This window comes from Pagrus major, chromosome 13 (genome assembly GCF_040436345.1).
Source record: "Pagrus major chromosome 13, Pma_NU_1.0".
In the NCBI taxonomy this organism is placed as follows: Eukaryota; Metazoa; Chordata; class Actinopteri; order Spariformes; family Sparidae; genus Pagrus; species Pagrus major.
The window spans coordinates 6385001-6648467 of record NC_133227.1 but is presented as its reverse complement, the minus strand read 5'-3'; the positions used below and the strand labels follow the sequence as shown (position 1 = coordinate 6648467).

The 263467-nt window shown below is 39.7% G+C and overlaps 21 protein-coding genes across 29 annotated transcripts in view; 9 read left to right on the top strand and 12 right to left on the bottom strand.

Annotated features, from left to right (window-relative positions):
* Positions 1 to 9322: 9322 nt before the first annotated feature.
* phldb2a (pleckstrin homology-like domain, family B, member 2a) lies at positions 9323 to 23239 on the top strand. The gene is made up of 16 exons (XM_073479524.1): positions 9323 to 9436; positions 10652 to 11604; positions 11727 to 12059; positions 15279 to 15413; positions 15832 to 15969; positions 16934 to 17080; positions 18057 to 18167; positions 18245 to 18334; positions 18479 to 18622; positions 18991 to 19090; positions 19762 to 19960; positions 20739 to 20829; positions 21133 to 21279; positions 21402 to 21621; positions 21799 to 21884; positions 22099 to 23239. Exons 1-16 carry the CDS (start codon positions 9382 to 9384, stop codon positions 22237 to 22239), a joined length of 3090 nt encoding a protein of 1029 aa, XP_073335625.1. The 5' UTR covers positions 9323 to 9381; the 3' UTR covers positions 22240 to 23239.
* Positions 23240 to 34602: 11363 nt separating this feature from the next.
* On the bottom strand, positions 34603 to 37968 carry LOC141007636 (organic solute transporter subunit alpha-like). Its single transcript, XM_073480010.1, has 8 exons — positions 37890 to 37968; positions 37267 to 37418; positions 36956 to 37029; positions 35690 to 35848; positions 35413 to 35524; positions 35171 to 35317; positions 34866 to 34971; positions 34603 to 34763 (listed from the first exon to the last, which is right to left on the bottom strand). Exons 1-8 carry the CDS (start codon positions 37963 to 37965, stop codon positions 34603 to 34605), a joined length of 987 nt encoding a protein of 328 aa, XP_073336111.1. The 5' UTR covers positions 37966 to 37968.
* Positions 37969 to 40919: 2951 nt separating this feature from the next.
* On the bottom strand, positions 40920 to 49905 carry LOC141007729 (palmitoyltransferase ZDHHC20-A-like). 2 transcript variants are annotated; one of them, XM_073480124.1, is made up of 13 exons: positions 49769 to 49905; positions 48418 to 48444; positions 48227 to 48321; positions 47950 to 48070; positions 46329 to 46398; positions 45892 to 45924; positions 45600 to 45720; positions 44892 to 45024; positions 44679 to 44805; positions 44446 to 44532; positions 44266 to 44345; positions 44137 to 44192; positions 40920 to 43638 (listed from the first exon to the last, which is right to left on the bottom strand). In XM_073480124.1, the coding sequence occupies exons 1-12, from the start codon at positions 49884 to 49886 to the stop codon at positions 44140 to 44142; spliced, it is 1065 nt and encodes a 354-aa protein (XP_073336225.1). In that variant the 5' UTR covers positions 49887 to 49905; the 3' UTR covers positions 40920 to 43638; positions 44137 to 44139. The 2 variants fall into 2 exon arrangements, with proteins under 2 accessions (XP_073336225.1, XP_073336226.1); XM_073480125.1 differs by having other exon boundaries at positions 43556 to 43638; positions 44137 to 44183; positions 49769 to 49886.
* Positions 49906 to 51167: 1262 nt separating this feature from the next.
* On the bottom strand, positions 51168 to 54874 carry LOC141007508 (choline-phosphate cytidylyltransferase B-like). The gene is made up of 8 exons (XM_073479867.1): positions 54672 to 54874; positions 53493 to 53592; positions 53019 to 53135; positions 52691 to 52842; positions 52515 to 52593; positions 52288 to 52430; positions 52000 to 52188; positions 51168 to 51627 (listed from the first exon to the last, which is right to left on the bottom strand). Exons 1-8 carry the CDS (start codon positions 54750 to 54752, stop codon positions 51367 to 51369), a joined length of 1122 nt encoding a protein of 373 aa, XP_073335968.1. The 5' UTR covers positions 54753 to 54874; the 3' UTR covers positions 51168 to 51366.
* A 2483-nt stretch (positions 54875 to 57357) lies between these two features.
* On the top strand, positions 57358 to 64146 carry lipia (lipase, member Ia). 2 transcript variants are annotated; one of them, XM_073479683.1, is made up of 11 exons: positions 57358 to 57449; positions 57897 to 57980; positions 59521 to 59891; positions 59983 to 60091; positions 60883 to 60984; positions 61122 to 61211; positions 61339 to 61506; positions 61775 to 61864; positions 62927 to 63035; positions 63127 to 63300; positions 63412 to 64146. In XM_073479683.1, exons 2-11 carry the CDS (start codon positions 57923 to 57925, stop codon positions 63494 to 63496), a joined length of 1356 nt encoding a protein of 451 aa, XP_073335784.1. In that variant the 5' UTR covers positions 57358 to 57449; positions 57897 to 57922; the 3' UTR covers positions 63497 to 64146. The 2 variants fall into 2 exon arrangements, with proteins under 2 accessions (XP_073335784.1, XP_073335785.1); XM_073479684.1 differs by lacking the exon at positions 57358 to 57449 and adding an exon at positions 57710 to 57727 and having other exon boundaries at positions 63412 to 63589.
* Positions 64147 to 64872: 726 nt separating this feature from the next.
* Positions 64873 to 65980, bottom strand: LOC141007285 (SH3 domain-containing kinase-binding protein 1). The gene is made up of 4 exons (XM_073479631.1): positions 65894 to 65980; positions 65603 to 65817; positions 65429 to 65497; positions 64873 to 64891 (listed from the first exon to the last, which is right to left on the bottom strand). Exons 1-4 carry the CDS (start codon positions 65978 to 65980, stop codon positions 64873 to 64875), a joined length of 390 nt encoding a protein of 129 aa, XP_073335732.1.
* Positions 65981 to 68515: 2535 nt separating this feature from the next.
* On the bottom strand, positions 68516 to 77005 carry LOC141006875 (uncharacterized). Of its 2 annotated transcripts, none has more exons than XM_073479164.1 (10): positions 76950 to 77005; positions 75053 to 75114; positions 74194 to 74877; positions 73199 to 73852; positions 70324 to 70427; positions 70057 to 70168; positions 69863 to 69953; positions 69526 to 69597; positions 69270 to 69419; positions 68516 to 69056 (listed from the first exon to the last, which is right to left on the bottom strand). In XM_073479164.1, the coding sequence occupies exons 2-9, from the start codon at positions 75091 to 75093 to the stop codon at positions 69279 to 69281; spliced, it is 1899 nt and encodes a 632-aa protein (XP_073335265.1). In that variant the 5' UTR covers positions 75094 to 75114; positions 76950 to 77005; the 3' UTR covers positions 68516 to 69056; positions 69270 to 69278. The 2 variants fall into 2 exon arrangements, with proteins under 2 accessions (XP_073335265.1, XP_073335266.1); XM_073479165.1 differs by lacking the exon at positions 76950 to 77005 and adding an exon at positions 76889 to 76912.
* Positions 77006 to 80278: 3273 nt separating this feature from the next.
* On the bottom strand, positions 80279 to 94731 carry map7d2a (MAP7 domain containing 2a). Its single transcript, XM_073479630.1, is given in 18 exon segments — positions 80279 to 80537; positions 80648 to 81362; positions 83569 to 83608; positions 83843 to 83893; positions 84351 to 84455; positions 84577 to 84760; positions 84867 to 85014; positions 85094 to 85488; positions 85596 to 85711; positions 85802 to 85902; positions 89143 to 89232; positions 90233 to 90329; positions 90523 to 90686; positions 91146 to 91223; positions 91333 to 91442; positions 91444 to 91516; positions 91927 to 92019; positions 94695 to 94731. Coding segments are annotated over 18 exon segments (2856 nt in total).
* Positions 94732 to 97338: 2607 nt separating this feature from the next.
* pdha1a (pyruvate dehydrogenase E1 subunit alpha 1a) lies at positions 97339 to 104745 on the top strand. The gene is made up of 11 exons (XM_073479297.1): positions 97339 to 97445; positions 98328 to 98396; positions 98492 to 98665; positions 98966 to 99092; positions 99229 to 99320; positions 100284 to 100376; positions 100829 to 100984; positions 101215 to 101286; positions 101373 to 101440; positions 101992 to 102100; positions 102771 to 104745. The coding sequence occupies exons 1-11, from the start codon at positions 97398 to 97400 to the stop codon at positions 102933 to 102935; spliced, it is 1173 nt and encodes a 390-aa protein (XP_073335398.1). The 5' UTR covers positions 97339 to 97397; the 3' UTR covers positions 102936 to 104745.
* Positions 104746 to 105955: 1210 nt separating this feature from the next.
* Positions 105956 to 110571, top strand: prdx4 (peroxiredoxin 4). Its single transcript, XM_073479369.1, has 7 exons — positions 105956 to 106227; positions 108013 to 108130; positions 108240 to 108356; positions 108526 to 108648; positions 108930 to 109060; positions 110093 to 110127; positions 110447 to 110571. Exons 1-7 carry the CDS (start codon positions 106008 to 106010, stop codon positions 110495 to 110497), a joined length of 795 nt encoding a protein of 264 aa, XP_073335470.1. The 5' UTR covers positions 105956 to 106007; the 3' UTR covers positions 110498 to 110571.
* Positions 110572 to 113082: 2511 nt separating this feature from the next.
* Positions 113083 to 114617, top strand: LOC141007312 (diamine acetyltransferase 1-like). Its single transcript, XM_073479656.1, has 6 exons — positions 113083 to 113329; positions 113410 to 113461; positions 113549 to 113629; positions 113730 to 113831; positions 113968 to 114008; positions 114104 to 114617. Exons 1-6 carry the CDS (start codon positions 113264 to 113266, stop codon positions 114269 to 114271), a joined length of 510 nt encoding a protein of 169 aa, XP_073335757.1. The 5' UTR covers positions 113083 to 113263; the 3' UTR covers positions 114272 to 114617.
* A 1080-nt stretch (positions 114618 to 115697) lies between these two features.
* On the top strand, positions 115698 to 125690 carry LOC141007109 (zinc finger Y-chromosomal protein 1). 2 transcript variants are annotated; one of them, XM_073479444.1, is made up of 8 exons: positions 115698 to 115975; positions 118734 to 118830; positions 119134 to 119448; positions 120743 to 120892; positions 121810 to 121938; positions 122031 to 122165; positions 122310 to 122453; positions 122775 to 125690. In XM_073479444.1, exons 2-8 carry the CDS (start codon positions 118764 to 118766, stop codon positions 124073 to 124075), a joined length of 2241 nt encoding a protein of 746 aa, XP_073335545.1. In that variant the 5' UTR covers positions 115698 to 115975; positions 118734 to 118763; the 3' UTR covers positions 124076 to 125690. The 2 variants fall into 2 exon arrangements, with proteins under 2 accessions (XP_073335545.1, XP_073335546.1); XM_073479445.1 differs by lacking the exon at positions 122031 to 122165 and having other exon boundaries at positions 115699 to 115975.
* Positions 125691 to 126959: 1269 nt separating this feature from the next.
* Positions 126960 to 141389, bottom strand: LOC141007400 (palmitoyltransferase ZDHHC23-A-like). Of its 2 annotated transcripts, XM_073479760.1 has the most exons (9): positions 141271 to 141389; positions 138893 to 139531; positions 137446 to 137613; positions 136701 to 136938; positions 128648 to 128787; positions 127715 to 127794; positions 127483 to 127596; positions 127286 to 127387; positions 126960 to 127181 (listed from the first exon to the last, which is right to left on the bottom strand). In XM_073479760.1, exons 1-9 carry the CDS (start codon positions 141387 to 141389, stop codon positions 127162 to 127164), a joined length of 1620 nt encoding a protein of 539 aa, XP_073335861.1. In that variant the 3' UTR covers positions 126960 to 127161. The 2 variants fall into 2 exon arrangements, with proteins under 2 accessions (XP_073335861.1, XP_073335862.1); XM_073479761.1 differs by lacking the exons at positions 136701 to 136938; positions 137446 to 137613; positions 138893 to 139531; positions 141271 to 141389 and adding an exon at positions 129319 to 129419.
* Positions 141390 to 147177: 5788 nt separating this feature from the next.
* LOC141007461 (V-type proton ATPase catalytic subunit A-like) lies at positions 147178 to 153978 on the bottom strand. Of its 2 annotated transcripts, XM_073479827.1 has the most exons (15): positions 153891 to 153978; positions 153224 to 153332; positions 152637 to 152765; positions 152229 to 152443; positions 152007 to 152144; positions 151769 to 151920; positions 151290 to 151452; positions 151010 to 151118; positions 150705 to 150827; positions 150488 to 150602; positions 149959 to 150022; positions 149632 to 149835; positions 148950 to 149044; positions 148027 to 148198; positions 147178 to 147932 (listed from the first exon to the last, which is right to left on the bottom strand). In XM_073479827.1, the coding sequence occupies exons 2-15, from the start codon at positions 153303 to 153305 to the stop codon at positions 147840 to 147842; spliced, it is 1854 nt and encodes a 617-aa protein (XP_073335928.1). In that variant the 5' UTR covers positions 153306 to 153332; positions 153891 to 153978; the 3' UTR covers positions 147178 to 147839. The 2 variants fall into 2 exon arrangements, with proteins under 2 accessions (XP_073335928.1, XP_073335927.1); XM_073479826.1 differs by having other exon boundaries at positions 147749 to 147932; positions 150488 to 150827.
* Positions 153979 to 155398: 1420 nt separating this feature from the next.
* On the bottom strand, positions 155399 to 164060 carry wasf3a (WASP family member 3a). Of its 2 annotated transcripts, none has more exons than XM_073479778.1 (9): positions 163878 to 164060; positions 161088 to 161252; positions 159235 to 159369; positions 158974 to 159127; positions 158768 to 158885; positions 158494 to 158678; positions 157660 to 157881; positions 157271 to 157569; positions 155399 to 157108 (listed from the first exon to the last, which is right to left on the bottom strand). In XM_073479778.1, exons 2-9 carry the CDS (start codon positions 161218 to 161220, stop codon positions 156951 to 156953), a joined length of 1404 nt encoding a protein of 467 aa, XP_073335879.1. In that variant the 5' UTR covers positions 161221 to 161252; positions 163878 to 164060; the 3' UTR covers positions 155399 to 156950. The 2 variants fall into 2 exon arrangements, with proteins under 2 accessions (XP_073335879.1, XP_073335880.1); XM_073479779.1 differs by having other exon boundaries at positions 161088 to 161249.
* A 41405-nt stretch (positions 164061 to 205465) lies between these two features.
* On the top strand, positions 205466 to 206298 carry gsx1 (GS homeobox 1). The gene is made up of 2 exons (XM_073480116.1): positions 205466 to 205838; positions 205946 to 206298. The coding sequence occupies exons 1-2, from the start codon at positions 205466 to 205468 to the stop codon at positions 206296 to 206298; spliced, it is 726 nt and encodes a 241-aa protein (XP_073336217.1).
* Positions 206299 to 211741: 5443 nt separating this feature from the next.
* arhgap31 (Rho GTPase activating protein 31) lies at positions 211742 to 226911 on the bottom strand. The gene is made up of 12 exons (XM_073479066.1): positions 226582 to 226911; positions 222689 to 222791; positions 221994 to 222138; positions 219663 to 219745; positions 219467 to 219574; positions 219187 to 219329; positions 218882 to 219089; positions 218619 to 218740; positions 217631 to 217687; positions 216838 to 217473; positions 216582 to 216730; positions 211742 to 216307 (listed from the first exon to the last, which is right to left on the bottom strand). The coding sequence occupies exons 1-12, from the start codon at positions 226679 to 226681 to the stop codon at positions 214280 to 214282; spliced, it is 3882 nt and encodes a 1293-aa protein (XP_073335167.1). The 5' UTR covers positions 226682 to 226911; the 3' UTR covers positions 211742 to 214279.
* Positions 226912 to 231436: 4525 nt separating this feature from the next.
* Positions 231437 to 240271, bottom strand: b4galt4 (UDP-Gal:betaGlcNAc beta 1,4- galactosyltransferase, polypeptide 4). Of its 2 annotated transcripts, none has more exons than XM_073479069.1 (7): positions 240234 to 240271; positions 238367 to 238903; positions 237755 to 237987; positions 235919 to 236106; positions 235607 to 235729; positions 235391 to 235495; positions 231437 to 235259 (listed from the first exon to the last, which is right to left on the bottom strand). In XM_073479069.1, the coding sequence occupies exons 2-7, from the start codon at positions 238626 to 238628 to the stop codon at positions 235127 to 235129; spliced, it is 1044 nt and encodes a 347-aa protein (XP_073335170.1). In that variant the 5' UTR covers positions 238629 to 238903; positions 240234 to 240271; the 3' UTR covers positions 231437 to 235126. The 2 variants fall into 2 exon arrangements, with proteins under 2 accessions (XP_073335170.1, XP_073335169.1); XM_073479068.1 differs by lacking the exon at positions 240234 to 240271 and adding an exon at positions 239903 to 239988.
* A 3343-nt stretch (positions 240272 to 243614) lies between these two features.
* On the bottom strand, positions 243615 to 248712 carry casr (calcium-sensing receptor). The gene is made up of 6 exons (XM_073479067.1): positions 248528 to 248712; positions 248133 to 248439; positions 246824 to 247663; positions 246440 to 246670; positions 244840 to 244963; positions 243615 to 244750 (listed from the first exon to the last, which is right to left on the bottom strand). Exons 1-6 carry the CDS (start codon positions 248710 to 248712, stop codon positions 243615 to 243617), a joined length of 2823 nt encoding a protein of 940 aa, XP_073335168.1.
* A 4510-nt stretch (positions 248713 to 253222) lies between these two features.
* LOC141007287 (cationic amino acid transporter 2) lies at positions 253223 to 257711 on the top strand. The gene is made up of 11 exons (XM_073479634.1): positions 253223 to 253592; positions 253760 to 253915; positions 254075 to 254231; positions 254358 to 254491; positions 254592 to 254814; positions 254983 to 255119; positions 255548 to 255650; positions 256774 to 256907; positions 257001 to 257167; positions 257352 to 257460; positions 257569 to 257711. The coding sequence occupies exons 1-11, from the start codon at positions 253223 to 253225 to the stop codon at positions 257709 to 257711; spliced, it is 1833 nt and encodes a 610-aa protein (XP_073335735.1).
* Positions 257712 to 259996: 2285 nt separating this feature from the next.
* Positions 259997 to 263467, top strand: part of kif20a (kinesin family member 20A) — a 10310-nt gene continuing 6839 nt past the window's right edge. Inside the window, exons 1-6 of the mRNA XM_073479520.1 lie at positions 259997 to 260190; positions 261875 to 262048; positions 262266 to 262391; positions 262513 to 262632; positions 262741 to 262879; positions 262987 to 263162. Coding sequence (XP_073335621.1) covers positions 261881 to 262048; positions 262266 to 262391; positions 262513 to 262632; positions 262741 to 262879; positions 262987 to 263162 — 729 coding nt within the window. The 5' untranslated portion in view covers positions 259997 to 260190; positions 261875 to 261880. The remainder of the gene's footprint in view (positions 260191 to 261874; positions 262049 to 262265; positions 262392 to 262512; positions 262633 to 262740; positions 262880 to 262986; positions 263163 to 263467) is intronic.

The window sequence follows — 263467 nt, the reverse complement described above, 5'->3', positions numbered from 1 at the left end:
AATATAATACATGATTTTACAATTGAATACATTTGATTATGCAATTCAAAGTGAGTCTGACCACCAAGTCACATGATATTCACTACAGTTATACAATAAGATGGGAGTTACTAAATCCTTCTGGGCTAGGAAGTCTTAGCAGGAGTCTAATGTTAGATGTTTCTATTTTTCTCATCTTTCATGAATTGAATTAGTAACTGCCTTATTTAATTATGTGGAATGCTAAAAAAATGAATAATCAAAATTTATATTTTTAATTCAACAACTCAACTCTCGCTTGATATCGCTCTCTTACTTTTGCAGTCTAGTCAGCCGCCATTCAAGCTAACAATGTCTGCAGTAACTGGCTACTCAGCTAAGATGCAGATAGACCCTCTGCGTTTGTTTTTGCTTTTTCTGTTTAGCTGCGAATCTAAAAAGCTGTTTTCACAGAAATTACACATCTCTGTTATTGTTTCATAAAGTGCTAAACCAGAAGTCAGAAAGTCTGATAAAGGTTTGAACTCAATTTTGACCAAATATAGTTGCCTTTTGCTTTGGACAAGGGCAAAAGCACCATCTGCAGGAGATTTGTTTGAAAGAGCAGCTCTGCCTATTACTGTGTGAGTGGGAGAAGTCACCCTGCTCACTTCAAAACACACGAGAATATGAGTGTCAGCCTGGCACAGTTTATTTCTGGTTGCCAGTGCCACAAATGTAATCGTGTCCCCCTTAAACGGTCACACTCTTGTTTTCTATGCTTTTCTTGTAGCTGTCATCCAGTCGGTGATCATGGAGATGACTGATGAGATGGTCACCTGCTCCTCTCACAACATCTACCCCGTCCCTCAGGTGATCTGGGCCACAGACCCTCCCTCTGCCCAGGAAGCTCTGGAAAATTCAACCATCAAAACCACAGACCACAAGGGTCTGTTCACTGTGGTGAGCACGCTGAGGATTCTGGGTAACCTCTCCAACTATACCTACTTCTGCTCTTTCATATCGGCTGACAAGACCCAGGTGTGGACTGCCTCTCGGAAAATCCAAGGTGAGCTTTCTGATTACATGATGACATAGTGAGGATGATTTCTGACAAATAAAAGTATGTATGATATCTTTCAGATGATGTAACACAGGAAGAGGGTCATGCACTGGCCATCCCATGCGTCGCCCCGCACAGTCTCCAGAATTTCTCCCTCACCTGGACCTTCACCACGTCCAGTGAACCCACACTGATCTTCAGATACGACACGAAAACCAGACAGACGTTCAACCTATGGGAGGCTCAGGCTGAACTGGACCAGGAGCTGCTCCTCTTGGGAGATGGATCCCTTCTGCTTCACAAACCAGACATCGAGGAACACTCAGGGATGTATACTTGCACCTTCTCGGGCCTGCAGAGCAAACACATCGTTCAGACCAAAGTAAACATCACTCATTCATCGATAAGTGAGTATTAGATTGTTCTGTTTCTGGCAAGAAATCCAGGAAGGAAAGAAAAATAACTCACTAAAAGAAATGTGGCATGTTTGATCTGCAGGTGAGGACGAGCAGAGTGTGCAGAGGTCATGGTGGAGCACTGCAGCGTCTGCAGCTTTTTTCTTATTCACTGTCACTGTAGTTCTGCCACAGTGTGTGAGGCAGAGAGGTATGTAAATTACTCTTAGTTTGTAAGCTATTCAAGCCTTTATGATAAAAAGTGAATAACATTTGCATTTATAACTGTAGATGTGAGAAGTTATTCCATTGCTTGAATCCAGCAGTGCAGTCTGCTGTTATTTTATGTTAATAATAAGAACCAAAAAGTATTCAGAAAGCAAATGTGTATTATTTTACACAGTCATGCAGATCTATGGGGGATACATTTGCAAATTTGAATTGAACCTTTTGCTGAAGCAGTATTTATTGGAAAAATAATAATGAATTTTCAATTAAAAAAATGCAAAATGGTGGAAAATGTATTTTGTTTTTAAAAGGGTGGCAATATATTGATAGTGAAGTATGGAAGCCATGAACGGTCATGGATCAAACATATTTTTTCCCCTGTTTTCCTGTGTTAACAAATTACATTTTATTTGTTTTCTCAAGTTATTTATGTCATTAATACAGAATAACAAATCTTGTCCTCCTGAGATGAAATAATTTTCTCCAGATCTCAGGAAAGCAAACTTTGTTTATGTCATTATCACAAACTAACAATTGTTTTCCAAAGATAAAAAGATCATTTATCATGAGAAAACAACTTCATTAGATTCATAAGAGTGGTTCACTTGTCAGGAAGCCATGTCTACGGAAGCCCGAAAGGGCCATGCATTCATACATTTTATTTCCTCCGTTTTCCCGTGATAACGAGTTAATTTCATTTGTTTTCTCGAGATTTCGAGTTATTATCTCGAAATAACAACTGCTGTTTTCCCGAGATAGCGGGATAATTATCTCGAGATCTCGAGATAACGAAACTTTGTTTTCCCGAGATAATTAATTCGAGATCTTGAGAAAACAAAACTATAGTGTAGTATATTAAATCATTGCAGGAAACATCATTCAGTGTAGAAATGTCAGAGGAGCAGGAGCATATCGACCACCGCGTCACATATCTTTTCAATCAAGGCCTGACACAGGCTGAAATAGCATTATGCCTTGCTATTACAGATAATATACACATTATAATAATATACACTACAAGGTCCAGGGCGTCTCCATAATCTCAGGCCTATCATATCACAGTCATTATCTCGAGATCTCGAATTAATTATATCGTTATCTCGGGAAAACAAAGTTTCGTTATCTCGAGATCTTGAGAAAATTATCCTGTTATCTCAGGAAAACAGCAGTTGTTATTTCGAGATAATAACTCAAGATCTCGAGAAAACAAATGAAATTAACTCGTTATCAGGGGAAAACGGAGGAAATAAAATGTATTAATGCATGGCCCTTTAGGGTTTCCGTACATGTCTGCATCAAGACACAGACATTTAGCTATAAGTAATAAGAGGGAACGACCTTTAGGTCTTCTCTTGTGATAATGGATCGATTTATCTCGTTATCTCGAGAAAACAAATACAGTTTAACTCATTATCAGTGGAAAACAAAGGAAATAATATCTTTGACCTATGACCATTTAAAGTTTCCGTAGGTAAGTGTTGGACCAAGGATCTATACTTTTATACCCCACAGTGCAGTTATGAGTGAAAATATAAAGTGCTATATTAATGGCCACATGGTGACACTGTTTACACCAAAAACTCATCTGTTTTCTAAAATGACTGTCTAACCTTTTACTCTATTTCACTAAAAACTAAAGCAGTATTAGAATATCCTGCTAATTAACAATAACCAACAACTGGGACCTTAAACAACCTAACTGGTGGAAACAAAAACATTGAGTGATAAAATCACTCAATGTCACATGCAATATGTCATAGTCTTTCTTCTGTTGAATAACTAATTTGATTTCCTCCTGCTGGTACAGCCATGGACACCAGATCTACCTCACACAGATACAATGGAGCAGGTTTTGTTGAGGATGGGCTTCACAAAGATCTCAACACCTCAGCTTTATACATAATCAGACAACACGGAGTTGAATGCAACAGACTACAACTACAGTCTGAAGCCGAGGATGAAGTGGCCGGCAGTACGCCAAACACAGCTGACGACTGTACTGTGGCTGTACCACCCGGTACTAAAATAGAAGAAGAAGAAAAACCAGTAGGACCACCTGTGGAGGGAAAAGATGGGCTGCAGTCCAGCAGTCTGGAGAAGGATGGATTTGGAAACATGGAGCCTGGGATCCATATACAATAAAAGCATCCGGCCATAAATGAGCAACACACAGTGTAGGATAAGGCACAGAAACTTATAAACTACCTGCAACAAAGAGTTGTGATTCTGTCAAATTCATGAAGAATTTAGCCACGTCATACCTGTGTTTTAACTGTGAATAGCTATTATTAACATTGAGTGTAAGCTTGTCTTCTCGCCTTTAAAATAAAATAAACTTATTGCAACATTTTCTGTCGTGTTTTCGGAAATGCTCCAGATTTTTTGTCTGTTTGTTTGTACAGAGAGCAACTTTCTATCAGTCATCTTAATTGATTATTCAAGGTTGATAATAGGATAATGTAACGGTTAACAGTACTTATAGAGTAGTAACAGAAGTAACCAAACACACTGCTTTATTTCAGAAGGATTGTCTCCCAGGAGTTACCTCTCACTTACGTCATCTTTTCATGAAGGATGAGGGAGGAGGAGTTCAGCTCTCTGTCGGCATTTATTATATCACCATGTGCATCAGCATACAGAGTCATGGTAAGAATAGCACAGGTGAAAATGCTACCATTAATGAGCGCTACATTTCCTTTAGCTGTGCCAAGGTGTCAGCACATACAATAGCAGGGCCCTGATGTTGGAGCGCCTCATTTATGCGATGTGAGATAAAGTATTTTTTCAGTTTACCTTATTTAATTTTTATAAGAACTGAAGGATTTATATAGGTCGGCTGGTATAAGACCAGCATCTATCTTGGAAGGTTTATAGTTATTTACTGGAGCAACAAAGGCAACGTCAGCTGTGATTTCTTTTTTATATCATTTACATGTTTACTAGGGGTAAATAACCCACAAGAAAACCACTAAAGGCCTGTAGGGACATGATTACATTGTCTATACAAATGTGACACTGCCCAAAGATGTCCGGACAGATGTCGACACAACACCACAGCCATTAAATTACAGGCTCAGAGGCAAGACAAAGATTTATACATCTTGTTTGTGGTTTGTGTTGTTCCTAAGGCCATTTTTCAAACTAATAGGCCTAGTATTTGATTGTCTAGATAAACCCTGACAACAGCTGTGATGTGGGTTGTATTCATATTAAGGCCTACATCCTGCTAATTAGGTTTTATTTATGGAGATCAACTGTGGGGGGACTCCACAAAATGGCTATGGGACTAGCTTATTCTTAGTTTCAGGTGATTTTACACTAATGGCAACCAAATTATGAATGTTATATTCCATTTCTGACAACAGATCCTAAAAAAAAGTAAAGTTAAACTAGACAGATCACAGTGAGAGATCAGTCGACAAGAGCAAGGAAAACAAGCACAACTAATTCACATTTAACACTTTCAAATTGAAAACCAAAATAATTTTGGCCCCTCATGATTGGGTGAGACACTCGAGACTCCTCACGCTGTGACTCAGACCTCCCGACAATTACCACAGTCGATCATACACCCACTCCCACAATCTGACACCAAGTTTTTCTTCCACCTCTTCCCTACTTTTTCCACATCCTTCACCCGCAACACATGATTTCAGCCTGTAGTTTTAAAAAGTGCATACATGTGCAACAGTTTGCAGCAAACTTTCCGTGTGTGCTTACTTTAAAATCTCTAAAACCTTCCCTGGAGAGGAAGCGGAGTAACATTCCAGCGCTCTATGACAATTAACTTTTTGTGTTGGCAATGAATTTAAGGTGTCCCAGTTTTCAAATGGGACCTTCCTGAGATTTATGTGTCATTTGACTTTGCAAAGAATTAAAGAGAGCAATAGACGGACTTGTGTGTGTGCGGTGTGTGTGTTTTTATGACAAAGACCCCAGCTCTGTGTCTGGAAGTAATCATCTCATCCAGGCTGCACTCCACACCCCCCTCCCTATGATGTAATTGGAGTTTTTTTGCATGATGGTCCAACATTTTCAGAGGGATTCAGGGGTTTTTCCAAAGTAACGTTTCATTCATTCTACTCTCTGAAACCCTCCACATTTGATTCACTTGTTTTATGCCCACATACTGATCAGTTTACATTAAAAAAAACCTTACATCAAACGATGATCAGGATATTAGATATGCTCAATGCTGCAGTATGCGTAATGTCTTTGACCGAAAAGGGTTTTTTTACGCTTTGCCTGCACGGTTAAAAGGGGGAGTGAGGCTGGCTCTGTTTCAAACGCAGCGATGGGGCCTCCTCCCACCTCCATATACTGCTGTAACAACAATCTAAGAGTCAACATTTTTTCTTTTACAACTTTTAGCACTGATGTCTGCTCTTTCTCCCATAGAAAACACACGCTGTGGGAAGACTTTTCTGTGTGAAGACTGGGAAGAGCTTTGTTTTGTTTTTCTGTGAACAAAATTGGCCAGACATCAGGAAACTGTTGCTCTGGCAGACCGTACAGTCTATGAACGTTTAAGGAGGGATTAGATTAGACTTTTCATATGAAAGCCACAGATTTGCAGTCATTCACTCAAACCCTCTGTCTACGTGCATGCTGGAATATGACATAATGGAAACCTGATACTGGAGATTATTGATCACTGCGAGGTCAGAGGTCAGAATCAGCTACAGACAGAAAAAAAAAATCTCTGGAGTTAGACGGGGTTAAACATACTCATCCATTACAAGACACTGCAATTAAGGCTAGTAGGGTGATAACGCTTCCTTCATTCCTTCCTTCTCCTTTGATTTTCCTCGTAAGGGCAATTCTTTATCTAACCAGAGAGGGGCAGCAGTCCAGCCAGATGCTGCAAAGTAAACACACTCCTCTCTCACCCCCCTCTCTCTCATGAGGAGGAGGAGAGTCTGAGCAGAGAGTTGAGGTGGGAGGGGAGACATGGGAGAGAAGGGGAGAGGGTCTCCTGTCTGAGCCTTTGTCATGGGAAGACTTTACTCTGCTGTTTCATACAGAGAGAGAGAGAAGGAGGGAGGGAGGACTTCAGCTTCAGGAGCAGCAGACACACCAAAAAACTGAGGAGCAACTATGTGAATGGGACAGAGAAAACAGAGGTTAGTTTTTCTTTTATACATTCAGTCCTAGTCGATACAAACAGTGATGCTCCAGGAAAACTCTCATGGCTGCATTTTGTCTAATTTACAATGCTATGTCAGCATCAACAAGTACATTGTTGAGGCAGAGCTGTCAACATGTGGATGCAATTACAAAAAAATGCCAGAAGAATAATTTGACTATTTGAGGCAAATAACTGTTGCACTGTTGCTCAAGAAATGTGCAAAAAGTCAAGTGAGTGGATTTGGAGCTGTCACAGTTATCTGTTGGCTGTGTTAAGAGGCTAAAAGGTGGCGGATCTCACTTTAAAATCACATCCACTCACTTAACATTGCTGGAAAATGACACAACCATTCAAAAAGGTGGATGACAGCCAAGAGTGGTTACCAGTCAGTGTTCAAACTGTTGACTACATCCCTGTCTGTGCGTGTTTGGACAGTGTGTGTGAATGCAGTGCCACAAAAGCCAACATTTCTCGCTGCTTTTCTCTGTTTTTATATGATTTCCCACTATTTTCTGACAATTAATAGACCTGATGATTAATGAAGAAAATAATCATTAGTTGCTGGCCAGATTGATTTTAAATCTAAACACTGTGTTTGTCTGAACAATGAGTGCGACGAGTAGGGCAACAGCCGTTTGAACATTACGCAACATCTAAGCATTTGTCTTCAGTGTTACCACACATTAGATGAAAACATGTTATCAGTGGCCATTCCTCAAACTGTTTACATCTCTCTGTGTTTGTGATCTGCACTACCCTCCGGGCCTGTAGTCTGGCTGATGCAGTAAAAACTGTTGCCTCTGACGTGAGGCTGCTGGGGTTTTTCTCCCCCCTCTTTTCAGGCTGGAGAATGAACTCACGCTGATTGATTGTGTGACTGTGTAAAAGGATACCCTACTTCCTGTAGGCCCTCTCTCTCTCCAGACAGCAGGACCAGAAAGTCTTGGATCAGCCATCTCTGTCTTTCTCTGCGGTGTGTGTATGTGTGTGTGTGTGTGTGTGTGCTGTCTGTGGATTCAGGAAACAGTCTGACTTTTAAAAAATCCCTCCGTTGTATCGCTAGATCCTATTATATCCTCACTCAGTCTGATCTTTCTGAGTTATGACATGGCGTTTTGGGACCTGACGATGTATTTAATAATTTTATTTGATGTTTTTATTTCTTTTAGCTGTTTTTTTCTCTTTGAGGAGAGTAAGACTTTCTTTTTGCGCTGTTTGTGGCTCAACATCTGCACTGAAATACGTTGAGTGCTATTTTCATGATCACCTCAATAAAATTCCCCCAGAGCCCCAAAGGTGCAATGTGTAAGAATATTAGTTGAAAACATTCAAAAATTTACAAAATGTAAGAAATACTGTCATCTATGTCCTGGTCCAAAGCTCCTGTGCAAGTGGTGCAAACTCTCTCAATGCTCCGAGCTCCCATTCTAGTCCGCTACATGTATGGCTAACTGAGCTAACTAGCTAATGGCAGCTACAGTTAGCAGCAGTTGCTGTAGCAGAAACTCGAGTGACATGATGCCCACTTTATTTTGATTATGAATTTAACAGTAACCAATTCTTACATATTGCACCTAAATAAAAATGAAATAGTGACATGAAGCTAGGCCTATAACTTGCAAAAATGTCATATTTCATCTATGGCTGCAGCTCACAACTATATTTGTCATCAATTAACCGGCTGATTATGACTCATTGTTTTCTCTGCAATGTTAAAAAATTGTGAAAAAGGCTGATCACAATGTCCAAAAGCCCAAAATGACATCTTCAGATTGTTTCTTTTGTCCAACCAGCGCTCCAAACCCCCCAAACTCTTCATTTACTATCATAAATAACAAAGAAAAGAATCAAATCCTCACATTAAAGAACCGAGAAGCAGCATATTTTTTGCTTGAAAAATTAATGAAACACTTAATCAATTATCAAAATAGTTGGTGTTGTATTTTCTTTTGGTGGCCTAATCGACTAATCACTGTAGCTCTAATTTTCTCTCATTAAATGTAAGATTGTTAAATAGTGTTTACATAGGAACCAATTTTCTGTTAATGGTTTCACCATGAGCTGCAGGAAACTTCCTCAGGCAATCCAAGGCCACATTTACCCAGCCTCAACCTCTACCTTTGGCTGCTGTATTAGTGAGTCTGGGGCTCTGAGGGAATACTTGAACGGACCGGTCATAAGTTTGGGGCTAAAAGATCAATTAAGGCGCAGAGCGCTGCTTTTCGGACTTGGTTTTTATTGGTGACTCTGAGCCAGGCATAAAAAGTTTCCTCTGGATCTGCTTTCCTACTTAGTCTTTAGGAAAGTTTTTTTCTTTCCGTTTAAATATGCACATGTGAAATATCTGCTTGAATTGAGGTATTGTTGCAGAGTTTTTATAGGATGAGTTGATGGGTTCACCTTCCCGTGATGTGCTGCAAATCATTTGTTTCTCTACTGAAATATGCTGCTGTATTGTGTTATAATGCTACGAAAAATGGTGATATATTTTTACAGTCTTATCATTTTTGTGAGTTTCATACTGATTTCTTCTTCTTAGGGAACAAAGCACACAGGGCTCAGCTAATTCCTGCATCCTCAGACTGAATCAGAGAAAGGAGGTCAGTGTGATGAACAGCATGCTTCCTCAAAGGAGCGCCGTCGCCACTCTGGGCTACGGCTCAGGTAGGACAACATTCAAGATGCATTTTTGTTTCCTAGTTATATTTTGATGACATTAATCACTTTAATTGGCTCATTTAGCAGTGTAGCACAGTAATCTATAGTTATAGATTTCACATCTAATATTTGAGAATCAGCTGAGTGACAATAAACAAGAGCATTTTAGCTGGATAATGTTTCTTGACCTGGAACAGCTCTTTTTGCATCAGTCATTGAACAGACGTCTGGCCTATATTTTCAATAATGATCAGCTGAAAAAACACAAAAATCCCACAGCACAGCCACGCTACAGCTATTTTTACCATCATGGGAAGACACCAGCTTTCATGATGTCTGATAAGAAGTTTGAATTCTTGTCACTAATATAAATTATTTTTCCTGCCAGATGTTTGTAGGGAAATAATTATAATATGAGGCACTGTTTTTTTTTTCAAGATAAATGTTCTTTAAGAGGACCAAGTTCATTATTTTTTCATAATCTGAGCACTGCTGGCAGAGTGACACATATCTACCAATAAGCGCTTTGGGAATCTGGTGATATGGAGGTCTATTCTTAAGTCATAAACACAGGAGAGAAAACAATTTAGGTCAGACTTGGATCACCAGCATTATTTTGTCTTTCAGAGTTTTTGTCTCTCAGGGTTTTGTACAGTCCATTTTGCATCTTCACAATACAATGCTTTTGGCCGTGGTCCACCATTAAGTTTAAATTTTAGCCCTCCAAGGGAAAAAGTTTGAACAGCTCTGGTCTAGATCTTAAGTTAGTAATCAGAGTTTTATTTAGCCACAGCAGACTCTGTCATTCTGAAAGCCATCCAGTAATTTATAAAACAGGAGGTGGACATTCTTTAATGTCACATGAACTCGTCCAGCCACCCGTGACTCAGGACACAGTCGTCACACTGCTTGCTTAGATAGTGGAGGGTGGTCTCAGGATCCCTCTTGCAGTCGAGACTATGATGCATTCTTGCTTGTCTTGGTCCACCAGCATTCTTCCATTTTTAGAAGAAGCTTAACCACTGATTGCGCCAATGTTTGTATTGGGCTCAGAACTGTACGAGCGTACATTCTTCGCTGGTTTTCCCCTTCTCACTCAGCACAAGTGTGATACCACTTCTCCAAGCTGAGCTGGTGCTTCATAAAGTAGTCACATTAAACCATTACATAGTCCAGAAAGAGGCAGGATTTCATGCTCTGACAACTTTCTCTCTGTTACAGACTGTGTGAAGATTGAGCACAGCAGCAGTGGCTCGGTTGGTGGGACGGTGCTGAGGGGCTCCCGCTCTAAGGCAGAGCTACAGGAGCTGATGGAGACGTTGCAGCGCAGGAAGAGTGCTCTGGAGGCCAGCTTGAGGGCAGCTGAGTGCAGCCGTAAGTACCTCAGCGTACCTGGATCCCAGTCATCCAGGCCACTGTCAGTCCTCAGCGACCGGCCTCCGTCCGCCTCCAGAACTTTCTCCTACATGACCAGCAGCAGCGTGCCTCCATCACCTCGCCAAGGTGAACGCCAGCTGAGCCCTAATGGCTTTCTCCGCCATTCCCACTCTCGCCACCAGTCACAAGACAGTCTGCTCCTCTCCAGTGTAACAGATGGAAGCTCTCTGCTCTCCTCCTATGGGCAGCCCCTACCTCGTTCTCCCAGGGTCAAAAGTGGAGCAGCCAGTGTGCCGTCCAGCCCTCGCATGGGTCGCAGGCTCTATTCTCAGGGCAAAGCTGGAGGAGACTCCCGGCAGAGGAAATACTCCACCGGCTCCCTCAACAGCCTGGGGATGCACAGTCGCTCTCTGCCACGGCTTCACAACGCTGCCGACCCCCCTGCTCTGTCGCTACCATCTCGGCACTCAGTGGGCTCCCACAGAGGAGTGGGCTCAGCAGGGCCGCGGCGTAGTCTCTCCTCTCTGGAGCAGCCTCCAGATGTGACAGTACCAGCCAGCATGCCCAGCACTCCCAGGAGGGCCAGCCTGGCCTCTCTGAGCTCTCTAGGTGTAGACATGGATGGCACAGGTTTAGATTTGAGCTTTGGAGAGAGAAGGTTGTCCTTTGGGAAGGGTGGGTTGGGTGCGGGACAGAGGGTGGGCAGCATCAGCTCTTTGAATGGCAAAGAGGAGCTGAGAGACTATCACCAGCACCAGAGGGACGAACGACTCAGGGAGCAGAAAGTGCAAAGACTGGTGAGTTTCTTTTTGAATCGGTTTCATCCACTTTTACACTACCTTAACAACTTCTTAACACACCTGACAGGGAAATAAATCAAACATTGTAGAATAATTAAGTATGGATGACCTGTCTGCAGGAGTGCCAGCGTCTAGAGACCATCTTAAACCTGTGCACTGAGTTGGGCCACGTGGAGCGAGAGCCTGCGGGCTCAGCTGTATCTGACCTGCAGAAGATCAATAAGGAGCTGGAGAAGCTGCAGGTGTCAGACGATGAGTCAGTGTTCTCCGACTCCCCGAGCAGCACCGCTCCAGAGAGCTGCTTCGGGGGCAAAGCCAGAGACTTCCAGCTTGCTGAAGAGCAGCAGGTCAGCCAGCGTCAGCAGAGCATCTACAGAGATGCCAGATCCCACTCGCCTGCTATCAGCCTGAACAGCAGCGCCCCCTCACCCTCCACCCACCACAGAGCCAAAGTGAGTTCCACCAAATTCATGATCCATATAAACGTCAGGTCAGGAGGATAGAACTGAATACTGACAAATTATAAGTAAGACTGGAGAATTAATTTAAATCACTGTCAAATATATATAAAAAGGTTTTTGTTATAATTTGGTAATTGTAATCATTAGGAGAACAAGTTGAGTCAATTCATTCTTATCTATAGAGCCCAGACAAGTTATAATATGAAAGCCCATTTCCAACAGTTAAATAATTTATTTTTTAAATGAAAACGTACCCTTTAAAAAAAGAAAATGTTCCCATGGTAAGTCATAATTATGAGATAAAAAGCCAAAAGTATTAGATAAATGTTAATTGTGACTTTTTATATCATAATTATAACTTTTATCACATAACTGGGACTTTTTATCTCATAATTATCACCTACCATAGGAATATTTTTTTCATCAAGCTTAGTTTTTATCTTTCTTTTCTCTAACTTGCGCAAATGGGCTGTCTTTAAATAACACCACCATCAGATATCTAAAAATACTTTAAAATATTGCTCATTGTATCCATTGTTCTTAACAGATCCTTTATATTTTGATTGATTTGTCATTAATACAACTGTAATATTACTACTAGACAAGGTAAAAAGAAAATCACCAAGTATGACTTTAGGGACTCCATACAGAGGAGATGTTATTTTGGGTGATGTCATTGGTAAGTAATGGATACTAATGGAACATGGATGATAAGCTAACAAACACACAGTGCTAACCTATTAGCTAATGTGTTAGCATACAGTTAGCTACTTAGTGTTCAGATAAGGAGCAATGTTTGGAGTGTTTTCTGTGGCGACTTGACGAACGTAAGTCCAATATTCACTCTACTTTTAATCCTTTTTGTGTCTCCATTAAATTTAGATGGAAATATCTTCACAGTTAGCGGCTAAATGCTCCACTATGTTCCCCTAGCTGGTAGCTAACTCTGCTTGCTTTGCTAACTCTGGTGCTGGGCAGGTAGCGTACAGTGGGTTTAATTTAAGAGTGAACTTAAGTAATGATTTTTTTTGCACGCTTATTACATTGTAAATTAGCACAGATGTAAAAAATACAATTAATTAAATCTGAATTCAATGTAGCTGCTTCAGTGTCATGGTGCTGCTGTTGTGCTTGCTTGCATGACTCACTGGGACACAGAGACATGTGATTGTTGTGGGTAACACCTGTGTTTCTCACCATGACAAGTCAAGATGTCTGCTGTGAGAAAGGCTTGTTAAACTTTGAGTCTGGCTTTGGGATGTGAAGTTCCTGATTAGGCTGCATCATCTGGAATGAATGTGTCTTTTCCACATCGTGTCCGCCTCATATCTTCCTTCTTTCCATCCTTTCATCATCTTCTCTCACTTACTCCCTGAGACACACTGAGTTTTAAAGTGAAAAAGAGAGGACCAAGCTGTGGTAAAGGCAAATGAGACACACCCCTCCTCTGGAATGCAGTTTATCACACTGCTGATAGCCTGTTGATCTTTGTTTGTTTACCTTTTCAAATGTCATCAGGGTAAATGCTTTCCATTTCCTCTTCACATTTCCAGAGAACTTTTAAAATCTAGTTCAGATTACATTACATTTTGTACAATATACTGTATATATTGTAGCCATTTCCCCCTCTAAAGTTTAAGAAACAACCACCAGGGTTTGATGATACATCCAATGACAAATTAGGCTGATCTAATTCAAACTGGACTTGTCTTGATGAAAAGTGCAAACATCTGTCTTGTGCAGACTCTGACTCACATGCTGACGGCACATCCATCGCATGATGGTTTGTCTTCCACTGTATTCTTTGTCGTCTAAACTTCTTTAGGTGGATGCAGATTCCTGTAAACCTTTGGGCTTTTAGTCAGAGGTATTGTTATGTAATTGCGTGCAGTTAGCAGTTTGTACATTTCCTGTTTATGTGGGTTGTTCAGACACATAAACAGACAAATCACAGTTGCAAAAGATCTCCTCACAGCTTTGGTGTTACTAAGATTTGGCAAAGTGGGAAGCCTCGCCTCACATACTGTACTGAGAATTGAATGAACATGTTTAAATATATCAAATATTGTGATTTTAGCTCCCAGAGAGGCAACCTCCTCCGCTTTCTCCGTGCTCACGCTGCGGAGTAACTCACTGTCTGTAAGAGTTCATCTTTTTTCCACTCCAGTGCAGTAACGACCTAGCGGTGTGTCTGGTTTTAATGAAGAAGCCCTAGTTTTGTTTCAGCACTCAGCCATTCAAACTCTTCAAGGAGGAGGAGGGGGGCAGGAAATGACTTTATCCCACGGAGAATTAGTGTGTGCGTGTGTGAGTGCGTGCACGCACATCTGTGGGTGTGTGTGAGTGGAAGAATGCTAGTGTATATGCATGGAGAGGGGTTGCGTTTCTCCAGATGTTTTGGACTATGTACTGAGGCTAAATGGATGGAGGACGCTGTGAAAATGAAAAGGTAGTTAACACATCAGCACAGGTAATCAGCTAGTCTTTTTAATGTTAGAAACAGAATTTTCAAACACACCTGGAGTTGATAAAAGTTAGATTTCCGAGCTGACACCATCATGCCTGTAAAGTGTCCATGTGACAGGGTTTTAAAGACCCTAAATACCCTCTCCTCCGTCTCCTGCATTCCTCAGAGCAGTCTGTGAAGGAAGAACGAGCGCTCACAACCCGCCTGGGAAATTATAAATCCTTGAGCTGCTTGCCACATGAGGTGCTGGCCTCAAAAACAATCCTCCTGAATCCTGTATGGAAGAATAACTGATACAGGATCTCCTAAACGCACCCACATAGGAGAATGAATGAATGTTTGTAAGACTGACGCTGATAGATGTGGAAGTACTTTGGCATGACTGGCAGTAGAGTGCACAGATAGAGATTTCCATTACAGCAAGTGGAAAAGAATCCTGTTGTCAGTGATCCAGCTGTGGATGAGTTAAAACAGCAGCTGCCGTCGTGTAATTCAGAAAAAAATGATTCTACTGGCTGGCAAATGAGTTTAACGACATACTGGATGCATTGAAAAAGCAGTTTCTCATGTTAAAAAAACTCTCCAAAAGTCTGAATACACAATCACCAAGAGAAGCTACTGCCAATAAACTTTATGATGGGGATTTTTTCTGTGCATGTCTGTGGATTTTTGTAATGTACAGTATGTGTTTGTGTACACGATTTAGAGCCAAGCATTTAAATGCATTCCTGATGTCACTACAGGTTTTGGAGAGCGTGCAGCTGAAACAGGAAGTAACGCAGATAGAGGAAGAGAGGATTCAAGTGCTGAACAACATAGAGGAGCTGGAGCAGAAGATCAAAGACCTGGACAACCAGATGGAGGAGTCTGTCCGAGAGGTAGAGTCCAGCATGTAAACACAGCGGACTCCAGAGCAGCTTGATGGTGTTTGTTCTTATCTGGTGTCAGATAAACTGATGACCTCTTGATAAACAAAGCAATGTGCAGGAGTTATCACTCAAGCTCGCCACAGTAAAGCTGACGGAGTGAGCCGTTTAATGCTCAGTTGTGTCTTGGGTCAAAGTTGGAGGTTTAGTGTTGCTCTTCTGTTTGTCTTATTTTGTTTGATTACCTGTTTAATTAAGTGTTTTATTCATTTGATAATAATAATGATAAGCTTTATTTATATAACGCTTTTCTTAACAACATTACAAAGTGCTTCACAAAACGATAAAACACCATAAGATAATAATAATCGAACATAAGACAACAGATTTCTGCAGAGGGTTTTTAACTCTGTGCTGCTGTTTCCTGCAGATGGAGGTGGAGTGTGCTTTGCTGGAGGGAGAGCAGGAGTCGGAGATGACCCAGCTGCAGAGAGAGAAGGAGCTTCTGGACCAACTTAAGGCGAAGATTCATAGCAGTGAGAAGAAGAGTCACACTGAGAAGTCACAGGTGATAAGAATATATATAACCTCTCACCTTTGCTGGTTTGTCCTTCATTCAGTAGACAGAGTTAAATGAGGGAATGTTTGCATCAAGACTAAGTGTGTGGACACAAAGACACTACAGCCACAGCTCAGGCAGACTCTCAGGGATCAGTTCAGTTTAACCACACCTTCCTCCAAAATGGGTTCAGTTACATTTCCTGTAAAACCAAACAAACAAATTATGTTTCCAAGAGGAAATGCTTACAAAACCAGACCAAGGTTCATCGCAAATGGGATCTGCAAAGCAGCTTAAAAGGTCCTCTAAAAGACCTGACCAAATAAGCTGAAAGGCATCTCCAAACAATGTAATAAAAACATGTTGTGTTTCTAAATCTGGACCTGTTAGCTGACTTTCTCTGCAGGAGTGTTCCTCCGATAAACTAGTTAAAAGAAAACCTAAACCAACTCGACAATACTGTTTATTCTCTGTTCTCCAGAATTAGCTCATGTTAGCAGTGAGCGCCAAAACTCACAGAAAAACCAAACACCTCGGTTCTCATTTTTCACCTGTATGGTCTGTTTTTTCTTTTCCTCCCAATTTGTTCCCTTCTTTATTATTCCTCTTGACCTCGTTTTCTGTAATCCTGGATCCCTTCACAACTTCTGTTTCGACCCTGGTACCCCTTAAATTCACATTTGGGAAGGGGCCCAAATAGTTACCATGTGTAAAACAAATTGTTTGACCATCTGACTTCAATTTGGTGGAAAACTAAAATCACCTGAAACCTGATATCATTTAGAAGGACATGAAATTTAACACTTTGTGCACAATAGCATCTGTTATACAGTATATCGCTCAGAAGCAGATGGCCGATTAAATTCTCGCCTCTTAATTGTTAATTACAAAAGTGCTCAATTCTTAAAGAGTATAATCTAATCTATCCATGTATTTTTACCTTCTAATTGGAGTATTGTTATATGTTTCTCAGGAGACTGAGGAGCAGACACAAAGTTTGGAGGATTTGGAGTTTCAGAAGCTGGAGAAAGAAATTAATCAGGGAGAGGAAAAAGAGAATCAGAACCAGGAGCTGCTGCGAGAGATCGCAGAGTATCAGCGCCTTACTGTCACACGCAAGGTACAACCAGTGAGGTTTTCTAAGCGTGCATGTAGCATGTCGTGCATGTTTAACACCGCAGTTAGCGCTGGCACTGCATCACTTTTAATTTTCAGTATACAGTATACAGTATATACAGTATACAGACAGTATAAGTTCCAGTGTGGGTATTTTTGTAGCATGCTAACAGACTGCAACTTTTGAGAGGATCTGAAATGTGTGCTGTATTATGGTTTAGCTAAATTAGATCTTTAGGATTAATATAGACTTTTCAGTGCATGTTCATACCAGCACATTTTATCTTAATGGTCCCAGACTGTCAGCCTCTTTTTCTTGCTCTTAGGTTTCAGTTTGTTGGCCCACAGAGATATTCCTGTTTTCATTTAAGAAATAGACTTCGTGTCTGTAGACTTTATAAAACAGCAAAGTGTAGAGTTTGATCCTACTTGAAGTTTCTAGTATTATCAGGATAAAGGGGATTTATTATATAACACTGCCATAGAATCACATAAAATCTTTTTTAAAAGGTTTTTCAGGTGATCATTTTAGATTTTCTTTTTTTTCCAGTCACTACATTGTGGTTTGTTGTCATTAATTTGTATTACAGGTTGTGCATGATATAAAGCTGCAAATTTGTGAGATATGCAGCACAAAGCATGAACTAATTACAAGAAACAACAATACCAGCAATGGTAAGCATGACTCTTTGTATAGAATTAAAGACAGAACTAATTAATTGATTATTCGTCAAGGGTAAAGCCAAAGAGAGGCGGCAGGTGCAGGGTGAGGATGTTGAGGATGGATGTGTGAAGAAGATCGAGTTGTAGAAAACGAAAAAATCTCACACAAATAGATTTTTCCCGTTCTAACATGAGAATTTGCTCTTGTTCACTCTGCTGCTGCTTCATAATAAAACACCTCCACTAACTTGACAGCATGACTTTGCTTCATATAAAGTTGATATTGTGTGGTGATACTGTGCTATTTATTGTCACAGGAAAGAATCATGACGCTGAAGAAACAGTCCTCACAGATTACTTTACAGGCTCAGCAAGAGAGAGAGAACTTCCAGAGAGAGAAAAACAATTTGCTCATCATGCTTCAGAAGGTAAGAGCATTCTTTGCATGCTGATATTGCAAATATTTACATTTATTTACTTGAACATACTATCCTGATGTCTGCAGGAGAGAGAGAAACTGGCATCTCTGGAAGGAAAATATGCAGAGTTGTCTGAGGGGCAGACGTTCTCTAACAACCCTGGAGCCATCACAGAGGTGGGTATCAGTTACTACAACAATTTATATTTCCACCAGCAGAGTGCTCCTCACACATTTAATGACAACAGTCTCAATGTCTCTGAGGAGAAGTCGTGCTGTATTTATCCCTTGTGATTCCTCTGATTTCTGTGATCACGGCAGCACTTGCAATCTCTGAAGGAAAGGAGACGAAGCAGCAGCGGCAAAGAAAACTCCTCCCACCCGACTGACAGTCTACCTCATAAGAGGAGTCAGCAGCTCCTCACGTCTTATGGCAGATCCCTGGGACGCACACTCCCTCCCAAGGTCTTTACGTTTTTTTTGTGTGTTTTTTTATCTTTGACATTAAAGGTTGGATGCAGTACAGTCAAACTGAATGTTTTAAATCAGACAAAAGGGAATTTGTACTTTGTTCCAAAGGCCCATTGATCTATTATTATTTCTCTCATTTAAAGCAAGAAAAATCCAGACTTTCAAAAACAGCTTCAAAATAATGATGTTCATGCTGATTTCTGGACCGCAGATGAGGAGATTTCATTGCCCTCATTATTTGTATCTAGAACATTTTGTCCCCAGAGAATGATCCACCCAAACAGGAATACTTTAGTTTTGCAACACCCATCCAGCTCATGAAGTGCTCTGAGAATGACAGAAGTTGAATGTTTCCTCTTCAGGCCCACCTTCCGCTGTCCCAAAGCTCCAGCTGTGGCAGCGTCATCCCACAAGGCTTCAGCTTCTCCCCCCGGGACCTGAGCACCCGCCGCATGCCCAAGAGTGAGTCAGAGTACCAGGCTGTCGCATCTTGTCTGCATCAAGTCTATACAGTGTGTGACCAGCTTTAAAACTCAGGCGATATGGATGAATCAGGACAGGAAATTCTGTAGTGATACGCAAAGGAAGCTGCATTTAGTCCAAATCTGATATCAAAGACTAAATGTTTGTCTGCACAGAATTACTTTGCATTATAGTAGATAGGAATTTGTGATTTTGAAGCAAATTACTTGTTTGTGCAGCTCGCTCAAACCAATCACCACATTCAAAGCATCTTCATTGGTAATGGCAGCACACGGGATCCTCTGACATGTGACCTTGTGTCATTCATTAGACATGTCTAATGAGGTTTTGAGAAACCAATTTGAAAGGAAGAAAAGTATGATGTTAAATACTGCAGCATTTCAATGGATCAATGTAAATAATCAGCAGACAGTTTTTTTAATGTATTCATAAATCGTGTTCCTGAAGATTAAACGACTAGACAGCACTTCAAGAAACTACCTAGTTTAATACAGTAGATGGTGACTCTGGTTTCCTCTGTCCTGATGGACGAGGCAAGCAGATTATATAACATTATGGTCATAGGATACTATTCCACTTTGCCAACTAGTTAATAAATTTAGCTCATGCATGCTGAGTGTATTTCCGCTTTTTTTCATCTCTGCTGTCAGCAAGCAACAGCCACGCACACATGAATGAGGACAGACAGAGAAGAAGTGACTTCTGCAGCAGGATGGTCTCCGAGCCCAGCGTGTTCTTGGAGTCCTTCTCGTACCCGGACAACAGCCAGGCCTCAGATACCGTCAGCGTGGACAGCTCTGACAGCCTGGAGACCAGCTTCTCCGCCTGCTCCCCAGACAACATCTCTAGGTTAGAGACGAACAGATGAAAGGTTCCTTTGAAAAGTGTAGACAGAGAAAGTATGATTTGGAAGGTGAGGAGTTATATTTTGAGAAGAGGATTTGCAGAGGTTGTTCAGAAAAGATATTCTGAAGAGCAAGCAGAAAGAGGAAGTGCTTTTGAAGAGGCTGTGATCAGCTGTGTTTGTGTCACATCAGAGACAAACGTATCCGCATGATATTGAGATTTTCTCACAAACAGTTGCAAACAGTACACATCACAGATCCAGTTACAAGTCTCGTTAAAACCAAGCAAAATTAGCACTTCGTCATGTGTGCAATTTTGCAATCAGGGAGGTCCCACCTCGTGGTGTTATTAGTCAACTTTTTTCCTGTAATTAAAAACCCTTTATTCCATTTTTATTTTTTGTTGCTGTGTTTTTTATCACCTAGATTTGTTTTTCTTAAATGTATGTTTATTTATATATAATCTATATTATATTTGACATATTATTATTTATGATAATGTTTAGATTGACACAGTTAGTGAGCTGTTAATTTAATTACATGTTTATTATTGATGTTTTAGTTTGCAGCAGCGTTGAACTGGGGTGCATTATATTAAGGTGTTCCTAAGATTTTGTCCACCCTTCTTACATAAATGAGAGGGGCAGAATATTAGGAACACTTTTCAATATAATGCACTCACATTACAACTATACCACCCACTACAACCTCAATAATAAACATAAAGTAGAATTATTATGTTGCGTTGCGTTTGACAACTTGTGTTTTCCGTTTTCCATCAGCGCAAGTACATCCAATATGGCGAAGATCGAGGAGATGGAGCGTTTACTAAGAGAGGCCCAGGTTGAGAAGCAGAGGCTCCTTGAGTATCGGGTAACGAGCCAAACCTAACTAACACTTAAGGACTTTGCACACCAATTTGGTGATTTTCATATGTGTTTTTTTAATCCATCCCTTAAAAACATTACGCACAGAAACCTTGCACTTGCAATGATGGGAAGGATGCAAAAAAAAGCAAATAATCATACTAGTTCCAAAAAAATGTATGACGTTGGGAAGTTCAGTGCAATTTCAGACGATAAAAAAAGGACCTGGTGTGCTCATGCCTTTACGGTGTATATGGATGTGTTTGTTTGCTGATGTAATTTACTCTCACACGCACCCACACCTGTGCAGGAGCGTGAGATGGAGATGCGCAGGCAGGCTCTGGAGGAGGAGCGCAGAAGAAGGGAGGATCTGGAGAAACGACTGCAGGAGGAGACGAGCAGGAGACAGAGACTTGTAGAGAGAGAAGTGAAGCTCAGGGAGAAACAAAGATCGCAGGTACTCACAATAAATCCGGTTTAAATCTGTTTTTTTCACCATTGATGTCTTGTAAATACTTCTTAAACAAAGTAGCCCACAATGTTTACATCTGGTATGCAACTCCACTGCCGTTTCCATAGTCCCGGCTGTTGACGCGCTACCTCCCTGTAAGGAAAGACGACTTTGATCTTCACGGCCATATTGAGGCAGCTGGACACAACCCAGATGCCTGCTTTCATCTGGCCATCACTGATAAAACCTGTCGAGGATTCCTGGTCAAAATGGGTGGCAAGATCAAGACCTGGAAGAAACGCTGGTTTGTTTTCGACCAGAATCGCAGGACGCTCACCTACTATGCAGGCGAGTAACGCTTCCTCTCAGCTCTGTGTTGAAAATCTGCAGATTAAAATGTGAGACAAAAGTTACTCCAACAGTGTAGTCGCTTTTAAACTATGCCTCAATGCTTTGGATGCTGAGAATGAGCTTTGATCGGTGCTGTTGGTCCTTGAACAGTCCTGTTTACATTCTCCACTGCAGACAAACATGAGACCAAGATGAAAGGAGTCATTTACTTCCAAGCCATAGAGGAGGTGTACTATGACCATTTAAAGAACGCACACAAAGTAAGTCAGTTTATATCAATGTGTGCGTGTATGTGTTCTCTAGCATGTGGCATCCTCTACAAATGCCTCATTTTTGCTGAACATTGTTGACATCTGTTTCTCCTCTGCTTTTCTCCCTCCATTTGTCTTTCTCCTTCCCACACGTGTACAACCTCACCCATCTCTCTTATTTCACCTTTTCTTCCTCAAAATTACACTCACCTCTGCGTCCAAGAGCCCCAACCCCTCGCTGACCTTCAGTGTGAAGACCCCCGATCGGGTGTACTACATGGTGGCTCCGTCGCCTGAGGCCATGCGTATCTGGATGGATGTTATGGTTACGGGTGCTGAAGGACACATGCATTTCATGGTGTAACTGATCCCAGCAGATCAGGATCCACACCACACGATTTCTCTGGTAAACTTGTGTCACACGAGAGGGTTTACAGCACTCTGCTCGAATCAGCGTAACAGAGAACACACGTCGTGTGGAGCTGAGATGGATTTTCATCAGGTCAACATAAATCAACTGTTTACACTTGTAGTATTTGTAGCCTACAACTCATGCTCAGAAGGACACTTTATAACGTAATCATGTTTAACAGAACAAAAGACCTGATATACAAGTTTCATAATTAAGCTATTTAGTTTTTTGTTTATTATGTTGTATGTACCATGAGTGGCTGAGGTGTCACTTGCAAAAAATTAGCTTTTACATTTTTTAAGTCTCTGCTTGCTTTATTCTCTGTTCGGCTTTTGTTCAGTCAAAACTCCAGGGATCAGGGAAGCTTTTAAATGAGCGGAGACCCAACATCTGCTACACTTCTAAACCACGGTACACACAGATGCTGCTTCTCTATGACAGATACACATGTGTCTAACGACTTTCTACAAACTGAAGCTGAGTTTAAGTTGTAGGTGCAGCTCTGTTTCTTTGTCTTCTTCTTCTTGTCTCCTCTCTGGAGCCCATCTTCTCAGTTTTTCTCTATCTTAGTGGGACTGAATTTAACTTTTTTTTTTTTACGTTGTACATCAGGCTGAATCAGTGGGTCACAACTTCTTGCTGATTTTTCCATGATTAGATCATCCCTCTGTATCCGTGGTGGCAAGAATGCACATTTATATATCTATATTGTTACTGATTTAAATTTTTGTTTAACACACATGCAGAGTTACAAATGAATATACACATAAGCAACAAAAAATGTGAGGGATAGGTGCAGAAAACTCTCTGGGGCTTCATCTAGACACTTTCCAGTTCAAAGGCTACCTTAGTCCGTTAGAAAATAGGAAGATAATGAGACAACAAATATTAAAAGGATGAAGAAGAGAGAGAAGAAGAAGAATAAAGACAAAATATAAGGTTGCACACGCTAACAGACATACATACATACATTTTAGTAATAAAATCTCCTGTTAGCGAGATATCATAGATATCATAGATTTTTGAGTCTCATTCTCAACTTGTCAAACACTAATGCTTTCAGATGTTGGCTGACCCAACCTACAATCCCAAAGCATCAGTTCTACTATCTTACCAACGTAATTAGTTATTAGTGGACAGTTTACAAAGACATTCAGATGGAACTAGTAATACTAGTACGAGTATTTGATCACTGCTGCCAGACTACCAGTATAAGCTGGTGTTGTCTGTTTATTTAAAGCAGGGCTGAATGTCCACCATCAGTTTTCTTCTAATCTATGAAGGAGATGATTACAGGCACTTTTTACATTTCAGTGTTAGAAATAATTTTTAAGTTTTGGTAAATACTCTACAAATAAAAGTAGAACATTTTCCCAAATCACAATGGTATTGTGTTTAATGCCTACCACTGTGCAGCTAGCTACCATTATCTACAGTCGAGGCTGCAGGCCTGATATGATGAGGCCATGTTGTGCAGCAGTGATGCTGTTATGGACTGCGTCACCACATGTTCCTCAGCGTTTCATTATGTTTTTTTACCAGCAGAGGTCCTCAGTGTAGAGTTATTGCACTGAAGTGACGTAATGCTCTGGCTGGTCGGCCCATGCTCACTCACTCAGATAAATGAGGAGTTACTGAAAGAGTGGAGCATCATTAATCCTCATTTTCTAATGCTCATATATCAGTTATGTGCATTTATAAGCACATGTATTATTATCAAGCTTAAGATTTGCTTTTTGAAGCAAAAACTAAATAATTTTTATGATCTTGAACACAATGATTTTTACAATTTTGTTTTAAAAGTGTTATAAAATCCATTATTTGATCTGTATATTCTTTGACTAATGAAAGATAACTGTAACAAGTGACCAACTATTTGTTCACAGACTGCAGAGCTGACAGTGTTACAGATGAGTTGTTGCCTTTGCTGGATGCTTCTCAGCGGACAGAGGTATCTGTCATGTTAATATCTCATCCACAAACTGTTGTCCGCTTTATGAGACACAAGCCTCGAAACCAAACAAATGGCCGCATTTAAATATATTTTAAATAAATTTAGTATTTTATATTTTTGTGTATGAGCATATGAACAATTTTAGTCAAAACTATGCTACAGGTTTTTATAACATGACATATGACATTTTTCAATATGAATAAGAATAAATCATTTTGATTGTGAATCGTATTTGGTGATGTTATGGTTAATTTGTCTGTTGAACATGAACATTATGTTACGCAGGTTGTAAAAACCCGATCATGCACTGCAAAGAAGCTTTATGAATCAGACATGACAAGAGGATGTGTTTTCTCCATGTTATTGAGTCCCATAGCATTATTTCTGCACTGTTATGTAATCATCATCACGGGAATTGATGACCTTTTTATATAGGGCTGCACAATGCCCCTGTGGTGCAGTGTAACTAGATATTTATATCAAACCTCTCAAGGGAATCTGTCTTTTATTTATCTTACAATAGCTTTGATAAAACCACCTGGTCTGTGGCATGTTGTGCCTATTAATCAGCTCCCAGTTTAGCTGAAAAGCATCTGAAATGTCTCAGAAACTCAAAAACATGACTGACCAAGAGCATGCATCAACCGACAGAAAACTCATCATTGGTCATTTTTCCTTTACTTGACTGGTTCGTCTCAGGTTAATGCAAACACTGAGTCGGGGAGCAATTTGTTAATGTCTAAAATATGTCACAAAATTACATTCAAGCATTGTTACAACCCATTAAACACTAAATTGGTATTTAAAGTAATAGTTGGCCTAATTAGCATGTATACTGTGAGTGTGCTCATTAAGGCACTCATGGTTTTAAGCTCCTCCTCCATCCTCTCATTGGTTGACCTAGTGGGGTTGGCATGGAAACACAGAATGAAGCATGCTAAATTAGGTCCTAAAGAGGCACACCGTCTATCCAGAGGCTGAAACAGACACAAACACATACAGACCATAGAAAGCTGAGGGTGACCTCAGTGCATTATGGGTGCTGTAATTTGTGTAACATATTTGGGGCAAAGGGTTGGCCTTACAGACACTCAAACAGCCGATAGACGCAAATCAAGAGAGGTTCTCTGAGGCAGCTTATGCAATATAGCTCATAAGTTCATCCTAATAAGTTTCAGTAGTTGAACTTCACTCAAGGCTGTTGTCGCTATCATTTACAGTATAAGCATGAAAGCCACATAGCTGGGAAAATCATGTGAATGGATGTTGACAAAAGGCAGCATTCAGTGAATGTGCGTGTTTCAGTTTCCTCTTTAAAGCTACAAGAATCATATTCACACCAGCAGCCTCCTCTAAGGCAGAGATAATTAATCACACTGTGACCTCTCATATACAGCATGAGCTCTCATATACAGCATGACCTCTGCTCTAACAGGCGTGATTATAAATCTACATGCTGTTTAAGTACATTTTTCAACGTTTGAATCCCAAATCTCAGGTGTTAGCATGGAACAAGCATGTGTTGTATCAGAGCCACGGGGGGAAACTGTTCTTTTCCCAGGGAGATGGTTTTACCCTCTGTAGTCTGTACCAGCACCTGATCTGCTGAAATCCACGTGTTTGTCCCAGGAAAATTATGGTCGACCCTTCTCAGCTTGCCGCCCCTGGCTTCGTAAAGTTAACAGAGGTCTTTTTGTGTCACCTCCACAAGGCTATTTTTTTGTGGAATAAAAAAAATCACCCTTTGTCCTTTACTCCGTATTCACAACACCGGACTCCTCTTAACATCACCCCATGACTCCGATCAGCTTCCCAAGCTTCCTAAACCTGAGGTTTGACTCTCACCACTCGCAGCTGTTTGAGTTGCCTCTCATCCTTTTTTCCCTGCTTTTTTAACCCTTGTGCAGCATTGTAGAGTTCACTCCAGCCGTTTCATTTTAACATTTTGTTCTTGTCTAAATCAAAAGATCCACTCAGACAGAGAGACATTATAGAGCTGATGCATCGGATCCATTTAACTCTAAGAATAGCAATGACACACATTCCCAAACCCTTCTCCTGATAATAAGGTATGCATGTTAAGCGTTTTCCCTCGCGGCTGATTGGCCGGGTTGTGCTGACATTCATGTGCTCACTATTCAGGTCAGTGAGCTTTGAGTGTGTTTGAATCATGTTCGTATGAGGACACTGAATCCAGGCTGTAGTAAGATGCTGGGGATTTGTCAGTGAAAATATAAAATGCTTGACATTTCTCTTTACTCTGATCTTTAGCTTTGACGGAGTTATGTAATTTCCTTCCACATAAGATTAACTCAAGAGATGATGTAAATCCTTTCAAATGTGCTCACGTTTCTTAACGTGTTAATAAACACAGGATATAGATCACAACTTAAACAGTTCTCATCTTGCTAAGTACTCATATTGTTTTATTGATTAAATAGGAAACAGAACAACATAAATGAGACTATACACAGACATATTGTTCTCATCTGAGTATAAGTGGGGAAAGGATAAGGATGTGCCAGTGTAAGAGCTGCAGATCTCATCTCAGCATCCTCTCTGTCTCGCCCAAACGTCCACAGTGCCATTTGTTAATGGCTGCAGTCCACTGTCCATTTCCTTTCCTCCCTCAAAACCAGTCTCTGCCATAGTTCACAGTGAGATCATATCATGTTACATATGAGCAGGCGGACACACAGGCGCTGTACAGTTCAACATCTTGTACAAAAATTAATGGCACGTTTTCTGCTACATACATCCAGAGATAGGTGTGGAATGTAAATTTGGTTGTTTTGCATTAATTCATTGAGCTCCTGCTGCAATTCTTCTCCTGACATAAATAAAAACGTAAAGGGACTGGTTATTATCAAAGAGACTTGCTGGAAAGAAAGACAAAAAAGAGTTGACGGTTCCTACAAAAAGTGGAAGTAACAAAAGTTAAAAGTACTGTAGAAAATACTGAACAAATTCTGAGAGTCTGTAGGAAAAGCACCCTTAAAAAAGGCACTCGCCCATGTTGAGTGTGTGTGTGTGTGACTGTGTTCCCAGAAGACCTTTAATCTTGCTTATCCTTTGTTACCGTTGCTGCTGTGTGTTCAGGTGTGACCCCGAACCTTTCCTGAGTGCATGTCCAGTTGGCTCAGCGCCAAAGAGCCAGGCTCGTTGCTTTGGCTCCCTGTGGAGATGTTTTGTGCTTGAGTGCGATCAGTCAACCTCCTTGACTCTGGTACTGTTGCTTATGGTGTAGTGAAGCCAAGAGATGACAGAGACAAGCCAAGAATTACAGTATAGAAACATGAATTAAAAAAGAGTGGCCATGTAGTTATATTGATAGAAAGTTGCATTCAAAGCCATAATCTGTGTTGTGGATTGATTCAGTCCGTCGTTTTACTTTCTTATCTGGGTGCTGCCACCCGCAGCTGCAGGTTTACCACCAACCCTGCGGACAGGAACCTTGGACACGGGGATCTTGGTGCGTGGGGGCTCTCTAGCTTGAGGGATTTGCGAGGCAGTGTGAGACTGCGCACCGTGCTTCACAGGGATCTTTGAGTCACGCGGTAAACTGGTGGGGACCTTGGGCTGCTGACTCTCCTCCTGGGTGTGTTTTGAGGTGGGCACAAAAGCCCCAACATCACTGATTTTATCTTTGCTTGATGTGTCATGTGAGTTGAAATGGGGCCTCTCTTCTTCGAGGACAGGAGTAGGTGGGTCCCTGCTTGCTTCATCGTCAGCATGTTGACTTTCCCGGACAGGTATTTTGCCTGCTCTGCCCCCTCCAACTACAGGTATTTTGCTAAGTCCAGATGCCTTTACTTGTGGTGGCCTCCTTTCCCTGGAGGATTCCTGGAGGCTTGTTCGTGACTCATTGTGCAGTTCATCTGTTTTGGACAGCACTGTCTGAGCCCCCCTGGGCACCTGTGGACTATCCAGTTGACCATCCACTGATGCTTGTCCACTTCCTCTCATCTTAGCAGAGGCTGGTGCTGCGCTCGACCAAGGTGCAGGGGTAGAAGGAGGAGAAGTGACAGGGCAGGGGGGAGAGGTAGGTGCAACAGGGGCTTTAGATTGAGAAATTTGGATCTGAGCGGAAGCAGGAGGGTCAGGAGATACAGGAACTGGGATACGACCAGGGGCAGGAGTGTCCTTAGTTACAGAAACTGAGATCTGAGCAGGGACAGGGGGAGCTTTTGATTGAGAGACTTGGATTTGAGCAGGAGGGGGGGGATCTTTTGACACAGAAATTGGGATTTGAGCAGGGGCAGGAGGGGCTTTAGACTGAGAAACATGAATTTGGGCTGGAGCAGGGGGATCTTTAGATACAGAAATTGGGATTTGAGCAGGGGCAGGAGGGGCTTTAGACTGAGAAACATGAATTTGGGCTGGAGCAGGCTGCTCTTTAGATACAGACATTGGGATCTGAGCAGGAGCAGGCTGCTCTTTAGATACAGACATTGGGATCTGAGAATGAGCAGGCTGCTCTTTAGATACAGACATTGGGATCTGAGAATGAGCAGGCTGCTCTTTAGATACAGATATTGGGATCTGAGCATGAGCAGGCTGCTCTTTAGATACAGATACTGGGATTTGAGCAGGAGGAGGCTGCTCTTTAGATACAGATATTGGGATCTGAGCAGGAGCAGGCTGCTCTTTAGATACAGAAATTGGGATTTGGGCTTGGGCAGGCGGAACTTTAGGTAAAGAAACTTGGATCTGAACAGGAGCAGGTGGCTCCTTAGATAAAGGGATTTGAGCAGGGGCAGGAGGCGCTTTAAATTGAGAGACTGGGATCTGACCTGGAGCAGGAGGTGCTTTAAATTGAGAGACTGGGATCTGACCTGGAGCAGGAGGTGCTTTAAATTGAGTGACTGGGATCTGACCTGGAGCAGGAGGTGTTGGGGATGCTGTTGAAACAACAGCATGAGTGGTAGGGGCTGGAGTCGTTGAGGGAGCCAGGGGCATCTTATCTAAAGAGGCCGGTGCAGGTTTAGTCGTAGGAGGAATCTTATCTACAGACAGAGTTGGGACAGATGCAAGGCTGGGTTGGGTTTTAGTTGTCATAGTAGAGGAAGGACAAGGATGTGGGACAGTTGCAAGGGAGGGAGGGGTCTGATTTAAGCCCATTGGGCTAGAGGTGAGTATAGGCTTGGAAAGGGCCGCAGATACCGAGCCTGAGGTTGTAGTTGATGTGGGAAATGTTGTCAACTTGGTGGAGACAACCGGTGCAGGAGAGGAGGGTTTGGTTGTAACAGTAAAGGCCGGAGATACTGTAACTGGGGCTTTAAATTCTCCTGCAGCTGAACTTAGAGAAGGTTTGAAGGAAGTGAACGTTTGCAGGTTCACATTGCTAGCTGAATCCAATTTAACAGGTGGAGGTTGGGTTAAAGCAACAGGGGTGGGGGGGCTAGGGGTTACATGTGGAGGTTTAGCTGGCGCAGGAGGTGGTGTAGCTACAGGGCTAGGTTTAATGACTGAAGCAACAATTTGAGGGGGTGCTGCAATCTCCTGCAAAGCCAGTTTGCTAGCTGTAGAGGTAAGAGTCGGACTAATTGAGGGAGCCTTGACCACAGTGGCCGGGGTGTTCGGAGGAGCTGTGGTTGCAGTAGAGGTGGTGCTCAGTGTGGATTTAGTTGTCGTAGAAAAGGAAGACATTATTGGAGCAAAGCTTGTCATTACAGGAGTAGTTGAGGGTTTTGCTCCGACTGGCGTGGGAGTTGATCTAATTTGAATGCTGATGGAAGCCTCAGGAGCTGGAATACAGTCTGAGCTCAGTTTGACTGAGTGAGTAGTCAGAGTGGAAGTTTTGGTCAGCGTTGTGATGATGGTGCTCGGCTTGGCAACAGGAGATGAGGATGGAGTTGTCTTAGTCAGAGGAGTAAAGGATTTGGTCGAGGCTGTTGTGGGGATGGCTACAGGAGAGGGTTTTGCTGTAACAGCAGTTCCGACAGATGTAGAAGTCAGTGAAGAGGAGAAAGTGGGTTTGGAGAAAAGAGATGTGGACGATGGCGAGACTTCAGCACTGATGGCACTGCTGGCTTTTCCCCACTCAGCCTCCACATCAGCCATGATGTCTCCCCCCCCTGAGATCGAGTCAAAGGTCAGGAGAGAGGAGATGTCTGCCAGCAATGAGCTTAGGCTTTTATCGCCGGGTACCATGGGTGGTTCAGAGGTGGGTAAAGGCGGCACATGCTCATTAGTTTTACTCACATTGTCTGCTGTCACCTGGGGAGATACAGTCTCTGATGGGGTCGTGGCTGCGCTGTCCTCTCCCGTGACAGGCTCACAACTCTCAGTCTTTGGGCTTTCCAGAGAGCGTGGAGATTTGGGGGTGAGGGTGAGGTCCTCTTTGATGATTTCCACACTGTTGGCACGGGACGACATGAGAAGTGGGCTCGGAGGGGCTTCCTCCTTGTCCTCTTTATCCTTTGATCGGAACTTTACATTGCCAAAGAGACCTTTCAGCCCGCGACGTTGCCGACCCGTTGGCTGGGACACAGTTTGGACTCGACGGTCCCCCGTTCCTCTCCGGCCACCCCTCAGCAACGACAGGAAGCTGAGGGACTTGGCTGAGCTTGCTGAAGAAATGGAGGTGCGAGCATGGGCGGCAGCCAGAACGCCATCTTCACCGAGCGTTTCCTCCTCAGCCTGCTCCATCTCTCCTTGACTCACCTCCTGTGCCTTTTCCTTGTCTGGCTCCTGCTCCGAATCTGGTGCTGCAGTCTCCGATAGTCCATCCAGTGTTTTGCTCCTGTGAACAGGTGACTTGTTGTTCCCGTCCCCTTTGCTGCGAATAGAGAAGATGTTACCTGGCTTACGTTTGCCAAACAGCTTGAATCCTTTTCTGATTTTTCCACTCGACTGGGATTCACCAGGCGGGGGGTCCATGTTCTCCGTTTGTACATCCATCTTCTCTCTGTTTCCCCCTTTCTCTGTATCCTCCCGTCACTTTCTGTAGTTGTTATTCCCCAGCTGGTGGTGTGAGCATTAATATCCAGAGACCTTATCTTTATCTCCGTCTGCAGCCTCGCGTTACCTCTCTTGCTCTCTGTGTGTTTCTTTATCGGATGTCTGTATCCCTCCCTCTCTCTATCTTTCCCATCCAGCCCTTTCTCCTCTATTTCTCCCTTGAAAGCCCCTCCCCTTTGCCTCGTTTTTGTCTGGCTGCTCTCCCTGGTTGCCATAGCAACTGAGGAGCTAAGCAGCTTTCGTCAGCAATGCAGAGCCAGGGGCTGTCATCAACCCACCCTCTCTCTCTCTCTCTCTCTCTCTCTCTTCCTCTCTGTGTCTGATGACTCTGTTTACATAAACAGCAAAGACAAATACTCCATTAATAGGGCCGAATTTTGAATTTTGACGAATGATCTGGCTTTATATAAATGTCTCATCCAGATTAAAGCAGTGTACCTCTGTGTGTAGCCCAATAATCGTTTAATGGAACAGATTTGCTTTTATTCCTCATAAACTGGTCTCATTCAGAGCCAGTGTGTCGTAGAAACCCACAGTAACTCACCCAAGTCTATTTTTTAAAAATCACAGTTCTATAAATAGCTTTTGCATTAAAATGCTACAATACTTTACACATTAGCTTGGGAGATAATTAGCATATTGACCTACATGCCCGTTCACACAGTATTTTCCTCTTTGAATCTATCCACTATGCTGCTATTACTTCAAAAAGCAATATCTTAACGCCTATTAGAGAGCATATGTAAAAAGCTTTCAGTAAAGTGTAAATGTTACTATCATAAAATCAAATATAAAAACAAGTGATCAATAGTATGAACTTTTGAACGTCTTAACAGAGTCAGCAGCAGTCCTGAAGACAATCGAGCCATTCAGAATGATTACATAATCATAAGTGAATGAACATAATTGAATTTTAAAGGGACATAAGAAAAAGGGAAAGTTAAAAAAGGGGAAAAAATGTCATTAAACTATCTCGGGTATGGTAGTGGTACTATGATCTCTGTTTTTTGACATTATGTACAAATCTTGGTGAGCTGTAAAATGTGACTTCAAATGCAATCCTCTAAGTCCCGTGGGAGTCCATGAGATGGTTTCAGGGGCTCCCCAGCCAAAATGGGAATAATTTCTTAAATGCAATTCCATCCATAAGTAAAACAATGACAGAATGTATGACTATCTCAGTCATGGGTTTCATACACTTTCTGTCATGAAATGTCTAAAAGTAAAATTCTTATCGGATGGCCAGACCCTGGAACTAAATATTATCAAATGGAGGCCCATGATGTGAAAGAGTTTGAGAACCACTGCTCTAATTGATACAGTGCTCGAATCAGAGTCCTGGTTGGTCATGTACCTTGTTTGTAGATTTTCACAACCTCAATAAGTGCTATCAGTTAAACAGATATTCTGCGTGTTTGGCACAAGCGTTTCAGGTTTAACTAAATCAGTTATATTAGGTGACTAGATGTTCTTCATTAACAGAATAATTAAAATAGGGTTTGTGGTGGAATGAGCACGACCTCTTGTGGTTGCTGAAGAAACAACATGTGGCACAGTTTGGCTGCAGACGGCTGTGAAATGAACACAGAGTCTGAAAATAAAGCCGCTGTCTCATCCACATGAATTCCTTGGCCCAAATAAGTCTGAGTAAGTGGGTCAGCAATCTTTGAACAAATCTGGCTGTTTTTCCAGGCTGCATTAAGACACAGTCGGAGGTTTAAGGGTACAGTCACACTGGTACGCAGATGTTGGGAACCAAGAAATCAGTATTGGTCTGCTCTTAGCGTGAAAGATTGCAGCAGAGATGGACTGACATGAGACTGACAATAAAATTCAGTTGAAACGTAATTAAAATTAACAGTGTTCATGTGCATGTTGAACTTCACAGAGAGAATACATCTCTTTTATTAAATGTATTCATGTTTTGCTGCTTAGATCCTCAGTAAAGGTTAATACACACAACCTTGGCACTTAAATGAGTACAGACGAATACTGCGTCAGTATTTACTGCCCACTTTCCTACAAAAAAATACATCACATGTCATTGTGACCTCATTTCAACATCTCCACACCTAGGCCAAAGAAATTATTGTGGTGACCACGCACACAAACACACACACACACATACATTAACACAATAAATAGTTGTTATAATGTTAATAATGTTGTTCTTCAACAATATCTATAAACCTACATAATCCCAGTTCAAAGGACCACTTTTCAAAAATGCCAATTTTCAAACTTCATTATCTCAGTATGACACTGTGTGCTGTTACACTGCTCTGTATTTCTGAGGAAGGCTCTGCTCTTCTCCTCCAGGTCTTAGTTACAAGCTAAAAAAAGCATCTTCCCAATGTGTCCAATAATTTGCTCTCTTAATCTGAAACTAGTCAAATTTAAAGTAATAGTACGTCGTTATTGAGAAGAGAAATATTTGATTTCTTGCAGAATCTTGGAAGAGATGACTGATACCACTCATAGATACATCGATCAGCCACAACATTAAAACCACTGACAGGTGACAACTAACATGTTTGTCTTGTTTCAATGCCATGCTCTGAGGTATGAGACACATTAACAAGACCGCAGGAAGTCATTATAGCAGGTTAAGAAAATGTCTGGCAAATAAGCTGCCTTAAAAACATATGTCATGTGTCATAAAACACTTGATTTTTGTAAAGGTTAGGGTAAACAAGTAAACAAGGCTAGGCTAGTGGTTTCCCCCTGTTTCAAGTGTTTATGCTAAGCTAATTTAACCAGCCGTAGCCTCATATTTAACGGACAGACACAAGAGTGGTATCAATCTTCTTATCTAACTCTCCGCAAGAAATGGAAAGAGCACACTTCACAAAAGGGTCAGTTAAAGGGTCAGTTCGACCAAATCACAAAAGGGGAAAACATCCTCTATTCTCTTCTACTATTGGTTAATATGGCCAAATTTCAAGATATCCATCTTTGACATGACTGACTCCACTCCAGTACAACGGTAAACAAAGGGTATTTTGTGTCACTCAAAACATTTTGAGCCAACCAACATCTCTTTCTAGAATCAATGTCTTATTTACTCTGGATAACCCACACAACTCAGAGGGACTATTTCTTGGGCAGAAAGTACTGTAGTAATTTGGATGAGCCAACCCTTTAAGTTTTGTTACCTATAGGATAAAGATATTGACAAAATGTCAGTGAGTGCTGTGTGAAAAGAATAAAGCAAAAGGGTTGAAAGTCACCCCAGCACAGTAGTAATGTTTGAAAGAATGAGGTAAAATGTTCTATCAAATGAAAACAGTTTAAGATTTGACATTTTTCCACAGTTTAAGTGGAAGTTTGACTATTTGATGATCTAATACATCATCTGAGAGCAGTGTTGACTTCCACTCTTTCACCGTCTCTTTTTTTTAGACATCATGCTCCTCGAGAACTTTCTGCATGTCGACTTTGGCGTTCTGGTCGTTGTCCTGTTCCTCAGAGGAGAGTGCTTCATATGTACGACGGTACAAGAAACGATTGACCAGACATATGATGAACATCTCCATGATCATCATCCGCTGACTTAGCACTGGGGGACAGAGAAATCAGGGTGTCAGATGGATTTATTCACTTCACACGTCATGCAGTCACATCAGCAGTCATGCAAAACATGTTCAGAGATGTTTCTTACTGGATCCACGAGCTTGAGAGGAGAAGGGAGGGGAACAGGCGATGGTTCCATCCAAGGCCAGGATGTTAATGATTGACGTCTGCAGCTGACTCAATACGAGTACTAGCTGAGGAGAAAAGCAATACTTAATCAGTTACATGCCAAAGTAGACCAGGGATTACTATTTTTACACCAAAGAAATACAAAATGCAACACAAAGCAGCTCATGTTGCTAAATGTGAATGTAGACAAAGAGATTTCCCTCATGCCCAGAAAGGATAGATACAAACTATTCAGTACATATGGTAATGGTTGTGTTGACTCACTTGATACATGGCATACTTGGGTATCATATTGAGGCTGCGTAGAAATCTGTTAGTGTTAATGAAGATGATGGCAACAGGCCAAAGGGAGATGATAGTGAGAACACCAATGAATGGGTTGATCCAAATGGCTGTACCAGTGATCTCTAACTGAAAGAGAAGCAAAGAAGTATTTTAAATTTCAGGGAATATTCATGATATTTTCTGCACAATCAGATACGAAGGGAAGCTTTTCAAATACTTACGTCTGAGAGATCAAAGTTGCCGTTCGTCCACAAAATTACGGACACGATAGAGAGCACCGTCTTTAGGATTGCATACTGAAGAGCTCCCACCTTCAGCCAGAATAACATTCGCCTGATTGATCCCATTCAAAGACAGAGGCCATTAGTAATGTATACAATGAACAATGAACAGTCAGTATACAGCATAATTTGTAAAAATGTTCTGAAGAATTTAAAGAATAAAAAAAATAAAAACAGTAGGAACATCTCCAGTATTTGTAGAAACAGGTATGAATACCGTGACATGGGAACTTGGGGTAAACAGCGGCAGCAACAACAGCAGGGTCCTGTGCTGATGGAGAAGTTTTTACCAGAAAACCGCTTCAGGAAACCGTTGCTGCCCCCCAACTCCTCGATCATCAGAACCAAGATCTTATACACCACCACTGCAAAATAACTGCACGGAGAAGGAGAAGAAAGTCAGGCCTGTTTATACGTCATGCATCTCAAAAATCACTCCAGAGCACTGAACAAATTTAGGTTTAAGTTTAATATTTCATTTACTTATTTATTATAACATAAAACACACTCGCCCTTGACACGTGACGGCACCACAAAAGCTGTTAAACACACTGTGCTATATGTACTGTACATAAAAAAACACATAAACTTTATCACTGCAGGTGATCCTATAAAGATTTCCCTGCCTTTTATTGGAGTTGAGCGAAATCCTTGCGTGTGTAATGATTCATCAAATGGTTAAACTATTCTTCAAAAAAATGTTTCAACTAGTTCATGCAGAGCTTTGAAGTGGTCACTGTGTTTACTGTGTAGTATTAACGTAGCTGATGTTCAATCCTGTTCGTCTTACATGAGTACATTTAATACTTTAATACTTTAATTTGGGAGGGATTTTTTCTAACCCAAACTAAACTCTTCTTACAGGGGATTTATTCAGCCAGGTGCATTTAGTTCAGACATATTTACAAAAAAAGCATGGGTTTTTCTGTTGAGCTAAAAATAAGTAAATAAAGCTATAATAAAGGAAGGCAGATAACCTGGAAGCTGACATGACAAACCTGATAACAGTAACAATAAGTGTGAAGTGGCTACTGGTCACAGCTACGTATCAGATAACAGACATCAAACACTGATCAGTGTGGTTCTGTTGTTAAAACCAGTGGTTCTCAGACTTTTTTTCAGGGCACCCCCTTTTTTGTAGATAGCAATATTTTTTTGCTTTAAATTTACATCAAAAGTCCTGTCACAAACTTGTCCATGCTTAGTTAGTGGTGCAGAACCAGGCCTCCTCCATTTAGCCTTGCCACACGCCCCCTTGTTGTTACTCCTCTGGCCAAGACTAGACAATTTTCTGATTTTTACTGCACTAAAAATGACACAGTGATAGAATTCATCTCATTATCAATTAATCTAGAATATGCACAAAAACCATAATGTCGTATTTCAGCTCAATAGAAATATCAACGCAAGAAGCCCGCTGCTGTATGACAAAATACTGCGTTATACCGTGTCCTAATTTAGGTGTAGTTGAGAGAAAACGCACCAGTTAGACGTCATGTCTGTGATCATGACTGCCCTCGGGATCCACATCCCAAAACATGACATGGTGGCAATGACCTGAAACAGAGAAATACACTTATTACCCCAATAAAATGACAGTATCAGCAATCTAGCATTGTTCGCTTTTAGTTTTCTCAGTCACTGTCATTTCATGTTGTATTTCTAAAGGCCTTGTACCAGATGTATGGAAATTATTCCACAAATAACATGGTTGATAATGATAATGATAATGATAATATTTCGGTTTTACAATCAGCAGCATTTTATAACAACAAAACAGGCTTGAATGCTTACTGGTGCTGCACCACTTGTCCAAATGATGGTGGTCTTCTTGGGGGTGGGCAGCTTTTTATAAATAAAGACGCACTGCTCCAGGTACAGCAGCAGGGAGATGCAGGACATAAGGGTGAGCATGGAGTAGAGGCAAAAATCAAACACATCCATCTCTAAAGCAGTAAGAGAGGCAGAGAGAGGGGTTCAGATTATTACATCGTACAGGACATAAATATATTAGAGACTTAATGTGAACAAAGATCACATATAAACGACCAAACTGGTTTTGCTTGGGTTCAAAACATTCACTTGAATTGGGTAGAAATGTGGCCTTTTTAGCCTAATAAGAGGGCAATTCAGGACAGTGCAGTGAAAGTATTATGTTACCCCGACTGTAGCACAGGTACATTAAACTCTCACTGTCCTTCCATGACAGTATACTATGAAGAAATAGCAGATTATTTATTTTAGTTTGTGGGACTTTGTTGTGTTTTTAAACAGGAGTAAATAACTGAAGCAGGAACCAATATCTGGTGCGTTCAGGACACACAGAGACAAGCCAGACACTGCTGAGTGAATTAGCTCAGACTGGTCGATAAGGAAACATTACCAGCGAACAGGATGTGGCAGTGTGGGTCACTTACGTTTGATCACGTCGATAGCCAGCGGGGGTTCTTGTAAACAAGCTGGATCAATGGTGCCGTTGAGCGTTTCCTCCATGGTGTGCAGATATTCCTCTCAAGAGTATTTTTTAAAAATGGTCTAGACAAGTCTAAATTGAACTCTCCTAGCAGAAATGACTCCAGTTAATGCCCTGGTCAGTAGGTCGTGATTGACAAACTAATCCGTTTTCTCTTCACAGTGACAGCCGCTGGATTCCAGTAGCTGATCAACAGCAAGTGTACTTTACCCTTCAGGTGACTTGTAAGTAGTGAAGGCGGCACGAGAAGTAACTGTTGCTCATTCATTCACAGACTTAAGTCCTGGTAATTGAAATAACACCGAGGTCAGAGTTTTAGTTAAAAGGGTGAGACCCAATGAGTGTGTGAGGAGAGATGAACTTTGACAGGGCGTGTTGTTTTCCTTCCCACCACATATGAAAGGGTAAAGAGAAAGATAAAGGTATTTCCTTCAAGCAGTGAGGAGTATGTATACTTTATTATTCCGTTTTAGTGCCATTAGAGCACATAAGTATATTATATTGCTTTATTGCATTGTCATTAGTTGAGATGATTATGATTAATAGTGTGTTGTCAGCATTAGTCTTATATAGGCTGAGGTTGATGAGGCCAGAGAACATGCGTGGGTGGTGGGACATAAGAGTATACATTTCAGATTTCAAGGTGCAAGAATTTTAGTTTTAAAACATTCAAAAATGAACCTATCACCAGAATGTGAAGAAAAAACTGTGCTGATGTTATGTCAAAGACGTTTTTGTACAAATTGTGTTCCCAGCCTCCAGTCAAGGCAGAGCCAGCTAAGCCGACCGCTAGCTGCTGGGTTAGCTGAACTTACTAGCTTCCGGCAGCTATAGTTGGCGGCAGTTAGCAGTTCGGCTGATTCTTACATACTGCAGCTTTAACTGAAATGAAATTTGTTAATTTCAATCAAATCAATTCCACTTTTTTTTTCACTTAATGGTTTTGAAAGATGAACCTTGTACACACAAATAAACTAAATGTCAGAGAAGCAACAGTGGTAGTAACTAAATACATTTACTCGAGTATTGTATTACAAATTGGAGGAGGTACTTCTTGAGAGAATGAAAAGTGAATGCCGTTAACATTTTGCACAGTCCAAGTAATCAATCAAGAACGTCCGTATTACATTAAAGTGAGACACTTATGATAATTCAACATTTTTAAAGTTTGAGATTGATAACACAGATAACACAGGGAGGCTATAAAGAGTTCAAAGGGTTGACTTTGTGTGTGTAATGCTGAGTGTTAGGGCGATTTTTATCTGTTGCATTTTTTACTGAGAGGTGAACGGCACTGAGGACATTCACCTCTCCACAGCCAGCCTGCCAATCTTGTTTCACGCCCACATTGTTTCTGTGCCAGACGAAAGGTCGACAAGTGTCAAACACTCGCCTGAGTCAACAGTGTTCAGTGTTAATGATCTGAGGAAGTGAAGAGTGCAGTCTTGTGTGATACTCATCATTGTAAACTATCTGTATTTAACCCGCACTCACACAGTACTTAAACTATCTTATGACTGCTGACTTTTGCAATTCATCCTGAGGGGAACATGAATGTCTGTACCACATTTCATCAACTATCAAGTAGTTGTTGAGAAATTTCACTAAAAGCCAACAAGTGAAGAGCATATTGTACCATAGATTGTGCAAGTCTGGTGACTTTTATGTTCAGAATACAAATTAGATACACATACAATTGTGCCATTTGTATCAGAGATATGACTGTCCCAGGAAACACAATGCAACAAACAGATATGGGTGTAAAACCCAGAGACAACAGGGGGGACATTTTAATCAGAAGAGAAAAATCTAAATAAATAAACAAACTCTTTTCCTTTTCATGACTGAATAAACTGAATAAACAAACTGATGTTAAAGGACAATACAATTTCAAATGGTTTTACTTTGTTTATATTTGGCGGACCCTGCCACCTTCCTAGCTTCAAACAGGGTTCTGTTCCTCTGAGAACAGCTTGTTTATTCAGTTATGGAACAAAATGATATTCCTGAGTTTGTATTATTACCTCATTAATATTGTAAATATTAAAATTCTGAGCTTGAATTTCCTCTCCAAAACGACATAGTGCCGCTTTAACCCCAATTTGATGCCAATTTGATTTAGACTGTTGGGCTTACCAAGCCCCGAACCAGGACAACTGACCTGGTTTCTCCCCCCTGTCTGCAGCCCTGATCTGCACTGCTCATGCAGAATCCTCAACATGCATCAAACCTCACATAGCTCTGTATGTGTATGCGGGTCAACCCAAAGTCCATTCATTCCTATGGGAACCTCCGTGCTCGTTGATGTGTTTGTGAAACTCCATGTTCTGTCTATTTTTTGGTCCTGAATTTGCTGCAAGTAAGTTAAAAATGTTTTTGTACTTTTGCATTGTATTTCAGATATGCACTGTGTGCCACAGGAAGTTAGCATAAACGAATTAGCTAACTGATAACATTAAAGCAGCTGTATCTATAAGAACTTTTTCTAAGTTCAACTGCATATTAACATTGGAAGCTAGCTAGAGTTGTTTATGGCCTATTAACAAATCTTTCACAAAACTGACTAAACACCTGGCAGGCTGACCTCCTCACTTATTTGTCATACATTGTTGGCCCTGTTTTTGTCTTGATAACGCTCCATGCACATATAAAAACTGAAACTTGGCTCTTCTCTCAGTGGTGCAGTTTCTGTAAAGAAATGCATTACCTGGCATCAAACACAAATCAAAACCATGTTGAAAAGGGGTGTTATATGTCCATGTAACAAACACCATTTCAATGAAATCTGGACAAATCTTTAGCTGTCTCTCTGTCTCTCCAGATGTCTACTGTTATGGAGAGGTATGGCTGTAATCCACAAGGTTAGTCCTCTGCAGAGTTGTTTCACAGTCAAGAATTTTAACATCCTCCAATTTGTTAGAAATCACAGCGCACCAGTGTTTAAGACGAAGAATCACACCTTATAGTTTCTTACATCACATTTATTGTTACAGAACAATGAAGAGCAATTTGCATGAATCATTTTACAGCAGGTCTTAAACAGACCTACAGGAATTGGCAGCTCTAGCTGCTTGGTTCAGTCATTGAAGTTAGTCGGGTTTTTTAAGTTTGTTTTAAGCTACTGTGAGGTTCTGTGAGTGCATTCACGTGTGCTACCACTCTGTCAGTAATATCTACACATTTTTATCTACTGACCACTCCTGTAAACCACAAACTGTGCTGTGCATCATTTCCACTAAAAGGAATGCAATATGAAACTCTGCCAGGAGCACAGAGATGAGCGTTTATGATGACACTAGCCTACCCTTTCATCACTGGTATATAGTGCCCATCTTATCTATCCTGGTACACATTCAAGGACACAGTGGTGCGTCCCTGACCTTTCTGGCAATATCTTTTAACAGTTTTATTGTGGTTTCCTTTTGTGCTCATCTTTCCAACTTTCAAATAAATCTTATCATCAAACTGGAAAAGAAAATGTAAAGAACACAGACTTAATCCTTGGCATTAACACTCAAGGTTGATTCATTTTAAAAAACAAATGCATACTGTAGCAAATTGATCATAAAAATGAAAACATTCTGTGGACTTAAGGACAAATGACCATTTATACCATTCAGAAAAAAACTAACTAAATAAAACACAAGCCATTACAATAGAGTGCTGCAGGAATGAGTCCTAAAACCTGCAAATTAGCATTGTTGCACTTCTGGTTCCCTTGTCTCAAAGTCAATGGGCTTTTGGTTGGATGCATGTGGTTAACACAAGCTTGATAGATTTACACATTTTGTTCTACGATATGAAATAAGTCAGTAAATACTCCACAATTATAATCATCCCTGCAGCACTCGATAAAAATCAGACACTGAAACAACACAATTAATTTACAAAAGCTTAAATAAATTATGAATATTCATAGTGCAGTGAAAAATGGTAATCTCAATAAAAAACGCATTATAAATGAGATCTATTGGTTATGGGTCTTAAATATTTAAAATGTGATGCCGCCATTTTAACTAGTTAAACTGGATTTGGTCCTCCCATTTTAAGCTTATATCACCTGTTATTTTACCATAGTATAAAATTTGACATGTAAAAAATAAATATATTAAAAGTGTAAACAAAAAGACCTTTAAATATTTTCAGTCATGTAAACTGTCAACTAAATTAGACTGATGATAACCGACTACTGAGGCCTGTACTACGAAGCAGGATTTGGTGGGTTTTCAGGGGATGGTGGTTTACTTCTTACCAAGGTACATCGCCATGGTTACTTATGTTGCACACCTAACCTGCTCCGAGAAAGGATCAAGATGGTGAGTGGGCAGCAACACCCACAGCTCTGGTTGAAGTTTTTGCTTAGTGTTTAGATTGTGAACTTTTGATAACATAGTAACAAAGTACATTGATAAAATATACTAAAATATCCAAAGACTTTTGGTACAATTGAAACGCTGTGCTTGGTAGCTTGACTGACTATGACCTGCGCAAGGCTTGTGATAATAACCCTTTATAGCTGTGGCTGACCACTATGTTGTTCCTCTTTAGTGGATTTTTCATTTCACCTTTTACTGAAAGTTGAAACTCCCTAAAGTTGTTTGTCATTGATACAAATATGTTGGATGAAGTCATTTTTAAATTGTTGTATTTGAAAGTATAGAAAGAATCCTTAGCAAAGTTATTTGTTTTTATATAATCTTGATTTAATATTGCCATGTTGATATTCTAAATAATCTTTGTCATACACACCATAACAATACATCAAACACATTTAATGGAATAACCACAAGTAATTATAGCCCGATCTACTTGTGCCCTTAGGAAGAAAAAGTGATATTGTAAGCCTATTAACACAGTGACGTTTTGATAGCTGTCCTTCTCGCATTCAACAGCTCCAACTGTTTTGCTTTGCGCCTGGATTATGTGTTTAACATCTTCATATTTGTATAACATAGTTCGCTCTTGTGCTCTGCTGCCAGTAGACTTGTACATGTTTGCGATCAGTCACGCACTGTAAACACGCCCCTTTTCTGAGAATGTGCCGATGGCTAGATGTGGAAAACCTGGGCTGACTTCCCGAGTTGATAACCACCTGCGTGTGATCGCATACTGCGATTGTGGTAACCGAACGGTATCCTGGGTATGTAGAACTTGCTTCGCAGTACAGGCCTCTGGTCTTAATAATTGCACTGTGCTTTGAGTTTAAAACTGATAAGACATATTATGTAAATGTACAAGTGTTGAAATGTTTCACCATTTTGTATGAATTACACACATTTTTAATTTAGTGGCTCGCACACATGTACCAGGTTTAGTTATTGGTACGTGACTAATACTGATAAACCATGATTCTCTAGTTGAAATGTATAATGAAATTAACCCATGTAGGTAAACAATGTAGACATACATTGGCTTGAGGGTGAAAAAGCAGTCCCAGAGTTTTTCATATGCAATAATAATAAAACATCTGAAAGTCTTTGGCTCAAATCAAAGACAAAACCTGTGGATCACCTCTGCTTCAGCCTGGTGCAGTCTATGAGGTTGCTGTACAGTCACTGTAGACATGATAACAGGATTATTGTGGTGCTTGTTTAAAGCACGCTGGATGAAGGATGAGGGTGGAGGACGGCTCCTGTGGAGGTGCAGATGCTCCTGGTTTAAGGCATCATAGTTCATACTGATGTGACTCTGACCTGCAGCAATGGCCAACAAAGTACAAATTAATAGGAGGATTACAAACCAGCAAAAAAAAAACTAAATAAAAAAACTATTGAGGACTGAAACTGTCAGATTTAAATAAAATGTAGGCATTAGTTAATGTACCTTTCTATTAATTCCCCTATTAACTTACTTTTCCATTTTATTCGTTAATTTATTCATTATTATTATTATTATTATTATTATTATTATTATTATTATATTATTTCTGTATTTCTTTAGTTATTTCTGCTTAATTATGCAAATAAGGGGGGTTGTCATTCAAAGTCAAGGTGGAACAGTCTTGGGAGAAAATAACACCATCTGAGGGGAAAAATGTTAAGGGAAAAGAAATACAGAAATAAATCAAATCAAATGTAAAACTACTGGAAGGTAAATAACAAGGGGAATTTTAAGTTGCATATTAATTTATTTATTTTTGTTGAGCTTGACCGTTTCAGTTCCTCATAGCAGTCAAGTCGATGTCCACATACCTTCTATGGCTCACTCTCCATAGTCACCGACACTATCTGCCCTCCGTCTGAAAGGACTGTTATTACAAAAACACTTTACAAGCCATAATGCAAAAAATGAAAATGTGAGAAAAGACATCAACAACATACCATTTTTCTCTTTGCTGTCATCTGCTGTGTGTTGTGTATTATTACTGAGCACAGGAGGGCTGGTCTCCCCATCAGCAGGGCTGTGATTAAAGTCACATTAGTGATTAAAACCTAGCAGACCAAACTGAAAGGATACGGATTAAATATTTAAAAAACAAAACAAAAAAACACAATGCTCACCTTTTGCCATTTTGCTGGAGGACACGGTTTGCCTGTTCAGGATCTATGTGCACCAATCTGGTAACAAAAGAATGTCCATCTCCCAGACTGATAAAACAGATAAAGACAGCATTAGCAAACAAGTTAGCATTGAATACAGTATTAACAGCACACTGGGCTTTCTATTCCTTTGCATCCTTGTGATTGCTAAGGTGATTGATACATACAGCTATATCAGGTCAGAGCAGACTCACCCTGAGAAAACAGGAAACAGCCAGTACTTCCCTTGGTCTCCAAGAACCTCAGCTACATTTCGGCTAAAGCCCAGAGAAAACCCATTTTTGTCCGGACCATTCGTGAAAACAGGAGCCCTAAATGCCTCTGAAAGTGGATAAAAAAATATAGTTATTCATGGTGACTTTTAAAGGATACAACCAGAAGGAGTAATGACATTTATTTATATCTACCTATAGTGGTCCTGTTCTTTCCCACAAGCCACAGATGATAGCTGAGAAGTGACAGGATGCTGATAAAGAACAGGGCCGCCACAAAAAACAGAAACAAGATGTGGAATTTGGCATGCGTGTCAGGCAGCTGTTTCTTCAGAAAGGAGACAGTGAACAGAAGTGTTAGTCTTGTCAGTCATGAAAAAGATTATTTCTTGTCCTCATGTCTAGTCAGCTTTACCTACTTGACTTGAGTGGACAATTCACCTTTGCATCATCCATTATTTTCTTAGTATTTTTTTACTAGAGCACAATATACTCCTTCACAGCTGGACTGAGTGACAGGAGCCATTGTCCCATGCAAAGCAGCATGCTGAAGAGGAACCCCTGATAAGCGGTCACATGACACTGCAGTGACACATTTGTTAACCAACGGGTCGATATCTTACGATGCAGATTAGTGGCTGATCACATGCTTAACCACAGCCTGACTGCGTTTCCTCTTTTTTTTTTTAATTCAAGTAGATGCAAGTTATTTCATTTTTTATTCAAAATGGCAAGTTTAATAGATAGCACGTTAATGGTTTTTAAAAACCAAGGGTGCTGAAAGCTCATGAGTAAAGTTGACCTCAAAAGATCGCACAACAACCTTCAACAAACTGACCACAAAACATAAACATGCAAGAACATGCAGGAAAAACAAAAAACCCAGGACGTTTCTGTACTTACGGTCCAAAATTTGATGAAATACTGGATGACTGTAGCACAAATTACTGCACAGTAGAATGAGGCATAGGTCAAGAACAGCACAAAGAACTTGTAGTTTGAGAATCCGACACAGTTATTGACCCTGAAAGAAAAAAAGACAGAAAACACCAGAAAGAAAGTGAAATGTGTCACTCTTTACATCGTCTTAACAAAAGAGAACTGATAATTTGCTGATGGACAGCACAGCAAGCAAACTTGGATCATGAGGAAATAAAAAAACAGCTTTACTGCATAGTTAAATAAGAAATCCTACCAGGGGCAGTGGTGGTCCATTTTCAGCACACACCTTGAGGAATAAAGGAAAACATACATCCCATTAGTACCATCCAGATGTTAACATGTTGCTGATCCAGTTGCCCAGAGGCACTTGCAATGTCAGCATGGAAAAATACATAATTCTCAATATTTAGTGTGTATTCATGTTGTATGTCAAAAATACCATTTGTATTTTTTGCAGCCAAAACAAAAAACTCATTAACCAACAGCAATACATTTTCATTTTGTCTTCAGTTCCTGTTACAAGCAGTTGCACTTAATGTTTTTCTTACAGCCAGAAATGGAAACTTTTGGATGTTTGGGATCATAAATTCAAAGTGAAAATCAATATCTGCTTCTTTGGAGAAACATAAAGAATAAAATAAAAATGAGGAGCCTTGAATTATACAGCGTGTACACCCAGAAAACACTCACATCTCACAGGTTGAGCAGTGATGGCAGCGGTCAGGTTTGATGATCTGGCAGTGGTCGCAGTATCGGATGGCTATTTAGACAAAATTAAAGCAGAATTATTAAAGTACCTCTATATATAACCATCACAGTGTATGATCGATATTTCAACAAAACAAGAATTTGAGGTGTAGTCTGCTTTCTCAACCCCTTGAAGACTAATTTTACATTTCCCATGTTTCCTGCTCCTCTTTGAAATGTTTAAACACAAATTGACCTTCTACATCTCTAATTACGTGTCTTTACAAATGTTCCTGTGAAACCAAATGTGTGAGATCATAACTGCTGATGCACGAAAGGGCCAGGTGTGGCCTGTAGAGATAATGAGGTGCACCTGCGTCCAATGAACCCTCCTGACACATGCAGCTCATTAAACACACGACCAATTAGCAGGGAAATAATCGCTTATAGTCTGTAACCAGAGACAGGCACAAATACATAAAAAATACAACAAATATTTGCACATTAAATTTATCAAAATAATATACAAAATACTGGTGTGAGAAAAGGTTTTTTTAATTAAAATACAAGTAGTTTCATGAGTCTGATGTTGGAGGGGCGAATTCAGGAGAACATGCTGAGTGGTTTCTGTCAATCGATGTGACCATTGACTGACTGAACGTAATGGGGGAACTGTTAGTCGACCGTGATGCACTCTTTCAAATGACAGTTAGAGTGGGAATTTAGCCAATGCCAATGCCAATCTTTTTTAAGAATGATAAATATAACTTCTTCTTTTTTTTTTTTTTAACATTTCTTTTTTTTTATGTCAGCTTTCCTATCTAACCAACACAATACAGAAGCTCACCGATTGCACTAACGTTATGAGCTGGTAAGTATATTTACCAGCTGTAGAGAACACGTGTTTGTTAATGTCTCTTTTCTTCTGTTGTATTTGAGTGTCATTCCGTAAGATTGCCTTAGCATGCAAATTCTGATCATATTTTGATGTTATTGTTTTATCTTGGGGGAAATCTGCCCCAAAAATGAAAGAACTTTCTTTTTCAAGCTAGGAACACTATTGAAATGGGGTAGTTGACAAACAGCGCATTGCTGGACAGACAGAACATGTCACATGATTCACTTGCATTTGCAGCGGACTATGATTAGGCTGTTGAACTGTTTTTCAACTATGTAACCCTTGGGATCAAAATAAATTTTCATTCAAAAATGGATTAAAATGTATTTTTAGTAGTTAAAATATACAAATTACAAAATAGTAATAGTAATTAAACATGTATTTTATATACATTTAATTGGAATACTGCCCATCTCTGTCACGATCATAGAAAAAGATATAAACAGTGTTGCACTTTTAGTGTTGTGTTAGATAAGAAGGCAAAAGGGGAAGAGGCGATGTAGCAACACATTTCACAATATCATTTGTATTGTTTATTTGATGCCATGACAACCTTGATCTAAACAATGATGAAAGTGTCTCTGTGACATTTTCATCATTGTTTAGATCAAGTTCTGTTGTCCTATTCAAAGAGGCGACAACAATAAAAACTAACTTAGGCCTACTTGGCAGAGTTTTTTTCCTGGTGGTCTACCAGGCATTTTGCAACTGTGATGAAAGCCTCACCTCCTCCTGCCGTGCGTGTATACACGGGTAAAGTCTTTGCCACTTTCTTCAAAATCTCTTGTTGTGTCTCGGCACGCTCCTCTCTCTCATACAGCTCCTTCTCTGCTCTGGGCAGACAGAACTGACAGGTGGAGGAGACAGAAAGTCCATTAAATATTATATGACAAAATGTTAGATTATATTTACCTAATCTAACAATCCAAAGCATGAAAATAGGTCATATTTCTTTTTTTTTTATTTTGAGTGAGGACATGACAGACATAAACTCTTGACTTACTGCTTTTGAGGGGCTGGCTGGTTTGGACCCGATGGTTTTCCAGTAGGACCATATAAACATGATGAAGAAAATGTGAAAGATGACCAAATAGCTGACTGTTGACAGAAAGAAAGAGTTTGACTTGCAGTTATATTGACATCTTTGACATAAACTTTGCTATGAATAATTAAGATGAGGGGATCCTCACTAACCTCGTTCTGCATTATTTGGGATTGTATCTACATAAGGCAAAGAAACAAAATTATATTAGTGAGCAGTAATGAAAGTCCTAAGAATGCATGACTACACATCCCCCACCACACACGCACACACACCGCCCCTTTCTCGCACCATGTGGCAGCAGCCTGGCACGGCCAGTAGTGACCCTCCCATGACAGAGAGCTTTGTCTAAGCAGCAGGGATGTCCCTGTGCTGACCACAGCCGCTGACTTACAGACATAACTACAGTCCGTTTACAGGATGATAATGGTATCATCAGTTCCAGGCTGAAACAAACCAGTGCATGTCACGGCACACACAACTGATCAATAAAAACACATCAATACTCATGTGAGCTGAACCACTTTCAGACCTTATTGTGTCAGCTTGATCGTGTTTGATTGAGAGATAAAAGTAGGTGATCACATCCTCTGCTGGATGATGAGTCTGTCTTCATGTGAATCAATAGTTTATCTGCATGTTCATGAAATGTTATTGTTATATTTAAAAATCTCACTATTTGATCCTAATAACTTAAGAGCACCTTTATTTATCACCAGTGTTTGGGTGGTTGCTTGCACATTCAGAGTTTTAAACGCTGTCGTTCTTCTCCAGGCCTCATTACATCTCCCCATCGACAATAAATATGTGATGCTTCAGATGGTTGAATTATAGCCATCTATCACTGTGATTTAGCAGCTGGCAGTTTAGGAAAATAATAATCATTGACAGTTGTAACATATCAGCTTGTTGTCACTTTGATTGAAAAAACATGTATAATCAAAATTAATGTGTCAGAATTAAGGCTACATAAAGGAAAGTCTTCCTGTGAGCCTACTAAACTACTGTTATAGACTACTAAATGTTTAAAACCGAGAAACAAGGGATTTCAAATTATAGAGCTAACTTTTCCATTCATTTACAAAACTAAAACAACAACAAAAAAACATTGAGAAACTGTCATTATCCCTTGTTTCATTCCACTTAACTGACAATGTAATATCCAGTGTTAGCCGATGCGATACACCCATCATTAGTAAGTTATTAATTATTAATTAATCATTGTTCAAGCTACCCAGAGACTGCCTTTCCTCTCCTTATAGGACTGAAAAAGTTGCCGGATTATATAAACGTCATATATGCTGTCATGAAAGATTACATACATGGTTAAAATCAGAAACAAAACGATCTGGCGTGATGTTATCCTCGGGTTTAAACGCAGCCTTGGGATGATTTTAAATCTCACTTCAACTAGCTTATCAAAGTTGACAACCCAGGAACTGTCAACACAAGCTAGTATCCGCCCCGCGGTGGCTAAATACTGATAAAAGTGAAGGTACTTACAGACACAGAGCTCCACAACATAAGCGTAATAAGACCAGCCGACTACCAGGTTAATAAACAGGACAGGTACCCAGTTCAGAGCCCGTTTACAGCACCTCAGCGCATGAGAGGGCGCCATCTTTAATCCGTGTAGGACATTAGCTGCTGGTGACGTCATATCCATGCTTTTAAATCAGCCGGCCAAAGATGCTAAAAGACCAAGATAGTTGACGGGCACCGGAAACCGGAGACACTCGGGAGCCTGCGCATGTATGTTTTTAGCTCTCAAGCGTCCCGCAAGTAATCTGAATGAAAGTTTAACGCTCATTTGATGCATACATCAGTCTCTTTTTACATGTGTTGTCATATAGTAAAATATAATGCCACAAGTGATGCCCTGTTATGAAAACTTTTAAAAATACCAACAGATTAATACACACAAGGTGAACATCTTGCATCTCACTATCTTTGTTTGCTTATGTGAAACTCTTTAATTATGGGTTATTTATTCATATATCTTCAAATACTTTGTGTATTATAAATATTATTATAATACAGTGTAAAAACAGCTCATTTTATAGTAAAAAGAACATGTGAGCGCAGTTTAAAACTGCGCTAATTGCTCATTTTGTCCAGGAGAGGGCAGAGGAACTCCACAACAAGCTGAAAAGTCATTATCTCAACACCTGACTGACGCCTTACATTTATGCACGACATGTTGGCAAACCCAAACCCTACCCATACACAAGAGAAGCTGTACAGTGGGTTTTAGGGCTTGAAAGACTAATTACAGCATTTCAACTGTATCATATCATATCACAAGTTGTTTAGTTGTTTGCCTGTGGAACTTTAGGATCTATATCTTCTAAACTGCTACCTCTCCTCTAGACCTACAAGCATTTCACTTATATTGTGCCAAGCCAATCTCACCCTTGTGTGTTTCCATTGGACATTAAATGATAGGGACATTTGGGTTGATAAGTCTGAAATGTACCACTGTGTCATGGAATAAATACTTATTATACATTAATTATATGAGATTTTAAACATTAGTAAAGCAAGCAGCAAACAACCATTAACTATGTAAAGTCATAGTGGAGTGACTGTGTCCAAAAGAATGATGTGACACTCCCTCTGTGTGTGTTGTGATTTTGGTAGTCGTGCTGGCCACTCATGCAGGTGAGTAGTGCATGTTAGCGCACTGTTTTGAAGCAAAAGACAAAATGGTGGCCACCTGGTGACAAACTTTGGTACATTATGATAAACAGTAAGCTAAAATATGTTTCTGAAAACATTTGAGGTGAGAAAAATGCTATGCAGTAATAAAATCTTGATTCGTATTCATATTTATTTACTATATGTGTTATGTATTTAGCTTTTTTGATATAGAAGAGTAATAAATGACAGACGAAGAACAAAATCCACATAAGAGTTTAATGTTTTTTTAATTTTCTTTTCAGCAAAGACACATTATGTACATTATGATATATTGCACTTGAATAAACCAATATTAAAGTATTCCCTCTTAGTTTGTTACTTAAATTAATCGCCTCCTTAGACCAGATAAATCACCAGCAGCCTCTAAGAAGACCAATAAAGACATCCAAAGCATGATGGGCTCACTGTGCATGTCTGCTGTATCTGGCAGAAGCTTTGAGAGAGGATCGTTTCCCCTTCCTAGGTGAGGAGGGGGAGGAAGGAGGGGAGAGAGAGGAGGGGGACAGGGAGGGTGAGGCGGAGGCAGAGGCAGAGGCAGAGGCAGGTGAGGAGTCAGGAGAAACTGAGCGTCTTCTGGTGGGACTGCTGCTGGGGGAGCCACGGGGTGAGGAGTAAGGTGACAGGGCCTGCAGCATACGGCCACTCCGCTCCTGGATCGCGTTCTAAAAAAAAGGACAGAGACAGAAGTTTACTGTGTTGTAACGATGTGCTTTGGTACAATGGTTTAGGTAATTATTTTGTGATGTAATGGTGTGTTTATGTTCTGTATTTCAGTTATTTCCCACATTACCCAAAGTGCCCATTTCATAATTTCATTTCATAATCATTTCAACACTTGATGTTCTGGTGCCCTAGGCTCTTGCTTTTTGCACCAAAACTATGGATGTAGACACAACAACTACATTTGGTCAATACATGACCAAACCACAGACTCAACCTTTAAATGAAAGGTTATATATACAGCTGCTACGGTCTAAGAGAGATTGTTCCCTCCAGTTAGTGTGTTTTATGGATTAATGTAAAATTAAACGTGCCCAGGCTCCGTCAGGTCCAAACAGCTCCAGGAAGTTGCTGATGAATTCTCGTGACTTCTCCTCCCACTTGTGGATGAGGTCTTGGCTCTTCTCTTCCACTCTGTAAACAAAGTGTTTGGACTTCTCCTCCACCGTACGCACCGTCTCTTTCATTTTGTCCACCTGGTTCTGGAGCCGGTATTTCTTCTCCTGTGAGTAAAATACAAATATAGATTCTATTTCTCTATCATCTGCTTCAAAATCATCAACAATCTGTTTTTGAAATCAATTAAATATAATTTCACTGACATTAATGAATCCAACATTCAGTTCTCGGGCGGTGTAGCCTCTCTGCAGGTTGCGTCGAACATAGATGTCATAGTCTCGGACGATACGGGTGATCAGATCAGACGTGGAGATGCCCTCTGTCCTCTCAGTGGCCACAAACATGCCTGACATTAAAACGTAGATGATTCATTAAAGTGATATGAGAAATGACAGAAGTCATTATGCTGGGTGTGAAATTAAATGTCCACCTGCTTCCTTGATGTGCTTATAAACGTCCTCTGATCCAGCAGAGGTGTACGGGATATCATCGTGGGCCACAAAGTCAATCTGTGAGTGCAACATTACAGTGTTTAGACTTATTGAACACCAGATATCTTTGCTGTTGCTACTGTATGACATTGCGAGAAGCTGCGTGACCTTTGACCTTATGTTTCTTCAGGAACTCTGTGTTCAGGGTCCAGGGAGCATCACGCACCACCTCGTCCACATAGCGGCAGTGCCTCAGAGCGTCGTAGCGTTCATCCTCTGTCATCACCGTGTAGCCTTTCAACTTGTGGGTGAGTTCGTCACTGCAGACTAAGGACACAGAGACAGAGAGGACCTGTTATATGGACGGGGAGTAAGAGTTCATCTGGAATTACTAAATTGGAAGATTTGGTGCTCTAAGAGCCTAAAGCGTTTGGTGATTCTAAGATTAGGATTCATGTCCAGCTAATAAAGGTCTAGTGTGTTTTGATTGCAAGTTTTCATACCTCCCACCATCAGGTATGTGTTGGGGAACACATTTTTGGCCTGCATCAGAGCTCGAGCGTGCCCCGAATGGAAAAGATCAAAGATCCCATCAGCATAGACTCGCACCGGACGATTAGCTGCAAGATAATAAATATGAAAACATGTCTTTAAAAAACAACATTACATTACAAGGCATGTAAAAAACTAAAGTCAATCACTGATTGGACAATGAAGACCATAATCCTTTTATACTGTTGCTTATTCTTTAATTGAATGGCATGACAGCCTAATAACTAGCAATAAAATAATATTGCACTTATTGCAATATTGCATACTTGAATCACTTTTTACAGCTGATATCAGCTGATACAAACATACCTAAGTTATTAATCCTCCCACTTGTCTTGCCTTATTCTTTGCTGCTACAAGCTGGGACTGACTAGACATGAAGACGCTAATTTGAAAGACAATTAACAGTGGAAACAAATTGAGACCTGGCGTGCCCCTCCGTGCCTGGGCTAGAGTCAGCTTTTCATGAGGGACCTCCGATTCAAATCCTGTAGCCTTGGCAAAAGCAGCTGGCTCCCGCAGGGCCTAAAGACAGAGAGAGCAGAGGTTTCACATGTTTTCCAATTCAGTCATCCATCTCTTAAACCACCTGTCCTGGTCAAGGCCACAGAATGCTGCAGGTGACAGGAAATTACAAACTAAACAAGCTGCTGTTGTATACAGACTAAGATTTTCATACTTATATTCACACCAAATGTAAAGTTTCTAGTTAACCTGCACGTGTTTGGACTGTGGGAGGAAAGCAAAGTGCAGACAGACAATATACAGCAACAGTGTTACTACAGATGTGAGAATTCAAGCACTTCACTATCAACGCTGCTGTTATAGGTTTCACTTTGAATAAATATAAAGTATTGTAAACGCTCAGGTTGGGACTCCTCCCATGACCTGACATGGTAAAAACTGATATTATCAACGCTTATCTGACTTATCATGACAGATGTGAATAATCTCAGCACTCTGAAGTAATGAGCCTCTCATTATGTCATGGACTTTGTGTTGCGTGAAGATACATATATGCAGCTTTATCTGATGTGATGTAATGTATACTTTGAACCCTGATTGTGTTCAAATGTACTGTGTTAAACTATAAGATTGTCGGTTGATTTAATCCTTATAGTTAGCAAAGATTTACCGCTTTAAACCTCTGAATTAGAAGTCAAAATACACCCAGACCTTAATATGTTTCCACAATCGGAAACAAATGTGAGATATAATAACCTGCACCTTATGCACTTGAATCCTCATTTTTTTTAATCACAAGTCTTTGATACATTTACAGCGACGGAAACTGATTACAATAAAGGTGCTTTAAGTAAAATAACTTAATCTATCATACCAGTTCACATGTTCTTAATTTCACTTAAGAATAATCATGTAATACTGTATTATGTAATTCACGCCCACATTGTCCAACCCAGCTAATCAGTTCAGTCAGATAAGCACAGAGGAAAAGTTGACTTCTATTCAAAGCAGTGTTCTTTACTAAGTACTGCCAAAAACACACATTTAAGACAAACCGAATCTCCTTTATGAGTTCTGCTGTGATTAACTGAAGTGTAAGAATAAACATGGTGGCTACGCATTGACAGAGCAGGACTCACCCTGCGAGGGCCTCCTCTTTGGCTCTGTGGGGCCTGTCGTTGCTGGCTGTCTCTGCCTCGGCCTCGTCTCTTTCCAGCCATCCTGGATGTTCTGCTTCCTCGACTACTAACGACACCACTGCAGCCGCCTGTCTGCTGCTCCTCTCAGCCGGCCTGACTAATGCACAGGGTGGAATCCTACGCGTGTGTGTGTTTTTAAGTCTACATCCCATCGGCCTGCCTGACCCTGATGACGGAAGATTGTAGTGAGCAAAGTTCAAGCCAGCCTGCTAAACCTATTCAGAAATTGCGCTTGTCATCAACACTGAGCTTGTGAGGGCTTTCTCTTTCTTCATGTACACGGAAGCTTGCGGCAATAGGATGTCGTATGCAATGTAACACTATTAGAAAACTCTTTAAACAACTGCAGCAGTTCGGATAGAAGTGAATGTGAAAAATGCTGCTAACAGGGTAGCATTTTATTCTATAAAGGGAGTATGAGTCCAGAGCCTTTACATCTGCAGCCTTTGGAACCAAACACAGAACAACCTGTTCCAACATTTCACAAAGTTACACTATGTTGGATATTATGTAATTTCTGGTGTGGGTACATCTTGAAATTGATGCAGCCGTTTCTACTTGTATAGTACTTTTAGTTTTTGACACCAGCCGCTACTTTACCATACAGGTTGTTTACATGATCATACTAGCTGCAGTTTCACCTGGTTGTAAAAGGCAGCATGATTCACGCACATGTCTAAAACAACCACAAAATCACTTTATGCTCAATCCTAGATACATAAAACACATTTATTTATGTAGAAACATAAATGAAGAATTGTTGGCCACAGTACCAGCTAAAATACTATGGTTGGTCTGTTTACCACTGAAATATTTCAAAACTGAAATTTATACAAACTAAGCCTGCATGATATTCTGCGATATATAGCGAATAACAAGATGATTTTGTAGAGGAGTACATTTTATCAAAAACCAAAGTAGGACCTGCGTTGTGTGAAAGATTGATAGAGTATGATTGCGATTGGTTGTTCACTGTAACCGCACAAATCCCATGCACCAAGAAGTCTTAAATTGGACTTAATTGTTTGATATCAGACAGTCTTCTCCTGTAGATAAGTCATGGAAATAAGAACTGTGCCAGTTTTGCTTTTGTATCAAGCAGGAAAAAAAGCTGTAGCATCACGCGTTTGAGTTAATTTGCCATACTTGACTTTGCATGTCCTGCGTTGTGACTATTGCACACGCACACATTGTGACGTCTATGTGAAATGATATAATGTGCAGTCTAAAACAAATATTTATGGTCCCTAGAGGATGAAGCTGACTGATGTTTCCTCTAGCGCCAGTTGCATTAAATTATTGCATGAGTCATTAAATTGGATAGAAACATAAATGTCCAGGATGTTCAGGATGAATTCGTGAACCCTTAACATTTCATCTAGCTCCAAAACAAAATTTAAATCTGCTATGAGGAAGAGTTAATAAAAAGTAATACAAAAACCTCCTCCTGCTCTCCCATAAAAGTCGGACTACTCTCTCCTACTCTTGACTACTTAAAAGTACACAACCCCCCCACCTCCTCCCCCTTACGTGCCCCAGAGTATTGATACTAATACAGTCCTGTATGCTGACATTAGCATTGACCTCCAAGCACTGCTGTGCCTATTCATGGAAAAACTAGCATGGTTGTAGACTCTTACTATAACTGTAGATGTATTTCGTGTTCATATTAGATTTTATCAATACATTTTTTATGAAATACTTATTGTTGAAATACTTTTTTAATTACTTAAATATGCTTTAGAAAACTAATCCTCATTACACGTTGTGGAAACTTTCATTTTGATTAATTCATTTTCACAGATGTAGGATTTATGAACAAGGACATTTCCAGGATAAATAAACATTTAAGATTGAAGTTGACTGAAGTCTTTTTTATCTTTATTTTATCTTTATCTTTTTCTTATCTTTACTTTACACGTTAAACAAGTCTGTTCAAGTCTGACAGAAAAACAAATGATGATGATGATTCACCCTAGAATGAAGACTTTTAGATTTTTTTTATTTTACATTAAAAAAATACAATTATTATAAAACATATGTATACAAAGACACTTACATCCACATAGACACTCTTTTACCTACATATACTCAGATATACACATATTTAAAGTAAACAAAAGCTGGTGAAGGAGAGTTAGGTCAATACAATCTCAAACAAAGATCTCTTCTAAGACCTCAAGACAAGATAAACACACAACAGAAGAAATGAGGGCTGGAAAGGCTGAGTGTCCCAAAGCTTTGAATAAACAGTGTGATGTGAGGAGTTTGAAAATTTTGTTGCATAATTTGTCACAAATGTCAGTGAAGTTCTCTCTGACTCCAGATGAGTGGGCCCTTACTCCTTCCTGTAAAAGTGAGTATTTGGAAATGCCCTTAACATGCTTCACTTTCACTCTGATTTCTTGCACATGAATAAGAATGGGGCTCATTATCCAAAAACTAGTTTGTTTTTGTAGAATCAAGTTCAATAGAAATTCAAGTAACTGTCACATAACCGGTTCAGGAGTGACTTCACAGGAATGTTTCACCTGTGAGCACAATGACCTGGAGCAAGGGGTGTGGTTATCCCTGTGAGAGCATGCAGGGCGGGAGGATCGCTCTGCTGTTTCTCCTCTCACTTCCTGAATACTGTCTGAATATGTGGAGCTACAAACACAGGACAACCTGTAACACCTTTGACACTACTGGACCAGGAAGTAATATCTGACAGCAAAGGTAAGACTCTGATTCAAATGAAGACTTGTATACTTTGTCACTGTTATCAACTTTGTTGAAGTTAAACCTGAGGAACACACTGAACCCTGAGTGAACATGTAGCAGAAGAACTTAGTGGCAGGTTTCTGCAGATTTCAGTTTCAGTTATAATCACAGTGTCATTGGTTGAAATTAATATCAGTGGGTGGAGCCAGAAGCTGATTTATAGCCAGCTAATGTCATCGAGATTTAAATAATTTTGTTCTACTCATCAATTACCAGTTTCAACAAACTAGAGGGTAAGTAGATAAGTAACTGACCTCTTTTCTTCTTTCCGGACCAGTGAGATTTTAATGGTCTGAAGTGTTAAGACAGAGTTCTCCTCCTGTTGCCCTTCATTATATTACAGGTCAGGTCTGACTGATATGTTTTTATGTAATGGTGTGACTGTGATCACTCTGTCCACAGATTATTTGCACTTGTGGCTGTAAAGCATGATCCTGTGGCATTATGTGGCACTGCTCCTGCTGATAACTGTTCAAATATTCAAAGGTAAAACATAACACTCTGAATTGTGAATGTACACAAACACACGCATAAAGACAGTCGCTTCTACCAGTACGTATACAGTGAGTGTACTCCTGCACTGTAAAACCTGAAAAGTGACTTTACTTAAATAAAGACAAGGAAACCAAATACCTCAAAATGACCACGTAAAGTAGACTAATAATTTTAAGTTGTTCAAACCTTTTAGCTCATACAACTTAGATTTAATAGTCTTCTTTACTTAGTGAATAACAGTCTTACAGTAAAGTCCACTTTTAAGATTTACAGTGTGGGAAAAAATTACAGTCACGCAACATTTGAGGAACTGAAATTTCTAAGGAAAACCAATGCCAATGGCCGTCGATGTGGTCCAATGACACCTGATAGAAATACACAGGGGCTATCAGCTGATAGACTTGCTTTGGTAATTATGTAAAAGGCAATTGAAATCTATTGTGTAGCTGTTACCGAGAGCAGCTGATGTCATTTCTTAAAAGGCAGACTGTGAATATATGCACAGAAGGCTCTGTAGAAGTTCATACTTGTTGAGCATTTGCGGGGGTTTTTTTTAACAGGAAGTGAAAATTCTGTCTGTGATAAAATGTGAACTCAATCTCAGGTCGATAGCAAGAGAGAAAAAAACAGTCTATGCAGTTTGTGGGGTGGCATCGATGAAATCTAACAGTTTTGACAGTTTCTGGCTGAATGATCAGAACTGGAAAAAGATAATCACATCATAGTCTTGCTGGCGTATAACTCTTTTTTAGGCTGTATTAAGCAGAGGTGGCAAAAGTCCACACATCTTTACTCAAAGACTATTAAACTTAAAGGTAGAATCAGTAGGATTTGTCCGAGCTGTTCATAAACACACCAGAAAGATAGTTGATTGTTGAGTCTGATTCCCAGCGTGTCAAATACCCATTTTTGGTTGGTAGAGCGTCATAAATATTGAATAATTCCCTTTGAATGCATTAAAACTAAAGTAGCAAGCGTGTTTTAAAAATGTAAGGAGTAGGAGTAAGTACAAATATTTGTGTTCAAATGTAGGGAGTACATGTCAAAAGAAAAATAAATACTCAAGTGAAGTACGGATACCTGAAAAAAGTATAATGAAGTATTTGTACTTTCTGAATTACTTACTTCTGGTTACTGTACTTCCTGCCTCTGACATTATGTGACATTTGTGTTACTTGTGTTTTGTCACAAACCACATCTTCTGCTATTCTAAGGCTTTGTCAGCGATCACAACATTTGGTTACAAGTGTCAGTTTCACATTGCGTTGTTGCTAAATTGTCTGATTTCCCAGTCAAACTTGTCTTTCTGAGAACAGTTTCAGCCTTGTGTTGCGTATGAATACTCCCACACTGAGTCATTTTATAGTTATGGGGATGACGTCACTGATGATGGCAGAAACTGTGGATCATAAATACATAAAGGTTAAGCAATCTTTCTTGAGCAATGCTTAAGATCCAAATGCTCACGTCTTGTTTGTAAATTCTTCTTTTCTCTTTCACTGACTGCTCCTACTTCTGTTTTCACTCCCAGCTCAGAGCTGTGATGAATTCACAGATCTAGATCTCAGCCATGCAATCATTGGAACCACCCTCAAGACTCGGTTGCTGCTGTACACCAGGGATAATGTCACCTGTGGTACACTCATGTCCCACACCAACCTGTCCGCCCACCCCCAGTTTAACCTCTCCAGACCGACAACCTTCGTTATTCACGGGTACCGGCCCACAGGATCTCCACCGGCATGGCTGCAGAACATCGTAATGATGCTGCTGGCCAGGGACGACATGAACGTCATCGTAGTGGACTGGAACCACGGAGCTGCCAATGTGAACTACTTTAAGGCGGTGGCGAACACACACAAGACAGCCGACAACCTCACAGCTTTTATTCAAAAGATGCAGGTATGAGATGCATCCGACGCTCACTGAGACCATTTCTGCTGTGTGTAGATCGACTGTTGTGTGTAACAAAACATATGACTGATCTTTTTAGGAACAGGGAGCCTCTCTGGGCTCCATCCACATGATCGGAGTCAGTCTCGGGGCTCATATATCAGGCTTTGTAGGCGCCAACCTGAATGGGTTGATTGGAAGAATTACAGGTAAGAGTGTGCACATGCTGGATGAGGTTATTATAGTTCACTAAAACTAAAAAATAAAACTAGGTGTGAAAAACATATTAGTTAATAAAATGAAATAAAAACTAAAACATAGACTTTAGACAAAAAACAAAAACTAACTGAAACGATATTGTGTACTAAAAATACTAACTAAAATGAAATAAAATTAATATAAACAGGAAGTGTTTTTAGTTTTAGTCTTTGTCATTTTGTCAGATCACTTCCACCATCTTCACCATATAAGAAGTATGATATCTGAATTAGGGCCCCAGTTTTTAAATAATTCGTAATATTTCTGTTTCGATCTCTGGACTGTAAAATGCCTCTCTCACACCTAAAATTCTAATTTCAATCCTAAAACTAACTTCTCAGCTTTAGGAGAGCGGTCTTGTGCGTTGTCAGTTACAGCAGTGTTGACAAAGGGTTTGGCCCATGGTGATGTGAAGTGCTGATATAGAGGATTGTGGTCACAGTTTTACTGCAGCAACATAAAAATATGCAAAACAGAAGTGTATCAGGTATAAAAATGCCAAAAAAGAAAAGAAAAATTATGAAATATGTTTGGAAAACAGCAATACTGGTTTGTCAGATGGGTCAAATATTACAATGACTTGATAATTATATCTACTGATGTAAAAGTGAGAAAGTGATAATAAGGAAAAGACTAAATCCTGACAGTAAGGTGAACATTTCAGTCTGCTCAGCCTGCTATTTTCCCAGTTAATGTTGGGTTTGGGGATGAACTTACAGCTTTCCTAATGTGATTTCTGCAGCTCTGGATCCTGCTGGGCCTCAGTTCACTGGCACACCTCCAGAGGACCATTTGGACTTCAAAGACGCCCAGTTTGTGGACGTCCTGCACACAGACATAGATGGTCAGTTAAACTGAAATATTGTGATATATATTCATGTAGTCATTTATAATTGTTTGAACTTTTTTTGTAAGAGTATAAATGTGATTTAAATAAGTAAAATTGTGATTGTTATTATCATGTGTTGTCTGTGTTGACAGCCCTGGGCTTCAGAGAACCTCTGGGTCACATTGACTTCTATGCTAATGGAGGAACAGACCAGCCTGGCTGCCCAAAGACCATCTTTTCTGGTAAGGTCTTTAAAAATGCAAAGACCACCATCATTTTGTTAAAAGAAAAAAGGCTTTTATAATCACGCGTGGTGATTAATATTATTGGTAATGTAACGTTGCTGTATGGTAACAATCCCCTTTACAGGAGGATCCTACTTTAAATGCGACCACCAGAGATCAGTGTTTCTCTACCTTAATTCTTTGAATCGGACGTGTACCAGCAAGGTCTTCCCCTGCTCCTCCTACAAAGACTTTCTGGATGGTAAATGCTTGGACTGTGACCGCTTTGGGGCTGCTGGATGTCCTGTCTTTGGTTGGTACTTTGATTATCTCGTCACAATAAAGAAAACACATAATATCTGTTTTCACTCCTCAAAATGATGTTCCCCGCTGATGAACAGTTATGAAACATGTATTTTCATGTGCAAAGTATCTACTTTGCACATGAAAATACATATTTCATAACTGTTCATAATGTGTTAATTGAAGACCCCTGCAGTTCTGTGGTGGTGTTATTTTTGTCTTCAGAGATAACGGTGTATTGTTGTTGGTCCTGACTCAGCGGTTTCACTCTAATCCAGGTTATGACGTCACACGGTGGAGAGATGTCCTGCTGAGACTCAACCAGACAAAAACTTACTTCACCACAAATAAAGTCTCTCCATTCTGCAGTAAGTAACAGAACACTAATAATCACATAATCATAATCTTAGTAAACAGACTGAAACACAGCAGGAACCCTTGATCTCAATGTGGCAACGCAACACAATAAACACAATAAAATGCATATTATAGTTTTGTGAAATGATGCTTAACATATGAAAGTGAGTTTCTTCCCTTACTTATGGCTTAAGTGTCAAATGTTTCCAAAAAGGTTCGGGGATTTATAGAGAAAAAACAGAAGGCAAACTAAGATAAATCAGTTCATGTAGATACATTAAACACTTTACTGCGTCTTCCAAAGTTCCAGACTTTTTCATGGTAAATTCGCTATTTGTGTTTCCGAGACTGTGTCCATGCTGAGGTGTAGTGGAGGAATAGTAGCGTAAAGAGAAAATTTCCTACTAAAAGACTGAAACTTTGGAATATACCAACTAGATTTACAGCATCTATTTCAGACTGCTGAATCATGCTGCAGCTTTTTCCCTAACAAGGACTGTGGATTTTGTCCCCCATCACTTACATTGGCATTGATATTGGCATTATGCAGCAATATGTTGCCGTTTACATACATTTATGTATTAGTCACTTTTTCATTGGCCATATCTGAGCGGATTGTAACATGATAAATGAGAACTTCCCTGTCCCTCTCTCTGTTGCCTATACAAGCCTGAGGATGATTTGTTTAAGTTGTTTAATGCTGCTGGACTGTGGGTTTCTTTGTGCACATTTTCTCAGTGCCTCTCTCCACTAACAGAGAGCAACAGTAGCGTTGGTTAGTCCCACAGTGCCCCTTCAAGATGAGTTACATTTAAAGTTTGGATGCAGATTATTCCCACATTTTCTGGCATTACACCGTATCTTCTTCTTCTTGAGCAATATGAAGAAAAGGATGGAAAACTGTGAAATTGCCAACCACTTGAGTAAATGAGAAGAAATTCAAAATTAATTCATACTTCATCTGACATTATTTTATTCATGAGGATGATGTTTTAGAGGACAGGTCATTTAATTTCCATTATGTTATATTATGTATATATTATTTGAATAAAAATGTCAATCTTCTCTCTCAGTGACAAACTACAGGGTGGAGGTGGTGATATGGAACCAGGATGTGCACCGGGGATACATTACTGTTAAACTTCACGGTAATGGTGAAGAAGCAGTGGCAACCATTGACCAGTAAGTCTTCATGTTATTTATCAGTTCGGCCGGAAATATACCAACATGACTGCATTTTCTGTATCAATGTTTTTTTTTTTTTTCACATCAGTAAAGCTGCACAGTTCAAGAGGTACACAGAGACCAAGCTGTTTGCCCAGTTTGACAAAGACATCCAGTCGGTGAGAAAGGTGTCTCTCAAATTCTCCACTGGGAAAGTATTGATGCCTAAATATAAGCTCCGCCTTCTCCGAATCCGTCTCACACATCTGGAACGAGCGGAGAGGTATGCAACATATACGGATTTGTAATATCTTTTAGAAATGTGCTCTATTAGACACATGGTTCTAGCTGTGGGCTCTAAAATTTACAGAAACATTGTCTTTGTCCTTCACAGGCCTCTCTGTCGATATGACATCCTTCTTGAGGAGAATAAAGAGGTCACCTTCAGGCCCATTCCCTGTGAAGAATCCAACTTCTGAGTCAAAACGTCAAAAGATTTCACAGCTCGAGCTGGAAGACATTAAGCTGACCCTTCAGTCCTGCCAGGATTGTGCAGGACTGAAACAGCAGCATATCAGAAGATCAAACATGGCAGCGGTGTGATCATAAGTGGTCTGAAAAATCAAATGTGATATATTATGTACGTATATGTTTGTTTAAGAGAATATGTATGTCTTTTTTAAGGAAAAAGAACAGGCAGAATTAGACTTCTCATTCATGCATTTGCAAATGAATTAATCTCAAATGACTTCCGATGATAAGTTATTACCAGGATGAGACCAAAGCTGTTTTTTTTAAGAAGTGGACTTTTTTTTCTCCATCCTCCCAGCCTCAAGCTTGTCTCTGAAAATCCCACCATTAATGTCAATTTAGGTCACAATTTAGTAAGACTGGGAGACAAAACTGATGATATCCAGATCAAAACTAAAATTTTGTGGAATTACAAATGTTTTATCAAGACTGAAAGTATTAACAGCTTTTGTTTGGTCCTTCATGACTTCCTTTCATTAAAGCACTGGATGTCATTTGTCTAGCACGTACGTCCAAACATGATTTTTTGTAACATGTAACTATATTTATTTGTGTATATAAATTTATCCTTATTAATAAAAAAATTTCAAGTCAATAATGTCCAACATCTTTAATGAGCTCACAACGCTACACATCAACAACAGATGAATTAACAGTCGATTTCCTGTACAATCAAAAAGGAAACTATTCAATTTCTGAAAACTACATGAACCTAAAATGTTATAGAAGCTTCCTCCACATAACATCTGAAACAAATGATAGCTCACATGCCCACATGGCTGCGGATTAACTGCATTTCATGTCCTCCTCTCTGTCTGTTTCACTGTCAAATGTTTTCTACTCGCTAGGTGAAGAGAAAATGATTGAAAATCAATTCAACAGCAATGATCTCCTCAACATCATTACAAATCTTGGCTCCCAGTGTAAACAGAAACTAACCCCACCACAGGAAGCTGAAGATGCCAGAGTCCATCAACAAAATAAATAAAACAAATTGAATGTATAACACCGCCATGCACCGGTCAGCAGATACTCCTCTCACCGTGACATCAGATGGGAACAGTTTCTTTGCTCCGGCTGTCCCTTACCTTTACACTTTCAGCAATGAGTCAGTAAAAACACTTCTCGGCCAGCCTTTTCCACAGTCAAACAAAAATCCGAAAACATTTCCTCAAAAAGAGGCACGGATGAGATTTTAAACGTATGATGTATCAGAGTGTAGTGTGTGTGTACAACAGTGTGTACAACAGGACCTTTAAAACGTGTCAAATCAGGATCTTAAATGATGCATCTCTCTGCTCAGCTCATTTAGACATGTGCTTCTTCATACGTTGAATCTCCATCTGAAACAAAACATAAAAATCAAACCATGAGCCGAAGATATTAAGTCTGATGTTTTCACCTTAAACGGACAGTTCACCCCACAAATCAAAATTACTTTTTTTTTCCTGTAGTGCTGTTGATTATTTATTTGGTGTGAGTTGGTGAGTTGTCAGTAGAGATATCTGATTTCTCTTCAATATAATGAAACTGGGTGGCACTCGGCTTGTGTTGTGCCAAAAGAAATCCATTTGAAAAACTCAACAGCGATGTCTGTTTCCAGAAATCATGACTGGTCACTCAAACTAATCCACAGACCGTGTTGTGAACAGTTTCATGTAGGAACTATTTTCTTTCTTACCGGACTACAAACATTGATCGTATCACCGCACAGAAGGAAGTGTTCATCCATATTTATCACAGACATCTCCAAAACTCAGCAACTCACACCACAGCAATTTAGATCAGTCACTCTGCCCAATTTTAAATATTGTTATATATTATTAAGACAAAATAACATTCTAGCAGCTACACTGCATGGATTCCTTTGTTTCTCACACCGCACCTGTAAAGTCAGGCGAATCCTTTTCTCCTCATCGAGCTCATTCATCAGCAGTTTGATTTCTTTGCTGGAACACGAGATAATTTTCAAATTAGAGCAGTAAACAAAACTGATTGAAACTATAACATAGGCAGTGGTGCCGGGATGGGAGATGATATTAACAGAGCCATACTTGTGCTGACTCTTCATCTGATCAAACTGGTCCCTCAGGTCTCTCAGCTCTGTCTGTAGTTGTTCCAGGTTGGGTGGACTGTGTTTGATTGGACCTCTGCTGGGCTGGGGGTCAGAGTTGAGGCCCGGGGCAGACGTCGTGTGTAGCACGGCAGAGAGAGCCTTTGGTAACAGAGTGGAGAGGGACTGCGTGGGCACACTTTTAGCTACTGCTGCCTGTGGAGATAACACATTACAATCCTGAGAACACATCATCGGAGATATTGATTACATTTTTAGGTTTAATACTCACAGGCAGGGCAGAGCCATTTTGACTTGTTTCCTGAGAGTTTTCTCCTGAGTGCTCTTCACTCTGGTTTTCTTTTCTTTCCTCCTCCATCATGAGTGTTACCTGTAAGTCAAGTCTAGTTTGAGACGTCTGATAAGTCAATCATAGGATATTTCATCCCATTGTAATTATGAAGAAAGAAAGAAACTTTTCAACGTGGCCTTCAGGTCAGTAAAAGTCAGAGCATTTTGCTCATATTTATTTCAGGGCAAGTCCCTTTTAACCTTTCCAAGTAAGTGAGAAGGTGGATATCTTTTGCTTCTGTACGTGGCCGTGTGAGTATGAGGCAGCTTAGAAAAGTTAAATTTATCCCAAGGACAGATGGGACACAAACACACCAGACCACACACTCTAAGTCATAGTAGTAGTAGGCTATATTTAAAGGTGCAGTATGTAGTATAATATGTAGTAGTGCAGTATTGTAGTTTACAACATTCAGAAATTAACTAAAATATCAACAGAGTGTGAAGAAATAACAGTCCTGACGTTATATCAGAGACAGCTATGTATTATGTTGGAGCGATATCTACTGAAGTTAGCATGCTAACCAGCTAGCCTTGTTCTAACAGCCAAGTAACCCCAATAGTCTGAAAAGTATCCAACAACACCTGGCCAAAGTCGCTCTGATTGGTTAGTGTTCATTGCTTGGTAAGGGTTCGGGTTAGATGATTGGTTAGATTGTGAGGGTTAGGAAAGAAATGTCAATCAGAGGCAGAGGAGGGGAGGGACTTTGCGGAAAATACTTGTGGGAAAATAAATCACCCAGGGAATAGGAATAATGGGCCGTTAGGAGAATGGCATGGCCCCACGCGAGAGGGAGGTCAGGCTCCAGTCAGCGTCCACCTCCAGAAGCTGAGCAGGTGTTACAGCGGGATGACACCCGGGGTGACACAAGCCAAACCCGGCAAGAAAAACAACTTGGTATGGCATGACAGGACGGTCCAGGGCTAGCTGGTTAGCATGCTAACTCTATTAGATAACTCCAACGCATCACACAGGCACTTTTGACATCACGTCAAAACCGTTATTTCTTCACATTGTTTTTGAATGTTTTAAAACTATTTTTTTTACATATTGCACCTTTAATTGAAGAGAACAATTATCAAAAGTGTATACTTCCCAGAGTCTGAAGCTCTGACTGTAACCTCTCATCTGCAGCATGAGCTACCTGCTCATTCAGCCTCTCCGCGATTGACACAATTGAATCAAACTCTTCAGTCTCTTTGAGAGAAACAGAGAATTAAATGTTAAAACCCAGAACTAATTCAAACCCATGACTACAAAGAATTTCAACCTTTTTTTAAAGCAATAAGCCTACATGTTTGTGATTCAATTCCCATTCAGCCCTTTTTTTTTACATGCAGCATTCAAGCATGGTAGTATTTTAAATTATGTTGCAACAGACTTGACAACAACAGTTGCGAGGCTTACCAGGAATGAGGGCTGAGCTATAGCTGCCCATCACGACAGAGAGGAATACAAGTGGAGAGAGTGAAAGACAGAAAAACCTGCAGAGTCTTTAAGTCTACATCTACAAATGACAGATTGGAGCAAGTCAGCAGAACAATCATAATATACCAGCAACTTCAGTTTGTACTTTATACTGAGATGATAAATGAGGGGAACTACATTTGGGTGGGACAGTGGAGACAGCTGTGTGTGTCATGCCACAGCAGTGAGCAAATATGCAACACATGCTGGGACCGATGCACAGAAAGGATCCCAGTGACAGATCATACAGCCATTAGTAAACAGAGTAATCAATTACCAGATTATTGTCAGCTAAAGGTCTGGTGCACACACTCACCTTGTCTGGCCGGCGTCACTGGTGAGATACAGCAGCATCTGCAGTAACACGACACCGTCCATTGTAACCCAGTGTGGTCTGCAGAGTATGTTGTGATGAGGAGTGGTACAGTCAGGGCTAAGTTTAGCTCAGGACAGAGAGGAGCTCCACTCTGCTCACAAATATCACCGGGGCAGAGGGAAGGGCGTCACAGGGTGAAGGGCGAGAGTCATGTTTAAAGGGACAAACTGGGGTGGAGTTACACAAAACTGGTGTTTAAACTGGGCAGAAGAAAGAACGCAGAAATTGCATTTATTGTGAAAACTCAGTCATTGTTTCGGTTACTTAGAAGGGACAGTTCACCCCAGAATCAAGCATGGTATCCCTTCACACTGATCAATACACCCATGTTGAAGTTTTAATGAAAAGGTACAAAGGCCTAAGGCAATTGAATTGCATTATGGGATATGTAGGACCTAGTGTTTTTGGAGCTTGACCCATACTAGGAACTAAAAGTGAGGGTATCTCAGCCCCGCTGCTTCACACTGACCATTCTTTTACAAAACATGAGTTAACTTAATGGACATACTAAAATTGTACAGCAATCTTTTCTTTTTCACAGAAACAAGAAAGACTCATTTGAACTTTGTAAAGACACATTCTCTTTAAGTTAGAACAACTTTGATACATATTTTGGGGACATAAAACTGATTTGCTAGCAAGATAAGGGAAATGCTTTAATGATTAAGTGTTTCTGTCCTTTGTCCAAATCTACAAGCAAAACAAAAACATCTCAGATGGAGCTTGTTAAATCGCATTTTATTTCAAGTCTCAAACAACAAACTGAACATGTGATTATACAAGCTTTACAAGTAGTATCTAAGTGTCTTTCGACAAGCAGCAGTTTCTAAACAAAAACACCCATGATTAATCCAAAATCTCATGAGAAGTCTTTACAAACAATAGAGTGAGATTAAACAGTTCATGGACTGAACAAAACCGATTGCTGCTGGTCAACAAACAAAATGCTAAAACTTTTTCTGTAAAATGAAGATCGCCAAGATCACAAATCTCGCAAATGTCTAATAATTATACACTTGAAAAAAGCAGGACAGGATAATGTAATGGCATATGTTACAAAGACTCTAAAACAAAAGTACCACAGTACTTCAAAGATGCAACTGAAACACTTTTATCAGAGAACAAATGTAAGCAAGAACACTTCCACAATATACAGGCAAGGTGGGAATTTAATGAGAAGGGTTTGTGCAGTCCACCCAGCAGAGAAGATCTTGATGAGATGTGTCCAGTTTCCAGTATCATGTCTGCAGAGTGTGGGACCTGTGCCGAGAGATCAAGAGACTCCTCTGAATACAACATGTCTGGAAGAGCTTCATAAGTAAATTATAGATTGCTATGTCATGATGAATCAAGATTTCTTTACAGTGAATGAATGAAAAGTGCAAAACAGCCAAACTCATACTAATGCCTACTGAGGGCCTCAAGAATGATATTCAACTCCCCTCTGACTGCCACACCATCATAATAACCTACCGGAGGTTGTCACCAGCGCTGTTGGTTGGGTCCTCTGTTGTACGGCGGACGCTGACGCATCACTCTCATGCTGCGGTATTTAGACATGATACTTTGACTTTTTCTGAACACTGGCCTCTGGTTTGGGAAGGGACGTGGCACTATACTCTCCTTTTAAAAACACAAGAAAATCAAATATTGGTTATTAAGAAAGATAAGTCAATGAGCAACTTAATATCTCAGGGCGACCACAGATCTCACTGGAGGGTATGCATACCATGAGCGGTCTTCTAATATTTCCAGACAGATCAGGGAACGGTTTCCGTGGACCACCAGGGAACTTGGGTCTCTGCAAAACACAACGGTGAAGGCTGAGTATGTACAATACGCTGCCAAATTAAGTCAGCTTACATACTTTGTTACTCAGTCAAGAGTTCAACTGTCATCATATGACTCTGATTTATGAGGCCAATACACAACCAGGAGGCTGAAAAAGCTGTTCTCAATAATGCCTCCTTAGGCTGAACTTAAAAATACTATTTCATGATTTAGCGTCTCGAATTACCAGGACAAACTCTGCATAGTCTTTCTAATGCAGTACATGTTTCACTCACCTGCATGGTGCCGGGTCCAGGTCCTGATCTTGGTCCTGGTCTCCTGAAGGGCCTCACAGGTCTCTGGTTGTCCTGCATCATATTAAATGGCCTGCAAAGAAAAAAAACAGAACATCAGAAACAGGAAAGACTGCACTACGGAATTAAAACCTTGTTTCAAAAATTGAGGAAAAAGGACATTTTATGGCATGTACCTAAACATCCTTTTATCCAAATAGTTGCGTCTTCGCTCGTCAGGCGATGACCTGAAGTCATTCGTCTTTGAGAGTCGGCTGTTTGGTGAGGTATCTGAATCTGAAGAGCGTTCTACAAAAGAAGAGGAGGGGAGATGATAAACGTAGTTGAAGGTTTAAAAATGTGTACATAAAACGTGAGACACTGAAACAAATCAATTGTACAACAGATACTGTCCTATGGATAGCCCTCTCAATACAGGTGATGACAAAAAAACCTCAACTTACCGTTTTTTGGTTTTGGGCTGCGAGATTTCCGAGGTGAGCCGTCCTTAGAAGAGGAGTCCCAGTGGGACAAAACAACAAGGTCACGTTTCTCTATGGGAGACGATCTGGGGAGAGATCAGTGGTGGCAGAGTTAATCAGCATTTCTATCAGAGCATCATCTGTGGCTTCTGTCAGTGTATGAACATTTTAAATGTTGCCTGGATACAATAACAATACATCATTTGCGTTATCACAGTGTTTAAAGGAATCAGATTGCAAGTAAATAAAATCACCCTGTCAACTCTTAGAAGTAAAGCAATTTTAAACCAGTAATGAACAGCACTGATTTGCAGGCAGACAAATGATCATACGCATCACATACTGTATGGGTACTTACAAAAATCATGGAATGTCCATGCTTCTTTACTCCTATTTTTGTACCCTGAATCAATCTGAGCTCTCTTCATTTACTCAGCGACTGTTAGAGCAGGCAAATATGGGCGAGAACTTTTAGATATGGGTCTAGATCACATCACCAAATCTTCTATCATCCCTCAGTGACGCACAGGAGGACTTCAGAAGGTTGTCTCATCAGGTCGTTCCAAGTTGTTCTTTTTGTTTCATGATTCAAGAAGTTTCACAAGATGCTCAGAGAGTAAACGGAGCTTTGGATCTTGGAGACATCTATAGTTGAAGTAAACGGCCAAACACGTCCAGGTTGATGATTGCATCATCATAACAGCTTCTCTCCAGAGCTGTGATTTTAAAAGATGATCCAGTGTCTTTCCCACAAACAAGTCCAGGTTTCAAGGCTCCTTTTAAAAGCTTTGCAGTTCCTGCAAGTGAGACTTCTTTTCCTTTATATTTCCTACTCTTCTTCAAATTTGGGTCGTTCGGAATGATCTCTTCTTAAAAAAAGGTGATAATCTGATGTTTCTGCAGTAAACAGTGAAGGAGGTGGCACAGTGCTCCCCTTTCTTCATGTAATAGTTTTAAGTTACAGTGGAAAAATGTGCAGAGGACATCTTTTTTCCAATCACACTTTCAATGTCTTCACGGGTTGGCATGTGCAGGTTGGGCTAGAGACTTCGGGTGAGATGGACGATGTTCGCATCAGCCTTGTAACGCGGCTACAGAATATTCTGATTTCCTTCGGGGTACATTCAGGTCACATGTCTCATTAGACACAGGAACTGACCACAGCACGTGCTCACCTGTGGGACCAGCCTTGATGCATTCACGCTGAATTTTAAATGGTGGTATTGTGAGACTGCAAAGACCAGACTGATCTTGCTTCTGTCCCCCACACAGTATCAAGTTTCAATTTTGGCCACTTGCAAATCTTTCACCTTGTCCTCATATATTTTAAATCCATTCTCTTCAGTCAGTCCTGATTCACCACTTGTGTCTTGTCCTTTGATGTAGAGTCTTCTTTTGTATTCTCAGCCACTTCATACATTATCTTTTTGCTGACAAGTAAAAGGGCCAGGCATTGTTGGTATGAATAAAATACAAATGGCCATTTATTGGCGCTACAGTTGCGGGGTTGACTCCTACTTCATCAAAATACTTCAAGAGAATTTTCCAGCTTTGATGTGGCAAATGCTTGACGAATTGAAGGTCTTATGACTGCAGAGAAGCAGAAATCTCCAGTGCTTAGATGCACTATATGTAGTGTTGGTAGTAGTTTGGCTCCTCCTCATTCTGCCAAATGGGAATGATGCAGCTTGTTCCACAAAGTTTCATTCTTCAGGTGATGCAGATTGCGATGAGCCAGTCCTTCTGGCATTAATTAATTCACAGCAAGAATCTGATTTCAACTTCAATAGTCCACTCCAGGTCTACAATGCATGTGTGCATTTCAGTATGCATCTGATGAAAGCGTATGATGACTGGTGTGTCATATTAGTCAAAAAGATCAATTGTTTGGTGAATTTGTTGTCTTGGATTTAACTTGTTTTTAACATTGTTTAAAGTCTGAAGTTTTATAACTCTGAAACTTCCTTATTCATTATTGGCATAGTGATGTGCAGAAACAATCTATTCAGAAATATCAACAATTTATCAGTGAAAATGATTGTTGGGGCACTTTGTCATCTAACTGATGGTGGCTGGTAATTGCCTTCAACAGAAATTCATCTTCATTCTTGTTTGGTTTTTGTTGTCTCTGTTGTCAATAATCACCGTCATCCATCTTGTCATTGTAATGGTTTTGAAAGTAAAACAAGTTGTCACAGCGCAGACTTTCTTCAAATATGTCACTTGACTTGTAACTTTGCGGCCTTACATTTCATTTAGTGCCATGAACAGTCACCATTCAATCCATCTCTTTCCCCAAGATCCACGTATGGCTGATTTGTTGCAATTATTTAAAAAAAAGGGGCAGCATGGCAATTTCAGATTACATGTTAAGTGCAGTCCTCTTCATGTCCTCATTTTCCTTACAGATTTGTGGTTTTACACTACATGTTGTAACTTCAATTTGCTTTTGTCCTCTATCGAGGATGAAGGGGTCTTCACAACATGCTGAAGAGCATAAAATGCAAACTGAGGAATCCTTCAACAGCACAGATCAATTATTTTTTCCACACTCCTCAGTGGCAAAAAACACATTTGTCAGGTTTTAACACAGGCTGGTGTTAGTGATATGGTGCGTAACTGAGCATTTTCTCTTCAGCCGACTTGATAGAGGATATTTTGAAATATTGGCAGCAAGCAGACAGGGTGGCATTTGAAAATTTTGCAGCGTTTCATCAACTGAATCAGTGCTGCACATTTAGCTCATCATGACATCTCCATTTTCCGCAGCTGGCACCCCCTTCACATAGACATTCTTTCTTGACCTCCTAATCATCATCAAGCCCCTGCGAACAGTGCTAGAAGGAAAATACCGTACCTGTGTGTGCTCAAGGACCGGCGAGACTCCACCTGTTCTTTGCTTGTGTCAGAGTCTCTTGAAGACTTGCTGGTACTGCTGTCTTCTTTTGAAGGTGAATGTTGTGGTTTTGGCCTCCTTGGTTCCAGGTTTCTCAGGGGAGCTGCATTTGACTGGAAACGTTTCTTCCTGATAGCAAGAACAGAGCTGACATTTCCCCGCGAGGCAGGGTCGCCCAGGCGAGGCCTGGGTTTTACAGATGGAGGTATTCTGAGTCTCATGAGAGACTCTGCTTGAACTTGTCTGCCCTTAACTAGGTAGCTTTTATCTCTTAGAGACAAAGGTTTACCACCAAATGGCCTACCACCAAATGGTCTGGGAATATTGAGCAGCTGGGGTCTCTCTCTCCTGGGGTATTTAGGATTGCCATGCTGCAGTGCAGGGTCTGAAGAGGGCATGCTGATGTCTGAGATCCTCCTCTTGCGGGGTCCTGCCACTTGCCTCTCCTGAGGACTCCTGTGGTAGGAGGATGACGGTGATGGTCCTCCTTTCCATGAGGGGGATCTGAAAGGGGGCAGATGAGGGACATCCTGTGCCCTCTCTCTACTGTGGGATCTGCTGCCCTGCCTCTCCATTGGGCCTCGCTGCCGCCTGGAGTCTTGTTCAGATGACCACCTGCATATCCATCAAACAATAGAGAAATCATTACAATGACAGATCCATTGCCATGTTAAGTGGAAGGCGGAACTTTTAACTTTTATCTTAATGCAGCCCCTTCATAATGCCATGACAGAATGAAACAGGTAGGAGAAGTAAAGCAATTACAGATGTAACACTCCTCTCACTGGCAGGTGAAACCACATTTACATCAGACCCCATTAATCCCCTCTAATAACTATGAGCTGGGGAAGAGTAGAGGTAATCATTACGACCCCTGTGACAGGGAGGACTGGGCCAGCTTTAAGACTCCTCTTTAATAATTTTACCCAGCTGGGATTGTGGCTTCACTCCTGTACCTCTCTGGCATTGAGCCTCTCCCATGCATCTCTCTGGGGCTCCTCTGTGAGGGCCCGTGTTCTCCATTGTGTGGATGAGAGAACGCTCCACCCTCGTTCCAGCGCTTCATGCCATGACCTGAGTGCTCATGGGGCCTTTCTCTGGGATTGTAATTCCCACGTGGGTCTCGACTCCGCTGCTCCTGATGCAGAAAACCTGGCTGCCTTTTATGGCCTCTAAAGGAGCCCTGGGAGGCTGGTGCAGAACCAGGCCTCCTGTCAGCTGAGTGGTTGCGAAAATGTCTTGGGGAGGGTGACCTGTGACCTGAGGGATGGCCGTGGAAAGGCGGACCCCTTTGACCAGGGGATCCTTGTGCAGGACTGCGAGAGGATGACTGATGCTGGACATGGGGGGACCGGTTTGACCTCGATGGAGAAGGCCTCCTCTGGCTATGGTGTGGTTCCATTTTGGGGGGGTACGATTGATAGGAATCCTGATTTGGGGACCTCCAGTGATTGAAACGTGGCTCCCTTTGCTCTCCCATCAGGGGGGCTCTTCTGACAATTGGGGGGCGTCCTCTACCTCTGGAGTCTCTCGAGTTAAAAGGAGCTTTTCCTGGGTAGCCCTGGGCATCTCTTCGATTTTTGGAGTTGGGGTTGTAGCTCCCTTCATTCGGACCATTGCCATGACCATCTCCATAAGGTCTGATAGGACACAAGAAAAAACAGAAATTTGTTGGATTACGACATATAATGAAACTTAAAAAATACCATTAATGCAAAAACAAGGACCAGCATCTTGCTTAAATCACTATTAGTACCCATGACCATAACACCAAAGTATCTGGGGGCAACGTCGCATAATAAAAAAAGACTTTACCTGGGCTTTAGGCGTGGTGGTCCAAAATGTGGTCGGACCATCTTTGAAAGCAATTGAAAAATCTACGGAAAAAAGAAAACAGAGTTAAGACAGTTTTTTTTTCCTTTTACAACTAACAGCAATCTTTGACCTTCCCTGACTCCTTAGTTGAAACGAGCACTACAGTTTGAAGCTGCGCCAGTTAACCAAGCATATGTGTGGGCTGAGTTCAGACCAAATCAGTCATTTTGGCAAAAGTCCATTGTGCATTAATAAGTAATCCCATAGAAAATAAGTACCAGGTAAAGCTAAGTTTCGGTTTCTTCTAAATCACCCATTACCCATAAGTTGTGTTCCTCTGTAACTGTAAATAAAAAAATAAAAAAAAACATAAAAAACCTCCACACCAACAACAATATATTTGGCTCTCTAACTTGCACCTTGTGGCTTTTCCCAGGCACAGCAGTTTGACGTCAAGAGGGTAACAATAGCATACTGCATTTGTTCTTCTCTTCCTTCTTTTACTTCTGGGTTTATTGACAGATCACAAATCAACTTTTAAAAAAGGTGCATACATCACATATCAGTGTGTCTAGATGCAGTGCTCCTTAAGTCATTATAAGCAGCTAGACTTTCATTATAGCTGATAATATAGATTTTCCATCATCGAGCCGGTTATATATCATGCTACCCTACTGCTTAATTAAAAACAACATAGTGTGTACATTTTACATTAATAGTATATAATCAAAACTTGGGCGTACATCAAACGAGCAAACTCCAAAATATTACAAGCAATGGTACAAAGTGCATATTTCTTAAAAGTTAAACATTGCTAAAGCCCACCAACAGCAATGTGTGAACAATTCATCAGAGTTGACCTTTCAGTCAGTCTTAACCTAATCAGCGCTGTCTTAGATAAAAGATTACAGAAGAGACAAACTTCACTGTATTCCAGCTGCCTGCCCCATTAGTAAAAGGGCAATGTTTTAAACCAGATGTTTGAATAAAAGTATTTATTTTTTAATGCACATATTGAAAAGTCCCAAATTTAATTTTCCTGTTACTGTTATACAACATGCACCCGAACCAGGAGTTTGTTGTTGTCCTCAACACGGTGCAATTCTCTCAACAAAGCTGCCACAGTGCCACCAATAGCAGATACTAATCATCACTACAGAGCATGTTGTTTGTCTTTTCCTGACAATATGGAAAAGCATTAAAGTAATTCGATTGCCTACAATCCACCGTAGAAATAATTAAATAAAATATGGGCCTTAAAATAAACACAAACGCGGATAAATATCTCAAATACTGCAATTTATTTAACTTAAATCTCCTGTTATGAGACGCAAAATCGGAAAATAAAACGTATGGCCTTCTTTACAAGCGCTTGTTTTAAATATCGCACAACGTTGTTTCGTTAAACAACATGGATGTAAACCTCTTAGTTAGGCTAGATATGTTCGTAGAGCCGCCGTCGGGTCAGTTTCAGTCCTGAGCCTCACATCTTGGTAAAGGATCTGGGCAGATCCTGCTTCCATTTTTGGTAGCAGCGACTGGCTTACAAAATAACACGGCTCGGTCATCGTGATCTTTCTGTGGGCGAATCTAATCCTACACTAGTGTGGTGAGCAGCGACACTAGTGAAGTACCCAAATCTTTCGGTCTGATTTAGATTTAGCAACGCAAACGTGGAAACGCAGGTCGCGCTAGCGCAAACAACCTCATCTTGTTGCTAAGGCCAGTTAGCCGTTAGCTAGCCTGGGTGTTTCGCTAGTTTGCAACGCTGCTAGACGCCGCTCTCAGAGAATGACATTCATTAAACAAAACACAGAACTCAATAAATTTACCCACGGAACGAAAACTTGAACCACGAATAAGCTGAATTAAATTATTTGGCTGACTTGCGACTTACCAGATACACAAGCGTCGATGAAATGAAAGCCAACCTACGTTCGACACAGTTGAGCTTCTCCTACTTACTCGTCGCACCGTCCTCGCCCTTCAAGCGTTTGACAGCCAAACCGAAGCGCCACCTACTGTCTCGGAGTGGGAACTACATGTCGTCGCAAGCTGCTGGGAGGCTGAGACGTGTTTTCTTTGTAATTTGTAAATTTGGTCTCCCTGTTACTCCACAGTTGTTTCCTTCTGAAATGACAATCCTGTTCTAAAATGTTGTTAATCTGAATTTTATTGATTCTCCCAGCTGATGACACCAATAGGAAAAATTTAATCAATACACTCTTCTAAATGGATGTGGCTCTTCCCTATTCTACCTTTTATTGGAATAATTGTATTTCTAACAGGCTACTTAGTGGAAAATAGTATGAACCTTACATCACAAATAGTAAAATACAATACGTTTGAATAACAGATTGTTGTTTTGTTTTGCACAGTTTATTAGGTACGGCTTAAACTTATGCTGTTTAATACAACAGCCCTGCAATAAACCCAACCTTCATGGAGCTTATGTCCACTATCTGTTTACACTGTTTTGGTTTTTATTTAATTTTAAGGTCACTTTGGAGGATGTAGAGATTATTTTTCTTTTTTACTATATCCTCGCCATTTATCTCACTGAGGGTGGAATGATTTTTAAAAACACTTTAAAGTATAACCCAATAGGATTCAGCAGCACCAAACACTACAGCCTCTGAGATGACAATAAAGTTGAGAAAGCAGAGAAACAGTATAAACAATATAAGCTCCTTGACAGCGCTGTGAGATTTATTGCACAGGTATCAGACTGCACTCGTTTTAGCTACTTGGGCATCTCTTTCACTCTGAAGTCTTTTGCCTCTTTCCTAATCTCACTTCATTCAATCAACTGCTAAATAACAAATACACATTAACACACAAACAAAAACAAAGAACTTCCAGTTGTACATTTTATTGTTTCAGGTAACATTGTTATGACCATGCTAACCGTGCACAATGTCTACAGCAATTACATAACTTAAAGAGTTAAGCTGACTGTGACTGGTTTGGAGTTTGGAGATGAGCAGACTTAAATACCTTTCAAAGTGGTTTTATATGTCGTTTCTTTATACTTATCTACTTTTCTTTAAATCCGTCCCCTTTGCAAAATAGCATTTTAGTCTACATGAAGCAGCATTGCAAAATATACAGCAAATCCTCTTTGAATACTATAACATATATGGCTACTTCATTTAAGATAATTTACCAGCCTCTGTCAGGCTATCTATTGTCCGAGGAACACAAATGTCACTTTATAAATGACATAACAATGTGTAAAAGCTGTTTGTATAATTGTTTGCAGCATGGAGGAGATGATGGGCTTCAAACCGAGGTTCAAGTATTACAGGTCACACACAACAATCCCAGTGGCCGAACAGGAAGGAGAAACAGACTGATACTAACATCCAGTAACTGATCCATCCATCATAAGGCATCTCTACCGAAATTACATTACAACGTGACACAGGAAGTGAAAAATTGCAATTGAAGTTGAAGGAGCCTACTGGAGAATTCCTACACAGTACGGCATAATGAAAACAGCAAACAGTGTCTTTAGAGCTACAGGGCACACTTACAAGTTGATTGTTAGGCACACACTCTGCCCCAGTGCATGTCAGTCTTACAAACCAATAGCCCAAAATCTATTGATTTGAATATATATATATATGTTACTGGATGTCTGATAGATTGATGCATCCATTAGTGCTGTACCTTGGAATAGCTTTACATAGCAAGGCACACCTACAGAAAACCTTTTAAATGACATGAAGTTGCTCAGCTGTCAGTATTTTTATCTCAAATATGCACCTTGCTGGTGAAATAAGCTTTTATGAATGCAGTTACTGTTCATCTGCAATTGAGTCCAAGTCAGCAACTCACTCTAGTCTGCAACAGACATGTAGTAATCATTCATGCTGATGCCATGATGTTTTTAAACATTCAAGTTGACAGCTTTGGATTCATCCTCATCACACACGTGCAGTTAGAAAGTCCCAGTTAGAGATTTTTAAAAAAAGAATAAAGGGAATCATCTCAAAGTGAACAATCCTGTGATCGGAGCTTGCTGGGTTAGGAAGGGTGAAGGACCTGAGAGTCCTGCTGGATTTTAGTTTGCCAGATAAACCTCTTAAAGGAGACATATTATCTTTTTTGCTTTTTTCTTTCCCTTCAGTGTCTTATATATGTTCTTGTGCATGTAAAAGATCTTGAAAGTTAGAAAGCCCAACGTCAGGGCCAACGGGAGCTCCCCTTTCCCACTGAAGACACTGCTCCTGAAGTGTCTGAATGCCTTGTCAGTAGCCCCGCCTTTAATTGTGTGACTTCTTGACATCGCAGTATGTCACCATGTCACACATTTGCATAATTTATGCTTATATTCACAGTAGGTGTCAAGCTAACTGGAAGCTGAAAACAGGACAGAACTGACCGGAGACACGGTGAGCAGAGCTGGGCTCAGGTGTGTGTGAGCTGACCAATCAGAAGAGATTGGGTATTCGGGGGGCTTAAAGAGTCAGGAGCTAAAACAGAGCATTTCAGACAGTATGAGAAAGCAGATTTTTTTTAACATTAAAGCCTGTAAACCTATTCTAGTAGTAACCCAAAGTAAAATTATGAACCTGAAAATGAGCATAATATGTCTCCTTTAAATTCCAGCCGAATCACTTATCACTACATGCAGGAATAACATCACCTAGAAAGGACAAGTATTACAAATTAGGCTTCAGTGAAAACATAAATCATGCCTTTCCCAGCGTCACACTGAATTAGATTTAAAGGCTTAAGAGGGCACGTGGAAAGGCAGAGGTACAGTCATCAACGCTCTGAGCAGGCTTGTTACTCCAGTACTGGGGCTGAACTGGGACCCAGTGAGGAATCTGTGCAGAGAAGATGAGAGATTCTTAGCGTACGTTAGCAATACTGTGTTTCTATGTTTCTATAATATTCAAAACCCTGATATTTGTCTTTTGTCATTACCTCACATATCCAGATACACCTTCTCTCCCTGAAACTCTTTCACATGTGCTCTCTCACTCATACTTATCTCACAACAGGTAGATGGAACAAAATCTTTGATACATCATTTCAATGGTCAGTTGATATGTGATTAGAATATAGGAAATGTTGGGTTTATATTGCAAGTCATGGTTTACAGTTTTTCCATTTTTAAGTCAAACTCTATGGCTCTATTCCCATAAATGTAGTGACTCAAAATATGACAGAGGGAAGAGAGAGAAGGCAAGGTAGAAGACGAGCTAGATTAATGGACTACTTAATGCTGAGTTTATTCGAGGACGGAGGCGACACCCCGATGAGCTTTGAGTCCGACATGGGACTAACAACACCCTCGATGAGGTTCTTGTTGCAGTCCCCAATGGTGCCTTCAGAGGACAGTTTGGGGAAGGTGGCGCTGCCTGTCAGGTCCATCAGATCTTCGAGAGCTCGGGTGTTACTCATACTGCTGTTCTGGATTTCGTTGACCGGTGAGAACTCCGGGATCGAAATCAGTTCCTCTTTGGAAGCCGGGCTGGAATATAATTTTTAAAAAAGCAATTATTTTTAGTATTTGTGTCGAAAATCAGTGGTCCTCGAAGATCAAGGGTGTAAGGTGGGAGTAGGTGTTACCTGATGACTCACCTAACCTCCATGGACTGCACCTCGTCACACGACCCCGTACCCTTCACATCCAGCGGCTGCAGCTTGATGATTGGCGGTGACAGGTGTCCCATCGGCAGGGGTGTCACAGAGGGTCTAATAACCTCCACCTGGGACCCTCCTTTAGCTTTCCCCTCAGCTGTTGTCACACGCTGGCTTTGTTGTTTGCTTACCTCAGCAGTTAGATGGCTGCTCACCAAGGCACTTCCTTCACCCTTCACTCCTCCATTCATCATACCACCACCTCCACCTCCACCACCACCACCTCCCTTACTTTGGTTGACTTTGGCATCTGTTGCCGTCCTTGTTGGCTCTTTATTTATTTGGTCAGCGGCTTTAACGTTTGCCCCTTGCTGATGGTTTACGTTCTTATCTACCTCTCTTCCCTGTTGTTTGACGACACCATCTTTGCTCTCTCTTTTAGGTTGGCTGCAGTGCTCATCACTGCTCTGTTTGGTTTCAGGTCTCTTGTCAGGAACACTGTGACTTGGCGTCACTTGTTGAGTGTTTTTTACTGGTAAACTCTTCTGATTGTCCATCTGTGCTGCTGCTGCTGCTGCTGCTGCTGCTTCTTTCTTCACTAGGGCACATTCCTTCGTGTTGACCTGGACTGTGACCTGCTCTTTAAGTTGAAACTCAACCTTTTTGATCACTTGCTCGTTCACCTCAGCATTAGTTTGAACAGTCTTTTCTTCACCTGTGGAGGATTATAAAAACACCACAGTGGGCTTCACTTTATTTGGACAGTCCAGTTAATGTCAACTGAATGTCATTTAACTTGACTTCAGTGTGTTTCTGCTAACAGTAAAAGTGGATGTCACATACGTTTCTAATTATTGACATTTGCTCAGTTTTAAAACCCAAATTAGTTGAATAAACCAGTGGTGGAAGAAGTATTTAGGCCCTTTTCTTAAAAATGATCTTTTACAACTAAAAGTCCTGCATTCAAAATCTTACTTTAGTAAAAGTATAGTATATAAGAGTATTAGAATCGAAATATACTATACTATACTATACTAAACTAAAGGTACTCATTATGCAGAAAGGTCCACTTACAAATCATATTCATGATACTACTGTATTATAATTAGTGTTGCATGAAGAGCTAATTTCAGTTACGTTATATCTGCTGGGTAGCTTAACCTATAATCATATATTGAGGGGTGAGAACCAGAGGACTAAGTGACATTTTGGGCAAAAATAAGTCACATAATATATAAAACAGATGCTAGGGTTGATTGATAATTATTAAATTCACAGTGGAGTTTATCGATTCAACGCACTGATGTAATTTTGGATAGTAAAGTTTATTTTTAAACTGTAAAATATCCTGCTTCCATTATCTTTGACACAGGTGTGATAACCACATTTGAGGGTAGATTACAAAAAATGTGTGTTTATGTTTAGATTCTGTGTATACACAGTAATATCAGTCAAAATGTTTTAGGCTCTATTAAAAACCAAGAGACCTAACACTGAACACTCTGAACTGTTCGGAGCCAGAAACATGTTTTTTGTCATAAACATGTTTATGAAGTTTTAGTATTAAACATTGTCATGTTTTGTTTTGGCTCCTCTACAAAGTTATTCAAATATCACATCTCATCACTCAGTATAATTCATTAGGCGATTTATACTTTATATTAATAATATAAGTCTGCACAGTAACTTGCAACTAAAGCTATCAGACAAATGTAGTGGAGTAAAAAGTACAACAGTGGCCTCCAAAATGTAGAAAGTAACATACTAAAGTAAACTACAGGTACCTCAAAATTGTGCAAAATTGAAGTATATGAGAATCTACTTAGTTACACTCCACCACTGGATTTTTTTGTTTTTTATTTTTTGTTAAATTTGACTGAAACCTTTATCTAAGCCTCAAAAACCATTAAGGTTTCCCTCATTTGCAATGATGTCCATATGCACAAAAATACGCAGTTAAAGCTGCTGTAAGTGTTGTCGTTATTTTAGCTAAATTCCTGTCCGTTTTGCAGTTAGCGATCCCCTCCCTCCGCTCTATGTCACCACATGAACGTGCAGTGGTAATCACCAGACATGGCAGCAAACAGGAGGATCCTGCTCTCTGCATGTTCACAAGCAGACAGGACCACCTCTTTATGGAGTTCTCTGTCCTGATTGGATAAAGTGAGCAGGGAACATTTATTTTCTCTTTTACTGCATGAGCAGGAGGAGGAGAGACTTGGGTGATTACTGTTGGAATATAGTATATGGTATATATAGCTATAATATAGTTTTTTAACACTTAATACAAATATATCACTTACAGCAGCTTTAAAACATTTTAAAATAACAACACTCGGTGAGAACAGTCAACACTGGACAGTCCAAATACTGTTCGCTCACGCAGTGCAGAGCGCTCACTGAATGCATCTTCCAAGGACATTTTCAAGAGCAGCTAATTTTACAGTGGGCTCCCTTGGCGCTGCTCTACAGTAAAAGGTGCCCCCTCAGCACCAAGAGGAAGGTCTCTGGCTGCTGCTCCATATTCCAGAAAGTATTGTATAACCCACACCAAATGGTTTTCAATGTATGGCCCAAAGCTCAAGCAACATAACAATGAACAATTTTGCTTGGTTGACATAAGCTGGTGTAGCTGTTCATTCTTCTGAGTAGCCAAAGCATCGGAATCATAACGTAACAAGACTATAACAAAAACGCTGGAAAAATATGATGTGTCTGTCTCCAAATAAGATGTCACACAAGCCAAAACTCATAGAAAAGTAAATTGTTGTGGCGCATGCTCAAAATCAGCTAATAAATGAATCAGAAACCACACATGCCCTGTTTGCATTTTTACAGCTGCAAGGCATACAGAGAGGAGGGGAGTAAGCAGGGACGGCAAGCAAACTCAAGTATCTGCAGGGCGTGAATAACACACTAACCTGGAGGTGAGACGGCCCTCGTCTCCACCTGCTCCTCCTTCTGGTTCAATGCAGAACAGAGACGATCAAATCAACGTTTGAGGGCAATCAGGACTCAGAACCAAAGTATCACCAACAATAGAATTTAATAAGAATAATAAGAACAGAAAATCAGAGTTTTCAATAAATTAAAATTGTAAAAAAAAAAAAAAAAAAAGGTTTCCATCACACAATCAGCAGGTGCTTAAAGGCAGCAGGACTACTGTACGAGAACAGAGGGCGTCTCTTACAGTACCTTCATGTCAGCTTCACCCTTCCTGGTTCTCTTCATGATCTCCTCGATTCTCTGCAGAAAATACATCAACATTTAATCAATATGTGAACTTTCCAGAATTCAAACATTACAGCCAGTAAGGTACAAGCTACCAGGTACATTTTTTAAAATCATTTTTACAACAATGAGGTTTAAAAAACAACAATCAATACCTGCTGTCTCAGACCCGACTTCAAACTTGGAAGATGTAAGTTTTGAAATGTTTTATGTTTTACTGCTAATTTTGTAGTTCAGCCTGTTGAAGTCTGAGGCAATGTTCAACTAATGTTGTAATATTGAGAGACAGTCAAGAGAAACTGGGTGAAAGTTAAGCACATGACTTGATACATGTTTCCTTCTGCACAGTTGGTAGGTGTAGATTGGTACATAGAAAGTGCCATCTAGTTCCATCTTTGGGGTGACCTGCCCCTTTAGGATATTTCTAACACAACATGCAATCATCATAAACTGAGTGGTGTTTAACAATAACCTTTTTTCTCAGTTGCCTCTCCTCCTCTTCCTGTTGCGCCTGCAGTTCTCTGTCTTGTCGCTGTCTCTCTGCGTCCTCTTGAGCCTGGACTTTAGCTTTATCTCTCTGTTGAAATCAAGAGGAAATCTATTTGTGGCCAAAAACTGGTAAGAAAACATATTTTTAAGATATCACCAAAAAAGCAAAAATTACTGCCTTATACGACCTTTTTTAAAGTATCTCTTACCTCTTTTTCCATCTGGGCCTGTAGCTCCTTCTCCTGCTCCTCCTTCTTTTGTTTGTCTTCTTCTTGTTTCAGCCTGTGACGATCTTCTTCAGTTTTTGCCTTCTCTTTCACTTGTTGAGCCTTTGCCTCTTGCTGTCGCTGCTCCTGCTGTGCCAGTTGCTTCCTCAGCTGCTCTTCCTTTACTCTGATTGGCAGGCGGATACACTTATTAAACCCCATTTGTAGACTTGAACCCCTCCCCAAGATCATTCAGCGCTATCTTAAATTCATGATTTATTCAGATAACTCACCTTTCTTCTTCTTCTTGTTCCCGTTTTTTGTCTTCCAGTTCTTTCTGAGCACGAGCCTGGCGCCTACGCTCAGCCAGCAACCTGGTCGCCTCCTCTGCGTTCGTTGTGCCAGCTGCCATCTTCACTGTGGACGTGCAGGGTTCTGATTCTGTCAAACCGCACAGAAAGACTGGTGTTAGATCATCCTAAAACTTCATTTAGTGTAAGGTTGTTCGTATAAAGTTCACCTTTTTTCTTGTCTCCATCCTGAGCATTGTTCTGCGTCTTCTTCTCTGAGGACTCCACTTTGGGAGACATGTTGTCCCTCCTGTCAGGGGACAAATTTCTTTCAGAGGAGTCACCTCTGAGATGCTTATTAATAGTTTCAACTTTCGAGGACCTGGATTTAGTGACTTCAATGTTGACCACATTCTTCTCCTCTTGCAAATTTGCAAGATTTGTGATGTTGTTGTCAGTATTCTTCTTCACTGCGGTCTCCTCTTTGGATTGTTCGCTGTGTTTTTCCACCTTCTTGTCTTCTGCTTTCCTATCATCGGTTAACAGGTTTGAACGGTGTCTTGTAGGAGAGTAATGGTATTGATGTGTATTGCTCGGAGACTGGGCGCGCATCCTGCCAGCCAGCCTGCAGACAGATACAGGAACAGACAGGAAAGACATTTAAAAGCAGTGCTGTCGGACAGGTAATGTTCTCTTCTGACCTTCAGTTCAACACCAAACAAATAATCTTACTTGGAGGTAGTCGGGGAAGCCAAGTGCCTGGTGACACTAGCAGGGGATTCGGATCTTCTCACAGGGGATCCACAACCGGGGGATGCAGTTCTTCTTTCTCTGCGCAGACGCTCTTTCTGTCAGTCAGAATAATTTAAGATATTAGATCTTGCAGCTTGTATCCATTAATGTTTGATTCTTACAGTAATGTGTTTGCGAGGTCGGACCTTGGGGGTATTGGGAGTGGACTGCGAGCCTCCCTGAAGTCCAGCTCTGTCTGTAGGGTTTAGTGATGTGCAGAAAGGTGACCTGTGTGGGCTGCAGGGTGCTGCATGATGACAAACAACATGCTTATCAAATCAGATGATGGCAAACAACAAGTGGCAGAGGGATATTAATACAGTAGCCAGGGGCGGGGGGGGATTGACTGGACAGTGTGTGCTGCACCCAACTGAAGCTCACAGACTCACTTTTGCAGCCAAAGTCAGTTGGATGATACTACAAAACACATTTAATGTGAGGATTTGTTGCAATTTGAGCCACAATCTTAAATTTCAGGCATCCATGTTTCATTGAGTAAGAAGATTTTAGTTGGGCAGAAAACCTGAAATCTACAACCTAAGTGGCTGAACACATGCTGGCAACTTATATTTCTGCAAACCACAGATGTTCAAGCTTTATGTTCTTCATGTTGCAACTTCAAGTTATGTTGTCGCAACTCTGTGCTTATGATCTGGTTAGGTTTAGGCACAAAAAATATTTGGTTAGGGTTAGGAAAAGATCGTTTTTTTGGCTTAAATTACCTGATTTTGTTGCCTGAAGCATGGCTGGAAAATGTCCCGAAGTCTAGTTAAAAATATCCAATGGCTTCCAAGAGTCTCTGGCTTCGCAGACCATAACCTACTCCTCATGACATGAAAGTTTGCTTATATATTTACATGGTCTGAGACTGTGATATGACACATCGTAGAAATGTCAGTGTGGTAATATGACATGTACAAATTTTAAAGGTGCACTATGTATTTTTTGGGAAGAAATTTTAATCAATGGAGAAACTGACCTTAAAGGACAACACAATTTCATACTGTTTTACTTTGTTTATATTTGGCGGACCCTGCCACCTTTCTAGCTTCAAACAGTGTTCTGGGGACCTTATTTTCCTCTGAGAACAGCTTGTTTATTCAGTTAGGGATCAAATAAATATATCTGAGATTGTATTATCACCTTATTAATATTATACGTTTTAATTTCAGAGTTGGAATTTCTTTTACAAAACAACATAGTGCCCCTTTTCCATATCAGTGGCTTGCAGAACTGTAACTGCAAACATTTTATCTGGCGACCGGGCTGGTTTTAACAGCTCAAATCTAGAAAATATGTCTCAGTATCACATTATTCATTGTTGATATTTTTGTATTTACTTTTTGCATCAAAATATTAAAGTGCATGATAAACTTTGTCCAGATCAACTCCCAGTCAGCACTTCTGTCCGATTGCACTTTTTGAAATTGGCAAGCAAACACAGAGGGACACATTTGTGCCAGAAATAGGCCATTGATTTCCCAGTATTAGATTAGGCCGGACTGACTGACGGATATTGAACACATCTTTGTCTTTCAACTGCCAGCATGACTGGTTCAGCCAACATTCAGACTTAACGGGGTGTGCTGGTGCCACTCTTAGTCATTATTAGTAATGAATCTGTGTGCTACTACTCAGTGTGATGCAAGCACACACATACCAGTGTGGTGGCTGTTAACAATAATCTTCAAACCGAGCTCCCAGCGTTTGTGTCCTTGCCACACCCAAAACAATGACAGCAAATGAAAACACAGACAGACCTTGAGCAAACTCACAACCACAAAAGCAAGGACCCTAAACATGGATCAACAATTAGAACACTAGAAGCAGTCTTCTTCTCGTCCGTCTGTCACCGTCACTAAAGAGTAATCTCTACAGAGTTCAGCCCTCCCAGTGGGATGCCTGTATCTGTGTCTATTTTAGTGCACATATTTCTATTCTAGGTCATGTGCGATTAATCTCTCCGAAACTGTCTGCTCCAGGGAGTCAGCACCACTTAGCTGCTTTCATTTTGAAACCCCCGTTCCAGGTTATCAAAACTGAAATGAAACGTCGACAAACTGATAATAATACCACCAGTGTTTGAGATCACTGAGAAGTCGATCTGATCCAGTGTCCTTCAGCCTGTTTGTAATCACTGAGGGGTTACTAATCTGGGAAACTAATCCAGTGGTTGACTTCGAGGGAAATTTGAATCAGAGTGTATGTATGTGTTTGCTAAAGCACACACCACATAGTAATACGGGGCTGAAGGTGATGAATTAAAGGATAACTCCACCAATTTTATGCACTAAAGAGTGTTTACAGGTCTTTAGGAGTACTACTGCATATGTGGAAAAAGTAGTACAAAGACTTTTGTGGCTTGTAATCTAATAAATTGCCTCCAGTTATGTCATTCAGTGGCTAAGTTGCATTGTGGGTAATGTAGGCGCCAGGTTTTGAAAAGGAAGAAGGATGCATGAAATATAAAAGCCGTTATCTCTTTGCTTTTTAACTGTCCATAATGAGTCTGACGGTGTCATTTGAGTTCAATGCTAGAAAAGTAGACTGCTTTTCAAAACCTGGCGTCTACATTACCCACAATGCAACATAGCCACTGAGTGACATCACTGGATGCGATTTATCATATTACATACAGCTTCCTCTGGAGCCACAAAAGCTTTTATACTACTTTTTTCACATATGCAGTTGTACTCCCCAAGACCTGTAAACACACTTTAAAGGTCCCATATTATGCCCATTTTCAGGTTCATATTTGTATTTTAGGTGTCTGCTAGAGTAGTTTAACATGCGTAAATGTTTAATTAAGACGTTATTTTTTTCATACTGTCCACTGCTGCAGCTTGTCTATTCACCCTCTGTCTGAACGCTCCTGTCTCTTTAAGGCCCCCTTTAAGGCTACTATATGGGACCTATATTGGGAAAATTGGGAACGTTACCCTCTAATGGAAGAAAACACAAGATTCATTCTATTAAATAGCCAATGCTAGTGTGCAACTCTTCCTGTCCTATATTCCCTGCATGGTGGAGAATTAAAGAGATTAAAGTCCCTCCAGGACGATAGGAAGATGGAAACGTTTCAGCTTAATTCTGCCTGAAAATTAGGTTAGATCATGATAAGACCAGTATTTTTGGATAAATCTTTGGATATATGTCAGCATAAGCTCCTGCACTGATGATATCTGCCTGTGAATTCACATCACTGGAGCCTCGGCAGTGTTGTCTTTAGCGATGATAACTCAAAGAATAAAGCCACTGCAGCAGAGCACAAACACTGCAAACATAAGTACAAACAAAAGTACAATTTATCATTCAAAGTTCAGCAACAGAGCAGCTTAACATGCATGCGTCACAGGAAGAAGACGACATTTGCCTTTGATTTAAATTTCAGCCCGCACAAAGGCAAACAAACACAGGCATGGTAACATGTGGATGAACATGAGGGGAGATACATTTGGGAGGGCAAGGGGGGGGGGCTTAACTTTACCAGATTCGCTGACAGCAGGAAGGGGGGAGGCAATGCCATGGGAAAAGGCGGAGGCAGCAGAGAAAGGGAGTGGGGCATTCTCACTGTCACCTATAGGCAGCGGGCGGAGCAGAGTAGAGTAGAGCAGAGGTGAGCAGTCAGAGCGTTATGAACAGTTTATCTGAGCAATTCCTCGTCCACCTGTAGAGACCTGGATGGGAGTTAACAAACCAGCAGGGATGTCGTGAAACTTTCCTGTATTTTGCCTGGTTCAAAGCTATGTGCGTAGATTTTGAAGATTTCAGGGCCGTGGTGACAGAAATGCACACAGATCATATCTGTGTTATATTCGAATTATCATTATTTCAATCAACTACAGAGGTTTGAAAGGTGTTGTTTAGAGCTACAGAGACACCAGTGCAGATGTGTAACTCCATCCTGTCTCTGTGGGAAACCAGGAACACATTTCCGCTCATGCGTACTTCAGCAGCCAGGCTGTCGGCAATGATCGGGCCAAGAGAAGGCTCTCTTTAACACACACACGCACACACCTACAGCATACATACAAACTTGGGCTGGGCTGTATATCATAATTATATTGTTATCGTGATATGAGACTTTATATCATCTTAGATTTTGGATATTGTTATAGCATGATATGACATAAGTATTGTCTTTTCCTGGTCTCCTCGTTTATGTATGTTAGCGGACTCTATGTTAACATTAGCTATTGTTGCTATATGGACAATAAAAAGAGATTAATACATGTAAATTGCGAGAAATTGTTGCATGGAGCTCCTTTAAAAGTGACATTTGATTTTGTCGCCCAGTCCAACCAATTAATGTGGTGCTTTTGAGGAGAATTGAAAATAACTAGATATTTAGTGTGTTTTGTGATATAGCCTAAAAATATTGCGATATTATTTTAAGCCCATATCGCTCAGCCCTAATTCACACACACACACACTGTGTCATGGTGTCTCACAGAAATACAGCAAAATGCATTCCCTCTAAAAACAAAACTTCCATATCAGATCCTTCACATTTGATCATCCATGCCCTCTGTATCAATATCATTGACTCTATTTGTGACTGTACACTCAGTCCTTACCTGCTCCTGAGTGGCAGCCTCTGCTCCAGCGTTTGGTCCTCTGCTCCAGCTGAAGGCTTCGCTCCAGAGAGCGTTTCATCAGGGCCTCCAGACGTTCCTGAACACAACACAGCAGAGATGATCATTGATTCTTTGATCACTGTCACCTCTCTATTGTTTTTACTTCTTTGTCATTTTTATACACTACCAGCCATAAGTCACGTGGGAGTTTTTAAGTTTCTTGCAAATGCACAACCATAAATTGAAGTTTAGTGCATCCTTGATTGTGATGTTTTGTTAACTCAGCTGACCCTCTCCTCCTCGAGCTGCTGCCTCCTCTTCTCCTCCACCGCGGCTCTGCGGAGCTCCTCTTTCTGCCTCTGCTCCTCCAGCCGCCTCCAGCGCTCCTCCACTGTGCGTTCATACTGCAGCCGAGCTCTGCGCTCCTTCTCCCTGATCAGCTGCTCCCTGGCCGCTGGAGGAGACAGGATCAATGTATTTTTGCCTTTGGGATTGGGTAAAATCTGTTTGTTTTTCATTAAACACAACACTCTTATGAAATCTGCCATTATAATGTTAACTTCTTTGTGTTGGCTGTGAATTTGATTGTCATGAAGATAGAAATCCTTGTCATCATGAGGCAACTGCAAGAGCCGCATGATTAACTGTGAGACCTACTTTTGCGGATTATTCTGTGTTACTGTCACATTCTCTGAAGTGACTGAGCTCATCACATCAAACAACCCAGTGAACTCAGGACAAATCTTCCACCGGCTAGCAAAGCGCTTCCATAACCAATTAAACTGTGGAGAGGAAAATGCCAGGACAAAAAAACTTTGCAGGGGAAGTATTGAAAAATGACAACGTCATTCCAGATCCTGTCAGTTCCTAAAATCAGTCTCTTTATTTGCCAAAATAACAGAACATCACCTACCTAGGCTTCTCTCCCTCTCCTCACGCCTCTCTTTGGCTAATCGCATCCTGTCGTCCGTCTTCATATAACCCTCAACAACTGAAAGATGAATGGGGTCATCAGAGAACAAAACAAGGGCAGTGGCAATGCAGCCAAATTAAAAGAGAGAGGAAAAAGCCATTCAACAGAAGCAAACATCTGGACTTACTTTGTTTACCTGCATGGCTGTTACTGATGTGAGCGGCTAAGTGCGACGGGGAAGCGTGTCCGTTAATGTGTGGCTTCTTCTCTGTGTTGGATGGAGCTGGGATCATCATGACAGAAGGAGAGAGAGCACACGCAGCTTAGTGTAAAGAGGAATGACATCAGCGGCACAGTGCTGACCTGCAGTGCTGCTTTGTCACCAGCAGAGGGAAACACTTCTTCTGCTCAGTGTGGGGCGGCTCTGTGTTAAATGCATTGTGTTGCAAAACACCAAGTAGCCCCATGCCAAGGGCGAACTGCAGCAATATGCTGCATGAGAGGGGAGGAAACTGTCCTTGATGTGATAGTCACTCCACACATGCTGAATGCCTCTTTTGGTTATTGTTGCTGAGCTGGTGTTGCTGCTGTAATCAGCTCCTGATGACAGAGCAGCCCTCAAACACATTTCTGGACATGCACAGGCCTACAGAGTCATATCATGAGTTCTATAATGTTTCTCTAGTGATTGTGCATTAATCCACATCATTGTGTTAGTCATTTTCATCCAGACAAAACCACTTGGAAGCAAAGTGTTAATTAGCCGGAGAGGATTACTCACTCGTTCTTCCAGTCCGAGCCGGAGAGCTGTGACCGTTTGTCGGAGATCTCTTCTCAGGAAGTAGAGTGATGGATGGTGGTGCCATCTTTTCACCTAATCAAAGAAAACAATACACAGAGCATTACTTTAAACAGGAAGCTCATATTTCCACATCACAAATCACAATGGTAGTAAATGGGGTTGCTTTTCAGTAAATAGAAAAATTCGAATGGCACTGAGTAGAGTGCATACCTCTGCTAAGGCCCGACAGTCCTCTTTAATTCAATCAAGCCTAATCCAATATCGAATAAAACACATTTAAATCTGTATCAGATTGTACTTACTCACAGATACCAGACACCGAAATAGACCTGATTTTTTTTTAAATCAAGATCATGCATCATTCCCTGAAAGATTTACAAAGTAAAAAAATTCCTGGGTTCGTCCCTTTATCCTGAACCGCATCAAAAGTTAACAGGGTCTATTCTGGGCCTGGACCCATCCTCATGTAAATCCATTCAGTAGTTTTTGTTTGATCCTGGTAACAAACCAACCCACCAACTAACTAACAGACACAGGGGAAAATATAACCTCCTTGGCAGAGATAAAAATCATATTGCCTTAATTTTGACCAAGATTATGATTGTTTATTGGTTCGCAATTAGGGGAGATGATCATTTTTGCATCACAATTTTCATTTTCACTGAAAATAAAAAAAACTATTAAAATCACAATGATGTGACATTTTTTTATGTCTAGACCAAACAAACCCTTGTTCCCTAGGTTTTCACATAGAGAACAAGATTTGTAGTTTATTATTAAGGCTGCTTTGTCACATATTTGACCTTTATCAAAAAACTTGTAGCTTCTGCTCAGAAACAAACGTCACCTAAATTGGAGTAAATACCATTTTTCAATTTATATACTAATATGAAGCAGGTATAGTTGAAAATGTCTTTTATCAGTATTATAGTTGAAATAAACAAATTAAATAAATAATGATCAGACAAATCTACTTTGTAATAATGAAGAGATGATAACAGTGACTACATCTAAATCTCGACACAGTGGGTGAATGTTTATCTTAGAACGTTCCTCTATAAAAAGAGTTTAATTCCACAAATTCATTCAATCAATACTTGCACTGTACAGTAAGCGGAACTGCCGACACAGTCAGTCGCTTCACTTGATCAAGTGAATTACTCTCTTTTCAGTCAGGGCTTTTATTGTTTCACTGAAACCTGGCAGACAACACTGAGTCTGATCATAAATGTGGTCAGACAGGAGAGCTGAGCCTTGCTCACTGACCTGAATTTTTACTCTCAACGGACTTAACAAAACATTTCACTGTACACATTCATCATTTAGCATCATAACATTGTATTGATTTCTTCAGTGGTCAGACGGTTAGTCCACCTCGTATGACCTGGGATGTATTTTCCATAGCTTTTATGGTTCTGAGGAGACTAACGCTCATACTCTGTGTTATTTCTATATCCTACAGAGCTGGTAATGTTCTTGAACATAAAGCCTGTAATTGTAAAAATACAAGCTGAAGAAGCTACATTTTGTGTGTCAGATTGTTCCATATAGCTGAAAGCAAAATTAAGGCTTATTTTTGGGTCTAGTATCGGGCTGCAACTAATTATTATTTTCATTTTCGATGACTCTGCAGATTATTTTCAAGATAAATCAATTAATTGGTCTATAAAATGTGACAAAAGTGAAAAATGATCATCCTAATTTCCTCAGTGACATCTTCAAGTTAATCATTTTGTCCAACCAACAGTCCAAAATCCAGAGACTCTTCATTTATGATCATAAATGGCAAAGAAAAGCAGCAAATCTTAAGATTTAAGAAGCTGAAACCTGGGAAACGTGAAAAAGAGTACTTCAAAAACCAGAGGCAATGCAGGCACTCATCAAACATATCAAAATGATGGAGATACTAAAAAGCCTTTGTCAATAGTTGTCAATAATTTAATGATTTCATAATTTAGCCACTATAATAAAGGCTCTTTAATATTTTCTTCCTTGTTTTGATAGTTTGGAGAGCCTGGATTTATATCCAGCAAATGTTTGACTTTTTGCCTGACAACAATTAACCAAATGATCAGAATGGTTGGCAACTATTTCTCTTACACTCCACTAGTTGATTAATCAGCACATTTGTCAGCACTTTTTTTTTTTTTTTTTTTTTAAAGAAAAAAATAGGTCTTAAAGTTTCAATCTACCTAATATCTCCAGTCACCTTGCATCATTTCCAGTAGTCTACGTTCTCTATGGAGCAGTGACAAGTCTTTCCTCCTTCCTGGACTCACAGCTGTATTAAATGTGATTATTGATCTGCAGGGAGGCTTCCCTACAATAAGGTCAAAGTCATCACACAATGATTGGATTCTCATAGAAATGATCCAGCCTCCCTCTCTCCACCCATTTGAACCCTTTTACCCGATTGAGTGGCGTCATCTCCAAAGGAAAAGGCTTCTCGCAGCCTGATTTTGACCCCCATCACTTCTGTAATGCTGATTTCCCCTCATGAGAAAATTACAAAAAAACACACAGAGGGGCACTCAAAGTAAAATATCCCTCTGTGCTGTTCACAATGCGCCTGATAGACCTGCGGCAAGTGAGAACAAGCAGCACTTGGCGGATAAACAAAGCAGTGACGCCGGATGATCAGAGCTCACAGCAGCAGCAGCCTGCACATAAAGCGCTGCAAATGTCAGTTGCGTCATTCATGAGTCTGCCTCAAATGACGACAAACACAACAATCGCCCCGAGCTTACCTGTTATCGCACCCGATGATGTGGCCGTTTTCGCCATGGCAGCTGTTCAAGAGTGGAAAAACACCCAAACGCAGCTGTGGACGCGCGGTCACCCCAAACAGTCCGCAGTGGTGCCGATGCAGCGCAGGTTCCCCTCCACAGCAGCAGCGAGGAGGAGAAGAAGAAGAAGAAGAAGAAACGCAGACAACAAACACAACTGGACACCATTCAACCAGAGAGCCTGAAGGTCATTGTGAGGGCTGGAGATGATGGGCAGGACAGGAGAGAGTTGTGTGGATGGAGGAGAGAGATGCTGGGACTGGAGCTGGGATGATGATGATGCGCACACAGTCGGGTTCCTACTATCGATCGACCACACCGTGCGTCGCTGCGTAAAGCCCGCCCCGATTCTCAGGCTGTGAGCGCATCACCGGCAGATGGAGGAGATTTGCTCCGCGCACACTGCGAGACCAGGTCCAAACCACGTTTAGCTGACTTTAATGTTGGTTTGGATGCAGTGACAATGACAGGAGGACAACATAGGCTGGACACAATGTTCACAGCAACTGAGGTAGATGGAGAACACAAAATGGCTCCATACAGCTCTGGTTTCATCAAAGTCTGCAGAAGCCCCGATATCCCAATTGATTTGAAAAGACTGACACCCTGAAGTTGTAGTTTTGTAGAAGAAATTCAAATTCAATATTAATGAGGTAATATTACAAGCTCAGAAATATTTATTTATAACAAGCTGTTATAAGAAAATAAGGTCCCCACAACACTGTTTAAAGCTAGAAAGGTGGCAGGGTCCGCCACATATAAACAAAGTAAAACAGTATGAAATTGTGTTGTCCTTTAAGGTCAGTTTGTCTATTCAGTTTGTAAAGACAGTTTGTTTATTTAGTTTGTTTAGGCATATGAAGATATTTCTCTTTAAAGCTCTTTAAACCTTTAAAGCTGAAGTCCTTTACTGTAGCTGTTGAGCTAACAGCTTTAGCTCGCACCTTGTCTGCAGCGGGTGAATGAGCTCGACAGTGCGTCAAGGGTGTAAATAACATCTTTTCAAATCAATTTGGGATCTCAGTGCTTTTGGAGACTTGGGTTACGCCGGACAAGCTGTATGGAGCCATTTTAGGATAAATGATATATTTGTAGTTGTTTTTTTATGTTTTAAAACAAGTCCCCATTTACTTCAGTTGTGATTGCTGCGACGCTGTTTTGCTGTGAAGCTCAAGAAATGTTTTGTCAAACTACAAAACTTCACCTGACTTTCCATCAGCACAAGTAGATAATGTCTGAAATTTCATTCTAGAGTGAACCTATCCCTTTAATGTGACAAATAACAGTTTCCTAACATGTACTGTATACAATACAATTCTATACACAAGGTCAATCATAGATAACATCAATTTCAGAGGCAACATCGTTAGTCTTTCATCAGTTTGCTCAACATTACATTAAAAATACAGTTGCTATTTGGCATTTTGTGTGTTGTTGTAATAGCTATCAGTATTTGTTACCCTCTATCTGTAACATTTTTGTAGGGTCACATATTTTCAGTATTTTGGATTGTATCTGGTCATGGTAAAAGCCTTTGCTGTGGTAATGGCTGGATTAGGGCCTGAGATAAAAATGAGCTGTGGGGCTGATATTCATTCTTCCAACTCTGTGCACTGAGTGAATCTAACATCGTCTCCAAGTGCACATCTAGCAAAGTGCATACTGCAGACTGCAGCAGCTTTATTCTGCCTGCAGTCCCAAAGACCTACTTGTACTCGCGTGTTGAAATGCTTCCAACCTGTGGTTTCTTGTGGGTCAGATATTAAATGTATTCCTTACATAGCACGTATATAAACTGAGATCAATCCTTGAAACTAATTTTAACAAACAGCCCTAAAGAAGATGGGGGCTCAGTGTTAAAGCAGGCGATAAAGCAGATAAGATCTCAAGGCCCGTATCATTTCTGGTCACAGAATCTAATGGGTCACAGAATATGGTGTTACCTGTTACAACTTGGTGTATAGTTTTGGCAGGAGTTTCACAGTAGGTTAACACAAATGTTCACGTTGGGGTCCCAGAGACTCAGGGCCATCTTTAACTGCTCAATAAAACATAATCAGACTATTTTATCACGTCAGTGTTTCATGACTTTTCCTAATATTGTGACCCCAGCTGTAAAGCATGGCTCCATCCGTGATTGGTGTTGACAGTATATAGCTTCATAACAGTCTCTCTCTAGCCTAGGTTTAATAGGGAGTTAGACCTGTGTGGGAGCTGAACCCAAAAGTCACCATGTAGGATAACATAGGCTACTGTGTCAGCAAACAAAAATAATATTTGTTCATGCATCGCCCATTTAACATGTCAGGCAGCTCAATTTTTGGTGTCATATAAATGCTATATGGTAGTGTTTTGTCACACTCAGTTTGTGGCAAAGGGAAGGATTACCATTTCAATACTGCCCTACAATTAGGTAATAAAAATGCGAAACTATATTATTATTATTATTATTATTATTATTATTATGGTGGTGCGATTTAAATGCGTTATTCTCTCATTCATGTGTTGTCACTTACAGACCAGAGAAGAAGTGGTGGCAGCAGCGTGTTTGCTGCCGTAATTGAAGCCAGAGAAGAAGAAGAGCGAGCGGAGCCGGAAGGACAGAGGCTGACAGAAGGACGGATCCGTGCGGTGCAGGGACTGTAGTGAGCTAGCTCAGGAAAGATGCTGTCCAACATTTCTAATGTGCTGAGAGCTGGCGCTCAGAGAAATGTAAGTACTGTATACAAGATCATTTTTATACTACGGGTGATGTTAGCCAAACACTGCATTACAATCTCCCTCTAAAAACTCAAATGTTTACCCAAAACAAGACTGTCATCGCTGTTCTGACCTTGTAAGGCCGAATGATAGCTTGTTTGGCTAACACAGCTAAAGTCTGCACAAATATCTAAACTCTTTATGACAGTGTCAGTGTTTTTGTCAGTAATTGTACAGTCCTGTAAAATGATGTAAAATCTGACTTAGTTTCAGATTAGTCCCAAGTTTTAATTCAGGGGCTGCGTTTTCACAGCTGTTTTATTAAAGTTGACAGCTAGCCTTAGTGACTTCAAAAACAGTTAGCTTTTAAATTGGCTATTTTATTGTAATTTATACCACAGATGCCTCTTCTTTTGAAGATTCTTCCAAAATTTGTGATACCTGTAGTTTATTTTGATAGCTATTTCCTACATGAATCAATAAGTTATGCTAATTTAAGGCACTTTTTTATCACAATTATTGATGGAGAGCAGTTGAATATATAAATGTATAATATTTTATTATTTATTATATTGAAGAAGTTTGCTTTTTTCCCCCAGTATCTGTCCATCTACTGTGTCGGATGCAGTGTTAATTCCGCTCTGCAAATTACCAAACAATATGTCTCACCTAACAGTAACAGATTTTATAATTACTCTTTTGGTATGAACCAAATTAAGTATCCAAAACTGTTCAGAAAAGGGGTTTTGTAGAAAAACCCACATGTATAGAAAGAGCATATTGTTTTGGTATTGATATGGGAACTAAGGTTGTAATATTAAATTTCAAACCTTAGCAGATTTGAAAGCCTCTCTATCCGTCTTTTTTATTAACTTTCCTTCTCTTCCGCTGCAGGGAGCTGCACTGGTCATGTCAGCACGCTCATATGCTGACTTCACATCTCAGGCTACCTTTGAAATAAAGGTGAGCTTCAAACTCTTTTTTGTTGTATTTTCTGCTAAACTGATCAATTCACATGGAAGTTTGTTAAGTATTATGTGTATTTTTTTTCCCTCTAGAAATGTGACATCCACAAGCTGGATGACGCACCGGCCACCGAGGTGATTATGACTCGTGATGAGGGTCTGCAGTACTACCGCACCATGCAGACCATGAGGCGTATGGAGCTGAAGGCAGATCAGCTGTACAAGCAGAAGATCATCAGAGGATTCTGCCACTTATATGATGGCCAGGTTGAGTGCGCTATAATTTTTCCTTAACTATACAGTAAAAACACTTGAGACTGTCACTTCAGAAAAAAACAACCCAAACCACTTTGAAAAACAACCGCATATCATTTATTACTTTGAAATTGATGATAATAATTTAAAAAAGATCCACTGACAAGAAAGGAAGTTTTCAAAATATCAGTACGATTTTCTTTTCCAAGCTATCCCCCTTTTTGCTGTGTGGATAATTTACAGTCTTTTAGAACACATGTCTACACACATCCACATAGACATCGGCTCAAGCTGTTTGTTTTCTCCTTGTAGGAGGCCTGTGCCGTTGGTATTGAAGCAGCAATTAATTTGACAGACCACTTGATTACTGCGTACCGTGCCCACGGCTACACCTTTACCAGAGGAGGGACTGTGAAGGAGATCATGGCTGAGCTCACCGGTGAGTCTGCGGTGCTGAGACATTTTCAGTCACTAGATAGTTTTACAGCTCAAATCATGATCATTTTCAAGATGCTCACTGTTTTTATTTGACCTCAGCTTTCTCATTGTCACATGTTTTCCTTTTTAATTTACAGGCAGAAGAGGAGGTATCGCTAAGGGCAAAGGAGGCTCTATGCACATGTACTGTAAAAACTTCTATGGAGGAAATGGGATTGTTGGAGCTCAGGTATGTCACTGAAGTCTAAAAGGCTGTTTAAAGCCAAATTATCATCTGTCCTGTGTTTCTTTTTGACACATTCTCTCTGCATTTGTCTTTAGCTGTTTTTAAAAATGGGTGATAATGTGATTTGACTGTACCGATTCACATGTTATGGATGTAGCGTAAATCTACATGTCGTACCTGTATGCTGTCAGTTTTAGGTGATTGTAGTAAGTCTTATAAGGGCTAAATGCAGGTATAACTAGTGAGTCTGGTTTGATAGTGTTTACTGATATAGTGGAACTTCAGGGAGGAGACATTGGTCATAAACATGCTTATCTGTGCCTTCATATTACATAAGGGCCTGACTCCAGTTATGCTAGAAATACTGTGGTAAGAAACACTGAATAACAAAACCCAGCTTCCAGAAATTCTTAATATTACCGTTGTTATCCCCCCGACTAATGACATTGTGTTAGTGCCAAACAAATTTGAAAAGAAGGTGCAGTGAACTGAAGCAGGAGAGGACAGAGAAACAATTATTTGCTACAGCAATTTAGAAAATTCGGCTGGACTAACCTTGCAGGGAGTAACATATTTACATAAAGAAAAATGGGGAGGCTTCCTTTTCTTGCTTGGCACCAACCTATAATATGAAATCACAATTCAGTGGTAGTATTTAGTGTCAGGTTTCACGAATACAGGCAAGTCACATAAAAGATCATTTTGCCTTTGTTTAAAAAAAGTGATTAATTTGCACAAAAAGTCCAGCTAGGTTATTATATATGATGCTTTTTTTTTTTGACGATTTTCATGTATAAGTTCTTGAGAAGGATTACAACCCAATTCACCCACTGAACAATGTGTATAGTCTGTATCAACATCAGATCTGTGTTTCATGAAATGGCTTCTTGTGATGTTGTTTAAATGAGCATCTCATACATTAAGATTGATATAATGTGACCCCAGACATCTCTGAATTCTCCTCAGGTTCCCCTGGGTGCTGGTGTGGCTTTGGCCTGCAAGTATTTCGGCAACAATGAGCTGTGTGTCAGTCTGTACGGTGACGGTGCTGCCAACCAGGTATGGCACAGAAATAACTGCAGTTTTAATCTAGCTTTTTTTAATTACTAGGTGGGATCAATAGCAGCTTTGTTTAAAAGGAGGAGATGGCCTTTTTTCAATGATGAAAGTTTAAAACTACTAATGTACTTCATTAACATCCAGTCATCATGGTTGCAGGGCCTGGAGCCCTTCAAAGCACATATTAACTGCAGATCTGGCCACCATGCTGCTCATACATACATTAAAAGTATAAAAAACATATGGTGGAAGCATTGTGTGCCCTCATGTGTAAACATGAAGACAATGGACTAGAACTTTACTGATAACTACATTACATTGAACTTAAGCTGGAGCAGCCACATATTGTTGGGCACGTTTAATAGTATGTTTCTTCTACCATGAATCAGAGCTGCGACTGATCCTATAGACAACCAGATAACTGATCTTTGTGTCCTTTGTGTGTTTCACAGGGTCAGATCTTTGAAACCTACAATATGGCAGCTCTGTGGAAGCTGCCCGCCATCTTCATCTGTGAGAACAACAGGTATGGTATGGGCACATCAGTGGAGCGAGCTGCAGCCAGCACAGACTACTACAAGAGAGGAGACTTCATTCCTGGTCTCAGGGTACTGTTCTTGATCACATCTTTAAACTTAAATTCCCCTAATGATAAAACTGAATACAATAGAATTCATATATGTTATTTGTACAGTTTGTATAGCTATGTATCACGTTGTCAATTTTAACAACATGACACAATACTTTATAAAGAGTCTTTGTTCATGAGGGTTGTCCTTTTCTCAGAAGGTGACACATAGTAATTCAGTGATATTTGGGATATTGTTTCTGTGTCTAGGTGGATGGGATGGATGTTCTGTGTGTTCGGGAAGCAACCAGGTTTGCCGCTGAGCACTGCCGATCTGGGAAGGTGAGTCAAAAACATTAAAATATATAAAACGTGCAGTGTGGCTGTCATTTTCTCAGCTAAACTATGTTTGTCCTACATTTCACCAGGGTCCCATTCTCATGGAGCTTCAGACCTACCGCTATCACGGACACAGCATGAGTGATCCTGGTGTCAGGTAAATGATCAGTTCAGAACCGTTTGTAAATTTTAATTGGTTACAATTTAAGTGCTGTAACTGTATCTTTTGAAGCATTATTAGTAATAATTTGATTGTTTTATTAACGATATCTCATATATACCCTCACTGTGCTGCTGCTCCTTGCTTCTACCACCGCCCCACAGTAGTCTTTATGTACTCTCCTACCTGCCGTAGTGGCCTTGCATTGCCCTGACCACAGCCTAGGGATGGACTGAACACAGACACTAATATGGCTATTGGCTGTAGCAGATAAATGCTTTGCTTTAATAATACAGGAGGAATCTCTCAAAGGTCTGATGAGAAATGTAAACAGACTACAAATCCTAGCAAAATTACAATTTTGTTCTGTTGATTGGTTTTGTACAAATCAATTCAATCTTCATTTTAATCGCGACTTAAGTAATGTAGTGCTGTTGATCAATATTTTTAATACGTAAGTTGTAGCTCTTGGATTTGATTTGAGCTCTAAAAGATGATTGTATTAGTGCATCCCTACAACATCCCTGCACCAATCTGTCCCCTTTCAGCTACCGCACACGTGAGGAGATCCAGGAGGTCCGGGGTAAGAGTGACCCCATCTCCTTGCTGAAGGACCGCATGCTCAGCAACAACATGGCCAGCGTGGAGGAGCTCAAGGTATTTTCAGTTTGTAAAATGGAAAAAATACCAAAACATTACATAACTAAATTGCTAGTAAACATTATGTGCCGGTCATGAATGCTGTTGACCACATTAACAACATAAAAGTGCAAAACATCGACATGTAATGCATCTAGAAACAAAGGTAATGCATAGAAAAAAATTCAGGATTATGAGGTGAGGGGAAAGAGATGCAAATTTAAGTTTGTGTGTTAGACGGCGCACAAATAATTTGTTAACTGGTTGCTGAAAGAAGAACCAATTAAATGCAGTATTAAAAAATGACAACATGTCTTTCTACAACTGAATAACTTGCTGGAAAGACATTTATTTTCTTTGTTCAGGTAACTGGTGGTCATTTAAAATTACTATTGAGACTCATCACCAAGTGCGTAATACAATGCCCTCAGCTGCAATAGTTGTGTGATTTTTAATTTTAAAAAAATAACATGGGGCTGAAAAAAAACACGATTTTCACTGCAGTCCTTTTTGAGGTTTAGGATATTGTTTAAGAGTTTAAAAGCAAAGAAATTATAAAAGGTTTATTCATTTTCTCTTATTGAACAGTACACCCGTATAACCTAATTTCCTTGGTTGTGCAGATGTACATTTCCAGTCAGACAGCAGATTACTATAATTTTCTGTCTCTGCTGTGTTGTGCCTGTAGGAGATTGATGTGTCGGTGAGGAAGGAGATTGAAGATGCTGCTCAGTTTGCCACGACAGACCCTGAACCCCCACTGGAGGATCTGTGCAACCACATCTTTTACAACAACCCACCCCTGGAGGTGCGCGGCACGAACCCGTGGACCAAGCTCAAGTCTGTTAGCTAAAGTTTGTTCATCACCCGGCCTGCCTTGTTATATATAAACCCCCACCTGCCGCTCACATATACACACACACATCATATAATGTACTACAAACTGTGCCTCAGACCCTGAACCATCAACAAGTAAATTAATTTCAGTGCTGTACATTTGAACAGCAGGGACCATATTCACAAAGATGTTCTGAGAATAAAACTAACAAAGATTGACAAGAACGCTAACAGATTAAAATTGTTCCTCTATTGTCCCTCTTTACATTACTCAGGGTATCAGGGTTTTTCATACATTTTTGTACCGAAGCTTTAGCTTCCATGGGCTTGAAAGTTATCAGTGCTATACATAAATGCAACACAGCAGTAAGGATGATAATTAAATGGATTTGGTGCTCGAAACAACCTCAAGTGCATATCCGTCACACTGAAACTCCTGATATTCTTTCCCATATTTATTTATTTATATTTCCCTGTCGAGATATTAAACATTTGGTCAACTCTCCACATTGTAGAACTTTATTTTTAGTGATTTAAAATCAACATTTTTGACTTTGGTGTTATTTCAAGTCTTTCTCTCATGTATTATAAGTGCATGCACAAAAAGACAAAAATGAAACCTTTTTTCTTCTTTTTTTAAAGGGCTGTATTTAAAGCACTTTGCATTTTTGTCTCGAAGGTTTTGTAAATCTGGTCCCAAGTGAATATATTTAAGATTCTGAATTTGCTTGTTTGATGATCATCTCTGGTCACTTTTGAGGTGCGATTTAATTAAATGTCCATTTGTAACTGTTCATCTCATAAAGAGACTGTCTGACCTTTAAAAAAAAAAATACAAAACAAAAAGACTTTGTACTCTTTATACTGAAGTGTACATGATAAATCATTCTGTTTGAGTTAACTAGTTCTTGTCTTTTTTATTTTTATTTTCTTTAACCTCTTGTTACAAAGTCCCCATAAAAGGCAGCAGGGTTAAAACTGTCAACATTCTTAATATGTCTCCATGATGATATGTAAGAGAGAGTAAAGAATACCAAGGGAAAGGTTAGAAGTATTTTAATTTATTTTGCCAAACCACACACACATGTACCTGGCAGATCTTGTGTTTTGTGGATGAATGTGTCCTTCCATGCTGGTGTCGCACTCCAAGCTGATCAGGTGATTCTTTGCATCTAGAGTCAGATGTTTGAAGGAGTGTGTTTATATTCATATGGTTATTTTGCAGATACTCAGGTGCTCTGGTGCCTTTTGAGTTTCATAAACATAAACTGTTCATTTTCATACATGTGAAGAAGCTCTTGTTCATTTTTCTGATGTGTGAAGATTTACAATCAAAATGACTAAACTGAACCATCCATGGTGAACGTAAACATAATGACTTTTAGTCTGAGAGCATTCATCAGCTCAGCTTCAATATTCACATGATGTCAGGTTAGGTATTGTTGGTTCAGCTGGGAGAGCATCAGTGGCTTTATGTGCCACTTGTACTGTTTGTTTCGCTCACAAGGTTACGTTTTAACACGCCAGCAGTGGTACATCATTTGCTCAAATGTACGGAGGCGCGTAGACATTTTGGATTTGTAACAAAGCATGAATGGGTATCAGAAGGGAATGGTCTTTCTCTGTAATGTGGTAATTATTTCGTCAAGTAAGAAGACAGACTCAAATTTCAAATATCAGCACCTGTCTTAATACAACTGAGAATGCATACAGAGGACTTGTTGTAGTAAACTGTTACATTAAGGGTGGCAGATGACGCAAGGAAACGCTCCATGGAAACAATGGTTTAATGTGTGCGTGCATTGTAATAAAAATACTGTAAAGTAGTGTGTCTGTGTACTCCTCTTTCTCACAACACAAGAGCCACAGATATGTTCAGACTTTACATTTCTTTACACTCAAATTCCAGTTTTATGCTAGTCTTGTTAGGTTAAGGCAGAAAACCCACTTGGTAAGGTTTGGAAAAGATTAAAATACCTGGGTTTGTTGCCACAAACACGGCTGGAGTTGTCTTGACTTCTCTTTAAAAATATCCAATGGTTTCATACTTACAAATGTTGAAACGCAGTCTCTAACCATGGTCACTGGCTTTACAGCTTTCTCACCTGTAAAGTCAGCTCCTACACATGTTAAGTGAACGCGATATGATTCATATTGTTCAAATGTCAATATGGTACCTATGACATGTACAAATTTGAACATATGGGCCTCCCAGTTCATATAATGGACTTTCTTGAAAAAGAAAATCATATTGAAACTTATATTAAATTCATGAGACCTTGCAAAATCTGATAGCTGAGTTTTTATATTTTGGCCCTCTGAGCTAAATTTCAGTATTTTTGTGATTCCTTGTCTATTTTCTTCACCAATCACTCATTTTTCACTGGATTGGGTTGAAATGTGTCCTGAACATCCAAGAAACCCTGAGGAAACTTGGCAACATTCATTCATTTAAATATTTGTTGCTGGATGGGTACAGTAATCAAATTAATGACAGGAAGTCATTTTCTTTCTTTCTTCTTTTTTTTCCCTTTTTTTTTTTTTAACCAGAATAAAGAATCTGTAATTTTTAAAAAAAAATCATATCTCCACTAGTTTTCACTTTCTGGCAACCAAATGTTGGTTCAGTGTAGTATATATATGTAGTTCTGTCACATCTAGAAGTTATTTCCCCATCTACTTCAGTCATTTAGCAGAATGCTTCAACACTGTTTAGTAGTTTGGACTAAGAAACTAACCCGCCTTTCCATTAGCATGGGGGTGAGTAGATAATGAGTTTTCATTTTTGGGTGAACTTATCCTTTAAATAAAAAAGGTATGTTGAATTATGATAATGTATTGGTATTCTTATGTATTTATTTATTTGTTTGTTTGAGTAAGCTTGGTTAAAGAGAAAAGCAGAAAGTGGCCATCCTGGGCTAATTAGCTCCAGAAGATGGCAGTAATGCAACAGTAAAGACAGCAGCTGCAGCAAAACCTGGCTGAAGAAGAAGAGGAGGAGGAAGGAGGTCTCTTGCTTCAAATCCTGCCTAAAGGCTTGAAACGCATTGCCAGTCGTTGGGCTACGTGCTCTCTAAGGGAAGACACAATGGAGTTTCTCGTCCACACCACTCAGAAGAAGAGGGAGCTTCTCTGCACCCTGCGTGCCGCTCTCCTCCTCCTCTTCCTCACCACAGTCACTTCTGCAGAAGAAGGCGCCCAAGTGAAAAACTCCCAGTGTCACAACTACGCGGGAGGACACGTCTATCCCGGAGAGGCTTTCCGGGTGCCTGTGTCCGACCATTCCCTGCACCTCAGCAAAGCCAAGAGTGAGTCTGTCGCCTGCTGTTGAGCCGCAGGTGACGTGTGAGTGTTTGCTTCTGTTCCCCTGTGAGACAAACAGCTGCTGCAGGAGCTTCTGCGCGCTGCTGCTGCTGTCAGGACAATAGAAACAGTCTGACAGCGTGTGTGTGTGTGTGTGTGCGCGCAGCCTGTGTGCATGTTTCATCGTCTTATTTCCTTCTCATTTGACGGTTTGAGAGGTTATTAAACTTTTCATCGGGTGGTTTTTGTAGGACACGTCATTCCATAAATGCACTGGAATGAGTTCAACCCTCCGCCCCTCAGACACATGACGGTGGTGGCCCAGCACCAACACTGCTCATAATAACACTAGAGGGCTGGACAAAAAAACAGGAACACTTTGAAACTACCTGAAGCAACCGTTTGGCATGTGTGAGGCCTTTTTAACATCCTGTGAGCAAATCATGTGCTGGAGTTGGGCACTTTTCGTCTGCACGACCAGTTTCCTCTGTTCGTCATGTGTCGTCATGAGTTTTGAGAGTTGACCCCATGTCACAGGACTGCTGCATGTGTTGAATATTTGTTTTATCACCACCACAGTCACACACTGTGCAGTGAAACACTTCTTTACCAGCTCCATAGACACAGCATAATGGCACGTGTAATCACAAAGAGAAAAATGTGTAAACGTAGAGATGAAGAAGTTTCAAAATTGACATCAAGCGACTTTTCAAAGAGCAAATAAAGGCCTAAGAAGATAATGAAAACAAACAGCGAAAGTATGTCTGATACAGCTGCAGCTTCTGATTACTTTCATTATCAATTAACCTGCCAGTTCTTTTCATGATTAACTGATGCATAGGTATTACTATAAAATGTCAAAACATTGTGAAAAGTGCTTGTGATGATTTAGAAGAGCCCAAAGTGATGTCCTCTAACCAACGGTCCAAAACCAACCCTTACAAAAACACCCAGTTTTGGCACCACAAAAGCATCTGGAGATGGTCAACCCTCCCATGAAACAACAGCTGGAAATCTCCCCACAGAGTCGAACTGTGGTAGCCTGCTTGACAGCCTTGTAATAACACTACCACCATCCTCCCCCTCCCAATAGGAAGGTCAGCTAATAAACATAAAATATGAACGTGATGTGCTACCTTGGACATATCCGTTTTGCAGAAATGTTGACTGCTAGCATTATATCCGGGCGACTGGGCAGCAAAAACCCAAAGACTCTCCAATTACTCTGATAAATGACGTGGAAAAGCAGCAAATTCTTACATTTAAGAAGCTGGAACAAGCAAATGTCTGACATTTTTGCTTGAAAATCGACTGCAACGGTGAATCGATTATCAGCATAGTTGATAATAGTTTTCTTTTGACTCGTCAAGTAATCCACTAACCGTTGCAGCTCTAGTGTAAAAAGTAGTAAATGGTTGAATACAAGTTAGTCATGAAAATGTATTGTTAAGAATACAAATAAAAGACGTGGAGGTAAAGTGAAAAATTAAAGAGATTTTAAAGTTCCTCTGAGAAGTATAAGAAATATTTAAGTTTACACATACACACTAATCAACCTTCAAGTATTTTGGGAGTTAAATCACCTCTGAAAGTGTAAAAATCCTGAAAATGATGAGAGTCTCATATGTGCCATTTAACAGCTAAACCACGACTGCGATTTTTCCTTCTTTCCTTGCACATTTTTGCTGAAATACATATGTGACATTTAGTCATTTGCAGAAACAAAACAAATGTAATAGATGTGAAAATTTCCCTGTTTTATTAATCCATATATTCTACATCTATTTCAGTTTCGAAGCCCGCACCACACTTTGAGGGAACAGCCGTCATTAACGGTGAATTCAAGGAGCTGAAGCTGTCGGACTACAAAGGCAAATATATTGTCTTTTTCTTCTATCCCCTGGACTTGTGAGTAACATCTGAAAACACACGTTACATACTCACTTTGTTTGTGTTGTGGGCTCGCTGCACCGCAGAGCATATTCTCATGTAAATGTGTTCGTCTTGTCTCCTGCAGCACATTCGTCTGCCCCACTGAGATCATTGCATTCAGTGATCGTATGCATGAGTTTCAGGCCATCAATACAGAGGTGGTCGCCTGCTCTGTTGACTCCCAGTTCACCCACTTGGCTTGGTAAGAATGCTGTCCCCATTACACCTACAAGATGCTATCAGACAGAATAATAAGGTGGTGGTGTTACATTTATTTTCTGAAGGGGAGTTGGTGCTTTTTTAAAATGTTCTACCACCATTGATTGTTTATTTTTCTGCTATAATATTCTTTGTTTTCATCTGTTTACCAGGATCAATACACCCAGGAAGCAAGGTGGACTTGGACCAATGAAAATCCCTCTGTTGTCCGACCTCACTCACCAGATTTCAAAAGACTATGGAGTCTACCTGGAGGACCAGGGACACACACTCAGGTGCAGTGTCACATGTACATTTATGGCTGTCAAAGGTTTATAGGCCATTGACTTGAAGAAACGTGTTGTCTTATAGCACTGTTACATTACTCTGTGCTTTAGGAGTAAACAAAAGGCGACAAGTTAGAGGAGCATGAATGAAAGGAACTGTAGTTTGTGTTTCCCTGTAACACTTTAAAATCTACACTGTACCAGTCACGTTTAATACTTGTTAATATTGTGGGTAAATGTGCTTCACAATTACGCAGAAGTTAACAGTAAACAACTTGAATCTCTCTCAGAGGACTCTTCATCATCGATGACAAAGGCATCCTGAGGCAAATCACCATGAACGATCTTCCAGTGGGACGATCCGTGGACGAGACTCTGCGGCTGGTGCAGGCCTTCCAGTACACTGACAAACACGGAGAAGGTACGAGAGGCTGAATCAAAACAAACAGATGTGTGCTATTAATTTAAAGTGAATTCACACTCACCTCAATGCGATGCAATCGAATAAAGCAGCTCTGCAATAATAAAGCTTATAATGTTTCAGTTATGGTTGACACTGTCAGAAAGGTAATAAATCTACACAATGTTTATTATGGAGGTCACAGTAGGTGGTGTTTTTGTACTGGAGGCCATTATATTGAAAGGTGTTTCTAATCTTCTGCCCCTCTCAAAAAATATAAGAAACGACTCTCATTTTCATGCAATCCAGTTCAAAGCCACTGCAAACTACAACCAACAAATCTAGATAAAAAAGATAAATTAATACATATCTGACCATGTCAATCAAAACTGAACATTATTATTAAGGATGCAACAGTATTGGCTGATATGCTTCTTGATGATAGCCAATGTTAAGCTGTTGTGTCACATCAAATTTGCGCTGCCATATTCTTACTGGTTTGTGACATCCGTGCCATTAGTGTGTAAAGCTATGTATGTACTGAAACAGCTCAAAGGCTTGAACCAGTTACTTATTATCATTATCATTATTATTATTATTATTACTATTTTTATTTTTATTTTAAATATTTATTTTATTTATTTTTATTTTTTACAAATTTGTGCTGTTTAACAATTAAATTACTTTAAAACCGTTCAGTTATTTTTTATAATGAAGATTTCTTTGTTTCCTTGACACAAAGGCATAAATAAATTACAACAGCAACAAAACAAAAGGCCTTGGCAATCAGCTAAATTGTTATTTTAAAGAATGTATTGGCCCAGAATTTCACAATTGGTGCATCCCTAACTTTTGTCTTTGTAAAGGCAGAATTTATGGCACAGCTATTGGATTGGATTACATTGAAATGTACAGGTGTACCTAATGAAGTGACCAGTGAGCACAGCTGGAATGAATTATTTTTTCTCATGGTTATAATGGAGTAATGCGGGAGTTCCCTGAAAACAGTAGTTGTTTTTCTTGTGCTTACTGCAATTGTGTTATTTTTTACAGTGTGTCCAGCAGGATGGAAGCCAGGCAGTGACACAGTGAGTATCACCTGATCTGTGGCTGATGAATAACGTTCCTAAGCAGGTTTCATAACATCATGCAGGTCCCATTACTAGTGGATACTTCTGATGTATAGTATTTCAGGGAAAATAATTACACTTTTTGGTCAGATTCTTCATTGCGAAGTGTGAAGCTAAGCATTTGGTGGGATACTAGCAGACTAGTTTGTTGTCAGGGATCTGTATGAGTCACATCCTAGTTTAGAGCATATTTGATTATATTTCTATTGTCCTGAGTATTTCTTTATATCATAAGATCTATTTTTTGTGCTCTAATTTATTATTTTCTTTCCCGCAGATCATTCCTGACCCTTCAGGCAAGCTGAAGTATTTTGATAAACTGAACTGATCTTTGTTTGTGTCGTCCCAGTCTGTGAAATTCACCACGTACTGAAAGTACAAATAAAATGTGTTTTCCTAAAATACTGTCTGATTTATCTGCCTCGCTTGACAACACGAAATGGCACTTTTAGCTGAGGTCAGACTTTCGTTTCATTTGGAGCAGAAGGTTTGAAAGCCTGCGTCACACTGGGAAGGAACAGCTGTCATTCATGTGAAATCAGGCAGTGGCTGCCAGATGCTCATCATTGTCATCAGACATGTTATGATGTTATGGTGTTGTGCACATTCAGTTAATACAATTTATTCAGAAGATGAAATATGTTTCCATTGGGATTGTCTGAAAACAAACAAAAAATTGAAGTTCCAAGTTCTTTATTGTCATCTTAGCACAACAATTAAGCAGTGAAAAAGTCGTTGGCACCTTACAAAAGTGCTCATATATAATATAATATAATATAATTATATATATATATGTGTATATATATATATGTATATGTGTGTATGTATATATATGTATATATACATATATACACACATATATATATATATATATACATATATACACACACATATATATATATATATATATATATATATATATACATATATATACATATATATGAATAGATAGATAAAAGGCAAGATTGAAGTGTATACTAAACTTTGCCCTTAGAGCTGGTTAATGTCTCATCCCTGCGTCATCCTAAAGAAAAAAGGAACCGAAAACAAGTGTTGTACTAATTCAATGGGATATGGGAACATTTACTGAAAATGCCACTGACCTATGACCGAAAGAGTTTCTGTGGCTGAACTTCTGCAAAGTTGGGGAAACATGACATTTTTGTCGTGGTAGCGACTATCATGTTTTTTATACTAGTATTGTATCTGGTATCATGCAAGAAGTTACTTTTAGGAAATAGGATGACAGCCTTTTACGCTCTGCAAATCCAATTGAAATGCATCTAAAAGCATAAATATCATGTTTATGGTTTGTTCATAGCAGCAGAAAAATTGCTCTTGAGCAAGTCGACCAAACTTATGAAGCTTGTTTAAAGGACAGGTGCTCCAGGTGCACAACGCCAGAAAAAACCAGGCCACAACCGAATGATGAGGTAACAGACGCCATTATACATTTTATTTTACCGCACTTTTATACTTGAAAATGTATCTAAATATTCCATTCACTGGCCTAATACAAATACTGTAGTCTACAAATAAATCCTACACCCTTCCCATGGGTGCTGCCACATGGTGGCCATTTTCCTTTGACAATCACGTGGGGAAGCTCAAACGTCTTGTTGCTGTGTCCCAGGTTTGAGGTCATATAAACGTAGGGAATCTTACAAATCATTATCATTTCACCACTCAATTGATCAGCAACTGAAAAGACAATGGAAAAGAGCATGCAACCACTTTCAATCGCTACAAAACAATAGCGTTTGATAACTTTCAGCACATTTGACTTCCAGACTCAAAGGTGCAATATGTACACATTTTAGTTTTTTTTTTTTTTTATTAACTAAAATTATCACCAGAATGTGACAAAGTAACAGTTTTGACGTTATGACATCTACAGTATGGATTGTTTTGCAGAGATATTTACTGAAGTTAACATGGGAACCAGCTAGCAACAGCTTGTTTCAGTCCAACATCCCTGTGCCCAAGCTCCCAGTCTGAACCAATAGATGCACAGCTAATCAAGCTAACTAGCTAACAACAGTTAAGGTTAGCAGCGGTTAGCGGTTACTCTGGCAATATGCTGCCACCTGTTCATTCTGAATATGAATTCAAGAATTTGTATATATTGCATCTTTAAATAAATGTGTCCAAGATGTGTGTTGATAATTAGGAATGAATTTACTTGCACCCAGGAACACAGCAGTGCCACATTTGATCCGCCCACCCCGAGTGTGACATCTGAGAAAAATGGCTGCTGTGTAAAATGGTCTGTTTTTTTGTGACATCAGACTACTGCTCCTCATGAAGTCGGGGTGGATGGATGTGTAATGAGTTTACAAGTAGGAACTGTGACTTCAAGTGGCGATCCATTGTAGTTTTCAATTTCTGAATTGTCTGGAACGCAGCATAAGCGTTCTAATCAAGAGTTATTCACCTGTTCCTTCCTGGCTGTTGACATCTGATTGGCTTAAATGTCCCAACTCATTATCTTTATTTACTTTTTATTGTAGTTAAAACCTATTAATTACATATTACATAAATGGTACGTGCAATAAATCAATTAAAGTTTGTTTTTTCTGGTTTCAGCAATGCAAAGGATTGGTCATGTATGAGTCTGAATGTTTGCAGAGCAGGAGTGACTGACTGAAAAACAATTGGTTTATCGTGGAATGTTTCACATTTCACATTCATTTTCACCCACGGGTCATTCTTTACTCAGTTCTACAGACGTTATGTGCTCTGGTCCTGTTTTTTTTCCAGGTCTGGTTAATATTTAACTTTTGAACAACATTCAAATCAAGAACAGCGATCCACACAAAGATAAGGAGTCAGCAGAAGAAGAAAAACACAGGGTGTAAAGGGCTGTTTGACCATATATGGGTTACTGAATGGGTTCACCTCCTTCAGGAAAACATAAAAGGGAAGTAAGTGAAGCTGCTGTACCACTCTCTTCAACACATCCAATGCAAGTCTGCTGGATTTCCTTATTCTTTGTCGGGGGATGACCTCCTGAGGAGCGAATGAAGAAACAAATTTTGCTTTTATTCACATTCAGAGGACTAGTGAGTAAAGGGAAAAAGGGTAAAAAGAGAAAATGGCCAGTTTTATATTACGGAAAGCCGAACCCACCGACGTGTCTGATATCTTGCGACTCATAAAGGTAAGCCAAATGTTTATAGCCTTATATTTGACAAACAATAGGACATTTAACAACTAATCTGTCATGTTTTTGCCTTGTAGGAACTTGCTAAATTTGAAGAGATGGAAGAGAAGGTCGTGCTGAGTGAGAAGGGTGCGGTAGTTTATGTTGAATCATACATTTTATACACATATTTACCTAGCTTCATACATGCTTATAAAAGCTATGTCCCCCTTGTAGAACTACTTGAAGACGGCTTTGGTGATCATCCATTCTACCACTGCCTGGTCGCTGAAGTCCCAAAAGAGCAGGGCTCAGATGGTAAAAACATGTCATTAACATGATGTAAGAGTCATATTTCTTAATAAATTGAAGGTTTACTCTTTAAATGAAACCCCTTTCTTGTGGTGTTTTCCTCTAGACTACAGTGTGATTGGCTTTGCCATGTACTACTTCACATATGACCCTTGGATTGGAAAGCTTCTCTACTTGGAGGACTTTTACGTAATGCAAGACTTCCGTGGTAAGGTTGTTAAAGTGCTGTCATATATATGATGATTGTAAAAGTTAATCAGTTACAGAGAAAATGTTTTACAGACACACACACAGTCACGTACTGACTGTTTTAACTGCACTCTGTACATTTAATCTTTCAACAGGTCTTGGCATTGGTTCACGAATCCTGAAGGTTCTGAGCGAGGTATGGTTATCAATGTACATTTACAGCTGACTCAACTTTATTCAGCACTTCTTGTGTCCTTGTGTTTTATGAGTTTCATTTCCCCCTTCCCTTAGACGGCTGTGAAGACTCGCTGTAGTGCCATGCACTTCATAGTGGCAGAAAACAACACCAAGTCTATCGAGTTCTACAAGCGAAAAGGAGCGGCTGACCTCTCCTTGGAGGAGGGCTGGCGTCTTTTTGAGATTGAAAAGCAGGAGCTGCTGAAAATGACGACCAAATAGAGTTTACTTTAAAGTGACTTGTACTGACTTTTGGTGCAATAATCTTGTTTTGTTTGGTGATTGATTAGGCACAGACTTAATAAATACATTTAAAAATCGACTGATAACTTTGATAATAGATGAGTTCTGCTAATTTTAGCCATGGTGTAGTAAGTAAGTAAAATTCTTTCAAGATTTGAGAAAAATCAGCAGTACACAATTGTATGTATTTTTCATCTTGCAACCACATCTTGGGAACTGACGCCCAAGGTGGGAACACTGTAATAATTATTTGTAGAGGGAGTGTTTTTGTTTTGCAAACATATTTTTTGTTGCTCTTACATTAAAACCATGCATTTTGAAATAACATCTGGCTGTAATTATTCCTATAATTAAAGGGAACAAGTAACAAGACAAAGTTGAATCCTTACGTGCAAGTAGCTTCATTGGTGGTGGTTTTCGGTTCCTTTAACAAAGTAAATGTAGCAAGACCCAAATGTTGAAAAATCCTCCATAAGGTCTACAAGTAAAAGTCTTGTATTGAAAATGTTGCTTAAGTTAAAGTAAAGAAGTATTATCTACTAAGTGTATTTAAAGTATCACAAATAAAGTACTCATAATCCACTAAAATCGTCTGTGTCAGTGTTATATCATGATTTGTTTTTATATTGAATTATGATTACATATGTAGTAACATGTAAGTTGGATTTTATCTGGAACAAATTGGACCTATTATACATAACAAATGTATCGTGTGCTGTAGGCTGATGATCACTTTGTATACAGCCTAATTAGTAAATTAGCTGTCAGATAAGAGTTGTGAATTCAAAAGTACACTATTTCCCTATTAAACACAGAACACAAATATGTAAAATACAAGTAGCCAACATACAAATTTTACTTAAGCAGGTACAGTAAATGTATAAATGCACTCATCTGCTTAAAATTGTTACTCATATACATTTGAGGGGTAAATGTGTTATATTTTCTTACTTTATACATGTGCCTGCAGAAAAAAAAAACTACAATTCATTTATATTGTTTTTCCTTAAGTGATTAACTAGTCATTTATTGGCTTCATATAAATAAGGAAATGTGAATAAACATAAACTAAAGCCATAAAGGATTTTTGTTCATTCTGAAGAAACAATTAGGTTTACACTCATAATGAAACTGATGGTGTTAGGTTGTTTTTTTAAAATGTAGGATGTCTGGAGGTCATAGTTTAATCATATTTTATTGTCCACACCTCTCTGCTGCATGCGACTCTACTGTTCGGGGAACTGAAGCAGTCCTCCTCACTCCATTACCAGCTACACCAACCTTGGGGCGCAAACTAATTAAAATTAACACTACAGTGCACGTTTTGACATAACCCGTTTGAGCGGCGGTCCTCAGATTATGGCCTGTTTGGTGCCTGCCGGTGTGATTTCCACCACAACCCTTCCGCATTTTCCTGCTGCTCTCGGGCTGTGACGTGTCGTGCTGACGGCGGCCTCGGAGCTGGAGGAGCGGGGGGCTGTAGCATGACAAGATCTGGCTTCAGACGCCCTGCTTTGCTTTCAGCAGAGCTCCAGAAACAACCCCTAACCCCTCCTTCTCTGCTCCTCTCCGGCCCGCCCAAATAACACAAAATTCCCGACTGAATCCAGCCCGAGTCTGGGGGAACCAGGCGGCCTGGGAAGCCGAGGAGCGGACGGAGGCCATCCCTGCAGCATATATCTGGTACGCGGGTCATTTTTGCTCTTAGGGCGCCCGTTTGCAGAGCTATGTTTGCATTTGTGCGTGTCCGTGTGTCTTTGTTTTTGCATGCATGTGTATTTTTTAATTTATTTCTCATTCTTACCGAGAGGCCGCAGAGGGGTGGGCCTTTTCTTCTCAGGCCCAGGCCTCTATAGAGGCCGTAATTGGCAATTCTGGCCTATCCGGTTAGCTAGCCATCTTGCTGAAAGAAGCGGGTTTTGTATCCGCCGGTCGTCGTTGGCTAACGTTAACGTGATTTGATATCGATTCTAACAGTTATTATACAATTTAGCCTTCGATACACTTCAAATTAAATACTTTCCTCGCCGAGGGGTATTTTCATTTAGTGTTGAAATTAGCATTCGTCCAGACACCAAGCTAACAAAATGGCGGACGCTAGTGTGATGAAAATCGGTTGTAGAAAATGAGTGTGTGTCTTTAGCCTCCTCCCGCTAGCTGGCTGCTACAGAGTCGCGACATTTTAGACCAAACGTGACCACCCTTATTTATTATGCGCTCTTATTATGTTGCATGTATGTAGGCTGCAGCCAGCTCTTCCTAAATGTGTGTTTTGGCCGTGACAATCGGACTTTGCGTGAGTAATCGGTGCTAAAGCTACTCCAGTGGTCAGTTGAAGACATTACCGTCAATCGTCTCATCGGCTACGCTGTGTGTAGTGTTGCATGAATGGGCAGCTAAGTTAGTCTCATCACCCTGGTATGTTTTAATGTGTTGGCGGCGTCTTTCAGCACACTGATGCACCGTGTCGTGAGCCACATCTCCACACACCGTTGTCATCATTTTTCCACCTGGAGGTGGGGGGATGGTACGTTCAGTGGGAATTAAATGGCACCCCGGCTGCATCGTCCACACCACTGTTTACATCTCCGCATCCCCCAGTGTGTGTGACAGGGAGAGATTTTTGTCGCATATTGTCTCATCTTCATCGCTACGGTGATGAAGGTGCCTGTGTGACTGAAGTATTCGTTTAATTTCGGTAGCTGAAGTGGTGCAGGCATGGTAATTATGCCACTGGTCATTTCACTTGCTGACATTTGTCGCAGCCACAAGCTAATCCTACAAAAACACATCACCTTAATTGTATTTTAATCGACTATTGAGTGTTTTCATCCGTAAAAGAAACACTCAGCTTGAGGTGACCTTATCTTGTCTGTGTGTAAATACATGTGAACGAAATATCAAAACAAACGAAGCTCTCAGTCTCCACAGAGAAACTTGTTCATTGCAGCAGCAGGATATAAAACAGAGCAGCTTGGAAGGCTTTAAAACATGGCAGACTGTTATAAAAAGTTAATTGCATATTTATTTTTTAGATAAATATGCAATTCAGGGCAAGGTATTGTTGGAAAAGTTTCTGTATTAGTGCTTCAATGAAAAGATACTGTTAAGTACAAATAAACAATCAATCATATGATGCTACTCTTTGGTTTATGAGTTTTCAATACATGGTGCCAAAGAGTTGGACACATTTATATTGCTACTAAAAAGGAGATGAGGTTTGACACCCAGCCTGATTTCTAGTAGAAAATGTCAATTGTGCACAGGGTTCACTTTATCAAGCCCAAACAAACCATTAAATGCAATATTAACTGCAACAAGAGTCTTTTAAGGATAGATGGCTGTGAGTGTGATGCTCAGGCAGCAGCAGTTGTGCACTACCAGGCCAGTGACCCCTCTATCATGTGAATCGTATTATAATGTCAAATTAGCAACACACACACACCATGTTTGTATTCAACAAGCAAAGGATGACAAGCTGTTTGTGGCTTTCCCTGGTTGCATCTGGAAAATAAATAGGTTGATTGTGTTTAGGCTAACATGCAGTGTTAGGTTCACATTTGTGGCATCATCTGGTTTTCTGTTATAAAAATCAATTAGTTTCAAATCACATTAATGATCACAAACACATACATGGATTTCTTGTGAGGGTAAGTGCAGAATAAGTTGCTTGATTTTCACAGTTTTAGCTCTCACAGCACAAGAAACCCTCTTTCAAGACAATCATCAATATATATAATTTAGGGATGCAGTGATTGTGAAATTCTGGGCCAATAGCAATGTTGTTGTTATTATTTATTCCCTCTTTTGTGCCGGAGAAAACAAATAAATCTTCAGCACAAATTTGATCGTACGCATTTACGAAACAACCTTTTAATATAGCCTTTCACATAATTTTTTTTTTTTATTATTTTTTTTTTTAAGGAAGTTACTGCTTCAAAAGCCTTTTCAGACCGCTATACTACTACCTACTCAATGAGAAGAACCGTTCAGTACTTGCATAGTCTTACTAACCAATAGCAGTGATGTTTTACAAGCCAGATGCTCATGAATGTGCCGGCACAAACACATAAACATTGGCCACTGCTATCGGTGAATGTCATCTTGTTAACTGATAGGCAGATAGTCAACAAGGCAAATATCAGCCATCGCTGCATTCCTAATATCATTCTGTGTTATGCAATTCGTATATTGTGTGATTAAGATGGACTTTAGTGATTGACAGTTGATTCAGTCTGCTAGTAAGCATCATACTAGAAAGAATCACTGAACCTGTATGAAATGGCATGTGAAGATGTAGTGATGGACTGATTTTAAGTTACTTAAGTATGTTATATTACAAATATTATGTATAAGTGATCTATTAGTTTTTGAAGGTGCTGGTGTTTGTTTCCATCAGTTTCGGTCACAGTCATCTAAGCTTTCTGTCACTTGCTTCCAGCTCTCCAGTAACAAATGCAGTGCGAGGACAATGGATGAGGATGTCACCAGGCTTTCAATACATTCCGAAGAGCCTAAAATAATCTTACACGGATCGGGTAATTAGCCATGCTTATTTTAATGTGTGTATTTATATATGTGTGTATGCTTTCCGATAAACATGACAGTGTTCGGGTGTTTTAATAACACCCGGGGCTCTTTGGTTAGTCAAATGACTTAGCATATTTGATTGACAAAAGTAAAGTGTTGTTCTGAGATGTTACGGCTGTTGATTAGAAGTTCATGGTTGCATGATGTCGGTAAGATTAAAAACCTTTAATGTGCCATTTAAAACAGCCACACACTATGAACTGTTGCATTTGACTGCTATGTGGTTAACTGGGTAATCCTGCTTCTTCCAGATGAGGGTGGTGCCGGCGGGCAGGAGTTTGTTGTGGAGCTTCAAGAGACTGTGTTGGTGTCAGAGGGCGAGGGGGAAGGCATGGCAGTTCACCGGTTTGCCCCAGATGAACTGGTCATCCAGGATGCTGTGGAGGATGTGGTGTCTGAGTATGTGCACTGCGATGAGGATGAAGATGTTGCTGTAGAAACCTGCGTGATGGCTCTGGAGGGTGATGAGGAAGGTGTTGCCATGGGAGACATCCCCGAAGATGGGCTGGACCCAGAGCAGCAGGAGGATGACCAAGATGGCTGTGGAGATTACCTAATGATATCCTGTAAGTATACTGCTCTATTTGCAATCAGATGTGCTATTGTTCCTCTGGAAAGAATTTTGGCCCCATTTACACTTTGTCATTTTAAGTGTTTTCTTGGGTAGATGAGATCCCTAACTAAACTCAAAAAAAGCTAAGTTTGAATGCATCAAGGAAACATTCAAAATGAATGAAATGTGATTTTATTTATTCATTTCTTATTTATCAGGGGCAGCAGTCATTAATCTATGTATTATTACCAGACCAAATTTAGTCAAAATGTGTAATATCTGCAGTACCTTGTTAGTTCATGTCAAGTACCTAGAACTGGAACGAGTTAATTACATGCCAGCAATTGTGATAATCAAACGTTTTTTGTAGTTTGTTTCTACAAAAAACTCTTCCTACATCAGACATTTGAGGATATCATCATTGACATTTTTCACTATTTTCTGCCATTTTAAAGACCAAACAACTAATCCTTTAATCAAGAAAATAATCGACAGATGACTTGATAACAAAAGTATGTTAGTTGCAGCCCTACAAGTATCTAAAAACATCTCTGTACAGTAAAGAAGTGCCGTTGATTTTTGTTGGCTTAAAGAAGATGAGCTTGGGATGCTTAGCGTTCAAAATATTGGCTCTGGTTTCTGCTGACACTTTAGTAGGCAAACTATTTCAGACTAACAAATGTCAGATTTTGAACATCACTTCTACAGAGCCACATAATAATGACAAGCAGCCAGTTTCCTTTCATTCTACAGTAATTGCACAATTACGCAGCGCTGTCTGCACCACTGTACATTGTCATTGTCGAACAACCCCAAAGTGGTACTTGGTTCACAGTCTGAAGATAGTAATGAAGCAGACTATCATTACCATTTGAATGTAATCTGTGTGTTAGTGGAAACAGAATGTATTTTGAGTGCTTTGACATTAGATTTAGCCACTAAAACATTAATAACCATATATAAAGATTATGAGGTGTTTGAAGTGGTGTCATTTCAACTCAGTTTTGATTTGCTGTTGTATTGATAAACCAGAACTTCTCCTAAACAGATTATTTTTGAAGATAATTAATGGTACTAAACCTCAGAATTGAACATTTGAGTAGTCAGACAAGCTTGTGCGAAAATTGATCAGTTTCATAGAATTTATAGATATACTGATATGGTAAAATGAAATTCAAGCCATGTCCTCACTACACATTCATAGGGGTGAGGTGATAAGCATTGAAGTTGTCAGAATTGATGCTCTCACCAGCTCATGTCTGGTACACTTCTCTCATGAAATGTGATATGTGTACCCCCATCTCTAGTGGACGAAGCTGGTAAAATGGTGTCTGAGGATGGAACAGAGGTGACAGTGGAGGGAGCTGTGGAGGACCAGGAAGTGGAGAAGGACGAGGATGGGCAGGAGGTGATAAAGGTGTACATCTTCAAGGCCGATTCTGGAGAGGATGACATGGGTGAGTGCATTTGAGCTTTAACTTGTGTGAGGATATACTTTATGTGATATAATAATTAGGGCTGTAAACGTACATTTGATTTATTATGTGTGTCTGAATTTGAAGTAGTGTGTGTGTCCCCTCAGAGTTGCTGTACAGCAGTAGTTGCTCTTTAGCACACCACTGAAGTCACTGCTGTTTCCCTCATTCACTCTGACCCACTGAACTCACCCAGCAGAGAACACCGTCACCCCAGACATACATGCCCTTTTTGGGTTTGAAAGTGTCTTTGTCTCTACATCACATGTCCATAACTTGGTTGCGTGCCTCAGAAGCTTGAAACAAAGTTAGCTGGCTAGCTATACTGAGGAATTTAACCTAAGAGAATGCAAATAAAAATGGTGTGATTGAGAGAAATGCACTAACAGCTGCTTGCAGAAAAGAAATGCCGCTACCAGCAATTTCACAGAGCATCTTGGGTTCGACTAACTAGGCAGGTTTCATAATAAACAGGACATATTCATAACATTAATGCACGGAGCAGCAACAAACTTTCCATTTTCTCTCCCACACATCACACCAACAACTCCTGTCTTATAGCAACTCTGACGAGATGCACCACTTTGTTGTGCTCTCTGGTGGGCCACCTTTTTAAATTACAATGTGTTGATGATACAGGGCTCATAAGTGGCCATAGTGTGACAGTCAGACCTATTCTTCATATGACAGGATGCACCAAAAGTGTGACATCCGTACTGTGATGGTTCTGGACGAGTACATGTACCGTTACACCCCTAATAGTAATAAACAGTTACTGGTTTTCCTCCTTACTTCGGCCAATATGATTGTGAAACGAGCATTGTATTTCTGGGTTTCCCAGAGATTGACCAATAATTTGCCAAAACATGTAGGATTTAAAAGTTGTTTTTATTCTACAGGAGAATCAGTAGACATCAGCGACGGAGACACGGAGAGCGTGGCGTTAAACGATTCTTCAGGCCAGACGCTCAGAGAGAAGATGGTTTACATGTCTGTTGGAGATTCTCATCACAATCAAGGGAACCACGGTGAGTTGTTTAGACCGAACGAGTGGGGTTGACTGTCATGAAAGTAAACGTCACTAGTTTTTTGGTTTTGTACATGTTGGGCTCATCTACAGGTGGGTCCAAGGTGACTGATGAGGTTTATATGGAGGTGGTGGTAGGAGGTGAAGAGCCAGTAACTCACGACCGCTCGTATGACAGCGTGTCTCTAAGCAAGGACTTCATGCCTGTGGCCTGGGCAGCTGCTTATGGTCAGCACCCCTGTCTATTAAATTGCTTTTAAAACAACACTGGAAGGCTGTGCATCAACCACGTCTCTGAGTGTCTTGGCTTAAGCTTTTACAATGGCTGGTTTTGTTTATTTTCAAATTAAAGACGTCCTGTTGCTCTCATAGGTGCAGATGATAGTGAGAGTTGTGAAAACCGAAACGGTGCAGCCAGCGCACTGCTGCACATCGATGAGTCCGACGGGGTGGATGAAATGAACAGACAACGCAACAAGAGCAGGAGACGGTCAGAGCCTCGCCAGGTACAGACAGGTAAGAGCAACACGAAGTCAGTCGATGTGGAAGTTGTCTTCATATGCCAGTTACGAACGTAAATGTTCATCACACCGTAAAGAAGAACTTTTAATCGTCATTGTTACAGTGGAGCTGTGCAGTGCTCAGCAAAAGCAGAAAGGATGCTTTAAGAATAAAAGCTACAAGCATATTATTTTAATTATTCATAAGTTGAAAATATTTTTGCAGCACATTTTACCTCCATCATTTGGATAATGCATTTATTTTCATAGGATTAAAATACAAAAAATGAAAGCGATTATGAAAAGCTTGTCTCCCTCTTGTCATTTCTCTCTCTAGCCATCATCATTGGTCCATACGGTCAGCCTTTGACAGTCTACCCCTGCATGCTTTGTGGCAAAAAGTTCAAGTCACGAGGGTTCTTGAAACGCCACACCAAGAATCATCACCAGGATGTTCTGACGAGGAAAAAGTACCAATGTACAGACTGTGACTTCACCACCAACAAGAAAGCCAGCCTCCACAACCACATGGAGGTGCACGCTCTGAGCAGCAAGGCCCCCTTCGAGTGTGAAATGTGTGGCAAGGAGTTCCACCAGCAGGCAGCGCTGTTCTCTCACAGATTGCAGCACCACCACAGAGAGCCCAAGAACCAGCCGCCTCCACCGCCCACCAAGATGCATAAATGCAAGTTCTGTGACTATGAAACTGCTGAGCAAGGACTGCTCAATCGGCACTTGTTGGCTGTTCACAGCAAAAGTTTCCCCCACATCTGTGTGGAATGTGGAAAAGGCTTTCGACACCCGTCTGAGTTGAAGAAACACATGCGCACGCACACAGGCGAGAAGCCTTACTCCTGCCTGTACTGCGACTACAAGTCGGCTGATTCCTCTAATCTCAAGACGCACATCAAAACTAAGCATAGCAAAGAGATGCCATACAAATGCGAGCGCTGTTTCCAGACCTTTGCAGAGGAGGAGGAGTTAATGCAGCACGGACTAACACACGAGGAGAATAAGACCCACCATTGTGCCCACTGTGACCACAAAAGTTCCAACTCCAGTGACCTGAAACGCCATATCATATCCGTTCACACCAAGGACTACCCACACAAATGTGCCATCTGTGGTAAAGGCTTCCACCGGCCGTCGGAACTGAAGAAGCACTCGGTATCCCACCGCACCAAGAAACTCCATCAGTGCCGTCACTGCAACTTCAAAATTGCAGACCCTTTTGTTCTCAGTCGTCATATCTTGTCTGTCCATACAAAAGAGCAACAGGCCTCTCCTGAAAAGAGTGAGGCCAAGAGGACAGAGACACACACTCCTGTTACGACACCTAAAAAGTCTGCACCGAGCGGGTCTGGCGGCGCTGGCCCGCCTGGAAGAGTCAGTGCCGCCAGCTTAGCCAGCAGTGTGACTGTAGTTATTGGCAAAGGACAAAAAGAAAGGAGAATTTACCAGTGTCAGTACTGTGACTACAGCACCGGGGACGCTTCGGGTTTCAAGCGACACGTCATCTCCATTCACACAAAAGACTATCCGCACCGCTGCGAGATCTGTTCAAAAGGCTTCCGGCGACCCTCGGAGAAGAACCAGCATATCATGCGCCACCACAAGGACGTGGTGCAGGCAGAGTGACTCTAAGCGAGCCAAATACTGTGCCACAACAACAGAACAATGTCGAAGCAACCATCACACCCCAATCACTGCACCCTCAGCACAGCGCCATTCACATTGAAATAATGTGGTGTGTGTGCGCGTGCTGCACTTAGTCCGTTCTGTTGTTTTGCTCTTTTTTGATCCTCAGCCTAATGTTTGTTCAGAAATGTATACACATGTACATAACGTTAACGCTCTGTCAGAGTTAGCAGCAGAACCTCTCTGTAGACTTGCACTTTTAACTGCATGTCCCTTGCTGGTGACAGTGTGCATGGCAGATTGTGCAGATGTCTCTTTGTAGATATACATTTTTAATTTTGCAGACAGCAATCAGTTGTCAGTCACAATGGTCCTAATTATTCGTCTCAAAACTGTGTAATTTTCCAAAACGTTTGCGTCATTTTGTTAAAATGTACTAAACACAGCAGTATGAATTAGCAACCTGTTCCCAGTAGCACTTGCCATCCTGGTCAAGATCATGATGAATGCAGTAATCAAGTCGTGTGGTGTGTATGTGAGAGAGAGAGTGTGTGCGCGTGTGTGTGTCTGTGTAAGAGAGGAAGAGTGAATGACAACAAAAGCATCTGTTGTGCTTCCTGGTGCTCTGACCCCACCACTCTGTAACATAGTGCTTTTTGTTGTGTTAACAGAAACCCAAGGCTGGCTGTGTTCAGCACCCATAGAGCAGAAACAATCAATCTTAGCTTTGTACACAGAGGTCTACGATCATGAAATTAACACAAAACACACAGTGGAATAGTGGATGTATCATGGTAGTGAATAAAAGTTCACATATGCACCTACAGTATATCACCAAGGGATCATTATTATGCCGTCGCTTGATTATCATACACCTGTCTGATATTTCTGTTTGAAGTCAATAAGTGTACTGTAAGTTTTTCAGAACTTGTGCCCAAAGCAGTAGAGATGACACTGACAGTATTTTAATGCTACCTTGGGAGTGAAATCCCATTAATTTGCGAGAAGGACATTTTTGTGATGAGGAAAATATACGAGCTGTTCTTACAGATGGTTTGTTTTTCTATGAACAAACTTGTTTTTCATATGAATTGACAGGATATCTGTTTGCATAATCTGCAAGCATCAGTGTGATACCAATATTAGGCTGGGTTAAAAAAAAAAAAAAAAAAAAGTTAAAATCAATGTCCTAATATAACTGTCTGGTCTAAATAGGAATCATACAGTGTATCTGGTGCTGCTGTTATGAAACGATGGACTGAACTCTTTGTTTTTTCACCTACACTCAGATGTACTTTTACCATTAGAAAGGGACAGTGTATATCTTTTTAGATGCAACTTCAGAAGACAGGTGCTGGTGGTGTACTTGTACTATGGCTTTTTACATTTTTGTTATCACCTGTGATTATTTCTGTTTTTATATTTATTTCATTTATAAGTTGTTGTATAGTTAAGTGTAACTAGACTTCTATGGGACGTAAATTATTGTTTTGTATACAAATCTGTACAAAGCGTGTAGATGTAAACACTTGATTAAAAAGGAAATCTCAACTGTGTTGTTATGGATGTACTTCAACGTATTTGTTAAAAAAGGTAATAAAAGCAAAGTATTTTAGCCGTTTGTCTTTTATTTGCCACTGTCACTGTTCCAACAGGTTCAACTCTGGATTTGTTGAAACTCAGTTAGGTCTGAAAATATTCTGACTACTACTACATGCTGTGTTCCCCTTGTAAATTATTAACATTTCGAGCTCAGTGAGGAGCCATTTGTTCGCTCTTCCTGGTGACTGGAATTATTAGCTTGCTAGCTATGCTGCTAACACAAACTACCTCAAACATCAAGTGCTAGATATGCCTCAGGTAGCTGAAGTTGAAGCTTTCGATTGACTGAATGCTTCAAACTGCACTCTGCCATCTTGATTTTACAGCACTGTTTGTTATTTATTATTATTTATTAAACCTCAAGATAATACTGGACCACAGTGTAAACTGGAGTTTAAAGTTTTGGTACAACAGAATTGGATTTAATTTAATTTTAGAGTAAAGAGTTGTAAAGAAATATTTAAATGTATTCTTTCCCAATTTTGAGCTACTTTTAAAGCCTTAGAGACTTAGACAGACTTAGACAGATTTTATTGTCATTCTGTGAGCAACAAATGAACACAACGAAATTTTGTTTCAGAGGCTCAGCATAGAATTAAAATGAAAGTATATCAAAAATACCAAAATAAAATAAATATCAAAAACAGAAACAAAATTAAGTTAACTTTAAGTGCACATTAAAGCAGTGTCAGTTAAAGTGTTGCAAAAAGTAATAAAAATAAATAAAAAGTGCAAATTAAAGTGTTGTACAACAATATTTAAAGTTGAACCATGATTATATCGGGTTTAAAAATGAGTCCTCGGTGGTCCAACCCAGATTTAGTCTCCTTATAAACACATGCACGAACATTCATATGTGGCCGCCCCACACAAAGGAAGTATGTTTTCATTTACACGACTTGTAATGAAACCTGCATTTTTCACTATGATTACTAACTTGCAATCTTCCTGTGGGTTTGTAAAACAGACAATTAAATCGAGGACCTACTCATTGAACTCCACAGGGAACCTTGAAGACCAGAATGTACAAGCATGATTTAGTTTTCACCACAAGTTTGGAAGTCAGTCATGTTCTAGTATGCATTTTAACACAAGTGTTATGTGGAAACATCCAGTGCACATTCACTGAGAATAGACTTTTGACTGAAGGGACTAGACAGCTTTTTAAGAATTCGAATTTGAATTGAACTTTTTTGTGGAAAGAACATATCTGACACATTTCTGTTGAGAGCAGAACATTTTATTTCTCAAAACATGTCTGAAAGGAATCTTTGAAGGCTGGTTGATAGATAAAAGCAAAGAATTGTATATTGAAACCAGGCTTTACGTCACGTTGAGTGGCATCTGATAGAGCAGAGGAAATAAACAGAAATCCTTTTGTATTCATTTGTTCAGTTTATGGTGAAGACCTGGATAGATGCAGACTGTTGGCAACAAGCATTCAGGTCTTCAGACAGCATCATTGACACATGAGGAGTTGGAAACTAGGCAGCTGGGCACTCGGCTGAAGAAGGGAAAAAGAAAAGATTAAGGTGATTAGTGCATAACATCACCCTTTTATTTTCACATAAAACCTTTTGAATGAGGTAAAAAAAAAAAAAAAAGTACCATTTCTGGGAAGGAAAGCAATGTTTTCAGGCAGGACTCCAGTCTCCAAGGAGAACTGCCTGAACTTCTCCAGCAGGTCAGCGCTGAGGTCCATGCTACGGCCTGTTGAACCACAGGAGATCAGTCTGCATGAGTGCACTGAGCTGCTCAACACATACAAAGGACAGAGTGTTGCATGGCTATAATGACTACCTTACCATAAAGTTTGTTGACAACAGTGAGGACACCCCCCTTGGTCTTAATGGTGTGAGTGAGGGCGTACTCGTCATACTTCACATCCACCATGCGCATGTCGTTCTCGTTCCCCCAGCCTGAAGAAGTGAGGGGGGCAACAGATCATGTGACAGCAGAAATGCAGGGGATGGCTTAATTGTAAATGTTGCATGCATGCCTCTATGTGTATTTATGTGTGCGTGTGTATGCACTCACGCTCACTTGTGTACGTGAACTTTCCAGGCATGTCAGTCTTCTTGGCCAGGTTGTTCAGTCTCCAGCAAGAGCCATCAGAGCTGCAGGGAAACCATTAAAACATGAAGTACACACCGAAAAAAAATGTGAAAATGGCTGAGTTTAACAACCTGGGCCCACCATATTGTACTGCCCTAATGTTAGCTAGCTAGAGTTGGCGACATAATGTTAGCTAGTATTAGCAATGTTAACGTTAGCTAGCCAGCATTACCAACGTTAGGTATTGCGACAAACTGGCAACCACTTGAGGGGACAGACGATTCAAACAACAGCGGTGTGTTGACGGGAATGCAATGGAAGTGGCGGGTGAAATGCCACATTTTGTGGCTAAATGTTATCAATAACATCTTTAAAGCAGAGACAATTAAAATGGGGATTCTTTTACTACATTACTAGGAATAATAGGGCCATAAGCAAACTTAAAAAGAAAAAGGAAATTGCAAAAGCTCATTTTAAAATGAAAAACTATAGTTCAAAATTTTTCAAGTAGCAATATGTAAGAATGTGAAGAAATAACAGTTTTAACATTATGTTGAGGACATTTATGTATTGAGTTGCAGAGATATCTATTGAAGTTAGCATGCTAACCAGCCAGCCGCTACCCAGTTTGTACCTTAAATGTTGACTGTCTGATAGTTAACAACGCCGACACTCCCCCAGTACTCCCATTCTGGGCAGAGTCAGCTAATACGACCGTTAACTTAGCTAACTAGCCAGTGTCAGCTGCAGTTAGTAGCAGTTAGCGGTTACTCTGGCGATATGCTGCACCCTATTTGTTGCCAAGTCATACATATTGCACCTTTAAAGTAATAATAATATTTTTCTGTTTGGACTTTTAACTTGAGTTACGACCCAAAATATCCTCCATATCCCTGTGTGTCCTCTCACACTCACTTGAGACTGGAGTATGAGAGGTCCATGTCCCCGTCTGCAGTTGGGGTGAACATAGCCGTGCCCACCTTCATGCTATCTCTACGGTTGACAAACCACTGGGCATTAGTGGCGAATCCAACCAGGTACCACTTCCCTGCCATCTATGGACACACACACAAAGCGAACATAGCAGAAATGAAATGTATACACCACATATCCCTAAAGCAACAGTCACTGCGGCCTGCATTTAAACAACAGGGTGCATTTAAATAACAACCAGCTACCAGCACTATACTGAGGCGAGACACCACATTTTGAGAAAGCAGCCTTTAAAGATACCTATTGTAACATTTTGTGTATTGCACTTTTCCTGAAATTGTTTAGAAGTACAAATGGGGCATCATCTATCAAATACGTGCTAATGTGCATAAATATTCAGAACAAAAACAGTACACGGCTGTTTAAATGCATTTTGCAAAATAAGCAGGAAGTTAAACAGGTTTACAACAGTCAGTCAAAGTCAAATGCTCTTTACCTTTCTTATTTTAGCTAACATAATGCATGCTATCACATCCTGAAACAGCAAATCCTTTCTTTTGACAAATGTTCAGGCTGCAACTGTTGTGAGGAAGAATGGAACAAAATGCATACAGCCTAAAATTAAAAAAATTATGATAATTCACGTGTCTTACCGCCTGTAAATTAAAATCTGCCTGTGGTACAACATCAGAAGAAACCGTCCAGGAGCAGAGCAGGGCTCCCAGCACCGTCAGCAGTAAAGTCATAGCTACTGATCAGTCGCAGGAACGATGATGGAGAAGAGTGTGGATGTAGTTCAGTCAATCTGTTGTTCAAGTCCTGCCTGACAACCCTTTATATAGTGGAGAGTGAGTTCCCTCCCAGCCAGCACACACACATACACCCACACCCACACAAACCCTGGAGCTGGGATGGGTTCGAACACGAGAAGCTTCAGACAAACATACACAGCCACAAGGGAAGCTTAAAGTCCTGCCAGGGCAGGGTGCAATCAACCGTGTGAGATGTGAACGCATGACAGTGGGCACCAGGCAGGAGAAACATGCCAAGAAAAACTAACTAACTAAGGTTAGGTAGTTAGATAGAGTTGGAAAGGACTGTATTTGACAATGCAGTTTCATGTTGCAGCCTCCTATTCGTGAGTATGAGCAGTAAAAACACAGTAACCACGAGTGGTAAACAAAGCTGTGGCTGCCCTCCAGTGCTTTCTGTGGCAGAGACCACAGAATAAAATTTGTCCGTCAGCAGTTGTAATAGCAACACACAGAGACAACACAAACGCCCCTGCAGATTGGATTCCTAATGCATCAACATTGGGTGAGCTGAAATGCTTTCCTGGGAAACTGTGGTGTCTCGTTTATGGGTTTAAAGTCGGTAAATACTTCCCCCTCCTCATTTGTCAGATAGATGATGAATTAGTCTGAGTGCAGGCGAGAGAAGACAAGTGCTGTTTCCAAGGTCAGCTCACAATCTTTCAGTTTACTCGAAGAATGGAAGTATAAATGTGGTATAATTTAACTCTGTCTGCTGATTGACATCATGTGATAAGCTCAAAAGCACCAGGACAGCTATTAAAGAGACCTTGAGGTGAGATTCATCGACTGATCTGTAAAGGATAAGTTCACCCAAAAATGAAAATTCAGTCATTATTTACTCACACCCATGCCGACGGAAAAGCCGAGTGAAGTTTCATAGTCCACAAAACATTTCTGGAGCTTCACAGTAAAACAGCATTGCAGCATTCTCCAAGTAGACGGGGACTTGTTTTAAAACGTAAAAAAAAAAAAACAGCTGAAAGAAAGCATGAAGTCTCTGAAAGCGTTGAGACTGACTTTCTATCATGAATGCATGAGGGTGGGTAGATAATGACTGAATTTAATTTTTTTGGGTGAACTTATCCTTTAAAATTCAACCGTTAAGCCAGCAAGGACACAAAGTCCTTTTGTAAATACAAGCAAACAAAATGTAAACAACAAATAAATGATGGTGTTTTATTATAGATTCAGCTACCCAGCAGCTTATAAAGGGGTTCATATCACCTCGTCTTCACCAGCTGCATCATTAAAGCAACACACACATTAGTGCATCAAAAACAGTATTACACATATTCTTGAAAAATCTGCATCATGAATACTTTTAAGTCTTGTACTTTAAGTACATTTTGATGCTAATACTCATGTAACATTATGATTGATTACAGTATACCGTAAGTAAAGTAAAAGTACTTATTCCACCATTGCTCTGTGCAGGGATCTCAACCAAATTGCACAAACAACATTTCCAAACCTGTCAGGGTTTGTCCAGATTTCTGATCTTATTGTGACTTTCACGTAGGTTGGTCAGAAGGCTGAGCCCTCGACTTTCTGCAGGATCTGACCTTCGCTGCACAGATGTGAATCCAGGAGTCGTGATGAGGAGAGGAATATGTTGATAATAAGTTTGGAAGTGCAGAGCAGGCAGATACACGCCGCAGTACAGAGACTCCTCCGACCTACATACCTTGCCAGTTTAAACAGGATACAAGTATTTTTTACTTGCACTCTTACAAAAGACTGCAGCTGCAGAAATCAACTGAGGGCATAAATTGTCTCAACTAGTAAGAAATGTTCTAATTATTGAGTCTGATGTGAAAATGTTTTGGTTTTAAAGAACATAACGCAGAAAATATGCTCGGGGTGATTTAGAATTATTAAACATCCAGTGAAGTTTACTGTTTCAGTGCACTGCTCTCCTTTTAAGAATAAAAGTTTCTTGTTGATTTGTTAAATATACATCCTGCCTCTGTTAGATATCTGTGTTATCATAGCTGTCATATATTGGTATCAGCATCGACCCCAAAACTTCGGTCGGGCTCGTTTTCAGAAAAGATTGATTTATTCGAGTATAATGCAGATTTATAAAAGATAAATTAACTGCTCTTGTGGTATGAAATCAGTTCAGTGCTATTTCATGTTGGGAAAATGGGAAAAATTGGAAATCCTCTAGTTATTCCAATTTGGGATTGTTTACACATTATTCCAAGATTGTACCTCCACTGCCAAACTTATGGTCACGCCATAGAAAAAGCCTCTGTGTTCCATATTTGTAACAGTTTGTTCAGTGACAAACTATTTCTCCCCTTCTTGATGCACTAAATCAGTTGAATTGGAGTTGAGATTGGATTTTATTTCAGTACAGCTGCTTTTCTACTTCTATAGTTCTTTTTAACCAAGTATCAGTTTCTCCCCGTTGCTCGTCCCTATCGCAGTCTGAATGATATAACCTGAAGGTTGCATAAATCTTAAAATGTGTGTCTTTGGCTCAGCACCAGTAAAATGGAAGAAGGTGATGTAACGAATTAAACTGTCAATCATCACAGAGAAAATATGAAATATTTTGTCAGTTGCCCAAGGCAGTCACAGACGCTGTGTTGAGACATCTGCACTGAGTGCCAAGGAGCTCCGAGGCAGACGTGTATACATACACACTGTACATATATACCGTACTGTACATTCATCAAAGGCAAGTGAGAAAAAAAAAAGAATGAAAGGTTGTGATAATAAAGTTAATGGAAAGATTTGAATTAGGAGATTCTCAGTCATAGATCATAGATGTTCATTACACCCTCGAAAAGTGTCTTTCAATCCTGCCCTGCGTGTTTAAAGTGTTTCCCTGCTCTAACGCACCTGATTCAAATAAATGGGTCGTTATCAGACTTCAGCAGAGCTTGATGACGAGCTGATCATTTGAATCATGCGTGTCAGAGCAGGTAAAGTCCGACAGTATTAAAGTGATAGAATGAACAATAGACATATGTTGATTTTTCAAGCTACAGAAGTGGCCTGAGGATGGCACTAGAGTTCATAGAGTGACCAACATAAAAATAGTTTGAACTTGGGTCTCATTTTTGAGCAGCACGAATGTATAAAATGTCACGGTGATGCTTGGAAAACAAATTAAAAACATGAATATTCAACAGCAAAATAAATGTAAACCTGAACTTATCACATAATATATAGTAACATCCTGCATTACTACATTAAATCATCATTAGGAATGCATTGGTTAACGGCTGTGTGTAACAATTTGTAGAAATGTACATGAATAAATCACTTTTATTGGCCGTATGTGAGCAGATAGTAACGAGACGTGAAAATGGGACCTACCCCGTCTGTCTTGGTTGCCTCTACAAGCCTGTGGATGATTTGTTGAAGTTGTTCAGTGCTGGACTGTGGATTTCCTAACAGAGCAGCAGTAGCTAACGTTAGAAATGGAGTCAGCTAACATAAGTTCCACAGAGCCCCTTTACACAATACTTAAGTGTATGATTTGTACCCTTATTTTAAGGTGTTACTGACTGAGTTGAAAGTGAAGTTAAACGAACCACCACAGGTCCGTTAGGAATCACCCTCCTGGGGCTGACATCTGTACCACATTTCACTTCAATCTGAGCAGGTGTTTCATTGTCTTGACGACAATCATCTTTAGGCACTACGGGACCAACAAAGGTCACTTAGCTAATCAGACACTGTAATGATGTTTGACTGTAGGTGAACCACATGGGAAACTATAATGAGAAATTAAAATTAAAATTGGAGTTGCACGATATCATTAAAGAGCCCCTCCACACGTTTTAAGACATAAATGACAACTTTCTAATGTGGCTGCCATGGTTTGTGCAGAAAGAAAAGTATAATTACCACATTGAAATCCTCAAAAAGGCACCTACTCTGTCTGCTTCATAAAAAATTCTATTTATTTTATATTATTATTTAACTGCTGGACTCAAGATGTCTCCTACTTCACTGTAAAGTCCATTCTCAGTGTATGTGCACTGGAGACTTCATGTTTCTGCATCACTCTTGTGTTTGCTGAATATCGGATAAGAATTGGCTTCCAGACTATTTGTGATGTCACAAATCATGCCAATAGGTCAGCTGTATGCAGCATGTGTCTACGCTGATGACTGTCGCTATTGCTAGCTTGTTAGCTCAGTTAGCTGCAGCTGCAGTAGCGGACCACTGGGGGAGTGTTGGTGTTTACACTCCTAATACAGGAGCTTTGGAGATTTTCAGGCCCGGTGCCAGTTAGCATGCTAACTTCAGTAGATATCTCTATAACACAATACATAGCCATCCTTCACATAACGTCAAATCAGTTTTGTCTCACATTCTGTTAATAATTTCAGTTAATTTTATGAATGTTAGTAGCACATATTGCCCCTTTAAAGAAAAACTCTTTAAAGAGTTACGAGTTGGTCAGCACCCATAGCAACAGAAACTCAAGGACTGCAGGTGACACCATCAACTCCCACTTTTATTAATTTTTAATTTTTCAAGCTACAGAAGTAGTTTGGCCTCAGGGTGGCACTACAGGAAAACACATGGATACATAAAGGTCAAGAGAGTTCATATCAGCATAAGTTTAATGGGCTGAATCGGCTACCACCAAATCATTTGTTTTATTATTATTTTTAATCTATTATTTGAGAGATGTTGTGATCGTGCTACAGCACTATATTCAGAAACAAAGCACCATGCTACACATTGAGCTGTCAGTCAGGACGTGCTGTATAATGTCAGATCTTTGTGGACACGACAGAGATGCATCAGTAGCTCAAAGGGCAGATTTTTACCACTGTTAAAGGTGCAGTTTGTAGTTTTGTGGAAGAATTTGAATAAACAAACTGACCTTTGATGACAACACAGTTTCATACTGTTTTACTTTGTTTATATGTGGCAGACCCTGCCACCTTTCTAGCTTCAAACAGTGTTCTGGAGACCTTATTTTCCTCTGAGAACAGCTTGTTTATTCAGTTATGGAAAAAATTAATACTTCTGAGTTTGTATTATTACCTCATTCATAAATGTTATAATTCTGACCCTTTAACAATTAGATTAAAATACATGTTTATGACAGACGTATGGATGGACAATAGGTATGCTAGACAGCTTAAAATATTAGACATGTTCAACCAGAAATATTCTAATAATGTCATGTCTTATATATTTTTTTAACCTGTAATATCTGATAACTGATTGTTAAACCCTGGCTGAGCCCATCAGTGTGGGTCTATAGCCATGAGGTTGTAATTCACAGACTGGCCTGAGGGTGGCACCAGAGGAAAGACCATTAATACCACCTGACTGACTCCTGAGCTGCTGGCATGGAGGTCAGAGGAGATGGAGACACCAAATAATAATCAGTTGATGGACTGAGTGATTTAAATGGAGGAAATGTATTGACTTAAACAGCTTGATCGATGGCTCCACCCAAGATGTGCATTATACACACTGATGATGGGAAATAATGGAGAGTGTACGGAGTATATGGAGTCGAGAGATAACAGCAGGGCACACAGACTGTTTAGTTATTCTTTTATGCTGCGTAAGGATTAACAGATTTACTCAAACAAATTAAATGTTGCACATTATAATGGTGGACAGGACTGTGGCCTTCAGCTTTATGTAAATAAATACATAAATAATGTCTGTGACTGACTCTTTACAGAAACAGTCCCTGCATGACTTAAATGTGTTGGCCTGGGCAGTGTAAAAGGAGCACCACTGGTTCTATGAGACAGCACAGTGCAAAACCCATTAGATTAAAAAATCAATATCAGAGCACTGCAGACGAGAATATGAAGTAAATACAGGAAAAACAAGATTGCATCAGTCATAACAGTAAAGATGACCGAAGCTGCTGCAGGATGTTAATACTTAACACTTACTCACAGGGGTCAGATAAAGTGCTTTGTGCATCTGTGCCAGTTTTTCATGCCTGTTTTGTTCTATCTGATGCTCAGTGAACCGTCTAAAATTAGGTTTTATAGGAGTATGGGATATATAATCTCCCCAGCACGTCCCAGCTCCACCCTATCATTCATGAGCAGAAAAATATTCCAGTCTGCTTGACAGAGAGCTAGCACGCTAACATGCTAACTAATGGAATGTTTTGCTGACATGCATTTAGTTCATAGAAGCAGAGTCCGAGCTGAGCCTGACAAAGTATATCAGAGGAAGTCTGACTGCTGAGCCTGAGCGAGTCTGAGATGTTCTGAAACCACAGCTCAGTCTACTGTGTTGCCAGATTGTGTTGCTTTCCAGCCCAATAATTGCTTAAAATCTGATCAGAGTGATTAAAAATGCCCTTCCCCGCTAAGTGTTTTTACAGTAATGATGATAATTAATCTTCATAACTCAGAAGATATGAAGATATATGTCAGAAGCATACAAAAAAGGTGTGCTGAGTGACTGGATGTGTTTGCATAACTAATTAATACAATTTATGAATGATGATTTTTTTTTTTTTTTAACATGCTGTAACTTTCATGTACTTAAAATCAGCCCAACTCAGCTTAATCCAGCCCAAATCCTGTCCACTCACCCAAGCCCATTTTACCCAGTCTGGCAACACTGTGCACAGAGAATTGCTGTCGTAATATGGGCTTTTTAAAATGTCTGCTGCCACCCTAAGGACAAGCTTAGTTTTTCACTTTTTCCAAAGTTGTTTGTCCCTTTTTCATCCATCGTCTGTCCTTTTGTTTTATAGGTGTGTTAGTGAGCGTTGTCAGCGCTCACTGAGCTGGAAGTGTGGCTGTTGCCCTTCATTTACATGAACACCCTTCATTAAAAACAAGGTGAAGATTTCGTATTTCATTTTTTAATTGACATGCAGTCAAAATTATTTCAGTCAGACAGCACAACTGATGTTCACTTTCTGCAGCTGGAGAAAATACACAGTAACATGGCAGTGCCTGCAGCCTTGTGTCTATAGGTCATCTCCTCAAACAGACAATTGTGCAACAAATGCCAAACACAAGAATTTGTTGTAAGTAAGCAATCGACATCAGAACCTTGATGTTTCCCTGCAGCTTCTATTGGAGATTTTAATATATAATATTAAAAGGCTGGAATGCAATAAGCATCGGAAGTCATCAGCTGATATATCCTAAGAAATCTTCACACACTCTGTTTTAACAGTCTGTTATCATCATGTTACTGGAGAGTCTAAAGTGAAACTAGACCAAGTCAGTGAGGCTGGAGCGAGGAGAAACCGAAGCATCTGCCATGGTGAGGAACTCAACCCAGTTCTGACAGAAGCCACGTGAATACTCTCCTGTGTCGACGACGAGTCCCCACAGGCGCCTCTGGCCCGTTTTGTTCCTCAGAGCCAGCTGAGACTCTCGCTCTGTCACATTGAAGCTGATATTCAGAACTTGTGACACCAACAGGTAAACCAATCCACCTGTGACAATGATGCTGTACCAAGCACAGGTGAAACAAAGTGCCGTGCTGTAAACACAAAAAAAAGGTGTAAAACAAGGGTTTGCCAGGATAATCTTTCAAGTTCCTTTTTCTTTTCACCTGTGAAACAATGGGGCAAACAAAAGTTTTGCCAGGTGAAATTTTTTTTTGCCAGGATCATTTTTCTAATTTACTTCTTTTCATCTGTGAAAACAGGTATATATATATATATATATATATATATATACATATATATATATATATATGTATATATATATATATATGTATATATATATATATATATATATATATATATATATATATATATATATATATATATATATATATATGTATATATATATATATATATATATATATATGTATATATATATATATATATATATATATATATATATATATATATATTTCACCCTGTGTTCAAAGATTATAAAATAAAAAAAAGTAAAGTAAAATATGTTTAAATAAAAAAAGCCAAACATGTTGTGTTGTCCCCTGCAGCCTGTGGCGGAGACAGAATATGAGACAGTGGTGTACCTGGACTGACTGTAGACGGCGGGGCAGTAGAAGAGAGCCGTCATCAGATACTGTCGAGGACAGAGGCTGCCGAGCACCAAACTGATCCCATACAGAGCGGTCGACACGAACACAGACAGGGTCAGCAGGAAGCTGCGGTGGTTTGCCTGTCCAACACAGCTGTTTATCCTACAACACCTCAACACACACACACAACACACACAACACATGGACCAGTCAGACATGATTAGAGCAGCAACACACCGCTGGATACTGTCTGTAAAATGATGACATGGCAAGATTTATTTTTTTATATTTGAATGACTTTTGTGTAATTCCAGGTCATATTATTTCACGTCTTTTTGCACAAGCTCATGCATCATGTCGTGGGTAGTTCAGGAGTTTCTGTCCACCATGAACAATAAATTATTGAACAGGAAAAGAGAACTGGATATCCACATTTTGTTTTCAGCTTTTAGGTTATAAGTCTTATAACATCACCTAAACTAGGAGACTAGTTTAAGCATAGGCTCAAGGTTTCAGACTGTTTAAGCCCCATTAAGTGATGGGTTCATCCTGCTGGTGCATTTTTGGTTGTGTTGTGTTGGTCCCAGTATACCTGCTTACAGGTCTGGTTTAAATGTAGATTTAAAGATACTTTTGCTGAGAACTGTTTTCACTTTTTTCACCTTTGGAAGAAAGCAGTTCCCCACCTTAGCGCTTTTCTGACAAATCAATGCAATTCAAATTGCTTTACAAGTGATTGACAAGCTGTAGATATGTCAGAAACTCAATTGTCAAAATCTATCAATCTATTGAAATTACACTTAAATGGCTGATTCATGTCAAACATCATAAGAGATTGCTGTTGTTAACCAGTGTTTCTCTCTATTCACGTATTATTCTTTCCTTCATTTTTAATGCAAAAACAGCCTGCAGGTGACCTGTAACTGACCCTTAGATGGAATACACAATATATCCATATCATATAGTGTTACAAGTTCATATCAGATATCACTGACATTATCACTGAAAATAAAAAAACACGTCTGTCAAAGGAAGCAAAAAATGCCATTTTGTGACCTCAAAATACCCCTTACCTTGCTGATGTTGTTATACCTTGACATTTTTTGCATGAATAGAACGACGAGCTCCCAGGCGTTCTAACGAAGAATGGCATGACTGTACAATTACCTTCACACTTTGCTTAGCTGTGTTTGTAAAGTTTAAGCCTTACGGGTTAAGGAATATCGACAGGTTTAAACTTGGTATTAGATGATCTAATGGGTAATTTAAGCCTTCCTCTATCTTGTATACTGTGGATCAAAAGAGGAAGTAGATGGAGTCTTTGTATTATGTTTTATGTTGTATTATAATTCTATTTTCATTACAGAACAGTATAACTGACTTAGAACTGAGAGGAAGAGATGCAAGAAATATATAAATGTGTATATAAAACCTAACCCACCAGATGCAGTGGTGATCCAGACGCTGCACACAGGATCCGCATGTTCGACAGTGTCCGGCCCGTGGGGGTCGCATTATTTTGCACACAGGACACCTGCTCCATTTTGCTTTTGTGGCCTCTTTTGTTGTCTGCAACTGAGGTGCAGTCTCCGAGGGGGAGGAGGCTGCTGATTGGACAGATCCATTAAGGTGTGTGGAGTCCTTGTCAGCCTCCTGACTGTAACTGAGTCCTTCATGTGGGGAGGTGGTCACAAGCCCGGGGCCTCTCTTGGTGTTAATAAGAGAGACGATGGTGAATATCATGCCAGCGGTGGCAGTGCACACCTGCAGCAGGCTGACGTCACCACGTGGCAAAATCTCTGTGATGAAGAGGTAATACATGTAGAAGAGGGAGAAGAGCGAAAGAGTGAGGAAGAAGAGGGTGCGTCTCCTCTTTCGGTGTGTGGCGTAGTAGTACCACAGCACCAGGCCGGGCAGGGCTGTCAGGATGATGATACCCAGCAGGTAGTGCAGGGCCGCGACCTGCAGCAGGAGAGGAAGCAGCACCAGGGCCGGGATCATGGAGATCTCCAGGCTGTCAATCATGGTGCCAAGGACGGCAGACTGACGTCCAGCTTTAGGCGGTTTGCCTTTCAGCCACCTACAGAGAACAGGTCATCAAGTCATCATCACTGTGACTAATACAGAGGCTCTCTTCATCACTGGAAAGTTATTAGTGTTTTTTCTCTGAAATCAGTGTTGCTGCTTTGACATAAGTAGTTTTTTCTTAAATAAAATACTATTCTCTGCTTTTTTTTCTTCTTCAAATTACAGCATTTACAGTGAAGCACTCATAAAGCTATAATGACATATGAATTAAGATATCAAGTTTTTATTTTCATTTTGTGAGGACATCTCAGGGAAAGTTTTCTTAAAGTAAAAGCCAGACTGTGGTAACTTGATAAAGCATACATTTGTTAAGGAATATGCAACTGAAATGAAATAACAAAGGTTTGAAATCTAGATTTGAATTGGTGCCACATTAAAGGGATAGCTTTGGGATATTAGCATGCTTGTATTCCCTCTGAAAGTTAAAGGGGAGGTTGGTACCACTCTCATGTCTATCAATTAAATATGATGCTACAGCCGTGAGCGGAGCAGCAGCAGACCTGCGGGAGGGGTGCGACAGCTGAGGAGGTCAGATATCTGAGGCAGAGTGGGACAGGTCTTGCTTTATATCTAACTATAAAGCAAGGAATCTCTGTCTGTATGTTATTCACATATCTCGAGAACCACTCATCAGATCCACTCCACACCTGCCAGGTGTGTAGCTGCAGACCGAAGGAAGTGCAGTGTGAAATTTGGACACATTCAATATTAATACATTTTGAGTTAACAGCGAACGGCAAGCTGAAGCTGGGCTCACATACAATTCCTCTCACGTGATCTCGTGGGGAAGCAGACGTAAATAAAATGGAGATCAGCGCGGTACAGCTTGCTGTAGTAATGTGTTGCAGTGAGAAAAAAAGAAAAGCTAAAAGTTTAACCAGTCTAGATAAATGAGGAGACTTGCAGCGTGGGTTTTCTATTCTCCAGCAAGAACTGGAGGTGAGATATTGAGTTTTCTGTCAACAGTAGGTTGCTAGCTAATGTTAGCCTCTAGGGCCAGGACCATCAGCTGCTCCGAGACGCCTCTCTCATTGGACGTTGTGGTCCGGCTCGGTTATCATCCAGATTTTAAATAATAAATATCAAACATGTTTGATATTATTGGGGCAGGCCCGATGGGTCCGTGAGCAGCTCAGGAGGAAGCTGGATCTGTAAACCTATTTACATTACCAGACACTCTGCACTGCACTGGTCCATAATAATACTGCCAGTAGGTAAAAATGCCAGTTTGATGTTTCACAGGATGTGTTGGACTACTTCTTGTCTGTGAGATGTTGCAGGCAGCCAAAATGAGATCCCAGGAGGTTACTGCGCCCAGACAGGAAGCCAGGCTAGCTGTTTCCACCTGTTTCCAGTCTTTATGCTAAGCTAGTTAACCAGCTGCTGGCTGTAGCTTTATATTTCACTGCCAGATATGAGAGTGGTATCAGTCTTCTTATCTAACTCTCCAGCTTACAATGTGTTTCTCTGTTGGCTACAGCTTTACCATTTGTGACCTATCAGACTATAAAACATAAATTTGAATTCGATGATGATTCTTGGTTGACATCAAACAAGACTGTCACTTACAGGAACCTTTAAAGAGATATTGAACCAAAGTATTTTAGTAACAAATACTTCACTTAGATGTGAATAACATTTAAGTCAAGCAACACTAGACTTCTTTTACTTTCCAGTACTAGTATAGTTTAGTGGTATAAGCACTGGCCCTTAAACTCAAGCCCTTCATACCTGTTAAAAGCTTCATCCAGATCTTCACAGTCACAGCAACATCCGTACTGGTAGATCTCACACTCACAGCAACACATAGGATCATCAGGCTCTGGAGGCTTTAACTTCTCCCATTGCATAATGGCCTGCTAAAGATGACTTCAACACAGAAGGCCATCATTTTAAAACTCTGCACGCTAACCACGAACAGTAATAGCACATTAGTGTCTGGAAAATGTTCAAATACGTGACTTATTACTGCATAACATAAACATTACCAAACAAAAACAACACTCAGAACTGGAAGGCTTTACATGATTTCTGTGCATTCTCGCATGGGTTGGCAGTATTCTGTAGTTAGCATCACACGCTCGCTGTATGCAGCAAGCACACACGTACACACAAACACACACAAACACACACACACCCTAACTCACTGTAGGTTTGAGATACTAATTTAAGTCATTTGTGTTGAAATATTGTACTTTTTACATCACTGCATATATCTGACAGCTTGAGTTACTCATTAATGAATTAAGTTATGAGTTCTGCACATAAAAAGTATGAAAAGTTTATAAAATCATGTGTTTTTAAAAATGTAACAACCCAACAGTATATGCAATAACAGCTGGAACGAATAGCCAATTAGTCGATTGAAAAAAGAAATATTTTGATAATCGCTGAAGTAATTTTTCATGCAAAAAATATTATACTTTCTATTTATTTTTCATAGTCTTGAGAATTATTGGTTAGACAAAACAAACAGTGAAGTCATCACTTCGGGCTCGGGTAATTGTGACAACCTCTCACTGTTATCACTCGTTTAATGGAGAAAATAATCAGTAGATTATAAAATAAGCATTTCAAATAAGCATTTCAAATACTTTTGCTAAAGTAGCCAAGTAGCATTGACCTCTCGCTTAATTGTCTCTTCGTGATTAAGACGCAATAATAATGATGACAAACATCATGTTAAAGGTCTATGTTTGTAAAAGAGCACAGAGGAACAATGATCGTAAATTCAGTGATGATTTAGTGATCTCTAACTTAAGTGTTACTTAACATGACACACACGGCAAAAACACACATCTGCAGATGCAATGGTGAGTGTAAGATATACAAGACATGGAAACAGATGACAAACAGATCAAGTCTAAATCTAACGTTATTTTCATCATATCTATATTTAATTATTTTAATGTTTGCATGTTTTTTATAAAAAAGAAATAGGTGAGTTATTATAAAAAATTCAAGCAATCCTCAAGTATCATTTTTGTGAGGTTCAGCCTAAGATGGCTTGATGTTTATTTTTGCCTATTTTTAGAATGATATGCTCTCATACAATGTAATCTGGTCCCTGTCTTAATAGGAAGCTGTCAGAGTCCAGTAACTGCACTGACTGAATTCTGCTGTGGTTTTTGATTGAATTTCATAGTTACTGCAATTTCTACATCGCTTTCTCTCAAAGATAGAGCGAGAGTGAACACAGAAACTTTGTCACAAGATGAAACAGACATTTAAAAGTTACATTTCAGTGATAACTCAATTGTGGCTTTAAAGGGCTGAATAAAGTTAACACTTTTACTGCTTTCAAGGATATAAAACCTCTGCAGTCCTCTAAAAACAAGCCACTTTACATTATGTTTCTAAAACCAAATAACAATACACACTTAAACAGGTTACAGCAACTTATGCTGGACTCAAGCTGTGCCTGTAACTTACAAGATCTGTTTGTTGTAAAAAATTAATCATTTCCAAAATCAGAGGATTCTCAGTCCCCAAGAGCTCCTAATGTAATTTGTTGAAACAAGGCCACAGCGTCCACAGGGACAAACTATCTGGGCCAGCAAACCCAAGTCCTCAACGCTCGGAGATGTGCTTGAGTTATTGTCAGCGTGAGTTATTACTTTAGTCTGGTTTAAAACTTGGGTTGTCGTAAGAATTATTAAAAAAGAAGAAGACATAATGTATCCTAATTTAACAGTTTCATATCAAATTGCATTAAAATAATCACTGTTATTCGCCATCAATCACTTATTTAACTCTTAATCCAAATGTTCTAGTTAAAAGAAAAACCTTTTCTCCTATAACTTACCTTTAGTCTCCACAACAAAAAATACAAAAAACATCAAAACATGCGCTCTAACATGTCAGATTTACTCTTTCCAGGTAAAAGTTTCTTGATCTTCAGAAACTGCTGAAGAGGAAAATGATGAAGAAGATGACCCCTTGTCACCAGGCTCCCTCTCTGAATGACCGAGGGAGACAGCAGCCTACTTTCTCATCAGTCATTTGTGATGAAAAAGGAAATTGGCATGTTTCTGCTGTGGTGGTGAAGCTGCGGTGACACCGTGTCAGTGCAGTGAGATGGTTTTCAGTTCTTGGATTCCCACGGTGGAAGTCTCCCAACAGAAGGCGACTGGGATTCCTCCTGACAAGTGGTTTGATATTGTGTTGCATCTGCCAGCTCACTTTCCCCAAGACTATCCTCCTCACATGTCATTAAATAGTTCACAAGTCGTTCTCTAGCACAGCCGACTTCTGCTCCACGGCTTCTATCAGTCACCATTTGAAGTTTTAACACTGGCATGCTTGGTAAATATAGGCGCTACTTCCAGTGGATGAGGGAGCCAGAGAGCCAAGAGCCTTTCATTGCTCGATCCACAGCTGACAGGCTCTGTTGAGGTGTTCAACAATCCACACTGAGCTGGACCAGAGTGAGCATGAGAGGCATGACAGGCACTCATAGATGAGAGAGTGAGCGATGATCCTCGGGGCAGCCCCACCCTCTGGGATCATATTTCCTTCCACAGAGCAACCTGGAAAACTCTGGAAGACTCTGGTGTGTGCGCTGCTGTTAACAGAGCCCGTGCTTCCTATACACGACTTTGTGTGACTTTTGTGACAACACTGGATGCTAACAGTGTCAACGTGATAAGTGACGCCTGCAGGGAGGTTTTCTTTTCCAAATACAAAGCTCCTCCTGCATGTGTTAGGAATTTGGATTCAGATTCTTGCTCATGAACACGCAGAGAGCTTGTCTGCCAACAGAGGAGCCTGAACCCACTCTCTACTCTGCTCCTACACTATAACAGTGAATATGAGTTAGCTGACGGTAGGTAAGAGAAAAAATGTGGAAGAAAAACCGGTTAGACCAGTTAAGGTGTGAATTAAGTGGTTAGACACATTTGACTACGAGTGACAACTTAAAGGTCCAGTGTGCAGGATTTGAGAGGATTTATTGGCAGGAATAGAACCTGATACTCATAATAACTTTTTCATTAGCGTATAATCACCCGGAACTACGAATTGTTGTGATTTCATGACCTTAGAATGACCCGTTTATATCGACAGAGGGAGATATAAATGGCGGGGTCCACCATGTTGCGTTGACGTGTTTGTACAGTAGCCCAGAACAGACAAACCAAACACAAAACAGAGGGTTTTTTCACGATTTTCTCGTTTTTAGCAGTGACCGTAGAGGAGGGTGAGACAAAGGGGGGAATATAGATGCCACTTATTCTTACACATTTGTCCTTTAAAATTAAAAAAATAATAAATTGGCAAAAACAATTCCATTTAAAAATGTACTGCAGTAATTTAGCAGACCCTGAAGGTTTTAATTTTTGTCATACAATTTCAATTTTCTCAACTTAATCGAGTATGATAAATGCATCTTTTTAAAAAGTATCCGTCAGACATTACAGCTCGGAGAACTGGAAAAACACACTGGCACCTAAAGGGCGAACACTGAAATTAATGAAGTAGTCAGAGACATGCAGCAACTGCAAGAGTGGTCTGTTCGCTGACATTAGAGACAAGATCATCAATAATTACATAAAAGAGTCTATTATTCTGGTGACATAGATGTGAAGGAATCTGCCACTTTCACATGAACAAAACCATAATCTTTAATGTGTTCTTTACACACACACACACACACACACACACACACACACACACACACACACACACACACACACACACACTCACACACACTCACACTTCCTGCCAGTCATTACAAACTGAGGAATGAGTGAAGGAGAGAGGTGCATTATAAGCGATAGGCTGGTATATTCTCAGACCACTGAAACCTCTTAACGTCTGTGCTACTGTGAGTCTGACTGGACTGAATCAATGGAGGCAAAAAGATGCTGCTCTTGCTCCTGTGGGTTTATGCCTCCATTAGTCTTGATGGAGCCCGGAACCCGAGATACCGGCTCTAATCTATTTTGGAGGAATTAATGCTGCGAGTCGTAGATGACGGGCTGAAGATTACTCATCAGCAAACTGCAACAGAGGCTGTGTTTCCAACGAACAAAACACGACGAGTGAACGTACTGAACAGTACTGAGCATTTCACTTCATTGTACAGTGAAATGCTTTGTGCTGTCACGTGTGATTAAATGGGCTTTCCCTGCTCCTCTTTCTTGTACTCTTCATATCCCTCCACATTCCTGCACAGCAACAGCAACATTTTCATTGCAGATGAGTCAGGGATCAGCTAAACTAATATCATCCATCTCTGAATGGACCTCTGTTTTAGGTTTAGAAAGTCATAAAGTTGTGACAGGTGTGTTGTGGTGTTGTTGATCCTGCTTTAAAGGGACTGAAAACTCATGTTGTCAATTAGGTTACTGTGAGTCATTAGATATTATACTCTGCGCACAAGTTTCAAACAATTTGGGTTATTTGATACGATAGACTTTCATAAGTTTTGGTTCTGCCTGTGTGCTTCTCGCCCATCTCAAGTGGGCGGGACTCCCTCGAAATAGGTGATGTCACATACTTCCAGGAACCAATCAAATGTAGTATCATCTGAATCAGAATATAATGACAGTTGAGGTTTCCTTGTCAATCAAATCTGACCAAACCTGATTCACAGGTGATGGTGGAGCAGATTAAATAATACGATTGTTTTTTCCAAAACTTTTTTAATTGTTGCACATTTAGTAAAAAATCTGAAATGTCCATTTAAAGGTGCACTATGCAACTTTTAACAAGCCCATAAACAAACAGGGACAGTATTTGTAATTCTCTTCAATTTGAGGAGAAATCTGGTCTCGGACCTCAGCTGGTACCATCGTTTGGCCCAGATTATCTACGATGTGACAGATTAAGTCTTAACCCTCCTGAATACGAGTTTTTAGATGTACTTGACAGTCGAATGTTTACATTTTAATGGCGTGTATTTTGAGTTTTGGTGGGGTGTGACTGTCTGTCTAGAGGTCAAACTTGAGTTTCAAGAATATAGGAGGAAAAAAGTTACATAGTGCCCCTTTAAGTATTTATAGTTGCAAGTTTAAAGTTAGGCACAGCCAATATTTATACTCAGATTAGAGCTTTTCTAAAAAATGTTATGTAAATGTATTTTATTAATTCGTTAAATGACCTAATGCCTTATGACATATGTCTCTGGGACTGGATCTAGTCCAGGGGCTGGTAGTTTAAGGATTTAAAAAAATACTGTATGTCAATCAGGCTGAATTTTAAGAATAAAAACGTGACAAACATGATCTTTACAATATCTACATTTGAGGTGACAGTGTAGATGTATAGAATAAATAAAGAAAATAGTCAAATACTTCTCAGTCTTAATATCGTACTGTGTGCAGGGGCTTCAAGGAGGTGTTGATAGACATTCAACATACCATAGTGTCATGAAGTGTTGGGTGAAGTGTGTCAAATTCTTTTCCTTAAAAATATATTCATGTAGAAAATTAGTTGTCAGCAGTCAGTCTTTTCCTGTCAGCCTGCTGTTACTCAACCAACATGTGTGCGCCACCTTGAGGTGAAAGTCTTTCACTGAATGTGTGCTTATGAGTTGCAGCAGTCAGTAACAGGAAAATAATATAAATATGACTTTATGGGCCGTCCCATCAATTGTGAGAAAGTCATTCTAGAGTGAGCTTTCAGACGTCCACACGATTAACTTTAATAATTTCTTTACATTTATTTCAGGAGACAGTAACGTACAATGAATATAATAGTGAGACATCTGTTACAACACAACTCTAACAGAATCATTCATTCACAATTTTACACATAATATCAAGTATATAGTCCACAACATCATGATCACACTGAAGAGGTAAGAGGTGGAAGAATGCCTTTAACCCCCTGATAAACAGCAACTCGCTGCATCTGTCCCTTTACCCATGTGCATGTTCCCATTTGATTTAAAATCTGAATTGATCACCGTCACATCTGGGGGAAAAGAAACTTTACACTCCTTGTTGCAGCTATTAGTTAAGTGCAAGTACAGCACCTGATCGAGGCCCACTGATTGCAACCACAACATGATGGAGTACTGATCTCTAAGTGCTACGCAATGGGCTGAGTGAAGATGTCTGCAGAGCAAACCACATCTTCAGGTGTTTAAGGGGAATCCAGTACTGAAGAGTCAAAAATCAACAAATTAAAATGGACATTTGTGCAGGTCGTGGAATGTTTAAGGGGACGTAAACATCGAGGAATAAAGGAGTTCACATGACTGAGGCAGACATTCAGAACACGGGCCATTTAATCTGCACTATGTTGCACTGCACTGGGGTTTGGATGTTTGGGAGAGGAGCTGAGACGCAAGAAACTCATTCCTCCAGGGTCCGGAAGGAGTTCTGCATGTCCTCCAGCAGCTGGGCGAATTCTGCTTTGATCTTAGCTTCTCCATCCTTGACAGGGTCCTAAAGAATCAAACGGACAAAAACAGGTGTTACATCAACAAACGATGAGTTATTATCTTGACTGATTCACACAAAATAAAGAGCAATCATGTACCTTGAACTTCATGGAGCTGATTTTGTACAGCGTATCTCCCATGTGCTCCTTGATCATGGACCAGGTGATTTTGTTGTCACTCTGTGCTGTGGACTCCACAGCGTGTCGGGCCATGTCGTAAAAAGCAATCATGTTCGAGAGGATGCCAACGGTTTTGTAGAAAGGACAGAACCTGTGTGTAGAGACAGAATGATGGGTGAAGCTCACAGTTTATGTAATAAGTCAAATTTTATTTAATGAAAAAGTGTAGAATTTAATTAATTTGTGTTTTTTATCTTTTTTTCTATTTATTTATTACCTCGAGAGGCTAAATGTTTTTCCATATATCAATGGAAATGAATTTGTAGGATCAAACCTTTTGTTATCACATATATGTTGTGATGACATCTGTATATGTTTGTTTCAGGATGTATAGATCTGATTATGTATTTTGGTTTATTTGTTCTCTGGTGAGTTACCTCGTATTTTTGTCAATAAATTCTAAATTAAAAAATACATTAAGGAGAAATATTTACAGACATATCCCCTTCACATCCACTAATGATTGGATGTTGCTACCTTGCTTTACATTAAACTAATGGACCACAGTAGTTTTTCTATTGTTACCATAGAAATCACTTACAATACATTCATTTCTACGCTGTACTTGTTTGACAGTTATCAAATGCTGAAGGCTCACAGCAATATTTTCAAGAAATGTTGCTGACTTTTTGTTCTTGTGAGAAAATTCCTTTTTAAAATGTGACTTAAATATGAAATCAAATATGAAAACTGTTGTGGAGCAAAGACGGGGCTTCTTCATTGTTTACAAGATTGAATGTGTTCATTGTGGGTTTAAAAAAAGAAAAAGAGGTGGGAGAGCCATTCAGGTATGCGATGGTAAAGATATGTGTTTTGTGGTTGGTGGGATGTTTTGTCTTCACCTGTCATAGGGGGTGTAACCATTCTGCTGCAGGAAATCATCTTTAAGGAGCTTAGCAACTTCTAGAGTGATCTTGTCGCTCTCAGCGAGAGAAGCCTGTGAACACAACAACATTTTTTAGTTGTTTATCAACCAGGTTAGCATGCAAACTATTTAAATGATTAACTCTATTGTTCTGATAAAAGCCCTATCTATAGAACACAGATGTAACACATCAAAAATATCAATTAACTTGCAGTACAAATGCATTTTTGGGGAACATTTTGAGGAAAATGAAAAAAAAAAGGCAGATATCACATTACAGTTTGTCAGCCACTTGTACTTTCATTAAAGATGCTTTAATCCTCTGACCTTCATTGGGTACAATTTTGAGATAGACTAATAGCAACAGTGCCATAAATATACACAAACATAGCCAGTGTAAAGCCACTATCTGGAGGACACCAGCTGCAACTGTATGCATCCAGACAGAGTGAGATCAATGAGCTCTTCTAAGTATAAACAGTGATATCACATGTTACATGTGGCCAGAAGTATGCAGGAATTTTTATTTGCGTCGACTAGACTATATTTGTTACACTTTTTTCTATTTCTGCATTTCACAGATGTTGACTGACATCGTAAGTTGATTTTCAGTCCACAGTTTGTGGTATATCATGTTTTATAATCTTAACCGGCCTCACCTTGCCGACAAGCTGCACGATTTCTGCCAGGTCCTCCTCCTCCTGGAGAATCTCCTTCGCTTTTGTGCGGAGAGGAACAAACTCAGGGAAATGTTTGTCATAATATTCATCCAGAGCTCGTGTGTACTTGCTGTAGCTAATCAGCCAGTTTACAGAGGGGAAGTGCTTTCGCTGAGCCAGCTTCTTGTCCAAACCCCAGAACACCTACGAAGACGAAAACACGAAAGATTGACATGGATGTTGAAATGATTAAAAAAAAAGGAAGCCAAAGCAAAATGTTTAGATGATAGGACATGACGATATGAAGAGCCACTACCCATTACTTACCTGAACAATTCCCAATGTGGCTGAAGTGACAGGGTCTGAGAAATCTCCACCAGGGGGTGACACACTAAAAGGAATTCACAGTATTTGAGGAAAAGCCAGGTCAATAATGACATACCTTAAATACCTAGAAACAATAACGCTAATTTATGAGGTGTAGCCTGAAAACACCTTTTTTAAGTTCCACTAGTTTGCAAAAAGGACAATAACTTGGAGAAACTTAAATTTTGGACGATGAGGGTTTCTAGCAGGCACCAAAAAGAGGAGTTCTGCAAGTTAAGCTCAAATTATGATTTTTACTGAAAGGAACTGAAAGTAACAGCTACTTAAAGGCAGGAAATGTATTTTCAACCCTTGGTCTACTTTGTAAATATGTAGGTAGGCAGTAATAGTAGTAGCAGTTGCTGTGAGTAAAGGGAATGCATACGCTAAAACGTTCAAAACCACTAGTAGTAAGTCATTTTAATGTACCTACTGTAAGTCAGCTTCAACAAGTATGTGCTGCTTTGTGCTTATATAAAATCAGACTCACGCTCCCACAATGCTGACACTGCCCTCTCTCTCAGGATTTCCCAGGCACTTCACGCGACCTGCGCGCTCGTAGAAGGAAGCAAGCCTGGCGCCCAGGTAGGCAGGATACCCACTGTCTGGAGACAACGACACACACAGTTGAGACGGATTCACAACAGGCTGTCTTACAGCATCTTTATAAATACACACACAATGAATCATATGTGTCATGAACTTACCAGCAGGCATTTCTGCTAATCTTCCAGAGATTTCTCTCAGAGCTTCGGCCCATCGAGATGTCGAGTCGGCCATCATGCTCACATTATAGCCCATGTCTCTGAAGTATTCGGACAGTGTGATACCTGCAGAGGTAAATATATTTAACTAAAAATGCAACGATCACAAACAGGTTAGATGAAAAGGCAATTACTAATGTTAACTACTTCATCAATCAGATGTTTTAAAATTAACTTGGTCTAAAAGGAAAATCATGTAATGGTATTTAAAATAAACAATGAGAGTGTATAGTGTGAATGGTTGGTACCTGTATAAATTGAGGCCTCTCTGGCAGCCACAGGCATGTTGGATGTGTTCGCAACCAGCGCTGTTCTCTTCATGATGCTCTCCACTTTACCATCGACCTCCATAGTAAGCTGTTGGGCAGGAGCAGTGTTATCATTATACAATGTGAATGGACTGAAGATTTGCTCTCGACAAATATTTAATAAAATCACTCAAATTTCTCTCAAATAATTTATTGTTTTATAACCTTAAAAAAGCAGCTGAAAGTGATCCAGTAAAATACATTTCCTTTTTCCACTTACCTCGGGGAAATCCCGCAGCACTTCAGACATTTCATTTCCACGCTCTCCACAGCCAACATAGATAATGACGTCGCTGTTGGAGTACTTGGACAAGGACTGCGAGATCACAGTCTTTCCACATCCGAAGGCTCCTGGTATAGCAGTGGTGCCACCCTGCACACAACTATACAGCACCAAGTTCATGTAGTTTCATATGCAGCTAACAGAATTTAATAACACAGCATAAAATAAGTGTTGAAGACTCATTTTATTAGTGTTGATTAAAGAGTAAAATAGAGGCTTAAGTCTTGACAATCTCAAAAAATACTAAATCAGAAGAAATAGTCAACATGAAGAAAAGGCGACAAAGGAATACACAGTATACACAATATAGTAAAATACATTATGATTTCTACTACAAGCACATAAAGAAGCAGCTGTTTAACGTCTATAGTTATGTAGGTAGATGAGTGCATAATGTTCTCTCAAGGTCTACTCACGGGAAAAGTGCGTCCAGAACTCTCTGTCCAGTCAGCAGTGGATGATTAGCAGGAAGCTTCTCTGTGACTGGCCGGATTTGTCGTACTGGCCACACCTGCAACGTGGTGAACTTCTCCTTCACGCCTTCAAATTCGAGCTCTAGGACCACATCCTGAATGCAAAAAGAGCAGAAAATCAGTTTGATGGAAAAATTCTGATCCAACAGAAAAGTTTTTTTGCTCTTGGACAAACACTCACAGTGACGTCGTAGTGTCCAGGTGGGGCGAGGTAGGTGACAGTGCCTCTGTTGCGAGGTGGACACATCAGCTTGTGCTTTATTAAAGAGTTTTCATTCACCATGCCGTAGATATCGCCACCTGTCACGTGACTGCCAACCTGGAGAGGAGATCACTTGAAATTAGTCAGAGCAGTTGCACAGGACAGACACACACATCACACTGAAAATTGTGTTTTTCATACCCGAAGACTCTGACTGGGGATAAACTCCCATTTGATGTCTCTGTTAAGAGCACCAATGTTTACTCCTCTTGGGATGTAGATACTCTGAGTGAGGTCATTGATGTCTTTTAGTGGACGCTGGATACCGTCAAAGATGGAGCCCATGATTCCTGGTCCCAGCTCAACAGAGAGGGGTTTCCCCGTTCGAAGGACAGGGTCACCGACGGACACGCCAGCTGTAGCAGCACGTTAGGGAAAACAAAACAAACTGCAAACATGTTTAAATTCACACTCCCGTTTTCTATCATTAAAGTAGCTTTAAAAATGTTTTAAACATTGTTAATGTTAACTTAGTTTTAAAGAAGATCGTGACTTGTTTTGTCACATGTTTAACAACAGAGGAAGGTAATATGGCAGTGGAAAGGATACATGTCTCCTCATAGACCTGGATAGTCGCCATGTCGCCCTCTAAACGAATGATTTCTCCCACCAGCTCACTGTGACCGACACGAACCAGCTCATACATGGCTGCTCCTGCCATCGCAGTAGCTGTCACCACTGTTGATTAAAACAAATAATTAAACTGATACATCGAACAAATATTTTGGAGAAGGACTATTGCTCTGTTTACATTTTGTACTTGCACAACATTTAAACAGCTTTGTAAATGTTGTATTGTTACATACAAGAAATGTAATAGCTTAAAAAGCATGTACAATACCAAGAATATATTTAGATACATGTAATTTGCCTTAAAAAAACCCAGTGCCATTCTTCACAGACTGCTACAAACTGAGGTGAAAAGGGATGTAAACCTGGATAAATATTCTGTTTGATTCAGGGATGAAGTTTCTTGATTTGTCAGGTATTCTAACAAAAACATTACCACCTGGTTGTTTTACCAACATACAGTTTGTCAACTGATTTTCCAGAAGATGACTATTCTGTTTACAGCGAGTGGCTTTTGACTGAATAATGTAATGTGGTCATTTGAAGAGAAGGTCAGTAAACCAGACCTGGTCCAGAAACACCATGCACATATCCAAACCGGCTCTCTCGATCCTCATCCTGGATCTTAGGGAGTTTTGATGTATCCATCTTGATTGTTTCTGTCCTGCAGAATCCCTGGAGGAACAATGTAGACACAAACGCTGTCAGCTCATTTTAATTGAAGACACTCAGTAGACAAACCTTTCACGGCTAGCTTATGATAAGCAGGCTAACGTTACAGGGCAAATGTGTCAGCTTACACGGGCTTTTTCACTCAGTCTACTGCTTCAAACACGATGATGAAAATGACATTTATATGAGGTCTATACCACATTATAGAGTGCTCTCTGGGAAATGAATGGCCAAGCTTGACACTGAAAGGTCACTAGCTAACTCAGCTGAGGCTGCGAAACCGTACATGGATTTCCCTTTAACCCAGGGTTAAAGATAGGGTAAAGTAAGGTACTACAGTTCGTCGGAGGGGATATGTTTGCTAGCCAGATGGTAGCGTAATGTCCGTACTAGCAAAGCTGATTTATGCGTGTGCGCGTATTAGTCAGGTAACAAGCTAGCAAACACTAGCTACCTACATCATCATCACGAACGGTTATTCACGCAATAATAAGTCCAAGACTGGAAGGACTTATCACACTCTACTAAATCCAAACCCTCACATTACAAGAAGTACCTTACCTTATCTAAATATACAGTTCTCCAGGTTTGTCTCTAACGTAGCAGGCAGAGGAGGAGCTTCCTGTGCTAATCACCTGCCAGGCACCGGACAGTCACGGGAAGAAAACATCTCCATTGTGGCTCAACCGGTTTCCTCCATTCCACCGTGGTTGGCTTAATCTGTAGAGCCAAGATGGCGTCCGAGGCTCTGCAGTTTTCTAGTCGACGATGGCTGTGTCTCAATTCAGGGGCTGCAGCCTTCAAGGCCGCGGCCTTAGCGGTCCACGAAGGCCGCGGCCTTCGGACAGACCTTGAAGGCCACATCCACCGCTGTTAAATGGGACGGTCTAGCCTTCGGAGTATTTCCTGGTTGCGTCACCAGGTGTTCATGCATTAAAGTCTGTTTTGGTTCAAATCTATCAAACATGTACATTTATTTGTGTGTGTACAATGTGTCAAATCTGAATTGAATTATCAACATTACAAAATAAACATGAACCCATTGGTGAATAACAACTATGTTTACCATAGCATTACCAGCTTCACGTATTTTAACTGAAAGTTAAACTTTGGAGGTTTTATAGTCTCTTGAAGTTTAACATATCTGGCGTTGGATGTTCAAATGAGTAAAAACCGAGTATAAACCCATTACTTAAATTTAAATGTCATGTCTGCGCCACTTGATGTCGCCATTTTCTCTTGCTTCCTCTTCTGTTTCGGGACTGAGCAGCGGTGCGCAAAGGATCTTGGGATATGTGAGGCCGCGAAGGACAGTAGCGGTGCGTCCTCCTAAACGAGGGTGGGGAAGGCTGCATTTGTGGGCTGCATGTGGCGCAGCCTTCGAATTTGGACAGCCTTCGCGCAGCGTTGTGACGTAATTGGCCTTGAAATGCGCCCTTCCTGGGCTGCAGCCCCTGAATTGAGACACAGCCGATGAGTTCCGCTGGTCTACTCACTGTCACCAGGCGTATTACTGCCCCCTGCTGGATATAAATGAGACGTTCACCCCAATCAACCAACTAGGATTGTTTCAAACAATTTTAAACGTCACATATTTATATATTTCATTTGTTTTATTTAAATATATGAACCAAGGTAGAGCCACTTTATTAATATTTATTTATATTTTAGCTTTTATTATGCAACACCAGGGTACTATTTAGATTTGATACCTTTGTACCAATAACTAACTGATAATAATGTGCAGAAATACCATAAACTGTAAATAGTCTTATACGTCATTTTATTTAGTCATTATGTGCCATCTCATCTAATTGAAAAATACACAACAGATAATGACATTATCAGTGGTTAACTGACACTTCTCAATAATGCCTTGAAGTTATGTGCACACAATGAAAAGGTCTGAACATCTACATATGAACTAAAATATAAACACAGCATTCAATTTAGCTACTATAGGATTATGGTGCTCAGTGTCTGAGAGACAAAAAAAAAACATGGTAAAGGAGGAGACAATCACAACATGAGTTTCTGGCTGATATGGAAAAATGTTTAATGATATGTCAACATTTTCAAAGACACATCACAACAAATGATAATTTAATGGCAGAACAAAACTGTATTCAGACTGTCTACTACACATACTGTGGGACAGTGAGGTGGTCACAGATTGAGGTAGCAATTACATAATGTCTCATGGAATATAAATCAAACAGTCACATAATATAGGATGGTGTACATTTAGTCCAAATGATCATGGAATGATCAGGAATGTGTAATTTCACATATTTCACAATATTTTACTTTATGTTGCTGCACTCATTCATAAACCTTTTCCAGAGATTGTGACTTGTCATGGAAAGGAAAAACATAGACCATACAAGTGATTTCTGTTCTATTTAAGTGTCCCGGGAGATACACAATACTGAAGCTGCTACATTGAATCCAGCCAATCATTTGAATATTTATACTTTCTTACTGTGATCTGTCAAAATGTCTTCAGTGAAAAAGCACTGGGTCATCCATTTTAAGGTCAACAGCACGTTTAATCAATGAAGTGATTGGCATGGTGTGTTAAGGTGTTTCAGTTTGTTATCAGGAGAGGACATTTTATTAGACTGTACAATTTAGATTGAAAAAGTTACTAAACTAATAGCTCACATTTCATACGTGATAGAAAACTAGACATTTATTTATCACAATAAATAAGTAAACTGTGTACAGAGGATCTGAAAATTCATCTGTTTCTGAAGAAATGCTCACTCATGAAATCTTCTCATGAGAAACGTGGCAGCACATCTAACTATAAAGCGAAGAATCTGTCTGTATGTGTTTCACATCTCTCGAGAACCATTCATCCGCTCAACTTCACACTTGGCATATTTGCTGCTGAGGACCTGAGGAAGTGCAGTGTTGAATCTGGTGCAATTTGGACACGCAACACCTCAAATATTAATAAAGAGCAACAACACTCTGTACAGCAGTGGGGGCGTAGCTTCATGGCTCTACAGACTGGGCTCACACGTGATCCCTCTCACGTGATCTTATGGAGAAGCAGATGTAAACAAAATGGAGATTGGCTTGGTGCAGTAGTACGGCATGGCATTGAGAAAAAAACAAAAGCAGAAGGTTAAAGGAGTCTGGATGAGCGGGGAGACCAAGTCTACACAGTTTTTCTATTCTTCAGTGAGAACTGGAGGTGAGATGTTAAGTTTCTGTCAGCACTTGTTTGCTAGCTAATGTTAGCCTCAAGGTCTACAATGTTTACTGATGCTTGGCAGCACTGTCAGCTGCTTTATGACGCCGCTTTCATTGGTTGTTACGGTCTGGCTCGGAGAGTACTGGAGTTCCAGATTTTAAATTGGGAATCAAACATTTTTGACATTATCGCGGTGGCCCTGAGGAGTTTGTGAGCAGATCTAAGACTGGATCTGTAAACCTTACCAGGTAATCTGTGCCAAGTATGTTTTGAGCGGGCGCTGCACTTGAAGTAGTGAAGGTGCTCTGTCAGCAGTGGGTTGGTATGTAGAGTCCACTGGGTGGAGCTGGATGGAGTGATTCATAGTTTTTGATTTATTTTCTCTAAAGATCCAATACAGCAAAACTTCAGCCATGTGGTCAGTCTGACCACTCGTTTTCGTCCAGCTCAGAGTCGTCTTCAGAGTCAGTGTACTCCACTGCAATACGGCGAGACAGGATGGTGGCCACGTCATTGCCCACCGGCTCCCGCTTGTTCTGCTGCTCCTGCTGCTCTTGAACTTTCTTCAGCTGGATGCCTGAGGGCGAACATGCAGTATATTAAAATAAGCTCACATGTTGTGCACCTGTCACGCACAGGGCCACATATAGAACAAGACGTAGTTTCAGACAATCATGTCTGCTTCTATCTGACCAGCAGATAACATTGCCAAATAAACCACTCCGATACCCTGACTCACCTATGCGGATGGCAGACAGCAGGTCACTTCTCGCATCTCTCACAGGTTTCAACTCGCCCCTGCCACCGTCGCTGTGTCCTGCTAGGTGCGAGGGTGCAGCAGGGGGAGGGAGAGGTGGCGGTGGGGGACCTGGGGGAGGAGGGACCATGTTGGGAGGAGGTACAGGAGGCAGTGGGAATCCCAGGCCTACGTGCAAAACTCCATTATGTGGTGTTGGCGGCAGTGCACCCGGAGGAAAACCAAAGGCTGTCTGGGCTGATGGGATAGGCGGACCAGGGGTATGAGGTGGGGGTCCAGAGCTGGTTGAAAGAAAGAGGATTATGTTTCTGTGGAAAAGTGACATTAATATTAAGTCTTTCTCAGATTATGCAAACCACAAACAAACATACTTGTAATCTGCAGGTGGACGTATTGAACCGTTCATTCGGTCTGCAGCGGGAGGCTCTGCTGTGGCGTAGGTTACCCGCTTGTAGTTGACATCAATGCTGTGGTATTCATGCTCCACAGGTGGCGAGGGGTGTGCGTTCCCAGACACGTAATCATGTGACTTGGCATAATTACAAGCGGCGTGGGCAGGCAGCGGAGGGACGGGGTAGTCTGGGAGGTCAGGTCTGGATAAACAATGAGAGACAGAGAGCTTCTCATTCAGATGCTTTCACGTATCCAGATGGTGGATTTGTTGTTATAAAATCAAAAGTGAAGCTTTACACAACAGAGATATTCGAGTCACAAGGTCTTATTTAGGAAAATGGGATCTACCCCCCTACTAAAGTCCAGCTTAGATTTTATTCCTTTCAATCTCTGTCTTTATTTTCACTAAAATATTCCAGAAATCTACATTTTGCCTTGATTATCATATTTCTGCATATCGTTCAGTTACACAATCAGTTTAAAGGAGCATTTCCAAGATGAATGTTCCCTTTCGTAGACAAGTAAAGACTGACAGGAAACACAGGGACACAGAGACATGGAAGACATGTTTTGTGGCCAGTTATGTGATTAGAGCGTTACGTATATTTTATTTTTGCAATTTTTACAATATTATCCAAACATTTTTCGTTGATTCTATCTCTGTAAAATGTCTTCCCATGTAATGTGTATGTCTATTTGTGATGTTTTTTCCCCCATATTGTGTAAAGTAAAATAAATAAATGTTGATTCTATTTAAAAACATATCTACTGCGTCTGTACTCAGAAAAAGAAAAGAAAAAATAAGCATTTACCTGCCATCTGGGGACAGCGAGCCCTCGGACGACGCCCCTCGGCGTAGCGTTTGCGGATGGTGGTGATCTGGACGAAGCTCTTTATCGAACGCCATCATGTTCCACTCTTGCCTCCGGTTTCGAGCCTTTCTCACCTTCTTCACCTCGCGCTGAAGGGTGCTGCTTTCCACGCTTCGCTTCTGTTCCTGGATGAGGGGAAGAAAAAGGAGATTAAAAACCTACCAGTCAAATAAATACACAAAAAAATAAAGCAGTGGCCAGAGTGTGCTCTCACCCTCTGCCGCCGCCTTTCTTTCCTCTTTTCCTCCGTGTCCTGGAGCATTTTCTCCCTCCACAGGTCAAAAAAGTATGACGGGTCTGAGTAGAATTTCATCGCATCAGTGGAATCCTCTCTGTATTTAAAAAACAACATCCCACATAAAATGAGACGCTTTAACTGAAAATGTAACCTATTCAGATGTTGTAGTTTTTATGCAGTACCTGTAGGAAGTGAGGGTGCTGAGGGGAGGAGGCCTGTCGCTGTTGTTGTGCATCTCAGCCACGGCTTTCGGAGTGCTGCTCTTGGACAAAACCTGCTGGTCCTGGATAGTAGAGCTTCTGAATGCCTTCCTCATGTTTATGTCCTGAAGAGAGACTACAAAACAGTGACAACATAACAGTTACATTTTATATAAAGCAGGTAAGAATACATGAGCGATATGAAGTCAACAGACAGATGAATTCCAGTAAACTTGAACCAACCCTCCTCCACGCTGGAGTCCAGCTGGGTGACCTTGCAGGCCAGGCGGTCGATCCGGTCCTGGAGAGAGTTGGCGCGCCCGTAAAAGGTGTTGGCCTCGTTAAAAAGCTCCCCAAAAACATTTTCTGCATGTTTACCTGCAACCAGAGTAAAAGAAAATGAGATGTTAATAAAAAGGAAAGGTGCATCTAACCAAAGTGTAAAACACACCATGTCGTCACCCACTGGTTTGTGGACTGCTGTTTTGAACGTTGAATGTTATGTTTGAATGTTATGAACCTCATTATGGTCGTCGTCATCTTGGTTTTTTGGAGCCAGAAGTGACTATTGATGATATTTGGACAAGAGGATGGGGCCGGGAAGGACATCCTGATTGGATCTGACTCAGAACCCGAGGACAAACTGTAGGAGTGGTGACTAGTCACTCACAAGGAAGCCACGCACTAAAGCATGCCCTGCTTCATCGTCTTTTTTTACTCTAAATGGGACCATAATTTACAAAATGCACATCATGCTGTCTTGAAGAAGATTGGAAACTAGCGACTGAGACCATGAACTCATTAGGAAACTCCTCACTGAGGTTGTAAATCAAGTGAGAAGTAGAGTCATTTTCTCATATGCTTACATAGATCAAACTTATTTTTGAAACCAGTGAATACTCCCCCTGCTGGCCATTAAAGAATCTCTAAGGTAGCGAGCTGCACACATATTTTAGACATTAACTATGTGGTGTTTTCTGATAAAGTAGACCTGAACTGACTAACTATTTCATAAATTAGTCTTTAAAAGAAGAAACAGTACATTTTGCTTTTTGGCTTCATACAACACAAACACAGCCAGTTCTTTATCCAACCATCCCGTAAAATGTGCATTCTTTAGATTTGACAAGCACTGTTTGTACACAAGTCTCCTCGCACACAACAGCATGAACGGCACACGTCAAACGGCTCTGATCCACTTCATGTGGCTGCTATCATTAGACTGCCTCGGTTTGTGTCTCCGCCCACTCACTCTGCATCTTATCTTCCTGCAATACAAAGCTTTACGGTAAGCTCTAAGCTCCTGTTACTTCACTAAATCCACACACGCACGCACACACACACTAATCAGAGGATCCATGGGGCCAGATGTCCAGGAGTATATTTGCTTCCCGAAACAGTCTTTTGCTCTTCATTTTCCCCCTCTCCTCTGTGTGAGTCAGAGGAAGTGTTTCAGTGCACCAACACATTAAAACACATGCAGGTTTACCCCACATCATTAAACTAGACTGCTTCTGTATAAATGTGTTAATTTGAGCCTACAGTAAACAGATGTTAGTAATGACTACAGTGTTGGATATTAAATCAAACAGTAAGGTGATAACTGCTTTCCCTTTATTTGTGATATTCATGCTGTTTATTTTGTCTAACAATCAAGTGACACAAGGATGTAAGTCAATATGTCATGGGCAAATCATCCAAGAGCCAACATGGACATTATGATCTGCTGGTGTGTTCATGTCATAACTTCCTCTGACCACCAAAAAAAACGTGCTTTTGTGTTGCATTTGTCAAAAGGGGGCTAAAATATTAATTAAGATGATACTGCATGATAAACAAATATAGAAATAAGGAATCGTTATGTGGTGTGCTTTTTCCAGGTTGCCTCAACTGTCACCATCTGTGGGGTGTTGGGGTGATTTTGCTCAAAAGTTGGTGAACGTGTCCTTACGATTTGACTCCATGTTACATAAGTAGAGGCAACACTTCACAGTCATTGGGTAAAAAGGTCATGCAGCTCCCTCCCTGTAATGGCCTCGGGTGAATCTGAATGTGTTGTGACACAAACAGCTAAATGTGACTTGCTGTGATCTTACTCAGACTACTGAGCTGGCGGATGATGGCGGACAGCGTGTTGTTGGTTACACATTCCAGCTCGTTGCCAATCCCATCAGGCACTGCACCGTGGCACAGATGTCGAGGCTCAATGTTTCTCTTGACCAAAGGCATGACCCCTTCTCACGTCTCGACCACAGCACCTGCTGGGGGATGGAGGACAGCTCTGACATTGGATACTACAACCTGCAGGGTCAGCACATTAATCTGTATTCATGAAGCAACATCACTGATAATCAAACACGGTGTCTAAATGCATTAAAACTGGTACTAGTAAACCAATCACTAAAGCAATTATTTACAATATTTCTGTCCTTTCTTTAAGTCAATAATTTCACAGGTGTCAGCTAAAAAGAAATCACCAATTATAGATATGAATAGTATATTTATTCTAAAGTTAACATTTATTTCAGCAACTTGTTTTTCTTTTCTGTTTTGTTTATATTACTTTAAAAAGAGTAGTAAAAAGTGTCATGCACAGCATCAAAATCAAAATTAAACCTTTTATGATTTTGTCATATTCACTGTGTTGAATACTGGGCCACTTGTTGTTGAATGTCACAATTTATCACCACCTGTCAAAGTGGTACACAACTATTGTTAGTTATTTTTCCAAAGGAATAAACATGCTCAGCAACAGCTGTTTGATTCAGCCAGCTTATTGTGATGGAGGAGATGTGGGGACAACAGATGTGGCAATTATTAAGTGAATTTGCGAGTCACTTTACACTCTTTTACTACACAATGGACTTGAAACAAGGGATTGAGTGATTGTCACTGACTACAGGAAGGGGTGAGTCAGCACACAAGTAACAATGAGAACAATTTACTATAACTAGTGTAATTTTCATATTGCGAAACAAATGGAGTACATGCTTCACATTTTCCATATTCTCACATTTTTAACAAATATGAACCATGATGTGAAGTCACAAATTCTGAGGTCAATTCCTTAGTTTGTAAGAAAAATAAAAGTTGACCACAGCAGGCTGTCCATTAGCATTGTTCTCAAACTTTTTCTCGTCAGAGACCCGCCCTAAACTTTCTCAAATAAACTACCGATCCCCATCTGATAACATTTTGTCCCAGGGTCACCAATCTGATAAAAAATATTGTTTTTAAGTGATTTATTCAAGAAAAAGTATATGAAACCCATGACCAGAATAGTCATACATTCTGTCATAAGTGTTACTTGTTACTGTTCCCTATTTGAGATACAGCAATAACAGAAACAGAAAATACTTTTTCTGTAATACTCAGAATGCTATTGTGGTTGTCCTTATGAGCAAATCGAGTGCTTGAATCATTAAGCCAAAGTCTAGTTTAGCTGTAAACTATGAAGCTGATGTGATGGAAACAAAAGCTCAAACAAGATCATTTTTCAATTCAAGGAAGTCGCAGTTTGTTATCAAACTAATGAAATATAAGATGTGAAAATACGTAATTATAAAGACTACACAGCCAACGGTTGTGTTAGTGACATTGCTTTGTTGAACTGAAACCTTGTAGAACCAGTCCTGTATGTTAACTTGCTCACAAAACTGACAAACTCTCCTTTCACATGACTGCAGCTGTCCATATGACCAGATTAATTGTGATTTTCATCTTTTTAGTACCTTTTCTTTGCAAGTTGACGGCCATGTTGGTGTTGGTGACGTGTTGAGCGAGACAATGTACCTCACTGAGTGGTTTAACAGAAAACTAGAACTTTATTTAAGACAAACTTCTACTTTCTTGACTTGGAATATTATCTTTGAAAGTAACAAACATCATATGTGTGATTCATGGCACAACTCAAAGGGGAGCCTTACAGATCCATTGTAGTTTTCAGTTGGGCACTTAAGATGCAGTAAAACAGGACGGCCCAAAGTGGGCCCACGGGACTCATAGTGCTTTCCATTGTATTTGGAACTTGGAAAAAACGACCTCCGACCTGGAAAAGTGCAATGAAACTTTCATTCAAGTCGTAATTCCAAATCAGAAAAGTTTGTGAAACATGCAGTAAATACAATTTGTAGTTTATTTCATTTTAATTCACGTGATCTGTGCACAACAGAAGTGTTTGAGAGTGTGCATTAAGAGCCTACTCCTCCTGTCTTTTTTTTAATACCCTCAACTGTTAAATCAGCTGCTGTAGTTGTTTGCGGACAGCCGTTTGCAGTGAGCATCCATGTTTTTTCGAGCAAATGCACTGGGACACTTCAAGTCAGGAACAGACTCGGAAATCCTGACTCCTGACTTGCAATGGAACGCACCAAAGTTGGCCCACCATAAGGTTCGATATAGCCCACCAGATGTACTGAGCGTAATTAAAAAAAAAACCTGAAAATGTATTAAAAATTAAAAATATATATGGTATTTTATTTTTATTAAGTGCTCTTTAAATATGTACGTCTCAATCTAAGCAGGGCGTATTGTACCAATACAGTACAATTCAGTATTGCTTCTGGCCCTTGGCCCACCATTCATTTTCAGTTTTGGCCCTCAAAGGGCAGAAAGCACCTTCTCGGTGGCACCAGGTGGCACGCGCCCCGATTTCCCACAATCCACTGCGTGACCGTTACTCCACTGCTACATGCTAACTAGCCGGTCCTCATTAATTAGAGGCTCTGTGAAGCGGCTGTCAGTCACTGGGCTGCCGCTTTCTCTTGACAAAAAGTTAACACATCTAACAGCAGGTAACTTTTTCAACACACACATGAAACATGGACTATCTAACAATATGCAAGCGGCACCAGAAAAATGTTTAAAAGACAAGAGTTTAATCCTACCATAGAGTAGCCGTTGGGCTAGCTCGTTAGTCGGTGCGTTTATTTCACGTCAGCACGCAGGGACGGAGCAGTGAAAGTTTAGTCCACGCTGTCTGGTCCAAAATAAACAAAGTGTTTGCTGGCCTGCTACGGTCCTGTGTTGGACGGTGTCAGTAGTCATCTCTGCAGGGCGGAGAGCACTCTGAAAACAAATCTCTCTGGTCCAAATCACAGCTTGAGCCAGGAGGGGATTTGGTCAGCAGATTTACTTCTGTCATCCAATCACAGTCAGTCATCATGCCAGCACTTTGGCATTCAGTGTTTTATCTCAGGATTTATTAGTCTCATTTTTGTGACTGAAAGTCATTAGCCGCCTTCTATTAATATTAATATGGCAGTTTCTAAGTATTTATAGTAACAACTTATAAAATCAAGACTGCAACTAATGAATAATGCATTGATGAGGGCCTGTTTTTCTTGATTAATCATTTAATAATTGAGTTTAGTCAGATTAGCATCCCAATATTAATTATTTTACTCACTTGTTTTGTGTGACCAAGAAGCCAAAACTGTTGCAAAGCAGAGTAAAGCATATCCTCCCCTTTTGAGAAGCAGTGGACACTAAAAGGTTAGACTTTTTCCTCACGGTGGCACATTGTTTGATAAATCTTCTGACGATTGACTAATTAAACACTTTTAAAAGGCATAAAAACTCAAACGCATAGAACATTTAACATTTGTAAAACGTTACTCCAACGTTCAAAAGTATGTCTTGTCATGCAGCCTTTGAGGTTCCATGTACTATCATGATTATTCATCATATATTGCAGCTGATCAGAAATATCTATTTTATTGAAGCATGCAAGAACAGGCGTCAGGGAGCAGAGATAAGTCAGAGTACCATCAAAATGATTGAAGCTGATATTTTAAGGTAAAATAGTCACACACGACTGCTTAAACCTTGTTCAACTTTTCTCAGTTCTCTCCGATTTTTGTTTCAAGTCGGCATAAACAGCATGTATGTCTATTAACATCTTAATGGAGACGCCCTGGATTAATAGTGAAATGAGACACTCAGCATTTGATTTGAAAGCTACACACACACACGCACACACACACACACACACTGCTCTTTTATCACAGATGGCATCATCTGGATTGCCTGATGGGACTACTGTAACCCAGATATCGGGGCTTAAATCTTTATAAGTAGCACACCATGATTTTATAACTCGTAGTTGTTATGAGAGCATTGCTTGTTTCATAGAGACGTTAGGTCAAACTGTCTTAATGTAATGTATGGGTGAATCTAAGTAAGATTTAACATATTACTTAGTGAAATTTTAAGATGCTGGAAAGCAGATTTTATTTAAACCTGTGGACAGAGGTAGGCTAGCTGTTTCCTGTCTTTATGCTAAGCTAAGCTAACAGTCTCCTGGCTCCAGCTTGAAATTTAGTATACAGACAGGAGAGTGGTATCAATGAATATGTTAAATAATGACTCAAGACCTTGATATCAAAATCATCATTCGGACAATCACTAGGCAGATTATTTACAAAATATATCCAAATAGTTTCATGTTGAACCAGCCCCACCTAATTTTTAAAGTAACCTCCACCATCTTTTTCAACCAGGCCTTTAATGTGTAATTGAAAGCTATTTTCTTTTCCTGACTGTCTTTTAGTACAGTATTCTTGAGAGCATCAGTTTTCTGTTAAGCCTGCGAGCAAAGCATTTCACTGAGGGGTCTTCCATATTTTAGACAGTGGTATAATCTCTTGGCCAGCTTCAAAGTATTAACCCCAATACAGTACTTACCCTCCCCATTATCACCATCATTGACCACACTGGTTTCACACAATGCAGCCAGCCAACCACCAGCTTACCCACTTATTTCACACCAACCAGCACAAACACTAACACCTTTATAATCCATTACACACAGACACCCAGACTGCCTCTCCTCGGATATTTGTCCTCCTATTATGGCTTTCTAGTCCTACTCCATATTGATCACTGCCAATGCCTTGTCAGTTATTACCCAGTGAGAGTGAGTGCCACACACACACACACACACACACACACACACACACACACACACACACACACTAACACACACACTGAGCTGTGTCATGTGCATCAGTGTATAATCCTTAAATTTCAGTTTTCCTCTTTCATGCTGGACTGTTTCAGGTTCATGTTACTTTGTGGTATCCATGTCGAGCAGAGTCATGAAACATTCAGTGTGTTGGGAACTTTAGACTTAGGTCTCAAAACTGCCCTTCACATGTACCAGCATTTTGTTAAAGCGGCCCTCTACCAATTTTTTTTTTCTTTAAGGGTACTTTTAGAGTGTGGCTCAGGCTGCATTTTTCTGTCCGAACCTGACAGAGTCCATGACAGTAGTAACCAAGCCTGACCCGAACTCAATAGGCATTCTGTTTTGTATGTCTGAACTCAAGCCTGAAGCAGTTAATGTAAGCCATGGGAATGTAAGGGGGTACCCCTCCCCTACTGTGGCCCCTAAAAACGGGAAAGGCCCTCAAGAGCCAGTGTTTGAAAATGTTTCTTATTTTTTCTTATCTACACGCTGGACCTTTAAGTCAAATTTGACAAATGGCTGGAAAATTCACTTCATCTGTCATTGGATAGCAAACTTACTGTATTTTAAATTTCACAGTGGCAGCATGTTTAAGAAATAAAAGTCATGACCTTGTTGTTATCAAATGAAAATAAATATATAAACAAATACAGTATAGTGTTCGATACTCCACCTTCACTTTTCACATGGTGCCATCTGTTGGTTATTGTTTGTAGCACATGTGAATAAGCAGTTAATCTGTGGGTTAAAATATGCCATTTTTAGATGGTTTTAAGTATTACTACATTTATTTTATGACATTTGAATGCAGTTTGAACTGCAGACAAATAGGAATTCATATTTCCATGACAGGAGAGGCTCTGTCTGGCATGTAATGTGTGTACGAATTTCATTGACTTGTTATGATTATTTAGGGAAAAATGCTATGAGGCTTACATAAGGTCAGATATGTGTAAATGAATGTATTTCTTCATTGAACAGATCCTGCTTCTGATCAGCTCTGTGAGCGATGAAGAGGAAGTTAAAGAGCAGCGCTTGATTTGACTATGGAGTCCTTCTCTTCCACTCAGACAGCCAGAAATCCGCAGTAAGAGATCAACTTTTAAAATAACTGAATAATTCATGAACACAATACACCTTATGTCGACATAATACTATTAAAAATCATTTCTTGTGGTACTCGGGGAACTGACAAAACAATTTCAAATCAAGATCCATTTACTAGCTTTTTTCAGAGCTTTGAGCCATATCATATGGTCATCATCAGCAGAAGGAGTTTGCTCAGTCGTCCTGGAAATATATCTGTTGACATGAGAACTCAATAGTCTTTAGAATTTCATCCATAGCACTTTTAGGACTTCTTATCTGCATATCTTTAAAGTTAAACTTTGAAGTTCTTTCTGATTTTTATGAGAGCTTTTGACCATATCATGTATCATTTTTTAAGTTTTTAGTTATAGTTCATAACTGAAGTTAGTAAATTGATTAAAAGGTTTAAACACATTTACTATGGCTTTAAAATAAGTCATATGTATCTACGTTAAAATAATTTTGTATTGAAGTAATTATTTTGACAGTACCTCTTCTCCTCTACATTAACTAATCATTAAAATTCACCATACCTTATCATTATAAAGCTATCATCACGTAATTATCCAACAGTTTTCTTCTCATCTTGTTTACAATGGGCCTTTACAAAACACAAAACCTTAAATTTTCCCATAGCAGAGCGCAGCACACCACACGACAGTGGGAAAAATAATCAGCCGGAGCTTAATGCCGTATCAAAAGCCTCACAGTTCCTGAGCAGCCGCCTTTAGAGGGGGTGACTCTTAGAATGCCTCAGCTTGTTTGTCTCATGGTTTAAGTGGTGCACATAGCCATGGAAAGATCATTAAATCACTGTTTTACCACTTGGCTTAATCCCCATAACAAAAGGGGAAGATACAAAAAAGAGAAAATGGAGAGAAAAAAAGTGGTGGGCGAGATTAAGTGGAAACTTGATGGATCTAAACTGACGGCTCTGTTTCCCAGCGTTGCTAAGGGGAGTTAAGAATCTTGATTCCACATCTCCCAGTGGCTGCTGATCGGACATTCCCTGTTACCCCTGCAGTGGCCAGCCGCGCTTGTAGTGTCCGCTGCTGTGGCCATCTGCCGGATTACCCAGCAGGATATATTTTTATAGAGAGCATCCTATTCATATCCTGCCTGCAAAGGTTTACATTAAGGTTGAACTCGGGTGCACTTACAATGGCAGATGAAGTAAGCTCTATCCTTCTTACAGCACCCCTCCCCATCTTCTCACTGTTTGGGAGACTGATAAGCAGTGGGTTGAAAGGGGCTGCTTCACCGTGGCATGAAAGAGGATCTCATGCAATGCCACTGTCTGCTGCTGATTTTTTTTCACGCGCTGACAATAAAGTGGTGCCCAGCATGAAAAAAAACATTTGTATGTGCCAAGTGCGATTGTTTCTTCTAATAGGCATCAACAGGCCAACTTCTCTGTGTTACCATACAGGTGAACTCATTCCTGGGAAAATGTTTTTTTCTTTCTCAGCCTCGAAGGCGCGATGGCGTCCCCCTTTTTCCTCGGCCTAACGGGATTAGTCGTGCCAGTGCTACCCCGGCTGTCACGGTACTGTCTACTTCCCATCTCTCTTCTGGGCCTCTAATGTGATTAACCCATTCCCTGTGGTCCAAATGGTTCTGGAAGGGGGAGGAGGGGAAGGGGAGGAGGGGGGCATCTCCTTGGCATGTTCCTCCCCATGCCTAACTCACCATCATTGGCACCTTTGTCAGGCAGGAAGGGCCGAGGTCGAAGGTCCTTTAGGGTGTGGAGACGAGTACAAGTGGTTAAGGCCAGAATTCATAAACTCAGACACTTACAGTGAAAATATAAAGTTATTTCGTAAACTGTTTTAAAATTCTATTAATAAATAACTTAAAATCTTTAATATAGATCCACAGGGTTGAACACTAGGTCTCATTTTACCTGCAGCGTTTGAGTCGGATCACAACCTTTTCAAATACCTCACTCATTAATGACAATCTGTTCAGGCTGATTTGTATTATGGCTTTTGCTTTCACAGACGTCAGCCCTGAATATTTACTGCTTGCTTAAGTGGAGACAATAATGATTGCCTACGCCCATCATCTTGTCAAATGTCACTGTTGCGGGGCTTCGCCTGTTTAACACATGTCACGCTCATTTTCGACTCATCTGTCGCAAGTCTTCTACAGGGCATCTGCTGCACGCAGAGGACCACATGCCCTTTGCCACCGCGCAGAGGGAGAAGCCTCCGAAACCAAAGGGCTGCATACAAAACCCTGAGCTGCAATCACCTTTACAGTGGCAAACACTTGTCACTTCATATTTCTACATGTGTGGTGATGAACAGCGTACTGTAGCCTCTCAGTATAATGAGGAAAATTCATTAACATGTGCATGTGGACTTTTAATCTGTTAAAAAACGAGACTCCTACACTCTCCTAGACCCCAAAAGTGAAAGGTTGTGTTTTTTAATTCAAATTAATAATCATGTTGACTCAAATTTTAAGTTTTTCTTGACAACCAGAAATAGTGAAGCTGCTCAGAAATAGCTCTCACTGCATATAAAGCCATGTATCTGTACAGCCAAAGAAATGTCAGCTAAACTAATTTAAGCCCTGATTTGCTTTTGAACATTAAGTATAATTGTTCTTCGCACCCTGTCTTGTGAAAGCCAGGAAAACGACAACCCCGGTCCAACACCGTCCACCCCTCATGCTGTGTTCGGCAACGCTTCACGTGAGCGCACAGCCTCAGTCAGGCGACGGCACGGAGAATTAGGAGTCTTAATTAAGATTTTTTACAAGTCTGCATGTGCTGTTCATATGCGAGACAACGGGCTTGAATGGGGTGGGGTGTGGTGGATCCTTAAACAGCTGCCTGCTCTGAAACAAACGCCAAAGTTAACATGAAGATCCACACGATGAAGGAATGTGTGTCACCTTCAAAGACAGTCTGTAAGGTTGTTTATATGTCAGTGAGAATTTTCAGTTTGTGCATTTATATATATAAAGTGTACATATTTATATTTTAGGCATGAAAGAGCAAAGAGAAGACAATTCCACATTGTGGCTGAAAGACAATACCGTGCATGAGGGGGTAGCGCCCCTTGTGTGGAGATTTGGTGGGTTTCCAATCCTGATATCCAACCCAGCACCATGTAATGGAAGGTGACACTTATTGTATTAGTAGGGACTAATGAGTGTCTAAAAGCCTGTGTGACTGTGTGCGCCGAGGAATCTCATCGTGTGTGTTGGGTGGTAGGAAGAAAGGACAATATCTCTGCAAGTAGACAAGGCCATAAAGTGCAGCCGAGAAAGAAAAAAAACATCCAGCAGCATCACTGCAGATCTCAGGAGGCACGCGAGGCCTCGGAGAGTTTCAATTCTAATAGAGATATAAAGAGGAGAGGATGAGTGTTTGATGCCCTATCCAGATTAGTTTAGGCAGGTGAACTTAACTCCCACAGTCATAAAACGAACAAAACTCTGCTTTCGTCTGAACAAAATGTCAACTTATTGAATCCACAACATTTTAAGTTTGATAGACTGAGTGTGAAATCCCAGAGGCTTCCTGTAGTCAAATCACAACATTCATAGGTGTGTTTTACCCTAGTAACTCTAAATGGTACTAATTAAAGTAATGCCAGATAAAATTAAACTCATAATTAACTGTTTCCTTTCATTTCATTCTGTGTTATACTTGTTGTGAGTGATGTTATGTGTCTCTGCTTCTCTGGCTTTTAACATTTATTAACCAAATTACATTTATGACCAAAAATAACATTAAACCAGTCAGCAAGAGCCACCAATTTTACTTGTTGTATGTGTATCTTTACATTTACATTTCAGTGCATTAAAGGTGTAGTACCACTTTCTAACCACAAGGTGGATATCTAACTAAATGAATTGGGCCTCACTGTCAGGTGGAACTGTTTCTCTGTTGTACAACAAGTTGTAATCGATGTGGATTTTACTTTATTTTACTTTAATGTTCTGTTACTGTTCCAAAATATCAAAAGTCGAAGCAGTTGTTCTTTTTACTTTTGTAAGACATCCAAATAATTTTATTCACAGTCTTCAGAATAAGTCTCTTAAAGACTGATATGATTTGTGTTTGTATTCTACTGAGACCTTGTTTTTTTCCTGGTTCAACCATGTAAAGCACTTTGTAACTTTATTTTAAAAAGTTTATATTTTCATCCAATCAAAGCTCTGTCTTGAATCTGTGACATGTAAAATAACCCACAGAAGATGCTCTATTCTGTGGGTTATATGTTTTAGGTTTGAAGATAAAAGAGGCCTCAGTCTATATGTTACTCATTATATTTTACATCTCCTGCACTAAACAGCTACAGCACAGCTGTATTAGTATTTCAGTGAAAGTTGCAGGTGGGATGAAATGTGCGCATGTCTCATGGAAGGGACGTGAGCATGGCTTGCCACTCAACACAGGCTCTTAACATGGTCTCCATTATGTGCTGTGACATTTACTGTTTATGTCTGACTGGGTTACAGTGGCAGTAATTCTGTCTACCGTGAGGACAAAGTCAGGATGTGTGCGTGTGAAATAGAAGCCATTCCCTTTCACACAGTGTCTCTGCTGTGTCTCTGTCCGTGCTGAACTCAGGCCTATGGGCCTCTCCTCCCGCGATGAAGAGAAAATGAAAATGCCATGAAAATATTCAAACAGCAGCTGATGGGACTGCATTTCCGTAAATCTGTGGTCACCTCCTCATCATAACAATAACGCCCTCTCCCATTGTGGGTGATGCGTGAATGTTCATGACATGTCAGACATATTCAGTTATTATTTTTAAATGCTGAAGGATCCACATTTCTTGTTTGTCAAACCAAGCTATTATATTTTTACATAATCAAACTTTCTGCCCGTCACTATTTGTATGTAGCGCCTCATAACCACATTTCCTCATGACATTTCTTGCTGATGCTCAAATCATACCACGTTGTGAACTGAATTTGAAATAAATATGCACATTTTTGCGAACCCTGTTATGCTAATTCTAGATAGATCATTAAATTCAGCGATAGGCTGTAACAAAAAAATTGACAGATGATGCAGATGTGCCACACCAGATGTCTCATATTGTTAAATACCTGTTGCTTAGTCTCTTCTCTCCTTATGTCTCTTCCTTGCCTCCTCCGCACACATCTCAGGTGCGAGGACGAAGGCGCAAGGACAGGAGGCAAGGAAAAGGAATCAACGACGTACAAACTTGAGAAATGAGAAGAGGGATTATACATATAATCCTGATTCCAAAGAAGTTGGGATGCTGTGTACAGCAGTCCCAGTTGACAGACCTTTCTGCTTTGTGCCCTTCAGTGATTAGTGATATTTGTCTTGCCCCTGATTGTTTTTGCCAAGATGTGCGCAACCTTGACCCTTCTTTTAATTTGTGTAAATTATTGCTTATTCTGAATTTAATGCCAGCAACAGGTTTCAAACAAGTTGGGACAGGGACAACCAAAGAAAAGACACTAGCATAGTAGACATGAGCTGGGGAACACTTCGTAAAACCATTATCAGCAAACTGAGTTTTCTGACAGCCAACAATTTCTGTTTTCGTCTACGTTTTACACAGCGTCCAATAGGGGCTGTAGTTGCAATTAGGTTATGAGATGATGTCAGCACACGCCGTCATAATGTCTTCTGAGCAACGGCAAGTTATTCATATTTGTCACTGAAGCTCGTGCCAAGTATTCCATGCAGGCAGCTCTCATCTCTTCTGTGGGCCAAGGTAGCAATTATTAACAGCAGCTGAGTGTGTTTAGCATTTTTATACATGACTATTAGAATAATAAGATGTCAACAGTTTAATTATCACAGATACAACCCCTGTCTGCAAGCCAGTGCTTTCAGTATGTTTTCTTGATTTTTGGCGGTTGGATCTATTTTTGGTGAGAAATGTTACCCGAGAGTATCTCATTGTGTAGTGTTTTGATGACCTGTTACAGCTGTGCTCATGATCAGATGGTTGAGCTGACAAGCTGGAGTTAGACAGACAGTTAATGTGATTTTTGATTGAACGCAAATATCATTATAATCACAACATCATTTTAACTTTGACAATCGATCGATTATGAAAATAGCAGCTTCTTGTCTTTTGATAGACTAAATGATTTGACGACAAATTGTTGCAGCTCTGATCTCAATTGAACACTAGTATACAAAATACATGTTGTAATGGGGAGGATGTGCTATAAGTACCATAATGTTTGTTTTAATAAAAACATGAATGTAAAATACATTTATTGCAGATTTAATATCTTTTGATTTTATCATTTGAGCTACACCCTCAATGTAACACTATTATCTATTAAGGATATTAAGTCAAATTTTTAAAAAGACATCTAAATGCAGGGTTCATTGTCCGATCACATAAACAAACTGTAATACCATGAAACTATTTCCTACAGGCAGATGTCAGCTGTGTGTGCCTGAGCTCTTTCACTGAAACAGGCCTTTGAAAGTTATAGCCCAAACACTGGAATTCTTGTCATTGTTCCGACTTTATGAATAGCCTAATTTGTTGCCACATCACAAACGTGCCATTTCACAAACGCAGCCGATTTCAGGATGCCTTCACCGATGAGTGGCTGTGAAAAAATAATGTCGTCAAACCAGGAGGCTGTCAGCTATAGGCACATGGCCCACTGGAGATATAATGGCATCAAGGAGCTGGAATGAAAGCGGGCTTTTTAAACAGGCCGTTGCAGGCTTACACTTGGTACACAGGTCAACTTCAGTGCACTCATCTGAACGTAACTCAGGTTGACACAATTTGACCTCAGCTGATACCCCTCTCTGCTGGCCTTTGTTTTCATCTTCTCTCCTGGGAATTGCATTTAATACTATCCTTACAGACTCTATAAAAATTTCTAGTCTTCTAAGCTCTCATTTCTCAACATTTGCTTTTCTATTATTTCTCAGAACTCCTTGTCCTTTCAGAAATGAGCCTTTGTAGGCCTCTACTGAGACTGGGGGCCTGACAGAATTGTTTCTCTCAGCCTCGCCTTCAAAGGAAAAGCCTCTTTAGAGACTCAAATGAAGAGGCTATTGTTGTTAGCTTAACTTAGATGTTTCAAAATACAAACATTAAAAAAAACTGTATCTTACTTAATAATTTAAAGGTGATTGTGAAACACTTGGCTGCGATTGAGGCACTTTTACTGAACTCTAAATGTCCGGAAACTTTCCATGAGGCAGATTAAATGATAAGCTCCACTCATTGGTCTTTAGAAACACTGATTCCAAAGATTTCACAGTCAAATGAACAGCAAAAGATTAATATGTTTAATGCTGCTCGACACAAAGGTAGTCTAATCTTTGCTTTCTTTCTGTGGCTTTAACCTCGGCATCAAGCGCTGGAGTGGAGTGTCTTAAACAACTGTTTTAAATAAAGCACCACCACCTGCTGGTCACACAGGTGTCTTCTCACTTAGTTTCTCATCATATTTTTGCTTCATAGTTTATATATAAAAGAGGTTGGAGGTTGTAGAGAAGTTTGGTTTGAGGCTCAGATAAGATCAGGCTGTTGTTTGTTCTCAGTACAGCCATAAATAGACTGACAAATGACAAATGTGTTGTTTTATTGAGTTTATGTCCAGTGTAATCTTTTTATTTTTTGCCCTTCAAATGGATACTTTAAAAGGGCTCTATGTAGCAATTTGCAACAATTTAAGTGTTTTAACCACTCTTTTATTGGCCATATGTGAGCAGATTTTACCGTGACATGAAAAATGAGACCTTCCCTGTCTCTCTCAGTTGCCTATACAAGCCTGTGGGCGATTTGTTTAAGTTGTTTTATGCTGCTGGATTGTGGATTTCTTGGTGAAATACTCGGGTCAGATTTCTGTGACAGTCCAAAGGATGTGACTTCATGCACATCCTCGAGTGCCTCGTCTCAGTGCCTCTCTCCGCTCCTCTAACAGAGAGCAACAGTAGCTAATATTAGTTTAGAAATGGAGTCCGCTAACATAAAGTAACGACCGGCTTGTAGCACAGCACAAACGTTCCACAGAACCCCTTTATTCATTGCATACGTGGATTACTTCTGAACAGGGAGCAAAATAAACTTTTTTTCCATTGGCTGAATGGCTTCTTCAGTTTCCGTATACCAGATCAGTTGTAGCATATTAGACAGTGACATTGCTTTAAGGTGACCACTGAACGTAAGCTTAACCCTTAAACGAATCAAGGAAAAAAATCTTACAACAAATGGCAAAAGTTCATATGGCTTGATTTTAAATTCCCAAACCCATTCCACAGAGAAGTGTATATACTTGTTATCCCGAGAAGGGCTTTTGTTTCTTTCTTTTTGTTTAGATAACGAGAAATTAACTTTTACTATCTCAAGATAACTAAATAATTAATTAGTGATACCCAGATGATGGATGATGATAAATGATAAATGCAACCTCGGCTTTCGTTAAAATCTACAAGCCACTTATTTATTTATATTTTTCTAAACTTTGGCTAGGAACTGGTGCTAATTTTGTGCCCTGCTTCTGAGTTGGACTTACAACATCATAATGTAATTGTTCCGTGTTTCTGTATCAATTCCAAATTGTCTAGACTTATTTAGAGTGTGAAATTGTCTGTAAGCTTTTAATTTGGTCATCAAAGCAACTTTAAGAAGAACATCCACCATTTGCACTACTGAGTTTTTGTATGCAGCCAAACATGACAATCCAGCACCCCAGTGTCCTTGCAGCGCTTTCCATGTTGTTGGACACAAAGTGCACATTTTTGAAAACCCATTTAAATTCTTTTAGGAAGATTTGAATCAATCTGAAGAAAAAGACCTTCATCATTTAGAGCTAGCAGGTGGATGATTGTGCATGGTTGACTGATCAGAAAGAAAAAGATGCCTGAACGAGCCTTTAAGATGGGAAAGGCGATTTCCTAATTAGTGTTTGGATTCTGCTTCCTCGTGCAACATCCTGCGTTGTTCCAACAAACCAACAAAACAGCTGAGTTAAGCAACAAAAGCATCTGTATCTTTTCAGAGGAAACAGTTCTTTTTGGGGGCCAGTGCAGCCTGTGTTTATTTTCTAGCAGTGAATGGGTGTGAGGTGTGAAGCTATGAATACCGTGAGGTCAACCTGCCATGATGCTGTAAATACTAACAGGGCCAGTTGGTAATGAGTGAGGCCACGGCCCAGCACTCCATTCAACCATTTAACCAAAGAAAGTGAACAGGGAGCAGTGTTTCCTGAACAAAGATACACAGATAAAGAGATACATTTACGACAGACAAAATAAGAGACTAATTGCCATTGATCTCACATTAATCTTGTGTGTTGCTTCAGCTGGTGGCATTTTGTGGGATGTAAAGAGAAATTGACCAGAGAAATTAAAGAGAAAGTGACCATGACAAGCAAACTCATTGACCCCATCAACATAAATATTTAAATTGTTCACAATCACTGAGGATTCATTACAACTGTTGTGGTACATGCCCTATAATCACTTCTGAAAAACCATGCTCTACACTACTGAAAAATGTCACATTCAAAAATACTAAAGACATGTATAAAGCAAATTAGTGATTCTCTTTATACTGTATAAGGATATAAGATGAGGAATTAAAGCACAGTTATTTCAGTGGGCTTGTGGCCTCGATGATTTGTGCCCTTAAACTCCACTTTATAGCTACTATAGCAAGTAAAGATCAAATGTTGACAATAGTCATTAAACACTGTCATCACCAGATCTTTGTTCACAAGTTTGCTTACCATGTACAACAACACTGACAAAAAACTAACATGATAAGAGCCATTGTGTGCTTGCAAAGGATTGAACAAAACATCGATCGAATCCCTCAAATGTTATTTGTACAGCACCTTTCATACAGGTTATGGCAACTCAATGTGCTTTACAATCTGATAATAAGACAGTACAAATACCTCCGCCAAGGCCCAACAGTCCCCCTTAATTTGATCAAGACTAATCTAATATCAAACTTTATAGCCCTGCATCACTCTAAATTTCATCACCCATAGCTGCCTAACGGTAATTTAAGCTACCAGATCTTGGATCCACATCATACTGTGCTCACTCATAGATACCAGCCACCTACTGTAAATACACCAGATTTTTTTCATCAACATCCATGCATTATTATCCAACCCTATCTCGTCATATTAAAGAAAGTGAGAAAAGTTCCTGGATCTGTCACTTTATTGCGTGTTTAAAAGTTAATGGGGTCTATTCTGGGCCAAGACCCAACCTTTATCCAAGTTTTGTGGAAACCTGTTCAATAGTTTTTGTGTAATCCTGCTGACAAACCAACAAACAAACAAGCAAATGGACACGGGAGAAAAAAATAACCGCCTTGGCAAAGGTAAAAAGAACAGAGTATGAGAGAGAGTATGAGAGAGAGGTCCAAAGTGAGAGAAAAAAGGGCATGATTTTCTCTCTCTTATTATTGTTTCTTTTTATAAATATAAGATGACATTCTTGGATATGACTGAAGACGGTGAATCATTGTGTTGTTCTGACTGGAGTGGGAACCAGGGGGCAATAAGAAACAGTCCCGGGTGGAGCCACGATGAAGGAGCTCTGAGGTTTTCAGTTTGATGTGAGAAACCACAGGCAGCATGTGGAGATCTGCAGGGCTGATGTTAAATGAAGTGTGAGGATCATTGTGAACATATACCTTCATATGGTAATGACGCATTAGTCTTGGTTTGATCTGGATTAAAAAGCAGCTATAGGTATTTAGCTACAGGTATGCTTCATTACCAGGTATTTAAAGTCGGTTGGTCATGTCCCAGCTGAACCTCTCAGAGATGGTCATGCAGACAACAGGATTTAACCAGGAGGACATGCAGCTTAGTCTTGTCAAGGCTGAGCTTAACGTAGCAAGTTCAAAGCAGAGATTTCCACCACAGTGTGTCAATAAAACCAGACATGTGAATGACCAAAAGCTTATTCTGAGAAAGTTGGCAAGAATTTATCTTTTTTGAAAGAAGGTTTGACAGAATTCTGCATCACTCTTTTGTTACTCCAAGATTGCAGAAACAGATTTGAAGCGCAGTCAAAAGTGTCACATATCACTGAGTTTTACGGCTAACAGTAACAGGCTGACAGCTCATTCGGTCAGTAACCAGGTTGAGTAACTGCAATTGCACTATTTGCCCATAGGATGTCACTATATAGATGATTATGTTAACACATCTTTTGGCATACAGTATCTATGTCTGGCAAGTTAATGTAGTGCTGATCAAACTACACAATAAATACAACTAGAGAGAAACTTGTATTCTTTGACGATATATCAGGAGGAAATGAAAGTCTAAGTGTAAGTATGCATTGATATTTACATAAAATATTTATTTTACTTTATGACACCCTCTGGTCCTAAATTATACTTCATTTGCAATGACCAAAATTACTTTTATCAAAAAGCAGAATAAATGCGTCTTATTCTCTTAGTGACACTCGGTGTTGTATTCAGCCAAAATGTTTCCACACAATAGATCCTCATACATCAAAGATCACTGATATTAAGCTGAAATCATAGTTGAATCAAAGACCACCAAAACCACAGTTACACCAGTGCATGATGATACACTTTACTGACAAAATAAAGTACATAACAACAACAGAAAATAGCACTTGACCTAATTGCAGTGCTTATTAAAATTAAAGACCCCTTTGTTGATTTAGTAAGAAAACATGACTCAAACCTTCACTGGTGTGAGTGGACAAAGTTGGTTCCACAATTTGACACTGGGGATAGTGTAGATAAAGGATGCTTTCACAATAGGAAGTTATTTTATTAAATGGCTGATGACAATGTTTGAGGTTTTGTGAAAACACTGGATAATGTGTTTCGGGTTAGGTCAAACTTTTTTAGAAAAAATAAATTGCCGGCTGTTAATAGCAAACTGTGTTGATAGACGCAGCCTGCTGGGACTCTTTGCCTTCTGGACTTTCTACTGCAGGACTGGCCTCCCTGCCTCTATATCCACATTTGATGTAATGGCAACTGACCCCACCTGATGCTGTCATGGTTGGGTATTGTTCACATTTGAACTGATACTACTGCTGGTACCTGGAATTCTGTACCAGTACCCAACTGTAACATTTTTTGGTACTTTAGTACTGAGGGAGTTGTAATTTTACTTGTAAACACTAAGTCACCAGATATGGCGTACTTGCAGCATTGGTTCAAAGGAGGACGCTATTCAAAGACCTGGAAGCAGCAGAAGAATAAGTTTTTATTCTGTGAACTTTACTCAACCTGGACAACTAGACTTAAATGAAGAAACTGATGGAATATCAGCATAATGTTGTGCTATTGGACTTAATAAAAAATATAATAAAACTGTCAAAAGGGAAAAACAGTAGAGAGCAGCCATCCACCATAGCAGAATCTAGTCTGCCTAATCTAAAAAGAAGAAACATGCCATCATCTGTTACGTTGTTGTCTTCACAACAGCTGTACTAGCATACATCAATATTTCCCTGTAAACATACTCTGGTTTCACACACACTAAAAAATATTACATACTGTTTTCATAAACTAAACAGCATGTTGGGAAGGAATTTCAGACGTCGAAGTTTTTTCGTCAATGGAGGGTTCCGCCTCATCTGTGCTGGCTGCAGGCATGCTTACGTTTAGTTGCAGCTGCTGCGAGGGACTTAGCTTTCAGGCTATCAAACACAGTACGCTCTTTGGCTTTTAGAGATATTTTGTGTTTGATTAGGTGTTTCCTCAGGTCAGACATGTTGCTCTTGTATTTTGTATTGCAAATAATGCAGCAAGTTTTGTCTGTTTTGTTGAGTTTTGAAAAGTGTAAGCACAGCAGCGGTGATTTAGTCTCACTCTGTCTCTGTACTGTAAGTCAGGGGTCTTTATTGTTTTTCATGCCAAGGACACCTTAGCTGATACAGAGAGAGAGCAAGGACCATCTACTTGATATATTGAAAAAACAAAGAACAACAAGAATATTGTAAAAATATGTTGCATACTAAACTGGCTCTATAAAAAATTGGAGGGCAGCAGTATGTATAAACCAGCAGCAGTTGTAGCAGAATGTTTTTGTTTTTGTTTTGATACAAATTTATCTTTGCTAATAATATGTTGGATTCATGTTAATATGTATTTTCAGACACATCTTAATTTTTGAAAAAAATAAAAACTTCAAAATATTGTTATTATTTTATTTACAATAATTTGTCAGCCCCCCTGCAGTAACTCTGTGGACCTCCTAAGGGTCACGGACCTCCTGTTGAAGACTCAGGCTATAAGTTACTGTCTCACCCTGATGCACTCTCAGAATTACCGTGAGTCCATACTTAATAGTACCAATGTAATCTGGTTAGTACCCTTAAAAGTACAAAGAAACTCTAAAGATGTTGAGAGGATTGTTTTATTTTAATCTTATAAGCCATTGGCATGCTGCTTCAGGCATTTGTGTCATCTGTGGCACCTTGTGTCTAAATCTCTGAACTATCCCTTTAATAGTTCAGCTTTTTAAGTGAAAAGATTTGTTGTGCATTTATATGCTGCCTACTTTCTGCTGCCATAGAAGATGAAGCATTGCAATGAATAAACTTTGTCACTCGTGTCAGTGGGGATTGTAGATAAACAAGGCTTTTACATGAAATAGTTCCATCATGGCAGAGTTGTGTGGAAATCTTAAATATTTGTGCTAAAATCTCACCTCATGTGCTCCTTAGTCACACAGGGATTTTAATGAAAAGATATTGTTTTAGCAGACACTGTAACCTTTAAATACCTATAGCTGTTTTTAATCCAAATAAAATCAAGGCTAATGCTTCATTACCGGGTATTTTTACATAATGATCCTCATGCTGCTGCTGTTAATTTTTTTATTAACGCAATTACCGGGCTCTTAGTGGACGGGGTCAGAGAGGTCTAATTACCCTGCGTCATGCTGGTAAATAGTTGGAGGTGTCTCTGAGCAGGTGGCCCTGGAGGTAAGAGGGAGACATGGGGCATACCGAGGCGGGCAATTACTGGATGAATTTCACTTTAATAAATGTTGAGCTACATTTGGAAATTCAGATAACAGAGCTTTCTGCCTAATGGGTGCTGCACTGAGGCCACTTGAGCAAGAAAATGATCTGAAAGAGGGTTTAATTAACACAAGCTACATGATCCAGGGAGCGCGTGACAGAATGTTAAAGTGAGGGGGAGAGCACACAGCACAGGGATAATATGAAAATTAGTGAGGAGGAGGGTGAGATGGGGAGGGAAAGGAGGGGGGAGGGGGTGTTGGGGTGCCAACTTTCATTTCACAGGTTGAAAGTCTCGAATTTGCTCCTGTTTTCGCACATCGCTGCAGACGCAGGACGCGCAAACATCAAAGACATCTGTATAAATAGAGATAAGACACAAGTAGAGCATGAGGCCTGCCAGAACCAGAATTAAGTTTGATTTGATCAAATTAAACTTCATATTTATAATATATCTTCTATTTGATTTGATAATTAAGTTAAACCAAGTCATAGTCTGTTACATCCTTTTGATCCCCTCAGGAGCCACATTCAGCTGACTTGCAAAAAGAAATACAAAAAAGGACACTACATAATAGATACTTGTTTCACTTTATCTTTCAGTCAGACTTTGTGTTCTTGTTAGCCTTATCAATCCCGTGGATGCCTGTAGATAAGCTCATTTAAAGAAATATTTATGTCAACTAACAACAACTTGCTCAGTTGTGGTGATAATTTTTTGTGGCCATTTCACAGAGGGTCCACCTTCGTAAGCATGCCCACAATGGGAGCACAAAGTGCCCCGCAATGTCACTTTCAGTGAAGAGGTCAAAGATCCATATACTGACGTGTGGCACGTTAAACATATTACTATGAAATTAAAGAAACATTTTTTAACTTAAACTAACCCATCCTCAACTCGTCAAAAACGGATACTTTGGGTTGGCAGCTTGGTTGGACGCCAACCCAGAGGGTCAGTATTTGACGCCCTATGGAAGTTTTTCAGCCAACATTACCCGCATTCTTGTCTGTGAATCACAGTTGGGGGATGAACACTATTCTTTCAAAAAAAATGTTTTTGTTGTTTTTGTTTTTTGTTGTCAGTTTGGTTCTGACTCCAATACTTAAATTTGTATATCTACTGATACCGATACCAGAGCTCTTTTTTCTTGATGATTATTATCATGATTATGATTATGATTTTGGTTATTATGATTATTACGATTGTTACGGTTATTATTATCGATATTATGTGCAAGAGCAAAATTCATTAAGTATAAAGTACTCCAAAGCAATTTAGCAAATTGCTACAGCAAGTAATTTAATGCTTTGAAAAAACTTGAACAAATCAAGTGCACAGCAATCTGTTATCACCTACTAGTAAGTAGATGTTTATACATGAGTTCAAAAGTAAGAGAATTTCAAAGAATGCAATTGACAATTTACAATCAATCAGTCAGATTATGGGACCAGGATAGGTACGTGGTTCAGTGACGTCAGTCTGGTATCTGATAATTGAATTCCTATTAGTATAGGAATCTGATGCTGATACTGGATTGAATCAGTCCTTACTCTCCAAAAGATATTCATTCACTCTTTTGTTGTTTTGATGATGATGATGGAGAGCACTAACTAACACATTAGGCTAAAACCTTCCACATGTGTAAAGGATGAATTCACCAAAAAGTTCATAGTTAGTCATTATCTACTCAACCCCATGCTGTTGGAAAGTTGGGTGAAGTTTTATAGTCCACATAACATGTCAACAGCATTGCAGAATTCTCTAAAACAGTTGAAGTAGATGGGGACTTATTAAAATGTAAAAAAATCAACAGGAAAAAAATAAAATAAAATGGTTCCATACAGCTCGTGCAACAAAATCCAAGTCTTGGGCAGCTCAGAGATCCCAAATTTATTTGAAAATCTGTTATTTACGCCATTTTAAGCCAAAATCATCACTGTAGCAGTTAAGCTAAAAGTGTTAGCATGCACCCTGTCTGAAGTGGGTGCATGAGCTCGACCTTGTTGAGGGTGTAAATAACATCTTTTCAAATGAATTTGGGATCTTGGGGTTTGCGGAAACTGGGATTACGCTGTATGAGCTGTATGGAGCCATTTCATGTTTTTTTCCAGTAGTTTTTTTTAAAAATGTTTTAAAACAAGTCCCCATCTACTTCAGATGTTTAGGAGAACGCACCAACACTATTTTGCTGTGAAGCTCCAGAAATGTTTTGGGGACTATGAAACTTCACCTGACTTTCCACAGGTATGAGGGTGAGAAGATAATGATTGATTTTTAATTTACGGGTGAATTTTTCCTTTAAATCGGATTAAGATCTGGTGATTGTGACTGTTGTAGCATATGATTCACATCATTGGCATACTCATAACAATGATTACTCACCCCTATACTCTGCATGGAAGCACCTGCATTCTCTACTCATTTATACAGATTTTTTTTGTCTTTAAAGTTGTGTTATGACATCCATCACAAACTTTTTTGACTTTTTACCTGCAGTTGAAATGACTGCGACATTTCAAGCAGCATTGCTGGAACCTTATTGTTAAGCTCTGAAATGAATCTTGTCATTTCCAGCTTTCAGATAATGCACAACACTTTTAAGTGGTACCTACTGTTGACCCTGTGGTCTCTGTGCACCCCCTCCCTCCACTCTCAGCTATTTATAGCTGGTGGTTAGACAGATGAGATGTTGTTTAAACCTGTAAGACTGCATATGTACATGAGCTGGCTTACCATGCAGTGACATAATCACATGTTTGAAAAGTTGCACATAATTCAGTGTTGCACCTGCATTATGTGTCACTGAAAGGACTATGCTTTGGCCTGTAGCTCCCGTCACTTTTCATGTTTTTAGTGTTTGTTGCACGAGCTGCACTAAAGCTGCTGCACCGTATAGCTCTGTGTTATGTGCATAGAGGACGTGGGGTTTTGTTTTTGTTTAAACAGTGTATATGTGTGGTTTTGTGCATGTAAGGTCCTCATGGTTTTACACACCGCGGTCTCCCTCCACTCTCCACTGGAGCTAAAAGCCCCGAAACAGAACGGTAATTGCCCAATTAGGGCCCTCGCTCTGTGGGCCGCAGAGCACTATGCGCCTCCACATGCTCACAGAGTCAGATAATTGAGCTGAAAGCAAATGAACGGATGGCAGACAAACAAGCTACTAGAAAATAATTACTTGGAGTGTTTCTTTTCAGTACCTGTACAGCGAATTTCATTATTGTCAATAGCCTCTAAAGCTGCTCGAAACGGTGGTATTTGTCATTTTCATAGAGACTTGATAATGACATTAATTTGTCTTAATGGGTTGGTTCTATTGTTAAAAATAGTAAAATGAGCAGAAATTGTCTTTCCTCAGCAGGTAGAGAGGACTTCACCACACTCCCGTCAGGCATGAGGAGATAATTTGGTGTGCTTGTCAAATTTCCAATAATTTGTTATATGGAACATGAGTAATGCTAATACCATTAATGTCCATTTTCCTCTAAATTCATTACTGCCCTTTTTCCCTTTTATGTTTTTAATGCCTCTGCCGTTTTTCTGTGCTTCAAGAGGTTATACCAGAACTGATTAAAAACATGCACATTTAGACTTTTGCCTTATACACACACATACATAAACGCATGCACATCATTTAAAAGAGCTGTAAGATATATGGCTGTCATCAGTCCTCCTCCTGAAGTCTCTGAAATATTGTTTTACTTTGTTAGAAATGAGTTACATTCAAACAATAAACCAGCTTTAAATGACAAAATTAAATTTAAATAATCTGTAGAAATCAGCTTGTTAGTTTCATTTAGTGTCTGTGATTCGCCAGAGGATGAATTTTAAAGGATCATCTGTTTCAATTTATGAAGTTAAATTTGTCTGTAATGAGTAATCACATATACTCGCATATAAAATTTCCTCTTTACTGATTTTATTCAAATAGGCCTAATATTGTGATGATGTTTATACTGTTTATTTCATTATTTGATCATTTTAGTTTGAAAAGTATAATTTTTTCCCCAATAAATATGTTAATATGTTATAATGTCCACAACCTCTGCCCTGCAGAGATGAAATATAATCTTTGAAGATAAAATATTTAGTCAAAAATATGTATTATTAATTAACACTGAATAAAAATTGGAAACTATTTTAATCAATTTTCAAAAATGTTGGATTTTCCAGGTTGTTGTTTTTTTTTTTTTTTACTATTGGAACCAAAAGATAAAGATCACTGAAAAAATGAATTGGCAGACCAAAGTCAATTATCCAGAAACTCATGGGTATCTATAGTACTTCAAAATAATACTGTAATAATACATTTTTCATTTATCTTTATTTAAAACACAATAACAGCAAAGTGCATTTTAGGTTAGACATATTTAAAAATAATAAATAGTTAACAATACAAATTAATACAATTCATGATTATGAAATTGTATCAATCATTCCAGTGAAGATTGTAAAATGAGACAAGTGAAATGTGTAATTCCTGTTTTATTTCTAAAATGAGACATAAAATGATGTAAAATAGAATGAGGAAATTCCTAATTAATTCTCAGCTTTCCCGCAAAATTATTAAAATACTTACAAAAATTAAATAAAACCGCAAAGAAAAGAATCAAAACTGTGAGGAGAGAGACCGTTGTAGCTGGAGGCAACAGAGGCAGCTGCTGGGAGGCGATACTAAATCTGCCTCTGTTGACGGCTCCCTGCCTCTTTGTGACCCTACAAAATCACTGTGACAAAACAACTTCAAATATCCTGAACTTGTGTGCACACTTAATGTCTGAAGCGTAGACGGAGAGATGAGCAATTTCTCATCCTTTTCTTCTATTGCACCCCTAACAGTCAGCAAAGTGTTGCGAGGTGGGAGCAAGAGGAGGATGACAGCACAATAAAAACAATACGAGACCAGTGTGCAGGTTAATGCTGCAGGGTTTTTTCAACATCCATTAAAGTGAAGACTTAGATTCAACAAAGCAGTTACAAGGTAAAACTGTAATTGAGCTTCTATTGTTACCAGGATATAATGGAACATGTAGCAACTTTATTCAAGGAAATAAAATAATGCACAGGAGAGAATTTTCGCCATGTTTGAAACTTTTCAATTCTGGGATTAATCTCATGACTCGTGACAATAAAAACTTTGTCATCAAGGAGTCCTTATTCTAAAAATGTTTTTCTTCCTAATTCATTGTCTAAAACTGAGGATTTAAATACATCTCAATGTGGCAACAATCCAATAGAAAATGCTTATCCACATTAAATATCCCTCCCTCCACTGATTAGACATGCCTTTACATTTCTAGACGGGGTTAAAAAAATCTTTAAAAACCCTTTCAAAAAAGTGAATGAAAGGAAAGCTATTAATACATTACATTTAAAAACTGGTGGTGAACTTACATTTAATTGTTCTTAGATGTTTAGGAGACACTGCTCAGTGTGGAGGTTTCGTGGTTGATGAGTCTCTCTGTGTGGTTTAAATAGCCTGCAGAGGGCGCTGGTAAAAATAGAATAACATCCTGATGAAAGTTTGATATTTAAAGTATTGGTGAATGATAAGTTGTATGTACAGTAAGTGTGTCATGCTATCTCATCAGAATATGTTTTGTATTTGATATTGACAGATTCAGTATATAAACAAAATCAATGTGATGACAAAATGTTAAAAATTCCCTCCAAAATTATTTTTTTGATTATTGGGGTTTTTTGCCAAACAGACACCTAAAGATCAGTATACAGGGCTTCTTAAGTGCAAAAATAATGACATTAAAGAGTAAAAAGTAATGATAGACATGATTTCACTATTCATTTTTCAAATTAAAATGAATTAATTGCTGTGAATAATTATATATAATTAAGTACTTCAAAGTAACTCAAAGAACCCGATACGCTTTCCAACAGAGGTGCAGCCCACATTCTGGTAATTGGAGAACGTCGTCCATATGGTGAAATAATCAAATGAGAAACACTCAAAAGGCTAATTTTCATCTGTAGGTCAAACTCTTATGTGAATATACAGCATTTATAATGTACGTATATTATCAGAATTGACTGTCTTTTAATAGTTGATTTATGTAGGAATAGGCCACATTATGAAAATGTGTTTTGTTATTTTTGTCAGTGGATCTACATGTTCCACTGTGTTATGACAGCCCTTGTCCTTCACTAACAACATCTTCAAACTCAATTTACCTTATAACACTACCACTAAATCACTGATGTTTCAGCTTCTCTGTCATGATTCTTTCCTGCCTGTGCAGGTTATCTATGACCAATGCGCCAAAACTTCTCAGAACAACGCTTTCTTTCTCATGTGTGGCCCCTGTGACTTCTCTTTACTTGTAAAAACTTATTTTGTATGGAAGAAATGGAATAATGGCCAGTTTCCTAAATAACTTCATCTGTTTTTAAACCAGCTCCGTCATCTCTTTTACTTCTTCTGTCTGCTCTGTTTCATCCCAACATCCCAACAAATACTCCAAACTTTCCCATCCCAACTTTGTGACTTGTCACAGGAGAAACATGATGGACATGTAAGTTTGCCATGTCATCAGCAATGACTGTAGTTTTTAAATCATTTGATACTTTACATGATGTACTGATTCTCATTTAAGACATTAGGACTGATGTTTCGTTATTGAATTGTATGAAGACGTCCTTACTTAGTACTACCAATCATCCAATCACATTCACTTTAGTTTCATTGAGGTTCAAATGGCAGATTGAGATGAATGAATTGCAGGACCTCTTTTTCTCTGAGGTCAGATGGACTTCATCATATTTGATAGAACTGCATGTGTTGATATGCTGTACCCCGGGTGTATGTAAATGATGGTGGACAGAACATTAGAAACATATTGCAATAGTACAAAGTTGATTCAGGTGTACCCAATAAACTGTAAGTCAGTGTAGTGAGACGTTTCATTACATGCTGGAGGGTTTCTGGCTGGTGTCACTGACCTATTTAGATGAAAGTAGATGGCAGTATGACTTAAGACACAAAATATTTTTTCATTTTAAACACGCAGACACAACAAGACTGCAAATCTGTCCAAAATATGAAATGTTAGTTTATTGTAATTACATTTCAAGATCTGCAGAAGATATCAATTAGGAAACTTAATTAATTAGTTTAATGATAAATCCAATAATATCATTCAGTCATCAGTATCATTCCAACAGGACTTATTTTTCTGTGATTTCTGATCTGTGAACATCTACACATTTTTTAAGTATTTATTTGCGTAATCATGATGGATGTACATAACCGAATCTAAAACAATAACTGCAGAGGGTTGCTTATAATTACTGCTATAACTATTGACATCACTGTGTGAACATACATAAAGTAGAGAGTAAAATGCGTTAATATTTGTCTAAGTGATACTTCTGTCTGTATTTAGGCGTGTATGAGTCTTTTTAGATTGTGTAAAATGTCATGAAGTGCTGTGAGTGCCAGGGGATCGTTGTTTGACATGATGACTGAGCTGATGATTCATTTTTGCGAGGCCTGACTCCTGTTTGGAGCTTCTTATGTAACACTCTGTTGAATAATACTTTTTAAATAGAGACACTTCTGCTTTGCACAAGGCCCCCGGTGGGTAATGATGTCTGAGTGTGGGGTACCTTGGGATGTTTCTCTGCAAAACAGGAGAAAAAAACAATGGGAATGAGGGACGCAAAATACATTAGATTGGATACGTTTCTTGCAAAGATTTAGGCCCTTGGACTTGGTGAACAGGTGAACAGCAGTGAGTAAATACGCCATGAGAAAACAGGAAGTTCTGCACTGGGTTGAATGAATGCTGCAATTTACTTCAGGTAATTCTTTTTTTGCTTATATACCAGTGGTGGAAGAAGTACTAGTCTAAAAATACTCCACAAATGTTACTTAAGTAAAAGTACAGAAGTATTCTAAGCAAAATGTACTTAAAGTAACAAAAGTAAAAGTACTACTAATGCAGAATGGCTCCATTCAAAGTGTTATATTATTCTGTTTTCATCAACAAACAAATACATATAAAAGCATTTTAATGTTATAGTTTATCAATGTGGAGCTAATTTTAGATTCTTTGTATACTACTAGCTAGATTATTGATAATGTACTGCGTCAAATCATATAAACATATGTTTCCTTGAATGTAAAAAGTAGCTATAAATGTAAAATAAATGTAGTAAAGTAAAAGGTACAATAGTTATCTCTGAAATGTAGCAGATTACAAATATGAAGTAGCCTAAAAAGGAAATACTCAAGTAAAGTACAAGTACTGTATGTCAATATTGTACTTAAAAGTCCACTTTATAAGATAGTTGACTGTTGATAGTATCAACCTAAAGCAGCAGTATTTGACGAGACACAAAAATCAACTATCTTACAAATTAGACCTTTAATTGCAGTAGTAAAAATGTAGTTACTTTTCATCTCTGGTACCATACACTGTGATCTAGGCCATGACCCATTCAGATGTCCTGTGCTGAAGTCTAAAAAAGACAACCACTGATAGGACACTCAGATAAAGGCTCTGTCATTGTCTTTAACCAAGCTGTAAAACAGAGTTTTTAAATGTAATGTGCTTTACTGCTGGAACTGGCCAAAAAGACTTGTTATACAGTTCTTGGATTGTTTCTCTACATCTTTTGCTCACAGAGAGGTAAAAACAAAGTCATTTCTGTGTCCGTGCTGTCTCAGTCACCAGTGCATTTAGACCTGTGGAAAGTTCAGCGTGGCCTGAGAGAAAAGTTTAAGATATTCAATATTAGCAGTTACTGAATTTCAGCAGAATCACATCATGATGTTGATGATTTATTATGAAGAGTTTGGTATCTTGTAATACAATGCTTTGCTTTACAGTTTGATTATTTGGTACAAGTTTCTTATAAGGGCTTATAAATGTCTTATAATCATCAATAAACATGTTTATTATGTTATTATTAACAGTTATACTCTTTTTTTAATGTTAAAAAGCAGCTTAAAACCCTTATTACCTATAAACTAATGCTTATTACAAGTACCTTTATATAAAATGTTATAGATTATCTTATATGTCACATAAAAAGGACATATGGTTGAAGAAACAAAAGTGTCTTTTTAACACATATAAGCACTGTTCAAATGTGATTCAAACAAAGACATTTACCGTTTTGAAAACAGGAAGAAAATACAATCAGAGAGACTTCATTAACTGTAACACAACTTTAGTTATATATCATCTTAAATGCCCATATAACTGTTTTTATGCTCATAGCCGGCTTTTGGCAGAGTTCAGTTCTTTGATAGCATGTGTCTCAAAACTGTTCTGAAGTCTGGAGGTGCGGGTCTTAAAATGTAATGATTCCTTATTGAGAAAAGAGGGTTTAGAATTACTAAAGGCGTCCATTAGAGGTGGGGATCGTTTACACAAACTTCTCCAAAGTGAAACTTTTGGGATTTTTAAAACTTGATGCAATGGTATATCCTGGTGTAATGAGAAGAGTGATTACCCAGCCTTTCTTTGAAATGACGATTGGTATTGTAGACAAATATTACTGATCTCTTATTACTTTATTTTTTTCATTTAACTCCTATTAGATAGAGAAGGTTAAACATACGGGCCTTATTTTTTGTACAGTTGCAGTTGAAACTATATATAAGGTCACTTAATTTAAATAATGGATTGAATGTTTTTTGGAAATGTGTTCATGTGATAGATGTAGTGATGGATGTAATTCTGATCTTGAGTGTGGTTATTTCTCATTTTAGTGCAGGATGTTTTTTAACACTTGGGGAGGCGTGTCATCTTCAACATGGGCTTCATTGATATCACCCACCTGCAGTCACTCTGTCAGGATTGGATGACAACCCTTGCCAAATTTATAAAATATTAGCTTGATGATCTTTGTCCACCATTTTGTACCCAGATGAAGTCATTCTCGAAACGGGTCTGTTTTTTATTGTTCTGTAAGCAGCCGTGTTTTGAATAAAGGCTTTTTAACCTAATTCAAGCATGACTGCCTGAAGTTTGTTTTTTCCTCTCATACTTTATATGCGATTTTGGGGACATTATGTGAACACAAGACAGGTATTCTAATTAATACTGTGCTAATGATTTCAGGCATATTGTCAGTCAGCTCTTCACAGGACGAAAGACTTTAGGATGGACTCACAAACACCAAATTTTGTAATCAATTGAGTATGCTTCATCGGTACTGTAGCTTGTGTTGGTTTATGTGTGTTTATTTGTAGAATGGAGTGAGTGCTCACAGTGCTCAGTGTAGCTCACTAGAAAGTGGTGTTCATTATTTAATTGTAAGCGTTTAGGATTTTATTTTATGCTTTTACTCCTTTAACTTACTCTTACAATTATCTAACTCTAACAATTACAGAAAGGTTAAAATGCAATATAGAACAAACAGCATGTATCATTATTTGATTTTATTCTTGCCTTTATGGCTTTAATAATAATTTAATATGACATTTTTATCTTTTTTTAAAAAAAAATCTTTCTATCAACGTATAAAGATGTATTTGTTTTTCATTATTTAATTGATAAATAGCAGCTACTTTGCTCAGATGAGGGCTTGAAGATTGTTTCTTCTCTTTCTACTTTATCGACGGTGATATGTTGTGGTTTCTTTCCTGTGACAAATGTACTTATTGTAAGTCGCTTTGGACAAAAGCGTCTGCTAAATGCCCTAAATGTAAATGTAAATGTAATTGTTCTTCTCATTACATAAATATAGAAATAGTAGAAGTACTAGTATTTTATTTGTACTATCTTTACTATTATAACTCGTTTTAGGTAAAACAGTATATCACCCTTGTGCATAAGTGGCAATAGAGACCCACTAAACAACATTAACCAAGTATTTAAATTTAATTTAAAGGACATGCCCAGTGTCTCATTTGACTAATTCATTGATGGTGTATCTCCACCTGCTTCGGCCTCTGTGCCAGTATCTGAATTTGTGTGACGGAGGGGCTGAATGGTGATGTGTGACACACTCCTGATGAAAAATAACAGCGGCCCTCAGATCTGCACAACGGCTGATGAAGAATCGCTGACTTTTATTGGTGCCGAATAAAAGGATGTGATGAAAGAGTCAAAGGCTGAGGGAGAGAAAGAGGGATTCAGAGGGAGGGGCGGAGGAGTGCAAAACAAGGCCCCATCCATCACACGACTTGAGAAGACACATTCCAGTGCCCTTAGCAAGAGGATACATTCACTCAAAGTCACAATAGAGGGGGAATCTGGGAGAAGATGGGAGGGGCACCCATCAATACACAACCTCACCCTTGGGCTCTCTCTGCGCACAAACTCAATGCCCCTTCCAGTCCAATTCAGTTCCCTCTATAAGCATGACAAATGTACATTTTGCTGCCAATGAATGCGTTCATACTCAAAACAACAAAACATATGGAAAAAAAAACAAAATCTCGGCATGGATGCTAATGGTTAAAATTCTTAATTCCCCTTCTCTTCCTTCGTCTCTCTCTCTGTCTCTCAGTCAGTCTCTCTTTCCCTTGCTCCCTCTCTCATTAATCTGAGTTGGAGAAATTTGAGCTGGGGTTGTAGGATATCTCTGTCTGGCCGAGTTAGTGGGGATTTTAGGGTGGAGGGAGCAGGTGATGGCTTTCTGGAGTGCACTCATTTACACTCCTCCCTTTCTCTCGCTGAGCAGCGTGAAGAGGTGGGAGAGATGAGGGGCCGCCTCCTCTCACTCCTGTGAGCTGCACCTGCCAGGGGTGAGAGGATCAATTGTGAACTCTGACCTTGTAACTTCTACAATGCCCAATTATTACCCATACCATGTAATATATACATCATACATTAAGGATGAACAAAAAGTTACATCTCTGGAATTAAAACATAGTTGTGCAGCTGCAGAAACAATCACAAGTGGAAAAGCAAGTAGGATGTAAAAAAAAAAGGAAAGATATTAAACTGACTAAAACTAAGCTGTCTCCACTGGATATGGTAAACATGCATTCAGATATGGCTAACCTGTTGCTGGATTAAGGCATCGTAAAATGTAAACTTATGTAGGTATTAAATTCAATGCTTCACTCCTCATCAGTGTCAGTCACTGGACTTGTACAACACCCAATTATTACCCATACGTATATACAAAATACATTAATGATTGACGGAAAATGACATTTGCTGGCATTAATCTCAGCTGTAGAAACACAAAGAGCAATGATATACACAAGGACTTCTTTAGATTGACATTGAATTTAGATATTGTACATATGGTAAACAAGAAGCTATTGCAAGTAGCCAGTTAGCCAAGGCTCCAGACTCACTTCCCCACTGATATGTAACAATCCCGAAAAATATATTTAACCTTCCCAAAATCTGAATGTTGTTGTTTTTTTTAGTTTTTTTTTTACCTTTTTACCTAGATCTAAAGTTGTTAGTTAAAATGAGTAGCCTTTAAAGTGGTTTTACCTCCAAACTGTCATCCTACTTGGCTTTATTTTACTGTAGTTTTGTACATTAAAAACTACAAACTTGCTGTGATGTCTGTTTCAGGCTTCATGTTCCTCTGAACAGAAACTCTCAATCCTACTGCGTGTTTAGCTATCAGCTCTGTTAGCTCCATTGGCTGTAAGCTATTAGCTGTGTAGCTGTTGGCTACCTTAGCCACACACACTACAGGACTCTGCTGCCCACTGACTGCTGACCATGGATCGAACAATGAAAAACTGGATACAGCACTGGAGGCGGAGCACTGTTCATTCCTATGAAAGCTGCTCAGTGGCGCGTGAAGCCAAGAAAGCTTGACCTAACAGGTATAAAATTGCCCAGATAGTCTGTGTTGTGGGGCTTATGTCGGCTTCTGCAGACTGAGCCGTCTAACTTCCAACTTACTGCCTGGCTAACTCAAATAAGAATACATTGATTTTATCATGCAGCTCTTCTAGACTTTCCAAATGTTATCCACATTTTTGGGCCCCAGTGCATCATGTGACTTTGTAATTACATGGTTTGGCCACGACAAAAAATGGCTTCAAAGCCTAGTGCTGTTACTGGGGCTTGCTGCTAATAGCTAACATTGCACTAGCGCCCCTGCTGCCAGTTTTTAACACAGCTTTATCGTCCACAGTGTAGCGTAATCAGGGAAAAAATATTCCCTGTCAATAGTGGTTTTACTGCATCCTTTTGGATTTTAACGTGTCATATTTTTCATTGGTTTTGCACTGAGATAGTAGGCTAACAAGCTGTGACACAGCGGTGTGGACATCTGACTATGCAAGACTACCGCTATAGTAACAGCATGAGAAGATGTGCTCCTTTGTAGTCAATGCCTGGTCTTGGTTGTCAATTGCGAAGCGGTAGTTATAAATACACATTTTTTTACCTTCCATGGAACGGCCGGCTGCTGTTAAACTCAAATTTTGTGGTCAGCTTAGTTTAGCATGAAGACTAGAGGCAAGGGGAAACAGCTAGCGCAGCTCGGCCAAGTAGATCGGTATCACCCCCCTTAAAACCACAACTTGATCTTATTATACCTTAGATTTTGTACAAAGAAAACAAATATGATACAACCTGTCAATAAGTGAGCTTCAAGCTTGCTGTTTGCCCCTTTTTTCAGTCTGTAGGCTAAATTAAGCTATCCAGCTGCAGGCTTTATATTTACTGTAGAGAAATTCTCATCTCTTGGCAAAAAAAAAAGAATAAGCAAATTTGCGCTCTTCTTTTAAAGTTGGACAAACATGCAGATTTTCTGACATTGCATAAACACTTTGCAAGAGATTGCATGAAAAGCCTAAACTGTCAACATCTTACACTGCTGTTGGACCAGATAAACATGAATCTAGATACTGATAATCTGTTGCCTATGTAAACTGCTATAGTTGTTTACTTGACTGCTTCCGTGCCAAAGTGTTTTTCCCATCTTGTGTTCATTTTAAAAAGTTCCTCAAAAAGGAGGCCTCTTTATTTTTTGGTGTCATAGCACACAAATGGGCATTATTCAGTGCGCTGAGATCTATTTGGGGTTTTGTCAGGAGTAGTGTGAAAGTTGGTGTCAGTGGACCCCTGGCCTAGACCAGCTGAAAGCCAGTGTGTTAGTTTCTATGGTAATGGAGAAAAAGTAACTACCTCCCAGCAGCGTCCCGCCGCGTGTCGCCTCCTGAATAGAGCGCATCTGCAGAAAACTGAAGGACCCTGTGAGATGGGCAGTGACCCGTCATCACACCGACTCTCACATATATGGACATATATAGACATTGAATTAGCCTAAACCTCTTTTTCACACTGCTTACGTCATAACTCTTGAGAGAAAGTTGAGGCTGAGCCATATATTCCCTGTTTAGTCAAAAGCTGTGTGTGAGATGGAGTAAAAAGCCGTAACAGAGGTCATTAGGATTGGGGGGGGGTTAGAGTAAAATGTAACAACCACACAAAAATCAAACAAAAGCTGACTCCAAATCACAATGCCTGCAATAGAAATTTGAGAAGAAAAGGGGATATTGGGTTATGAAAATCATACAGGGGGTCTGGTCTTACTTATGCAAATGTCCCTCAATTTCTCATTCATTGGCCTGAAAGTGTTGCTCTCACCCAGGGAAACAAATCCATCCTTTAAAGAGCGGATACAGTCTAATATTTGAAAAATTTAGCCCAGCTCAAAATCTTTAGAACCACAGAAATTCTTTTAGTTAGTTTTTTTCTCAGTAAAAATGTGTCCATTGTGTGGCTGAAAAGTGGACAGAAAGACACAACACTGGTTTAGTTTCAAATGTCAAAATGTGAAGAAGTTTGTGTTGACACTCAAACATTTAGATCCCTAAGAAAATGAAAACAATCCCGAAACAATAGTGACTCCTGAAAGGAGGCTAATGTGAGATGAATGGAGAGGAAATGGGCCAAACCGCAGGAGGTCATTAATGAGAAAACCATAAACTTTAAGGAACCTCGGTGCTTTTTAGAGTCCACTTCCTGTTAGAGTTTATCCTGAAGCTCATCCGCATACTGTTGTTTAGAGAAACACACTGTGGATGAGGTAATAATGAACTGCTGAGCTGAAAATGATGAAGTAATGGTTACATGAGTTGTTTTTAGAGTGTTTACCCCCCCTCCCTCCTGCTCTAACTCTCTGACCTCCCTCCTCCCTAACCCTTACCCCCCTCGGTGGTTTCCCATGGGCCCCCAATTGATTCAATTAAGCGAACACACAAAAACCATATGCTTAAAGATGTTTTTTCTCAACCAAGCACAAAACAGCTTGGCAGCTGCATCAGGGAAACATACATGATGCAGATACCTTTGCAAAAGTTCAAGATAAAACTTTAATCGTAAGAATCTCAGCTACTTTAGTTTGATTTCTCTGTACCCTTGGCTTTTCTTTTTTAAATTAGCCTTTGAAGAAAACCTACTGGAAACATCAGAGCATCAAAAATGAAAGCTGAGAGAGAAAAAAGTGACAATGAACGAATGGGAAAGTGAATGATGGGAGGGAAAGTGGGGAGGATCAGAAAAGCAAAGCGGTGAAAAGGAGGGAGGAGTAGCGAGTCACCATCAGAAGTTGTTCTGCACCGTAATTCTGCTTTGTTTTCTCTACAATAAAGTCTCCTACTTGTCGGCCTACAGCACAACATTCGGCGGAGAGAAATGAGGCAAACAGAACATCGCAAAAAGACGCTTTGCATTCTTTCACTTTTGTACGTGTGGGACTGTTCATGAAAGAGCAACAGAGCCAAAATGGGGAACAAAGGGGGGCAGTGTGGATGAAGGCACTATCACTGACATCCCCAGCACTTTGAACAACTTGTCAGCGCAGACACTGAAGCAACTGCATTCTGTCACATTTGTGTACAAACCCCTTGAAAGGGCCGGCTGACCTGCCCATATCCCTTTATTGGGGTTCAAATGGCAAGAGCCATTCATTGTGTCTGGGAGAGTTCATTAAATTCATTGGTTTGACCTGTTATTTCTAGGCCAAAAGTCTGCTGATTTGGAAAAATGTGAGTCAGCCATACGTAATAGCCTACTGACCTCGGCAGGGTAACAAACCCTTTTGAAGAGCATTTCAAGGCCTTTATATGAATAGGGTCAAAGGGGAAGTTTGAGACATATCTATAGCAGAACCAATGGATTTACATCAAAAGGGAATTTGAAATCATCCAAAGATATTTAGACCTCTAATGGCTCTGTGAAGGTTTAGTTTTGAGCAAAACTTCTAATTATTTTTCATTCATGACGAAAGTGTGAGGATTGATGAAACTTGCACGTCAGAAGACACAGTTGGAAAACTCATGAGTTAGCAAACGCTTTGTGTTTCAGCATGAAGTACATCAGGTGGTAAATTTGTCTTAATCTGTTGATAAAGTTCGTGGAAGACATACTTGACCATTTTCGTTCCCATAACATCCTCACATTTAGATGTAAATGGGCTCATTAGAAAGGCTGGACTGTCAGGTTTGCATCTATTTCCCATTTATTCTTGTCAAGAGCAGGCCAGGCAAGCAGCACGGACTCTTCTGCTCAAGTATGAGAGTAAAACTATTTTAAACTGCTCCCTGTTTGCCTCAAACAGATCAACTTCTAGTTAATCACAGTTAATCCAGTTATCACTTCCATTTATTCTGTGATTATATAAATGAATCACACATGCTGATGCTGATATTATCAGTGATTTCTGGAGCCAGACTAATTAAAATTTACAACCAGAAATGCAAGGCTGTAGACATGGAGTCAGTACTGGGGGAGACAAGGGATAGGACAATAAAAGATATTATCGCAGATTACGATAAAAACACTCAGGATAAATTGATTGTGGGGATTTTCCATTATCGGTATATTCGTGATCGGGATAATCGGGAATATCCTCCCGTGAATGATTTGTAAAAGCAGTTTAGCTCACTAACGTACAGTCCTATATTGGTTTTCCAGATTATCTTGAAATGCCATAGTCATTACAAAATCTTAAACCTGTCACCATGGCTGATGACTTGGCTTTTCCATGGTATCGCCCACAAAAATGTTAAATCAGATGTTTGGAAATATATTCAACATTAGCACAATATTCTCTCTTAACAAAATGTAAGGTCAAATGATTGAAGTATGTTTTATTGCCTTTTTTAGAGTTTTAAGCATAATTTGGTGATTATCAGGATAATATCATGAATTGCAATTATTTTGCACAAGGTAATCGTGACATGAAATGTTCATATCGTCCCATGGGTGGGCCAAATCTGCTGATGCTGCTGCTATGATTATGATTTCTACATTTGCTAAAGATTATTTTGGCAAAGCAATTTTTTTAAATTGCTATTCTTTATATCAGTATATTGAGGAGGGGTGGGGGCATTTTGAGCATATTTGTATTTATTGTAATTATGGCCCTGTGCAAATGACATAAATTGGAGGTAAATAAGTGTAAAGTTAAAGGGGCACTATGTAACTGTAGGACCTTAAGACGGGCAACTGGCTCATTTTGATCTCTCCCCACCAAAAGTCAAAATACACGCCTGTTTTTCTCAAATGATTACACATTAAAATGTAAACATATGACTTTCAAGTACATCTAGAAACTCATGTAAAGGAGGTTGTAAACCCCTCACATTACCAGATAACCTGGGCCGAACAATGATAACAGCTGAGGTCCCAGACCAGATTTCTCCTCCAATTGGCGAGATTTGGGATTACATTGGCCTTACATTACAAAGGTTGCATAGTGCACCTTTAATGCCAGCTTGTCTTCTTTGTAGAGAAAAGTACCAATGGATGACAGTCATATACAAAATGTCCAAAAATATGTTTAGTCTCATTTACTGCTAAGTACATTTTCGTTGCATGAAATACATTTACTATTTAAAACATGCTAATATAAAATTATTGTTGGCATAAAGATCACACATTTCTGTCTTAGTCTTATATGGCTTTTTTTTATCACTTTAATTTATCTCTTTTGTTGTGCCAATGTGTTTGAAGGCTGTGGACAGAGTTTGGCTTGTTTTTCATTTTGGCCCAGTTACACCAGCAGCTCCACGCTCTTGTGAGATGTCCTTAACAGAAAGTCAACAAACAGTAGTCAACGCTACAAGGGATGGTGCCCTGGGGAAGAGACAAAAAGAGGAATCTTAGTCGTGTAGATGAAGCACAAGCAGTATGTACCTTTGAAAAGTGCTCTATAAATAATATAATTATTATTTATACTACAGTGCCTATATTTTTAGTATGAAAGTGCCGGCCCAGTAGTAAAAATGAACAAGAAATACTGAAGAATTTTCTGCTTGGTTTAGCAGACTACCAGCAGAATTTTGCGGACATGTATACTGTATATCACAATTTAAACCTGTTTGTTGAGCAGTTCAAACTTGGTTTGGAGGTCTAGCGAGGAGACTTGGAGTGAGAGCACAGATCCGACAACTCTAAAGATCGGGTGAAATAAGCCACTGAACTGCATGAAACATCAGATCTGATAACTGCACAGTAGCTAAAAATTTCTATTACTTTGCTATTTTACTTCTGACAACATATAACAATAGTAACATTGCATTAAAGTAACAACCAGCACCAAACAAGCTTGGCACTATTTTCAAAACTAACACAGATCATCCCTCTGAAAGTACTCATTTTAACATTACCTCCATCAACATTGTAGCTCTCTGTCTTTCTCTGATTATTAGTTATTTATTAACTGTATTCAGCCGTAGTGTTCAAACCTCAGTGCTGAGACTGTCAGTGTAGCCGGCTGTGTAGAGGCAGCCATAGCTGTGAGGACGCACCTAGCAACAGCACTTGACCTGGACTCAACCACATCAGAGAGGCTCTACACGGCAGACTGAGGCTGAAATACAGCAACCAGATTTACCTTCAAGGGGCAAAAATGATGAGAAAGACGAAGTGAAATGCTGATCAAAAAAGGAAAAACCTGTAAATAAACCAAACTCTTAAAGTCTTTTTGTCACATCAGTGCTCTGATTTTTATTTCTTGTTGGTCATTTCTCCTGATCAGCAGATTTCTAAATGTAAACCTTTTGTTTGTGCTTTCCAACTAATGCATTCCATGCTGCTTGAGATTTGTCTTTTTTCCATTTGCAGGAAAATGTGAAAAAGTGGCATTTAATGTAAAATAGTTTTCATTATGATTTTCATGTGAGACACTAAATTTAGCTGCAGATGTGACTTTTCCTAATCAAACCTACGATCCTGCCACACTGTGAGACTTTGATTTCAACCTCCATGATGGAGGTTGCTAGGAGATTTTTAGGATCCAACTCAATGAACCACAGCTCAGACTTGTGTCAGCATGACGTATGAGCCGTCATTTGTCATATTCACACACACAGGGATGTTTCAGTGTGCAGCGTGGCCTCTTGCTTTTCAGTGGAAGTGTCTCTAAGGGGAAGCCCTGGGTGTTTGTCATATGTAATTAAATGAATATATAAACAATATATAAACACAAAAAACAGTAGCAACAAAGAGCAATTCATTGGTTTAGTGTTCACAATTGAATCTTATGCCTGTATCTTGTATTTTTGAATATTGACTGGTGATATCAAACTGTTCCAGATGATAGTGATTAGAGGGTGTACTATTGGGTGGCTCTGCTTGTAATAGTAATTAAGTTTCTGTTTGAAGCAGGTCTTCATAGTTCAAATCCTCAAAAAGCATATACTGTAAATGACCACAGACAAAAACATGATGAAGGAAAGGACAGAGAGTTATGTTGAATCAAAATTATCCGATTATTATATTATCTTTATTAACACTTTCTTGGCTCCCATATCTTTACTTTGAAGTTAGCTGACACTTAAGAAGGAAGCAGTACCTTAGTTGTGCTGTCTGAAATAGAGCTGCAACAAGTAGTCAGTTAATTGATTCGTCGATTGAAAGAAAATTATTTGTCAACTGTAAAATGCAAAATCTATTGGTTGTTTCAGTCAGTTTCAAGCAAAAATGTCAAATATTTGCTGGTTCCATCTTCATAAATGTGAGGATTTGCTGCTTTTCTTTGTCATTTATGACAGTATATTTATGACTTAACAATTAATTGGGAAAATAATATGCAAATTAATCAATTATGAAAATAATCACTAGTTGCAGTCATAGTTTGAAATTTTTCTGAAGAAAACACTTATTCAGAATTGTGATAAAGCATTTTGTGACCCCTATTAACCATAACGACTTTGTCCACTACAGACTTGACCACCTCCTACTCACTTATTTTCATCAGCTAATGTATCGTTATAGTTTCTTTTTTTTAATTTGGTCACAGCTTCATCATCACAATTCCTGGACTGGACTGAAATAAACACACTGAGGCAAAAAAATAAATAAATCTCCAAAGTATCTAAAAATAGCATCTCAAAACAGTCTTTTGCACTTGTGACCTTCTCTTCAGAGGGATCTGAAGCTACTGTTGTCTGCATTATGATTTACAGGTAGCACAGGATGTTTGTAGCTAGTCCTGCAATTCCTGAAAAAAAAATCTATGTGTGTGTGTGTATATATATATATATATAGATATACATATAACTACTACATATAACTAATCAGCCACAGGTTTTAGATCTCAGTGATGTACCAGTGACAAAAAAAATCATCCTGTGTGTTTTTGTAGTTTTGAAAGAGAGTTGCTCCTTTCACCACTTTAACACCTTTATTTGTTCACTAGCCACAAACTTACATATCCAAGATAAAATCTTTCTGTTCTTTCACCCTTTTAAATGCAGTTATAATCCTGCAGTTAATTGTCACAAAAGTCTGAATTAACCGATGGAAAAGTGAAATACATGTACAATTTGTATGCCTCCCCGTTACAAAATACGCAACTGTTGTGGCAGTGAAATTGTGGTTGTAAAAACATTCACACGACTAGAATCGTGAGACTTCAAACAATGTGTAGTTTATCAAGATAAGGTGAGGAATCAACCAGATGTCATGGCAACACACGTACCTCCAGTCTTATATCTGGGCTGGTGCATGTAAAGTGTAACAATTTGACTCTTACAGGAAACATGAGAGAAAAGTTCCCTTTTGAGCCAATAAAAAAGCTCATTTTTCAAGCACAATACATTAAATAATATTTATAATAATTTCTCGCGTGTTGAAAAGTGCCTGTTTAGTTCTGATTTGCTGGATGCCACACGTCTCTGGTAACTTTAAGAAAAGTAAAAATGATCTGTTTTTGATCTGTTTAATTGTGAGGCCATGCTGAGTTAAGCAGCACTTTTACATAATTATCATCTTGAGAGGGTCACTTAAAAGATCTCCTCATCCCGAAAATAATCACTGGAACTGCCTCCACTTTCTAGATATTATCAGTCACCGTTTAGCATGATATGAATTCTTTAATTCTTTATATTTTAAACTGCAACAAAAAAACACTTAAGATTCCTGTGGTCCACTCCGGTTCACCTGTAGAGCCTTATATCTGTCACATCATGGTACCTCAACTGACTGCATCTCTTTGTCAGCCTCCCTCTCTCTTAAGGATTCATTAGTCCCTATAGACTCCAGCAGCCTAAACATATTGCACCATTCAGCTGGTACTTATGTGTCATCTGTTATCTATTGGACTGGTGTTTTCTGCTGAGCATATGAATGATAATCAGGCCTTTGTGTGTCCATAGAGGTGCAGCAGGATCTGCAGTCTGTGATGTTGCCTCAGGGGGAGATTAGGAGGGGCAGCCGGCCCTCTGTGTCACGTCGACAGTCACAGCGCCCATCCACGGCTGGGCCAAACCCCACTGGGACCTTAAATCCTGTTACACTGTCAGCTAAAACCATCATTTGTATTAGAGATGTGTGGGTGTTTAAGTGTGTGTACATATTAAGTGAGGGGGGATAGTGTCTTAAACTATGAATTATTCATACCAAAAAGAAAAGGAGATATTGACTACATCTCCATAAACAGACTGCTCTCTTTATGTCATCAGGCACGAGATCTTTGGGTATAATTGCATAAAAGCCCCTGAAAATGTGCTTCTCCAACGGCACAGCAGGCACTGGTCAGCGTTATCATCGGGGATGAACTTGAGTGATGGCAATTGTTCCAACTTAATATCTTATAAATAATTTACTATTTCAGGGGCATTGCTCTCCCTCCGTATCAAACATGAACGTTAAGCAGCTTTACCAACCCCACAGCTGTATGCTAGTTACCGAACACATGAAGCTGAATTAGTCCGTCTCCAAAACACAGACATGGATGTGATGATACATGAACCTCATCATAAGTGGCTATAAATGTATATTTTTTTTCTCTAGCTTGGGACTATAGTGCACAGAATGTAATAGAGTTGTTGTAATGTGAGTGGGCTATTTCCCTCCATTATTTATCTCAGTAACAAGTGATTATGGAGAATGAGATTCTTTGCACTTCTGGCCCGCGCCTCCAGAGGGAGGTCAAAACTATTTGTCAGTCTCCAGTTGGGATTGCAAATTAGGATGAGCCTCCCTGCGTGACGACCCATGAAACCTCTATTCCTATCCACAGGGTGACTGCTGTACATAATTTGAAAATTAGGGCCTTTGATAACATCTATATGTGAAGCAATACATCAAGCTGCCACCGCCATGCAGCCTCTCTGCGCCTGTGAGAAGCTGCATTTGAGACACATTATTCCTTTTAAATCTGCACTACACATTTTTGCCTATTTCATTCCGAGCTCCGTGAGAATAATAGCGCTTTTCAACTTCTGATGAAAACACGTCATTAACTTATTAGCTGATTAAGAGCCGGAATGAAAGCGATAGATTTGTATTTACAGGTTTCAGGGAGTGCAGCAAAGAATGACAAACTGGTTAATGGCTATTTGCTGGCAGTAAATGAAAGGATATGAATGAAAATGGCTCTCGCAGATATAGCAGTCATTTTGGACAGATATTTTGTCTCGTTAAAGGGTTTAACTGCTCCTAATTTGTACCTACTTTAATGGCGCGGCCCTAAGTACAGGTCTAGCCTTTTATGGAAGATTAGCGGTGTGAAGCTGAGCACATTAGGCCTCTTTTATGAGCAGAAAACAGATAGCATCACACCGCTATCCGGAGGGGCGACTCTTTAAAGACGGTGATAAACTCGAGTAGACGACAAAAAGAGCACGGTAAGTTTTGAATGAAAAAGCCTGGCTCCGGATACCACACAGAAAGGGAGAGTTATAATGCAAAAACAGGCTAAACTCCGGGAATTAGCTAAAATAACTTTGTTAGCTACGTGCCGTCGCGAGCCTAGCTAGGTACGTGCGAATTTTAAGATATCAGGCTGGTTTCTGTGAAGTGAAAAAGAAAAAAGTGGGAAGAAGAGAAACAACGTTGCACTATTTACCCACATATTACGGCTCCGGTCCCTTTGAAGGTCTTGTTCAGAGAGCCTTAAAGTGAAAGAAAATGTTTTCCTATTACTTAATTCAATCAGAGCGCGAGGCGGGGGCTTCACGCGCCGCGCACTGGGCTCCTCTATGACAGAGTCGCCTTTGTTGCGTCTATCCGCCGCTGTCACACACTTTAATTCGACTCTCTTTCTCTCTCATTGAAAACCCTCCACAATGACATTCAATAAGGGCCGCAGAGTGAAAACCTGGTTATTTTTACATATTCTTTCCCCCCGACTCGGCAGGGGCCCGAGCAAAGGAATTAATCACTGCTCTTTAACAGCACTGCCTTCAGGCGATGACTTGTCCCTTTTTTTGTGCCCAGAAATGACACATTAACCTTAAAATGGGTATGCATAAACTTTACATTCAGCTGTTGGGGTTTCTGTAAAGTTAGCCACACAAGTGCAGAAGACCTGTCAGATGCAAGACAAAAAATAATAATATAAGAATGAGCGTTTATTCGTAAACACAACACACAACAGTGAAGTACATGCACACATGCAGCTGCAGATGCGAGCATAATGAAGCTTTAATATGAGAGAGAAACGACGAGGAATTGCTCTTTAATTTACCTGCTGTTAATAATAATGATTAATGTACATTAACAGAATGTTTTCCTTCTCGTCTTGACACAATTACGACTATAACTCTCTCTCTCTCTTTCTCTCTCTCTCTCTCACACACACACACACCTAATAGGCTGCTTAATGTCTAAGACAAAACTTGAATACACACACTGGCTTTCCGAAAGTGACAGAAACGTTTTCTCTCGCAAATTTAAGCCGTGCTCTATGATAAAATGAGAGTGATGATAAAAGGGAGAATGGGCAGTGCCGCCTCTTGCGGCGTGGGTGGGGCTGACAAGAATAGACTACATTATGCAGTTCATTTAGTTAACAAGTGAAATAATGGGGAAGCGTGCAGTGGGAATGCCGAGAGAAAGGCACAAAACCCTATTGAGAGCTCTTGGCCGCTTACAGCGTAACCGTCACATGGCCGAACCGAGTCCGCGGCGGCTATTTAAGGAGCGTCGGTGCGCCTTCAGCACCACTTCGCTGTCCACCGTCCCGACGAGAGCAGGCTGACACCACGCAGCGCCGGCTTCAACTTCTACCACACTGACTGAGCAACAAGTTTGCAAACATGCCGAGGTCTTTTCTCGTGGATTCCTTGATTTTAAGGGAGGCTAACGACAAGGTGAACGAGAACAACCCACCTTTATTCCCGTACGCCGTGCACTCGCCGCACCACCCGCACGGGATGCCGGGCTCCTGCCACTCCAGGAAAGCCGGGCTGCTGTGCTTCTGTCCGCTGTGCATGACCGCGTCGCAGCTCCATCCTTCACCGCCAACCCTTCCTCTTCTCAAGGCGTCTTTTTCTCCCTTCGGCTCACAGTACTGTCACTCAGCCCTGTCGAGGCAACACTCTTCATCCAACAGCCTGAGCCACGCACCGGGGATATACCAAGCTGCGTACTCAGTGCCGGACCCGCGACAGTTCCACTGCATCTCCATCGGTGAGTAGCGCCTCATTTCACCTGGCAGTGTGCGGACAAAGATATATCTCACATGTTTCCATGAAATAACTAACAATCTCTCTTTATTTTATTTCATTTCTTTACAGAAAACAGCAACGGCAAACTTCAGAGCAGCAAGCGCATGCGCACAGCCTTCACCAGCACGCAACTTTTGGAGCTGGAGCGAGAGTTCACCTCCAACATGTACCTCTCCAGACTGAGGCGCATCGAGATCGCCACATACCTGAACTTGTCCGAGAAACAGGTGAAAATCTGGTTCCAGAACCGCAGAGTGAAGCACAAAAAGGAGGGCAAGAGCAGCGGCCAAAGGACTGGATCACATAACTGCAAATGCTCGTCCCTGTCGACCGCGAGATGCTCGGAGGAAGAGGAGGATGACATTCCCATATCTCCCTCCTCGTCCGAGAAGGAGGACGTGGACCTGTCCGTCTCCCCCTGAACACTCTCCCCTCCTGCCTCCCCTCTGAAAGATTTTGGTCCTCACTGATTTTGCAGCCAAAAAAAGACTGATCCACTTGTGTTCAGTCGTGTGTACATAGAAAGAGAATATTTAATCAGGGAATTGCCCTGAATTATTGTATAGCTGTATACATGTTGTACGTTTTGTATGTAGTTTTTTTCTGAAAACGGTCCATTTGTTGTTGCCAATACGATGAGTATGATAGGCATATTTGTAAAGACAAACCCAAATGACAAAAAAACAAACAAAAAAACAATAGCAACATTGTTTATTAGTATTTTGGGGGAAGACAGTATTTTGTATAAATGGTGACTACTGCTTAGATTCATTCTATGTGGATGGAACTGTGACTTCAAATATGGAAAGCTGGAGAGAAATTCCCTCAATGTCACATTGAAATGAAATCACTCTGAAATTATATCTTCAGTGTAATTGAAAAATATTTATTTATTTAAAAATGTTGATACTTAAATAAAAATATTTCTGAGCGGCAGAAAACGTTGTCGTGTGAGTTACATGTTTTGGTCTTTGCGCACCACCGAGTGCGCACTGTGGCGCGCGTAAACTCGGGTTGATGTTAGTTTTGTAAGTTTGGATATCAAATTGTATTTAAAAATGCTGTGAGAGGACACTTAGATCATGTCAAATAATGTGTGATAGTCGTTGGTTAAAATGGTTAAAAGAATTATATTTCCACACATTTAAAATGTCCCTGGCTGCGCTGTATGTGGAAACATGTCCAGTGCGCTATTTCAGACGTAACACTCAGTTTCTTTGCAAAATAATACATTTATTTTAATATTGTCTCACATGACAGTAAAGCTGCTAAGAGCTGTTTGGTGCTCAAATACAAAATTGATTAACAAGATTATAATATTTGCTCAAAGAACCAAAAATAAATCGGGATAAACAAAAGTAAACCAGCCTGCTTTGCACACTGCAGACAAACAAAATGTGCTTGTGTATCTAAAGGAGCTCATTAGGCCACATGAGCTGAACTCCATCCTGGACGAGTAAATCAAATGCTCAATAATCTTCATCACTCCGAGGGTGATAAAGACATTGTTAAGTGCTCCCTTTATGTGCTTTCCCCCGGGGGACACTCAACCCAGATATCACTGCCTGGTCCTTTGGAGCTCTTTTCAAGCTGCATCCCAGCTGAAATGATCCGTCTCGTGTGACTGAGTTAATAATCACCGATGGTGCATAATGGTGCATCAGGAGAGTGTGCATATCTTAAGATATCGATCTAACATGAAAATAAATGAGGGAAAGACACAGTTTGGTGTCCATGACCCATATTGTTCTTATTGTTAACGCACCAGTGGTGTCAAGTTTATTGTCGGTTTTATGAGCTCCAGGTGGGTTTTTAGACCGAATACAACCCCTTTCAGTTCTGTCATTATTGTTTTCAAATAAAAACATTAATATGAATTACCATATAATGTGATTTCTATGGCAAATCATTCAATCTACTATATGAAATAATGTGCCAGGTCAAATAATACGCAGCATCCTCAAACATAAAATCATTTTTTTAGGCAGAGACTTTTATTTGGTAATGTGGTTAAAATTAATCTTAAAATAATGTGTATTTATATTTGAACTCAAGTGAAAAATGTGTCATCTGATCACTAAAACATCTCCAAAAAAGGACAAACCCAGAGTTTAGCGTATAGTTCCAGTTTTGTTCGCCTATTTTACGCACCGCCACAGCTGCTCCCTGACTGAAGCTTTGGCTCTCAAAATTATATTTCTCATGTTGAATGGGCTTTAAATTATATTTACCTCCTTGGAAACGTATGTATGGACTTTATTAAAGGGAGTAAAAACTGTTCTTAAATTGCGTACAGCACGTTATCTGCATCAGTGTGCCTTTTTTGGATGTGGAGTTTCACTTGTAAACTTTCATTTAATTGTTCACTTAAACATTTTAACAAAACTCTAATATTTGCATTTGTTAAGATATGGGATTAGACTATTTTGTTAATTGCACCAAAGAGCCCCATTTTGCTCACAACGTCCTCTGCAAAGCGCCCTTTATCCATTCAATAGCCCGGGGGTATGCGCCCTGGGGGAGCTTATACGCTCGGTGCTCCAAATGCTCAATTTATTTATTCTTAATTTTGTGCCGATCAATTCATTGAAGCAAAAAGGACTACGGTGTCTTTTTAAAAAGAAGAAAAGGGAATTGTGGACGTAACCTTGACGGAGCTGAGGAGAGGGCTCCCCTGACGCTGGAGAGCCGCTTGAGTCAACAGGCGCCCATCTAGCAGACTCGCCCTTGTCTTTATTCTGGCTAATTTTTTATTTACGGCTTTTCTTTGACATGTCTCTTATCTATCAGATTAAAAGAACAGCTTGTAACAAATCAGTCTGCACGATTTACAACAGCATTAAAAGGGGACAAAGGGAGCAGGCAGTCAGTACCTGAGAGTCTGGTAGACGGCGCGGCGCTGCAGCTGATTCGATGGTTTGAAAATACGCACGAAACAAAATACTTGAATCCTGAAAAAGAGCCTTTGTACGTTTCTTTAGAAATCAAGCAATTCTGCATGACAAAGGACAATTAATAAGCCGTCTTTTCACGACCAGCAGCTGGTTTCCCCGTCAAGGAAAGTTGGAAAAAATTCAGACTGAATGCGCGCAAAAGCCCTTTGCGCGCAGACAGCAACCCAAGGTGACCCATTTGGCACAGTTAAAATAACCAAGCCGAGGTAAAAGCGAGGGAACTGTCAAAAACATTTAAGCTGAAATATCTTGAAATTGCAAATCCCTTTATGTGGAGGGACGCTGCCGATGTGGGTTAGTCGTACAAAGGAGGTGGTTAAGTTGGAGAGGCTTTGGAAACGGACACGTGGCTTCTCAATGAGAGCTCTTTTGGACCCGCGTGGCTTGCTGTGGCACTGCACATTCAACTACTTTAAACTTATCCAGCTTGGTAAATATGTGAAGTAAACCCAACATGTTAACCTGCAAACTTTAAGGAAATAGTTTATAAACTTTTAAACACTTTAGTGCATTTATAACGTGTTTTTTTACTCACTTTTAAAGCACAAATGCCAGCTGCTCCAGGCTTCCATCGTCGCCTGTAAAAGCAGGGTACCGAGTTATTACTGGGAGAGGGGCGACTTTTTATAAAAAACACAGTTTTTAAACAAGCATTTAATGGTTTAATGCACTTTCATCTCCACTTTTCATGACTTTATGATGCGTGGTGGCGTTTTTTATTTTGCGTGCAGCTGCTTTTAGCCAATAAATAACCTATAGGAAGGAAATAAATACAGAAGTGTGAGCATGTTTGTGTGAATCGGAAACGGCAAACGTTTTACTTTTTGCATTAACGACGTGAAAGCAGCCAAGTACTCATTCTGTTTATAGCTGTATAACATGTGTTTTCTGCTCTATTTTGGTGCAGCTTCATCCAAAACAGCTCGACCTGCCTCGATGGACTGGAAACAGCTCCAGTTGCTCTCAGTGTTTTTTAACATCACTGTGGTTAAAGTGGAGGAAAATGGAGCAGCAACACGTTTCATTATGGAGCTGTTAGTGGTGACAAAGTGTGCTCAGCCCCGCTCAAGTGGCGGGGAAGGAAGCCGCTCGCCGTTGCCTTGAACTCCAGGCTGTTTCCCTGCTGCAACATTTGAACCCATTCAGCTGTATATAATCTGTTTAACAGCTAATCAGTAATGTAAGATGAAGGACTGGCACGCAGCTTCTCTTTTCCTCACTTTCCCCCCTCTCTCTCGCTCTCTAATTGAATATTCAACGCGCGCACCGTGCCTCTCTCTCCCTCTCCCTGTGCCTCTCTGCTGGCCTTTTTCAGTGTGCTCAGAATGCGCCTTTTTAATTCTCGGCCCATACACAAGCAGTGTCAAAGGTCGGGAAATAATGAACTGCGCAGACACGGAGGTGACCTCTGCAAAGCGCCAGCGGACGGCTCCAGAAGTGAATGCTCCCTGAATGGGATCCTGGTCCAAATATCAGATGTGACATTTGGATAAAATTACAGTGGAGTTGTTTTTATTTTCCTGCCATCGTTTGACTGCTGGCACCTCCAATCAGTCCACATGTGAACATAGAAATTAGAGTCAGCTGAGAAAAGTGGGAATACCTTGCTAATGAGGTAACAAAAAATATATTTCTTGGTGCTGGTGCAACTAAATCAAAAATACGATGTAAGGATACAGAGATTTATAAAAACACACTTGTGCGTCACGACTTTGGAGCCCCACTGTATGTAACCGAGTACATTACATTGTGTTATTATTTAAAACAAACAGCAGAGATGTGATTCATGCAGTTGAATGGCTGTTTTTTTTTTTTTTAACTTTGTGTCGATATGTAATCAAGCAGTTTAGCGTGAGGATTCATTTTGAAAGCGACGAAAGAGTCCAGTGCAAGTTTTACTACACGCACGCGCAAAACGCATACACAACATTGGAGAGTAGTTCACGGTGCCATGTTGTTTTCTCTCCGCAGATAAAGCCAGCATTAGTGTCGCTCTCGGCCACGGTGTGTGGAGTGTTTGGAGCACATCATGTACCTGCAGCAGACCGCCAGCCTCCAGCAGGTCAGTGTGTTTGTTCAGCTCAGTGTCGTGGCTCGCTCACAGGCGCAGTGTGGAGCAGGAGCGTCATCTGGTGGCAAAGAGGGAGAGCTAGAGGGAGATGATTCACATCTACTGCAAGGCCATGCTGTGCAGAATTTTGACATTTGAGTTTGAATTTTGAAAAAATATGATGTTTTATTAATAGTGAAAAGAACACTGTCACTGTGTAGCCTACAGTATTATTTGTGTACAGTAAAATATCCCATCTGATCTCCAAAGGGCCCCATTAATGCTCCTAATTCACATGGCAGCAACACAGACTCTTTATATCACCCTTCTCATTTATCTGCTCTCTGAAAGACTGTATGACAGTTATGAAATTGTCAGGACTAAAGACAAATAAAGGCATTTCCATCATCATAAGTCATCAGTCACTCAGGCAGTATTTTGGCAATATCTTTGAATTTGTATAACTTGTATGACAGTGTGTCCGTAATAGCTAAAATACTTTAAAGAGAGAAAGAAGTAAAGCTCAGTACTCGACCAAATTACCAGAATAAGTTTTGGAAATGTACATTGCTGCAAATCAACCTGATACCACGATACTGATACTTGAGTAAATGTACTTACATTACATTCCAGCACTGCCCGTTAATGATTCCCTCAACCCCTTGGTAGCAAATACACTGGGTGGTCAAAAAGCTGCAGGTCAAAGTGGAGACCTTCAGTAATATTTAAGTAATACTTGAGTAATATTGACCCAAATCAAAACATTTATAACTGGTGAGTTGGATTTGACCAGTTTATTTGAATTTCACTGCTCGACACTGAATGTTTTAATGAAAGTCACGTGTTAGCAGAACCACTGACTGATCATGTAACCAGAACTTTTTATTCTTATAAGTTTTTGTTGTAACAAAAGGTGTCTTATGTACATTATTTCAGGTGCCATCATCACAATTAAGGCAAAACTCTCATCTCAACATTTGTTGTTTTTACTATGAATACAGACAGTCAGTCATTTTTCAGTATCAACATGTATACAAAAGTTACAAAACAAATAAAAAACACTTATATCTCATTTTTGTAATCATTCATCCAGTCCATCTAAACTACAGTATAAAAACACTGTGTCACACCTCAATAAAATCTGCATCTTTAAAAAAATACATTGTAACCTCCTTTAACATCCAAATTCTGTTATGTTCATGACCACTGAGCCACCAACAGAACAAAGTGTGAAAACTTCAGATCCCATGTTTGTAAAATGCAAAGAACAATCTGGAGAAACCATCATCTAACTTTGACTCAAAGCACCATCAAGCCCGAACACATCAAATACAGTCAGCGTGCACACACTCAACCTCCAGTTTACTTTTCACAACATCAGATAATCTTTTTTACTCTTCATTCTTTTCTTCAACACTGGTTCTCATTATTGTCAACAACAAATAGAAAATGCCATAAAATACAAAGCAAGTACAGAAAAAGAAGATACACATGAATAAAAGTCCTTCTGTGGTTAAATACTATTCATTAAGTTTGCGATATATTTAAATCAGAAAAGAAAATTTCCTTTTAAATATTAGGTTAAAAAAAAAAATCACATTGACATCAGCTTATCACAGAGCCAACAGCAACATACAGTATATTTTACTAGTGAGTATCAAGTGTGTGTTAATAAAGAAATAAATAAACACATCTACATGATCTAATTGATTGCTGTTAAACTGTTTAACAGTTTGTCAGTTCTTCAGCTTACCTTTTTATTTATTGTTAACCTTTACTGTACACTTCCTGTATGCTGAGCCCTAAAGCTTCAAGGATCAATTCAGTTCAGACATATTTATGTAAAGACATCACATGAATGAAGAATGTATGCAGGCTGTTGATTGGTCATTCATTTCAAATAATCCAACTACATGTCATAACATGTTTAACATGATTCTATTCAAATTCTTATGGAACTCCAAGTAGCGTAGCAGCTTCCAGTACATCAAAATTTTGTAGAGACCCCATAAAATATGAAGCCCCTCAATTGACCCAAACAATTTTTTTTGTCCAAATTGAAACAAGGAGAAGAATGTTATTTTTGAACTGATGAACTATCATGACAACTGAATAAGCTCTGTCCTCTAAGACTGAAAGAAGTTGTTGAAAACTCTGGAAAAGCTTGCAGAGGACCTTCAAACTCACAGACTGTATAAAAGAAGTGGATGCAGCAACCTTGGCGTCACACATTGGTTTGTGGACTAGCGTTTTGAAGTGTTAAGTTTGGAATTTTGACTCCTGCCATCTTGGTCTTTTTGGAACCAGAAGTGACCATTTTTATATGAGATTGTGGCACTGGGGAAGAGCGGGGGGTTAGGGGATAAGTTTACAGCTAAAGCTCGCTCGAGCTAGCTAACTTGGTTAGCAAGGTGCATTGGTAATTCACCTTAACTGTGATATTAACTTAGATGCTAATTGTGGCTAGTGAAAAATAGGCAACCGAAAGGCAAACAAGACATTTTCATGAACTCAAAACAGAACGTGACAGGGTCAAAGTTTTAAGACGACAACACAGACAACCAAAAACATGTTCACAGCTATTTAAATATACACACTGCCTTGTCAATGACAAGGTAGCCACGCTCTAAAGCATATCCATCTTTATCGTCTATTTTACTCTAAATGGGACCAACATTTACTTAATAAACATCATACTGTATTGTAGAAGACTTGAAACTAGCGATTAAGTCCATAAACTCATTAGTGAAATGTTTACTTTCGTATTAAATCGAGTGAGATGTAAGGTCATTTTCTCATAAGCTTACATACAATTGGACTTCTTTTGCAGCCAGTGGAGTTGCCCCCTGCTGGCCAATAGAAAGAATGCATGTTTAAGGCACTTGGCTTCCTCCACACTGGCTTCATTTTCAGAACCATAGGTTACATCCACTTCTTTTATTCAGTTTCTAGTTAGGCTACTTTTCCCACAAATGATCTAAATCTTTCTTGGCAGTGTTTCACTGTGACTGTGTAGCACCACATGTACACTTGATTTTTATATCTCACATTTTATGTAACTTGACATGAGTATGCCTGTCATTCTAAAGTCACTTTGAAAATATTTCCTTCATTGATCTCAGTAGAGCTGAAACAATAACTCGATTTGAAGTTTAGTTTTTATTATTTTTAGACCAAACAATCGGCAAATATAGAAAATAATCAGCAGATTAATCGATAGTGAAAAAAATCATTTGTTGCAGCTCTAGATCTCAGTCAACATTAAATGGCTTTCACATACAGCACGGCTTCCTCAACTCTCTCTCAAATACTTCATGGTCTTACAAAATAATCAGATTCTTTTGTATACTGTATCTATGTACAAACACCCAGTCTCAGAGTCAGTGACCGTACCTCCAGTCACTCAATCTGCCTGTGGCTCCTGCTGTCAAATATCATCGATCTCCTCTGTGGCTGGTAGAAGCAGCTGGTTGATGTTTCCAGTCTCTGTCCACTTTTTGGAATAGTCATTTTGTTTTGAAGAGCGATGCCCTCTGGCGTCCTGAAATTCTCTGCCATCTCTTTAGAGAAGACATTACCTGCCGATGTGTCATTCAGGCTCTTGATGGATGAGAGGAGCTTGCCATCGTCTCCTGAAGGCGGGTAGTCCATGATGGGAAAAGGAGGGCTGAGCAAGATGAGACTTTGAGGTCTCTGCCTGTTCCTGAACGACGGTCTCTGTAAGATGTTGCTTCTGTTGGGTCTGGGACAATCTACAAACACTTCCAGACTGGGCGCGTGTCTCCTTGTTATGACTGGCAGCTCTGGAGTAGACGTGTTCTTCACAGCCTCAGCAAATTTCTCGCCATTTTGGTGTTTTTGGTGTTTGGGTGAAGGCTCTTTGTTCTCCAGCTCCTCCTTTAGATCCGACATCATCGGAGAAGGTGCGGCATTGCTTTTCTCTGCGCTCGCTTTTGGATGTTCCTTTTCTTGTTCCTTCACTGCGTCGAAATCATTCTCTTGTCTGGAGTGAGGTATCTGACTGTACTGCACCTTTGGAGGGACGACGGGCACAGCTTTGGCCTGGCATGTTTTGATCATGAAGGCTGTACGCACCGATGACACGCTGACCGGGGCTGAATTTCGACGTAGAGGCGCCTGCCGATCACTCAGAAACAACTCCAGCTCCGAGGACAGCCCGTTGTTTGCAGTTCCAGATGAGGCTGGTAATCCTCTCTGACATGAGGAAAACTCTGATGAATTACGATTTTGTTGATTTGAAATGTCTCTTATGCATCGTTGCCCCAGATCTAAATTCAGTGAGTATGGCCTGTGTTTTGCAAAGTAATTTTCCTCTCTTTTCTCTGCCTCGTAAGACATCTGTCTGTAAAACCTCTGAGATGACGCTGTATTCTTCTGTTTTGTGCTGCATTTCCCTGTGTGAGGTTGTGTCGTGTTACTGCTGTTCACACTGACCCGTGTGGGTACTGACGGCAAATACGTCCATTTAGCTTTTGGTTTGCTGCATGTCGTCTGAGGAACGTTTCCTGAGAGGTGTTCAGTGCTCTTAATGTGAGATTGTTTATTATCAACAGCAGGAGGTGACATCTTTCCCTCCTCTAGGCTCAGAGTTTCCCCATGAGAGCTGAAAGGTGACAGCTGGTTGAAGAGCTTCTCCACGTCCGGTGAGTGGAGAGGACTGGTGACCCACTGCTTGGTGGAGCTAAGATCATCCCAGGGCTCCACCAAGTCGAGCTCCTCTGAGTTTCCTTCATCAATGTCAAGGTGTGGCAGCTCCAACGTGTGGCGTCTCTCCTCCAAACACACTGACAGCCTCTGAATAAGTTCCAGCTCAGGAATCACACTCTTCTTTGCACCTTCACAGGAGTTGTTTTTGTCTGCTTGAGGACTTTCATGTTTCTCTGAGTTTTTGTTAGCTTCATCTGGTACTGTGGAACTTTCGACCGCTGGAGTATCCTCTATCGTCAAAGGATTCATAACTTTATCTGAACAGGTTTCCTTAAAAGGAAGTTGGCCCTCCTTGCTGGAAGCTGGGTCATCTTTGTTTAAGGATGTGATTTTTTGATTCAGCTTCTTCTCTTTTTCATCCACCATGTCAGCAGGGCAAGAACTGTCTGTGTTTTTGCGAAGAGAAAACAAGATGTCTGACTCCGAGGGCTGTTTCTTTGCAGAATTTGATCCAGTGGTGAATGCATGATCACTCAGAGAGGTATTTGAAGAGTGCTCCCTAAATAACAAAGACAGAGATGGAGAGCTGCGGCTTCGTTTTGACTTAACATCCATCGTTAACTTTGTGAACTCAGTGGTACTCTTGGAGCCAAAAACGGGTTTGAAAGTCTCATCCAGCAGGTCAATTTCAGGTTCAGTTATCTTCAGTTCTTGATGGAGGTCAGACCACGGTTCTCTCCCAGTAGAAGATCGCTTTTCCTGAGAAAGTATAAATGATGAACAAACAAAAACAGAAAGGATTAAATATAGCCAAAATGATCCCCCATTCATCTCTAAAACAAACAAACAAAAGTATGTGCTGTCCAAACCAATGATATATAGGCAAACATCTTCAAATAAATTTGAGATAAAAGGGAATTGAGGAAAAAAGGAAGGATTACTACTTTAAAAGTAATAATCATTACAGAAAAGAAGACGTGTGCTAATGAAAGATAGCATCTGAAATTCTGCTCTAGTGGAGGTACAACATTACCAGTTTAGTAGCTATGGGCTGGTTGTGCAGTTCTTTCCCAGGAGATGGCGCTACATCTTTGCCTTCTCTTGCATTTGCAAGGGGCGGTGGTTCCAGTTCAGAAATATTCTTCCCTCCTCGACTTTCTTGCACCACTTCTTTGCTTGAATCTGAATTAAAAAAGGATGTTTTTTTCAGTACATCCGATTACACATGTAGGACTTTAATAACAACCCAACAAGCCACTTTAAAATGTGATAAAGGAAGATGTCCTCACCCTCTGGCCGGACTCTAGCAGACGGCTCCTCTGTGTTTTTCTTCTCTGTTCCTTCCTGCTTCTTAGGTTCCATTTGGGGGAAAGTGTTGCTCTTTCCACTGTTGCCGCTGTGTTCGGAGCTTTCTCTGCTGGGCTTCAGAGTAGCTGCTTTGTCCTTGGCAGGCCCCCTGCATGGCGTGCTGTTGGAGCTGATAACGGCTGACACGCGCAGGGGTACAGACACGGCAAAAGGCTCAGATATGTTGACGGCTCTGCGTTGATGCCTCGGCGAGGACTCCAGCGGGAAGAAGCTTCCTGGGAAGGAGGGCCGAGAGGAACTGTTGTGGGAGGAGCCTGAGTACAACATCCTCCTGTTTTTTGGGGATGTGGGTTTGTAGCCGCTCAGGTCATCACCTTTGTACACCTTCAGTTGCTCTGGTAGTGTTTTTTGAGGGGCTGCAGAGGCACCTGGTGACCCCTTTTGGTTTGTGCTAGAGCTCCAGCCACCTGTTGCCCCGTCAGCTTTGTTCCCTTTAAACTCCCAGTTTTGGTCGCTTTCACTCAGGTCATAGAGCGAGTCAGATCCCAGGGTTCTGGACTTTACATCTGGAACAAAAATGCCACCAGATGGACTGTTGTTTCCTGTTCTGTCATCATCTGTGCAGTGACAAGAACATAAGAGAAAATATCAGTTCACTCTAATAGATTCAACAACACCATTTCATAGAGTGGCAACGACAACGTTTTTGTAAAATTACACTGTCACACTCTTTTGCTCTGTATTTAAATGAATATATGAAGATTTTAGCACCACCTGTTGGTAAGGAGCACAAAGACTCCATGCTCCTGGACGGACGAAGAGCGGCCTTTTCTGTAGAAATAAGACAATAATATTATCACAGGTTGTTTTTTTTTAATTAGAAAAAACCTTGAAAAATAAGTAGAACTTGGCTGAATTTAGTTTTTTCTTGTTTAATACTCCAGGAATCATCTCATCACCCCTTAGATTCATCTGGCTCTACTGGTTACAATTCCTCGCTGTCTTAAATGTTGTGCACGAGTTGTTCATGTTCACATTGCAGGAATACATTAAAGGGACAGTTCACCCCAAAATCAAAAATACATATATTTCCTTGTACCTGTGGTGCTGTTTATCCATCTAGATTGTTTTGGTATGAGTCTCCGAGTTTTGGAGATATGAGCAGTAGAGATGCCTGCCTTTTTTTCAAATATAATGAAACTAGATGGCACTCAGTCCATGGTGCTCAAAGCGCTAAGAAGATACATTTGAAGAAAAAAACTCAACAGCAAAGTCTCTTTGGAGAAATCATGCTCAAGATAATCCACAGACTTTGTTGTGAGCAGTTTCATAAGGGAACTATTTTCTTTCTGTATCACAGCGTAGAAGGAAGCGTGCATTTATTTATGGGTGAGAGGCTAGGTAACTAAGATAACTAACGTTACAGCTCAGCCAAGAAGGACGCCAAAAAAATAGTTCCTACATAAAGTGTTCACAACAAGGTCAACAAGGATTATCTTGAGTAACCGGGTCATGATTTCTGGACAGAGACATTGCTTTTGAGTCTTTTAATTCTGTTTTATTGTTTCTTGTGCTTTGAGCACCATAAACTGAGTGCCATCTATTTACATTACATTCAAGAGAAGGCAGACATCTCTACAGCCGATAACTCAAAACTCGCCAACTCACACCAAAACAATCTCGATGGATAAATAGAACTGTCCCTTTAACTGAACAATGAACGGTCCCTTTAAGTGACCTTCCCTTTACAGGGACACTCTACCTGTTATCCCGGGTGATCGTATGAACACACTGCCGTTTCGGCTCAGTTTTCCCTTCGAGTCCACAGACCGTCCCAGGTTGAAGATGGACTTCCACTTCTTCGATTTCCCAGAGAACTTCCTCCTAGCAGATAAACAAAGATTGTTAAACTATCCCACAATAGTTGTGACAGTAATAAATACAGTAATCATACATGCATCAAACACTCTGCATACTGTTTGTAAGTTATATTCATTAAGTCCATTTAGACTGAATGTGTCATACTTGCTGTCTGATATGTCTATGACGGTGTGGTAGAGCGTGGCAGTGCTGGTGTCAGGCAGACTGTTCTCCCGCTGACGTTCTCTACGCACGGGATGGTTTGGACTCAAGGAGCGGGCCTGGGCTTCTTCCAGGCTCATCAGTTTCATCGGCCCACACTGGCCACTGATCGGGAGCGTGGCGTACTTCTCCCCACACATCAAACTCGACCCTGGAGAAGTAAAATAGGTCCAATGTTGAGATAGCAAATCCATCTGCCCAACTAATCTCCCTCAAAGGAATCCGCTTGTATTTTTTAGACATCATACCTTCTTTGGGTTTGATCTGCACCGAATCACCACTGAAGATCTGTTCTGTGTGGTTTAGAATAAACTCAACCACCGACTGTTGTATCCGCACCGCCTGGAAAGCCATGTCTCCGTTACCTGATGATGCCTCAATGTCTTTACATCTGAGAAGATGAAAAAGAAGACATGTTAAAATCCTTTGAATGTTTATTTATGCATATTTTTCCAAAGCAGCTACAGAAATTCCTGAATTTCTCTCCACATTACCTAAAAAAATAAGGATTTGTGAAGCTAAATTTACCTCAATAGATTCGGAGCCCAAACCAGGGCCAGGTTTCGTGTGTGCATGTTCGTCTGGGTGCTTAAGGTGGCAAGGTGAGCCAAGTGCTTAGTGAGGTACTCCAGAGTCCTGAGGAGAGTCAACAAACACACAGTTATTACATTGTTCATTTGTTTCTTTGGGTATTATGATAGAAATCTCAGTAACAACAGTTCACCTGAAGTGAGGGGTCGGCAGTTCTTTGACGACCCTCTGAATGTGCAAAAGTCTCTCATGATCCCCCTGGACTCTGACCACTTCCTGCATGTAAAACAGACAGATGTCCATGTCAACAGAATTCACATCTAGGGCTTGATCCCTGTGCCTCAGCAGCTGGTTTAGAAAACTGTCTTACTTCCAACAGTTAATTAATCACAAATATGAATTGAATTCTCATGCTTGTGGCCTTTGCAGCTCTCTTGAAATTCTGTCTAATGATGTTTAATTTGATCACCAGTAAACAGGATCAATGTAGGGTAAAGCTATGATCCCACTGCTTGGCTCTGCAGGCTTCCACCTGGCCTCCTAACCCAGTTATCCACGCTGAACAACTATAAACAGGAGTGTGCCGTCAAACTCATGTGACTGAGGCCCAAACAGCTGAGCATGTTATCTGCGTTTGTTAGTCATGGGTGAGGTCGTAAACATACGTTGTTGTTAAAGTGTCCTCTCTCCCTGCACAAGGATTTACTTGGAAATGACACATTATGTTACAAAATGTGTGAAAATTTACATCAAGCACCTAAAAATGTACAGATCCTTCTCAGCTCTCATGATTTCATTCCTTCCAAATCAACTTGGTGAGAAAGTTCTTGGGTGTGTGTTTTTTTCCATATTACACCATGTAAGGATACACTGGAGCACTGGAGTTTTTCAGGCACGAGCAGCACAAGATGTACTCATGCCAAGGTATGCAAATGGCCCGTCAAGGTACACAGAAAGCTACACAGAAAGCATGAACCAGGTCTTCACAGTTTGGTATTCCTGTTTCCTCTTCTCTAAAGTTTCTTTCACACACAGAAAATGCAGCCACAAAACTTCTTTCTGGTACTAAATGTAGACTTTGTGTTACCCCAATTTTGACAACACAGGTTGCCAGTTAAAGTTTACACTTAATTTAAATTCTCATTATACTTTTAATGCTTTTGCACTTGCTTTATTACAAACTTAAAACCCCACAATGGCCTGGCAAAAGGGTCGGCTAAAACGTAACACAAACATAAATATACACAAATCATAAACATTCATCAGTTTATCAGTTGTGTCATAGAGTGTATTCAGGAATCAAGAATCAAGAATTGAATCTGATCAGAAATAGGCACAAATACATCAAAATGTTACTTGTTACAAATTACAAAAACTTGCTTATCAAATATAGATAAAATACAAGAAACTGGCATGAGAAAATCTATTTAATCAAAATACAAGTTATTTGTAGTTTAAAAAAACTATTCTATACAAACAGATTTTATTACATTTTAGCCATTTGTTTGCCTCAGTAGGGTTGGATTTTCTGAGCTAGTTGTTGTATAGCGACAGTCCATAATTCAAATTAAAGGTGCACTACTGTATGTAGTTTCCAGGAAAAAAAAATCAAACTCAAAAAGTTAATATTTACAATGTTAATGAGGTAATAAATCAAACTCTGAAATAGTTATTTGATACATTTCTACATAAACAAGTCGTCCTCAAGAGGAATAAGATCCCCAAAACATTGTTTAAAGCTAGAAACGTAGAAGGGTCCTGCTAAGGGTCCTGTTTTACATTGAGGACAGTTTGTGTATTCAGTCATGAAAATCAATCAGTGAAGGTTTTTGAAGATTTCTTCCCTAAGTCATTATTTTGTGTTATTAATTAATGATCAACATAACTTGATGTTTATGTCACTGGTTCATTTAACTCCTAATGTAGCCTGCTCTGATTTTGCATTGAACATAGATCATGTCAGTGGTTAAAACAGTTTTCTAATGGAAAACATATTTCATATATTATGAATGATTAATCCTAATTTTTTGTGTTAAAGCAGCCGACTATTAATTAATGAAATAGCTTAAAATGTGCATCCCTAATTCAGGACCATCTTTTTATGGTTTTAAGGGAGCAAAACAACTACTTTTGATGACAAAGATGATACTGATAGTAAATCTTAATGAGTTGAAATAGCTGTTTTTGTGTAATTATGTAATACAGTATGTTCTTTGTTTATAGTTCAGTTGACATCTGCAAATAATATTGTGTCTCCAGGGAAGAGATGAAAACAGCTGATCAATAGTGAGTCAGAGAGACGAGGTCACACTCATGAGACGTGATATAAATAATGTGCAGTGCTGACAGAAATATGCTGAGGGACCATGTGGAGTAAATACTGACATCATTGCCATTCTGCCTGTTACTTATTACTTAGTAAAGCATGAACTTAAAATCAATCCGCTGTCAGACCTCCTTGAGGCCTCACAGAATTTTAGTTTTCATTGAAGCAAACATTTAAATGTGACTTGAATGTACTCACTGTGAACTTGCTGTATAGCTCATATGTGAGCAGAGGATTGGGTAGCTCCCTGAAGTACAGCTTACATAAGGAACCCACACAGTGGATGTCCTGGAGGTACACTTCCTTTGTAAGGTCAGGGCACGCCTCAGAGCTGAATTCCTGCCTGCACACACACACACACACACACACACACACACACACACACACACACACACACACACACACAGTTAGCTGAATGCTTTGATTGTAACCCATGCTAAGTACTGCTGCAGTATGTGCGGCTTGTTAGATTGAAGTCTATCCAGTCAACTAATGTTGTTATGGCAAAAAAAACAGCAACAAAGATGTTAAACAAACCCGATACTAATCTGAGAAAACAAATATTATTATAATATAATAATGACTATTTAATCAGCATACATGGATAAAAACCCTGGAATAACATTAACCCAATTTTGTGGGCATGATTTGTGACAATATTTGATTCAGTGTAGCATAAATTTTGAAGAAAAAAAAAACTTCAGCTGCTCCAAACAGGAAGTATGCACCAGTAATATTAGAGAATGTGTATAGATACACACATGTGATACATAAACACCCAGTCATAGTAATGAAATCGTATTTTTAATCACCCAATATGTAATATTTTCTGCTACTTCAGGTTTTTGATGCCTTCAAAGCTTTACAGCACATGAAACATGTTGCATGAGTACCTGAGACGCTGGATATTTGAGGTGACCCCCGACAGTCTGTAGATCCCGTCCACAATCCCATGCTCCTCAATAAACTCTGCACATTTCTTCAGAACCTGAGGAACTGAAGTTAAGAAATCATGTTAGTCATAGAGAAACATGTTAAAAAAATAGGATTTATTTTGCCCTGGACTTGATGGTCACGTTAAATCTTAAAACCAGGAGAAGGAAACAACCGTGAATGTAATGTCTCAGCAGAAACAATGCACATAAGGTTGACTTTATGGTATAGGGTTTGTTCCACCATGTCTGTTTTCTATTCCTTAGGGCCACTGATTGTAGGTGGACTTCGACAGGAAGTTAAAAATGGTTTGTTTGTTTCAGAGGAAGGTTGACACACCCAGTCCTTGTAGCTGGTATTACTTACGACATTTCCTCTAATAGAAAACGGCTTTTGAAATGTTACCACTGACCTGCAGTGTGCAGCTTTCTGAACTACAGTACATCACCTTCTGTACACAACTGTGTTGGCTGCACTATTAAAACAAATCCAAACAAATCACATGCTCCGATCCAGTCCGACCACAACTTCTCTTTAGCTAATAGTGAAAATATCAGTTGATTGCAAATCAGTATACAGGGAAAATGTTCATTCTGAAAGTGAATATGTTGCAGTTTGGATCGCATGGAGATTTAGATTTAAACACAGATTAAGATCAGCCAGTGTGCAACTCTTTTCAAATAAAAAGAGTTACTTTCAACTGAATCCAATAGCCTTCATTAGCGTCTCACATGGGTCACATGTAGTAATAAGTAATTCAGTGTTAGTGCAGATTTAAATAAGGCACTGGATATTCATGAATGAAAATTAATGGTTAATACTACCTGCCAGTAAAACTTCTCTAGAGATACATTTCCAGTTTTTAAGATAGTTGATTGTTGAATCTTATTCCCAGCTCTTCAAATGCTGATGCTTTGGGTTGGTTGGTCGGGCCGGCCACCAAACTAAACCTTTATTTTATTAGTAACGGACTCACAACTATCTTAAGAATTGTACGTTTAAGTCCTGGTTATGACTTGGCTGAAACTGTAATCATGATGCCAACTAGTTACTTTTGTATGTTTGAGTTCATGGTGTAAAGTTGGCAAATAAGGTTCAATATGGCCTGGCAGACATTTCTCGTGGAAGAAAAAAATACAATAATGTTTACTGTAAGGTAAAACTGCTCTTTCTCGGAAACTGAGCATTCCTGGAAGAGTGACACTTGTTTGTTTGTTTGTTTTATTTGTCTGCCTATTTGTTTATGTGCTGTCATGGATTGGTGTTTTTGTCTGATTATTATATACAGTGATTTTAACATTTGAAACTGTAACTTGTAATTTTAATCATTGGTTTAACTATCAATGCCCTTCATGGGACTGGTGTTGGAAATTAGCTTTGGCTATATACACACGTAAAGTACGTCGGATAATTCTTCTGCAAGCTTCTCAGTTTCTCTGTATTTGTTCCTTTCAAGTAAACAAAGTAGAAAACTGATCATCTTGCAAACAAAATTCATCCTCCACAAAATGTAAGAATAGTCTCGGTAATGGTTCATGTCTCAGTAATCACAGCGAACACCAAGAATCTGCCACTTACATTCTCATCTATTTGACTTAATTGGACTTTCAGTGACATGCCTGTGGTCAAATGCTGGATGATGAACGACTCTGGAACCTTCATTTAGTGCCTCTCAGTCTCTGCACTGAGGGAAGATCCCCACTTCTTGTAGACTGGCAACAAAAATACCGTCTGATTTTTCAAAATACTTTATGAAAACACACGACATTAAATCAGCACATGATGTGTGGCAAGAAAGATTTCAGGTTACAGTTTGACCCAGCCTCAACGCAGTCAACAGATGCAAGTTATTTGTTTCTACAATAATGTTAAATGTTCCATTAAATGCTGAAACTGCAGCTGCTGCTCAGTGGTTGGCTTTACAACAACCCTTAACAGCCCTGCAGTCTTTTTCTTTGTAGGTTTTATAAACTTATTTTATGACGACAGTGTTGTTTGCTGACTTTAAATTTAAACGTTCAGGGCAAGACTCACAAAACCGTTATAAAACTGGTGAAGTGAAAAATGTGTTTTGGTGTCTACTGATTTGGAAATGCTTGTCTGAAATTGTCGTAGTTGGCAATGTGAAGCTAGAAAGAACTCAGAGAATGGCAAAATCCTGAGGTGAGAGTTTCATACTACATCCAATGCAGACTTTGTCACAGAAGTTTTATTGATCACTGTCATCAACTAATTATTATTATTAGAACAGTGGGCTGGTGATCCATGGACTAAACTGAAACTACATACATTTAGGATGATACAATTAATACAACACGTTGTGTCAGTCTTGAAGAAGAAATGCAGATTTGTTCAATGTGTTGTTTGACTGACACAGAAAACGAGTTTCATTTCGATTTCAACTGCCCTTTTCACGGGGAACTACGCAGAACATTGCTTAGTAATATAGAAACAGATAGAGGTTTTTTCTAAATATGGATGAGGAACAGAGATAAAGTTGACACTGTACAGGTTATTTGAAATGTGTGGTTTCAAGTATTTTTTTCTTTCTTTCCCTGCAACAATTTAGTGACATCACTTTACTGACTTTACTTTTTTTTTGCTGCACTCTGTATTCCCGGAAGGCAATGTATGTTTTGTAATGTGATGTGGTGTCTCGGGGGATGGGCCAGATATGGCCATGACAGAGAAATCAAAATAAACAAACTATTATTAGAGACGTTCTGATGTTAAATCTTACAGAAATGAAGGTCAAAGATTGTTTTCTCTGTTTCAAGAGTGCTTTCATACAACCAAGAGATTGTGAGTGTATAAGCATTGCATTCTCGTGAAGTGAAGCAAGGAAGAAAGTCAACATAACATTGTGTTGAATTTTGTGTGCAGGGAAGATTTTGGCATCAGGTACAATTTAATATCCTATTCAAAATAAAAAGTCACTATCAGGTCACTATATCTAAACTTCTACTTTGTGTCTATGTTGCCTCGTCAGTAGCTTTCAGTGCTGTTCATTTCTTTTCATTAGTAGTTGATTCACAGTCTAAAAGCACACTGCATCTGCCTGACATCCATGATGGAGGGGTACGATCCAAACCTCCTCCCTCTCTTCCTGCCCTGATTGCCCCGCCTTAGAGAGCGTCCACTGTAACAGGTCTTCCTTAAAGTTATCCTCAACACAGCTATTCATACGCCTCTGCACGTGGGAGACTTCTGTTCTCTCTCTTTTTTTGACACATCATCCAAAAAAAATGACAGATGATGTTTGTAAAAACAGAACAATTCAGAAGAACAAAAAGGGATAAAAGAATATTACCCTCTCAAACAAGCCTCATCACATTTTTAAATATTTAACAAAGGTGTTTGTTTCTACTCTTTTTTTGTCTTGGCTCATTATTTTCTCTCATCCAACCAGGCAGCAGCACCGCCCAGTCTTTTGTCAGACACAAACTAGTCATAGGAACTATAGTCACCGTAGGAAATTGACACGAAAAATGTAAGAGCCACACCCAGAGTCACAAATGACCATTTAACACAGCCAATGAGTGAATGAATGGCCTTACTAAATGTAAAACACATGTATACCTACCATTCATATACGTGACAAACTTGGAGCAAATCCTGTTTTTGTTACACAAAGACATCTTTTTTGTCTTAATTTCACCATATGATGTATATTTAAAGGTTATAATAGCTACAATAATGTAGGAAATGACTAATAAAGCTTATTTTTTTAGTATAAAATGTGTATGTGTATGTGTATGAGTCAAGTAACTGGGGAAGAAATCAGTTTGTAGTTTGATGAAAGCTGCTAGTAAAGGAGAGTTAGATTTCAAGGAAAGCAATGTAAAACATTTACCATCATGTCCTGAACTCTGGAGATGTTCTATCAGGTCACAGCCGAACGCATTCTCACTTCCTTTCTTTTTGGTCTTTTGCTTAGTCCCTTTATTCTTCATGTGGCTCCAGTTAGTCGTCCAGACGGTCAAAACAAACAGATCCTTGGAAGCACAGCGATCGATCCATATGACCCCGAGAAAGGTTGAGTTTGTGGGTCAAAAACAGCAGCTACATAGAAATCCCAGCAATCAGCTCCCCAAAGTCTGCATCCGCTCACATACTGACTAACCGCACGCTGTAGGAGGCTGAGAGCAGAAGTGACGTCACATTTTGAACTTTAAGTCCTTTAAATCATCATTACTTTAGGTGATGATCGAAGAAAAGAGGTAGTGTGGCCGTTGCCTCGCTGGGACGTGGCAGACGGCTGCTTTATCTGTGAAGGATTTGCAGAAACAGCATTAGAATCGGCCGGTTTCCTGTTGTTTTTTTACCCCCAGCCAGTCTCCCTCTGTGTGCTGCTTTTTATCTCCTCCTCTTTTCCTTCATTCCACACAGTCTCCCCTTTTCACTGGCTTCTCTGGAGCTGAGGAAGCATACATGTATCAAGAAAGGGAAAGCCCCTCAGCAACATTAGTTTTTAGTTTTAATGTAATTTTCTGCTGAGATTTTTCAAATATTCTGTGTGAAGAGATGAACTCGTGGCAGTGGTGTGGCAAGGATTTTTGAAATGTTGGGACTGTGTAAAGGGGAGGGAAGTGAAGTGAGGGGAGGAGAACAGCTGACTTCTGTTTCTCTCCTGGTTAAGGAATTACTGACCTCTTTTATCAATCTTTTTTTCATGTGCCCAACTCAGAGTTAACGGGAAAGCTGCTCACTGCCTTCCTGAATGCTCCCAATGTATACAATTTCCTGTGGAGAGAGCCCGGGCTCGAAAACAAAAACAGACGGGTTCTGAAGGAAGAGGGAAGTGGGAGGTGACTGAAGTGAGGGCCTGAAGGGCACAGATGGGAAATGGGGGGAGATTGAGGGGGGGTGGGGGCATTGGGGTGAGGAGATGGATGACACACACATGGTTCTTGTTACTAGCTGCTATGCGTTTCATGTTTTTGTTTTAAAAGCTGGACTGCAACATAATCAATGAACACATAAATGTGTGGCATTGATGTTAATCTTAAAGGGATTATATTTTCATCCAGTACTCCAGGTATCTTTCTACTTCCTGTCTTAAGTAACTGATATCCAGTTACATCCTTGCATTCCCCTGAGAACGATCATGAAAATATCCCTGAGGAGTGATGATGTATTCCTCATATTTGTAGCTTTTTTACAGTTTCACACAGAAAATGATAGATCCTAAAACCCAAAATCCATAAATTGAGGTTTGAAATGTTATAGCTGTAAAATACTTAACTTTCCCTGAGGAGATATTTTAACACTTAATCACTACTTGCAGTTTATCTACCCGTGTTGTCAAATCACCACTGACCACAATGACTGCATTGGAGACATTTTTAGAATTAAAATTTTGTCACAAGAACTGAAGTAAACAGCACGTCAAATTAGCTTCACTTGTCTGCTGCAAACTTTTGACAACATCCGCCAAAAAGTCTTTGGAACACCTGGAACTACCGACTGGTTCTGACTTGATGACCAAACACTGGTAACACTGGTAACTCTAGTCCTACTAACCTCATAAATGTTGCCACACAGCAAAATATTTTGTTACCACCGGAGACATGTAAAGTAGGTGCCAGTGGTTTGGATTTTTCTGATCTCATGCCTCCAAAGCATCATAAAATGTGTATTATGGGTTCAAGTCACATTTCAGCCTTATGAACCTTAGTAAACCTGCAATGACTGTTTCTTTGACTACTTAGCGGCACTAGAGACTAGCTTTGAAAACAACACTGATAAATTATCAGGTTTTTTTTTTGCCTATTTACACACTCTGCAGATATGTTTGTGTCCGCCTGAAGAATCTAAGTCCAATAGTCACTCTCCTTTTAGCTCTGTTTTTGGTCTCCCCCAAACTCCTGAGATTTATACCAGGCTCTTAAGCTGACAATTGTTACATTATGTTCACCAGCTAGTAGCTAACATTGTCTGTCTGACATTTAATGCTGGGCAGGTAGTGTACTGTGGGTTCATCAGATTTTTTTGGCAAATACAGGTAAAAAAAAGCCAAAAAAAAAACCTGATGACACCTGTAAGAGTGAACAAAAAAGTTGCATGCCAAAAACCAAAACAATGGGCGAATAGACTGAAAACTATCAGGAGAGCTGAGGAAAACTGCAGAGTGGGATGATAATTCTATGTGTATTCGTCACTTTGTTCATAAGAAGTATTCATTAAAGCAGCTTAAAAGAATAAATTCACCCAAAAATGAAAATTCCGTCGTGCCGATGGAAAGTCAGGTGTAATTTTGTAGTCCACGAAAACATTTCTGGAGTTTCACAGCAAAACAGCATTCTCTTAAACAACTGGTGTAGATGGGTCATCTATGGGGATAAGATGTAAAAAAAAAAATTAAGTAAATAAAATAAATCCCCATCTATTTCAGTTGTTTTGGAGAGTCCTGCAACTCTGTTTTGCTGCGAAGCTCCAGAAATGTTTTTATGGATTACGAAACTTCACCTGACTTTCCATCCCCATGAGGGTGAGTAGATAATGACTGACTATTCATTCTTCCATGAACTTATCCTTTAAATACGCTAGTTAAGTTATTCTATTCTAGTTCATGTTTTTATTTCCCCGGGAAAAACATTTCCTTTTTGCAGATAAGCACTGAATCCATTCACCTGCTGTACCTTCTAATTCCTATAGTCAAGATAATGTGGGAACCTATCCCAGCATGCAAGGGCTCAAAGGAAATGGGACTGATAACACACACACACACACAGACATAGACATACAATGCTAATATCTGCAGGCTCTTTTGTGTTCTCTGTTCACCTGACCTGCATGTCTTTGAATGGTGGGAGAAAAACGGAGCACCCAGAGGAAACTTGCACAAACAAAAAAGGACCCTGGATCTTCTCGCTGTGCTGCCCTGAAACACTGAAATGAAATAATTTCACATTGTCAGGCATGATTTTAATTGTTTAATAAAATAGCTTAATTTCCATCCAATAGTCAACTCTTTTAAGAACGTACCTGAACTCAACCAAGAAGTTGAACATGTAGATTAAGCCTTGATTTTATATTTGAATCACTGCACTGCTTTTCAATAAAAATTTGAACACCCCACAGATGAATTCTAAAACGCTTGTAAAAGCGTTACTATATTTACACGCAGGAAGAACACAGTACACATCATTCTGGCATTCTTTTAAATGGGCTAGTTTGTGGAGTAGATCATAGTGTTCTGACTTGCGGAGTTGATATTTTTGTGCTGAAAGCGTTTTGTCACATGTGAGCTACATGACTAGGCCTGGCCTCCACAAGACAAAGCTTTCTTTCTGCACCATAGGAAGAGGAGATGACATCATATTGTCCATACAAAGCCTCAGACATCCCGCTCTTTCCCTGCACTGCTCGAAAAAAATAGGTCTGTGCTGAGAAGACATTTCATTGTATGTGGATAATAAGGGGTTATTCTTGTTCTTACTTTTAGTACATGTCCTCAGAGTGGTGTTGTGGTAGATCTGCAGCATAATTTGGCTTCGGTTAAATGCCACAGAGCGGAAATGATGCAATGAGTGAAACAGACAGAAATATAATGCTGACGATTTGAAGGCAAAAATACTACATTTTAAAGTTCATGTTACTCACAGAGATAGTGTGTCACATCAAAAACGTGATTATAATTTATCAACTAATAGTTAACTGTTAATAAGTGCATAATTAACTGCTAATAATACACAATAAATCATGTATTAATCTTAATAAAGCAACAAAAAAAGCTTCCTATTTCACTTTGATAAAAAATACTTAAACAATTAACTTGTGTTTCAAATTTGTTCAGAAAACTATCAACACAACTTCAAATAACCAGCCAAAATCTCAAGAGAAATCTGTTGGTTGGCACCGACAGAACACACATAATGTGTACGACTGTACAACTCCAATTAAAAAAAAATGAACCATTATTAAGGAAGACATGGTGAAATTTTAACTGTAAAGGATTGATCCCACTTGCCCCCATGTGTATTTGTTGAGATTCTTGTTGAGAGTACAGATGGGACTAAACTGCTTTTAAAAAGGAATATAACCAGCTGATTTGATTGACCATGTAAAAATACAGTGTAATCTAAGCCCCCTTAAAACTGCACCACGTCTAAAACTGAAAGCATAGATACCTGTAGAATAAGATGTCATAGTAACTCAATGTTAACTCAAATCCCAGGGTTTCATTCTTGTTTTCCAGAGGAAAAAAAAAGTTTTTTCTTTCAGAATAGTCTTTCTTTAGCTGACTTTTGTTGTCTTTATATGGTCCATACTTGTGCTGTGTGATGTCTTCCCACATTCAGAAGAAACAAGACTTAATAAGGTTGTTATCATGACGCATTAAAGCTACTGCTGTGCAAATTGCCTGGCAATAAAAGCAATCTCTATGTAATTAACAAGAACAGAACTCACTAGACTTTGGACAGTGGATATTGTGCTCTCAAGGACCCCCTGTGGTCAGATTCATGTACTGCAGCCTGGCTTGGTACGACCGTGTAAGATAAATTAAATGAAATCTTAGTAAAACACTGATTTGTGGCTTTTTAAATTTAACCATTAACTATTGGTCCTCCTTAATATTTTAAACTACTCCTCATGATTGACACAAAGCAAACACTGTTTTTTTTCCGGATGCATATTGGATGAAGCAAAATTTTAGTGTCAAAACTGTAGATGTTTGTTCTTGAACACATAAAACCATGAGACAATTCATAATAAAAAATACTATTTATTATACATGTGTTCTAAAGAGAAAATAACCCTATTAGAAGTGAAATGCAGAATGACTCATCATCATTCAAAATAAATCCACCAAAGACATTCTCAAAAGTTAATATGGCATCGCTTTGAATTTCATACGTGATTTATGTTTGTAAAAGTACAAATTCAACTAAAATATGTCAATGAAATGTTTGATGCTACAATATCACACACAATTTTTGAGTTGTGATCAATTTACAAACTCGTATTGAGAAGTTGTAGTTTAAATTGTTCACTTACAATATTCTTACATGTCAGCATTTTCAACCCACAGTAGAAAAACATTCATTCAGGAGCATTCATGAAATAAAATGAACGGACTGTCAGGCCACCAACAACCCAGAAAACCTGTACTCTGGTTTTCAATATGTATATCTATAAAAACACTAACTCTCATTCAAGCGCTTCATAATGGCTACAGCATACTGCATTAATTAAGAGTTGTTCAGATCATCAACGATGTGAAATTTAGAGCAACCTGTAGTTATTATGAAGCTCTTGTTACAGTTATGACAGTGAATATATAATAAGGAGTGGCTCAAGTAAACTGCAACAATGCTTTTTTTTAAAAATCAAAGTTAGTAATATTGCTCAGTCTTTAGAATATTAGGATGTGTTGGTCCGATAAATAAAGACAACATACCAACAGCTACACTATCTTCAAAATATAAATTAAGTAAAAACAAACAAAGTTGATATGGGTGTATCAGACACATTTCTAAGCAGCATGCAAGGATCAAAGCATAAGTATGCAGATTTTTCTAGACTGAAATGTCTTCACATACATGAAAAAGTTATATTGATTGGTCTTCAAAGACTACAATTATCATTTTAAAATGTTAAAAGAAATAAATAAGAATCCACCACCCCTTATTCCAGTTAAAAAAACAAGCATGTAAGGCCTTGTAAAGAAAAACATGCCATGTAAGAAATCATATCTTATCATTATGGCTCACAAAACTACTTTTCAAGACAAATGAAAGGTCAATTATTAAGTTCAGTAAATAAAGCTTGTTGGAACAAGGCAGCACAAGCCTTTTTTGTGCCCTTCTATAAATAGAAATAATAATGTAGGCTGATTCTAGAGCAGACAGAGGTTTACACTGCCATAATAAGAACTGAATATAACCTTCTCACAGGCCTTTTAAAAGCAGACATTTTGACACATAATAGCAGGGGATGCACAGGTGTAATTAATAACACTGAGGAGGCTGCATTTCGGCTGATCAGCTCTCCATATATTATTGCTTTTCAGTGGTCTTTGAGGTTTTCATCTTCTGCACATAAGGTTCATCTGCTGTCTGCTGTAAGACTGATGCAAAACTACATTCTTCATCCAAAGTATGGATGTTCAATGCCTCACTTTATGATACAGAGTAGTAATGTTGACAGCAAGTTTAAGATGAGGAAGACCTCAGATTTGTAGCATTATTAAGATTACTAAGATTTCATTAATATGTTCACATTGCTCACTTTTTTATAGGTAATGTAAAAGGCTATTGTAGGCATTATTTTGCTGAAAACTGATAAGCTAATATTATATTAAGGCTCTGTTGCTGTTAGTTTTTGATTAATGCACATTATGAACTGATCCAATGTTCAGTAAAGATCAGATTGAACATTGTCTACAGTTTGTGATACACATGTCAGTCTCAATGAAACAACTCTATTGAGTTAGCGATCAGTCACTTCATTACCTTGAAGCGTCCAGGAAGCCTTGAATCAATTTGAAACATTAACATCATTTCAATAGGCTCTGCACACCTACAACCCAGATGTTTGTTTTATCTATGTTTTACACTGCATCCCAACTTCGGGAACCGGGGTTGAACACAGGTGTTATCCGTTATCTGGCTGATTAGACTTCTGCTCAGGTTAAAAAAGTGCAAACTGCCCTGCCTTAACAGGAACAACAAATCCAATAGGAGCGTGATGGAGATCAATCACATTCTGTACCTCTGAAACAGTCCTGAGACGAAGTCTAAATAGCAAAACATTAGTGAGAACACCTGTGTCTGTAGGGGCTTTAGAAAAAGACAATGTAGGTCAGACAGCTCCATGTTAAAACAATACAATTTTAACCCTTGTGCCCTCCTCAAATTTACTACCCTCTGGACACCTTCGTGGCAAAAATGTACACCCACAAAAAAACTGCTATTAACTGTTATTAACTGCTACTGTCCTCTTCACTTTCAGAGGACGGGTCAGAGGCACTCACAGAAGTTGAGGACTCCAGTGAGCATTCCGTGTCAGACTCCCCCTCGGAGCTTGTGTCTTCTTCAGGTGAGTCCTGCAGCTCGCTGGCAGATAAAGGCTGCATGACCATTTCTAAAGCCTCTTCATTTTTGCTCCTTCTCTTTGCTCCAGGTCTTTCTCCTTTTCTGCTCACTAATGAAATGACCCCTCAGCCAAGCTGCATGTTTATCTTTGGCCAGGTGCATAAACACACTAACAGTTGTTTTTGCTTTGTTTTTGAGTACAGCAAAGGCAAGAGGCCACACATACATACATACATGCATACACACACACACACACTCTTGGGGCCCCCTGGTACTCAAACAGCTCCATAATATAACTGGCAAAAATACAAGAATTTCATGCCTCGGCCTACAATGGGAAAATGGTTGAATCAGGTGGAATACAGTAATTAATGTCAAATATCACTACTTTTCTTCAAAATGAAATGCTGACATTAGATAATGCATGGTTTTATACTGTAATGGCAGTGAAATTAAAAAATGTGGTTTTAATGGAAGTCAATGAGGCATTTTTGGCCACGAAGGTGTCCAGAGGGAGTATCTGGCACTACATAAAAAATACTAATGCAATCAAATCAATTTTGCTTATAATCTTTGACATATCCAAGACTCTAATCACCACCAGAGCCCCAATCTCCCTACCATTTATTAAATGGAAAATAATTCATTTTTGGGGGTTTTTTTGTATTTAATAATTAATAATTCAAATAATTAAACTGGCATTTAAAGGGTTAAAATCCTGAAAATTATTGAATGTTTGGTAGTTTTGAGCAAGTCTGAAGTTGTTTAAGAGATTTATGAAAAAAAAGCAGAAAAAAATATTGACCTATGATGATTTAATAGCAGTTTTTTGTGTGTGTACATTTTTGCCACGAAGGTATCCAGAGGGTGCAAAATGCATCAATAGAGTATAAAAGACATGCGAGAGTAAGAGACATTGGATTTCAAAAATTTTACTAAAAAGAAAGTTCTTGCAAAAATTCATGCCATAAGCTGTAACACAGCCAAAATGATCACCAAATAAAAAAAAAAAGTTGAGAAAAATGTACAAAAATGCCCGAGGAGGGCACAAGGGTTAAAGGCCAAATTCTTTATTTGACCAAATCCAATTATTACTTAATTTACTTTTGCAGGCTGGTAACAATATAAAGAAAAAAAAGGCTGCATGATATGCAAAAATGTGCAAATATGTAGTTGCCAGCTGAACTCCATCCTAATATGTAAACTAATCAAAACAATGTGCATTTAGTGTGCCTAATGTGTTGTCTTGCACACATATGCAGTAGTAGCTTTGCTGCACTCAGTGGCCTTAACATACTGTATAAAATATATCCTAAAATATTTTTTGGTCACAGCACAGCTTCCTGTTTAAAATCTCAACTAATGTGGCTTACCAATGTCCACAGTAACATTCACATAAAGAGGCAGCCTCTCTACTGACAGAGTCTTATATGAGCAGCTGTTGAGTCCATCCTTTCTCCATACCTGTGGCGTTCGTCCTAACAACCTCATCCTGAGAAAGCAAAAAAACAAATAAATAATAATAATTGAAGATATTGCATCTGAAGCACAAATAAGGACGAGTACATTTAATTGAACCTGAAACAAGCATAACATGTTATTATCTATTCTACATTTACTGACCTGTCTTTGTTTATCTCATTGCCACTGTCCCGTTTGTGAAACACCATGGTATAGCGAGCTACATCAGCAGGCGGCCGCACAATCTTCATTTTCTGCAGCTCAACTCTGCACCAGACAGCAGACCCACATGTGTGAGTAAATGAATGAAGAGTTATATACTGTAGCCACTTCAGATGTGATAATCTTAAATACCGTTGTCACTGGTTTCTGCCTCACCTGATGCGAAGGTCATCATCTTCTCCGCCCCAACCCCAGTAGGTGTTTGAGAATCCATTCACTTGATGAAACTGGTCTTTGGTCATAGCTGTGACTCCTCCGAAGTAGCCTTTGTAACGCAGCCTGAGAGTGGAAGAACATGAAGAAAAAATACATTTCATTGTTTAGAGATTACATCAGAGCTTTTAAGATATTCTCAGCCCTGGGGAGACTTCCATCTGTTAATACTGCACTGTTTATTCACAAGGGTAATATAAAGTTTAACTGCTGATTCATGACTTAGAGGATTTTATCTCTTCGTCATGTACTTACTTGTATCCTGTGGCATTCCGGCCAACCACTAAGTGTTTGGGCTGCTTGTCACAGACATATAAATTGTGATCATTTTCAGGAACCAGGTCCACATCATGGAAGATGAAGCACTCCCAACTGTAGTCCTTCAGAGCCTCCAAATATCCAACATTCAGTAATTTGGCACGATTAAATGTTGCATCACCAGCCTTCAAAAAAACGGAAAACACAATAAAAATCACAATCTGTTTCTGTACTTTATGGACTATGTACAGTTATAAGCTCAGTGTAAATGTCCATGCTCTTCTGTTGTAGCTGACGTGTCATTACACTTCATCAATTGAAAGAAAAAGCACAGCTGCAGCTCAGAAAAATTATTTAATGCTACTTGTGTAGGAGCGTTATTAAATAACTAATTCTTACAGTGATGACATCTTATTGAAGCTAACAAAGAAAATAGAAAGCTTAACAAGTTAATTTAATTCATTTAGGAGTTTAATGTGCTTTTTAACAAGATGACCAAATAAGACACTAAATATTACAAAGCATTTCATACAATTTAAGGCAGAAAATAAAATAACTAATCAAAATAAATAGGTGGCTGTACATACATGTGGGAAAACTGCATTAAAATTACGTGCTAATAATTTCAACCACTGCTGGTACAGTGTGTAACTGTTCTGGGGTTTTGCCCTTTAGTTACCGTTCTCTTTTGAGTACTTCATTAGTTATTAAAAGAACGTTATTTGGTTGCAGATGATTTGCCATAGGCTTGTGAATGATTTGCTTCAATAGCGTCTTTGTTTACAGCTGCATATTCAGTGGTTTTTGTGCGTCACTGAAAATGACTTGTTACTTTTGTGAAGCCTTTGAAGTCTACAGGTTTTACAAGTTTTATGTCTGTGGTAAGGATGCGCAGATGTTATGAAACCTGCTGGCTGAAAACAAAAAAGAACATTGAGAAGCCAATAATTGTTTTTTTTCATTGCAAGTTTTATGTTTTACCTGCTTGTAATGTTGTCATTTCAAATAATTAATATTAAGTAATGCAATGCAATTTACACATTTATTTTACACGATATTTCTTCAAATTTCTTAAAGTTTCTCTGTTTTGTCACCAAGCATTCCGCATAGGTGCAGTCGCATCACATTTGGTCACACATTATTATTCAAGGTCGCCAAACCAGTTCAGAGGTTCAGAGGAACTTTAGCAAAAGAAAACCAAAAGTATAATCGTTACAGGTGTGAGCTTGAATTAAAACTACTTCAACTAAACATTTACCAATCTGCAGTTCCCTGATATGATAAACCAACTGGTTGTGGAGATACGTGTAATTGGCAAACTTGTATATTTCTGTAACGTTTAAAGATATGTAGTTAAACACGGTGGTCCGACCTATCCGACATTTCTGCTGTGCTTATTTTATGTACTGTAATGCTTCGCTAGTGTCACCGGTCAGACTTTCTGCTACTGATAGTTTGGGGTTAACTAATTTTCCTTATTCTGCGGCCCAACCGGTACACTAGTTCTCAAGACTAATGTTAGTGAAAGTGTAATGAAAACATCAAACATGAATTTTAGATGAATGAGATGTTTAAACTTTGAAATAATGTCCTGAAAATAGGTAGGTACGTAAAACTGGGGGTTGCTACCTGGAAGTAATTGCAAATAAACATTTAATTGGTGCTATAATCTCAGTTCCACAAGCAGGAAGCCTAAACATCATGGCCAGTGTCAGTGCAACACAGTTAAGTAACATGTTTTAGTTGTGACTTTCTTTTTGTCCTTTTATTATTGTTTACGCTAATCACTGATTTTATATGAAAATCGTGTGACATAACTGTGTGGAGCAGTACCTGCTGGATGACATAAATGGCATAGTGTATCTGCTGCCTCTGCAGAAAGGGGTGCAGGTGGTGCAAGAGGTAGAGGAGGTGTCTCTCTCTGCTGCGATGAGGGATGAGGATGGCTACGCTCTGCCTCGCTGTGCAATCCGTGGGCTCGTACTCGCCTTCAATCACTCCTTTGTTGGCACCCTCCACATCCTTCAGTGTCAGAGAGGACTCAAAGGACAGCTTCACAGCTCCCTCTGTAGACGTTAACAATATTCAACAAGAAATGTGAGTCTTCAGTGCTACTGATCTTTCTGTTATATGCATTTCGTAGCATCCAAGCAATATATCAAATCTAAATGAGGCTTTCCTGAATATCAGCTTTGAAAAGTTTTCCAACTATGCCATATCAAAGCAAGTTTTTTGGAACAAACGCTTATCAGGTTTATTACATAGCAGTTAGCTTATCTGGTTTATTACATAGCAGTTAACTTATCTACTCTCCCGTTCTTTCATTGCCAAGTAGTCACTGTAAAAGTGGTGAATTAATACAGAGAAACACAAAACAAATAAATAATTTCTATTTAGCAAACTCTAGTTTTGTCACCTTTTTAACCTGCACTACTATATACTTACTTAGCAACGGTGACTCCTGTGGGCATTTGACTTTTTGTGGTGGAGTATTTAAGTGATCAGGGGTCGCTGTCCAAGAGTTGAGTTTTTCCCTCAGGCTGTCTCCTTTGACAAGAGCTTGAGTCGTGGCAGGGGAAACCAGAACAGATTTCACCGTTTCGCCTGAAAAAGTTGCGATCCATGCCAGCACTGACAGTGAGATGAGGATCAGTAAAAAATATTTCCCCCTCCGCAAAATCTTGCACACAGGCGAACAGAAGCCCATAGCTGTGTGACCGCGCTGATGTGAACAGTGAAAATGTGAACTGTAGATGCTGTTAGTTAATGATTAAGACATTTCCTCCGTGTAGGACATTTCTGCTAAAATACCAACAGCCACAGTTTCACTAACCAGTCATCCCATGTTGATGAAACATGCTGCTGAGGAATACAGTAAATCAAGTAATTGATCACTGCGAAGTAAGCAAAACTTATTGGTGAAAATCCATCGCTGAAATCCAGGTTCAGGCGGTCAGGCCAAGAGTCCCAGTCCTCCAAAAACTGTAAATCGATTTGGAGAGAAAAAGATGTTACTGAATGGGCACAGATGCATCATAATCTCTGTTGTACTACCCATCTGCTCATGTAAAACTACACCCTGAAGTGCAACAACAACAAAAACACCTGATAAGATGTTATCTTATAAAACAAACCGGTTATGACACTGGGGTTAAGTGTCTTTAGCTCATGAACCAGTTTTTTTTCTCTTAACCTTTGTGTTCAGTGCCATTTATTGTGTTACTCACTCCTGAAAGAGCCTCCTGAATGTGGTTTTACACCCTGTAACTAATACTTGGCAAAGTTAAGTATCGCATTGCAGAGCTGTTGCCTCACCCTTCTCCTCACTTCCACTCTAAATGTATCAAATATTCAACGATCATTTCCATTACTGATTAATCTGAGTAAGCCAGTAGGTGTCCAGACCAAAATGTCTGTCTGACCAGTAGTTTAAAACCAGAATATTCACTTATGGCGATTAATGTTCAGCTGTCCAATTAATCTTTTAATAATTTCAACACTATAACAAATACAAGATCATATGGTAAATATATTCATATAACAAAGCAATGAGAAAAAAAAAACTTAAGTTGGTAGTTACTGTTATCTAGCGTTTATCATCAATTGGCACTGAAGGTAGACTTTATGCCCACAATGTCTACTTTCAGTGCCATTTGATGATAAACGTGAATTAGCTAAAACCGGCAGCGTTAGTATGATAACGTTAGCTAAAATTTTGAAACGAGCATCAAGCAAACACATAAGCTAACATTAGTATATATATTTACTGTCATTTGAAACGTCGTGGTTGTATGAAATGAAACACTAAAGCTCTGGCATTTTATGTTATTTTTCTCTCACAACGACAACGACTGTGTTGACTTTTGACGATAATTTTGAGGACTGGCAGTGACATGCTAACGCTGGCTAGCTTGAAACAACACCAAGATATCTAGCGTTATGTTCCGGTTATTCATGTAAAAAATAAGTACATGACACTACCTTTTACATCGCTGACAGCTCCTTCTTCTCATGATTCCTGTCCATGTATGTAAAGTTAAAAACTCACATCTGTTTCGGGAAATGGTCGTAATTTAACGATGCTCACACGAACCCTACTTGCAGAGTTAACGCAGCTGTAAGCTAGCTGACGTATGCGGATGCAACATTATGGGGTTTCAGTAAAGTGCTGTAAAAGTTAAACAATAGCATAAAGAGTCGCACACCTTGAAGCCAAAACACAACAAGACCATAATTCAATGAAACTAAATACTGTCCTTCCCTGCTACAGAGATAACAGCTGACAGTCACTGATGTGGTGAGCGTATCTTACCTTAAACACAAGCTAACGGTTTCACCAGGTTATCGACCAAAGATGCAAACGACAACAATGTGTCAAGTCAACATCAGTCACAGCACTTCTGCTGGAAGTGTTTCAAACTAAAAGCTTTCATAATACCAGCGTGATTCTGGAAAATACGTAAGAAAACCGGTTTTAGTGAAAGCAATGTCTTCCCATCATTATCCAGCGTCTGTTTATAAGTTATCTCGGCGCGACTGAGGAGTTGTTTGCCAAATTATTCATTTTACTAGAAAGCTATAAGAGATCAAATATATCGTTAGTCCTCAAAATATTCTTCAAACAACATTCACACATACATTTGTTATTCAGCATTTAACTTGTGATGTTTGTGTACCTATTTTAATCCTAAATGACAGCCTTAGATTGCTTTAATTTTGAAGGCAGCATCAACAAACAGGAAGTCACTGTCTTGAGCACGCCTTCATATGTGCTTCCGGGATATGGTTTTCAAAATAAAGGTCTTTGCTCCTTTTGCCAGTTGGCCTCACATTGAATTACATAATATTTAGTAAAGGGGAAATGTGTGATATCTGTTTCCATGTTTGTGACAAACTTTCCCATCATGCAGTGCTCCCTAGTCATTTTGACATCAGACAACATGCTGCTCTCTCTGCAGGAGCCCGCTGGCTCTGAGGATAAAGGTCTTTTCCTCCTGCAAACAGAGGATGTGGTTGTGCAGCTGCTCTTCAGCCTGCTTCAGGTCAGCCATGATACTGAGTGTCTCAGCATGTCATCCTCCTGTAGAGCGATGTGGGAGGTCCTGCACTCCTCAGATGCCTTTTTGCCTGCTTTTGTTTTTTACTAGTTTTCTTATGTTGGAAACTTCCCTTTTGGAAGGGTCCTTATACTAGAAACAATACGATGTTTAATGAATATTAAAACAGAAACTCGAGACAGAAAAAATCTCCAAAGGGAATAAAACAACAACAACTTAATACAATGTTTTTAATTGCACAAAATCTTTTATTATCTGCAGTGTACATCAGGGTTATGTTGGAGGAAAAAACAGTCAACATGATTCAGTTATACTTAAGTCTCATTCATAGTTTAAACTAATCAAGTTCTGAAAGACCTTAAGAAATATGTTTGAACAAACACTATTAATAAGTATTCAGTTAAGTAAGAGTCTTCACTTGGTTATTTTGTGAAAGACAAGGTATTCAAATCCTTTTCTTACAGTAAATAGAAATATGCATGAGTAAAAGTATTCAAATTAATTTGAGTATTCAAGTATTTTCAGAAAAATATACTGAATTGTTACGGAATGGCCCCTTTCATAGTGTAATAATAAACACTTTTTATTGTTTTATTATTACTTCAAAGGCCAGTAGTCTCTACTCAAGAATAGCTGACAGTGTATTTACAGCTGACAATCAGACAGTGTGGATTGGATTAAACAGTTCCTTCCCTGAGCTGCTCCTCCCTCCCCTCTATATGTCCTCCACACTGTGAGGACATGACTGTATAGTGTAGGCCTACTGCGAGAATGACATTAACATGTGAGATGGGCTTGCACTGTTTGCAGATGTCATATACTTGTGATAAGCAAGCTGAAGGCGGAGGCGTGCACCAAAATGCCCTGCAGACATCCTACAGCATGTTCATTGTTTGTTTTTTTCCATTAGGGTTTCAGATCTATATATTTCAGAGAGAATCTTTTTCAGCAGAATGTTTATTATAGTTAATACAAAATGAGTATGCTTCAAAATAATTCAACTAATTTAAGCTTTACAAGATCCGAAATTTAGCTTGTGTGGTTATATTACAACATTTGTCATTTTTAAATAGTATATATATAATGTAGGAATGACACTTGAGGGGATCAGAAATATACAGAATACAGTAGTATTTATAGTAGTGTCTAAGTTGGGGAGACTGTGGTGACAGCAGTGATGCTTCTGTTATTAAGTTTAACAAATATATCTAATTTGTTTTTGTAAAACGATATTTCATCTCATCATTCAGTCAAATGTTTTATATATATTTTGGAAAGACCAAAGAGCTGGTGGTGGACTACCAGAAGAACAGGAGGCCCTCTGTCCCAGTTATCATTGAGGGAGAGGAAGGGTGGACTCCTACAGGGTCCAAATCAATAAAAAGCTGGACCGGACACACAACACTGAAACACTCTTAAGAAAGGGCCAGAGCAGACTGTTCTTATAAAAGAGACTTCAATCTTTCAGTGACAGGCTCCTGCAGATTTTCTACCAGTCTACAATAGCCAGTGCTCTGTTCGTTGCTGTGGCGTGCTGGGGTGGTGACTTAACAAGCTGGTTAGGAAGGCCAGCTCTGTGGTCGGGCTGGAACTGGACAGCCTGGAGTCAGTGGCAGAGAGGAGGATGAAGGACAAGATCAAAGCAGTCTTGGATAACCCCTCTCACCCTCTCCATGATGAGCTGTGGCAGATTGGCAGCTCATTCAGCCACCGGATCATCCCACCCAGGTGTAATGTGGTGCAATACTTATTCGTGGGTACTGCAGCAGACACACACACACACACACACACACACCACACACCACTCTCTCTCTTCATTTCTCTCTCTCTAATTTGCACACAATCTTCACACAGTTATAATGATAATAATGAGCCTAATTGCTCTTGTGTATACTTTCTTTTTTTGTCACTTCTTATTTTATACACTTTTAATTTATCATTTTCTTAAAGTTTCTCTATTAAGCTGTACTTACTCTGTCCTTGTGCTGCTGTAACTCCCAAATTTTCCCTCTGGGGGGATCAATAAAGGATTATCTTCTGTTATTGTGGAAAAGGTTTCAAACTGTGCTTGAAACTAACTGCCCAAAGACGTCAAATAAGTTGTCATGAATTTGGCAATGCCATGTTGAGGGACTTCCGTTTCTTTTGTTGTCCTGTGATTGACCATAATTATGGAACGTTTTGTCGACATCCTGTCATTGTGTATTTACATTGTGACTCATGCATCCTCTGGTCTCGCTCATCTAATTACAGAGCCTTGCTTGTCCTCTGGTTAAATGTTGTTCCAAGTTGCCAGTCCGGCCTTTGTGCTGAGCATCGTGTGACCATCAGAGACATTATCAGATTACTCAAGACAGGGAAAAAAAACAACTCATCGAGGATCTAATTTAATGGTTTTAATTGTACAAAATATTTTATTACATGAACATCAGTGTACATCAGGGTTATTTTGGAAGAAATAACAGTCACAGGATTCAGTTATAGTGCAGTATATAAGTTGGACTGATATTGATATTCTATGTCTGACAAAATGTGTGGATGAAAAGGCCTAAGTGTACATGCATTTCAAAATAAAGTCCAAAATGCACCTTAAAAATTGGATTCAGAAAGCTGAAGTTTGACAAACACACATGCTCTCACATCAGAGAGCTCCTCCTCGACTCCTCAAAGCTCAAGGACAGAGTAACTGTTCCACTGCCAAAGCTCACTCTTGGCCTATGCTTCCCTGAAGTCGCGTCACAGTCGTTGCCGTTGGTCTTGAGGCTGATGGATGAGGACGGAGTTGAGGCAGAAGATCCACCGATGCTGCCGGACTTCTTTCTCGCAGCTGTGTTGTGTTTCAGCGTAGCTTTTGCAGCCACTTTGAAGGCGTGGGCTGCAGTGCTGCATCGAACTTCCTCTATGGTGTTCCTGGAGGGTTTGAAGAGGATGATGTAGACCTTGTTGAAGAAGATGCAGGCCAGCATTCCAAAGCTGGATGCCAGTATAGCAATGACCTCCACAGCTGAAACAAACTTGCCGTAAGTACTGAAGTACGCGGGGATGAAAGAGATCCAAACTATAAAGAATATAAGCATGCTGAAGGTGATGAACTTGGCCTCTGTGAAGTTTTCTGGAAGTTTCCGTGATTTAAAAGCAAAGAAGAAACAAATGGCTGCCAGGAGGCATGTATAGCCAATAAGGAACCCCAGCGCCATCACAGAGCCCTCATTGCAGGTGATAAAAATGATCTCGTCAATGTCGTGATTCCTGTAGCTGGATGGAGGGGCGTTGTAAAGCCACACCACACATATCATGACTTGGACAAATGTGCACAGAAACACCAACAGGAACTGCAGGTTTAATCCCCACCATTTACGATGGAGACTTGTGGGGATCTTGGCTTCAAATACCAAGAGCACTCTGTTGGTTTTCACCAGGATGCAGGATATACAGAGAACAAAACTGATCCCGAAGGCAGGCTGGCGTAAACGGCACATCCAATCCTGTGGCTCTCCGATGAAGATGAGCGAGCTGGAGAAGCAACAGATAAGTGAGAAGAGGAGGACGTAGGATAGTTCTCGGTTTGTGGCCTTCACTATGGGGGTGTTGCGAAATCTGACAAAGACTCCCATCACGAAGGCTGTCAAGACAACACCCAGCACCGCACATATGGCCAAAGCTATCCCAAACGGCTCAGTCCAGGAGAGAAACTCGATTTCCTTCAGGAAGCAGAATGTGTGGTTCCCATTGGACCAGGAGTTATTTGGACACTTGGTGCAAACGCTGGCATCTGTATAAATAAGAGAAAATCATCTGTGTGAGAACCGCAACAGTAGCCAGCTGCAGACATGAGATTGTGAATGTTTGGCATCTCGTTACCTTTATGATTACTGTACTCTCCATCTGAGCATTCGGTGCATTCAAAGCAGCATGTGGGCATACTGTCTATGATCCCTTTTCTTGTACCAGGTTCACAGTCCTCACTGCAGTTAGAGAACGGCACCTAGAGGACATAGACAGACAGAAGACACAACTTATGGATGTAAATGTGTTTAACTCTAATTGGTTTAGGGTTTTACATAATAACAATAAGGTGTGACCAGGCACATTATTTTGACACATACTTTACATTAAACAGAACTTCTCCATATAATGAGTTTATCCGCTCCTATTGACTGATTGATTAAAACTTAACAATCGTGAATTTCACTATGTCATAGTAAATCAATAGAGAAGAAACAACAGTAGAGAGAGAGGGGGAAAGACATTCAAACAAAAGATCCCTAGCTAGATTCAAACTATGGACGTTGTTAGTCGGCACCTTAACTTTCATTAACATGGCATCGCTTGAGCTGGGTGTCTTTTGTTTCCAGAGGCTGAATTAACATAAACACAACCTCTGAGAATTTCCACAGTGGGAAGTTAAATATTCACCAAAATTTGAAATTTACAGATACAACTCCCAAGAAAATGTTTGCATAATACATAATAATGATACAAAATAACGTAAGTTTGCTTCACACATTTGGAAAGTTAGGATGTTTCAACTACAGAGTCTAAACAATCTGTGGATCAATTTTGGGGCATTTGAACAAATCCTTTTGGAGTTTTTGGTGTTCACTGATTATGCAGTTTTTAAAAAAAGTTAATGATCATTGTTTGCAGTGAAGCAAAGTTTGGTCACATATTGTAAGATGTGTTGCAAAAAGATTAAAGCTTCATGGATCTTTTTATGATTCTTGACATTTTTTTAAGTTTGTCCTAAATGAATCCCCCTAAAACATTTCCCCTATTTTTTTTTTTTTTTTACATGAACAATTTATGAGTCAATACGAAAGTGGTCATTCATTATGACAAACCCACAGATAATAATCACCCAACTCTGCCATGGCCCTCAGCTCTATACAGTGTTTTAGCATAATTCATCTCATCACATCAGATTAACTGTTAGGTTCATTCCCACCACTCTTATCAAGATGTTTCCAGCTCTTGTAAAACCCACTGTATGCTACCTGCCCAGACAGACAAAGTTACCGAGTAGCTGATGACCTTAGTTGAGTATGTAGCAACTAAAGAACCAGATATTTCTCTCAGGAGATGGTGGAGACCAAAACGGAGCTAAAAGGAGAGTGAATATTGAACTTTTGTGATCACAAATAAATATGAATGTTGCTCTATATTTGTTGGATATGTATCTCAGTATCGATTTGCAAACCTGTTTGCCATAAAATCATTTATGTCAGTTTTGCATTTACAGCTAGTTCTGCTGCCCCCAAGTGGACAAAGAAATAAAAAATGCAGCTTTAATGTTAAAACATTCCAAGAACCAGTATTTGTCCGGCCTTAAAGGGATAGTTCGGTGCTTTTGATGTGGGGTTGTATGAGGTACATATCCCTGGTCAGTGTATTACCTGCAGAAGAGTTAACACTGAATGTCAGGAATGGACAGAATATATTAATAGAAAACACTTGGACTGACCTCAGAACTGAATCCGTTCCACAGAATCTTTGTCTTGTCGATGAAAAGTTTGCCTCCTCTCTTTGCGTGCATGTTGTAGTATCCGACCTCCTCAAACACCACAGAGCCATCCTCAGCAGACCTGTGCCAGTTTATAAGGGTGTAGTTTGCCGCCAGGTCTGCGTTCTCATCAAAGTGCATCTTTTCGCCCATACTGTTGGTGTAGTTCAAATGTCTGAGCTGCTTCAGGACCTGTGAAGCAGAACCACACATTTGGATGATGCAGATTGGCTGAGTAAATGATTAGGTATTAGCACCCCTAACTCCAAATGAGTTGGGAGCCAACTTTTTTTGGAATAATGGTTGTAACTGCTTTGGTTTTGGGGTAAATGTACAACTTCTTACCTGCCATGCTTCCATTTTCTTTATATCTGCACAGGAGTTGTTGGCGAATAGTCCATGTCCAGGTGTGCAGGTGAGTATGTCCTGCAGGGCCTGTGCAATGGAATAAACTGCAACATAGACATTATAGGAGATTCGAAGATGTGTGTAGTCCAGGTACGGGGTCTCAACGCTCGTGATGTCTTCCTCACCAGTACACAAGGGCCTGAAACTCGTACTGCCATTCTCACTTTCTTGCAGTCTTGGGCTGTCTTCGAGATAACAGTTGAAGGTTTCTTCCCAGAACTCCCTGACAAATTCATTGTGACTATCTTTCTTTGGTTGGACTTGTTGTAAGAACTCCCTAAAGCCAGGTATATGGCCTGCCTTTAGAGCAAAGCCAATAGTCCCTGCCACGACATCAAGATACTCTGGCTTAGCAATGAGGGAGGAGCTTGACCATGCTTCGCTGGCCAACCATATACGATCTGTGATGTTTCTCCTCACCATCTCTTTGATTAAAGGTTCAATATCGGGGCCGCTGGCAAACACAACAATGACTTTAGCCGTGGAGTTCTCGATCCTGTCGGCCAGAGCTTGGATTTCATGATCCTCAAAGTACTGGGAAATAAGTTCATTGAGGTGAATACAGATGTCTCGCTCCTCCATCTCTTTCTCAAACTTTTCAACCCCTGGGCGTCCGTAGTCGTCGTCTGAGGCCACGGCAATGACCCAGTTCCACTGGAAGAACTCGATGATGTCCGCCATGGCTGTGGCCTGGTACTCATCTGTTGGAATGGTTCTCATGAAGGACTTGTACTGGTTCTTGTTGCTCAGTAAGCGACTAGAGGAGGCATAGCTGATCTGAAACAGGAAAGATTTCAGGTAAATTGTCAAGCCCCGATCCCCGCACTCCCAGTCCGACTGCTAGCTGCATGGTTAACTGAGCTAAATAGACAATGGCAGTGACAGTTAGCAGCAATAAGCCATTACTCTGGTGACATGCAGCCACCATTTTGTTTTGAGCATTGACAGGTGGCCAATTTTTAGTCCCACCAACCTACAGTTGAGGCCCTGCCCATTCTGAGTACAAAGATAAATAGTTACAGATAATTTAGTTGGTTGAACAGATAATGGTTTTAGTTTAAATGTTTTTTGATTTTGATGATCAAACACATTCATGAGTTGTTTTTCTTCCTGTAAAAGATATTATCCACAGCAAATGAACTGTATGTGAACATCATTTTCACAATTCAGGGTTGTCATGTGACATGTGCTCAGTTTTAAGGCCACAGCAGAGGTGTTGTATTGATGTAGTACTGATGTTACTCACCTGAGGAATATAGAAAAGACCCAGTAGGTTTGCGACCGCTGTAGAGACTGCAGATCCAGCTGCTCCTACAACTGCGATGGTTGCTGGGATATGATCAGTGCAGTTACAAAATTCATCTAAATTCAGGGAGTCAATCTTATTTTGGGCCACAAAACTAAGCGTAGCTTCCAGGGCTTTTGACACTGTGTTGCATGTGTCAAAGATCCTGTAGCCCAGTGTGATGTTGGGCAGGAGAGTGCTACTGTTGTTTATCTCATCGATTGCGAAAATCATGGCCTGGAGCCAACGGAAACCACGGAAATTGAACCTGTATGGATAAACATGCATACATTTCAGCACACAAAAATCATGAATGGATTCATGTTAAGCTACATGTAACCAGACTAAAATGTTACCTGACGCATTGTGAGGATTCGGGCCGGGCTGCAAGGTCTTGGTCTTTGGAGGCAACACCAAAGTGTATAGGGAAAAGACCTCCGAGCAAAATGTCACCAGTCATCTGTGCTCTTTGATGGGGCCCATAGGTTGAAATCACATAACTGGATCCCAGCAGGATCAGATAATACAGAACCAGTCTCATCTTACTTCTTCTTTCTAATGGGTAGGATTATTTTCTACAACTCCCCAGAGTGAAGGTACTCTCAATATTATCTTCTCCCATCAATCTGCCTGCTCTGGTGTTTGGTGCTATTCATGTTTGCAATGATGGGACTGTAAGAAAAAGGGGGAAAAACATATTAGGCTTTTGTTTAAAAGTAGTCAAATGGGCTACAATTACATTGGATATTTAAAGATTGGGTTCACCCAAAAATGAAAATTAAGTCACTATTTACTCACCCTCATGCTAATGAGTCCACAGACTTGGATTCACCGGATCAGCTCTATGGAACCATTTTAGTTTAAAAACAAATCCCTGTCTACTTCAGTTGTTTATGCTGCAACGCTGTTTTGCTGAGAAGCTCCAGAAATGTTTGGAGGCTTCAAAACTTCATCAGACTTTCCATCAGCATGGTGGCGAGTAGATAATAACTTTTCATTTTTGGGTGAACTTTTCCTTTAATGAAACTCTCTGGACAAGTCAACAAGACATAAACATAATTCTTGCGCTGTAGCAGTGTGTGACACCATCCAATAAACTCCAGTCACTGAGCTCACTTTCCGATATAAACAGGGACAGAGGGCGAGAACGGTGTTGGAGGCCAACAATGTCCTGAGGCTATAATTACCCACTCTACCAGGACCACACAGTCACATACGTTTTGTTTTTTTTGTTTTTTTAACTTTTGTAATGAGTTGATTACTATTGTTTCTAAGAAGAGATGAACAACATCTCACCCCTCAGTAACACTGCGGTCACTCTGCTTGAAGTATCCATCTGAACCGAAATAGACACAGGATTTGCAAGAGCTGAGTGAAGTCACACTCTAATGACCCTCCTTCCTGCAAATGCTTGGGCTCACGCTGTGGTCAGTGAACCCAGTCACCATGGAGAGAGACTATACTGCATCTGGCTAATACAGCTGGAAAAATGCTGGGGCAGAGCCGGGATAATGAAGTAACTAACGGCTGTAAGAGCCACTGTTTGAGAGAAGTTATACACATGGGTATTAAAAAATCTATTCGAATTTCTTAATTTGGATAGAAGCTTTTTTTACCTTCAAGAAATAATTTCCCAGAATATGAGCCTAAAATTAAAGGTGCATTATGTAGTTTGGGAGAAGAAATTTTAATCAGAAGAGAAAAATCTTAACTGATTAACTGAATAAACAAACACAAACTCATACTGTTTTACTTTGTTTATATTTTTAGGACCCTTCTATGGTAGCCATGTCTATCTTTAAATGCTGTTCTGGGGACCTTATTCCCTTTTGAGGACAGCTTGTTTATTCAGTTATGTAAATATATGCATCAAATAAATATTTCTGAGTTTGTGTTATTACCTAAATATTATTGTAAACATTACCTTTCTGAGTCTGGATTACTTTTCAAAACTACATAGTGCGCCTTTAATCAGGTCCAATGTTAAATGATAGCAAAATTTCAATTGAAACAATTCCAACCTGTTTCAAACTGCTAAAGATATAGTCAAATAAACACGTTGATGTTTAAAAGCAATGTAAAATTAGCAGAGTTATTGATCATAACATCAACATCCATTTTAAATAACTGATAGTATTAAAACGTTGACTATGGCTACGGTTCACTGTGTTTTTAACCCCCCAAAGTAAAACAATTAAAACATCAAACATGCAAAATAAGACTGAATCCAACTTACCGCCCGAACTCCTGAGTGTGTGATTTAAAAACACTTGAAACGGCTCATCTGCAGGAACACACACGGATTTTAAGGCCTTTCCCCAAAATATCCAGCTGAATGAATTCACTGGATGATGGTGTTAGCTCCTGAACCTCTTTCTAACAGATGAATCATTAACAGAGAGAGGGGTAGTCCATTTCCTTCAGCTAATGAAGTCTACTCACAGTTCGTTCTCCTGAACTGAAATCTACAGGACCTAAAGTGGCAGAGAAAAAGTTACAATCACACAAACTGTTAGTGACAACAATTTGAGATACTTGCATGTCTTTGTCTTCAGCCTTGGTTAATGTGTATTTCAAGTTGTTTAACTGTATCTTTGTGTCTACATTACCACATATCTAATAGTTTATTTTCCAAGCATGAAGGTATACCTTGAAATAACTCTTCTCAAATTATGTCCACTGTGCCACACCGCAATTCAACCATGTTCATGGTCATTTGACCAATGAAAAACTCAAATGTGAACATGTTTCTCAGTACTCTTGGCACCTCGAATTTAAAATTTGATCCACTGTTGTTCTTGCCACCTGTGATTAAGATCCAGTAATCAGTTTTCCAGGCAGGCTTAATCTTTCATCGCATTTTGCCAGAAGACGAGCACCATGATACCAGGAACCCCTGGAAGCAGTGGATTGCACCATTATGTTATTCAAACAATTAGTTGTCTCCTTATGCTCTGATGCCTGAGTCTTCAATTTGTTGCTGAGCAGGTTTTTCCAGTGAAAACCATTTCATTTTACAACATGTTGACTTATGAGACGACAGGCACATGGGAGCTCCAAAAGGTAAAAATTTTGCACACTAAATGTACTTTCTTATTTCTTTACAGCTGGAGGAAACTCCTCTTCCTCTTGATTAGTGAAAGAGTTTAATTAAAGAAAGAGAAGCTAATTTGTATGTCAGCATGTCAGATTGTTTTCAGTAACTGTATTAGCAGGGCCAGAGACACTGCCCTCATGTGGAGGATGAGGCCAATGGTTACACAAATAATCAGGATTTAGTAGAGGGATTTGTTTAATTACATAATTGTTCAGAAAAAAAAATTGACAATTTTAAATTTGTTTTAATTTCTACTTTTTCTTAAAGTAGCTATAATTCTAACTCAAACCAAATGCTTTGTAAAGATAAGAAGGGAAGCCTCTAGTTTCAAAGAAATTTCAAATATGTTGCCTGGTAATTACCACCTACAAAAGTGGAATATTACCTCAAAAAAATTGTTGTAAGTAAAAAGGCAAAAGTGTAATCACACCAGAAATGATCATGCTTTGTGAAACTTTTTGTTGAGTGGTTGTGTTTTTACCCAGCATCTATTTTATTTTCATCTCAGAATATAATGAAATAAAATGAAAGTTTTCTCAAAATCTACAACTCACTTTAACTTTGAGTTGAAATTAAATATAATAAGAGAGTTAATGTGTTTTTCCATTTAGCACGAAGTCAGAGTGTAAATCACACAGCAAATAACATATTTTTATAAATGCATATATGCATTTTATGTAGTTTTTCTGTATCATTTCTATTAGTTTAATTGATCAAAGCTAATTGACATCATCAGTTTATATAGATCTCGATAGGTTTCTGAATATTCAAATTAATTGGCATTGAATGGTCATTTTGTGCACTGCTCATATCACAATTAAGAAATCAATAATGATGTAAAAAAACAATGTCATTATTATTATTGTTATGTTTTTTTTAATTGTCAGTGGCGAATTAGAGTATGTTAAATCCATTCATTCTGAAAAACTCACGCAGGCGTCATCTGTTAGAGATTACCAACAATATCACAAAGGCTCACACAAGTTTTGATGAGGAATGAATCAAAAGGGCCTCCATCACATCTTCTACATGTAGAACCAGATTTATGTACAAAATTTATGTATTGTTTGACATGCCTGAAGTGTCCTCTAACAAATCATTCTGTTACGGCCTTTTTTCAGAAATGGCACGTATGTCTGAAATGTAACATCATGTGTCGAAAATGTTGAGCTGTGAACAGTTCACAGTGAATGGATTTATCTGCATGAATGGTGCGGTCTGGGTTCAGATCAAAACACAAATCGCACACACAGAAGCGCTCAGCCGAACAGGTAAGGACGTCTCTCTTATGGTAATGATGAAGAGCTAATATAATAAGTTTGTTCAGTTGTTAGTTAGTAAGTCTGTATCATTTTACAATTAAAAGATATTTCTTGACTTCTTATTCAGCCAGTTATGAATCATTGATACATCATTTAACCAGTTAAGTGTTCAGCAATAAAGCGACTACGCCTGCTTTAATTTCTTCTTGTCTAATAAATTGAGGCCTTTATAGCAATTAATCCACCAATGACATGAACTAATTATCATATAACAACTGTGTCTGACTAAAACTTTTTAAATTTTTTAGATCTTACAGTGGGTAAATGAATACAGCTTATTGAATGTGAAGTAAAAGGAGTTTATTTCTTAGTAGCTGCTTGGCTGAAAGACTTCCTGCATTACATTTAATTTACAGCACAAAACAGTAAACACTTGAGTAATTTAACAATTTCAAACTATTGCAGCATTTGTTTATATCATTAGCTGGACTCAAAATTTATTTGATGGAGACAAATGCTGCATTTTATAACAATATAACAATTCTCTTTACTTAACTTAAACTCTCACACTGTGGAGTCTATATTATCTAGTTTGTCTATTAGCTTTGTTTTGCTATTTAAAATACAAATATCAGTCTTGTACCCGTATTTGTGTTGCTTTGTCTTTAACACCAAATGTCTTGATTTACAGGATGTCTGGTGCAAAGATCGTGCTCTTCTTGCAGAGCCTGTCCCGTAGGAAACCTCTGGAGCCCGAAGGAGAGGAGTCCAACTTTCGCCGATGCCTGACCACCCTCGACCTTGTGGCCCTGGGGGTCGGCAGCACTCTGGGGGCCGGTGTGTATGTGCTGTCTGGAGAAGTGGCCAGAGCCGTGGCCGGGCCGAGTATCATAATCTCCTTCCTGATAGCGGCAGTGGCCTCCGTCTTTGCAGGACTTTGCTATGCTGAATTTGGAGCTCGTGTTCCCAAGACTGGCTCTGCTTATCTCTACAGCTATGTGACCGTTGGAGAGATATGGGCTTTTATCACTGGCTGGAACCTGCTGCTGTCTTATGTCATAGGTAAAGACAAAGCCACTCTGAATACATTTACTGCATGTGATGGATGTTTAATTCTGGACTAGTACAAACAACTTCTGTCCTTTTAAACTTTGCCTCAATATTGTTTCAAGTAAGGCTTGAATATGTGAACCTACCACTGTCGTGTCTTCTTCTTATCTGTTTTTAAGGGACGTCAAGTGTTGCCAGAGCATGGAGTGGGACCTTTGATGATCTTATAGGGAATGTCATTGCCAACTCTCTGGGCAAACAGGCTGCGATGGATTTACCTGGATTAGCTCCCTATCCAGACTTCTTTGCAGCTGGCCTCATAATGCTCTTGGCAGGCAAGTTTCATCACCTAAACCCCTGTGACATCCTGCCAAATGTTTTGCAGTTTATGAGTAAAAAAATGAAGAATAAAACAGCAGATGATCATAACTAACAAGGTCCCGTTGTATTCACAGTCATGCTTAACTTAATTTTTCTGTGTGTTTCCTTTCTAGGGATTCTTGCATTTGGTGTTAAAGAGTCAGCCATTGTAAATAAAGTTTTTACAGCAGTAAACGTCCTCGTGCTGCTGTTTGTTATCCTCTCTGGATTTATTAAGGGCGACATTGACAACTGGTACATCAGTGAAGATTCTCTCCTCGATGGATATGAGTATGGGTTCTTATTTTTAATATAATGTAACATAGATTTAAGTGTCATTCTCGCTAAATATACGTTAGTTATAAATCAGTTTGTTGATTATCATTGAATGACCAAGCATCAACATGTCTGTTACAGAAATCAAACATCACTGAATGAAACCACCAGATATGGCAGCGGAGGATTTTTCCCTTTTGGCTTCGAGGGAACGTTAGCAGGAGCAGCCACTTGCTTTTATGCATTTGTTGGATTTGACTGCATTGCCACAACAGGTAAATACATTTACACAGATCAGGTACACTGCAAGACTGAAAGAGGAGGCAGGAGCATAGCTCAGTGAGTTACTGTGATATGAAATGTGTTTTTCTTCAGGAGAGGAAGTTCAAAACCCTCAGAAGTCGATCCCAGTCGGCATCGTGGCGTCGCTCCTCATCTGCTTCCTGGCGTACTTTGGTGTGTCTGCTGGCCTGACTCTGATGATGCCATACTATTTGCTCAGTGTTAACAGCCCGTTGCCTGTGGCCTTCACATACATTGGTTGGGGCCCAGCAAAGTATGTAGTGGCTGTGGGATCCCTCTGTGCACTGTCAACAAGGTATGAACACAGTGGGCGACTTAACAACGCAGCTCTATAAATTAAAGGAAAATAAGTTTATTTTGTTTGGATTTAGCTTCATTTAGTTTTCAATTTCATACTGTGATAACAAACGTAACACGAAGAACTAGATGATGATTGATGAGTTATTTGAGCTTTTTCGGATAGCCTACTGGGATCGATGTTCCCGATGCCTCGTGTTCTCTTTGCCATGGCCAGGGATGGACTTCTCTTCAGACCTCTCAGTAAAATGAGTGAGAGACAAAGTCCTGTCATAGCCACCCTGGCTTCAGGGGTTGTCGCAGGTAAATCTGCCAGTACACATCATCATTTACTTTCTTTGTTCTTTATGTGATTTTGTTCTATAAATCCCCTCCTGTTTTCACCTGAAGTGTTCATACTCATACTTACTACTAAAATGGCTCATGTACATTAAAAATGATTTCTTGATTATTTACTTGAGTGATAATATTTGGCAAAAAAGCTTAAGTTTACAGTACAAAGATGAGTAAATCTGCGGAATTAACCTTTATGTGTAGACTGATATATGTTCTCCAAAAGCTACAGCTGAACAGCTGAAGTGAATGTAACTGATTAGAAGATTAATGTTACACAAAGTTAGGATATTAAATCTGCAATTTATATGAAATATGAATTATTTGAATTAATAAAGTGTAAGAGGAAATTAGATAAGTTTATATAATTCTTAATAGCATTTTTTGTGTCTTTTCAGCTATTATGGCGTTATTGTTTGACCTGAAGGCGCTGGTTGACATGATGTCTATTGGAACCCTCTTTGCCTACACATTAGTTGCCATATGTATCCTCATATTAAGGTATGATTCATCACAAGTCTACGGTAATGAGAACGTGTGTAGTATTATTGTTCTAATCTTAATATGACTGCACCTGAAAAGTAAAATGCCGAGAACAAGAGAAAATATTGTTGTCTACGCGTAACTTAATGCCTATTGAAAGTCTTACTGTACAGCAGTGGTGGAATATACTTAAGTACATTTACTCAAATACTGTACTGTAGGCTCCAACTTCAACCTACTTTTACTTTACTTAAGTGTCTCCATTTTTCGGCTACAGCTATGGTTACTAGATTACAAATTTTCATACCCTTCCTGTCCATGTGAAAACCACATATCTTCAAATTTGTTGATTTTGAATTTGTACTTGTACCAGTACTTACTGCAGTACGATTTATTACAGTCGCTGGAAATGAACACTTGCTGTAACCTTTTCTGTGGATTACAGTATGTGTGGTAACATTCCCAAACAGCCAGGTCATGTGTCTGGCAAAAGTAACATTGGTTCATTTTAAAGTGCTTTAAAAATTGATTGATTACTTGTATTATGACCCGTATGAAAAATAATGATTGATCAAACTTAGATAGTACCTCTAGCGAATCTGATAAATCAACTGTATTGTGTATGATTTGTAAGAGGATAATAATAATAATTCCAAATGTAACTGAGCATTATGAAAGTAAATTGCAGTTTGACAGTTTTATCAACCCTGGATTGGCTTTTATATGAGCAAGAAACGTCTTCAAGAAGAGTAAGAACATGATTTAATGATGGGCTGATTAACAAAACTGGAATTTGTATCTGTGTTATTGTCAAATGTATTGATTGATGAGCTACTGTGAGAGAACACTTTGATCAACTGTCATTATAACAGCAGGAGTCTGTTATGCTGTTTCTACATTAAGAATGGATTTTTTCTTCCATTTAACTGCCATCACTGGCTGATAATTGCGAAAGATCATTTAATAAGATGACATTAGTCTGATGTGTGTTGGAAATGTTGCAGACATGGATTTAAAATGTTTAATGTGAACCAGGAAAAACAAAGAAACAAGACAAAGCAAATCACAGCTATCTCAACATATAGAAATAAAGGTTATGTTAACCCAGTTTGAATTTAATTATAATTCCTTACTTTTACAGGTACCAAGTAGACCTCAGTGAGGATTCAAGCATCAGCAAACCAGAACCCTTCACAGTTACTGGAGTTTTATGTCCTCCTTCACAAGCCACCACACGATCGTCACAAAATGTTTCTGTTTTAACTGTTTTTATGAGTAAGTGATCTTCTTCACCGTCCTCAAATATTATTCTGCATGTAGATGATTTCTATTGTTCATTCATCATTGGACTTATATTGTTCCCTTCAGTCTTTTTAGCTATCATCTTAAGCCTCCTCATATCTGGGGCTCTAAACTCCCTGCAGGCCCTCGAGTGGTGGAGTTTACTTTGTGTCTCTGTGATCGTACTGATGCTGGTCCTCACTGTGCTCATCATCTGGAGACAACCACAGAGTACAGCCAAAGCTGCTTTTATGGTACGCCTCTTCTATCTATTTCAGTTAGTAAAGTGTCTTTACTGAAATTATAAACTTTCATTACAACTGTAAGTATAGGAAATAACTCCTGATAAAATATCATATATTTCTTGCGACTGTAAAGTGTGTTCCTTTGCTTTTATTTTGCCTGTCTTGATGTATCTGCTCTTTCATATATCTACAGGTTCCTTTTGTACCATTGCTTCCCATTTTCAGCACCATTGTCAATGTCTATCTGATGGTGCAACTCGGATCAGACACGTGGATCCGATATGCAGTGTGGATGGCAGTAGGTATGTGAACAATATCACTATAAAGAATCCATTTGCTTTTAAGCAAAATATGAAAGAACATCAAATAAACAAACATGAACAAATTTGATGTGCCTTTTCTTTCAACAGGTTTAATCATCTACTTCTGTTATGGTGTTCGTCACAGTGTGCAGAAACAAAGGCTCCAAAATTCACACAACAGAGTCAGCATTCACAGCATCATGACCACTATGGAGCAAAACTCTGTCCCAGAACAAGATTTTAATGGGTAAAAATGTATCATGGTTGATTTACTGATAAAGACATTCTGTCAGCCAGTCATCAAGCAAAACAAAACTCATTACAATATACATTTGGCCTGTGTTATATAGTGTTACAGTTTTTAAAAAAAGGCATTTCAGATCTCAGATCTCTGACTTTCATTTTGTCCTTGATTCATGTGAAATTGGATGTCTGGGAGATGTTTTGTGCATTTGTCTTTTTTTTAATATATATAAATAAAAAAATGCAGTGAACCACACTTGCATACAAAAGTCACACAGACATATTTATTATTATCGTGTTTTCATTTTACTGTTTAGGTGATTGATTGTTTGATTGATTGATTGATTGATTGATTGATCTTTTTTAGATTTAGATTTTACAAACAATAGAGCAATGTTCAATTTTCAATGCTGGTGCCACTATTCAAGTAGCTCTTTTGTTATCAGGATTTTGTCTAAGTGCCAAATCGTGACAATCGTGCCAAATTGCTCCGTGAGAGAATGCAAAACATATTGTAAGGTAATGCAAACGTAGTCCTAAAACAATTCTCTCCTACTCCTAAAACAATTATTTCCATAGAGAACACAACCAACAAAGGAAATAACAACCTAAGCCTGTAAGTGGCATAAACAAGCACTTTTAGTGGATGTTTAGGGTTTTGTTACAGCCATTGCAGCCGCTGCCACCTGAGGCGATCTATTTAATCGATTTAAGAACTATTGGTAAGTTTGAATCATTTTCACAGCAAAACAGATTTAAAAATACTGGAATTCACCTTTAAGTTGGAATGGCTGAACGATGACATTTGATCGTTACAGTACATTTTTGTTTTTAGCTGGAATGACTGCTTGCTGGCAGGAGGTTTAGATTAGCTTTTTTTTAAATGTCATCTGATCCTAAGATAGTTTTGGTGGATGTGGATGTAGCCTGATTAGTCTTCCCCGCATTCCAAATGTTTCATTGGAGGAAGGGAAAGGGTCGGTCTTTGATTTGTCTGCAGACTGATACTGATACTTGGTGGCGATGGGTGGTTTGATTTCAACTCTAGCGTCCTCAACTCAGTCTGTCATGTACATTTCCCTACACACATTAAACTCTTCCTGTGAAGCCATCAACTTTTCATGCAGGTCCTCGTTGTCCTGATTGAGAGTTTTGATTTCATGAATTTGTTCTTTGAACGCTTGTTTTTGTGTGACCTTCTCAGCTGCCTGCTGATTGATAATTCGCTGCTGCTATACTATCTGTTCTTTGCAGCACACTAGCTCTTTCACTAACTTATCCTTCTCTGCTTCCATCTTGGCTAAATTTTTCTGTAGCATTGACTCTGTCTCGCTAGCAGAATCTAAACAGATTTTTGGTGTTTTGTTTGTTTCATCAAGCTGCATCTTCAAGTTTTCCAGCTGGCCCTTCATAGAACAATTGTCCATCTCAATCCTGCAAAGAAAGAGGGGATTTGGTCAAAAATATTGTAATGTTTATCTGTCTCCTAGTCCTAGCATTTATGATCAAGTGTTAATGAGTAGCGTACAGTATTTTTTCTGGTGACCATGAACATTTTCATTGGAAAAACCCTAAAAAGAGATGTAATTGTTTGCCACAAGAAGGTGTAGTATTAGGATCAATGAAACGTAAAATTAATTTTCTATACTTTTTATGGTTTACAATTTAACACATGTACATGTATTTTTATATTTGTATTTCTTGTTGCAATAAAAATGACTGGAACATTATATGCTTACATCATCGTTTCATAATTTAATTTCAGCATTGTATTTCTAAATGCAGCGGTCGATTGAAATAATAAATAAGTAAAATAGGTGATACTGATAACCCAGATTTTGGGTAGTATTTTTCAACCCATTTTGGTAGCTTTACCTCAACAACTTGGTCACTTTTACCAAACCCTGTTGGATTATTTTAACCCACTGCTAGGTGGGTCCCTTTGTACATAGAGCACATACAAAATAATAACTGTCTGCTCCCACTCTCATTGACAATATTACATCCCCTATACACCTTTTTCTTTCTTTTTGTCTTGTTTCTTTCTTTTAAATTAGCCATATATCAACCCACTTGTGAGAAACTTGTTAACCCACGCCTACATGTTTTTTAAAAAAAATCTACCTTTATTTACAACACGTGATAGGAACTCATGAAGGGCGTCTTTGTTTAGAGAGACACATTTTGAACAGAACACCGTGTCAGCCCTAGCTACCCAATCAGAAGGCAGAGCTTGAGCGCAACGTCACCAGCTTTAGCCAATCGGTGACTCTCTCTGCGTAGGAAGCGCATTGTTCAAAAACGAAACGCAGTCGGGTAAAATAACTCAGCTGAGGCTCAGAGTGCCTCGAAACCGAGACGAAGCGGTAGACTAGTGTTAGCTAGGTTCAGGTGACTTTTACTCAGTTGTGACACAGTAGTCACAGTTTTAGTCGAGTACTTCAGCTACCGGAACACCGGCGCTCATCGCATTTTCTGACATTCGAGGTAAGAAATCGACCTTTTGCTTTCAGGAGTCTAGTTCGAGGCTGAACAACAATACACCTGTTAGTCGGGAGACAGCCGTAAGTATGAATGTCGGTTGAACCCATGTATGTAAAATTTACAACAACAACAACACCCGCAGTCTTGTGTTAGTTTGGTGAGAGGCACCTCAAGATTTTAACATTTTCAAACAGGGACGCAGCCTCTCGTGCACGTCACGTTTACGTTAGGCACGCACGCACTCACCTCGTGATGAAATGGTTTTTGATCAAAATTCATATTCACGAATGTAAAAATCGAATTGACATTAAAAGGTCGACTGTGAAACACCTTAGACCACGTTAACTGTCAGTGTAGTTCAGTAGTAATTCTCTGTATAGCATAATGTTGGCTGGTTGCCTTTACATTACATAGCTACATCAAAATAAGTCCCCATTGTTATCTTGAAAACGACGTCCTACACAATATCTGAAATGTGAATCTTTTATCATTATTATTATTATTATTATAGATTTAAAATATCAATTTCACCCTCAAAAGTGTCATGTCTGTTAAGTTCAAATATTGCTGTCAAGTCAGATTTAATTTGTATTAGCCATACATTATCACTAAGATAGCTACATCCTTCTCTCTGCATAATTCAAAAATGCAACCTGCAAGTGCAGGAGGTGTGGCTTCATAACTACAGGGTGTGATGCAGATGGTCAGGGCTCACTGGTCAGTGTGAGTGCTAGTATGACCTCAGTTAGGTGGTCATGTAGAGACTAACCTTGCATATAAAGCTACTGTCGGACTCCCTGTGTCTCTGCTGGAAAGACGGGGAGTCTGGCGGAGCCTCGATGCAATTTGTAAACTGATTTTTTTGTTCTGTTCTGTACATCTACTACATGTCTGTCCGTCCAGGGAGAGGTATCTCTCCTCTGCAGCTCTTCGGAGGTTTCTTTCATCTTTTTTTCTCCCCCTGTTAAAAGGGTTTTCCTCTATATATGGCACATTTTTCCTCACTCGAATCGAGGGTCTAAGCACAGAGGATGTCGTTCACTGTCCAGATTGTTATGCTTTCTGTTGGAAAAAATATTCACCATAGCATCATATACCAGCCAGAGTCTATGTGATTATGTAAATGTTATACTGTGTGTAGTTCCTCTTTTCCTACTATTCTGGCCCTACTGTCAGCACAGTTAAACACTAGAGGAGCCCAGTACAGTCAAACACATTTTTTTGTGAATTTAAGATTTTAATGATGTCATTCTTCTGCATCAGTACTAAACTTGTCAGGACAGGTGATGCCTGTGAAGTCATTTCCTGTTTGACTACTCTTAGAGTTAACTGTTTGGCTTTGAAAGGCAAGGAGGCTTCATCCAGTTTCTGTGTGTTTTTCTCACCTTGTCTGAAGACACACCCTGATTGTGATTAAACCTCTCATAATGCTGAGTTTCTGCCTGCAGCTGTTCTTCAGTGATGGTCTAATTGTAGGCTCATCATTGGAAAAAAGCGCATTCACATTTGTATGGGGGAGTTGTTGTGACAGGTCTTCTTGAGCACTGAAATATATTTAATTATGATTATATTTATATTGAACAGGGACAATACAAGGTGGTGTTCACATGCATTTTCTGGCTCACGGACAGGTTTGAAATGTGTTGAAATTACTTCATACTCATGGAGATTGGTATTCTTGTAACAGGAAAGCATGGCGCTGTGTTTGTCCTCCCCGGGTGGATGTCCCTACGATGAGGATGAGGAAATAGCTGTGTTTGAGTCTACAGCAGCAGAGCATGGAGGCCCTTCCAGACCACGTCTGCCTGAGATCTCGGTCATCTCCCCCGGCCTGGACACCCGGCCATCCATTATAGAACCAGTGAGCATCATCTGCAGTACTTTTTTGTTGTACCCTGCACGGTTTTCATTGTAAACAAATGATCCAAAAGGTGTGAAAATGTGTTGAATGTTTTGAAACCTTGGTTGGCTTTCTTCCTCTCATGTATTGGCTTGTTTAATGGTTAATGATTTATGATTTAAAATCTTCTATGTCAGCAACAAAACATGAAATAATTTTTTTTGAAATGTGTCTCTAGAAACTAGCAGTTAAACCTGCAGCGGTGAGACAAGGAAGCTGCGATGATGGAAGCACAGACAGGGTGAAGGTTTTCCTGCGCATCAGGCCACTTACTGAGACTGAGAGAGGTGGAGGAGAAGAACAGGTGAGACCAGAAAGACAATATTACAACCACAGGCATTTTCTGTGGGTATTATTTGATTGTGGTTAGGCATTTATTACTTTCTGTACATCTACTCTGTGCTCAAGGCTCACTCTTCTTTCAGGGTTGTGTGGCCGTCCAAGATGAAGAAACGTTGATGCTCAAAGCTCCAAAAGAATCTCAAAACATGAGGACCGCAGAGAGGGGTGTCACCCAGAGCATGCACAAGTTCAGTTTCTCAAAGGTGGGAGAGTCACACTTGTGCACAGTGTTAAATAAGTGATAACTTGCTGTAAGTGTTTCTAATAAAAAGGTCACATACTGATGGTTTTGCACTGCCCATCTTTCATAGATTTTTGGACCAGAGACCACACAGCAACAGTTTTATGAGTGCACAATGAAGAAGATGGTGAAAGATGTGCTTCAAGGAGAAAACAGACTCCTCTACACTTATGGTGTCACCAATTCTGGAAAGACTTACACTATTCAGGGTAAGATGTTTTGTCTTCCTTGGACACATCTGTAAAAAGCCCCAGTTTGATTGTGATGTTAGTGTTTGCAGCTCTGTAAATCTTAAATCTCAAACCTTGACCCACAGGCATTGGTCGAGAGGCAGGCCTCCTGCCCCGGGCTCTAGTGTCTCTCTTCAGGAAACTGCAGGGTCATCTGTATGGTGCCATGGACCTGAAGCCTGTCATGTATCAGGATGTGAGGCAGCTTGACGCTGGTGAGGTCAGGGTCGAGGAAATCCGCAGAAACTCTCTGCTCAAAGAGGTAAAAGGATTGAGAACTTTCAAAGATCTTATGAAATGAAAACTGCAATTTCCTTGTTACATTATGTCCCAGTGTCCTTTGCTGCCAAGTATCTATCAGTAATTTACTTGTGTGTATTTCTTTGTGAGTGTCATTTTCAATAACTAACTAACTCATCATGAACTCAGACATGTAGGTATTCAGTGTAGTTCAGCGTCAACCAACTTGTAATGTGCTCAGGTTTGTTTACGTTTTAAAGGTGAAAAATATCCAACTAGAATCGATGACATGATGCAGTCTGTCATGTTTCCTGAATCGCTCACAAA

Bases quoted from the DNA above. Each gene is read 5' to 3' on its own strand.
- phldb2a (XM_073479524.1), top strand. From the start codon at position 9,382: ATGAACAGCATGCTTCCTCAAAGGAGCGCCGTCGCCACTCTGGGCTAC. The intron at 9,437-10,651 runs GTAGGACAACAT...TCTCTGTTACAG, and splicing joins CACTCTGGGCTACGGCTCAG to ACTGTGTGAAGATTGAGCAC. The intron at 20,830-21,132 runs GTAACGAGCCAA...ACACCTGTGCAG, and splicing joins AGAGGCTCCTTGAGTATCGG to GAGCGTGAGATGGAGATGCG.
- LOC141007636 (XM_073480010.1), bottom strand. From the start codon at position 37,965: ATGGAGGAAACGCTCAACGGCACCATTGATCCAGCTTGTTTACAAGAA. The intron at 37,030-37,266 runs GTAAGCATTCAA...TCTCTGTTTCAG, and splicing joins GGACAAGTGGTGCAGCACCA to GTCATTGCCACCATGTCATG. The intron at 35,525-35,689 runs GTATTCATACCT...GGGATCAATCAG, and splicing joins CCCCAAGTTCCCATGTCACG to GCGAATGTTATTCTGGCTGA.
- LOC141007729 (XM_073480124.1), bottom strand. From the start codon at position 49,886: ATGGCGCCCTCTCATGCGCTGAGGTGCTGTAAACGGGCTCTGAACTGG. The intron at 45,025-45,599 runs GTAAGTACAGAA...TCCTTTCTGAAG, and splicing joins ATTTCATCAAATTTTGGACC to AAACAGCTGCCTGACACGCA. The intron at 44,346-44,445 runs GTGAGCATTGTG...CTTTAATCACAG, and splicing joins CTCCAGCAAAATGGCAAAAG to CCCTGCTGATGGGGAGACCA.
- LOC141007508 (XM_073479867.1), bottom strand. From the start codon at position 54,752: ATGGCTGGAAAGAGACGAGGCCGAGGCAGAGACAGCCAGCAACGACAG. The intron at 53,593-54,671 runs GTGAGTCCTGCT...CTCTGTCTTTAG, and splicing joins AAAGAGGAGGCCCTCGCAGG to GCCCTGCGGGAGCCAGCTGC. The intron at 52,594-52,690 runs GTCAAAGGTCAC...TTGCACTCACAG, and splicing joins AGTTCCTGAAGAAACATAAG to ATTGACTTTGTGGCCCACGA.
- lipia (XM_073479683.1), top strand. From the start codon at position 57,923: ATGATCCTGTGGCATTATGTGGCACTGCTCCTGCTGATAACTGTTCAA. The intron at 60,092-60,882 runs GTAAGAGTGTGC...TGATTTCTGCAG, and splicing joins GTTGATTGGAAGAATTACAG to CTCTGGATCCTGCTGGGCCT. The intron at 61,507-61,774 runs GTTGGTACTTTG...ACTCTAATCCAG, and splicing joins TGCTGGATGTCCTGTCTTTG to GTTATGACGTCACACGGTGG.
- LOC141007285 (XM_073479631.1), bottom strand. From the start codon at position 65,980: ATGGAGGAGGAAAGAAAAGAAAACCAGAGTGAAGAGCACTCAGGAGAA. The intron at 65,818-65,893 runs GTGAGTATTAAA...TTATCTCCACAG, and splicing joins AAAATGGCTCTGCCCTGCCT to GCAGCAGTAGCTAAAAGTGT. The intron at 65,498-65,602 runs GTATGGCTCTGT...CTCGTGTTCCAG, and splicing joins CAGATGAAGAGTCAGCACAA to CAAAGAAATCAAACTGCTGA.
- LOC141006875 (XM_073479164.1), bottom strand. From the start codon at position 75,093: ATGGTCCGACCACATTTTGGACCACCACGCCTAAAGCCCAG. The intron at 69,954-70,056 runs GTACATGCCATA...TTTTCTTTGCAG, and splicing joins TTGGATAAAAGGATGTTTAG to GCCATTTAATATGATGCAGG. The intron at 69,598-69,862 runs GTGAGTGAAACA...TGTGTTTTGCAG, and splicing joins CTGGACCCGGCACCATGCAG to AGACCCAAGTTCCCTGGTGG.
- pdha1a (XM_073479297.1), top strand. From the start codon at position 97,398: ATGCTGTCCAACATTTCTAATGTGCTGAGAGCTGGCGCTCAGAGAAAT. The intron at 98,666-98,965 runs GTTGAGTGCGCT...TTCTCCTTGTAG, and splicing joins GCCACTTATATGATGGCCAG to GAGGCCTGTGCCGTTGGTAT. The intron at 99,321-100,283 runs GTATGTCACTGA...AATTCTCCTCAG, and splicing joins ATGGGATTGTTGGAGCTCAG to GTTCCCCTGGGTGCTGGTGT.
- prdx4 (XM_073479369.1), top strand. From the start codon at position 106,008: ATGGAGTTTCTCGTCCACACCACTCAGAAGAAGAGGGAGCTTCTCTGC. The intron at 108,357-108,525 runs GTAAGAATGCTG...TCTGTTTACCAG, and splicing joins CAGTTCACCCACTTGGCTTG to GATCAATACACCCAGGAAGC. The intron at 110,128-110,446 runs GTGAGTATCACC...TCTTTCCCGCAG, and splicing joins GGAAGCCAGGCAGTGACACA to ATCATTCCTGACCCTTCAGG.
- LOC141007312 (XM_073479656.1), top strand. From the start codon at position 113,264: ATGGCCAGTTTTATATTACGGAAAGCCGAACCCACCGACGTGTCTGAT. The intron at 113,330-113,409 runs GTAAGCCAAATG...TTTGCCTTGTAG, and splicing joins ATATCTTGCGACTCATAAAG to GAACTTGCTAAATTTGAAGA. The intron at 114,009-114,103 runs GTATGGTTATCA...CCCTTCCCTTAG, and splicing joins TCCTGAAGGTTCTGAGCGAG to ACGGCTGTGAAGACTCGCTG.
- LOC141007109 (XM_073479444.1), top strand. From the start codon at position 118,764: ATGGATGAGGATGTCACCAGGCTTTCAATACATTCCGAAGAGCCTAAA. The intron at 120,893-121,809 runs GTGAGTGCATTT...TTTATTCTACAG, and splicing joins TTCTGGAGAGGATGACATGG to GAGAATCAGTAGACATCAGC. The intron at 122,166-122,309 runs GTCAGCACCCCT...TTGCTCTCATAG, and splicing joins GGCCTGGGCAGCTGCTTATG to GTGCAGATGATAGTGAGAGT.
- LOC141007400 (XM_073479760.1), bottom strand. From the start codon at position 141,389: ATGCAATGGGAGAAGTTAAAGCCTCCAGAGCCTGATGATCCTATGTGT. The intron at 127,388-127,482 runs GTAAGGTAGTCA...GTGGTTCAACAG, and splicing joins TGTTGTCAACAAACTTTATG to GCCGTAGCATGGACCTCAGC. The intron at 127,182-127,285 runs GTACTTTTTTTT...TCCCTTCTTCAG, and splicing joins TGCTTTCCTTCCCAGAAATG to CCGAGTGCCCAGCTGCCTAG.
- LOC141007461 (XM_073479826.1), bottom strand. From the start codon at position 153,305: ATGGATACATCAAAACTCCCTAAGATCCAGGATGAGGATCGAGAGAGC. The intron at 149,045-149,631 runs GTGAGGCCGGTT...TTGTGTTCACAG, and splicing joins TCGTGCAGCTTGTCGGCAAG to GCTTCTCTCGCTGAGAGCGA. The intron at 147,933-148,026 runs GTACATGATTGC...TTGATTCTTTAG, and splicing joins TCAGCTCCATGAAGTTCAAG to GACCCTGTCAAGGATGGAGA.
- wasf3a (XM_073479778.1), bottom strand. From the start codon at position 161,220: ATGCCTTTGGTCAAGAGAAACATTGAGCCTCGACATCTGTGCCACGGT. The intron at 159,370-161,087 runs GTAAGATCACAG...CTCTGGTTGCAG, and splicing joins CCGCCAGCTCAGTAGTCTGA to GTAAACATGCAGAAAATGTT. The intron at 157,570-157,659 runs GTATGTTTGTTT...TCTTTCAACCAG, and splicing joins CGTCCACCTGCAGATTACAA to CTCTGGACCCCCACCTCATA.
- gsx1 (XM_073480116.1), top strand. From the start codon at position 205,466: ATGCCGAGGTCTTTTCTCGTGGATTCCTTGATTTTAAGGGAGGCTAAC. The intron at 205,839-205,945 runs GTGAGTAGCGCC...ATTTCTTTACAG, and splicing joins GTTCCACTGCATCTCCATCG to AAAACAGCAACGGCAAACTT.
- arhgap31 (XM_073479066.1), bottom strand. From the start codon at position 226,681: ATGAAGAATAAAGGGACTAAGCAAAAGACCAAAAAGAAAGGAAGTGAG. The intron at 222,139-222,688 runs GTACTCATGCAA...GTGTGTGTGCAG, and splicing joins TCAAATATCCAGCGTCTCAG to GCAGGAATTCAGCTCTGAGG. The intron at 219,575-219,662 runs GTGAACTGTTGT...GACTCTCCTCAG, and splicing joins CTGCCGACCCCTCACTTCAG to GACTCTGGAGTACCTCACTA.
- b4galt4 (XM_073479069.1), bottom strand. From the start codon at position 238,628: ATGGGCTTCTGTTCGCCTGTGTGCAAGATTTTGCGGAGGGGGAAATAT. The intron at 235,496-235,606 runs GTGAGGCAGAAA...TGTCTGGTGCAG, and splicing joins GATGATGACCTTCGCATCAG to AGTTGAGCTGCAGAAAATGA. The intron at 235,260-235,390 runs GTCAGTAAATGT...TTGCTTTCTCAG, and splicing joins AATGAGATAAACAAAGACAG to GATGAGGTTGTTAGGACGAA.
- casr (XM_073479067.1), bottom strand. From the start codon at position 248,712: ATGAGACTGGTTCTGTATTATCTGATCCTGCTGGGATCCAGTTATGTG. The intron at 244,964-246,439 runs GTCAGTCCAAGT...TATGTCCTCTAG, and splicing joins GGAACGGATTCAGTTCTGAG to GTGCCGTTCTCTAACTGCAG. The intron at 244,751-244,839 runs GTAACGAGATGC...TTATTTATACAG, and splicing joins AGAGTACAGTAATCATAAAG to ATGCCAGCGTTTGCACCAAG.
- LOC141007287 (XM_073479634.1), top strand. From the start codon at position 253,223: ATGTCTGGTGCAAAGATCGTGCTCTTCTTGCAGAGCCTGTCCCGTAGG. The intron at 255,651-256,773 runs GTATGATTCATC...TTACTTTTACAG, and splicing joins ATATGTATCCTCATATTAAG to GTACCAAGTAGACCTCAGTG. The intron at 256,908-257,000 runs GTAAGTGATCTT...TGTTCCCTTCAG, and splicing joins TGTTTTAACTGTTTTTATGA to TCTTTTTAGCTATCATCTTA.